This window comes from Balaenoptera musculus, chromosome 5 (genome assembly GCF_009873245.2).
Source record: "Balaenoptera musculus isolate JJ_BM4_2016_0621 chromosome 5, mBalMus1.pri.v3, whole genome shotgun sequence".
In the NCBI taxonomy this organism is placed as follows: Eukaryota; Metazoa; Chordata; class Mammalia; order Artiodactyla; family Balaenopteridae; genus Balaenoptera; species Balaenoptera musculus.
Genome location: NC_045789.1, coordinates 35,047,098 through 35,257,253, shown reverse-complemented (window position 1 = coordinate 35,257,253; position 210,156 = coordinate 35,047,098). Strand labels below are relative to the sequence as shown.

Sequence of the window (210,156 nt, the reverse complement as noted above, 5' to 3'; positions counted from 1 at the left end):
GAAGTTTTTTAATTAAAGAAGGAAGGCAAACAAGTGGTTGGTTTCTTTTCAGCAGCACTGTGGTTCAGGAATACGTGATGGATTGGGGGACGTGGCCTAACCCAGCACTGCTTGCTCCTTTTGTGGCAGGAATTGCTTTTCATATTGAAATAGACTCAGTGGTCATGTTTAGCGCCAGTGTTGCAGCCCTCCCAGTCCTGAGGTCACGGCGCTTGGTCTGTTCCTTCCATTTTTGTTGTTGTTGTTGTTCCTTCCATTTTTTAAACATGGTCAATAAGTTCTACATCTACAGCGAATGAATAAACATCCAATTGGAATAAACATCCATCCAGATGAAATGACACTGGGTAAAGTTTTTGTTTGTTTTCAGTTTCTAAAGTAAGAGTTTTCCTTTATAAATACTACATACATTCTAGGTACACAAACACGTTTTATTTTACTGACATCTTCTCCGTACTCCAGCGGGAGTATTAAGTTGTTCAAATGTCTGGGTCACACAGAAATAATTATTTTGAAATGTTAATTAGAGTTTGCATAAATATTATATGTATCTTTTTAAAGTTGTATTTAAAAGGTGTTTTTATATTACTTGTCCTGTATTTTAACTAATTATAATTAGACTGCGTTGTATTTTGTATGTTGCCTATACGAGTGTTTAAAGACATTCTTATATGCCTTTAATCCTAGCCCAAGTAATTACTACATACCTCATTTTATAGGATTTTTATTAGGGAATGCTTAGTGAAAGTTTCACTTTGCCTTTGCCTTTAAATTATGTCCTTTTATAGCGTAATGTAAATTTCATTAGGACTTTAGCATTTGTTTTTAACATACTTGCTTTCACCATTGTTAAATAAAATATATTTTCCCTTAAGACTTAATTAAAAGTTTTGGGAGGAGGTGGAGTGATAGTAATTACATGCTTATACTAGACAATACCCCAAAAAAATATCAATACAAAAAAGGAAATGAAAATCACTCACAATCCCACCCACCAGATGGTGCATCCTCCCCCCGCCCCTGCCCCAAATTCAGTATGGGCTCATACTGCGTATAAACTGTATCCTACCTCTTTCATTGCCTATGTCATTCTCTTACAATGATTTTTAGAGGCTTCCTCGTATTCCAACATCTGTATGTACTGTAATTTAAACCTATTCCTATCGTGGAACATTTATTTGCAATTCATCAGTGTTCTAAACACTGTAATGAATCTGCTCATACATCATAGGCAGAATAACAACCCTGCCCCAAAGATGTCCACATCCTAAACCCTGGAACCTGTGAATATGTGACTGCATAGCAAAAATATGTGACTTTGAAGGTATGATTAAGTTAAGAACCTCGAGATGGGGAGTTAATCTGGGTGGAGCCAGTCGAATCAATCACATGAGTCCTTAAAAGAAGAGAAACTTTCCCAGCTGTGGTCAGAGACAAAGATGTGACAATGGAAGCATGGTCAGAGGGGTTCCATGTTGCTGGCTTTGAGGATGGAGGAAGGGGGCCGTGATCCAAGGAATGTAAGCAGCCTCTAGAAGCTGGGGCAGTCGAGAAAGGAGCAGATTCTCCCCTAGAGCCCCTGCAAAGGAACACAGCCTTGCCAACACCTTGATTTTAGCCCAGCAAGACTTGTTTTGGATTTCTGACCTACAAAACTGTAAGATAATACATTTCTGTTGTTTGAAGCCCCCAAGTTTGTGGGAACTTTTTACAGCAGCAATAGAAAACTGATTTTTGTGCACAATTTTTTTACTGTTTTCCTTGGGAGTCAATTCCTAGAAGAGTTTTCAAGGTACCTAATACACATTGCCCACCAATTTACCATCTCATCAGCAATGTACAAATGCCTGCTTCACTTGCCCTCCCACCCTGAGACTTAAGTTCCTATGTATCCTGTTCCTATGTATCATGTTCTTTCATTTAAATTGATGATAGTAATTATATGGAACACTGAAAGTAGCCAATTGAGGGTTTACTATGTGCCAAGCACTATCTAAAAACTCATTCATTAAATCTTCCCAGCAACTCTATGAGGTATGTTACCATTATTATCCCCATTTTACAGAAAGAGGAAACTGAGGCATGGGACATTTAAGAATGTGGTAAAGCTGGAGTTAGACCCCACGAAGTCTGGCCCCAAAGGGGATGTTCGTCAATGAGTCTCCCACTAAAATCAAAGCTCCTGGAAGTCAGGGTCAGCCTCTACCACCTTACTCACTCTAGTTATCCTCAGGTTTTCCCCAGTGGTAACATAATCCAATGTAGTAACAGTTGTCATGAAGAGCTCTGTACATGGAGATTGTTATGTAAGAGCATGTATGTATGTATGCGTGTTTAGTATGTAAGGAACTGTGGTAATTCTCCTGCCTTTGCTTGTGGTCGGCCACAGAATAATCGAAGTATTCCCTAATTATTAAGACTCACTTCTTTACTGCCAGATACTTGTGCTCACGCACGCCCCTCCCACTCATTCCTTTCCACACACTCCTGTGTATCAGACACTATACCAGGCGCCAGAGACAATACTGAACCAGACAAGAGAGGAGGGCTGTATTAGTGCTGATGCTGTAACACAGACCCCACACAGCAGTAGCCAAACAAGAGAGAACTTATGTGTCCCTTCCCAGGGCAGTCGGAGCCCAGGGCTGTGAGGGCAGGTGCCTCTGTGGTGTCGGAGACCCAGGTTCCTGCTCTCTTGTTGCTCTTCCGTCCCCTAGAGCAAAGATCAGCAAACTTTTTCTGTAAAGGACTGGAGTAAACATTTTAGGCTGTGCCCTGTTCGGTAGAGGAATGAGGAGTGGCTGTGTTCCAGTACAACTTTATCCACAAAAGCAGGCCAGAGGCCATGATGTGCAACCCAAACCTGGGCGTCTTCTCTCATAAATAGACCTATTCTGCTCAGGTCTCTGCCGTCCCTCCCACCACGGGGGATGAAGTGCCCCTGTCCGTCCAGGCTCAGGTGCCTGCAAGTGACACCCAGGGCCCCACCTGCCCCCTCTCTGCCCGGGCCTCACCCTCAGCACGCAGCAGGCCCAGCGCTCTCCCACCTTGGCCTCGTGTCCCCGCGTCCAGCTCCCCACAGCTGGCCTTCTCCACTGCCACCTCCGTCTCCCGTGTCAACTGGCTGCGGCTGGAACAGCTGAGGACACCACAAGGGTCATGGGCTGGATGCAGCCCTCAGGGCTCCCTAATCTGACGGGTCCCCCAGCCTTTGACCCAGTCTGGGCCACTGCCTCCCCTCTGGGCCTATGACCTCCTCAGCGATTCCTCCTCAGTCTTCTCTGCCGCCGCCTCCTCTTCTAAACACTGGGGCCCCTGGCTAAGTGCTCAGGACCCTTCTCCTCCCGGAGAGGCCCCAGGCACTCCAATTGCTCTAGAACCATCCGGGGGCCGAGGATGGACGCCCCCCTGGTCTCCAGTCCTGAACTCCACCGACCTTCAGATTTGTCGGGGCCACAGCCTCCATGCCGTCTGCACTTTGATACAAGGCCTCCCACACCGAATAGTCCAGCACGGACTTCTAGGCCCCCTGCCCCCAACCAGACCCTCCCCCCGCCCCGGGGCTCTTCCTCTCGGTCAAGGGCATCAGCAGGACCCAGCTCTCGAGGTCCAGCAGGGGTGCTGGCCACCCTACGCCCCTCCACCCCAGCCTGCTGGCACCATCCTGTCTGTCACCCGCTGCTGCAGGCAACTGACTGCCGGGACTGTCCCTCCCGCCCCTCCCCGCCCTGCCCCGCCCAGGACCGATCTCCATCCAGCCCTCAGTGTCTCTGACACTCAAATCATATGACGGTCCCTCTCCCTTAAGACACCCCAGTGGGGCCCACTGCTCTTCCCATCCTCTCCTCGGAGGCCTACGAGGCCTTAGGGAGGTGGCCTCTGACCCGTGGCCTCTACAGCTCCTCTGTGCCTGTGGCCCTGACTCGCGGGGCCCCAGCCGCCCTGGCCTCCCGCCGCGGAGGCTTTGCCCTCGCTCTTTCCTCTGCTGGAGGCTCTGGCCCGCTGATCTGGGCGCAGCCGGCTTTCTCGTCACCCAGGTTGTACCTCAGATGTACCTCTGCAGGGAGATTTCCCCTGAGACCCCAGGTACCCCTGCTACCTCCCCCGCTGGTCACGTCACCGCTTGTCTGCCCTCACCGCTCGCCAGGACCCGAAATACTCATTGAACCTTTTGATTGCTTCTTCCCTGACCCTGCTCCTGGAATGTACCAGCAGGACCTTGTCTGTCCTGGCCTCTGCTGCACCCACAGCCCCTGGACAGGTCCCAGCTCCTGGGAGGTGCTTGGCAAATATTTTTAAATGAATAAAAACTTCCAGTTCCCCCATCACTGATTTTAGTCTTATGGCTGAAGATAATATTCCAGCTAAAGCGCAGATTTTTACTTTCTTTTGTATAGAGTGGAATAAAAACTTGTTTTGGTCTTTCCTGATGGGGAATTGAAGGATCAGTGAAAGCAGGAAAATAAATTAGATCAACAATCTGAGCAGAGAGAAGAACGTGTATCTAAATGTCTCAGACTCTCTCTGGTGGGGAAGTTTTGAATTTGATATTGAAAATGCTTTGGGGCTTTTTTCATCAACCTAAATTATTTTATTTTGGTAAAATACACATAATACTTACCATTTTAACCGTTTTAACCGTTTTTATGTGTACAGTCTAGTGGCATGAAGTACATTCACAGTTATGTAACCATCACCACCATCCATCTCCAGAACATTTTCACCTCCTCAAACTGAAACTCTGAGCTTATTAAACATTGACTCCCCATTCCCCTCCCCTTCAAGCCCCTGGTAACCTCTATTCTACTTTGACTCTGAATTTGACCGCACTAGGTACCTCATATAAGTGGAATCATACAATACTTGTACTTTTGTGACGGGCTTATTTCACTCAGCATGTTTTCAAGGTTCATCCATGATGTAGCATGTGTCAGAATTTCCTTCCCTTCTAAGGCTGAATATCCCATTGTCTGTATATACCACATTTTGCTTATCCATTCTTCCATCAATGGACATTTAGTTTGTTTCCACCTTCTGGCTACTGTGACTAGTCCTTCAGTGAACATGGTGCACAAGCATTTGTTTCAATTCTTTTGGGTATATACCTAGAACCTAAACTACTTTTCAGCATTATTCAGTAATGGGGATGGGGGATTCCAAGTCGGTAGCCTGAGAGGTTTCCAGTAGCCGTGCATGCTCGGAGGTGCTCCTTGAAGGAGGGCAGTACCAGGTTACAGTGCACTCACCCTTCGTCCAGGGTCCCACACAGCCAAGGCAAAGAGAAAGAAACAGCAACCGAACCCAGCATTCCACTCAAAAATCTCTCCCACTCCATTTCCAATAAGGACAAAACAAAATGTAAAAATAAGACATTTTTATTAAAAGCTGAAATGTTTTCAAAGTTTATACATGCAAACAGATAATTCCATCACATGGATTTCTAGATCACTGACAAGCAGATACAAACCAGCCTAGCAAACACGCACAAACACCCTAACCCGCTCAGTACTTGTATTTGGACTCAGCCTGTTCACTCGGAGGGAAACCGGACACTTACCAGCATGTCCCTACTGCTGTCGTGCCCCTGGTGACTGGCCTGATGGAGGGGAGGGAACATCCCTGTCACACGGTCGAGCAGAACAGTGCCGGGCTCTCTGCTCCACCCCAGCAGCCCTGCCCACCAGGACTGGTCCCTCCAGGCAAGTGACTGGCAGCTGGCTTCCCAACACTGGAGGCTCGTTTCAATCAACGGAGCACTTGAAACAAAATCCTGGCTGCCTGAACCACAGGTCCATTACAGCAGCATCCCTCGGAATGCCACCTGATCAAAGTCACTTTCTGTAAGCTCCCGGGGAGTCCGATGCCCACGGAGGGGGCAATCACTGCAGTGCTTTCTTTCTCAACTCTTACCTTCTTAGAAGCCGCCCGCCCTGGTTCTGATTTAAACATTTGGCATGTCTGACACGCTTCTTGAGTTATGAAGTTAGGACACATGGATGCTTCGTTTCTATCACTGATTTGTGAAGGATTAAAAAAAATAGAGCACCCAGATTTCATTAAAAAATTTATTTTCATATAAAAGTGCCAAAATATCCACCAACGTCAATCTATGTCAACAACCAGTTTACGCTAGTAATCAAAACACAAGCCTCTTTATTCACACTGTTGAAAACGCGAACCTTTTTCACACGTTCCCACAGTAGCTGGAGTCTCTCGACAGCGGGAAGTTTGCGCTCCTGTTCGCGGTGCTAGTCCATATGTCCAGGTCCATATAGGCACGGAATGGGTTAAACCCTGGGTAGTATTCCTTGCACATGACCGCCTGGTTTTCCATGTGAGTCGAGTGTTCCGTGGTGGGGTTGACGGGGCAGCAATTTTCATACACGTCGCTTTGCGGGGCCCAGATGGAACCAAAAAGTCCAGACATCGGAGACAAGCTTCGGGTGCTTGTGAGGTAGGGCTGAAGGATACATGAGGAGAAGGAAAAAAAAAAAAAAAAAGAAATGTTTACAAAAATAAAGGAGCCTTAGAAAGGCAATGGCAAGGTTGACTATGTACCCGTGGCTACCACAGTGGAATCAATCCAAGCTACCTGGACATTATTACACTATTCTCAACCACCTGGGTGGCTTTAATTCCATTTTTCTCAAACAGAAGGTCATGAAATTCCCCTCAAACTATTGATAGATAAAACTTTTTTCAACCCAAGGATGGACCCACAGGTCAAATGCCCTCTATTTGTAAAAAAGCAGCAGAGTGGGTGTCAGAGAAGCACAGAGGGTGTCCCCAGGCAGGAAGCCCTCCAGCCCTGTCGCTGACACTGCCTGACCTTCCTGGAAGGTTCATCTCATCTCCTCCCACAGATGAAAGGTCAGCGGGGCCACAGGAACACAGCTGCATCCCAGAGGGCTTCCTGGCCCAAGTTCAATGCCATCGACAACCATTTCTCCTCAGTGTGGTTTGGGGCGTCTTGGCTGCTAGTGTCTGCAAGCCCCCGCCCATCTGACCACGTGTGAGGCCCCTGCAGAGGGCGGCTGGTGACCTAAGGGGAACAAGCCGGGCTCTGGCTGATCTGAACCCCACCCTAAAGCTACAGAGAGACCAGGATGAGGCAGGCACTAGAAAGAACCCGGGCACAGCAGGACGGGGCGGCACTGACCGGAGAGCTGATGAGGCCGGCGTGTCCCCAGGCGGTCGGCACGTTTGGGGGGCTGTTCCAGGCAGACTGGGAGCTGTGGTCAATGAAGTCCGTCTGAACTTCGGCAGGACAGGGGAAGCCATTGGGGTAGTTAATGTTTTCTACAAAGAATGGGAGACATCGACAGAGGTGAACATTTTTCTGGAGAGAATGGAATTCTCACTCTCAGAAAAAGCTCTCAAGGCCTTACTATATTGACAAGTTAAAGATGAACATAAAATAATTACTCCATGAGACATATCACCTGGGAGGCCCTCAGGAAGTTCTTCCTCTGGGCTTAATTTTTTGTATTTGATAATTTGATGCGACTCTTTCTAATACACAGAATACACTAAAATACTGCTATACTTTCATAGTAGTAAATACTACCATAGATTTGAATAGTGTCAAGGTTCTTACCAGTCCTTAAAATTTTCTTTTATTGCCTGTCATGCCAATGTCGGCCATCTCCACATACACCATATGCATTGATAAAGCAATAGGAAACCAAGCACTTCTCCGACAGCAGTAAGAGGGTATAAACACAGTCTCACAGGCAGGAAGAAAGTTACCACAGCACCCCCTTGTGATTATCATAGAGCACTGCATATATCAAAACCCAGATAAGTACAAGCATCTTGTACTTATATTTGGGCCCAGAATCTGCAATTTTTCACAATTTCCCCTTCAAACTCCTTCCCTTCCTTCTGCAGCACCATCCAGGGGCATAAGTGTCAGGACATGTGAGGAACAAGCAGGTAAATGATTCTACCTCACCTGGGACTTGTTTCCCTAAAAAGAGTAACTAACCCCAGCCTCCCAATGGATAATCCAATGGATAATCCACAGTTTAGGTCCACATAGATCCAAATGACCCCGTTCTACCTAATTTGAAGGACTAAATAGATTAGGGTTATTTGTACAAGTCCCCAGACACCCGGGTTTAGAGGGCTTTTTGAGGCCATATAAAATTACATATGGCAGGCATGCTGGACCCACATGAAGGACTGACTCAGCAGCCTCCTGGAAGATCATTCTCAAAGGCACATTCTTTGCAGTAAGTGCCTTGAGTCCACACACCCTTCCTGCTTTGACTTTCTGAGAATAAAAGAATGGCACTGGGGGACTTCCCTGGTGGTCCAGTGGTAAAGAATCCACCTTCCAATGCAGGGGATGCATGCTCGATCCCTGGTCAGGGAACTAAGATCCCACATGCCGCGGGGCAACTAAGCCCGCGTGCCACGACTACTGAACTCTTGTGCCTCAACAAGAGAGCCTGTGTGCCGCAAACTACAGAGCTCACGCACCCTGGAGCCCGCGCCACAACTAGAGAGAGAAAATCCGCATGCCACAACTAGAGAGAAGCCCGTGCGCTGCAATGAAAGATCCCGCGGGCTGCAACTAAGACCCAACACAACCAAAAAAAAAAAAAAAAGAATGGCATCAGGATTGTCCAAACAGCTTTACCTTCTGGAAAGGCATTGTAGTCGTTCAATTCCAGGGGGCAGTACACACTGGGAAACTGGCCTTCACACGCTGCATTCCAATCAATGAAACTGCTACAAAAAACAAGGGGTCTAGTTTCAGAAACAGGATGTCAACAGATCAAGGAAAGAAAGAGGAGTACGACGTTATTGCCCAGCATCCTCATCGCTGCTAATTCCTCAACTCTGGAAAATAAAAGAAGTACTTTATTGTCACAGAATCAAAGACTTACTAACTCAACGCTCATCACCAATGACACAGCACTGCAGGATGGATGGCTTGGACTGGACGCCCACTTCCTTTCGATGGGGATGTAATTAATGTACAGCATAGGAAACGTAAGTTAATCACACTGTAATACTCTGTGTGGTGAGAGCTGGTGACTAGACTTACATGGTGATCATTTTGTAATGTATAAAAATAATGAATCACTATGTTATACACCTGAAATATAATACTGTATGTCAGTTATAATTCCAAAGAAGGTCAGAGATGGAGTTTGATCTGTTGAGTACAGAGAGCCAAGGACTCAGGGAAAAGTGGGGGCAGGGGAGCTTTTCTTTAAATGAGACAAGAAAAAGCAAATAAATTATGCCTAGATAAGGGGAATGGATCAAAACCCGGCTTTCAGTTTGCCAGAGAAGTACTTTCACTTAGACTGTAAAAAACTTGCCCATGGTTAGGTGTAAACCATGTAAGCAGGATCAAGATTTGAAAGAGAAAATTGCTCTCACTTTTAACTAAAAGGTATTACATTAAAAAAAACAACAACAAACTAAAACCCACCCACGTCTGTGAAGTCTAACCAGAGGCAGAACCCGTGCCGTGGCTGTGGCTTTGTCAGCACGTGGAGGATGGGACACCGCCGAGGGTCCCAGCACCCACCCAGGGGGCTCAAACACATCCGCTACTAACTGCCACCTTCCACTTGGGGCAAGGCCAGACTATGACTCATGGTAGATGCTTTGATCCCAATTGCAATCTGGATTTTCATTATAGAAATAAGAAAGTAACTACCTCTTTAATAAGCTGAACTCCCCAAAAAAACTTCAACTGGATTCTGATTAAACACAGATATTAAAATTTTCTCAAGTTTTCATAATCGAATGATAAATCTAATGCCAAGTCTAAGAAGCTGCCACTGTGGAACTATTTTTCGATACTCAAATTATTCGATCTTTAAAAATTTTAAATGTGTTCAAGATTAATGCCAAGGAAAAATGGAAATTTTTGTTCTGTTAGCGGGCAGGAATTATGAGGGACTGTTTTTGTTTTTTCAGTTTTGCCTCTAATATATGAATAGCTCATCTTTTCAGTTTAAAAAGGAAAACAGTGACGTGGTCACCGGCTGTGTTACTTTTTTCCTTCCCCGTTTCTCTCAATTCCTGGCTTGTAATTTTTCAGACATCACAGCTCAACTCCAAAAGGCAGCTGGCAACACCCAGCTCAGGAGCTGGGGAGGAAGCCCGGACCTGGCCGCCGCTGCCGTCGTCGGGATGGAGCGCATACCTGCTGTGCACCGGGGCGGGCGCGGGCAGCACGGCCGGCCCGCTGCTCTCCAGGGCGCAGCCGAAGCCGCTGGTCACACACACGGGCTGTGCGGGCCACAGGTCCCCCGGGGGGTAGAGACCTGCGGAAGAGAACAGGCCTCTCAGCCCCCCTCCTTCTCATGCAGCCCTCGGCCACCCTTCCTGCAGGACCAGCTCGACTTCTCCTCCCTCCAGGAAGCCCCGCCCCCATCCCGTATCACCCGCGCGACTTCCCCACCGCAAGAGCCCTGCGGTCTGTAAAGTGCAAGGGCCGCGCGCTGCTTTGACCTGCACTTCAGACGGGACACAACCATCTCCTGGCCCGGATTACGAGATCATGGTAGTGACTCAACAAGCACTGCAGGGCCTGCCTGCTTCCTGCAAAGCCCCGTCAGGATTCCCAGGACACAGCAGTGAACACGTTGACATTCAAGTGAGCGGAGACAAACAACAAACAAAAGAAGTAAGAAGCTGGGAAAACGGTGCTGTTACAGCCCCAGGGATGAGACACAAGGATTCTGTGGCAGTGGAGGGAGCCAACCTCAGCACCAGGGGAGGGAACACCCTGCACCCTGCAGGTACGGGGCGTGGAGTGATGTGAGTGAGCCCTGTTTTCCACAACTGCCCCCGAGCCTTCCTCGGGAGGGCCCCTGTCCTGGCTCGGTGCTCCCAAGCTGTGGAAGCGCCTGCCTGCTGGGTGTGCCAACACGGCCATATGGTCCTGACCTCAGTTTGAACACCGTCCCCCTAAACCTTTCCAGGGGACGCCCGGCTCCTGCTCCTCCCAGCAAACACCTGCAGCACCTCTGCTTGTCTCCACCTTCACTGCCACAGCCGTTGCTCATTCGTGGGATGCACGGATGGACGCCATTGGTTGATGGCATGGATTAAAGGGACTGGCCATCTGCACACGGGCAGGAACTCCACAAAGAAAGAACAGACTCAACTATTCGAAATGCACTGGGAACCCGAAGGTCTACCAGCCAACCAGGCCACATGGGGATGGGGGGAATACATGGACAGGAATATGTGGACACAACTCTCGCTTTCCAGGCAGCGTGTGCACCCCCAGGGCTGCACCCCCGTGTGGGGGCCGGCGGCAATCACCCGCCTGGAGACCCGGAGACCTGTAGCTCACAGTGGTCAGAGAGACCCTCAAGCATTTAAAGAAACACCACCAGAGACCACATAGCTGTCATAGCTGTGGGGGTCTCTCAAGGACAAGGTCCACCTCCTAAGGCCGCCCTGGTGTTTGGGACCTCGCTCAGCGGCTGGTCAGGGACCCTACGGTCAGTCCTGCAGGGCAGGGCATCCTGCTGCGAAAGTCCTGTTGAGAATCGCTGGAACCAGAGGCTGCATGAGCCAATTAAGATCAGATCAACCAAGAACCGCCTCTGCATTCAGGTGCTCATGAACAAATGGACCAGAAGCCAAGACCGCACAGAAACGAGGGGTGTGTATGCTGCTTCGAGACAATCTCTGTGGTTCTCACGTTTCTTTGCTTCCTGGAATGGATGCTCTGACTGCCCACGTTCTGACCTATCTTTCCAAGGATATTTGCTAAACAAAGCCTCAGAGATGGAGACAGGGTCTCCCCCTAGAGCAACGGGCAAGTTTGCTTCGTCCAACATAATAAAGATAATGTCTCCTGCCTATTATTAAAACAACCAAACAGAACAAAAACCTTAGGTTTCCTAAGCTCAGGGCTCCTTTCCTGTAACGGAAAGGAGCCTTTCCAACCACTGACCACTGCAGGTGCAGACGACCACCTGGGCGCCCCTGCATCGCCCCCAAGAGACTGGGGGCCTGAAGGAGGTGTGCTTACAAGATGCTCAGGCTGCTTGCTGTGCTAAGCGTCCTATTCTCTGACCCAGGAGTCTCTTGTCCTCTGGCAGCAGCTACAAAATCATGGCAGGCTAACTTGTTAGCTCGTAATAAGTAGGGTAAACGCCTCAGACCCTTCCCCGGTCTCGACAGTGATGTGATCTGACTCATGCTCAATATCATCCCTCTGGCTGCTGTGCTGAAAAGAGACGGTAAGGTGGTGGCGGATGTTCACCAGACTTACTGTGGTGATCGTTTTGCAACATGTACATATGATGCATCATTACATTAGTTATACCCCTGAAACTAATATAATGTTATATATCGATTATATCCCAAAAATAAAGAAAATAAAAGTCAATGAGATAGTGAGGTGAGGTGAGAAGTAGAGAGACCTGTTGGGAGGCTGCAGTGAGAAAGAACGGTGGCCATGGGGAGAAGTGATCAGATTCTGGGTCTGTTTGGAAGGCAGAGGCAGAGAGTGAGACAACAGATCCCGTGTGGGGATGAGGAAAAGAGTCCAGGATGACGCCCAGACTTCTGGCCTGAGCAACAAGAAAGCCCGAGTGGGAGGCGGTGTGAGGAGTAGGGCTGGGGAGGTGAGCGTTCGGGGTGGGACACCGGTGCAGACCCGAGGACAGATGGCAATGGCAGCTGGCTGTGCAGAAGTGGGAGCTGTCGGGGGGCTGGAGGTGGATGGACCACCAGGAGAGCGTGAGCCAGATGAGCATGAGAGCTGGGGGAGCCGAGGGGAACTGCACCGGGACCCCCGAGGTCACAGCCCGAGCAGAAGGTCTCAGGAGGCTGGAGTATTGGGCCCCGGCCACGGAGATCACTGGGGCCCCGCAGACACTGCTCAGGTGTCACGGCACAGCCAGCCCCAGCGGTTTCAGGGAGAACAGGAGGAAAGGAATCTAAGCAGCAGACAGACGGCTCCCCCAAGCAGCTCTCCCAGAGAAGTGGGCACAGAAGCAGCCAGATAAGGGGGGGTCAAGGGAGAGAGTCTGGCTGCTTCTGTGTTAAGGACGGGATGGGAGGTCTCACGGTATGTACGTATCCTGCTGTGGACGACCCGTTAGAGAAAACCTGGCGCCGGCGCCGAGCCGGAGCGGGACCCCGCAGAGGAGGGCAGCCTGACAACCCACGGGCCGCAGCAGGAGGGCAGCGGGGGTGGCGGGTGGAGGACGGGGCAGGCGGAGCCTCTCTCCTCCCCAGGAAACAGGAAGCATCAGCTAAGAGAACCAGGCAGAGGACTGACAGGTGGGCACGGGGGCGCCGCAGCTGCCGGGAGGCTGGCAGCCGGCCGGCTGTGTGTGCTGCTCTCCGGTCTCGCTCATCTGCACGGCACGGGGCAGAGAAGCTGGAGAGCTGGGCAAAACCACGCCCGTGGCTCTGCAAGGAGGGCGCAGCGCAGGGGGAGGGGGCCCAGAGGTGACGTAACAGCAGGTGGGAGGACTGAGGCTGGGCGCGTGAGGGAGGTGCGGGCAGAGGAAGGGGACGCACAGGCCCTGCGGACAGTGACCATGAACAAGGGCTGTTTCTGCAGTGACTTTAGGGCCTCAACGGGGATTGTAACGGGTCATCAAAGAGTAACTGCAGATTATTAACAAAGACGAGGTAAAAAGGCACCTGAAACACATACACACAACATGGATAAGACACTAGATGACATACAGTTCTCCAACTGACGACAAAAACAGACAGGAGAACATGTCAGGCGTACCTGTTTTGACACAGGTTTTCTTCTTCCTCACCGATAATTAAATCCTCTTTCCCCTCTATCACCTCAAAGAGAAAAGGCGGTGCCTTCTAAACCTCCCTAAATCTTGCCTAAGCAAATTACTGAATTTAAGAGTATTTTTTCATCAAAAACACTTATTTTTATTGGACCAGTAAGAAGATCCAACTCACGAATAGTTTATTTCTGTTGATAATCTGACAGCAGATAATCTCTCTGTAACCACAGAGCTGGAAGCCTCCTGCCTTCAAAGTAAAAGTGCTCCACTGTGCTTGGCAGCCTTTAGTCCAGCACGGTTCACATGAGCAAAAGCAAGATCTCGACGGTGCCGCAGAGGGTGACAACCAGGCTTATCCTGCCACCATCCCTGAGCCTGGTTAGGCAGGAAGGAGGTGCGAGGAGAAAAGAGGAGACACGAGGGCAAGAGAGGTGAAGGGAAGGAGAAGGAAAGAGAGGGGGCCTGGAGTTAACCTCCGGGACAGACCCTGGGCGGAGCGGCTTCCCTCCCTGGGCCCCGTGTCCAGGCTCCTGGGCCACTGTCCCTGCCTGGCTGAGGCCGCAGAAGCTCAGCGCTTGGCCTCAGCACTGGTGCAGGAGGGAGGCTGGATCAGTGGACAGGCTTCTGAGACAAGGCGGAGGGGTGGGGACGGGGGACAGGCAGAGACACAGGAGGTGGAAGTCGGCTAATCGGGGCCCCGGACCCTCCTTCTGCTCCCCGCTTTTCTGCCATCTTAGATGGGAAAGGAAACTAAAGGCGGAGGCAATCCCTGTAAAGGGGCCCCACCTTGCTCCGGGGCCACAGGCCACCTGTGCCTTGTGTCCCAGGAGGGAGCTCAGGGTCCGTGCAGAAGGGGCAGCCGAGGCCAGGGGCCCCGAGGACGCCAGGGCAGAGGGCAGGGGCCTTCCCGATGCTCGAGAGCCAGGGCACAGACAAGCCAGCTCTGTCTGTCCTCAAGCTCCCCGGCCAGCAGCGTGACATGGACACCTGGCCGGTGTCCGGAGCAAGAGCAACGCGCCTCACCTTTATCTTCTTCAACAGCCGCAGGCCCAGCAGGAAGGCTGGGACAGGGGGCGTCCGCGTGTCGGGGGAAGCTACTCACGTCTCTGCGGGGAGAGCAAGAAGATGAGGAGCCACTGACCCTCTCTGTACAAGGAAATGCTGAATTTCTGTAACTAAGTCTGACTGTGTTTTTACATGAATTCTTCCCCTCAAAAGCCATAAAGATACTAGAGACATAAAGGTATACACCCAAAAAAGGGCTGAGGAATATTAAATTCCCAAGATCCAGGGAAGTCTTTTTTTTTTTTTTAAATAACATCTACCTTCAATCTTCTATTTTGGTGTAAGAGTATGTATGTATGTATTCATTCATTCATTTATTTATTTATGGCTGCGTTGGGTCTTTGTTGTTCTGCACAGGTTTTCTCTAGTTGTGGCGAGCGGGGGCTACTCTTTGCTGTGGTGCACGTGCTTCTCATTGCGGTGGCTTCTCTTGTTGTGGAGCATGGGCTTTAGGTGCACAGGCTTCAGTAGTTGCAGCACACAGGCTCAGTAGTTGCGGCATGTGGGCCCCAGAGTGCGTGGGCTTCAGTAGTTGCGGCACGTGGGCTTCAGTAGTTGTGGCTCATGGGCTCTAGACTGCAGGCTCAGTAGTTGTGGCACACAGGCTTAGTTGCTCCACGGTATGTGGGATCTTCCTGGACCAGGGCTCGAACCATGTCCCCTGCACTGGCAGATGGATTCTTAACCACTGTGCCACCAGGGAAGCCCCCAGGGAAGTCTTGTTTTAACAAACACCAACAGCACAATGCTAACTAAGGTAGTCTGCAGTTTCCAATCTGCCTTCCAGCAGCTGGCAGCAATCTCCCACTCCTGGTTTACTCTCTACCCCTAACAGAAAGAGCTCGCATAGAGCTTTCCTCATCCATTCCATTTTTATGACACCACCCCCTGTCCTCTCATGGTGCCTAAAACCTAACCACACTCCTCACTCTGAAACCTTCTCCTTCTAACATACCCTCCTCTTCTCCCTCTCAGTAAACGGTGCTTGTTTATTTTGTCCGATGCTGCAGAAATCATCACACGGTGAAACTGTAAACATGTGAGTGCCTTCTAGGTTCTTGCAAACTTCTGTGAATCATCAGTGCTCAGTTTTATTTCAAGTCCTAGAAAAGAGTAGCTGGTTCCCATCCTTACTGTTACTACTGTTCTTCCTACTTTCAGGAGTGACATCTTTTCTAACACGGCCGTATCACTGAAAGGACCAGCGATACCAGAGACGCTCCCACACAAGCGTGTTGTCTTGGAAAGACTGTACGCCCTGAATTATTAATAAAATCAGATTTTACTTTCTCACATCCTTAAAAAGGTTTTCCTATTTTAGCCTGCAGAACCAAGTACAAAGAAGAAACACACGGAATGAAAGAAAAAAGCAGTACCTAAAACATACTGTAAAAGCTGGAAAACCAAACACTTACGTGGGATTGCAGATGTTATGAGAAAGATTCAAGGAGATGGGAGCTTCAGAGGGAAAGTCATTTTGTGAAACACTGTCTCCTGCATAAAAACAAAAAGGTGATCACAAGTTTTTATAAGCATAATTCAACTGTGTATATCCTGTGTTAAGATGCAGATCGCTAACATCGTTAACCCCTGAGTGATTTATTTTTCACTTTTAACTGATATTCACATATTCAGTCAATTTTTTAATTAAAAAAACTTTTACGTATGAATACGTATAAAACTGGGATGATACTTCAAAAATACTTTGTGTTTTTGATCTTTTACACAATTAACTATATTGGGGGGGACTTCCCTGGTGGTCCAGTGGTAAAGAATCCACCTTACAATGCAGGGGAAAACGGGTTCCATCCCTGGTCAGGGAACTAAGATCCCACATGCCGCGGGGCAACTAAGCTTGCACGCCACAACTACTGAGCTCATGAGCCTCAACTAGAGCCCTCGTGCTACAAACTACAGAGCCCACGTGCTGGGGAACCCGCATGCCACAACTAGAGAGAGAAAACCTGCAAGCCACAACTAGAGAGAAGCCCACACGCCACAACAAAAGATGCCGCATACTACAACTAAGACCTGACGCAGCGAAAAATAAATAAAATAAATATGTACATAATAAATAAATCTTTAAAAAAATTATATTGGGGACATTTTCCTGATATTTATTATACAACCTCTGAACATAACTAGACTGAGTCTTATGCCCTGTGTTACAAGCAAGGCCATCAATCACCTTTCTCATTCACCTGCTGTTGGCCTTATCCCCCAAGCGAGAGCTGCGCTTCTATTTTTTATTGATGTTAAGCACCAATTTTAAAAACTCTCACATTAGCACCATCAGGCATACTGCCTTCAGTGGCCAAGAAGACCATCCCCACCACCAAACAAAACACCGCAAGCCGCCCTGCATCCAAGCCCTCATGCGTTCTCCAGCACACAGCAATAAACAGATGTACATGTATGTCAGTGTGGGGTCATTAGCCAAACAGTGTCTAAAAAGGCACCTGCAGGAGGGGCCAGCAATGCGAAAAAGGCTGAGAAACGGACTGAAATCACAAGTGGGCATTTGTCTAGGTTTTTATGGTGCCAGGGCCCAGGTCTCCCAGACAGGAGCTTCTATATAGGTAATCACTGCTGGCAGGAGACACAGCAGAGGCCGCTGTAAGGAGCTGGAGGCAGTGGGAAGTGGGCTGGGCTCAGGGGGAGTTAGGGTCCCAGGGCATCCAACAAGCCACGTGACCCCTCTGAGCCCAGGTCCTTGGAGGCACGGGGAGCGCCCCCCATGGCCCTGCATACAGAGTGAGCGTCCCATGGACGCCACGGTGACGCCAATGGAACCCCTGTCTCCCCCCTGTCCTGATAACAAAGCTTATCCTGTACTATGTTGACCATGACGGTGAAAAGGAGTGAATTAAATCTTTATGTAGACACGGAGGTATAAAAAACAACGCTGAGTGAAACAGCAAGACACAGCATGCTTACTGAAGCATGATCTCCGTTATGTAAGTTAAAAACAATGCTCTGTTTTGTTGATGGATATATGAATGTAAAATAAAGTATGGATTAAAAGAAGACACAGCAAGCCCATGACAGCGGACAGTGAGTCTCTCAAGCAGGAGGAAGCGGAACAGACTATAAAATATTACCCCTTAAAAAAAAGGAGGGCGAACATGACAAAATTGAGAGTTATTAGTTCTAGGTGACAGAAATATAGATGCTTCTTCGACCTTTCCTGTATCTTTAAGTTTTTCAAAAACAAGGGAGGACCACTGTTCATAGCAACATTATTCATAAGACGCAAAAGGTGGAAAAACCCAAGTGTCCATCAACAGATGAATAGAGAGATAAAATGCAGTCTATCCACACACAACAGAATATTTATTATTCAGCCTTTAAGAAGGAAGGAAATCCTGACATGTCACAACATGAATGAACCTTGAAGACATCATGCTAAGTGAAATAAGCCAGTCACCAAGGACAAGTATTGTATGACTTCACTTACCAGATACGAGAGTATTCAAATTCATAGACAGAAAGCAGAATAGAGGTTCACAGGGCTGTAGGGGGTGGGGAAGGGAGAGCTACGTTTTAACGGGTACCGAGTTTCTGTTTGGGATGGGGAAAAAGGCCCAAAGATGGATGGTGGTGATGACTGCACAACGATGTGAACGTATTTAATGCCACTGAACTGTACACTTAAAAATGGTTAAAATAGTAGATTTTGTGTTATGTATACTTTACCACAACAAAAAAATGTACAAGTGAAAAAATAAACGTGGAAGTTCTTCGAACTGTTTCCAAGATACAGACTTAAAAAAATAATAATAATAATGGAGGGAGGAAGGAAGGAAGAAAGAAAAAGAAAGTGGATAAAATGCAAAGCAAAGCAAGCACAGGAATGCAGAGCCCACTGCGGGCGGGCAGGCGGCACTGGAAGGCAGATCAGGCCCCCGTTCTGGGCGCTGGGGCAGGAGGGCCAGGAGGCCTCAGTCCCAGACTCACCAGGCGGCAGGAAGTGCTGAGGGCCCAGCGTGGGCTTCTTGTCCCCGTCAGAGCTGCTGGCACTGCTCCAGCTGCCCCAGCTGCCCCGGCTGGCACGCACACTGCCCGAGGAGCTGCCACAGTCCGAGCTGGAGTCTGAGCAGGATTTCTCCCCGCGCTTCTTCCCCGGCTTCTGGAAGTAACCCTCTGTGGGAAGTGAGAGAGGAGTCGTGTTTCGCTTACAGAGTTTTCAACCTGACGCCACTTCCAGTAAAAGGAGAGAGGCCAAGCTATGAAGAAGGCAAGGCTCAGCTTCAGGATCTGCTCCCTCTGCCCATCCAGCGAGAAGGAAGACGCTCCCCGAAACTGACGGTGGGCGCTGAGGAAGCTGCGGGGGTGAGCCACGGGCCCCACAGGCTCTGCCGTGGGCCGGACAGTGAACGTGGTCTGGCCTGAGAGAGTCAACACCAACGATAATCTCGACCTGAAAGTGGTTCTGGAAATAACAAGTACTTCTCTCAAGAAAATCAAGGCTACTCTCTCAGACTGGAGACATGTAGGTAATTTCTCTCTCTTGTATTAAAATGTCCACCAAGATAGATGTCTGACTGATTCACCTTGCTGTACACCTGAAACTAACACAACACTGTAAATCAACTAGACTCTAATAAAAAGTGTTTTTAAATGTCCACCGAGAGTTTCAGCGTATTATTTATGTGTGAGTGGGAAGAACCTCCAGAAAGACCAAGAAACAACGCACACGAGTCTGGGAACGTGCATGTCAGTGCCCCACACACCCCGCCTAGTACTTTCCTCTCCTGCCACCCTCCCCCCAACCCTGCACCCAGCGCTGGTGCCCCCAGGTCACTGGCCGGCAGCCCTTGGCGGAGCAGCAGCCTGGCTGTGCAGGAAGCACCTGGCGCAGGGGTGTGAGAACGGCCACTGTTCTCCCCTGGCTTTCCCCTACCCCCCCCTTTCACCAAGGGAGTCCTGTCTTGAGCAAGCACCCACTGTTGCTCAGCCGTCTGCATGACACAGTCAAGAATGGCCAGATTTTAGAGGAGTGGGAGGTAGGAGGGGCAACGCTAGGGGCCTGGCCGGGCTCAGAAGAATCGCAGCCTACTGTCTCATCTGGACAGCTTTCCATTCAGGCTTGAGTGAAGTGACAATCTCTCACTCTGGGCACTTCCCCGAGGAAACAACAATCAACAACAATCCCGACAGAAGCACTGTTTTGTAGCTCCATGCGGTTCCATACCTGCCTCTCCCTGCGAGGCAGGTAAGCTGCTTCCAATGCCAGCATCTGTTTTACACGCTTCCCCAGGGTTTTCCTGGATACACCAGCTCCTTAAGTCGATGTCACTGCTCAGTTCAGACCTTTCAAATTCACTGCACACCAGCTTTAATTCACTCTGTTCCGAAGGCCTGGAAGAGCCACAAAAAAATCATGTCTGCATTTTATCGTGCATACACACATACCTGCTTTCCTTGAGACTTAGCAGAGGTGAAAATGTGAATCTGGGACAACTTGAGCCCTCTTCTCTCTGGGTCTGCTGGGAGAAGACGATAAGTAAGGGAGAGAGATTAGGAAGAACAAGATTTTGCTGTTTTAGAACGAGAATTAAGTTGGAGCTCATTTAATCTCTTCATATTTTACAGTAAGAGGAGTAAAACTCCACAGGTTAAATGAGTCCCCCAAGGTCAACTGATAAGTGGCAGATGCAGGACAAGAACCCATGACTCTCTGTATGTCTTCCTTGGTTTTCATGTAAAACATGACTCTCACTAGATGAATCTGCTCCTTGGCGTCTGGGGGAAGGTCTGAGCGTTAACTGAAATCTATTCTCATTCATTCATTTAGCAAACATTTGTGGAGTGACGACCATGACCCACGTACTGTTAGGAAAGGTGTGGCGTCTACAAAGAAGAATGAAGCTCCTCCCCCAAGGAGTTCACAGTCCAACACTTATATCTCTCTAACAAGACCATGAACTTGAGGGAAAACCTGTAATACAGCTTTGTAAATGGGGACACGGAAATGTGTCAGAGGACGCTACGTGAAGACCTAGGTGATTATTTCACACAGTCCAACTTCCGTACCTCATGTCACATCTGTAGGAGGACAGGTGTGAAATGAAGCCGATGGTCTCAGTGGTTTGTGACCACTCAGGGTAAAGAGTATAGAGACAGAGTATAGAGACAGATTGGCAACAGACAATCCAACAACCACCACCTACGTAAGCATCATGTTCTCAAAACATTCTGATTACCTACAAGCTACTTGGAAGTTATTCTTTAACAACGTAATTTGTTTCTTTAGCATGTCAGAAATCTGCTTTCAAAAATATATTGTAGGGCTTCCCTGGTGGCGCAGTGGTTGAGAATCTGCCTGCCAATGCAGGGGACACGGGTTCGAGCCCTGGTCTGGGAGGATCCCACATGCCGCGGAGCAACTAGGCCCGTGAGCCACAATTACTGAGCCTGCGCGTCTGGAGCCTGTGCTCTGCAACAAGAGAGGCCGCGATAGTGAGAGGCCCGCGCACCGCAATGAAGAGTGGCCCCCACTTGCCGCAACTAGAGAAAGCCCTCGCACAGAAACGAAGACCCAACACAGCCAAAATAAATAAATAAATTTAAAAAAATATATATATATATATATTGTAACATTTAATTGGCGAAATTCCACCCTAATTTTATATCTTTCTATATGTCCACATCAGAAAAACATGCCACTTTAAAGTGACCACATAAGTCCATCAAATTTTTATGAAGATACAAGGTGTGACTTTCCTTTCTATAGGAGACCACATTGCAGCTTTCAAATAATTTAGCCTAAATAAGAATAATTACCCATTAGTAAGTAGTATTTAATAATTTAATAATTACCCATCAATAATCTAATAATGCGTATCTTTCTTTTTTTCCTATTTGCATTTTGCTGATTGCAGGACACAGAACTAGAGCTTGAAGACCCCCTGGGGTCGCCTGGCCCTCCTCCTGCAGAACAGGACATTCGGGGAAGGGGGGTGGGGCGCGTGTTACAGGGCTGAATCCCAGGGTCCGAGCTCCTGATCGCAAAGGGGGCAGACGCTGTAAGCAGTGTGTTACGTGCCCCCATGCGGGGGTCCTGGCTACCACGTGGGCGGTTCTGCCACAGTTCCCTCCCAACCACAAGAGCAACCACTACAGCAGGGTGGAGTCCCTTCCCCATGCAAATCTGGAACTGCTAGAGAACAAAGCTGACAGCAACACATTTAAGTACCTAGCTGAGCTCACAAGAAAGAGAAATCCCCAGATGCCAGCGCTCAAAGGAAGAAAAGCCGGAGCGGTGGGGACGGAGGGGCAAGGTGGGAGGAAACAGGCTCCGAAGCCCACTCGAGACAGGAATCAGGGAGCTCGTCAGCGCGAGAGCCACCTGAGAGGCTCCCCAGGGACAAGGGCAGAGGGCGCAGGGGCACGAGTCTGCCAGAGGCGCTCCGTATGTGGCGTCGGAATGGATGCGCTACTGACCTGGTGGGAAAAAATTCTCGAGCTGCAGAATTTATGTAAAATTAGGCTTGGAGAGCTACTTCTGGGAACCCAGACATATGGGATCCGCACGAACACGTCAGCACCTTCATTTTACAGGTTAGAAAAGAAGCAACGTTTCCCAAGGAGGCTGCCTGACTGCCTGGGGTCATGTCCGGCTCTGCCCCTGACCAGCTCTGGGGCTTCAGGCAAACCTCGCAGTATCTGCAGCTCACTTCCCACAGCGGAAGAACCTACCTTCTGCTGGACGATCGATCGGGGCAAAGATTCTATGTGTGGGGACTATTCTCTTGCGTTATCGGGACCCCAGACGGTCAGGGTCAAGCTGGGACCGCGGGCCTGCCTGTGCCCGGGGGTCCTCTACCACCTGCTCCTCCAACGCCCCTGGTGTGGAGGGATGGCTCTGCTTTCCCCCTAAAACCTTCTATAGCTTTTTGCATTTTATTAAGTAAAATTTTAAAATTTTGCTCATCTTAAGGGGTTTTCAACAAAATAAATAAAAACATAACCAGAAGATATGTTACTTTTAAGACTATATCTTTATCTCAAAACACAAACATCTACACTCTCATATTATCTGTATCCAATGTAACAAAAATAAGATGGAAACATAATAGCTAAATGTAAAATTATAGAGTAAATAATAGATGAAAAATTTAAAGGGACTGTAAAAATCACACACCTCAAGACCTGGGCAGCACTCCTTTTCTTGTTTTTTCTACATGCTCGATTTTTATTCCAATTTAAATTTTGTAAGTTTCCGTCTTTTTTCTCCTGAAGCTTCTTCTTCCTATAAGGATCTTCCTGCTAAAGAGGAAAAAGAAAACTTTTAGTAAGGGTTTCAACTTACTAACACAAATAAAACCTGTGTATGGTTTTTTCTTTTAACTTTTGAAGACCAACTCCATCTGAATTCAGAACATTCCAGCACTAGTGAAAACAGACATACATTTCTCAATCTCTAGTCTGTTTTCATTTCCCTTCTTTCTCTACCTCCCCTCAGCCTCTGCAAAAAGAAAAAAAAATTGTCGCCTATAAAATTTCTAAGGGGCTAAAAAGGAAAAACATCTGTTAGTAATTTATGGTCAGCTTGCCATTAACCTCAGCAGCAATAAATCCTCCGACCTTCACCTGTTTATTTGGTATGTGCAATTCACATGAATTACTACTGAAGAAAAATCGTGTAAAAACTCAACTGAGGAGTAATTTGTGTATTTATGTTTTTATTTGTTTATAGATGAACTTTAGGAGAACAGGCAAAACTCCAGAGACTGCTTCAAACTAGTTTAAGCTTTTCAAGTAAATAATGCCAAGAATATGCTTGATGTTTTTTTAATGTGGTTCTGAAAAACTTAATTTAGCATGAGACATAAATATATTATATATAATATGTATGCATATATATATATATGTACATATAAATAAAAATTTTTTTAATTTGGGTTTTTTCCTCTTTTAAATGTTTGGCATGGTCTACTAACAGGCCCAAGGGGAGGGGGACTCCCTTTTTAAGTAGCTCATATCTCTAATGTCTACTAATACTTTCTCCTTTTCTTCCTTCCACCATGCTGCCCCTTTAAAGCAGAAGAAAAATAAAAGGTTTTAGATGCCTGCACATTACATGTCTGGGGTACTGAAAGCCTCATGTTTCCATCAAAGCAATATGCTCACTACACTAAACGAACACTAGAAATAAAATGATATTTTAAGTGTACATGTGGTGGGATTATGGTATTTTTGCTTTCTTCTTTACACTCCTTTATTTTTTCTCCCAATATGTATTACCTTTTTTCTCATTCTGAAGGCATTTTTAAAACATGGTAAGTTAAACATACAAAGTCCTATCCTACAGGACCGTATGCTAATCGTTTAAGTTTGATGCCAAATAGACACATTAAAGACGTATGATCAGATGCGATCCAATGTTAAACATTAAATACAAACCACATTTATTCAAGTATTGCTCTCTGTGAGTTTCCAACTTTTGCTGGGGGGGAGCAGGGGGAGAGTCTGCCCCTCCCCTGCCTCACTCTGTCCCCTTAAGGGCCAAGAAAGGCTTTTCAACACAGCCAGTACCTGAACCTTTCTGTCCCTCCAGGGTCACCCACAAATAAAGGACCAGCCCCAAGTGGAGCCAGGAAGGGTGATCTGGGCAGGAGTCACTCTGGACGTGGCTGCCTTCTCAGCACAACCTGGTTAGAATGGCATAACAGGCCACAAGAAGGCAGGCACTGGAGGGCTACACCCAGCGGGGACTTGGTGGTCAGAAGCATCGCCACCTACTGTGAGTATCGGAGAGTGAGTTTCAGGAGCACGGGGCACATGCTGGACGAGGAGGTGTGGATGGAGTGCTGGAGAAGCAGGGTCCACAGCACACACAGGAGGGCTGGGGAAGAGGGGTGTGCGTGTGTGTGTGTGTGTATGTGTGTGTGTGTGTGTGTGAGTGACACAAAGAGAGACCGAGAGAGAAGCAACGGGCAGTGCAGAGGCATGGGGCCGGGGTCAGGTGGGGGAGGACAGGCCCGCAGCGGATGCCGCAGGTGGGGCAGAGGGGAAAGCAACCTGAGAGCCAAAGCAACAGACTTCTCAGGAAATGGGAGGAAGAAGACAGGGGCAATCGGCTCTTTGTTTTCTGGTGGGGAGGTGCCACATGCGAGGAAGCAGGACTAGCCGGGATCGGAAAGGGTCCACGCAGACCTGAAATTAAGACCAGTCTCTGAGGCCAAACTGCCTGGTCTAAACCTCACTCCGTGTGACAAGCTGACTCATCTTGGGCAAGTGACTTAGCCTCTCTTTGCCTCGGTTTCCCAGGTCTTCCAAAAGGCTGTTGTGAGGATTAAAGTACCTGACGGCAGTAAGCAGTTTACATAAGACTTAGCTATTATCATCATCATTGTTGAATTATTTGAACTAAGTTCTCCGATCTCCCTGAATGAGGGACAATTTAACTGGCCGCAGGGTGGGGAAATAAGATTTCCTAAGCTTTAGTAAAAGAAAAGGAAGAAATCAAAGAGAAATCACAGATTGACTGCACAAAGGCATTCTTAAAGCCACTGTACATAAGTCAAAGCGAATAAAAATAAGAGGGAAAGGGCAAACTAAGAAAAAAATCTGTGATAGTATTTAATAGACAAAGAGCTAATACCTTCACCTATGTTCTCATAGAAAACAAGAAAAAAACACTAACACTCAATAGAAAAGTGGGTAAAGGACATGAAATGAAAATTCACAAGAGAAATAGAGAAGGCCAAAAACATGAAGAGTTCCTCCAAAATACTTAATAATAAAAGTATGTTTTTAGGAAAGACCAATTACTTCATCTTTCCATTTTGGCTTTAAAAACACAAGTGTGTTGACACTGCGTGTTTATGCCTGCAAACACGAGGACAGGCTAGGGAAGCCGCGTGTGGTACCACGTGTGTCTCTCAGCAGGGCAAGAGAAACTAGGTTAGACATTCACTTCTTAACTTAGAAAAAATATATATTTTTTAAAATGTCAGTGGTAGGATCTTAGATGAATGACTTTTTGCTTGTGTTTTTCAGAATTTTACAAAAAATGAAGGAAAATGCTTACTTTTCCCTAGTAAGGGAGGCAAACTGAGATGAGAAACAAAACACAATCACTTACCTATCCCACTGACCAAGATTTTGCCAAAAAACGGTGCTGCTGAGACCAGAGTAACACAATGGCTGTCGTGCACCGTGCATGAGGGGAAACAGGGACCCTGCTTCCGGAGAGCGAGCCGGCGGCACACACCAGGGGCCCTGACAGTTGACACTCTAATTCTATTTCTAGAAACCTATAGCAAGGATGCACCAGATATACAGGCCAGACTTAGTTCATCATGCTATTATGAAAATAAAAAGCTGCAAACAACTTTAATGTCCAACTGCAGGGGAATGGTTTGGATTACAGCACAGTTAAATGATGGAATGTTATGTAACCACTGAAAACAAAGTTTCCCATTAATTTCTAACTTGAGAAAATTCAGAATTACGACATTATAACAAAGCTCCATATACACAATAATAGTTATCCCAAGTTTTTAAACACTTGCATAGAGAAGGAAGAGAATACAGAAAAATGCAAAAAGTGGTCCATTTTGGACAGATCTTGTCCTCCCTTCTTTATGCTTCTGTAATAATCATGAATTCCTTTTCTAAGGGGGATAAAAAAAGATCTGCTTACAAGAAAATAAACAGCCAGGGCTGGGATTAAAATTTAGTTTGTGGCTCCCAAATCTGGGCTTCAACCTCCTTTGCCAATAAATCTGGAGGAATGTTCCCCATGTGCTATAGACAGATCTGTACAATTTTCTAAGCTGCAAAGTCAGGCTCCAAGAACGTACAAGAAAAACAAACACTGAGCACTGCACTTGGGAATGTGTTTACTGAGAATGATTTTCTCCAAATGAACAATGAAATGGAAAGTACACTCAAGGGGGTTTAAAGAAGAGCCTACAAACCTGAGAGTGGCCCCCAGAGCCAGCAGAGAGGACCGCCTACAGCTCCGCCCCCATCCTGCCCAGGTGACTACAAGGAGCCTCGGAGCCCCAAGCACAGCCCAAGCTCCCAGACCCTCGGCCCCGCTGCAGCCTCCCTGCAGCCAAGCCCGCTGCCTGCACCCAGAGCAGACGTCTGTCCCGCCAGGATCACAGACCAGGAAGGGAAGGAGGAACCTACGCAAGCCCTGGGACCAAGGCCAAGAAGTGTCTGAGCGCCACGGACAGGGATCAAGACACGGCCCGTACCCTCCTCAACCTGGTGTGAAGACACGGCCGAGGGCACCGGCACAGGGGGCAAGTCTGGACGGGAGCCAGGGGAGACTTAGGGGCTGGGGGGCATGTGAGGTGGGGGCACGGCACCCACACACGCAGAAGACGGTGCAGCATCCCCAGCCTGACCTCAGGGTCCCCTCCAGACAGCCCTGCACCGAGGGCCCTGCAGTGATCAGTTCCCACCTCTCCTCCCAGGACACATCTGGGAGGGGCTGGCATTGCTCAGCTTCGTCTTCCACTTCATTGCAGGGCAGCACGGACGTCCCCGTTCCCAATGAGTCCAGTCTCTCCTCCCCCAGATCCAATGACTTGACTTCTGCTCCTGATTGCGTGTCCTATCTCCATGGCCCGGCCGGCGTGCCTGCCCTCCGTCACTATACCTGCTCCATCAAGCAGACTCAGGCCGCTGGTCTCCATGCACACTTCAGAGAACTCACGTCACCCTTCAATTCTAAACTCCACGGGGACAACTCCCAAGTCCCAGGCATGGGCCGGCCTCGCCATGGCAGCTCTGGCTCGGTATCTCGCATCTACCAGGCTCTGCCACGTCCAAGTCCAGCCAACCCCCTCTGTCGGCAATGACCACAGTCACACCTGTCACCTCTTTGATTCTTACTACTGGGCAGTGCTTCACAAGTGCTGCTATTCGAAGCACTTGTTACATTCACTCCTCCAGTCCTCACGAACCTATGAGGCAGAGATACTATTATTACTCTCATTTTTCACATGAGGAAACTGCGACGTTGAGTAACTCGCCCGATGTTACAGAGTAAGTGTCGAGCTGGGTTCACACCAGCTGCAAAGTCCGTGCTGCTAACCATGAGGCAACACAGCCCTGACAGACATAAAAATGAAGCTCCAACTCCCCATCTTCTAGTTACCCAGACTTAAAACCTTGGAGCTGTTTTTTGCAAATGGCTCTGCAAGCAAAGCCAGCTCCTCCCCTTTATGCAATCAGGTGCTAAGAAGTCCAGCTGGTCTTTCTTCTACACTGTCTCCTACCTCCTCTTCCCATCCTTCACCCCTGCTCCTGCCCAAACAGAATCTTGATTACATCACACCTCCCAGCAGAGGAGTAGCCTCCTGGTGAGAAGAGAGCTGGTATCCATTTCTGCCCTCCCCAACCCAGCCTCCAAAACACTAGGACTGATCCTTCAGAAATGCATTATTCACACATTCATTCAAGCACTCGCTAAACCACCACACTGGCTCTTTATAACAGGTACCCTGCCCATCTCCATGAAACTGAATTGAAAGATACTCAATTACGACCTTCAAGAAGATCGCAGCCCACAGGTTGTTTTCCATTTCTTGTCCACCATCCTCTGCCCCCCACCCCCTGCCCGGTTCAGAACCCTTCGACAGCATTCCATGATTTGCAGCAGGGTCCCCAAACTGGCCACCCTCAGGCCAAATCCTCCAAAAAGACTTTTCTGTTTGGACCAATGTGCTTTTAAAAATTTGATCCTGAAATTCCTGAGCAGGCAACCTTCCCTTCCTAGTGCTTGTCCTCACTTACTTCATTGTGTCTCCAACTGAGATCCACGGACTAAAGTCTAAACTCTGAGTTGGCATGCGAGGGCCTTGGCAAGCTGGCAGGACTCTGCCTCTGCCCTGCCCTTCCTTCCCCCTCCTGACTGAGCTCCTTCTCGGTCAGACGACTCGCTCACTGCTCCCAACCATGCCACGAGACCCGGTGGTGCCGGCTGCCCCCCTCCCCTCCTCTGCTTCTCTACACTCTCCCTGCACCTCTACACTCCCCCTGCACCTCTACACTCCCCCTGCACCTCTACACTCCCCCTGCACAAGTTCCTTCCTCCTCGGGGCTTCCCATGGCCCCTGCAAGCTAAGCTGACGTTCCCATCTCTGCAATCCCCTCTACTATGCACTGACTTTAACACTTGACTACATGGAAATGTCTTTCTTGACAGACCACAAATTCCTGGTTTGGAATGTCTGCGATTTTCTTATTTGGTATCACTCTCATTCCATTTACTTAAATGAAAAATGCATGCTTTTTGTAGAGTTTAAGCAAAAACTGAGTAGCATAAAGAAGGAGAAAAGAAATCATGCAAAATCCCATCACTCAGAAATAAGCAGGTTCTCCCACTGATTATTTGGCAAACCTTATTCTTTAATGTGTCTTTTTAAGAACCTATACATACATAAGGATGGGAGGACAACTGACGGGAGAAATTTAGAACACTAGGACCATGCATTATTTTTAAATACAAATTTAAGGCTCAATTTTATTTGAACTTAGAAGAAAATGAAGTAGAACCAAAGGAACGCCAACATTCAATAATTACTTCTTCTCCACATGATACATTAATTGCCTAAGGATCTCTCTAAGGTTAAGGAAAAGATGGTGAAAGATATTTTCGTAGGTTTTCACCCTTTTAAACTACATGTTTCAGTTTTGCACAGGATTGGCTCGCTACCAAGAAAGATAAAATTAAAACTTACTTTCACTTACCTTTCAGTCCCACCCCATTTTTGCAGATTTTATTACTATTTTTGTTTTGTTAAAGTTTTAATATTTGCAATCTGTTTTGCAACCATAACTTCCCACTGTTTAACCAAAGTTCTGAATATAAAATGGACAGAAACCTCAAAAGACATTTAACACAGCTTCCTCAAACTTCTATCCTGGTTGGCTAAATTTCACTAACTTCATTTTTCAAGGAAGTCTCCCAAGTTCATTTGAGTTTACAGATGAATGTCTGTTGCTTTCGTGCCTGAGTGCCAGCTTCGCTGGACGTAATGTTCGTGTTCACATTTTCATTCTCTCGAAGATACTGTTCCACTGTTCTCAGACATTAGATGTTTCTACAAAGTCTGAGGCAAGCCTAGGTGTGTCTTTCTTGATTTTCCTGCCTTTTCCGCACAATTCTTTAAGCTTTAAGTTCAACACCTTAACCAGGACGTGCCTATGTCCAATATCACACACACATCAGCTTTTCCTAGTGTACACAGTGTGCCTTTGGATCTTTAAATTCAGCTTTTCACTCACATTGGGAAATTTTTCTTCTATTACGTCTCTGAATACTTTTCTGATCCGCTGTTGGGCCATTTACCGAGACAATCATTATTCTGATGTTGGACTGTTTTTGTCTTTGTTCCCTTATCTATCATCATCTTTTCTCCAAAATCTAAAATCTCTTAAAATTTTTCCTCCACATTCACTCTGATCATCTCAAAGCCTTTCCTTCAGGTCAGTAAGTCAATTTTCAGTCACTGAATAGGTAATGTACTGTCTACATTTATTGACTTAACTTTACAATATCTCTTCCAACCTCATCGTAGTATATTAATTTGCCTTTAAAAGCTAGAATTTTATTGAATTCATAGTCTATAGTGTGAAGTATTTTCAGAGTTCCCTTCAGGTCTCTGGATATGTTTTCATCTAGATTGGGATCTTGGTCTGTCTTCTGTATGTTCTACTCCTTTCCTTCATTTTTTACTATAGTATATTTGAACAGTTGCAATGTTATTTTTTTCACTGTGCTTGTGCTAATACACAGATAGCTCTGTCCTGTTGTGAAGTAGATAAATTCTCCAAAATCCCTTTCCCACCTTTATCTGGGAACTTTAGTTCCTATGAGATACAGGGCTGGGTTCTGCTTTCTAGACACTTTGCAGTGGCCTACACAGTGGGAAGGGAAAGAGCTGGCTGAGACAGTGCACAAGCTTTGCCCTCTCTTCTGGGATTCTGTCACACCAGGGCCCATGCACTGAAGCTAGAAAGGCATCCTTCTCCTGTGGATTCTGGATAATGCTTCTAACTCAGCAAGATTTTGCCCTAAAAATGGATGTTGGGTAACAACTGGAGAGGCAAGATATGTGATCTGGTTCTACTCCACCATCTTTACCCAGGAGTTAACCCATTTGCTTAAGAACAGCTTCTCTTGAGAATAAAAGCTATCTGGTATCACCAAAAATTGTTTTAGTATCTCCTGTATAATTAGAAGATAAATAAACTTTCTGAATACATGAACCTCACCAATTATCAATGTGGATTCAAATACATAACTATCCTCTTTGAAAAGTATGAAATACAGATGTACAGTTATTACATAGATATTTGCACTCTAAGTCCTAAACTTGGGTTTTGTTCTAATAGGCAAGAAAGAAAGGAATACAGACCTCGACTGAAGGTACATCCTGCTTCTCAGAACATACGTCTTCTTTAGACGCTTTGTGAATCTTCTTTTCTGAAGAAGACTTTGTGTCAACCTTTTTCAAAGTTTCACAATTGTCTACTTCATTCTTGACAGGCACTTGCTGGTTATTCCCTTGAATAAATAAAAATGATTCAATTTCTAGCTAATAATTTCCATTCACATTCCCCATAGTTAAATCTTCTTCCTACACAAACAATCTCATTTGATTTAATGAGATTTAGACTTAAGGACTATTTTGAAATCCACAATGCTCTAGAAATTTATTTTGTTTATAGGTGAAAATGTACTTATATTAAGAGTTTTACAAGCAGTCGTTAAAAGAGGTCATGGGAAGAAAGTGCAGGGGCACACCATTATTCATAGTGGCATTACTAATGAAAGTCAAAAGGCAGAAACAACCCAAATGTGCATGGACGAATGGATGGATAAACAAAATGTGGTAAATACCATGGAACACCATTAGCCTTAAAAAGGAATGATTCACTGCACTACAATGTGAATATAATTAGCATTACTGAACTGTACACACAAAAATGGTTAAGATGAGGAAAAAAAGGAATGAAGTTCCGAAATATGACACAACATGGATGAACCTTGAAGACATTATACTGAGTGAAATAAGCCAGTCACAAGATAAATATCGTGTGATCCTATTTGTTTGAGGGACATAGAGTCATCAAATTCATTGAGATAAAAAGTAGAATGGTGGCTACCAGGGGGTGGAGGGACAGAGTACAGGTAATTATTGCTTAATGGATATGGAGTTTCTGTTTGGGATGATGAAAAAAGTTCTGGAAATGGATGACAGTGATGGCTGTAAAATGATGTGAATGTACTTAATGCCACTGAGCTTTACAATTTAAAATGGTAACTTAGGTTATATATACTTTACCACAATTTTTTTTAAGTTAGGGGAGGGAGAGAGGGAGGTAAGATCTTGGGTTCTGGTCATGACTCAGACACTAATTAGTTTTACTGATCAGAAGTAAGTCTCTTAAGCTCCCTGAGCTACAGTTTCCTTATTTATGAAATGACAATACCACTTCCTCTGCCTACCCTGCCTGACTGTTATGAAGATGCAACCAGAACAGACAGAAATATAAAGGGTCACCACCAATAGACACATGAACAGCTGGAGGGCAGGGCCATCTCCTGCAGGAAACGCCCACCTGCCCTGGGAACAGCACCTGCGGGGTGAGAACCAAGCGCGAGACAATCACGCTGGCAAGGTCTGCACCGGCAGGAACCACATCTGAAATGTGACCTTTCCTTTGTTTTTTCAAGTGACTTCACTAAGTGTATTTCTTCTTCTATCCTTGACTTTGACATATGGTCAAACAGACCTCAACCCCACCATAACTGGGCTCAGTGTTCTAATATGAATCAGAAAGGATTTCAATACCTTCCCCTTTTTTCTTTAACTGAAAATCCCTCACGACACCTTGGCCATCTGAGAAAGGGTAGATGCCCACAGTGCAAATACATCACAGCAGAGCAGGCTGCCCACTCCCATCCGGCCCTGCTGAGGGGCCTGGGGCTGCACGAGGCTCTCAACCCAAAAGACAGGAGGGGGTCAAACGCCCTCCAGACTCTGCAATCCTGAAGCTACAAATCAAGCTCACTCAAAGCAAGATGCATACATTTCAACAATAACACTTAAAAGGTAAGCATTCTTTTATTTTGTTAACGGAGAATTATGTAAATATTACGTAGCTATAAAAATGCTGGGGAAGCATAAATTCCTCTGCAACACAGACTGGGTGTGAGACACCCACAGAGGAAACAATCCAGGACTGTGAATGAGCCGGGAAAGAGCCAAGAGCAAGGGAGACAGGGTCCAAACAGAAAAAGACATCATAAACAAAGACATCACTTCGGATTCCGGAAGCCATCGGTATGAACAGTATATAGATATTCTCCTCCAAAAATGTGCTGTGACTTTCCTAGGGTCTTAATTCATGAGAAAATGGTTTTCCTCAAGCTTTCTTCAGGCCAAGAATAGCACTAAAAGTATTAGTCATCAAAGTTTCTTAGGAAGGATCCAAATTTAATATCCAACACTAAACTACCCCCTAAAAAGGGATAAAGCACAGACTCTCCGAAAATTACTAATGCCTATTGTGGGGGCCAAGAATTAGGACCAACAATAAAATGAATTCAAATTCAGTCTTTGAGAAATTCTATCACGACAACATTCAAGAATTCAGAAATACCGTGAGCATATACTTCATTTAAAAAATGGAGCCATCCCATGGCATCCTACTAAGCGTGCTTACTCACAGCATTATACGTTTTTCTGCCATTTATCTCACGGAGTAGGAGTATTTGAGCCACAAAGATAACAAAACAAATACAAGAACAGGAACAAGTTAACGGGCCAGAATCCGACTTGGATTTCTACTGAATCAAATCTAATTGTATGATATATTTTGAGTAAACCACTAGATCTTCATTTCCAGTTATCAGTATCTGTAAGCAAATGAGACTATTTTTTGAATTTCTGCAAATATTGGTATTTCAGAAATTTTGGAGGTATCTATCTAATTCAGTGAAAACTTTCATGTGCTATTAATTTCAAGGTTTTAGGGTATTATTAAATTTAAAAGTCCATTATCCTTTACATTATTATAAGCAGAAACAATGACAAATTTCCTAACTATTCCTGAGGCCAGAAGCAATTTGTCTCTAGCTCTAATTCTAAGTCTGTATTATTTTGATCATATAATGAAAATATTTTTCATTTTGAAAAGAGACAAATTTCAAAAGATCACTTACATGACACATAAAGCCCTGCTGTTGTCAGAGCATCAAGAGACTCTGGACCGTGTAACACATGCTTGGAAGGCGTCGCTGTTTCACGGTTGTTTGACAGGCTGATGCCAAAAAACAAGTGTGTGAAACAGAGCCCTGAAGAATCTGTCAAGAGACTGCATTTCTAACGGGAATTTTAATTTATGATTTACTACAGGACTCTCAGGAGGAGGCAGGAGAAAGAGGAGGAAGGGGGTGACACATTTTCTGTTATTCAGAAAACACTCTGTTTCTCCACAACAACGGTGAGCACGTAGCCAGAGCCATTAATACACAGCCTGGAAGATTTCGTTCTCACACAAGAAGTTACCCTCCGAAAAAAAAACTGTCTCAGAATAAGAGAAGGCACAGTGCTTCAGGCACCTCCAGGAGTTCTGGCGGGTTCGGGATGCCATTTCAGGCACTCTCGGGAGAAAGGCCACCTCCCCAGTCCCCGTTCCCAAAGGCAGTCTTGTCACTAGACCTGGTTCTAAGAACGTCTGTGTACTTTGGGAAAAATGGCTAGCATGTGGCACAGACACTGACTGGTTTCAACTGAGTGAGTGGAAGTTCCCGAGAGGCCATCAGTTCAGCTCGCAAGACTGAAGCTGTTTTCTTCAGATTCTAGAAAGGATCTTAAGATGGAAACACAAAGTGAAATCCTTTTCAAAGTAAGAAAAGGACTGATGCTCAAAGTTGGAAGTGGAAACTTGGAAGGTTCTTACATTTTTGGTTTTCTCATTCTCGAGTGTTCTTTACACCCTGTGAGCCCCTGCCTGTCACCATCTGCCAGCTTATTACAATGCTTTCCTTCAAAATCTGACAAAGGAACCCCGAACCCTCAATATGACCAAAAGACTCCATATCTTACCTTCAAACTACAATTTGCTTCCCCTAAATTTCTCAGTCCTTTCTTATTTTTAAAATTCTCAATTCTTTAAAATGTTTAAATTGTAAATTGATGGCAGGCCACTTGTTTACTTTTTAACCTCTTTGATATTTTCCTAGAATAGTGATGTAAACAGAAAACAGTCAGAACCAAATACATGTCAGTGAATGGATTTTCCTGTGAGGAACCTCCTGCTGACAGATTAATTCTGGAGAGAAATACAGGGCTGCAAATTAGCACCTTTGAATTTGCTGGTATGAACATGGTGGAAAGCCAAAGTTCTTTCATCAACTCTTATGTGATCTGACCAGCAATCACCCTGATACTGCTTAACAGGCTGACAAGTCAGCTAAAGAGCAGTTTTAAAAATATTCTTGAAGTGAGAGATTGGTTTTCATTTAAAGCATTATAAGCATACCAGTCATCTGTACAGGGAGGAAAGGTTCGGGGCAGGTTTGCCATCTACAATGATACCAGCAAACCCTATGTTTGTGGGCTCCCTTATTAAATTTACTCACACTTGCTGAAGTGTTATTAGATATTATATGGTCATCTAGGCTCAACTACAGGCATTAAACAGCATGTACTGCACAAGAGGATCCAGGAGCACCAAGCCGAATCCTCTGACCCACCCTGGCACTACATGGCTGGTCCACGCCCTTCAAAGAGCTCTGATGCAGCAGAAGGCCTTCCCATCCATCCGCCCACAAGGCCACAGCCCTTGCATTCTGCAGGCACATCTACCCAGATGTCTGATGGATGCAATGGACCACAGAAGACGCACTTCTGGAGGAACAAGTCCCTCAAACCAGTCTGATTTTAAGTTTGTGTAAAGTCAGCCTATGTCAAATACTGTCCTCAGGCCTAAGTGACACATGAAACAAGAGAAAAACCCAGCTAGACTCACTCCATAATTTCACCCTTTCATGAGAGTTTTGTAGTCTGGGCCCTAGACAGTGTCCGGACAGAAATGGATGAACAGAAACCCCACTGCCCCACCATCAACACCCTCAGACAAGGAATGCTGTGACTTCATGGAGATCTGGTAGAGGCTTCATCCAGGGGGCGCACTCACACGCTGGCGGAGAGGCCGTGGGGATAGCTGGCCCTGCAAACAGGAGTCCTCTTCAAGTGTGCGCACTGCTGCCAGGGAAACGGCACCAACAGGGTGGAACAAGGGGCACCGGGAGTGATGCACAAATTGCCCAAACCATGTTCTACTCAGAGGACCCTGCCTTCCTTTTGAATTAGAAATGTCCTTTGATGGAACATTTAAAATTCAGGTTGGTATTTTCCCTACTAAATGCATCAAGCTCATTAGAATCAGCCAATCTATTAATATAATCTTCTCTACAATATCAAGGAGTGAAAAATATGATGTTATTTATATTTAGATGTTTCAAATAAGATCAAAGGTAAGTGATTCTTCCAGATTAAAAAGTGTCAAAAATTTGACTCTTAATGGGAGTAGAAATGTGCTTATCGAAATGGTCAGGATAGACACACAAAAATAAGCACAGGCTCTTATGCCAGAAGCCAGAGGGATCAGTTAAAGATTTAATGACAAATGTATGTGTAGGTAGGCTTCCCAGTCTAGTTTTGCTTGCATTTTTATTAACTGCATTTGCTACGAGAGAACATCTACCTTCTTTTCACCAAGAAACACGACCAGAGAAGAACCAGGGACAAGGAGCATGCAATGGTGGCAGCTGTTACATACAGAGAGTTGGTAAGTTTTGTTCCATCAGAAACATGTCATAGGCTGACTGATTTTTGCAAATAGTCTGAAAAGCCAAAATAAAAGATACTTCGGAAGAGGTGTCCATAAATTCCAACAATACAATATGACATTCGCATCATTATAATGAATGTACTGAAAAAAGTAAACTTCTTAACCACAATGCTCTAAAAACTTGGTGTCCCGTCCTAAACTTTCCTTCTTAGAAATGGTATTTCAACATCTATACCTTTGCTAATAAAACTTTGTGTGTGAAATAAAAATTCAGCAGCCACAGTTCAAACTAAAGTCATAGATGGGAACAAATTCCACTAAGAACAGACTGGAGACAAACAGGAGAGAAGAATCACCAAGGAGGATGGAAAAATTACCATTATTTTTCCTGGAAATTTCTGGCAAGTCTGACTGGCACTGAGGTGAATTTCTCGGCAAGTGATTTTCAGGTAGTTTCTTAGGGGTCTTCAGAGGACAGACCTCTCGCTCCTTGAGCTCAGCTATGTTTTCTGAAATCTGAAGGTCCGTTTCCTTAGGAAACATACATGTCTGTACTCCCTCCTTCACGTGACATTCGGAAGAAGTATTACTGACAGCAATTGCGTTTTTCAGTGTGTTTTCGTCTTTACTCAGTAAGTTTTTGGGAAGAGTTAGATTCTTCTGCAGGTTGACGTTTAGGCCACCTGTGTACTTGAGGCCCACCCAGGCCTCGCCCATCCCGGCAGGGCATGCGTCCTCTTTAGCAGCTGCCAGGGAGCCACCTGGGGCCGAGGCCTGCTTGTCCTCTGCAGGGGCGCTGGCACTGCCAGCAACGGCTGCGCTGGCTTTGTGTTTCCCATAATAGACCGAGCACTTGTGCTTTTTCTGCGAATGGCTGTAGGTGGCCGGGCTCCTCTTCGTCGCGTTCTGGATCCTGCTCTGCGGGGGGTTTACCGGAAGGCAGCTTTTCCCTCGACCTTTATCGGAGGGGCTGTAGGTATCGAGAAAGTTCTTGCAATTGCTTCTGGATTTAAGAAGAAAAACATTCAACATAAAGGCAAACCAAGTAAACCTCTCCCTCTCTGTTTCTAACTCCATGAGAAAGAGGGAGCAGTCTGGGGTACACCAAGGAGTTCTCACCTTTCCTTCTTCTAAAGCTCTGGGAGTTTAATAAACTAAGTCCTTACGTGAAGTCTATCTTATAATGAAAGAAATGGTGTAGCTGTCACACAGTGACTTAAAGAAAATTGTACTGAAACAAATTTGGAACCAAAATGTATATGACCTTAAAATAAAATCAGAAATGAGTCATACCAAAGGTGAGAACCCTCTCCCCACACTACAAGAATTCTTACTTGTGAGAATGGGAGCTGATTACATCCATCGGACTATTGCTTTGCTGTGAAGAGGAGCTGGCATTTTGCCTCTGTCTCGTTTTCATGAACTCCATCAGAATGTACTGTGCTTGTTGGAAGGCTATTAAAATCACACCCAACAGGGACAAACTGAGGACGAAAGCAACGGGGTTCATTACTGCCCGGTTGTGACTGGCATTAAAAAGACTAGCTCACTAACACAACATTGTAAATCAACTATACGCCAATAAAAATTAAAATAAAAAAAAAGACTAGCTCTACAGAAGAGCGGTGAATCAACTGATGGGAAAAGTCTAAAGAAATGCTATTAAGATTCCATATCTTATGGATATGGAATGACTCCATAATTTCTGACAACTCTTAAAGATTCAAAAAAACTGTTCCTGAAAATGTGAATATTTATAATTCTGACATACCAGTTCAATTTTTAAAGACATTTCCAGGATAAAATCACATTTTAAAGGGTCCTTCTAGTCTTCTAATCTCAAACTGCCGTTGCACTGAGCTAATAACACATCCTATGTCACAGATGATGTTTGTATATCTTAAATGTTACATATAACATTCACATCTTCCACCGGGACTGCCAATGAACATATATGGAACACAACTGTCCATTACACTCCTAGGTCCTATGACTCTCCTACAATTAGTTTAGAGAATAGTAAATTCTCTTCAAGCGTACCAGGAACTACTTTGTCTACTTCACGAATGTCAAAATTCCACTCAATTCATATGCTTTGATCCCACTGGGCAATATACATTTCCATGCAACTCGGCTGGATGGCGTCTCCACTCAGTGAGGGAGGAACAGTGGAGAAGGTGGCAACTTACCTGACAAAGAAGACGGTGAGCCTCCAAAACGACTCCTCCCAGCTGGGTCCCGGAACCACGTCCGCACACAGGGGCAGCAGGTGATGAGGGAGGGTCACGTTGAGAGTGAAGCGAAACTCCAGGTCTGCCGCCGTGACCAGAGTCAGCTCGCGGATGACCCAGGAAGAGGTGAAGTCTGGAGTAAACCTGACAGCAAGAGGCATCTTTATGAACTCTGATGGTTTTAATTTTAGGCACAAAACAAAATAATCATAATGGCAGCAGAATTTCTCACTTCTGCAAGATAAATACTAACATGAAAACAACTCAAGACATCTTACCAATGAAAAAAAGTTTTTCCCCACAATATAGTAAATGCGACCCCAAACTGAAATGAGGTTAAAGTCCAATGCTCACACAATGCTGATGTCCCGGGACGTGTTGGGGTCCAAGGAAAACTGCTGACAGTCTAGAACTTCAAATCCATAACCTTGGCAATTATACCCATTAATTTTCAGAGATGTCACAGTTATAGGAAGTGGTCCGATATTCTCAACCTTAAAGTTCTTTGTAATTGATAAAATTTGCTTGCTGTCTTTCAGTTCTAGTGAGGATGAAAAGTGATACTTAGTACAGATGAACTGCAAAATTTATTTAAAATAATTTACTGAATCAACATTTACTGAATCCACAAACCATGATCTACATGATTAAAATGTAAAAAAATTCAATACAAGCTCAAAGCATGATTCCTAGCTAAATTCTAGAATGGTTCTAGATTCTACTACCAGGATATGATAAAAATACTTAACTAGTCAAGGCTTTTCTTAAGTTAAATGATCTGCCTAGGTACCAAAATCTCTTCTTTGTTCTTTTACTTATTAAAGGTTAAGGTGAAAAGTTTATTCTTCTCAGAAGCCTAACAGTTTGGATTTACCACGAGCCACCATGCACCCTGTGCCCCGGGAGCCTCATTCACACCCAACAGGACCAGTTAGGAGGGTGTGTGTGCTTCTGTGTAAACCCATCACGGACACTAGAAACACAGTTCAAACTCCCATTACATTAAGAGGTAGTAAATAGTTAAATCCTTGCAAATAATGAGAGCACATTTCATGTTGGGAGTTTAAAAAAGGAAGAGGTATCAATTTTTTAAATATTCCTATAAATTTATAACCTACAATTTATTCCATATTAGGACTAATATTTTATCTGGTTCTATGGTTTATACTCCTCCATAATTCTAACTTTCAAGGCAACTCTAAACTATTGAATGAGTGAATGAATGAATGAAAAAAAATGAACACTCTGATGAAGATTTTGAATGCAAAATGGCCAGTCTTTTCAAACTCAGTGCTCATTTAGCATAGTTTTCTAAAACAAAAAAAATTTACAATCAGGCGTTAAAATAGCTCTACAAATTATCCAATGGTTTCACCAATCAGTTTCTCCATAGGAAACATACTGTTACACTAAAATGCTTTCAGTGTGATCCTGAAATTAAAAATGATAACAGGAAAACAAGACAGAATTTACCAAAAACATTTTACATCTATTGGTTTATTTTTGGCTTAGTTCTTAAGGAAGCTCTTGGAACTAATATAAATAGTTTAAACGCATTTAATTTAAATACATGCAAAACTTAGAATTTTCTAATGGAACACTTAAACAAATTTCTAAATCTGCATTGTCTGATACAGTAGCCACTAGACACATATGGCTACTTAAATTTAAATTAAATAAACTTAAAAATTGAGTTTTTCAGTCACACAAGCTATATTTTAAGCACTCATTAGCCACATGTAGTGAGTGGCTGCCGTACTGGACAACACAGATGTAGAACATTTCCATTACTGCAAAAGGGTGGTGAGCTCACCTTCAGCCTTCTCTCTACTTATCATCTTGGTGTGATTTTTTATGATTAGGTAACTGATAACCAAATTAACAGTTTCACACTATTTATCTTAAATATTTGACACTCTACTGGTAACTTAACATTATACTTTTCCCCCCATATCTATTACTTAAGTTGGGTTAAATATCTAAGGCTATTGTTTCTAATCAAGTGGTACCAGCCTACATATTCTCAAATATTTGCCTGATTTAATTATTAGCATCAATACAATGAATTTACTGTAAATTTTTAAAAGAATCTTCTCATATCTCCTTTTGCTCTTGGCTTTGGCTCCAAGCCTGTCCTGTCCAAGTGCCACACATACAGACCACACACATGGACCACACGCAGGGACTCACGTCTCCGGCAGCCCATCAGTGTGGACTCGGGCACCTTAAAGCGCAGTGAACCTCCAGTGCCAGGAAGTCTCCCGCCCACTTTCAGTAGCTCTCTTGCTCCAAATCCTTCCACGCCAATCATGTCAATAACAGTCAAGTTATTCCTACAGAGAAAGGAGATGCAAATAAAAATGCACTGCAATAGAGTTGTCACAAGATACAATGCACTTGAATTTAAATATTCCTAATTAGCAAAACAAAATTTTTTAAGTTTTGAGAAAAAACTCAGTTTAAATAGTGTGGCATCTCCCGCCATCTCAGAGCACGGAAGCTGCCAAGCCCGGCAGAGTCAAAGCAAGCTGAGTGTGCAAGAACGAGCAAATGATCATGATCGCTCTCCAATTTCCACCCAAGAATGGAAACCTATATTTTTCTAACCAGGCACCAGGGAGGTGATCATACCTCCAAGAGACAAAACGTGAAGGAATAAACTGGGGGGGCCACAAAGAAACATTAACAAATTTAGACAAAATGATAAAAATTGTTTATAGGGTGAATTAAGGAGTTTTCATAGTAATTGTGACTGTAAGAAATTCTTCCTTAGGGTTAATTCTAGAAATGAAATCCTACCCTATCTTTTGAACCAAAGATTTAAAATAGCATCCTACAAATCGGATGTATCTACTCAAGTTCTTATTAGTCAAATAGTAATTCAGACTAGCTTTTGCCTTTTCATTAACTGAAATCAGGATTCCTAGGATGGAAAGTTCAGTGGAAATGATGTTTAAATGATGCAGACTGCACTGAAAGTCAGTTGCCATTAAGGTAAACCCTAGAAGCAAAATACACTGAGATATCTTTACATCTTCATCTAAAGGATTAAAACCTTTATTGAACCACTTAAAAGCCTTTAAAGTGATGTTAGATGAGTGACATTGTTTACAGAAAAATGTGGTGTCTCTCAATACAGAAACCACCAAAAATAAATTAACTACTATAAAAAACTGAGACTTTCTTTTCAAGCCTGGCACGGTTGAAGCTGGGATGAGGTAAAGCTTCTCTCTACACTTCCCATGACCTTAGTCCTTCAACAGAGAATATGTTTAAAAGGACAGCAGAGCGTTGTCAGCAGAGCACTAAAATGCTTACTAGAACATTAGTTATTAGTTTGCTCTAGTCAGCATTACTTAAAATGCTTAACAAAACAGTCTCTTTTTTTAATTTAATTAATTTTTTATTGGAGTATAGATGATTTACAATCTTGTGTTAGTTTCTGCTGTACAACAAAGTGAATCACTTATACATATACATATACATATATCCACTCTTTTTTAGATTCTATTCCCATATAGGTCATTACAGAGTACTGAATAGAGTTCCCTGTGCTTAGTTATCTGTGTGGCAAATCTTTGATACAACACCAATATTCAACAAGTGAAGTCTCTTGAAGGTTCTTTATGATGTGAAATCTGAAACTATATTAATGAATTTTCATAGTTTGTTACATTAAAATCCAGTGGTCTATCTTGCACATTTTACCAGGGATGATTTTTGGATTATCATAATTAGTTATTTGGAAAAATACTGTTCACTGTGATATGCAGATCTTCCAAATGTTGACACATTTCATTATACTTATAAAAATCACATTTATTAATATCCTCACTGATGTTAACAGAAAAGTACTTTAAGTACTGAGAAGCTGTGAAGCTCACAGTGGCAGATACAAGTTTTCCAAAACTCTACTTTTCATGCGAATGCTCAAATTTTATCATTGGCAACAGACACTACCCTTGAAGTGACAGGCTCACTTTGTTCATTTCAAGAAAACATTTGCCAAGTACCTGAATCTGAAACAACCATAGTTTGTCTGCTAATCATCCTTTCAAGTAAAAATGGTGTTCCATGAAAAAAAGTGGCTAATTCAGCTTATAATTCAAACAGTCGCCAACGTACTTTTCTTGGAGACAACCATGGATGCAGTATGAGTGCTTTACGGGTACTTCATTTTTTTGGCAGGGGGCGTGTATAGTTGTTTTACAATGAGCAAGCAGACTCTTTTAAGAACTTTATCTTAGTGCATTTTCTTTTTAGCAGCATTCACTTGCAGAAGAACAAACTCATATATTAAAGGAAGTCCAGAATAAGAAAGTCTTTGCCAACTGATATGATACTGGAAAAGCTTAAAAAATATATATAACTAAAATGTCATTAATGAAAAAATTAAATTTGTGTTAGAAGTCTCACCAATGCAGGGAGAGCTTCAACATAGATCTGTATTTACTGTAAATTTTTGAAAGAAGACTCTCAATAAAGAGTAAGGAAAAAAAATTCAGAATGAAAAACATTTAACTGCTTAAATCAGCTGGCAATAATTGTTCATTTAAAAGGAAGGAAAAGAAGTAAAACAAGCCAGTGGGCTCAACTAAGGACTTTTTCCATTGTCCTTTGGGGCTACAGAGAATTCCAGAAGCAAGACAGACATGAGAACAGTGTAAATCCAAACACCGCGGAATGAAAACGTATATGGCAGTGTTTCAATTATTCTTCTGAGCTGAGGACAGAAAAGTAAGTGTGGATGTGTGTGTGTGTGTGTGTGTGTGTGTGTGTGTATGTGTTCATGTGTGTGCTCTACCCTCTGTGACGTCGGATGAGATGCTGCGGGAAGGGTACCGCTGCCCTTGGAGAGGTGGGCTCACGCTCCCCACGGTACAAGGCAGGAACCTGACACACAGGAGGCCTAAGTGTGGAGCCTCAGGGAGCCGCTCTCCTCAGCCACTGCCTCTCCTGCCCTTGGACACAGATCATCACTGAGGGCCTGAGTGAGTCAACGTCACCTCTCAGCTAAAGAGATTCTTGAGAGAAAGAGAGTCAGCCAGCCAATGAGAAAGGGACACACCTACCGGATTAGGATGAGGGAGGTGACTTTTCCATAGTCAGCTGGCGTGAAAACTACACCAACCCTTTTCCTTTCCAAAGGCTGCAAATGTAGGTGGAGGATGCCAAACCTGGATTCCTCAGAATGCACACCCTGCAAGTTATTAATAAATGCAATTAACTCCTAGAGAACAAGATTCCATCTTCATTAAAATGCATAAACATGACTGCTGTTTCTTTAACGTCTGGATCTGACCACCCAAATCAACCTGTGGAACTTGTTTACCGGGAGAGTTCACACCCATCAAAAGTTCCCGAGCCCGGCTGAGAAGCAGAGGCAGAGGCTGCAGGACAACCTGAAACGGATGCTGGAAAGGGGACTTGCCGCCTGGACCAGATGGGAGCTGGGGCTACAGGCCTTTGATGCAAAGATGCTTTGGATGTAAAACATGACTGAGAAAACAGAGCAAGAGCCTCTGCCTGAATGCTACAGGGATCTGACCAAACCACCTGTCCACTGCTGGACAACCCTAAATTCTCTTTAATATTAAGTTTATAAAGAAACCATCTTTATTTAGTTTCTCCATTTAGGAGAAAGATCTTTATTTATTCATATCCTCCTTTATTCTCCCCAAGATTTCTCACTTTCTCTGAATAAATTTTGTGTTCTAAATTTAATATTCAAGATTTAGTTCTTCATCATTGTGGTAGACTTTCCCTCTTTCCAATGTTTTTTCTAGCTCCTTCTCACTAAAAATAATGTATTAATTCTTTAGAACTGTAACCATGTAGTCTGCATAATGTTTCTCTTTTCTATATTTTTAGTTTTTAAATTTGTTTTATCCCTCAGTTATTGCTCGCATTTCCCATACTATCTGAAAGAAGAAATAGTGATGGTATTTGATTCATTTTCATTAAAATTATAAACTTCATGAAGGGAGGACTTCTGCTTTATACACATATGAATATTGAAAAAAAGCTGCCGATTTAGGGTATTAAAAGCATAATAACAGCAGCACCAATTATTAAATAAAATAGTTCTTATATGCCAGGCTCTGGAATATAATTAGGTATATAAAACGCTAAGCATTCTATAAACCTATGGAATTTTCAAACATTATTATGAGTGAAAAAGAGGAGACCTGGAGAGGTTAAATAATTTACCCAGGACTACATGGAGGAGCCTGGATTTGGAACTTTGAATGTCCAATTCCACATGCTCTTAACCAAAGGAACTGCATTTCTAAAAATAAACCAACAAAACAAAAATGTAGGCCTTTCTTATATGACAACGAATTCTAATAAGAATTTTAAGTTCAATTTGTAGTGTCTCAGAGACATTGATACTGACTATTCTTTTTGTCAATGTAATAAATTAACAATGGTTTGATATTTCCTTTGTCACAAAAGGTATAACATTCTCGGGGAAAATCTTCAATCACAGATTAAAAACTTTTTGCGAGTTGCACTATTTGTTTAAATCTGAATAGAACACTGACATGTAAAAGAAACTGGCATTATTTTTGGAATTTCAAATTATATGTGATTAAATAGTCGTGGGACAAAATACCTGTTAGCATTTTGGACTCATTTACCTCCCAACAGTCCTGGAAGACTGCCTGGTGAAGAGAAGAATGAGAGGGACAGGGCAGGACAGGCTTGCTAACACAAGACCTTGCTGCCTAGACCACTGACAAAGGGAAAGGAACGTTATTGCTTGCGTGTTTCTTACTATAAATAACTCTGTTAAAAATCCACTTAAAAGCTTGCTTTGATTCGTTCTAACTCACAGTTGGAGGTTATCTGTGGCCCCCCTCTTTCAAGTTAATCTAGAGCCAACAGTGTATCTTTGGAGGGTTATGGGTAGAGAAAGAAGAAAATACCCAAGGCATTTGAATACATGTGTGTATTAGAACCACAGTGACATGCATATGTGTGTCTATGTGTATGTATTTTTTTAAGAGATGCTTCATTTTTAATTGATCTCAAGCACAGAATACCAGTGACCCACAGAACGACTGCGTGAAAACTAAGAAAGCAGGCTGCCAGTTCCCAGTCAAGCAATGTCCTCGCCACGTGACATGTTTACTCCCTCCCTGGGTATTTATGCAAGACCTCATGACAGCCCAGAGGCTCAAGACTCCCAGAAATCCTTTTTTATAGAGCAGGTGACTATCACAGAAACTGGGTGATCTGCTAAAAACATGAAGCCAGTTTAGTAAGAGAAGATTTCTTTTTAACGTATTTGTTTTTACCTTATCTTGCCCTTAAAAGAATTTGATGGGGCCAAGGAATCTTAAGAGAATTATAAATTCTGGGATCTCGAGTTTTATGGTTTTCTACATAGCTCTGATTCAATTGTTATTTCTTCACTCACATGAATCTAAATAATCAAATTAAAATGATTTACAGGCTCACATGAACCATGGGCTCCTGCTGCATTAGTTAATTGGAAAAAGCTGCTATGTATACTTAACTCCTAGAATATAAAAATAGAGAGCCACATATATTACATAAAGACACTCAAAACACAAATCAGTGAGGCCCATGTGCTATGTGTCTAGTTTGTCAGCATTCTTTTTTCTGTTTAAAGATGACATCCTACCCGGTAAGGGCAAGCTTTGGTGAGCTGGAATTCACTAGTTGTGAAATTAATCATCTGCACATCGGTGCCAAACCTATAAAGAAAAAAATGTTTAAAATAGCATTCAGATCACCAAGAAAGAAAGAAAAACATACATGTGCATATAGATACATATGCATTTATTTGCACACAGACCCAATTCACCCCGACCTGTCACTCCTGTGTCCCAGCCCCCCACATTGTACCAGGCATGTTGTAAGAGCTCAATAAATATTGTTGAATGAATGTTGGCAGCACAGCATGTAAAGAGTCATATGGTGACAAAAGCTCCCAATATGAAGCAATTTTTTTTTCCCCAAATGGTTCACAGCTATGGAACCTGATAGGAAGTGACTCTCAGTCATGGACAGTTCTATCTCCCAGTGGACATTTGGCCACGTCTAGAGACACTTTTGGTTGCTGCAGCTGGGGAGGTCCCACTGGCATCTACTGGGTGGAAGCCAGGAATGCTGCTAAACATCCTTCAAAGCACAGAATGCCCCTCCCCCCACCCCAAACAGAGACTCATGTGGTCCAAAACATCAGGAGTCCTGAAGCTGAGACCCAGGGATGAGGGCAGGTGTCACTGAGCCAGAAGAGGAAACATTCTAAGTGAAACTGTGACTACTGTGCAAAAATAAGATGTAACAGACATGAACTATGATCATATTTTGTATAACAACCCTAGGTTAAAATACACTGAACCACTAAACTCATTTCTTGTGTTGCCCAGAGGTCACTGTGATTTCAATTCTAAATTTTAGAGGAGTACATGTGAAAAATCATGATTGTAAAGGTTCTCTGACAAGAAAAGAATATTCTGCTGGGCCCTGGACTTGACATGGTAACATTCAAGACCCACACAGTACCCAGAACTGGGAATTGCCATCAGGGGTCTGCACTGAGGAGATGGGGGCTTTGGTCATGGGCTGATCCCATGCACATCCACACACAGGTCCCAGGGAAAACGCAAAGGACATTAAATAATTCCGGGTCTTAACAGGACCTCCCAACACCCCATGAGAGATCTTCACCAGCTGGGCATTACCATTTGTGCAGCAGGCGCGCGGCAGCCTCAGGCTTCGGGTACAAGGAAACAGGCAGGAGCTGCAGGGAGACTGGCGATGAGGAAGGGTTCTTCACCACAAAGTACTTCACCTAGATGTGCAGAGAGGAGAGTCAGACCCCAGGAAAGGCAGAACCACTCCTGAAATGCCCCTGCAAAAGTGCATCACCTGCATCTAACCACGAACCATCACCCAGTCAATTCCTCTCCCCTATGAACTTCAAACTCACTCACTCCTACTGAAGCCTGTGTTAGTTAGGATCTTCTCTGTTGTTGCAGTTGAATACTTTCTTAGCTGATAGATTCTGAACTGGATACAGACTTCATAAAACGTGTTTGTTTTAAGCATTTTCAGTCTGTTCATGAGTTTTACTCCTTACTTTGTTCTTCTGACACCTCCCTCCTAAAAGTGCTGAATGGCATATGTGTGTCACTTAATTTCAACTAATTTTGGTTCTGAAACAGTATCACAAGGTGGCGATACTCTGATAACATAAAAACCCAAGAGCTGGGGTGAAATGAAGAGATGAAAAGACGCAGGACCCTCACCACGCTGTTCCTCAGGGCGGTGGCACTGAAGTTTAACACGAGGCCAGTCTCCGGGATCAAACGAGGCAGGAAGAGAGCAAAGGGTTCTGACTCCTTGGATTTCTTCGAGTGGGCAAACCGAGTCATTCCTAAAACGTTCCTCCTGCGTAATTTGGAAACAAAGAAATTATGAAAAATAATTTTGACAGAAAAAAAGGAAATCACTTCCACTAAAAGGAACAAGGGGATCTTGGAAAAAAATGACTTATTTGGGGTCTGGGTGACACAAACTACAAGATGATCCTGGAAGATCCTGTTTTACTAGAAAGCAAGGAAGTGCTCAAAGAATGATGAGCACACAGGGCTCCCATCAGGCAAATCTGGGACAAGTCAGCATCAAAAATAATAATGGTGGTAAGGACCAAAGAATCCATAGTGATGCTCAAAAAGAGTGTAGAATGAACAAAATAATTAGAAACATCACCATTTTTGCAGCCATCAATTCAACAACTGATCCCAGGCAAGGATTATCAATGGATGCCAAAATCATGGGGTGAAACATTCTTAGGGGACAGGAAATGTACATGGTCTCGAATTATCATAGCACACATTACATATTAATTGCAAAAGGAAAACTATCTACAATGGAGAGAGTCAAATGATTCAACTGAGCAATGTCAATAATGGGACAAATTGACATTTATGTCCCTCCCTCAGGTGATGAGATGATAAGGACACAAGACAGACCAAGTAATTAGTACTCTTCCCCGAAATGCTTAACAGGAATGTAAACTTGAAGAAGCAACCCCCAAAAATCCAAAGTGTTGAATGTTCTATAAGACAACTGGCTAGGATGCTTTAAAACACTGACACTATGAAAGACGAAAAAAGGTGGGGACACTAGTCTGAAAAAAATTAAGGAAACATGACAACCAAATGCAATGCATGGTCCTTGACTGGACCCTGAATTTTAAAAAAGGAAAAAGAGAGGAGGGACCTTCAAGATGGCAGAGGAGGAGGACGTGGAGATTACCTTCCTCCCCACAAATACATCAAAACTACATCTACACGTGGCACAACTCCTACAGAACACCTACTGAAGAAGGCAGAAGACCTCAGACTTCCCAAAAGGCAAAAAGATCCCCACGTACCTGGGTAGGGCAAAAGAAAAAAGAAAAAACAGAGAGAAAACGATAGGGATGGGACCCGCACCTCTGGGAGGTAGCTGTGAAAGAGGAAAAGTTTCCACACCCCTTCACTGGCGGAGACAGGGTGTGGGCAAGGGGGAAGCTTCAGAGCCATGGAGGCGAGTGCAGCAACAGGGGTGCAGAGGGCAAAGTGGAGAGATTCCCACACAGAGGATCGGTACCAACCAGCACTCACCAGCCTGAGAGGCTTGTCTGCTCACCCACCGGGGCAGATGGGGGCTGGGAGCTGAGGCTCGGGCTTCGGCGGTCAGATCCCAGGGAGAGGACTGGGGTTGGCTGCGTGAACACAGCCTGAAGGGGGCTAGTGCGCCACAGGTAGCCAGGAGGGAGTCCAGGAAAAAGTCTGGACCTGCCTCAGAGGCAAGAGACCATTGTTTCAGGGTGCGTGAGGAGAGGAGATTCAGGTAACCGCCTAAACGAGCTCCAGAGAAGGGCGAGAGCCACGGCTATCAGCTCGGACCCCAGAGATGGGCATGAACCGCTAACACTGCTGCTGCTGCCACAAAAAATCCTGTGTGCAAGTGCAGGTGACTATCCACACCCCACCAGGAGCCTGTGCAGCATGCCACTGCCAGGGTCCCACGATCCAGGGACAAGTTCCCCAGGAGAACACACAGTACGCCTCAGGCTGTTGCAACGTCACGTCAGCCTCTACCGCCGCAGGCTCGTCCCGTGTTCCAATTATAACTACTATACCCCTCCCTCCCCCCCCCGGCCTGAATGAGCAAGAGCCCCCTAATCAGCCGCTGCTTTATCCCCATCCTATCTCGGCGAATAACAGATGCCTGAGGACGACCTACAAGCAGAGGCGGGGCCAAAACCAAAGCTGAACCCCAGGAGCTGTGCGAACAAAGAAGAGAAAGGGAAATTTCTCCCAGCAGCCTCAGGAGCAGCGGATTAAATCCCTCCAATCAACTTGATGTACCTGCATCTGTGGAATACCTGAATAGACAATGAATCATCCCAAATTTGAGGCAGTGGAGCCTACAGTTGGCAGCAACTGTACACTTGAGGTTGGCAGTCTGCGACTGATTTGTTTCTGATTTTTATGCTTATCTTACTATAGTTTTTAGCACTTGTTAACACTGGTGGATTTGTTTATTGGTTTCGTTATTCTCTACTTTTCTTTTTATTATTATTATTTTTTATTTTTTATTGTAATAATTTTGTTTTAATTATTTCTTTATTCTTTTCTTTCTTTTTTCTCCCTTTTCCTCTGAGCCATGTGGCTGACAGGGTCTTGGTGCTCCGGCCTGGTGTCAGGCTTGAGCCTCTGAGGTGGGAGAGCCAAGTTCAGGACACTGGACCACCAGAGACCTCCTGAACCCACGTAATATCAATTGGCGAGAGCTCTCCCAGAGATCTCCGTCTCCACGCTAAGACCCAGCTCCACCTAATGGCCAGCAAGCTCCAGTGCTGGATGCCCCATGCTAAACAACTAGTAAGACAGGAGCACAACCCCACCCATTAGCAGAGAGGCTGCCTAAAATCATACTAAGTACACAGACACCCTAAAACACACCACTGAACACAGCCCTGCCCACCAGAAAGACAAGATCCAGCCCCACCCACCAGAACACAGGCACCAGTCCCCTCTACCAGGAACCCTACACAACTCACTGAACCAACCTTATCCACTGGGGGCAGACACCAAAAACAACGGGAACTACGAACCTGCAGCCTGGAAAAAGAAGACCCCAAACACAGTAAGTTAACCAAAATGAGAAGACAGAGAAATATGCAGCAGATGAAGGAGCAAGGTTAAAAACCCACCAGACCAAACAATTGAAGAGGAAATAGGCAGTCTACCTGAAAAAGAATTCAGAGAAATGATAGTGAAGATGATCCAAAATCTTGGAAATAGAATGGAGAAAATACAAGAAACATTTAACAAGGACATAGAAGAACTAAAGAGCAAACAAATAATGATGAACAACACAATAAATGAAATTAAAAATTCTCTAGAAGGAATCGACAGCAGAATAATTGAGGCAGAAGAATGGATAAGTGACCTGGAAGATAAAAGAGTGGAAATAACTACCACAGAGCAGAATAAAGAAAAAAGAATGAAAAGATTTGAGGACAGTCTCAGAGACCTCTGGGACAACATTAAATGCACCAACATTCGAATTACAGGAATCCCAGAAGAAAAAAAGAAAAAGAAAGGGTCTAAGAAAATATTTGAAGAGATTACAGTTGAAAACTTCCCTAACACGGGGAAGGAAATAGTCAATCAAGGCCAGGAAGCGCAGAGAGTCCCATACAGGATAAATCCAAGGAGAAACACGCCAAGACACATATTAATCAAACTATCAAAAATTAAATACAAAGAAAAAATATTAAAAACAGCAAGGGAAAAGCAACAAATAACATACAAGGGAATCCCCATAAGGTTAACAGCGGATCTTTCAGCAGAAATTCTGCAAGCCAGAAGGGAGTGCCAGGACATACCTAAAGTGACGAAAGGAAAAAACCTACAACCAAGATTACTCTACCCAGCAAGGATCTCATTCAGATTGGACGGAGAAATTAAAACCTTTACAGACAAGCAAAAGCTAAGAGAATTCAGCACCATCAAACCAGCTTTACAACAAATGCTAAAGGAACTTCTCTAGGCAGGAAACACAAGAAAAGGAAAGGACCTACAATAACAAACAATTAAGAAAATGGTAATAGGAACATACATATCGATAACTACCTTAAATGTAAATGGATTAAATCCTCCCACCAAAAGACACAGACTGGCTGAATGGATACAAAAACAAGACCCGTATATATGCTGTCTACAAGAGACCCACTTCAGATCTAGGGACACATACAGACTGAAAGTGAGGGGATGGAAAAAGATATTCCATGCAAATGGAAAGCAAAAGAAAGCTGGAGTAGCAATTCTCATATCAGACAAAATAGACTTTAAAATAAAGACTGTTACAAGAGACAAAGAAGGACACTACATAGTGATCAAGGGATCAATCCAAGAAAAAGATATAACAATTGTAAATATTTATGCACCCAACATAGGAGCACCTCAATACATAGGGCAAATGCTAACAGCCATAAAAGGGGAAATCAACAGTAACACAATCATAGTAGGGGACTTGAACACTCCACTTTCACCAATGGACAGATCATCCACAATGAAAATAAATAAGGAAACACAAGCTTTAAATAACACATTAAACAAGATGGACTTAATTGATATTTATAGGACATTCCACCGAAAAAAAAATAGACTACACTTTCTTCTCAAGTGCTCATGGAACATTCTCCAGGATAGATTATATCTTGGGTCACAAATCAAGCCTTGGGAAATTTAAGAAAATTTAAAGTGTATCAAGTATCTTTTCTGACCACAACACTATGAAACTAGATATCAATTACAGGGAAAAAACTGTAAAAAATACAAACACATGGAGGCTAAACAATACACTAATAAATAACCAAGAGATCACTGAAGAAATCAAAGAGAAATAGAAAAATACCTAGAAACAAATGACAATGAAAACACAACGGCCCAAAACCTATGGGATGCAGCAAAAGCAGGTCTAAGAGGGAAGTTTATAGCAATACAATCCTACCTCAAGAAATAAGAAAAATCTCAAACAACCTAAACTTACACCTAAAGCAATTAGAGAAAGAACCAAAAAAACCCAAAGTTAGCAGAAGGAAAGAAATCATAACAATCAGATCAGAAATAAATGAAAAAGCAATGAAGGAAATGATAGCAAAGATCAATAAAACTAAAAGCTGGTTCTTTGAGAAGATAAACAAAATTGATAAACCATTATTAGCCAGACTCATGAAGAAAAAAGGGGAGAAGATTCAATTCAACAGAATTAGAAATGAAAGAGGAGAAGGAACAACTGATTCTGCAGAAATACAAAGGATCATGAGAGATTACTACAAGCAACTATATGCCAATAAAATGGGCAACCTGGAAGAAATGGACAAATTCTTAGAAAAGCACAACCTTCTGAGACTGAACCAGGAAGAAATAGAAAATATAAACAGACGAATCACAGGCACTGAAATTGAAACTGTGATTAAAAATCTTCCAACAAACAAAAGCCCAAGACCAGATGGCTTCACAGGCGAATTCTAGCAAACATTTAGAGAAGAGCTAATAACACCTATCCTCTCAAACTCTTCCAAAACATAGCAGAGGGAGGAACACCCCAAACTCATTCTACGAGGCCATCATCACCCTGATACCAAAACCAGACAAAGATGTCACGAAAAAAGAAAACTACAGGCCAATATCACTGATGAACACAGATGCAAAAATCCTCAACAAAATACTAGCAAACAGAATCCAACACCACATGAAAAGGATCATACACGATGATCAAGTGGGGTTTATGCCAGGAATGCAAGGATTCTTCAATATATGCAAATCAATCAATGAGATGCACATTAAGAAACTGAAGGATAAAAACTATATGATAATCTCAATAGATGCAGAAAAAGCTTTTGACAAAATTCAACACCGATTTATGATAAAAACTCTACAGAAAGTAGGCATAGAGGGAACCTACTTCAACATAATAAAGGCCATAGTTGACAAACCCACAGCCAACATTGTTCTCAGCGGTGAAAAACTGAAACCATTTCCTCTAAGATCAGGAACAAGACAAGGTTGCCTACTCTCACCGCTATTATTCAAGATAGTCTTGGAAGTTTTAGCCACAGCAATCAGAGGAAAAAAAGAAATAAAAGGAATCCAAATCAGAAAAGAAGAAGTAAAACTGTCACTGTCTACAGATGACATGATACTATACTACAGAATCCTGAAGATGCTACCAGAAAACTACTAGAGCTACTCAATGAATTTGGTAAAGTAGCAGGATACAAAATTAATGCACAGAAATTTCTTGCATTCCTATAGAGTAATGATGAAAAATCTGAAAAAGAAATTAAGGAAACACTCCCATTTACCTCTGCAACAAAAAGAATAAAATACCTAGGAATAAACCTACCTAAGGAGACAAAAGACCTGTATGCAGAAAACTATAAGACACTGATGAAAGAAATTAAAGACGATACAAACAGATGGAGAGATATACCATGTTCCTGGACTGGAAGAATCAACACTGTGAAAATGACTCTACTACCCAAAGCAATCTACAGATTCAGTGCAACCCTTATCAAACTACCAATGGCATTTTTCACAGAACTAGAACAAAAAATTTCACAGTTCGTATGGAAACACAAAACACCCCAAAGAGCCAAAGCAATCTTGAGAAAGAAAAACGGAGGTGGAGGAATCAGGCTCCCTGACTTCAGACTATATTAGAAAGCTACAGTAATTAAGACAGTATAGAACTGGCACAAAAATAGAATTATAGATCAATGGAACAGGATAGAAAGCCCAGAGATAAAACCACACACATATGGTCATCTTATCTTTGATAAAGGAGGCAAGAATATACAATGGAGGAAAGACAGCCTCTTCAGTAAGTGGTGCTGGGAAAACATGTAAAAGAATGAAATTAGAACACTCCCTAACACCATACACAAAAATAAACTCAAAATGGATTAAAGACCTAAATGTAAGGCCAGACAGTATAAAACCCTTAGAGGAAAACATAGGCAGAACACTCTATGACATAAATCACAGCAAGATCCTTTTTGACCCACCTCCTAGAGAAATGGAAATAAAAACAAAAGTAAACAAATGCGACCTAATGAAACTTAAAAGCTTTTTGCACAGCAAAGGAAACCATAAACAAGACGAAAAGACAACCCTCAGAATGGGAGAAAATATTTGCAAATGAAGCAACTGACAAAGGATTAATTTCCAAAATATACAAGGAGCTCATGCAGCTCTATATCAAAAAAACAAACAACCCAATCCAAAAATGGGCAGAACACCTAAACAGACATTTCTCCAAAGAAGATATACAGATTGCCAACAAACACATGAAAGGATGCTCAACATCACTAATCATTAGAGAAATGCAAATCAAAACTACAATGAGGTATCACCTCACACCAGTCAGAATGGCCATCATCAAAAAAATCTAGAAACAATAAATGCTGGAGAGGGTGTGGAGAAAAGGGAACCCTCTTGCACTGTTGGTGGGAATGTAAATTGATACAGCCACTATGGAGAACAGTATGAAGGTTCCTTCAAAAACTAAAAATAGAACTACCCTATGACCCAGCAATCCCACTACTGGGCATATACCCTGAGAAAACCATAATTCAAAAAGACACATGCACCCCAATGTTCATTGCAGCACTATTTACAATAGCCAGGACATGGAAGCAACCTGAGTATCCATCAACAGATGAATGGATAAAGAAGATGTGGAACATATATACAATGGAATATGACTCAGCCATAAAAAGAAACGAAATTGAGTTATTTGTAGTGAGGTGGATGGACCTAGAGTCTGTCATACAGAGTGAAGTAAGTCAGAAAGAGAAAAACAAATACCATATGCTAACACATATATATGGAATCTAAAAAAAAAAAAAGATTCTGAAGAACCTAGGGGTAGGACAGAAATAAAGACACAGACAAAGAGAATGGATCTGAGGACACGGGGAGGGGAAGGGTAAGCTGGGACGAAGTGAGAGAGTGGCACTGACATATACATACCACCAAAGGTAAAACAGATATCTAGTAGGAAGCAGCCGCATAGCACAGGGAGATCAGCTTGGTGCTCTGTGACCACTTAGAGGGGTGGGAGGGAGATGCAAGAGGGAGGGGATATGGGGATATATGTATACATATAGCTGATTCATTTTGTTATATGGCAGAAACTAACACAACACTGTAAAGCAATTATACTCCAATAAAGATGTTTTTAAAAAAAAAAGGAAAAAGAAAAAGACAGCTATAATGGATATTTTGGGGTCAACTAGGGAAATGTGAATCTGGACTGTATATCAGCTCATATAATTGCATCAGTGTTAAGTTTGTTGGGTATGTAATGGCAGTGTAGTTATATGTAGGAGAATGTTCTCCTTCGAAAAGAAAGTCTTTCCTAATATAGTACTGAGGGTTGAAGTATCATGTCTACAGCTTACTTTCAAATGACTCAGCAAAAAGAAAGTGTGTGTATGTGCACAGATACAGACGTAGAGAGAGAGAAAAAAGCAAAAGTGGTAAAATGTAAACAACTAGTGAGTCTAGATTGGGAATATTTGAATATTTACCATACTATACTTTTCAAATCTTCTGAGGTTTGAAATTTGTCAAAATAAAAGGCTAGATATTAAAAACTCAGTGTTGAAATTTCAATAAAGTATTATGTCACAGTGTCTCCCCAGTGCTGAACAAAGAGAGGTGAAAACATACTTGCAGACGTCACCATTTTTTAATTTCTTCCATCTTTCATAGAGTGTATTTGCAAGTTCGGAATCCACATCCCAGGTAGACCAATCCAGAGAAAGGCTCCCTTCCCAGTTAGGATTTTCTACAAGTTAGATCACATGTACTATTTAGATGTATGGAAAACACAATTCACTTAGTAAATAATGCCAAGGGCTGAGGGTTAAAACTTCTCAAACTGAGAGGACGGTAAAGTGATCAATGACCCCCTGTCCTCGGATTGCTTTACTAAAAGTCCCTTTAACTCAATGGCAAATGATATATCAAATCAAAGAAACATGTATAAAACAAAACTAAATCGAATTATGTGAAGGTAATAACATAAAAGACACATGGCTCATGAATACAGTCTGAAACAAGTTAAAAATCATACTCGGACCATGTTTAACAGCTTTACACCTAAAAGGCTAAACTGCTTCCACATAAGTGCTAGTCATCATCTAAGCCGGGTTACTAGGCAGAATGCTGATGGGCAAACAGCAAGCCTCAGAAGAGAGCCCAGAGCAGGGCTCAATCTAGAGAAGGTGCATGTTTACATTTGCAAGCTGGTCTCCGGCTCACCTTGCCCTCTCTACTTATCTGTTCTGTCTTGTCTGTGCTAAAGAGCATTATCAGGGTGGAAAAGTGGGAATCTCCCAAAGGAAATGTCTGTGCTATAACACTGTCCTTAGATTACATATTTTAATAAGTCAAAAAGCAGGAAGAAAACCAGGAACAGCTTTCTCTATCAACACCCTGGCCTTCAGCCTCAGGCAACAACTAGCGCTCCCTATACGATGTTTATGCTCCTGTACTAGAGTCTTCAAACACAATTCCAAATTATTTTTTTACTAACTTCTAGTCAGCCCTTTTATAAAAGAACCAGAATCTTCCAATTGTTCCTGGCAACAAGGTTGCTATGATGATCAAATAACGTGTCTGAAGAAAATCCCTTACAAAAGTACAGGCTAAGACTTAAGGGGGCTTTAATTACACAAGCACTCGGATGTTTCTGGAGGATTCTTAACAATTTCAAGTCGTTCTGTTAATGATCATGCTCTTAAAGAACAGAATATGATGCAATGACGTTAATAGGACTAATTATTCCATCTACAAATACGAATTTTTCTCACTACTTCCCACCCCACCCCAAACTAGAGTTCTACAGAAAGCCTAAGGGCAAAATACTTACCCGCTTTTGATTTTCCCATGAAATAATGCATGCCACAATGTGCTATCACTTCAAAACCCAGACTCCCTTCCTAGATTGAAAAGTAATATATGAATAACTTACAACACAACACTAAACACAAAAATCCTAATGCACTCAAATGCGTAGCAGACGTTGGCCTCCACCTCAGCGAACTTCCCTTTGACCAGAAGCCAAACTGCTAGAAAGAGGTTTCTTGGCTTCCTTTCTCCTTGAATGAGAGCTCTAACTGTCTATCACAGGCAGGGTCACTACAGTGGATTCTGTGCAATAATCAATGCCCACAGTGACACCCCTTGGGCCTGACAGACACCAAGCTGCCTTCTGAATTCAAGATTAAATTAGTCTCAGGACATTCTTAGTAGGGTTTTTAACAAACTGTACTCTAATCCATAGTAACTCCTAAGCTACTCAGGACATTTAAATGAATGTCGCACTTCCTAGGCTCAGCAAGCACAGACCTGCTGCTTCCACACATTCCTGCAGCCTGCCTGCTCCTTCCCAGTCACGCTTCCGGTATGCATCCCTTGGTGGGAAAAGGAAATTTCTAAGAAACCTCCCCTGCTCAAAATATGGATGAATGAAATTAACCTTACATTTTGTTTAGCGTAAGTTTAGAAGCCCTATCTTTAAGCTTTTAGCTAAACATGAGGCACTTCCATCTATGAAATACCAACGCTAATAAGTGAGAAAAATCATAAAGATGGTTGCATGAATGTCTCATAGTGAAAAATTAGAACCCAGCATTATACAGAAGAGCTTGGATCAAAAAGAAGCAATAACAGTAACTAAATGAAAAGAAAGAAACATTAAGAAAAAATGAGACATGTTTAAGATAAGATCTAAATTAAATACAATATACCCAGATTTTAAAAAGCATTTTCTTAATTGTGAACCCTTTCAGGCTTTAGATTTGGCCCGCTAAGGAAATTCAAGGATTATGAGCAGCTGAGAGTCAGTTACCAGAGGTCTAAATAAAACATTTAACGATTTAGTTTATTTGAAGTCATTGCAAGTATGTACTAAAAGCTCAACTGTGTTTGCTACAGCAAGCACATATTCCTTGCTCCATACATTTTGGAAATAAGTGAAAATGAGATCTATCGACCTGTAATGCCTTATTTCATTTGAAAATTACCTCATATCACTTTATGAGAAATAGAAACTCTTTTCACATAAAGATTTCTGTATCTGAACAATTTATCATCTAAGATTGGCCTGATAATATCCTTCAATTTCTTAGGCAGCCTTAAAAAACATGAGCTCAACTCAGTCAATAAGGTCCAAGCACCGTAAGATAAGTTAATAAAAAGAAATAATTATTACAAAAATTATAACACGTATGTACTGTGTAAACAATACCTTGGTCGGCGCCAAGTAAATCTGTAGAGGTACTGCAAAAACAGCACCTATGTTTGTAGTCAAAAATACACGGGTGAATAGATTTATGGCAAAGTCTTTAACGGCAAGTTTCAAAGAAAATATTTTCCAACAGCCTGGAGGTAGAAATAAAGGGCCAGTGAAATTCAGAATCTAAAAAGAAAAGAAGTAAGAGAAATTACTTTCCTAACTAACGCTAATTATGATTAAAATCATTATAATGTGTGATACTAAAGTTTTTCTATACTTCGAGAAATACAATTTTACTCAGTTATTTCCAGGTCAAATATTGAAATATTTTTATGTAAATGATAGGTTTCACTTAATATTTAGCATACAACTGTTTTTAAATTTCACAAAAGTAATCTTGAAATGTTCATAGGCAGTATTTTACAAAAACCCAGTATCATATCATGAACCAGGCTTCTTTTTACTAAATATAATCTTTTTAGAATAAATTATAATTTATAATATTTTTAAATAACAGTAACAGCAAATATCTCTAAAAGATGTACCCTGGTTCCTTTGAGCTCCTTGAACAATAGTTTGAAAAAAATAAAGAGAGCCTAAATGTAATTCTGAAAACGTTAAAAGAAACACACTTGCTTTAAAATTCATAAGTGAAAGATTTTGTAAATATCAGTTTCATAGTATTTGACTTTAAACAAAGCGTAAAATAGGATAAACTTGGATAAAAATACCATGTGTACCTTTAAAACACGCTTGGTCTCCTTGGAAACAAACACATCATTCAATACAACACCACGGTCAAAACGGTTGAGGTACCACATTGACCAAAGCCCCGATGTGTTCTCATGAGTCTCTATGTGAAACTGGGTTGCAGAAGAGTCCATTCGAAAATACCTGTGAACACAGGACACGCATGCCATCAGCCCTGTGTGTACAACAGCTGTTAGCATGCGAATGATCCTCTAACTGCAAAAATGGTAGCTGCATAAAATGTCAGAGAACAAATGTAAGTGCTGGCAAGGACCAGTCAAACTGCCTTCTTCAACCTTCCTGCCCACAAGTGGAGCATATGAAGGCCAGAGGGTGCAATGGGGCCAGGACCAGGATGGCTCACAGAGGCCACCAGGCAAAACCAGGACCCGAATGTAACTCAGAAACTGTGCAGGAGCACTTCTCCCTTCTCCCACATGTGGCCGCCTGGCCTGGATCTGATCCACGAACTCCGTCATTCAGCTTCTTCCCTCCCATCCTGCAAACCACCCTTTCACTTCCTACTCGCAGTGCTAATGTAGGGAAGGCAAGTCCAGAGAGAGAATCATGCAAGTCTCAGTTATATTTTTAAATCATCTCTAGATGGAGGGGGTGAAGGGGAACCACTCAATACCAGAGAAAGCGGAATTCACCCACCCTTGAGCCACAGGAGAGGAGAGGCACGCTTTTAGTGTCGGAGTGTTTTTTTTCTTCCTGTCTTCTCTCATCCCACTGTCACAGGATGGAGCTGTTTTGAGGTAGGAGGAAATAAATGTGAAGTATCAGTATCTTTTCTTTCATTATGCCCAAACGAAAACAAGATAAATGTTTTATTTGTAATGTTTTAGTTCCTTCACTCTTCTGCCTCCATTAAAATCCTTTCTTGAACACTATCTTTCCGTCTTCCTGGCTGGGTGCCCAGGAAGTTACCCAGAACGTGTTGTCTACCTACCCACCCCTCTTTCCTAAAGCAACCTCTCATTTCTTCGTTGGCGGGGGGGGGGGGGGAAAGAGAGTCAACGCTTTGTGGCTCTCCTTTTACAAAGATCTTAAGTAAGAGGCAAGTCCTTAGGTCTGCAGAGAAGACAAAAGTGAACAGTGAAGAGGCGTGTGTGGACGTGTGAGTGAGAAAGGAGCAGCTCAACCTGAGAGCACGGAGGAGCTCACAGCCAAAGTGGGTCCGCGCTGCAAAACACTGCTGAGGTATCAAATCAGTTTCAAGCATTCCTTGAGCCATGGCAGAACATCAAAACACTGGTACTGAATTCTTGACTCTGATACTAATACCCAACTCTTTTTTTTCTTTTAGCTATATATATGGTTCCCCCCAAAATTCAAACAGTCACAAAAAGATGTGAAAATAGAAGTCTACCTTTCCCCCTGACTTCCCCATTACCTTAGACAAAGGAAACAACTGCCAGCAGACTCCCAAGCATCCTTCCAGGTGCTCTAACATATACAAATACACAGATACCCTTAGAAGAAGGACACTGCTGACACTGCACGCCCACGTACGCTTCGTATCACCTGCAGACGCCAGCCCCCCCGCCCCTAGAGATGAACTACAATTCTCTGTCAGTGGAGGCTTATACTGTTCTGCTGCCGCAAACAATGCATATTCCTGTATTACAGTTTTGAACATCTAGAGTGTATCTCTAGATAACCTTCTAGAAGTAGAATTAAGGATCAGAGACCACATAGGCACATCTTCAATTTTCACAGAGATTGCCAATTTTCCCTCCCAAAAAGGCTGCATCAATTTATACCCATGTCAAAAATATGAGTGTTTTTTTTCTTCCTAATCATTACCAACACAGGATATTAACATTCTGTCTGATCTTCATAGATCTAAGTCATAAATTATATCTCACGTATTGCTTTAAGTTAACATTTCTTTCAATGTAAGTGAGGTGGGGCTTGTTTTCATATGTTTAAAATGCATTTCTTTACAGAAATCTTTTGAACTATAAGTAAGACCCTGAAGATAGGATTGGGTTTATACTCGCTAGACATTCTGCATCGATTTCTACACAAAGAAACAAACCTGGGGCAGCTCAACCTCTCTGTGAAAGCAGTATGTCCGTCAGACTCATATACAACCTGGTCTTTCAAATCACCAACTGAATTACGATCTATAAACTCAAAATCCTGCACATGTGGCAGAATAAAAGCAGCATCACCATCACTTCTTCCATCATGCGACCTCTTATAACTGTTAAGTCTGTGGAATTGAAACTGAGCCCATTCACTTCCTAAAGCCTTGCCTACGCTGTAGTTGTGAGTCATTTCACAGAAAGAACTGCAGGCATAACAACTGGATAATGAAAATAAAAAGATAATCTCCAATATTTTTAAAATCTGTACCTTTGCAAGTAAAAGAGGCAATTTTTGTAAAGTTCGTTGTGGAAGTAGGTAGGAGTACTGGTTCAAACTGCAGAGACAGGGCATCTCTCTGTGAGAAATGATGTACATCCTGTAACAAAAAACAATCCACAGTACTGCTCTTAGCTGGAGAAGACTGATCCAGTTTGAATCAACCCTGTTAAAATGACTAAGTAGCTCAGACTGGCATACAGAACAACTGCTCAGCACACGTGTCTATAATGGTACGAAGGGGTGCTGACAAGCTTCATCCAAATATGGGCTCGAGCAAGGGAGAATGGGTTTAAATGAAAGCAAAAGATAATAGAGACAAGTGTTTTCTCAAAAATCCTCATGTTCTGCAATTAAATACACACTTGTAAGTTTAAACTACACTTTACGAAAGTATTTACAATTACCTGTATCCATATAAGGCTGTTTCCTGAATGCAATATATACATATTCACTGCCGAATCATCTGTCCAAAAGAATCAGAGCAATGAGATTAAAAGAAAGGGCCATCTCATTCTCACACCTTAATATAGTAGTTAAAATATCACATTACATATTTCTATAAAAAAATGTAACTTACTTTTCAACACTAAAATTGAAGTGAGGAGCTATTTTCTGTTGATTAAGTCACAAGAAAAAGGACCTTGGCAAAAAGACTGACCTGTCAACACAGGCTCTCTAAATGATGAACTACCAGTAGAAAAAGTCTGAGTTTAGGGTCATAGTACTACTCCCCTGGATGAAACTAACCAACTGGACAGCTTCAAATAAAGTTAAGGTCTCCTATTGATTAGACAGCCCCTCATTTCCTTATTTGACAACCACACTGGGGAAAAATAAAACCCTGGATCTCAAAATGCAGGCTTCCCTTTAATCCTCACCAACAGAAGTGCTCCCCATGGGACAGGAGTCTCCTCTACACTGATGTCTACCTGGCCATTCTGGGAATCACCAGAAACTATGAACCCAAGGACAGGAAAGCTCTCCTGCTGACCCATGTCTACTACAGTCAGTTCTGAGGACTGGAAAGTAAACAATGTTTGACCAACAATTAAGACTGCCAATTTAAAACTATATTTTGGTACCATTTCTTTCTCTGAATGTGTATGTGTGTGTACATACACACACACTCTCACTTACCAGAACTGTCTTGATAACCAATGGATAAGAGCAAACCCCACATGATAAATCACATGGATCATATGTGTCTCCTACAAAACCTCTTAGAAACGTAAACTGATAAACTAGGTTATTTTTGGTAAGTAGGACACACAATTTCAAAGATAAAGTTCATAGAAATGAACACTGAAACTCACACTACTCTTACTGATCAGGCATCCAGGAATAAGCAGCAGACAACCAACTATTAAAAATATAAACAGCATGATTTGGTCAACTGAGCTTCTGCAAATCAGTAAAACAGAAACAAGAGACACAAGACTTCAAATACTGCGTGAATATTTATATTAGATTGTCGTGCCCATTTAATTAGTTTACTATCTTCAGAACGCCAAGAAAAATTCTTCCCAGGGAAACACAGAATGGTTTGCCGTTGCCACTTAATTTATTTTTTATTTATTTATTTGTTTGTTTATTTATTTTGTTGCTGCACGCGGGCTTTCTCTTGTTGCGGTAAGTGGGGGCTACTCTTCGTTGTGGTGCACGGGCTTCTCATTGCAGTGGCTTCTTTTGTTGCCAAGCATGGGCTCTAGGTGCGCAGGCTTCAGTAGGTGTGGCACGCAGACTCAGGAGTTGTGGCACACAGGCTTAGTTGCTCCACGGCATGTGGGATCTTCCTGGACCAGGGCTCAAACCCGTGTCCCCTGCACTGGCAGGCAGATCCTTAACCACTGCGCCACCAGGGAAGTCCATTGTCACTTAATTTACCCCAAAATAATACAGCCTTACTAGCAGATGCAGATCGAGAACCAGTTACTACTGCACTGTGTTAATAATGAAAGCAAAGGCTCTCTGTCTTGGATTGCAATGATACGATCTATAAGTAAATGATATAGAATGATGATGCAGGTTAATCAAAATATGTTGTAACAGAAAAGTTTAAAGATTCCACCTTACCTGAGGTCTCAGATTTATCTGTAGCTACATAAATAATAGAGAGATGATCTAACAAATCTTGTGTGTTTTCTTCAAATTCTTTCGAGGCGTTTTCCATTGTTACAATTATGCTCATTTGTAGCCGTAAAACATCATCTGATTCCACATAGCAACTCTGAGATCGGAGGGATGGAAAAAAAGGAAAAACTCAAAAATATCATCTGAATTTTTTCGCTTTGAACTTCACGGGGAAAAAGCACTTAAGGTAAGGGTATGTGCATTTCTGAGAACAGAACATGCTGTTTTATTTTTTATTTCTAAGCAAAGAGGCAGGAAGGAAGGCAGGAAGAAAACACTAAATTTTTTATTTTACCTTCAGTTGCTGACACACTTTATTATGTAAACTGCATTCCAGTTGCACTTGCAAGAGGCTAGTGTTAGTGGTTTCTGCCTAAAAGAAGAAAAAAGGGGAGAAAGAAATTAAAAGGAAGCAAAAGGCACAATCTACTGCCAATAATAAACAATCTATCATTTATTCAGAAAGGACATTTCTTCATTCATTCACCATATATTTGAACGTCTGCTAAATGCTAGGTAGAATTCAATTTACTGGAAATACAATAGTGAATAAAACAGAGAAAAATCTTTTCTGTCACTGAGCTTACATCTAATGGAAATCATAAGCTCTCCCTTGGGCAACATGAAAATTCCTATTATGGCAATAAGCAGATAAATATGTTCTAAATATACACAGGAACACTGTAGTTTGGCATTTCTTATAATTTTCAAACATTTTGTTCCAACGTAGGAGTCTGCTCTTATTTTAAAGTAGGTTCACCCAGTAAGAGCCAATCAACGGTTCTGATGTCTGCTTCCCATCTGTAGAGTGAGCTTAGACGCTATGAGAAAACCATAGGAAACGCCCAAAATTCAACCGGCTATCATTTTTCATGTGTGGAAGAGACGTGGATGGAAGAGACAAAAGTATATGAAAAGACTGCAGAATTTCATAAAGTTCAAAGATCTTAACAGCCACATGGGATGATATCGACATACTGTGAGGACAAAGAAATGCGAAGTCAATCCAGGGATACAGCCATTTGGGTGGGAGGGTGGGGGCAGCAGACGGCGAATACACAGAAAAGTCAGGTAGTGCAGCACGTGAATCTAAAGGATCTCCGCTGTGAGATTTCCTCTTCTGTTCAGTGTGACGTGTCTCGCATAGTGGTTATAAACAAGGCACTTGGCTTGGCAGTCACAGTCGGAACACCCGAAAATCTCAGCAAGGTGAGAAGGCATTCCCCAAATCCTCGGCTGACTTTCGTTTTACGTGGAATCACCACAATTACGTTTAATTTGTTAGATTTATAAGAACTACCTAAGTACATTATATAAAAACACATTTTTAACCACTTCAATTGTCATTCAGCAATTAATGTATAAAACAAGAATAAAATACAGTTGATCCTCTGTTCCGTGGATGCAGACCGGAAGGAACTTGAGCTTCCTTGGGGTGTGGTATCCGAGGGGGGTCCTGGGTCCATTCCCCCACAGATGCCGAGGAACCACAGCACGTTACTTTTTTTTTTTTTCACATTACATTTTAAAGTGTAGTAAAAAATAGTTAGGGGGTTTAACCAAGCTTGTAAATAGGACCAAACATTAACCAAAGGCTCTTTTAAAAAGTAATTGCTAGTATCAGCTAGACTTAGGGTAATACCACCTGTAAACTGAACCTCAAATCTTAAGGAAGAGCTAGATTTTCGAATATGTTTTTCTGTGAGCAAGCCCCACGTCAAAGACATACACAAAGAAAGCCCACTACTCCCTGAAGCTGCGTTAATCAAAGTTATAAGTGACCCCCTCATATCCAAATCTGATAGAAAGCTCTTTGGCCCGACCCTTCTCCGCCACGTCGCCTCCTCTCGGTGTTCCTCTGTCCTCTTAGGCTCCTGCTTTGCTGGCTCTTCCTCCTCGGGCACCAGCTGTTAGTCACTCCAGATTCCACCTCGGCCCCCTTCCCTCTCTCCCGCGGGGGGTCTGCGACACGCTGAAGCCGCCCACGTTCATCTCAGCAGCGCAGGCCTCTCCGCACACCCACGCAGGCAACCAGCGGCTGGGCGCCCCTCTGAATCCTCACCCACGCCCAGAGAGCGAGGCCCTTGCTGTAGGTCTCATTACTCATAAAGTGGTTTGAGCCAGAAACCTGGAAACCAGCTTCACTTCGCCTCCTCACTCAGCTCCAGCAAACAGACCCAGACCCCAGGTTTGCTGACTGGACCTCCTCAGCAGCCCCTGGATCCGTTCACTTCCCTTTATTCCTAACAAACACCTGAAGGATCAGGGGTCAACTCGCTATGCCGGCAGGCCAAATCCAGCCCGCGGCCTGTGTTTGTATATGAAGTCTTGCTGGAACCACAGACACGCTCCTTCTCTCACAGAGTGCCTATGGCCGCCTTCGTGCTGCGACAGCAGAGCTGAGTATGGCCTGCAAAACCAAAACTATCTACTCTCTGGGCCTTTACAGAAAAAGCTGATGGACCCCTGCCCTCGTGGGAGGGAGGGGGAGGCGGGCAGGCAGGCTGGTACAGCAACTTCCTCCTAGTCTCCCCGCGTCCACCTCTGCCCTCTCCTCTCCACTGTCCACACTGCACCAGGAATGAGTTTACGAATAAGCAAATCAGCTCACGCCACTACCTGCTTAGAACCCTTCACAAACTTCCTGCTCGGCCAAAGCCCCAAGTCCTTTACTGTAGCTACAAAACCCGGGCACCTGCCTTGTCTCTACATCCTTGTTTACGCTGCAGCCTCGCCGGTCTACTTTCTGCTGCTCCATTTGGCCTTCAACCTCTGAATGTGCTGTTCCTTCGCCTTGAACTCGCATCCCCAAGCCACCCTCCCCTCCATCTACCTAAACCTGATTCATCCTTCATGTCCCAGCTTAAATACCATCCTCAGGGAGGTCGTCCTTGACACCACCAGGGGGTAAGTGCCATCACTCATATCCACACCGCCTTTTACCTGACCTTCCATAACGCCCCTCATTACACTGCAGCAACCTGTTCAAGGTCTGCCTGTCCCAGCAGACAGTAAGCCCCCATCTGTGCTTTTACCACAATGCCTGCCACTTAACTGGCACTCAACAGACAGCTGATGACGGAAGAGAAGTGGCTGCACAGTCACAGATGTTTGCTTGAAAGATGCAAGCCTGAAAGGGGCAAGAAACTAAAAATAAACAACGGCTCTAAAATAACAGCACGAAGCAAAACCTGATATCTGGCATGTGCTTCTGATCTGAAACTTTCCCCCAAAAAAGTTTAAAGAAACACCCATATCAACACACTTTCAACATATACGTTTATAACTAAGTTGGGTTTTGTTTCATCTACAACAATTTAACTATAGGTCTTAACCTGACAAGGCAATTTTCTTGCCTAAAATATTTCTTCACATGTTGAAATTATGTTAAAGTTCAAAATTATGACTTTGAACATGATTAAAAATCCTATCTGCACAGTGATTTGATGCGATTTAAAGCCCAATATTTTGTCATTCTTGATGACAAATTTATAATTTACCATGAATGAATTTATAATTTACCAAGAATGAATTTATAATTTACCATGTTAAGTAAGATTCTTCTGTTAGCTGAAAACATAACAAAAATAAACTACAATATTGTTTCATTTGTTGTACAACATATTTCAGACTCCCACCAGGGGGAGTTCCTACACCTCCAAACTGCCCTTGACGCATGCTGATTTTTCCCAAAGAGAAATTTAAATGTTCATGTCTTTCTCTCCCAAAAGAACAAAAGTATTGCAATCTTGACTTAAAATCAGAAACTATAACCAAAACATGAGCCACCTGGAGCAAGCACAGGCACACTGGGATTGCAAATTACCTCTGGAAGGACCCCAGCTGTTTTGACATTTGTTTTGACCCCTTATGCAGAAGTGTGCCTGGGCAGATTATAAAAGAAAAACAAACAAAAACATACTTCTCTACTTTTGAAACCTCCCACATTATTTTAATAAATTAGTTCCTAAATTTGACAGCTAAAAGAAGTAACACTTCCTTAAGTAGTATTTTTTAAGATTTTTTTTTTTTAATGTGGACCATTTTTAAAGTCTTTATTGAATTTGTTACAATATTGCTTCTGTTACCTGAGGCATGTGGGATCCCAGCTCCTTGATCAGGGATCAAACCTGTACCCCCTGCATTGGGAAGCAAAGTCTCAACCACTGGACCGCCAGGGAAGTCCCCTAAGTAGTTTTCACATAAGTGTATGATATTATTTTAGAAGATGGGAAAAGATGTGGTTTGGAGGGGTTAAATGACTTATCAAAGGTTAGTTAGTAGAAAAACAGGAAAAAAAAAATAGCAGGTCTTTTAACATAAGTCATAAGTATTTTTTCCAAGTAAATTGGAACAGGCCAAGTCCATTTCTCCTAGGTACTTAAAAGCCTAAAAATTCTTCAGCATGAAAATATGTCTTAGAAAACCATACCAGGAGATAATGTAACAGTCAAGAAAATATCCCTGTTAAGACTTCTTTTGTATGGCATGTATTTTGTGGAGAAGACGTATGAATTTAGGGAATGGGATGAAAGAGAAAAAAAATCACCTTCCTCTACTTGCTAAAAAATTGGTCTTTGTGTACCAGGCCAGGGGCAGAGTGTGATTCTGGGGGGCTGTGTGCAATTAAACAGGAAAGAAAATGATAGACAAAGTTCTAAGTCATCTGAGATGACTTTCACTAGCAAGAGTAAACCATATCCTGACAAGAGTATATGAGAGTCTATAATGCATTAATCCAGACAGAATGAACAACAGATTTGAAATTATGATGTTCCCAGTATTGACCACATATGAAAACCGTTCATTTCAGGAACATAATGTATGAAATATAAAAAAATTACTTAGATATATCCCAACCTGAGATTTCTCCTTCTCAGTTTTCTTCCCTTTCACAATTCTGAATGCTAAATTGTAGAGGCCCTTACAAAGGTAAGTCTCTTATACCCACGTGTGTCTCAGTTAGGAACACAGAGCCCACATAAGCCATGTGACCATTCCAGCCAGCGGCCCACACATATGGTGCTACGTACAATACATTCTATACAGCAAATCATTTTGTATAAAATGAGTGCTTTCCTGGGTCCCTTCTACACGACACTCACACTCTTTAACTGAACTCCTAATTTAGTGTCTCCTGCATAACAGACAGGCTCAGCTGAGTTCGGTTGCTTCACCCTAATATTAACCAGCAGTTGTGCTTCAGCCCTCACCACTACCACTAACCTTCTGGTCTCAGATCTGTAACCACTGAAACAATATCTACCTATGTTGTCAGACCCACTCACGAAAATATTTGTAAAGCCCTAAGAACCGGACAAAATGAGTTGTTTTTATTTGTTTTAAGGGAAAAAGGGTTGAGTATTAGCCATGAAAAGGAACGAAATTGGGTCACTTGTAGACATATGGATGGACCTATAGTCTGTCATACAGAGTGAGGTGAGCCAGAAAGAGAAAAACAAGTATCGTATATTAACGCATGTATGTGGAATCTAGAAAAATGGTACAGATGAACCTATTTCCAGGGCAGGAATAGAGATGTAGACGTAGGGAACAGACATGTGGACACAGTGGAGGAAGAGAAGGGTGGGATGAATTGGGAGATTAGGACAGACATATATACACTACCATGCATAAAATAGATAGCTAGTGGGAACAAGCTATAAAGCACAGGAAGCTCAGCTCAGTGCTCTGTGACGACCTAGATAGGTGGGATGGGGGGTGGGGTGGGAGGGAGGTCCAAGAGGGAGGGGATATATGTACAATGAAGCTGATTCACTTCATTGTACAGCAGAAACTAACAAAACATTGTAAAGCAATTAGACTCCAATTAAGAAAGTGAATAGTACTTGGTCAGAGCAACAGATTTCTTTCCAATATATAATTTAATATTAGACATAAATAAAAATCAATTTTATCATTAAAAAAAAGCACATGTATCACATTTTTCCTTATCCACATCTTTTTAGAAAAGGCAGTGTGGCCAAGTGGCTTTGCAGTCAACACGGACTGAAGATGAAACCTTGGGGATAATCCCTACCTTTTCCAAGAGTCAGCTTTCTCTTGTATAAAACAGTTAATGGACTCACAGCCATGCTACCAGCATTAAATGCGATACACATGCCAATCACAGTGCATGAAGCAGGCCCTCAAAAGGGAGCATTTGCTTTTTCATTCACAATTCATGCATTCATTTAGTAAAATTCCACAACAAATCATTTAAATGCTTCTAGGAAGCATTTTCCCCACATCAAAGTTATTAGAAGGGAAACTCCTCTTCCCCAATCCTTTGGTTTCCAAGAGACGGGATTTTTTGTCTTAAATGTTTCAAATTCTTCTTGTCTTATTTCATAAATGGTTCAGAACCCAAGAAAAGATAGAAGGGTCATTTACTGCACACCATCTCCCACCCCCCTGAAATGTGCCAAAAACCATTAAAGACAAAACACAATGTGAAGAACAAGTTAACAGTGAAATATTAATACTTTTGGTCGGACCAAGTGGCAGTGGCCTGCGTTGTGCAATACCCTGGACTTTTACACTTGGGCAGCTGGCCCTTAACGACCACAACCTGGGCTGGCAGTTCCAGGACAGCCATGTGGGATTTCCACCTTGGTAGGTCATGCAGCGTACAGAAGCGCGATCCAAAGACAAGCAGCTATTTTTATACAGTTGGCTGCCGCTGGGCCTTAAGCAAATCGCAAGTGAGCCCTGAAGGCCTGGCTCAGCCCTTGAGCTTGGACCCAGGCTCGGCACAAGTTCAGGCTCTGTGATGCAGGCTGCTGTGGCTTGCCCTTGAGCAATACAGCACGGCTTTGACCTAAGTAGGCACAGAGAAGGCTGTGAAAGAAAGGGTGTTGCAGTGGAAAACAGTACAGTGGTTCCTCAAAAATTTAAACACAGAATTACAATATCCAGCAGTTCCACTTCTGGGTTTACACCCAAAAGTGACAGGAGGGGTTTGAACAGGTATTTGTACACCTATATTCACAGCAGCATTACACACAGTAGCCAAATGGAAACATTCCGAAATCCACTGATGGATGAATGAATAAACAAAACACAGGATATATACACAGTGGAATATTATTCAGCCTTAAAAGGGAAGGGAGGACTTCCCTGGTGGCACAGTGGTTAAGAATCTGCCTGCCAATGCAGGGGACAGGGGTTTGAGCCCTGGTCTGGGAAGATTCCACATGCCGCAGAGCAACTAAGCCCGTGCACCACAACTACTGAGCCTGTGCTCTAGAGCCCACGAGCCACAACTACTGAGCCCGCATGCCACAACTACTGAAGCCCGTGCACCTAGAGGCCGTGCTCCACAACAAGAGAAGCCACCACAATGAGAAGCCTGCACACCACAACAAAGAGTAGCCCACACTCTCCGCAACTAGAGAAAAGCCCACGCACAGCAATGAAAACCCAATGCAGCCAAAAATAAATAAATAAATTAATTAATTTTTTTAAAAAAAGGGAAGGGAATTCTGACACCTGCTACAACATGGAGGAACCTTGAAGACACTGAGCTAAGTGAAATACGTCGGTCACAAAAGGACAAATACTGTATGAGTCCATGTATGAGGGGACCTAGAATATTCAAATTCATAGAGACAGAAAGTAGAATAATGTTTACTAGGGGCTGAGAGGAGGGGGTAATGAGGAATCACTGCTTAATGGGGGACAGAGTTTCAGTTTGGGCAGACGAAAATGTTCTGGAAGTGGACGGTGGTCATGGCTGCATGGCACTGTGAGTATAATTAATGCCACTGAACTGTACACTTTAAAACGGTTAAAATGGTAAATTCTGTGTTATGCATATTTTACCACAAGAAAAGAAAAGGGAAAGGGCGGGGGAAGGAAAAACAAAACCAAAACAAAATGGTGTCCCAGTCAGGGCTCTCCTCAAAATAGAGAGAGCTTCCAGAATACTATCTGGTGCTTCTATAGCCCGATCTTGAAGAAACTGTGTTGGGTCCAACTCCAGGCAGGCAATATAGACAGGCTGCTCCAAATTCTGTTCCTTTTTATGCCTTACCTTTATGGATACGAGTCGGAACTGTGAGAAGGTTTATTTTAAATTCATGTGGTTGGTCCACAGACTCAAGAGTTCCCCTCCAACTCCCTGGCCCTACAGCTATTAATCACCTAAATGCTAACTGCTGCTTCAGATTTTCAAGATCCAAAGTGGAAGATACATAGATGGGGGCAGATTTTATAAATAAAGAAGCAATAAGGATAACCTTATTAAAGAGATATGCTGTCATCTTGGGTTGAGTCAGAAAAGCAATTTGACAAAATTATTGTATGCACGAAGAAGGCAACCACTAAGGGCTGTCCTTGGAACGATTAGGCTCATTCCGGAAATCAGAAAGGTGCTAGAAGCTTAGAGAAACGCTCTCTCATCTTCCTATCAGGACAAGAGGAACAAAAACAAAACAACAAAAAAAAGCAAGGCAGATTGATGAAACAGGAGGGAGAGAGGGCCACCCTTTGGAGAAAGGTTGACATCTTGGGGAATAACTGGACAGAGCTGCAACAGAAAAGGAGACCTTGACACCCGGTTCAACAGACAGAGACAGGGACAGCCTGGAGTCTAACTCAAGTGAGGGAGCAATATCTTTGTGCTTGTTTGAGCCTTAAAAAAAAAAAACCTCTAATAAAGGAAGACAAGCAAGATCTCAGAGGACTGGAATTGCTCCTCCTAGAGGAACCAGGATTCAGTTCTAGGAACTGTGGAGAAACACACTTCTAAAGCCAGGTACAAAACCCACAGTGAGAGCAACTGAGGACCTACCTTCATCTCCAAAGACTGACACAGCTCTACCAAGGGTTACACAAACTCTGGACAGGCTGTGAGGGGTGGGGGTAGCCGCGGAGATCGGAGATCAGACGAAGATGCTGGAGCACAGCAGGTGGAGGGACTGTCACTGCCTGTGCCCTGAGGGAACACACTTGCAAAGTTTATGGAATTAGGACTCAGTCTAAGAGAAGGCACAGCATCGAGGAAACCTATTAAAGGGGAACCAGGGAGAACAAGACAGACTGATGCCAGCCCTAAATTAGATGCTGGTCTATTGGGAGAATGTCTCCAATGTAAGAGCACCCAATGCAGGGAAGAGAAGAAGATTCGGCAGACCCAAAACTTAGCAACTGTATCTCTCTTGCTTTGGGAGAACTCACAAGAAAATATCTAGAGGAACACCTAGAGGAAAAAGTCGATTTAGACCAAAAAGGAAAGAAAAAGGTCTAAAAAAAAAAGGAATGCATCAATTCCAGCAAACAGCAGTAGCTTACAAGCATTAGGGAAAAAGAGACCAGCAAAAGCAGCTGGTTAAACAGCAAGAAACTCATCTAAGCCTCCCTGACAGGAAAAGGGGACAGGAAGAGACCAGCACATCCTGCAGGCAGAACACAGCCTACAGACAAAGAAGGGCACACGCACAAGCTGGGGGAGACAGCGCGGGGCTCGGGGGCCAGGAGCTACCCCCACTGGGCCCCAAGCTCCCCGAGTGTCAACAGCAGTTCCCCGCCAGGAATCTGCTGCGAACAAGCTCCACTTGAAACAAGCAGGACGAAAAGGGAAAAACCTTCCCAAAGAAGCAGGTTCCAGAAGCCTCTGTGAGCTCCTGGTAACAGTTAACGGAAACCACATCACAAACAGGTCTCAAAGTCCCCACCCACAGATGCTCCATCCCTTAACAGAGCGGGGACACCACTCAGCACAGGAGTGCCAGAAACAAGGGCTCCCTGCAAAAAGGAGAGGACAGACACACCTGGTGACTGGACTGCACCACCACAAGGCTCTGACTGTGAGCACAGACCCGAGAATCTGAGCATCTCGGTGTCACTTCCGAAGAGAGGAGGTGGCTCCTCCCCAAATTCGCCTCCAGACAGGCAACCTCTGCCCATCGAGTTTAAGGGCGCAGGTCTTGGCCTCAGAACTGGCATGAGCTGAGGCTGAAACCAAGGTGATGGTTTCAGCCCTCCATCCCTCTCTTTGGCAAAGATGAAGTACTGGGAACAATTCTGCTCAAAATTAGTGCCTTGAGGGCTGGGGGGCATGTTCTCCAAACTTGGTGGATGTAAGGTTGATAATCTAATATTCCTGTGTGTCTTGTTAAGATTCTAGACTCGGGCTTCCCTGGTGGCACAGTGGTTAAGAATCTGCCTGCCAATGCAGGGGACACGGGTTCGAGCCCTGGTCCAGGAAGATTCCACATGCCGCGGAGCAACTAAGCCCGTGCGCCACAACTACTGAGCCCGCGTGCCACAACTACTGAAGCCCGCGTGCCTAGAGCCCATGCTCCACAACAAGAGAAGCCACCACAATGAGAAGCCCGCACACCACCACGAAGAGTAGCCCTCGCTCACCATGACTAGAGAAAACCCGCATGCATCAAAGAAGACCCAACACAGCCAGAAATAAAATAAATGAAATAAATAAATTTATTAAAAAAAAAAAAAAGATTCTAGACTCAAGCTCCACTTGAAACAAGCAGAGACAAGAGAGACTTAGTGTTGAACTACTGTAATTTCTGAGAAGCCCTGGGGAAGCCACGCACATCCTGGCGGGGGGCTTTCTGAGAAGCCCTGGGCAGGGGGCAGGGGGAGTTACCCCAGCTGCACACAGGCATGGAGAAGCTCTCTGGCTAAGACCAAAAAAAAAGGAATTAGGGAGGACTTCAAATTCTCTGCATGTTAACTCACAGGCCAACATAATTTGATATGGGGCTAGAACCTTGAACTTTCATGTCTTGCCAAGGATTGCTTCTCTGAATTTTAAATTTCTCCCTGAGAGTTTCATAATAGGAGAAGGTTATACAAAAATTTTTTAAGTGATAAATGCATTTTAGCTATGTGCCAGATACTAGGTTCTAAGCTTTTTACATGTATTCATTTATTCAATAACTATAGCACTCCTATGAGGTAGTGCTATTATCTGTTTTATAGATAAACTGAGACAAAAAAGGGTTAGGTAACCTGGCTAAGACCTCTCAGGACCAAGACTTTTACCCAGGTGGCCTGGTTTTAGAATTCACTTTCTTATTCACTTCACTATACAGTTCTGTGATGGGGCATCCTTATAAGGCTGGGTTGGTTTTTTTTTTTTGGAATATCTTAATTCTGTTATTTGATCCCCTTTCAAAGCTCTGGTAAGCTTTATTGGATACTTGAAAAGAATTTGGGATGGGAACAGATGAGGATATGAACTTCAGACCTGGGGCATAGTGTGGCTTTGGAGCAGATTATTGATGAATTATTATAATGCATCTCAGAGCTTTCCAGGGGAAAACTCAACTGTGCATCCCAGCGGTCCACAGAGGATCGAAAAAGCAGGGCTGGTACCAGTGGGAGAAGGAACAGGCTCAGGAAGGCAGGAGCACGGCCACGGGAAGTCTGCTCACCTCCGTGCAGAGAGGGAGGGCCATGGGCTTAACAACGGGTAAGCCCAAAGGGTCAAAAGTCCAAAACTGAGGAGCGGTATTAGGAAAGTAAACACTAAACACTAAATATTCCTGATACTGCTGTTCCTTTGCCCCAAGCCTTCCTCTCCCCTCAAGGTAGAGGCAGTTGCCTATTAGTGAGCCACAGACAATGACCTTGTACTGCAGGCAGGGTGACAGGGCAGGGGCTATTGGACGAGTTGGTTTCTTTTCTCCTTCTCTCTACATCCTGGGTAAGGGTGTTTGTCCTTGATTCAAACATCCCTTCCATAAGAGGAAATGCAGATGGTCAACAGGCACGTGAAAAGATGAATGCTAATCATCAGGGAAATGGAAGTCAAAACCACAATGAGATTTCACCTCACACCTGACAGAATGGCTATCCTCAAAAAGAGCACAAATAACAAATGCTGGTGACCATGTGGAGAAAAGGGAACCCTGGTACACTGGTGGTGGGAATGTAAATTGGTGCAGCCACTGTGGAAAATAGTATGGAGGTTTCTCAAAAAACTAAAAAAAGAACTACCACATGACCCAGCAATTCCACTCCTGGGTATATATCCGAAAAATACAGAAACACTAATTTGAAAAGATACATGCACCCCAATGTTCATAGCAGTTTTATTTACAATTGTCAAAATACGGAAGCAACCTAACTGTCCAACAACAGATGAATGGAAATGGATAAAGAAGATGTGGTATATATATACAATGGAATACTACTCAGTCATGAAGAAGAATGAAATTTTGCTGTTTGCAACAATATGGATGGACTTGGGGGGTATTACGCTAAGTGAAGTAAGTCAGACAGAGAAAGACAAATACTGTATGATTTCACTTATCTGAAACACAAAACAAACTAGTAAATGAAACAAAAAAAGAAGCAGACTCACAGATATAGAGAACAAACTAGTGGTTACCAGTGGGGAGAGGAAAGAGGGGAGGGGCAAGACAGAGGTAGGGGATTAAGAGGCATAAACTATCATGTGTAAAATAAGCTACAAGGGTACATTGTGCAACACAGGGAATACAGCCAATATTTTATAATAAGTATAAATGGAGTATAACCTTTAAAAATTGTGAATCACTATATTGTACACCTGTAACTTATGTAATGTTGCACATCAACTATACTTCAACTAAAAAAAAAGTCCCTTCCAATGGGCCACACCATGGTCTACCTGGGGGCCGGGAGTTAGCAACTCTGACCCTCTTATGTCAGCTGACACAGGAGAATGTGGCTTCTCAGTAATATAAATTTAGTTTTCTAGCTTCTGATTCTTATATATCCACCAGTTCAGAACCTGAGGAAGAGAGGTGCTATTTATTTACTGGGCATCTTCAAGTCTTCTAACAAAAGTTTCTAGAATATCCTAATATAGTGAATGTTGGCAGAATTATAATTCCTTGCTTTTTAAGGTCATTTATTCAATTCTCAATCATTTATTTACTATGTGTTCCGTGGCGAGGCTCTGTGCTAGGTGATAAGAAAACAAATACTGGTTAGGACATGATTCCTGCTCTTTAAGGAGCTTATAATCTTAGTAAAGGAAAACACATACACAGAAACAAAAGCTTTTGCATACTATCCTTGCTAAGACAGGGGTCTCTCAGGGCTTTCAGTAAGGAACTAGTCAATTCTCCAGGAGGCAAAAAAGGGACTAAGCAAGTGCTGAGTTAAAAAGAGGGGCCGAGGGCTTCCCTGGTGGCACAGTGGTTAAGAATCTGCCTGCCAATGCAGGGGACACGGGTTCGAGCCCTGGTGCAGGAAGATCCCACATGTCGCGGAGCAACTAAGCCCGTGCACCACAACTACTGAGCCTGAGCTCTAGAGCCCGCGAGCCACAACTCTTGAGCCCACGCACCTAGAGCCCATGCTCCGCAACAAGAGAAGCCACAGCGATGAGAATCTCATGCACCCCAACAAAGAGTAGCCCCCGCTCGCAGCAACTAGAGGAAGCCCGTGCGCAGTAATGAAGACCCAACGCAGCCAAAAATAAATAAATAAACAAAATTTTTTTTTAAAAAAAGGAGGGGCCAAGAAACTGTTCTCTCCTGGAACACTGTTCTGTCCTGCCAAGAGAGCAGAGATTTGAGAGAAGCAAACGGGGCTGATGGGGGGAGGAGACTTCACGGGCTGGGGGGTTTGGGGGGCAGGGGGAAGCCGAGGAAAGGGGAACAGCCCCACCCCTGGGTACCTCTTGCGGCTTCACCAAGCTTCCTTCCTGTCTCCCATTCACCAGCCCTCTATCTCTTCCCAAACTCCCACGCCACTGAATCATTCTTACTGGAGGCTCCAATGAAAAAAAAGAAAAAAATTTAAATTTAAGCAATTTCCTTGCTTTAAAAGCTGCATTCAGAGGCAGGTAGGTAACGGCATATATTTTCCTAATATACGGTAATAACTCTCCAGAGTCTGACAGACTAACATTTTTATGTTAAAAAAGGTAACTTTTATCAGGCAAATAAATGTTATTAAATACGTTATGTTCCCACCCAGATTTGTAGGAATTCTTAGCTATCTCACCCAGAAAATCTGTGTATTTCATTTAACTTATCCTGTAAGACATCAGGAAAACAGGGCAGCCAGCCACAGCGGCCTTTAACCTTTCCCTGTTTTTATTTTCCATTTCCAGATCCTCGTTCAGACTTCTGCAACTTATTTGTTACTGAGAAACCTGCCCCTTTCCATTTCTCCTCTGTCGAACTGTGATTGGAAACGTTCCTTGTCCTCCTCCCCACACTGACTTTATAGCTTCCCTTCCAGACCACCGCACTTACTCGACAGGGATCAGCACCTAGGAGGCGAATCCCCGGACAGCAACGTGGGGCACGTTCCCCGAGCCTGGCCGGCACCAGGCTCCACGCAGGCTGGCAACACAGGCCTCACCAACACCTGTCCCGGGCGGGCAGGCACAGGGCCTGACAGCAGCGTGCCAAAGCCAGGCTGTGTCAGTCTTAAAAGGGCAGCAACTCCTGGTCTGAAGTGTATCAGACATCACACACAATCCCCAGAAATAAGCTCTCCTTTACACAATCAGGTAACAGGATACTGTAGACACTCTGAAAAGTTCAGAAAGGAGGTGACAAAATATTCTTCCTGGTCACCTAGGTTGAGTGTGACTGTGGTCTTGGGGGTTATTTCTAATTTTTTACTTCTCTGGTTTCCGTGTTTTCTTATAATTACACTGTAATTTTTTATCGTCACAATCTCCTTTTGAGAGAATTCAATACTATGATACTATGTTAGGACACACAGATCCACTGTTACTTCATGGGAACTGTGTGTCATCGGCTTTCCTCTAATTTAAAGCCTCTCTGTGTTTCCCATATTGCCTTATAATTCCACCTTTAACAATAAATATTATTTTACAGTGATTCCAATAATAATAATTTAAGTTCTTTCAACTCTCTGAGACAAGGTTATTGCTATAGTGACCCTATATGCCAGATTCTGAAAGAATGACAACTTCAAATATTCTGTTTTGCCCAAATAAACCACTGAAACATTCCTCAAATCTCAATGGCTTGGATCCAAAACAACACTAAAGAAAACGTTAAAAAATAAAACTTCTTACTTTTTCATGAGCCTAACACAACTCTATTTACATATTACATCCCACCATATACTTTACAATTACAATCACAGAGTACAGTCTAGCTTATAATCTACTATTCGCTTGTCAGACATTTCTACATAAGCATCATAATTGTAACTTGCAAGAACTACTTAATATTCTACTATGTTGATATACTTAAATTTATCAAATCCTTTTTCCACTGTTGAGCCTTTAGGCTGTTTCTACTGTTTTTGCCATTATAAAAATGCTGCCAAAAAATTTTTTTTTGCATATATCTTTCCTGGAACATGAATTACAAAGTCAACAATATGAAAATCATTACCTGGGGAAAAATTTAAAGCATACTGAGCCGGGACTGCCAATCCCAGCTCTGTCCTCAACCTCCACCAAGTAACCTAAACTCTAAGACCATTCTACAATTTCTAAAATAAGAATTATACCACCTGCCCTGGTAGTAAATCTGTTGAAGGTCATCTGGTTGATGTGGTGAAAAGGTGAAGTTAGACAAATCTTAGATATTACGACTGGAGATATGCTATTTGGGGCTCTTAACTTGGGTGCCCACTGACTCATCTACCTATGAAAAGCTCTGGGGCTGCCCTCAATGTACCAAACACTAAGGTGATACTGAGATTATGAAAATGAAAAAGAAACAGGCCCGGGCCTAGAGAGCCTCATGGAAGAGCAGCAGAGGGAGACAGCCCGGGACACTAAATGTTAAAGCAGCTTTGAACCAAGCGTCGTGGGACCAGAGCAGAGACTGGCCTGGGAACCTGGAGAGGAGGTGATATCTGAACTGGGTCTCAGAGGACAGAATTAGAAGTAAAATTGGAGTCAGAACAGGGGAAAAGCCTATGAAGGGGAGACAGTCTGTACAAAGGGATGGCACGGTCTGGCAGTGATGGGAGGTTTGTGAGCCCAGAGATGAGAAGAGCAGGGTGGTACCCCAAGGCTGGAGAAGAAGCTGGACCCAGGAGACGAAGGACCTTGTAGGCCAAGCTAGGGTGCTTGGGCTGGATCCTGCAAACAACAGGGACCCAGCAGCGTAGTGACCAGGGAAATAACGAATAGTTTTGTTTAAGAAGACATCACCAGCATGCGCAGCAGGTGCACTGGAGGGGAGAAAGCCTGACTGGGGGATAATCCAGGTGCCAAATGATGACAGGACTGCAACAAAAGCAGAGGGTCCTCAGATTCTCACTTAAACCCACTGTCATAGTGACGTCTTGTCTGCTAGGAATGCTCACTCCATAAACGTCAAAACAAATGAAAAAGAAGGACTAAGTGAAAAGGCAACTTAATTCCTCATGTCTGCCCCCTTCTTCCCCAGAGCAGACACGCATGTGCAGCAGAGAGGCCGCAATGCACACCCTCCTCTCACTGAACTCAGCCCCTGCTAGAGAACTCCCGGCCAGCACGAATTTAGACAGAAGACGAATCACACAAACACTCTTGGCTTCAGCAGAAGAGAGTGAGCCATTTAATCCAGTTCGACTGAGCAGGAAAAATGCAAAAGTAAGATATGAGTGGACACACACAAAAAGGACTGGAATGAGCTCATACTACAAAAAAACTGAGATAACCTAACAATTTTTTCACGGGCACCCTAGTTTATTTCACAAGAGGGACACATTTTTTTTTTTTGTTATTCCAAAAAACAAACTGAGATCTTGAACCAATTATAATCTATATGACATTATAAGTGTTCACATTGTTTTCCCCCCTATTCATAGAAATAAGATCAAATAAAATGGACATATTTCATCTGACCATTTTCCCTAAATGTATGCTCTTTCAGAAAAGGAGGATGAAATATCAAACAATGCCCTTTTCAGGGCGCTTTAGTAAAGTTATACTCTGTGACCTGGGGTTGGGCTCTGTCCTGGGGCTTTACAGGTGTTCATTTAACGATCCAACGAGAGACAAGTGAGCTCAGTGGAAGGAGCACAGGCTTGGAAAAAGACAGACAGAGGGAGGAAATTGGCTTTTGACCCTCATGGAAGTACTTAATTTTTCCTCCAGTTTGTATCCCTAAAGTAAATCCATGGTTTTTGTCTTACTAGCATTATTTAAATTTGATTTTGTCATAGTTAACTGAATCTTTTAGCAGCTCAGGAGACAAAACCAAGTGCTGCCACAGTCCCTCTGTGTGAGGTATCATGTGGTAAGCTGCAAGGGTAAGTGAGCAAAAGTGTTCTGATTACATAAATTTCTAGTTGCTACCTTAGGAAGCAATTTTAAGTATGTGTGAGCAAAGGCCAGTGGCAATCCCTGTATCTGAAAGACTCAGGACATATTCATTTCTGCCTAAACCTTCTCACTCTTTAGCTTTCTACCGGATGCACTTTCCAGCTCTGTCCTGGAGAAGATTCAGTCATGAGCACTCCTTCCCCCACCCTCCTGCCCCGTTGAGAGAAGGGACCTCTTGAACTCAGCACCCACCCCAGATTATGGGTTCTGGACCACAGGCAAAAGGTAGACAAAAACACGGGACAGAAAGAATATCAAAATAAAGATACTCCTTTCTGGAAAAGGACAGCCAGCAACCTTACAGCCACTTAAAACACAACTTGAACGCATTTCATGTGTGCAGTTTAAATGCAAAAATATTATAGTCAGGATTTTTCTGAGGAATGCCATAATTATTTCTTAAGTCTAAATTTTGTAGGTTTTTGTTTTTGTTTCTAGGTGTAGTAAGCCTTGAAAAAAAGACTTTGAAGTTTCTTTTTCTAAATCACTGTAAAAATGAAAGAAATTTAAATAATTGCCTTTTAAGAAATATTTTTTGATATTTAGACCTCTCAATACTGGGTTCCAACAAAAGATCAGTCAAAAAAATTGAGTTTTACCTTCAAACTCTGAAATGTATTCTACATTGTCACGTCATAAGAGCAGGGACACTGTGCTGTGTTCACTGCCCTATCATTTCCTGGAACATTCAAGAAATGATATCTAATAACTAACTGTTGACTGACTGATAGGGGGAGCTATGCTCAACAGGGGCAGCCTTAGACAGTGACTTGACTAAACTCATAGATCCCAGTATAAATGAAAATGGAGAGACTCTACTATTGGGAACAGAGCTGAAGCTGAGACAGTCAAGGAGGATGCCGAGACACTCCAATGGGGGAAGAACTGTCTTTTCAACAAATGGTACTGGGACTACTGGAAATGCATATGAAAAGAATGAACTTGGATCCCGAGCTCACACTATATACTAAAGTGAAGTAAAAATGGGTCACAGACCTCACTACAAGAGATGAACTATAAAACTCTTAGAAAAAAACACAGGAGTAAATCTTTACAACCTTAGGCCTTGTTAGATTTGACACTAAAAGCATAAGTGACCAAATAAAAAATAGGTGAACTGGACTTCATCAAAATTAAAAGTAAAAAGACAACCTAAAGAATGGGAGAAAAATACATACAAATCATGTACCTGATGAAAGTCTACTATCTAGAATATATAAAGAACACTTATATCTCAACAATAAAAAGACAAATAACCCAATTAAAAAATGGGCAAAGGATCTGAATAGACATTTCTCCAAAGAAGATATAAAAATTATCAAAAAGCACATGAAAAGACGCGCAACATCATTAGTGATTAAGGAAAATGCAAATAAAAACCACATGAGGTATCACTTCACACCCACTAGGATGGCTATAAAAAACAAAACAACAACAAAAAAACAGAAAATAACAAGCCTTGGCAAAGTTGCAGAGAAACTGGAATCCTCACATATTGCTGGTGAGATTGTAAAATGATACAACCACTTTAGAAAACAGTTTGACAATTCCTCAAAATGTGAGACATAGAATTACCATATGACCCAGCAAAATTCCACCCTTACATATACACCCAAGAGAATAGAAGACATACATCCACACAAACTTGTCCATGAATGTTCACAGCGACATTATTCATAATAGCCAAAAAAACTAAAACAAATCAAAAAAATGAAACCAATTGATAAATGTTTAAACAAAATGTGGTATATGCCTATACAATATATCATTTGGCAATAAAAAGGAAGGAAAGACTGATAACATGGATGAAACTTGAAAACACTACGCTAAGTGAAAGAAGCCAATCACAAAAGACCACACAATTCATTTACATGAAATGTCCAAAATAGACAAATCTATAGAGACAGAAAATAGAGTAATAGTTGCCAGGGACTAAGGCAAGGAAAATGTTCTAAAATTAGGCTGTGAGAGAGTGGTGAATGCTGCACAGCTCTGTGAGTATACTAACAACCAGTGGGGGGACACTTTAAGTGGGTGAATTTTGTTGTATGTGAATCATATCTCGATAAAGCTGTTAAATATAGATAAAAATGCAAAAAAGGAAAAAAGAAACAAAACAAAGTTTCGTACCAGCTAAAGCAGAAACAAGAAAAGCCAAGTCACCGCCGTGGTAGGGGGAGCTGGCCAAAACTCCCCTCAGCCCAAGTTCATGGGCCCCTCCAACGGCAGGCCCCGGGCTGGGCCGGGAAGATATGGAAAGCCAAGTCAGGTGGCCCCCGCTTTCGTGGGGCTTAAACTCCACGAGTGAAAGAGAGAGTGGCTAAGTAACCACACTATGTGGGCGTGGGATTATTTCACCGGATACGAGTCCTAAGGGGGAAGGAAGTCAGTTGTACTGCAGGCCAACCGAGGTCTGGAACTGAATGGGAGAGACAGCAAGATCCTTGGAGAACTCAGGATGAGAAAGGAAGGATGAAGTGAGGGTTAACTGTGAGAAAAGCTGGGGGAGGGGCGTCTGGGGAAACGGCCGGCACGGAGGTCCAGGGGCAGGAGGGGAAGAGGCAGTGTGAGCAGCGGAGGGAGGGAGGCGGGGGAGGGACAGCGCCAGACCGCACAAGGCCTTCCAGCCACACGAAGGGTTCCGTTTAAGTCCTAAATCCTACAGGAATGCACGGAAAGCAGGTGACTGACGAGGTCCAACTTGCATTTTGGGGAAGAGGACTTGAAAGGGCCAAAGCAGACGCTGGCAGACCAGTTAAGGGGCTGCTAGAGTGGCCCAGATGAGGATGGCCTGGATGTGGGACAGGGCAGAGGGCACCACGGCAAGGACGGGATCTGCCAGGCAGAGTGGATGGCAGGCACGCTCTCATCACACCAAGGCCTCTGAGGCCCTTAATTCCACGTATCCTTAAATTAACAGCATTAACTAAGGTAATCTGAACACCCGCCTCGGTTTCAATGCTTTTATCACCACTAACATGGCACCAGGCACTCAAAGCTCTCAGTCACCAGAAAACCTGGCCATTCCCAGTTGCCCCCCTCCCCCTGCTGAAGGACAGCCCCAAGATAAGGCTGAAAGTGCTCATAGGAAAAGCCCTCGCTGTCAGCACATGCAAATTAAACTTTCACTAGGCCTTCCAAGCCCTTACAAAATGCAGGTCAGATCACAGCAGTCTCCAGCCTAAAACCTTTCAATACAGTCCCACTGGTTTTAGAACTTAAACCAAATCCAAATTTGCAAATAAAAAGAAATCTTCCTTAAAATCCTGAGGAAGGGCTATTCCATTTTATAAAAAAATGGAAATAGTATGTTAAATCCCTAAGAATGACCTACTGGGTGGCAAAGCACCCAGACATTACATTACAGGTAAATTAATTTTGCTCCTCTCCCCACTGGAATGAGAGCTCCATGGAGACAGAGGTGCCAACTCATGCCTGGCCCAGAGCAGAGGCGCAGTGAGACTGATGGTGAAGGAAAGCCTGGGTACCATGACCTACAAGAAGTCCGAGCGGTGGGCTTTAGTTATTCATTAGAAAGAAAGGGTAGGTAAGGTGGTAAGCTTCATATGTTGGGTCAAGTGCTTTTGGAATTTCAACAGTTATCCACAGTTGCAAGGAAATATAAATAATCGAAGGGAAAAAACGGCCAACCCTATAAGCGATTAATGAAATACGCATTAAAAGAATTTTAAGGTTCCATTATATACCTACTAAGACATTGAAAACATTTCTTTCCCCTGAGCCACACCCAGGCAGGACTCATGGCAGGAGGGCGGGGAGAGGGAAAGACGCTTGCAGGAATGTCATTACCAGTGACCAGGGAGGGTCTGGCTCCCTGAAAAGCACCCTGGCAAGATTAACAAGCCCTATAAAATGGTTCGTAGTCTTTAACTACAGAATCCTCTTTACAAAATACACCCCAAGGAAACAGGTAGTCCAAAAGAGAAATAAAGAAACCTGTAAAATATGTACACGGCCTAATGGTAAAAATAATGAAAAACTGGACACACTGCAAATGACCAACAACAGGACTAAGCAAACTATGTAATATCAACACCGTGGACTATACAGCAGTCAAAAAGAAGTATACGGATTCCACTGACACTTTACATACATACGTTTTTTCCATATGTACCAGGATTTTTTCCAAAAATGGAACATGTTAAAATCCCACTTCTGACTAGGTAAAAAGGTCTGTCTGTACTCTGTGTAAGACACATAAATGTGGAGGCTACAAAGTTTGGTATTTATCAGCATTCAAAATAAACGTCCTACTAAAATCACCTGTGTTTGTGAAAGCTGAACGCTCTGGACCTGTGGAAGCAGAAAGTAAGCATTTGGTAGCTGTTTTACAGACCCTTCTGCAGAGATTCTGCGAGTGCCAATGCCAGATACCTGCAGGAAAAAAAAAAAAATCTATTACTTTTGAAACGCATTTGACATAGTGCTGAAATACCTTCCCAAAGGAAATCTGTGTTCGTCAACTTGGCCGTCAAGACTATTAATCCAATTATTATATTTATCTTTGTCCTCCAAAAACAAAAATGCAACAAAAGTTGCTGTACTTAAGCTGAATGTTCCTCAATGCATGAAATCTCTTCAGAAATAGACAACTTTTCTGATATGGGACCACAAGTTACATGAAATCCTGTAAGAATTAGCCACAAAAGTGATAGATCTTGGCACTTAAATGAAAGATGTCACAGATACTGCTTAAGATAAAGATTCCTGACTATTTCTGTGAACAACAACAAAAAGACTCCTCTCACTCCCTCCCCAGTGATTTGCTAGAATAGGAAGCTCCCTGGGGACGGGCCCCCAAGCATGCAGTCCGTGTCCCCAGAGCAGAAACAGTCCTGAGCCCGGGAGAGGAGGAAGCAAAACCTCCAGGGGCTGCCCTCACAAGCTTCCATTCCTGGACTGCTGGAGGTGAGCGTCGTGAGTTTTGAAACCCCATTATATTTTATACTAGAAAACCGTTTGATAGATTTCTCTGTTTTGTTCTGATACCCTTTCGAGATCCAAGGTGCATTCCAGCCGCGCACTTTGCACGAAAGATGGTCACCTGGCCCGTGAGGCAGAGGAAGGAGGAGAGCTGGTGAGCTGGACATCAACTAAGCAGCCTTATATTTGAATGACATAAACTAGGTGGCAACATTTCCAAAAGGCTTTTCTTTAACATCCAAACTCCTTCATTACGTCAACAGCCAAATTATATGACCAACAGAAAAAGCTACTTACATGATAAGAAAGAACTCCATGTGAGGAGGTATTAATAAATAAAGAACTTTCAATGCTTCCTTCTTCAGTAGGTAAGAAAATAATTCTGAAGGACGTTTTCCCCATTGCTGGAATTACCTGAAAGAAAGCTACCTCATTAGCCACTTGGAATGGCCCCTCTTTGACAAACTGTCTTTCACAGACTTTCTTCTTGACAATTCCTGTTAACAGATATTTGCGTACTCTTGCACCCTTGATTTATGCATATCATGAATCCCCGAGAATGTCCAAACAGATCAACATCCAACAATCTAAGAGAAAATATCAAAGAACACACCATGGACTTAGGGCAAGACAGATTTCACCCTGAGTGGACCCATGTGCCTCATACCTTTCCTTTACCCTCCTCTTCCTCCCGCATGTGTTCAAGGGCCTGTGTCTAACACACTTCCACCTCCACTTAAGTAAAGAGAACCACCGGTGTACTGACATGTTGCTACTTAGTAAAAGTCAGGGACAGCGTTTATCTGGACAGACTGTCATGATCAAAATACTGGGCTCCCCCTTACTCCACTTCTTGAGTCCCAGTATTAAAAAAAAAAATGGGGAGAGTAAGGAAAATAAACTCTAGTAGTAACCTGGATCTTCATTAAAAGTTAAAGACCTTTTAAAAGTTTAAAAATTAAAGTTAAATTGAATTACTAAAATTAAAACTTTTAGGGACTTCCCTGATGGTCCAGTGGTAAAGAATCCGCCTTCCAATGCAGGGGACGCGGGTTCAATCCCTGGTCGGGGAACTAAGATCCCACATGCCGCGGGGCAACTAAACCCGCACACCACAACTACTGAGCCCACGCACCACAACTACTGAGCCCACGCACTACAATCAGAGGGAAGCCCGCGCACCACAACGAAGAGCTCCCGTACCGCGACGAAGAGCCCGCTTGCCACAATGAAGACCCGATGCAGCCAAAAAAATAAATAAATTTTTTAAAAAATTAAATTAAATTAAAACTATTAGAAGATCATGCTTTTGAGCTCTGTGTTATGGTGCAAATTAGCTTCACAAGGAACCACTCACCCCCCTTAGGCCTGTATTTAGAAAAGAGTCCTAACCATCCTAGCACACTCGCCAGGTGAAGAGGTCACCACTGTAAACTTGTACTAGTTACTAAATGCTTCCGCACTGGTAGTCACTACGAGACAAGTAATATTAAGGTTCTTTAACTATGAAAAAGTCGTATTGAATACACATGCATTACTACCTAGTTTTAATTCATTAAACATTTTTCTTCCACATAGATAATCAAGAGCCACCAAAATTATGAATCTGAACAACTGAAAAAATAAATGCTAAAGCAAACACATAGAAAGAAAGAGTCTGGGTAGCAGAAAAAGGGGAGACAGGCAGCAGAAAGTGAAAAAACTACAGGCAAAGAAAGCAAGAAAAGCTGGCAGCCCACCACAGCACAGCTTCCAAGACGCGTCCACACTCACCCTGCAGTGAACGGGAGGCACATGGAAATGTCCCGCAGGTGTAAACACGGAATTCACCACGACCTCGCTCTCCCTGCTAGGGTTATACGCATAGAGAATCTTTGCTGCAGGGTGTCCCAGGAACCTAGGAGGGGAACAAGGAAATATCGCAAGGGATCGTATGGTTATAAACAAAATCATCCATCCATCCATATATACACTCTAAACCCAGAAAGCTGTTGATCTTTATTACAAAGTTAAAAGCAACAATCCTATTGTTAATAAAGCATTCTATCCACAACAGTCAAAAAAATTTTTTAATCCTTTCTTTTACAAGACACTCACATCAACCCACAGTAGCACCCCACTGATTTTTGTATTAGAAGAATTCAACCCATCTAGGCCATTGAACGCTTGCAAAAAAACACCTAGGGGGAACTAGGTATCTGTCTGACATGGGTCTCTAATTCAAATGAGAATATGTTTAGATAAGAAACTGTACTCAGAAAAAGCCAATCTTCTTAGGGTTCATTTTCTGAGTAATAAATTTAAAGATACTTTTGGGGGGAATGGATTTCAACTGGCAAAGAGACTGTATTAAGTCTTATAAAAGAAAACTTAATTGTTAAACACCATTCTTCCGAGAAAAATGAAAGCTCTGCAGCACTTTCTAGCTTTGGCTGTTATCCATTTAAATCATGAGTCTTTCCGAAAACTCTAATGAAAGCTTTGGCTCCTCCATCCACAAATATGCACACAAAAGTGTTATACATACTTTCAAAACTTTCCATGACCCTCAGAGTTAAGAATCTCTGCTCTTCAGCAAATACCCTAACTAATGGAAATCTTGATGTTGAATCCTTTCTGCAGGGCTCTCCATCTACAAGGTGGGCTCTGACAAAGGAACTGCAAGAGGAAAGGGGCCAGTTTCTAGCCCAGCTGCCTGGAACTACCTGCAATGTTCCCTCAAATCGTTTACTCTGGTTGCTACTACCCAATATCAAATTCACTCTAGTTAAACTGTGTTGTGATAAATAGAGAGCCAGCCAGATGACTGAAGTCATCTCTCCAGTTTTAACACCCTCAGTGGCAGAGACCCAAATAAACGGTTCTCTTTAGTATGGCCTAGAAATGAAACTATATTCTCAATACAGGGGAAAAAATCATCTACATTATGTTTGTGTTTCTCTGATTTTGTTCCAATTTCTCTTATATTAAAAACTAGGGGTTCACAGTTGAATATTAAAAAAAAGTGTGCTTTAGGAAAAATTAAGTGCATGCTGTTTCTCTTATATACAATAGGATTTCCAAAATACTGTATTAGTGCCATCAAATCCTTGGAATTTTTCTTTCAGCTCTTCCTTCTACTTTTAATCACAAGTCTTAGTTGAAGGCTTAGTATGTCCAATATGTATTTTAAAAGTCCTTAACAGCCAGTTACAAATAAAATATAATAAGTGTGATTAAAACTTTGATTGTTTTAGAGTGTTCTTAAATAAAACAACTAAAAATTTTTTATACTATCATAGCACCTCAGAAAGCCCTGTGTCAGGAGTACTAGGCTCACATCTGCCTTTTCCCTCAATTAAATTAAATAAATAAGAACTTCCATGATTTTAGGTTTTACGTGAATAATATGAATCAGTCAGCAAAGTTATTAATACTTATCCTCAAAGGTTTTGTTTCATTCACATAATTGGAATACAAGATTTTTAGTTTCAAAGGATACAAATGTCTCCCCGAGAAACACCTTAAAAAATAAGACCACAAAACTGCAATGTAACAGAGCCCAGTGGCTGTGTCCACCAGAAACCTCACCAGACCTAACAGAGAATGCTGGCTGAAACCTAGTCGCCACAGTACTATTTTTATCCTATTTTTTTTAAATTCTATTTTTAAAAGTATTATGAGGATAAGAATTTCCTTCACTAGTGACAACTGGAAGATACTCTATTAATTTAATACTACAAAAGAATGATTAAAATTTCTTATGAATGATTAGCACTTTTAATCTCAGGACCAGCAGAATATTAACCCTTAACATAAACCCTAAGAAGTAGGCAGAGGGCAACTGAATAACATGATCCTGATTCTGCATCCTAGAGGGAAACCAGAACTATGAGAAGGAATGAGGTTTGCTCAAGGTCAATGCCAAAATAAACAATAGCAAAACCTGACCTAGGGCAGTGAAGAAATGAGAACTCTCTGGTTAAAATGTGTATCTAATGCCTATGGATTAGACCATTTGTTAGATGCAAGGTAAAACTTGACTAATTTTTAAAAAGTGTTCTGATTTAGGCTATATTTTGTTATTATTGAGATTTTTTTTAACTTCAGCAAAAATAATTTATTCCCATAACCATATCCTGGATCTCAATTATGAGAAAAATAGCATGGTACATGCTAGCTTAGAAATCAAAAGATTTACTCTGTCACTTCCAGTAAAATGACCTTGGGAAAACTGCACTACTTCTCAGCAACAAATATATGAGCATTTGTAGTACATGCTCCAATACAGAGATATCTGGAAATGATTCTCTCTCTTAGACAACACCTACCTCCAATATCCTTCCAGGATTGCTGTAAGACTCAACTCACAAGAGACAAGATTGTACTTTAAGAACTATAAACTACTACATAAACAAAACTGAATTATCCAAAGGTGATTCAAGTCTAAAACTCAGTAACCTTTTCAAATCAAGAACTTTAAACGTTTCTTTTCAACATGCTTCCAGCTATTAGAACCAGAAATTGATGTGCAGAGCTAATTAATATACATAGATAATACATACATACATCCAATCATGTGCACTGACGACTGTAGGATTTTTTTATATCACTGAAGAGTAAATATACTATGGACAGCCAGTGTCCCATGAACTGGAATTGTTATCCTAATCTAAGTGTATTTACTACTATCCATCTTGTTATATCTACCAATATGTAACATACACTTTAAAGTAGGTCCTACACTGAAATTTCTTTTTACAATACTTTTGACAAAGCAAAGTGATCTCAGAATTTGAAGTCAATGAGGTTTGATTATAAATCCTCATTCTTTACCAAAGAATAAAAATATAAAAATTCAAAAACAAAAAAGTAGACGCCTAGAATCTTGTAAAATCAGCAAGCTCCCTTCACACTTTTATCACTTCTTCCTTTTACAGACTCTCCTTAAAAAGCTCAACAATGTGCTTTTAAATTTAAAATTCATTATTCTTCATGGCAGCTCTGATATTTTGATGATCAGAAGGAAATGGAAGGAAGGAAACCAGATGAATAAAGGAGAGCACACCAGGAGACCACCACTAACTCACCCCAGATGCTCTCCTAGCACCATGGTTATTCCACTCACATAACTTTTCTTGTAACTCAAAAAAGTTCTTCATAAAATTGAAGTGATGGTCCAGGCTGCTAAAACAAGCAGAGTTTTTAATCCTGAAACACTCTTTTACTTCCACCTAGAAACTCTACTAATGTGAAATTACATCTACTCAGTGCAGCAAAATTCTGCATCCAGGGAGTCTAACACTTCATTACAAACAACACGAGTCCTGAAGTTCCCTCCTGAGCACAGCTTTACCCTTCTCGTCCTTAATTTCTCTGAGTTCCCAGATCAGTCCCTCAGCCAACACTCAGATCACATCCCCTTCATCTCATGCTTCTCAGCAAGATGTACTACAAGGAATTACAGCTTCCACGCTGTCTTCCCCACTTAACTTGTTTCCAAAGCCTCAATCATAGTAAGTAATGTATGTACAATTTTGAATCCCAAAGCATAAGGAGCAGTAAAAACTGAATGAATAAATGAATCTAATTTTAAAAATTCAGAAACCATCAATATGTAGAGTTTTTCATTATTAAATAACCTGCTTTGTTTCAGAAAAACAAGGACTTACTATCGACTTAAATTATAAGGTACATTCATTAAAAACTGAAGAAAGGGCTAAAACAACTCTTACACCCTCCTTTTCACAAAAATGTTCCTTTTAACAAGTTCTAGGATCAATCTCTCTTGATATTATCTATATATTTAAAATATATTTAACATCATACATATACATAGAGATATCCTGAAAGCAAATAGTGTAAATAATAAATTATTAAAAATTATAAAGAGAAGATACTTACTGAACTCCAAAATCTAGAACTGATGGCTGAAAATGTAAAGCTTTTCCACTAAATAGCTTGTCTGAGAAGCTAAAAAAGAAAAGACAAGACAGATTAATTTTTGTTGTACTTTTAAAATTTGAATGCTGAGTTAAGAGGATATACTTAGGCCGATAGGTCTCATGAGATACAATTTTACTCCCTTATAAAGGAGTCTGAACTAGATTTTAAATGTTAAAGTTGAATTATTCGAAGTCTAATATAATTCTACAGCTGCAAAAATTTAAGATACTCTTAGATTATGGTTAGTATAACTTCATATCAAATATATAGATTCTATAAGCATTCAGATAAAAAAATGGAGATAGATTTAATTTTTAATAGGCTTCATTTCTGGGTGAATTCAGGAAACATATCTATTTTCACAAACCCCAAATCAAGAAAAGACACACACGGATGGGGGTGGAGGGTAAGGGGTTGCAGAGGGAGGGAGCTTCGGCCTCTACATTCGTTAGACAAGTGGTAACAGGGAAAGGACCGGGAGCATAGCCAGGGTTGCTCCCAAAGGTTGAAACCATCACCAGGTCTGTATTTTTAAGATTAACAATCAAATAAAATCTCATACGGCAGGTCATATTTTCAGCAGTTGTTAATCATTACTATGATTTCATTTTCCTTCAGAACCAAAAGCCAGAAATTAAAATACTAAAAAACATATAAAGACATTAAAAAATAAGCTATAACATTATATATACATACTTAAAGACATAAAATACAAAATATATGGAAAAATATATATAAATATAAAATATATACACGTGTGCGTATCAAGAAAGTATTAACCGTCATACGACATTTCTTTTAAGAAATTCTTTTTAAAAAAAAAAAAAAAAACAGTAGGTCCTTGTTGGTTATCTATTTTAAATATAGTAGTGTATATTTGTCAATCCCAAACTCCCAGTCTATCCCTCCTCCCCCACCCCTCTCCCCTGGTAACCATAAATTCATTCTCTAAGTCTGTGAGTCTGTTTCTGTTTTGTAAATCAGTTCATTTGTATCATTTTTTTTTTTAGATTCCCCATATAAGCGATATAAGATATTTGTCTTTCTCTGTCTTACTTCACTTAGTGTCACAGGACATTTTAAAAGCCATGTACTCCAAAAATACTTAACTGGAGAAGTTCCTAAATGTAGCATGCATAACTGTTTTCAGAGACTCAAGTAAGTTTTCCAAAATACAATCTTTCCATGTTCTCCTCCCGCAAAGTAGCCCTCCACCGAGCACAGTCCAGAGGCTGGTCCAGGAATAGACATTTGAGTTTGAAACTTGCCGGCCCATAGAAGCGCTATGACCTTCAGCAAGCCCCTCTCCCATTTTTCTTGAAGGTGCAAACAATACAGAGAACCCCTTCCAAAATTCTCATCTCATAGGAAGAATCCTGACTGCAATCTCTTCTTCCTCTCTCCACTTTTCTGCCTCTGTGTAAGCTTCCCTTCCTCCATGCCCTCTCCTAAGAATCCTTTCTCTGTTATCTCTTATCTGTATCTCCTTTATTCTACCTTAGCATCAACTGTATTAATAATAAAGGTGACCTCAGTCTCCATCTGCCAACCTCCTCCCTCGTGTCCAGCTCGGGCAGGTGAGAGGTATGCTATTTACTGGGCTCTCTCAAGCCCCAAAAGGCCAGTACTACCTTCATGACTTGCTTGCAAAAAAGGCCACAAACACCCACCCAGTTGCCTCCAGAAATGTTTTAAAGAGGCACAGGAGGCGACATAAAGAGTTGCCAACATCAGACGCACCGCAGTCACCCCCACTCCAGACCGAGCTGGTCAGGGCTCAGCATTCTAGAAGGAAAAGAAAACAGGCAACTTCACATGCCAAGAATGATCTTAGAAAAGTCAGGCCACTGTATTAGTAAAAAGTAAAATAACTAATGATAGTCTTCTTCCTGCCTTGGGTATTGAAAGTGGATTTAACATCAGATTTCACACACAACTTCTGAATGAAGACGAGGTTTTGGAGGATTTAAGTAATTCACCCAAGATCACATAGTTACTAAGAGGCACAGCCAAAATTCCAACGTAGATCTGTCTATCCAGGTCAGAAACCTGAACCCTGCACGGAGTTCAAGTCCATCCAAGTTCACATGACCTACCCAAGGAACCAAGGCAGTCTCACCTGCCAGGAGAGGGGCAGGGCTTCAGAGCTGAGACCCAAAGACGTCACTTAACTTCTCAAAAGTCCCAACCTTAGTATCTGTAACATGAAAATGACAACGGTATCCACCTTATAGTTATCATGAGGTTAAAATGAAATAATAATGCCTTTGCTTCACGCCTGGCACATAGTTAAGTGCAATAAATATTAGATCATGTTACTAAGAGGATGACTGTCATCTAACAGGAAAAGCAATGAGAACAGATGGAGAGGCCAACTGAGCGTGGAGTCAGAGCTGACCTCAGGATTTAGAAGTCCCAAATGGGGTAGTAGTAATTATCTCTGAATAGAACAAGTGAAATATAAACCTGGGCTGTCTCACACCATAACAGAGTTTTCTAAATCCCACAATCAGGAAGTTTTTCATACCCAGTGAAAATCAGACATTTAAGGTTCAACCTAAAGCAGTATGGTAGAAACTTCAAAGAAACTATTTTTTGACCTCACAATGGAGAAATAAAACCATGTCAGTATTTTTTCCTAGAAGTCACAGAACAGATTTATCTTTCTCATTTGGTCAGTTTCAGCTCACTTGACTTTACAATCTGGAAACTAGATCAAGTTGTACAAGGAGATTTAACATCACTATATGAGCTAAAAAGTTAGTTCCCATAGTTAAAACCATTTTAGACACAGGTACTGACCTGGAGAGATCTCACACACATACATATGACCTCGAGTATTAAAGACTGAAGGGGGAAAAAAGCAGCAAACTGCCAAAATTTAGTCAACTATGGACATCAACAATTGTCCTCAAATATCAGTGCTAGCTAGGAAATTATACTGTGTTTAAAGATGCCAAAGTTTTCATTTCTAAATCGACAACATCAAAGAAATAACTTAAGCCTCAAGAGCTTCAGAAATAAAAGATACACTGTCTTCCCTTTCCTTTTTCTCTCAAAAGTCAGCATTACCCTCTTCACAACTGTACCCTTAACAATACGGATGATTCTTTTATGTGGAAGTCCACCTGGCCTCTTGTACTCTTAGGAGTCCACACATCTGCCATAAAATAAAGGCATGCATCTTGTAAAACTAAATTATAAATTCATGCCACGTATTTCTAACTTTCACCCTTTCCCCATCTGCAAGATGATTACAAGGAAAAGCCCTTTATTAAAACAGAAAAATAAGAGCGAGCCCCTTCTGCTTCTATAGCAGGAACGAGGCACAGAAATAAGACATAAAAGTGACAGCAAACTGAGGCGAGGAGCTCCTGTTATATGGACCCCGTCCCATGCCCACTTATTCCGAAGATGCCCTCCTCCTGCAAAGAGTCACGCCTTCCCTCAGCTTCAGGACATGTGGACAAGGAATTCCACACATGCTTTTTTGAAAGAATATCTTTGCCTAAGATTACCTGACTTTTTTAATCTTCTTTCTCTCTCTTTTTTTTTAACTTTGGCCATCTTTTTTCTCTGTATATAAAACAAAGAAACACAGTTCGAAAAAGTGGCTAGTAAGAGGAAAGAAATTTCACTGGAAATGAGAAGACCTTGGTTCAGGTCTCAGCCAGGAGCTCCCACGTGACACAAGGCTTGGTATCCTCTTCAGCAAATTGAGGGGGCTGGGCTGGATGATGCCAAGATCCTTAGAAAAGCGCTCGGATGCCCAGTCCTCCTTCCTAGGAAAACTAAATCGATCTGCGAATATCAGACACACCCTTTAAAAAAATTCAATCCAATAACTTAGATATAAAAATGAATTAACTATAACCAACTGTTCTGGCCATTCACAAATGTTATCCAACCAAAACACATCATTTCAGGCGCAATGCTCCTCCTCTTGGGAACGAGCATCAGGGCCCAGGGGCTCGGGCCCCTGCCTCACAGCCCTCGGCTGAATTCGGTGTGGCCCAGCTGCACGGGGGGCGGGCGGCCAGCTCAGAAGAGTCTCCCCTGAAGATCGTGATCCAGGAGGCTGGGCCAGGCTTGTGTGCCAACAGGCAAAACTCAAAAGATCAAGAGAGTTCAAAGAGCCGGGGGAGGAGAAACTTACTGAAAGAGTCAGGAAAGGTGTCGAGGGCTGGGGCTCCACGGACAGCAGCCCTCCATGGAAACTGAACCAAGGCACCTCCAGCCAAGCTAACAGCTTGAGGAAGCACAGGTCACTTTGGAGAACACCCTCTGAGCATCTGGTGGCTCCAGCCAGGTGCAGAGTGGGGAGCACAAAGCCGGGCGGGGCGGTGTGAGCAGGGACGAAGGAGAGCGCAGACGGGAGGGCAGCCCTGAGACTGAGAAGGCACTGCCGCTGACAAGGCCACTGCATTGTTAATCCCCTTGGACCCTGAGCAGGAAACAGGGACTTCTAGGACTCAGCTGCTATTCCCAGGGACCTTGGAGGAATTCAGTACTTCTCCCTTATGCAGTGGAACTGGAACCCACCCCTGTACAGATATAAGAAGCCCCAGCCTGCAGCAGCCCTTAGGAATCTTGCCCACAGTCAGACTGGCCACCGCAGGGCAAGGTCTGCACAGCCCCACCAATGGCACTGACGCTGCCCTGAGTACCCCTCGGATCCATCGGTACCAGCTCTAGGGCCTTCAGTTGAAGAACAAACGGCCCAGGCTGCATGATTTATGAAATGAGTTCTGTAACTACACGAGTTATAAAATTCTACATCATAATTTTGGTAGCACAAGTTGTGTCCTGCTTTACTTTTAATTTAAAAAATACTTCTCCCCAGAAGTTTACTGAAAGGAAAAAAATATGAAATACACAGGCATGTCTACTTAAGTTAGAAATGTCATTCTTCCTGGTAAATTAACTACTCGCAAAGAACCGCTTAAAAATGGGGGCAGAGGGACTCCCCGGAGGTCCAGTGGTTAGGACTCCGTGCTCTCCCTGATGAGGGCGCAGGTTCAATCCCTGGTTGGGGAGCTAAGACCCCGCAAGCCGCAAGCCAAGAGGCGGGGGGGGGAGGGGGGAATGGAGGCAGAAACCCGTATTCTTCCCCATTAAATTCCCAGAGGGGGAAAAAGTCATTTGGTAGTAGACGATTTTCCTACTTTCTTCTACTATAGAAGCCCTGGGCTTCAAAGTCAAAGTCGAGGAAAGTCCTTGGAGCAATACCAACAGTGGTCTGTTGGAGGTGGCCTCACTGACAAAAGAGCTGGGATTTTAAGCCACCTGGCGCGGTGATGGCCAACCCCTCCAAGGCCAGGACAAAAGTCCTCCACAGCAGTCTGTCCCCTGAGTTGCTGATGCTCTTCTCCATCCACAGAGGAGGTGTTCCTTCTTTCAAAGACGACCCCTACCTCGCCTTTCTGCGTGGGTCCTGGGCTGATTCCAGGGCCTCCCAGCCCCATCCTGCCCTCCCCAGGGTGTTCACCATCTCCTTACCTGCGCCGTCTTTCTTGTCCACTTACACACGTGAAACTCACGCCCCTTCACTTGAGAAGAGGCCCTGATGCTCCTCACCCGCTCCAAGCCCTCTCTGCCCTTCGCAGCAAGCTGCCAGTGAGAGTACCAATGGCCGCAAGCACGTCTACTGAGCACTTACAGTGCACGGATGCTGTGCCAAGTGCTTGATTACCCCGTGTAACCCCATACACCCTGTGGGTGCTGTTAGTATCCCACTTCCACACACAGGGACACAGACGCGCTGAGCGCTTAAATGACTTGCCGAAGCCCATGCAGCCCACTTAGCGGCCGGTGGCTGAAGGGGACCGTGAACCCGGCTCAGAGCCCCTCCCCACGCTGCCTCCGGCCCCCTTCTCTCCCACATCGTGCCCCTCCCTCACCGAGACTGCTCTTGCTGAGGTCTCCAGGGATAACAAGCTGTGACCTCGAGGGCTGCGCTGACTTACTCTCGGGGCTCCTCTCTCCCGAAGTGCCCTCCCTTGGTTTCTAGGCTGTCTCGCCCAGTCTTCCTCCCACCCCTGGGGCTCCTCCTGCTCAGCTCCCCTCCAGGTCCTCTCCCCCTGCTCACCTCTCCCAGGTCACCCTTTCCTCTGCCCTTCCTCAATTCTCACTCTTTCTGGACCATCACACTCACCCCTTAGGCTCACCCATCACCAACAGGGTGATGCTTCCCATACAGACATCTGGATTTTTCTGGCTGTCCAGCATCTAAGACTTCCTTACCACATTCACAGATTTCCCATTGTCACCCCTGCTGAGCTGTGAAAGGGCCAATTACAGGTGACCTTGAACAACACTGGGGCTCAGGGGCTCCGGCCCCACCCAGTCAAAAGTCTGCATTAATTTTACAGTCAGCCCTCAGGATCCACCCCCTACTCGCGGTTCTGCGCCCACAGGTTCAATCAACTGCGGATCGTGTAGTCCGTATTGATAGAAAGAGAGCACATTTAAGTTCACCTGCACAGCTCAAACCCGAGTTGTTCGAGGGTCAACCGCCCTAGTTTTAATGGCCCAGCTTGCTGCCGGGCGCCAGCACACGACCTAGACTTGGCCAGGCTCATCGGCCCGGGGCAGGGCAGCGGCTAATGATGCCACAAGGGAGGAAGGAGGTGGGGTGGTTCTGGGGTAGTAACCACCACAGACGGGGAGCGGCAGGGGCCGGGGCGTCCTCAGCAGTCTCCTTCCAGGACACGCTCTGCCTGTGGTTCTCGCTGCAAAGTCCCCTTCTTGCTTGCTTGTTTTCTGAGCCTGGTTCTTAAGTCTTCCTCGAGATGCTGTACGCTGCCCAATATCTTTTCAATGAATTCCTTTTCTGCTTAAATCAGCCAGAGTCGGTTTCTGTGGTCTGACTGATTCATTTCCCAAGCCTGTGTATCTGTGGCCTGGACTCCTCTGCTGAGCTTCTGACTTGTGCTTCCATCTGAAGCGGACGCCATCCCGCAGACGGCCCCCCCGGAACACCCAAACACAATCCAAGATGGAGCTCAGCGTCTTCCTTGCTCTCCCCAGTGGTTCACAGCACTATCTGCCCCTCCTGGTGAGCGACAGCCAACCCGCCCAGCCGGGAGCCCTGCTGACACCCTGACTTCTCTACCTTTCTTAACTCCACACGCGGCCAACACTGAGGGCCGTCCTGGGATCCGACACGCTGATACCACACAAAGCCACCCCCTCCTTCTAGTCTCACTAGCAGGATCTCACATTCAAAAGACGTTACATTTGCACGTTGAAGAATTTTAAAATGTATTACTGCGTTTACACATTTAATCATACCACAGGCCACATGCTATAAAGAACGCCTTTAGTTAAGTGGTTAAATAACCATGCAAAAACCTATAACAGAAAAGGCCAGTAATTAAGCTTATGTTTCCTTCTCCCAGCCCAACTTTCTCTTTATTGTAAAACATGGCTTCTCATCTATGGTTTAAAGACTTAACATCTTTTCCTGGACTCTACTATATGTTAAAATAATTTAAAATGATTTTTAAACCTGCAAAATACAAAATACATTTTGCACTACCTTTCAGCTCTAAGACAAGTTAGCATGAAAAAGTAAATCAGTACTAGATGTCTCCAGCAGTAACAGTCTTGGCCAGATGCTACACATGGTGAAGAGGAAGCCAAACAGAAATTCACACAAACGATAAGTGAATGGGGAGACTGGGAATGAAGGCCTTTTCCTCCTCAATCATAAGTGGACAATGCCAGTTTGTGCAATACTGTAGCTATATTTAGAAAACCAACCAACGTGCCCATATAAATTTAGATATTAGTTCTCGGAACGTGAACAAGATGTTTTTTTTTTTTTTTAACTGAACAATTGTTGACTTACACTATTGTTAGCGTTAGGTGTACAGCAAAGTGATTCTCATATATACACATTCTTTTTCAGATTCTTTTCTATTATAGGTTATTACAAGATACTGAATATAGTTCCCTATGCCATACAGTAAATCCCTGTTGTTTATCTTATATATAGTAATGTGTATCTGTTAATCCCATACTCCTAATTTATCCCCTGCCCTTTCCCCTTTGGTAACAGAAAGATACTCACTGACATAGAGAACAAGCTATTTTTTAAAGCTCAACTCTGACCCTTTAAGCAACTTGGTATATAAACATCACTTTTTCTTCAACAAAATAATTTTTATTTCCTAACACATGGCAAACATATATATCCAATGTGTACTCATCTTGCACATATATTCACAGATGACTTCCAAACTACAACCGCCTTGATATTTAAGCAGGAACTAAACGTTACCTTAGTTGATATGAAAAATGCTTTTAGATGGATAACAGTATGAATATACTGGATTGGTCATAGCAGAATTTGATTAATTAGATTAGTTCTATAAATTTAAAGCTTGGGAAAGCCACTACTTTTGCATCTGACGCTTTCAGACAAATAGGATGCAGCAATATCGGCTTGTATTCCAGAGAAATTCCTCTAGTTTTTCTGGTGATGGAACCACCATCACCAGAAAAAAAGCGGCAGTGTCAAATCCCACCAACACTAATTCTTTCACTCTACCTGCATTAGACATTACCGCAGCCAAGGCAGTTTGACCTAAGAATCCAAAGAAGAATAAGAGGCTGCCTAACTTCCATGGGCCTACGGTCTCACGTATCACTCAAGGTGGAGCACAGTACATAAGAGGGAAAGATGCTGTGAAGCAGGTTCGGAAAAGCTTTCTGGACGAGACGGCGTTGAGCAGGGCCAGAAGGCTGGATATGCCGTGTTCACGTGAACGTGGAGGAAGGGGTTCCCGACGAGGGAAACACAAGTGAAGGCGCATGGACTTCAGGAAGGTTGGTAACACAAAAACGGAAGAACCTAAGGGGATTTCTTATAGTTTCTTGGGAGGATGAAAGAGTAATCCTATATAACTTCAAGGTCCAGAACAACATTTTAATTCAAACACAATGCACTGATTGACTTTTTTTTTTAATCCCAATGTGAGCAAATATATCAAAACAATTTCAGGCAATTACAAAGAATATTAGCAATATTGTCCGAAAAAATCTAATGAAAAATGCCTAAGCGTTTTAACTGTCCCTTGAAGGGACACGGCATCAGCGTGCTGCAAAGAGCAAGGATTTGCGTGCTCTGAACATGCCCCCATTCAACAAGCTCAAGTCCTCTCCCTTTAAAAGAGAAAAACAAAATCTACCCTCTGAATGCAAATTGTTTTTGAAAACAGGAATGTAGAAGAAGCTCTTTTGACTGGCCTATCAGGCTGTCCACTTAACATACTGACACAGAGCCCACACTTGCCCACAGAGCATAACTCACTACTGCCAAGCTCACAGCTTACATGATAGAATCCCACCATCAGCATGGCTTAAACCCTGATTTTTCTCATGTGAAGCCCAAGGCTTACTGACACTGGAGAAACCATCCCGAGTGTGCCCGGAAATACAAGGACTCCTTAACACAAGCCAGAGAGACTGGAGTTTTCTCCTAGGGATGGAGGGGCTGGTAACTTAAAAATGTGTTATGTCAAAACCAATTTGCCCTTGAGAAATAATGGTCACGGTGTCATGGTTTCTCCCACAGGGTTCTGTGGCAGAGACTGACCCTCAACAGCCCTTCTCTCCTTCTTCCACTTCATTTTTGGCTGGGCACATTTCCCAAGCTCCCTTGCAGCTAGGTACACCCATGGGACCAGGCTCCAGCAAATGGGATGTAGGGTCCCGTGGCGGGTGCCAGGAACCCTCTGGCCCTCCCTCCACCCTTCCTCCCATCCGCTGCCAAGAACACAATGCCGCCACCTCGTACCATGAGGACCAGGCTGGTGCCCTAGGAGAAGGAATGCGGGGATCCTGGGGGAGCGGGGATCCCTGAAGACTGCCTGGAGCCACAGGCAGTGTAAAGCATGTTTTAAACCTCTGGTACTTTGTAGCTCTGTTACCTCAAAAGTTAAGTCTAATTGAAACAGCTCTCACCCTCTTCAAACATAAGAACTGCCAGGGGCCACTGCTCAACAGAACTAACACTATCCAAGAGCCCCATCCTCCCAGCCTCTGCATCCTCCCAGCCTCTGCTTGCCCTGGGGAGGTGGGTCCAGCAGTGCCAGCCTTTCATGTGGTCCAGAACCAGAGCTTCCCAATAAATCAGCAGACAAAGTGGCTACAGCAATAAAAGTAACCCAAACCTGACAGCAAAACAAAAATTCTAAGCAAAGAAAGGACGGTTCCTGCTGCCCCACACTGGGAAAAGCCAACGACTATGGTGGTGGCCTACGGTGGCTTTGGTCACACACTGGTGCCAACTGAGAAACGCCTGTATAGGAACTGCCCTCAGGACCGGTAATACAGAAACTACCTTCTAGTTTAGAACCTATCGTTCTGCCTCATAACTGCACATGTAGGGACAAGTCTCAGGCAGGGACCTATCAGGACCTCTGCCAGACACTTCAGGGAACCCAGACCCATGTGACCACAGCAGAAATAAAAGAGGTGCTGGAAGGAACACACAGGTAATGTCCCCACCTGGCCTTCTAGGAATAAAGTCCGGGAAGGGGCCTCGCCAATCAGAGCCCAACACCAAATACACTGCAGGGAGGGCAAGGAGTAAAAATTATTCTACTCTTGAAAGACTGCTTGGAACTTCCTCAGTCATTGATACACATGACTTTCTTCCCCAGGGTGCCTGCAGGAACCCTACAATGGGGAAAGGCTATCTTCCTGCCCTACCCAAAGTCCTTCAACACCGTGACAAAGTGCAGAGCTCCTGCAAAACCAGAAGAGGAAAATCGGGGCCAGACTGTGTCCTGTTTCGTAGTCAGGCTTGGGAGAAAGGAGTCCAAAAAAGGTTACGGCAGTGAAAGAAGAAATTTGCTGAATTCCCAGGGCCTAGAGTCACTGGGTGCCCAGCAGAGACCAACTCACAAAGGTGGAATCAATGAGCTAGATGAGTACAAGAGATCATTTGTGTGACCAGAATTTCAGTTTCCAGTACTATAAAGTTAAGATATCACCCCTAGATCCACTGTGAAGATTAAATGATATCTGTGTGTAGAGAGCTTTGCAAAGTGCCTGGGGTGTGGTGGAGGGGGTGGTGTCTGTTCTAAGGGCATCAGAAAAGCAAAATGGTAAAGATTCATGTTCCGATTTCCCTGGACTCTCCAGAAGCAAATCAGGACAAGACCAAAAAATGTTTCAGAATTTCACATACTGAGGAGGGCGTAGCTTGAGTTGGGGGGGTGGGCTGAAACGCCTCCAACAGTTCCCGAGAGCTGACAGCAGCAAAGTCGCAGGAGCCACCCTTTCAGTTCAGCCCAGGGAACTTAATTGTTCTTAATTATACAGACGCCACTCATATGCAAATAGTGCATGAAGGGTTTTCCTTTTAAATTGTAATTTTTCTTTCAAACCCTTGAAGCACTGAAGTGTTACTGCTGAAGAAAGAATGGCCCTGAGGTCACGGGGCCCAGGAGAGAGGCCCCCGGGCACAACCTGCCCTCCCTTCGTGCAGCCCTGTCGGCTGGTTACCCTCCCACTGGCCGGGCCTGCCCGGGTCTTGCTCCCAGGTCTCTAAGACCCTCCCCTCTCCTTCCAGCATTCTCCAGCCCAGACGAGCACAGTGTGAATCCCGCACGGGTTCCAGAGCCCAGCAGAGTAGGGAGGAACAAGGATCAGCCAGCGGCAATGTAGCTTCAGCCCTTCAATCCTTCTGTCAATGAACACCAATTGCAAAAGAAGTCCAGCGCTCCAGTAGAAACTGTGGTTCTAAGATAATAATAGCAACTTGGGGGAAAAAAAAAAAAAAGCTGCCAACAAGTAAATAAACGGAAACAAAACTGTCCTGTGCAACATGATTACAACTAAAAACATACAGAGGCAAATGAAAAGGCAATAACCAAAATATTAACAGGCCACGTTAGGATGGAGGAATACTAGTAACATTTCCCTTTCGCCCGATTTTCCAAATTTGTTACAGGGTTCAATGTCTTTGAGAATATTACCAGTTTTCAGTTATGTGCTTTTAGAAAACTCAAGAGCGATGGGAAGGTACATTCTTCTTAAATACAACCTGTATTTCTTTTTATCATTCAAGTAACACATTTTCACATTTACAAGTTATTTGAAAGCTAACGGAAGTTTCAACTCTCAAACACTTCTTGTTACTTTGCTCCACTCCCCTGACTCTCTGGGCTCTGCCTCCTCCACCTCTTTCAACAGAGACCACCAGGCTCCAGCCCCAGGCCTTTTTCTTCCCCACCTACATCCACTCACTGGCTGATGTGACCCAGTCTCCAGGCTTGTCACCTGAAATTTACATCTCGGGCCCAGCCCTCTCAGCAATCCCAGTACTCTGGCTGCCCACCCACAGGTCTACTGGGATGTCTAAAAGACATTAAAAAACCTCTTCACCCCTGCATCAACAGCCATCTTGGCTCAGCTGTTCCAGCCAATAATCTTGGAATCATCATTGACTGCTCTCTGCCTTACGCCCCACATCCATCTATTGGAAATCCTGTGAGCTCTGCTTGCAAAACAGATCCAGAACCACACCGCTTTCCCCACCTCCATCCAGGCCTGGGCACCACCCTCTCTTGATCTTTTGACCACTGACTGCAATCAACTGGGCTCAAGTGGCCTCCCCACAGTCTGCGTCAACACCGGCCAGGACAGCCTTTTTGAACTGAATTCAGCTGGTCTCACCGCTCTGCTCAAAGCCCCCAAAGACTCCCCATCTCACGGGTCTCACAGGAACTAACTCCACAGCACGCTCTCCCCATGACTCACCTTCAATTCCCTCCCTCCTTGGGATACTCTGCTGTAGCCCAAGGTCTTCTGGCTGCTCTGTGAACACTCCAGGCACAAATTCCCACCTTATAGGCCTCTGCACTGACCATTCTGTCTGAAACATTCTTTTCCCACGTAGCCTCATGGAAAGCTCCCTCACCTCCTCCAAATCTTTGTAAAATCTCACCCAAACACCCTGCTTATAATGACAGCCCCACCCCACGATCTTCATCCTCTTTTTTTTGCCCTATCTTTCAACTTTCTCCACACTACATATCACCTTCGAACATCCATACAATTCAGTTGTTTACTATACTCAGATTTGCTGTCTCTTTCCCACACTCTATTAGACTGCAAGCGCCACCAGGACAGGGATTTTGGTCTGTTTTGTGCAGAATGTGTCCCAAGCATTTAGACAACAGTTGCTCAATAGCATTTGTTGCATAGGAGAAAAACTCTTCAACTGGTGTCACGGATTTTTAAAATCACAATCCAGGCCTCAGACTATCTTTTTAATTATCCAGCATAAAGTCAGCCTCACCAAAATATATCAGAGACCACAGGAAATGTCATGAAAAAAGGTTTCCTAAATTTCAATATAAACCTTGACCAAATCTAACTGTTTAAAAAAGGAGAAACAAACTATGTATAGAAAAATTTTAAAAACCAATGTCAGATGCCACGGAGCAACTAAGGCCGTGCGCCACAACTACTGAGCCCGTGTGCCACAACAACTGAAGCCCATGCACCTAGAGCCCATGCTCTGCAACAAGAGAAGCCGCAATGAGAAGCCTGCACACCGCAAAGAAGAGTAGCCCCCGCTCGTCACAACTAGAGAAAGCCCGCGCGCAGCAACGAACACCCAACGCAGCCAAAAATAAAAATAAATTAATTTTTTTTTAAAAGTTACCTTTTAAAAACACAAAACAAAACAAAACAAAAACCAATGTCAGGCAAGTTATATTTTTTATTCACCTTAAAAAGAAAAAAAGTCAGGTCTAGTCATGCCAAGGGTATACAAATTAGAGTGACTTACTAAATTACAAATGCCACAATTTTTAATAAAATGCCGAGACAACTAAGAAATTAAGAAACAGAGATGATATTGAGTCTACTCAGAAAAATAAGGCCTTGAATCAGGCACTGAACCATGCAGAGATTAGGCTAGGACCTAGGACCGTAAGAAGAGACCCTGTCTGTTAACCCCTGGCTTGGGGAGGATCTTCGGGAAGCAGCATCCCAGGCCTGGGCCTATTCAAACCTAACTAACATCGAAGCAGCAATATGCCTGAGATGGCCATTCTGGCTCCATCGCTTGAATGAGTGGATTCATAATCCCAGAGGGAAGAAATAAATCTAAGCTTATATAAATAAACAGCAGGCACACAAAAATAGAGGCAAGCTGAGGTGACACCCGGCACCTGATCCTAAACCTCACTTCTGCTACCTCAGCTGCACCCCGGGTTCAAGCCCCAGTGGGGAGATGTGTCCCCCACGCCCACATCCAGTCCCCCAGCTACCGTGGTGGTGAATGTGGCCAATGTGGGGATAAAAGATCTGAGGAATGGAGAGAAAGTCCCTGACTCTGCTTATTCCCAAAGCCAACAGCCCTCCTTCCAGGTTGTGAGAACAAAATAATAAATTCCTTTTAACTGGAATCTGTCACTTGAGGCTGAAAAGGTCCCAACTAACAGTTAGATGAACCCAGTAACTAAAACCTAATTCGTGAGATTGGGTCCAAAAGTCAGGAACACAGGTAACCTCTGGAACATTAAAATACATTTTATGACTATTTATGGAAAAAAAAAATGCTTTCTGAGAAATAGGGTGATTCTGCAAAAGCCCTAATAATCTGCATCCCCATCAAAAAACTGTCCCTTAAAAAGTAAAAACTGTATTTTCTTTATAAAAGAACCACAGCTTCTTTTGAGGGACAGAAACATTCTAAAATTAGATTGTGGTGACAGCAATCCAACCCTGCAGATACACTAAAAAAACACTGACCTGCACACTTTAGATGAGTGAATTGTATGGTATGTGTATTATATTTCAATAAAGCTGCTTCCAAAAAAAAAAAAAGCAAGTACACATGCCAGCCTCCTAACTCAATCATCCTGTCAGGATTCAACGTAGGAAAGGAATGAGGAGGTCATTTCTACAGATGCATCTTCTCAAACACGTACCCATGGAAGCCCCACAAGCTCATTTCCTTTCTGTGCACACAGATGCCTCTTATGCATAATGAAAATGCCATATGCAGATACGTTTGATTAGCGTGTCCACGTTTCCCATTATTATGCAGCACTTTGTAACAAGCTGCAGTTAATGCCTATTATCCAAGTGCAAAATCATTCTGCCTAATTTCAAGCAGCCTGGCAGCTGCAGGGGAAGAACAGCCTTGCCCCCCAGTGGAGGCCCATTTGACATATAACCCCTGTTGCCACAAGGACCCCAATCATCTAGAGCTAATCAATTCCAATCAAGCAGGCACATCTGTTAGCATGTACCTTCCAAATGCCAGCATGAGAAGATGAAGAGAAGGGCAGAAATCAGGACTAGTGTTTTGGGGTTTTGGGTTTTTTTGTTTTTGGTAGGTTTTTGTTTGTTTGTTTTTTTGTTTGTTTGTTTTTTGGCAGGGGGAGGGGAGGCGATGAAGAAATCAAATAAGAGCAGAACAGGTGCTTACACCAAGAAATGTTCTCCCCTTGCTGTGTCCATCCCCATACTCATCTTCATGGACATGTGAGCCCTGATCCTTAAACCACCTGGCCTCCAGAGCTCAATGAACTCCAGTGCTACTCAATAACTCTGAATTTGCCAGTTCTCCAAATAATCCTTTGACCTCTCTTCTGAGGAGGCATTTCCGTATTTCAAATAGCCTCCATTGTGGTTTTCCTTTAACTATAAACAGAGATAAGAAAATACACTAACAGTACTTCATACAATGAATCAGGGAATTATACTGTGACATTCCATAGTTAGTACAATAACTATGCTGCATATAAAGTATTCAGTTAAATTTTTAACTCTCATCACAAACAACTCAATTTTTATTCTGCATTCAGTAACACTTTTCAAAATATATTTCTTTCCTCTCTTAATAACAAAAGAAGGAAATCCTGTATACTCCACACTAGAAATACTGCCACATTCTGGCAGTAGTTACAGAATTAATCCCTTTAAATCCAAGAAAAGGTAAATCCCCTGCAGCGGAATTTTAAAATATGTAGCTCCTAAATATTTCCTTCTTTTTAAAAAGAATCATCATAAACACCAGCTTGTAGAGTCAAGAAATTATTTAGTCCGCTGGAATTCAATCTGGCCACCTCTCAGGATAACCAGAAGCAGCGTTTTTAAAATATGGATTCCAGGAATCCACCAGTTCCTCCTGAATCAGAATCTCTGGGGATAGAGCCTGGCAATCTGTTTTGGGAATAACGTCCCCACGCAATCCCACCGCCCTTGCACCCACTAGAAGAACAGGAGTAGGTGTGTTTGGGAACCACAGATCCATTCATGCATCTATCTGCAGCTCATTCTGAGATCCGTCCAGTGATACTTCTGTTTCCAATGCAGCTCATTCCCATTATAAAACGTTTCAGTCTCCAGAAGAGTCAGGTGGCAGGAAACACACTAGCTGTTTTAAGCAGAAAGCGATTTTAATTTAGGGAATTAAGTGCTTGTGAGATCACTGAAAGGTTCTAGGGAGCCAGCTCTAGGCTGGGCCTCCAGGAAGTAGCTCCAGAGCAACAGGGAACTGCCCCACCATGGGCGCTGGCCACTGTCACATGGGGAAGGTGGAGCCCCTTGGGAGGCTGCCCTGGAACCACTGAGCCAGGAGTGTCCCCGGACCTGAAAACACTGCCTCTGCCACCACCAGATGCCCTACGGCAGATATCCACTGAGTCGGAGGGTGGGAAGAATCACTCACTCTATTGCTCCAGAGGTTGAACTTACATGAGCTGCAAGTGCTTTGATGCTACTGCACTGAACGGTGGTCACCAGAACGCAGTCCAGGGGGCCAGCCTACTCTGAGCAGAGGCCCTCACCTCTAACACACACCAGTGCAGCACTTGCCTCCAAGCAGTCTCTGACCCCTCAAGTCTCCCTCCCCTACGTGATCTCCTCACCTCCTCAGGCCTCTCTCCTCTCCGTTTCGCCTTCCTGTGGGGACAATGCTCATTCAGATCCCACGACTGTACCTAATGACATCTTTTGAATTTCTTCTTCTTTAATTCAGCTCATAATGCAGCCAATCTAGATCTTTTAGGGTCCTGATTTTTATCATCCAATAAGCTGACTCTTTGCCCCCAAATCCTGTCATTCACCAAATTAATGATTCTTGAACTGAACAGATAGGATTAATTTTTAAAATATACTAATACCACCTTCACTGGAAAATTCTAATATCGCATTATCAAGATCTGACCAAATTCAACCAGCATTTTTTACATGGTATTTTCTGGGCTACATGTCCAACACAGCATGAGATGCTACAAATGCCCCTGACCACAAACAAGGAGTTGCTATTCTCAGAGGAATAGCAGAAACTTAAGAAAAAAGAACAGTAGAAACAGCGAGAACTTTACGTGCTTCGAATAGAACATCTGACACCAATATGAACCATGAACTGCTCAGACTTGACATAGTGATGGTGGTTCTTAAAGCATGGTCTCATGAAATGAACATATGGAAACATCTTGTGTAACAGCCCACAGAGTCCACTTTTGCAATCAGATCTTAGTTAATTCAATGCACTGTGTGACTATAAAACATGGGCATATGTCAAATCTGAAAAGTCTCCCACAGTTACCTGGATGGGGTGGGGAGGGAAGGCAGGTCTTTCGAGCAAATGAAATCATTCCTAACCCGGGCAGCAGGCCAGAGAACACGTGTGCTCTCTTATGAGTAAAATTAATTTGGTATTGTATTTTTACCCACATTAAGATATCCCCCCAAGGATTCAGTCTTCTCTGCTCATTGGTTTTCCACCTCTTTCAACCCACTCCCTTCCAAAGCAGCAGCGTCTGTTTCTGAGTAAGGAGTCCACACCGATCTCTTACTTTACATGCTTACTTCCGGTAAGTGGAAACATATACACCGAGTGAGCTCTCTTCAAGGTATGGTTGAAGAGGTGGAAGATGCACACCCACAAATGCTTGCTGATTTGTTTTAAGTGGAAATTTTACTTTCATTTCTTTTGTAAAAGGATTCCAGCCCATCTACCACACTTTAGAACCACGCTGTATGCAATTTCCTTAAATAGAAAATTCAAAGTAATCCATCATTTCTTTTACTACTGCACGTACAACCAACTCTATGTGGGATGGAACATTTCCATTTTGTACAGATGAAAGTCAAAGTTCATGGACACTAAATTCAGTGTAATTTCTCATAAGCACCAAGATAAAATTAATCACAAAATATCCCGGAAATCACCAATGATCTCGTAACAGACAACAGTGGTGTCCCGAGCCCTCTGGACAGTGGGGGTAAAAGCAATGGAAGGTTCTTCCTCACCTCCCAGAACCCTTCCTCCTTAATCCAGAGGATGCCAGCCTCCCAAGACCACTAAACACAAAGTTTCCCCACAAAAAGGGAGCAAAACTGCAGGGCCTCATGTGACCCACAACATACATGTCAGATGAGAAACCACGCTGCACAGCCGCATAGCACAGGGAGATCAGCTCGGTGCTTTGCGACCACCTAGAGGGGTGGGATAGGGAGGGTGGGAGGGAGACGCAAGAGGGAGGAGATATGGGGATATATGTATGCATACAGCTGATTCACTTTGTTATACAGCAGAAACTAACACACCATTGTAAAGCAATTATACTCCAATAATGATGTTAAAAAAAAAAAAGATACTGGAAAAAAAACCCACATTAATTTAAAAAAAAAAAAAAGAAAGAAAGAAAGAAAGAAGCCACGCTGCTGCTTTTCCAGGGTCTAGCCTGTCTCACGCCCACACTCTCCCAGGGAGGGAACGGCTCCCTTAGCCTCCCCCAACCCGCCCGCAGCAAGCCCTTTTCTCCCTGTGCTCTTTCTATTAGTCTCAGAAATTCTAAAACTGAGGCATATGTTGTAACCACCTTGCTGATTGTACAGCAACTTTAATACAAACACTTCACGAGACAGGCCGAGGAAGGGAGCCTCCAAGAGACAACAAGACCAGTATTTTCAAGGAAGTAAGAGGAGAAACATAGGAGAAAATGGACACGAGGAAGGTATTTCCTCACGTTCAAGTCGGTCTTTCCCTCCTCTACCTGCTTTTAAACTGACACTTGTTCTCACTGTTTTTAATTGTTTTATTGTTTTTAAACCTACAGGTTTCCCCCTACATTTTCCCAGGTGGATGTTTTATCTGCATTACTGCAACCAGTCTGTACACTCTATTTTTAAAACCAATCCTCTTTTTTCAATATTTTAAAACGTGCCACATGGTTTTCTCCAGTCACTGGAAAAGGATACACTAAATATAAAACTCGGGTTTTTCAACCCACACAAATCTACCGATGCCAAGTGCTAGAAGCTCAAGTATGGCCTTACTCTCTGTTCTGTTTTCATAGCCTAGGTTCTCCCTATCAATAAATTTCCATTTTTACAACTAAATAACCCGCTCTTTGAAGAGGCAAGCTGTAACCTGTTTTATATTATCTAGTGCCAAAATCTGAAAGTAAGCAGAGGCTACACTATTTCACCCCCAGTTCTAAAAGTCCAAACGTATCCACACTGCTGTCCATGTCACAGAGACGGAACTCGTGGTGAGGGCCTGTCTAGGCCGCAGCAGGCCAAGGAAACTCAGAACAGACCACAGGACAGAGCAGCTGCTCACACGACTGGTACAGTCGACACTCGAAACACACAGGACCAGAAATCAAAGAATCCTCTCAAATTGCAAAAATATGGAACCAAAGAGATGAAGCTAAAGAGAAACAAATGCAAGACGGTTCACTAAGGCAGGAAAGGCTAACACATGGACAGTGGCCCATCAATGCCTAGACCGCGTGCCGGTCACACATGCAGCACTGTGGAGGGCGAGGCACCTTGCAGACAGCTGGTCTTAAAAGGGGCCATCCTCACACAGAGACAGTCCTCACCTCACCGCCACAGCACATCCCTAGAAACCAGAAGGAACGTAAAGCCGATCACATGTTCCCATAGGAACTACAACATTACAACTGTACAATCAACGGGTTACATCCCGGTCAAAGGCACCAAATAAACACCAACGACAATGTTGCACAAAATCTATGACACAGCTACAAACCCTCCAAATAGTTAACATAAAGTGATAAAAATCAAGCCCAAACACTGAAATTTTGTGTTAGAAGTGACCTTACAGACCACGGGGTCTGAATCTCTCCTTCGCCAGGTCAGGAAATGGAAATCCAGAGGACCACTTGCCCACCGCCAGGGATCTAGTTAGAAGCCAACTGAGAAACAAACCCAGGCCTCCTACCAGCCAATCATGTGCTTCTAGACAAGCTTACTTCTTTACAAAAGTCCCTGGAAACAGGCAAAAAACACACACCGTTATATATATGCTGTCTCCAAAACAAGACATACGTAAAAAACATAACTCCCATATAACACATTTCACCTGCCAACAACATCAGTCATTAAAAATTATATATCTGTGTGCTTGTTATTAGCTACCGTTTTTCTTTTTTGTGTTTTTTAAAGTGACAAAGTACTGGGAGAAGGCCTGGACTGCCCACCCTGAGTAGCCCTGGCTTTTGGCCATCCTCTCCTTCCAGTTAGAGGCTTGGCCTCTCTGGCCACCAGGACCTGCATGTGACCCAAGGCAGGTCCATCGGAGCCTTTCCCCAGACCACATGCACCAGAAGGGAATTCTTGGGATGGGAAGTTTTGAGAAGGGCCACCTAGCATAGCCAGTGGCCAAACTCCACACTAGACTTTGAGAGGCCGAAAAGTCAAACAGAAGTGAAACACAGGAGAAAAAGACAGCCTCCCCACACCTAAAGTGAGGTGTGCTGGTCAAACAGTCTTAGTGAGGAGAGTGGGATAAGGACGATTTCTATCCTCGTGGTTCTTTTCTGAACTACCTAATCTTGCTACAACAAACATGACTTTTGTAATGAGAAATGTAATAAGAAAACTCTGTCATGAAGGGTAGGGCTGGACTAGGATGGACTCCCTTTCCTGACTGCCTAAGCCTCTTCTGATTGGCTGAAACCCTGGGTATCCCCCAGAACACATGGTAAAAAAACAAATAAAACTTTCTGCATAATCTATGAGGCTGACTGCAGGGTGAGGGTGATAGCTTCTTTTCTGGGTGTGGCCCCCATTCGGACATAAATTTTATTGTATTATTTTTTTTGATATGATTTCTCATCCCTAATTTATTTATTTATTTCTTTTAATTTTTGGCTGCATTGGGTCTTCGTTGCTGCGCACGGGCTTTCGCTAGTTGAGGCGAGCGGGGGCTACTCTTGGTTGCGGTGCACGGGTTTCTCATTGCAGTGGCTTCTCTTGTTGCAGAGCACGGGCTCTAGGCGTGCGGGCTTCAGTAGTTGTGGCACATGGGCTCAGCAGTTGTGGCTCGTGGGCTCAGCAGTTGTGGCTCACAGGCTCTAGAGCGTGGGCTCAGTAGTTGTGGTGTATGGGCTTAGTTGCTCCGTGGCATGTGGGATCTTCCCGGACCAGGGATGGAACCTGTGTCTCCTGCATTGGCAGGCGGATTCTTAACCACTGCGCCACCAGAGGAGTCCCAGACATAAATTTTAATTTTAACACTAGCTAACTGCAGACCTTTTCCCACAATCCTATTGATAATAATATGTTAACTAATGATCACACGAAACTTCAACTCTAAAACTTAAGGGTAATTAGAAGCATGCAACCTCCTTTCTGACTGCTCTCCTCAGAGCATCCTTCAAAATAGCTAGCCAACAAACTGTGCAAAGGTCAGCCTTTGCATTTCTAAACCTTAGTTCCTCTTCCTCAAAGACTTCCCCTTCTTTTTACCCCAAGTCTTACCTTTGGAATTGCATCAGATCTGGTTTCCTCCTACACAATGCAGTGATGTTTTCCTTCAAATTTTTAATTTTTTGCTTACTATTATGTCTCTCTTCCCTCTCCATCTCATTCTTGAGACAACTGTGCCCTTCTCCAGCCTTAGGCAAACTGCCTAAACTCACGTCGTATAGGAGGAATCCCATTCGACAGACAGCAACGGAGACAAACTAGGAAATCCCTAAATTTCACAAATACTTCTACTTAAACAGCAACATAATTCTGGCAGTTTTAATTAACGTGGTTTGCCAATGCCTGACATAATATTTGGGAATTATATTCACAGGAAACTCTATTTCAGGTCTTTTCCTTTTTTAAAAAAAAAAAATTATTTATTTATTTATTTGACTGTGCTGGGTCTCAGTTGCGGCACACGGTATCTTCATTGCGGCACGCAAATTCTTAGTTGCACCATGTGGGATCCAGTTCCCTGACCAGGGATCGAACCCGGGCCCCCTGCACTGGGAGAGCAAAGTCTTAGCCACTGGACCACCAGGGAAGCCCCACCAGGTCTTATTTTGACAGGAAATACCAAAGGCACGACAAATGTCCACGGCAAAAAAATATAGGTAATTGTACAGTCACATGGTCTTCAATTTTTTTTTTTAGACCAAAGAGAAAACAGTACCATAGAAATATTACACAATAGTTAAGTGAATAGACAAAGCCACAAAAACCTACTCAATCCTTAAGTCCTATAAAGTCTAACCATCAACTATCAAAGTGGGCTAAGGGAAAACCCAGCAGCCCGCAGAGGCCGTGGGGATTTCCTCTGACTTTTCTAAATCACCAAAGGCAACTGAAGGTAGGGCCTCAGGCAAACCCAGAGCAGAAAGTGGTCCGTGGGAGGTGGGAGTGGGAGGATGGGGAGGCCCTGGGGTGGGGGGCGATTGAGGAACAGAGTGAGAGTGAAGGATGGAGGGACAGCAGCAGGCGTGGCGTTAACAAGGAGACCTGGGAGCGCCCACCTTCTGGGCAGGCTCTCCAGTCATTTGAAGAAGCACGCTGGGGACACAGAAATTTAACAACAGCAGAAGGATCTTGCTCTTAAGAACTTCATCTCACTTCATCTAGTGCAGACAAGCCAGAGACTAGAGAGATACAGGTGGAAGGCAGAATGTTCTAGCAGAGGGAGCGGCGGCTGGGGGAGGGGTCAGTCTTCCTGAAAGCGACACCCTGGGGACCCAGATGGGAACGCTCTTGGCACTGAATCCACCTCTGCTTCCTGCATCCCGTCCCTTCCTTGCCCTGGGGTCCAGCACACGGCCTCCCTCCCAGCCCGCCTCAACCCCACCCTGGAAGGAAAGAGACTACCTTTCTGAGGCCTCCTCATACTTGCACATAGTGAAAGCCAGCACACCTATTTGCTACCAACTTATGAACTTAGAAAGTTGAAATTAAAGGGCACAAAACAGGAACTCAAAACCCACAAGCTGAAGCTTCAAAGGTGAGAATGTCCCATTTCATACACGGCGGTTAAGGGCTCCCACTCCTCTGCTCCACGTTCTCCCCCAGCGCCTTCCCCGCCGCCAACACACAGTCGCACTTGATTCCTCACTGTCTTCACGACTTACATTCCACGTTCCCTCACGTCCCTCACATCCGAAGAGGAGGCCAGAGGCCCCGGTACGTGTACGATTCAACTCTAAGCCACTCTGCCCTGAGACGTAGCCTCAGTAAAAGCACAGACACCAAAATAGCAAGAGTCATGCTGGGTAGGAGAGTTACAGAATGTTTTTCTTCTTCTCTGTATTGTTGAAAGACTGTGAAATAAACGTTCATTTCTTCTGTAATAAGAGTAAGAAATGAAGAACAAAAGAAGACCAACAGCAAAACAAAGCGCACAGGCTACAACACAGACATGACGCTCAGTGAAATAAGCCAGTTCCAGAAGGACAAACACTGATGATTCCACCTACATGAGGTGCTTAGCGTGGTCACACTCATAGTGACAGACAGTAGAAGGGTGGTGGTCAGGGGCTGGGGGACGGGGAATGGGGAGCTAGTGTGTAAAAAGCACGGAGTCGCAGTTCTGCAAGAAGAAAAGAGTCCTGCTAGTGTGTAAAAAGCACAGAGTCGCAGTTCTGCAAGAAGAAAAGAGTCCTGCTAGTGTGTAAAAAGCACAGAGTCGCAGTTCTGCAAGAAGAAAAGAGTCCTGTGGATGGACAGTGGTGGCTGCTCAGCAGTGTGAAAGGACCCCATGCCACTGAACGATTAAACCGGTAAACTTTATATTATATATATTGTATCACAATTAAAATAAATTTGTTTAAAGAGTTGTTTGATGTGTGTACACTATTGCTTCTGTTTTATGTTTTGGTTTTTTGGCCGCAAGGGCATGTGGGATCTTAGTTCCCCGACCAGGAATCGAACCCGCACCCCCTGCACCGGAAGGCGAAGTCTTAACCACTGGACCACCAGGGAAGTCCCAATAAATAAATTTTTAAAAGGAACAATCTTCAAGAATTCATTGTATCTAAACTAGGGTCCATCTGTATTGAACACATACTTTTCTCGAGTAATGCACAATGGTCCCAGCAATTATAACAGAGACTATCTAATTTCTAACCAGAACAGTGAGGGTGGACACGTGTACTGAGAGAATCCTGCCTGGAAGGCCAGGGCCCAGAATTTTCCCTGGGGAAGCAGCCAGCCCCTTCCCTCCCAAGGATACCAGCACCATTACCCACGACACAGCCGCCGCCACCATTAGCTGAATCCCCAACACATATTCACCTGATACACGTTCTCTCCATGCCCACAACCACCCTAGGAGAGTAGGTATGGTCCCCAGTCTACACATAAAGAAACGAGGCCCAAGATGACATAGCTGAAAGCGGCTGAAGCCTCGGCATCACACACCTGGGGCCGGGCTGCTTCCCAGCATGGACCCACCATAAACCCACTGCCCCTGAGTCACACACACACACACACACACACACACACACACACAACTGGCTTCCCAGGGTGGACTGCAAGTCTCTCCACCCACTCACTACATACACGCTGGACCCCTGCTCTACAACTTCACGCCACCATGGAAATACTGGATCCAAAGACTTCAACAGAAAAAGCAGAAGCTACAACCACCCCCTGGAAGGTTCCGCAGGGCTTCCCATTAACTAACTGGAAAGAGAAGGGAAAGGAGAGGTCTGTGTGGGGCTGGCCTTTCCTGAGCTCACATCAAGGCTAGTTGTCTATTGTTAAGATGGATGCAAATTGAGCACTCTATCTTTGGGGTTCATTTTAAGATTTAAAAAAAAATCACCCTTCTAAATCTTAAGTAAAACTGGCACCAAGAAAGATGGATCATGGATGTGCTTGAAGCCTCCAGAGACCCCCACCACCACAGTCCGCTCAGAGGAGGAAGCGGGTCCGGCTGTCCGGCACAGGGAGGGCCCCCTTCCCGGCCCCCTTCCCGGCCCCAACAGGAACCCCTGGGCCGGTGCTGCTGCCTTCATCATTCACGTGGCCTTTATGCACCGGGCTTTACCCTGGCGGTTCCGTTTTCACATGCATCAATGTAAACTCCCTGTGGTCAAGGGCTGTCAAACTTCCCTATTCATCCACGGCATCTAATCCTGTTTCCTACGCATAACAGACACTTGGTAGAGCAGGTTCTTCAAAGAAGCCTTGTGTAAAAGGAGAGTGTGATCAGAGCCAACAGGCCACCTTCCTAAAGACTCAGTGAATTTCTGTCTCAAAGCCTGATCAGCCGCTCGGCTCTGATGGGGACCAACGGGGATGGCGTCAACGCATCCGACGGCTGGGGGGCCATTTCCCTTTGTCCCTGCTGCTAAAACTGGCCAAATCATATAGGCACTAAATTCACGTATCTGCTTTAAAATTACATTTGCCTGTTGTTTCCCTCCTATGCAAATCAAAGAAAATTAAAGTTTCAAATTGCTCATTCTCCATATTCTAAATGTATTGGCCAATATACAGGTAAAGATGGCCAAACTCCTTCCATAGCAATTTAAAGTGTCTCCCTGCTTTCATCCCAGCTTTTCCCCTCCTATGGTGTTAATGTCACCTTAAGTTTAAGTAAAACTTCACAATCTCTGTGGCAAGAGTAAAAAGTGATTGGATTTGGGTACAAAGTCTTCAAGTTCAAAAATAAGTATGCTGGGCCACCACATAATTTTCTATCACAGCTTTTGTCGCTTCAGCAACTTTCACTGAAAGCGTGGCCGCAAGCAAGCAATTCAAAAAAGACAGTATTTACACATGACATCAGAACAAGTGCTGTCAAAATCCCAGAGAATTTTCTCTATTAAATCTCTAAGCAAAGAACAAAAAGTATTGCGTACTACTGCCCCATCTCTCCAGCTGACCAGCACACTCAGGATGCCCCCAGCTAGTTCTCACCTCTCTAAGGGTGCTGGGTCACACCACCCATGTAACAAGGTCCTCACACACAGAATTTCTCCCCCCACAGGATGGCAAGGAGAAAAGTATTGTACATACAGACTAAAAACTGATCACAGCATAGGTAAGAAAGGTGGTCAAAAGTTTAAAATACAGCAAATAAACCACAGGCTCAAGTCTCCCAATGTCCGTATGGCCCCAACAGCTAGGATGCCCAGGTGCCTGCCCTGACATGGGACAAAGAGAAAAGAGGAGGTGCCACTGGCAAACAGATTGGCACGTGTGTCCCCCGGAGTCACAGATTCCATCAAAAAGCTGAAAAATGGTCCTGATACATCCCGGGGATACTGCAAATAGAGCCCGGGCACCAAGTCAGCCTATTGGGTTTTATAGTAAACATATACTAACATATACCAAAGCCTGTCACTGCTTTTTGAAACTGTCACACATGATTTTAATCAACAGGAAATTTCTCACCTTACCCAATCCTCCCTTTGCACGCATCATGCTAGAGTCTCACCAGTCTATCCCCTTCCCCTGCAATGTCACACACACGTACATAGACCTTCTCTCCAGGGTGAGCTAATGCTGAGACAAAAACTAAGTTATTCACTATGTTTTCAAGCTTTTCTATTCCATTAACAGTTTCTCTGCTAATTATACCTGCTTCTTATTTTCAGAGACCTTGACACTGGGCTCAGCCCCTTCTGATTCTATTTTCTCTTTGGATCTGCTCTGGGATGTCCTGCCTTGGCCCTGTCCTGCCTTGGCTATTCTCTTATACCAAAACACCGCCTTTCGAAATACTCAGCAGCATCCAGCAGTGCTCTCCAAAGGTGCTCAGGAGATGAGGAGACATTTTTACGTTAAGTTCTCAATCTGACGGTCACAGCACAGAGCACGTCCAGGGGAACTGGGGAGAAGCCAAACACCTGCTGACCAGCCTCAGTTCTAAACCCAGACAGGGCTGGGGTCAAATTACCGCCCTGCGTGCGCACCCCGTTCTCCAGGCAGGTCTCAGCGCTCACTGAAAGCCAGTCAGAAAAGTTCTGCTCAACAAAAAGCTTAGTGGGTTCTTTTTGCCCCGTTAAGAAACACACACTCATATTAAGTTTGGGAAATATGGAAAATCAGTGATAAATCACCCTGAAACCCCAACACTCAAGTTGGGCAAATTCTCAAGCCATAAAAATAGGGTTCCAGGGGCTTCCCTGGTGGCGCAGTGGTTGGGAGTCTGCCTGCCAATGCGGGGGGCACGGGTTCGAGCCCTGCTCTGGGAAGATCCCACATGCCGCAGAGCCCGTGAGCCACAACTGGGCCCGTGAGCCACAACTACTGAGCCTGCGCGTCTGGAGCCTGTTCTCCGCAGCAACAGAGGCCGCGATAGTGAGAGGCCCGCGCACCGCAATGAAGAGTGGCCCCCGCTTGCCACAACTAGAGAAAGCCCTCGCACAGAAACGAAGACCCAACACAGCAAAAGTAAATAAATAAATTAATTAAAAAAAAAAAATAGGGTTCCAAAAGACTCCTACTCCATGCAAAGGCTTTATAAAGTGACTTCTAAAGTGGTGGATCACAGAGTGAGTTAAAAAAGAGGCTATAAGGGCACTGAGTAATTTGACTGGGTTATCACAGGAAATCAGCAATGTACCAAAATAGATTTTCAACTTCTGGCTAGCAAAGTTTGGGAATACACGATGGCATAAACACACAAACTGCACAAAGAATTATCTTAACTGTTAAAAACCTTCGTAGAGTGTTTCTTTCAATGTTACCATATTTTTCATGAGCCTACTAGGACCCAAGCCTCAGATGAACAAAAGGTGCCTCACCTAAATGCCAGAAAAGCTAGTGAATAGATTCCACTCAATTTAGCTTTGAACTGAATACCTAACATGTGCCAGGCAGGGACAGATCCACTTTTGTGGGGTTTGACACTTATTGCTTGCGGGGTGGGGAAGGGTATTCTTTAAGGGAAAAAAATACACAATATACTTTACTTTTGAAAATTTAATAAAAAGCATAACCGTGTGAGCACATTCCTGGGCTCCCTCCCATTGAGAATGAGTGTGTTTGTGCAGGTGGGAGGAGGCGCAGGAAACGCTTCCTAGAGGAGGGATGTCAGACAGGAATCGACCTGGAGGAGGTACAGGAGGAAACCTCCAGGCTCAGGAAACAAGTCCAATGGTGAGAAATGAAAAGTATATAAAACCAACTGGGGCCTCTTAGATTAAAATTACAAAGATTAAGAAAATACTGATTGGACTTCCCTGGTGGTCCAGTGGTTAAAGACTCCATGCTCCCAATGCAGGGTGCACGGGTTCATTCCCTGGTCGGGGAAGATCCCACATGCCACGTGGTAAGGCTAAAAAACAAACAACAAAATACTGGTACTCAGGGCTGGGAAGTTTGTGGGCAAACCAGCAATCCTAAAACACTGATGTGAGAAGATAAACCAGAACCACCTTTCAGGAGGGCAATCTGGGAAAAAGGCTTCAAAACATGCCCACTTTTTGACCCAGCAATTCCAGTTCTAGTAATGCATCCTAAAGAAATGATTGTTCAAAGATGCAGATGCAGTGAGGTTGGGTTTTTTTTCCTTTTAAATAAATCCCATATATAAAGTATTAGATTTGAAATTACAGAAAATTCATATAATGTACTACAAAGCAGTCATTAGAAGTGATGGTCAGAATATATTAAGTTTAAAAATCAAGCGAAACTAACTCGAAAAGATATCTGCACCCGCATGTTCACAGCAGCATTACTGTAATAGCCAAGAAATGGAAACAACCTAAGTGTCCACCGATGGATGAATGGATAAAGAAGTTGTGATGTGTGTGTATACACACACACACACACACACACACACACACACACTGGAATATTACTCAGCCATAAACAACGAGGAAACCTTGCCATTTGCAACAGCATTGATGGACCTTGAGGGCATCATGCTAAGTGAAATAAGTCAGGCACAGAAAGACAATACTGTATTATCTCGCTTATATGTGGAATCTTAAAAAAAAAAAAAACACCAAACTCACAGAAAAAAAGATCAGGTATGTGGTTACCAGAGGTGGGGGATGAGGGAAGGGGGAACTGGAGGAAGGTGGTGAAAAGATCCAAGCTTCCAGTTTTGAGATAATGAAGTACTAGGAGTGTCATGTACAACATGATAACTACAGTTAACACAGCCGTATGGTATCTAGGAAAGCTGTTAAGAAAGTAAATCCTGGAAGTTCTCATCACAAGGGAAACAAGTTTTTTCATTTTTTTGCTTTTTCTCTTTACTGTAGCCATATGAAATGATGGATGTTAACTAAATGTGCTGCAGTAATCATTTCACAATACATGTAAGTCAAATCACTATGCTGCACACCTTACACTTACACAGAGATGTATATCAATGATATCTCAATAGAACTAGAAAAAGGGGGAAAAATCAAGTTACAAAATTATACGTGTCAAATAATCCCATTGAAAAATATATAGTAAAAATAATATACTTTATTAATAGAAAAAAAGTCCTGGCAGGATACATTAAAACCTTACAGTACACAACTCAACAACAGAGATACAATGAATCCAATTAAAAAATGGGCAGAGGATTTGAACTGGCATTTCTCCAAAGAATATAAACAAATGGCCAATAAGCACACGAAAAGATGCTCAGCATGACTAGTCATTAAAGAAACGCAAATCCGGGCTTCCCTGGTGGCGCAGTGGTTGAGAGTCTGCCTGCCAATGCAGGGGACACGGGTTTGAGCCCTGGTCTGGGAAGATCCCACATGCCGCACAGCGGCTAGGCCCGTGAGCCACAATTACTGAGCCTGCGCGTCTGGAGCCTGTGTTCCGCAACAGGGGAGGCCACGGTAGTAAGGGGCCCGCACACCGCGATGAAGAGTGGCCCCCACTTGCCACAACTGGAGAAAGCCCTCGCACAGAAACGAAGACCCAACACAGCCAAAAATAAATTAATTGATTAATTTAAAAAACCATTATGGTGACCCATCTTTTAAAAAAAAAAAAAAAAAAAAAAAGCAGCTCACTCATGAGAATTACCCGTGTAGGATCACCAGCTTTAGCAAGTAAAATACAAGATTCCCAGTTAAATGGAGATTCAGATAAACAATGACCAACTTTAAAAAAAAAAAAAAGAAAGAAACACAAATCCAAACCACAATGAGATGCCACTTCATACCCACTAGCACAGCTATAATCAACAAGTTACCTTATAAGCGCTGGTGAGGATGTAGAGAAATCAAAACCCTTGTTCACTGCTGGAAGGAATGTAAGATGGTACAGACACTTTGGAAAACAGCTTAGCAGTTCCTCAAAATGTTACACATAGAGTTACCATAGGAACCAGCAAATCCACTCTTAGATAAATACTTAAAAAAATTAAAAACAAATGTTCACACAAAAACCTGTTCAGCAAAGTTCACAGCAGCATTATTCATAACAGCCAAAAGCTGGAAATATCCCAAATGTACATCAATTGATGAATGAATAGACAAAAGGTGGTACAGCCACACAACAGCATATTATTTGGTAATACAAAGGAAAGAAGTACTGACATATGCTACAATGTGGTAAAGCTAAATAAAAGAAGCCAGTCACAAAAGGCTGACCACGTATGACATGATTCCATTTATACGAAATACTCAGAATAGACAAGTCTATAGAGACAGAAAGTAGATTAGTGGTTGTCAGGGACTGGAGTGGAGGGATGGGAAGTGACGGCAAATGGGTATGAGGTTTCTTTTTGGGGTGATGAAAATGTTCTAAAATTAGACAGTGGTGATGACTGCACAACTGCTAATATTCTAAAAACCACTGAACTGAACACCTTAACAGGGTGCATTTATGTGGGACTGTGTGAATTACATCTCCATAAGGCTGCTATTTTTTAATGTTTTTTATGTTTTTTTAATTTATTTTTTATTGAAGTATAGCTGAATTACAATGTTGTGTTAATTCCTGCTGTACAGCAAAGTGACTCAGTTATACATACATATACGTTCTTTTTCATATTCTTTTCCATTATGATTTATCACAGGATATTGAATATAGTTCCCTGTGCTATCCGGTAGGACCTTGTTGTTTATCCATTCTATACCTACCAGTTTGCATCTGCTAATCCCAAACTCCCAATCCAACCCTCTCCCACCCGCTTCCCCCTTATAGTTGATTTACAATGTTGTGCTAGTTTCTGGTGTACAGCAAAATGATTCATATACATACAAACACACACACACACACACACACACAATGTTTAAAGCTGCTTTTTAAAATACAGTCGTTATTTCCATATTTTACGGTGGCTTTAATTTTCTTTATATTTTATAGTATTTTCTAAGAAAACATTAACAGGCATTACACTTACCAGGTGGGCAAGCCTGAGTGAGTACTAACTTTAACTTTGGTTTCCTATTATTAAATGGGGATAGTAGTGATACCCATTTTAACAGCATCTAGCTCATGAGATGGAATAAATGAGATTCCAACTGTAAAAGGCTTTAAACAGTATCTAACATAAAGCAAACACTTAAAAATTAGCTATTATGATTATAACCTTTAAAATTAAAAAACGATTTCCATTTTGAAAATGGAAACATGTCCTCCTACTGATGTCACTACACATTCTTGACTCGTTTCTCATCGTTTAAGAAGCAGTTCCCTCGTTAGCTGACACAAATGCCAAGTACAAAGTAACTGAGGTGCAAGAGTAACACAGCACTTACTTAATGACAGGCTCTGGCCCTATCAGGGAGCATCTGCTATTGAGCAGACCCCACACTACGAGCTTTGTTTGTGCTCTATATGCATTACACTTTCTCAGCACGCTCTGGGAAAGGTACCATTAGTCCCTTTTTACGGAGGAGGAAATCAAAGCTTGCAGGGATTTATCTGATCAAGGTTGTCCAGGGCAAAGGGCTGAACCAGGATTCAAACCCAGGTTTATGCTTTCAAAGCCTATGCTTTGCCATATCCAAGGGAGAACTGGTACCTGAAAAAAAGCTGTTCAAAGGAATCCACTTAACGTCCACAATAGTGAGAGAAGGAAAAAGAAAAAAAGAGAGAGAGAGAGAGAGAGGGAGGGAGGGAGAGAGACTTATCTGGGACTTTACGCCTTAAAAATATAAAACTAAGTTATGAAAATAAGTGTTTTATAGTTAATAAATTTTGTTATAATCCCAACCATGCCCTAAATCTCAGTAGAAACAAAAAATGAGTCAGAAGTTGAGAATTTTTAGCATAATTCTTGACAAATACTAGCATGATATGACAGAAATAATTTCTGTTAAAATATTTAAGGGCTATATTAATTTTCATAAGAGCATGCCTTAATGTTTTGACATTTAAACCACCCTCTTTTGAAGCATCAAATACATCACCTGTGTCAATTTTCTCTTCTTCCATTGCCAACACAAAGACACTGGCTACCAACCAGATGGGAAATGGGTGGAACAGAAGCTAGTATTAAGCAGGAAGGCATGTTTGAATGGAGACCATGTTTACAAGTGTTTCATTTATTGTTAAATATTTTTATATTATGACAGTGTCTGCAATACTATGAAACCTCAGTAGTGAAAGAGAATAAGCACGAAAACAAGAATACCTATACTGTTCTCCCAATACTTAATCTGCTCACAAAATGTAACCAAACTGAACGCATTCTGCCCTTTTTCAATTTTCAGTTTACTCATTCTGCCCTTTTTCAATTTTCAGTTGATAAGCATATTTTGGTTATTATATCTTTTCAAAATTATCAAAAATGACAGAGTAGAGGTCCTATCCTACCTACTCGAGACTGAGAACAGAAATAAGCTTTTAACGGTCAAATCTCACAATTTTCTCTAGTGAATACACAGGTAAAGGCATCAGGAAAGGCATATACCAATTCCCCCCTCAGGTTACCATGACACAAAGTATCTGTAAATGCAAACAGCTTGAAGTAGGAGACCACAGAGTATCCTGACTTTCTCCATGGCTCCATCTACTTCTTCAGGCATTCCCAATCTCTCTAGACTCCTTGATAACTAAAACCAGCAGAAAAAATGAAAATTACCTAAAGATAAAGGCATACCTGAGTGTGACAAACTGGTGAGTTAAAACCCCACCAACATCTACTGATAAATGCAAAGGGTCTGCATATCTAAACTGGAAAACATTCTTTGAGCAGGAGGAAGGCAGAAGACAAGGAGATGTCAGGAATGTCATCGACAAAGGCTCAGAGAAGAATGGGCCTAGAAAAGTTAAGTGATCTTAGGAAAAAAAGAGCGTGCATTTTTGGACACCATATTAAAATTTGGCAATTATCCTTTTTTGTTAAAATATTGCTAAGAGGCTTAAAAATATTGAATTATGTCATCTTTCCAGGTATTTTAACTAAGGAAAAATAAATAAATAAATGACACCTGTCTTCCTCCTCATGCTTGCGTCCATAACAGGCCTTCCTTCACATTTTTGTTTGCAAAATCCCAAAAAGGATTTGGAAAAACTATGTACTCCACACATTTTGAACGTAACATTCAAAATCTCACAAATGGTTGCAAAGAAGATGATTTCTGGCATACTGTAAATATTGAGTTTTAAATAAAACTATTACATCACTTTTAAATGTATCTCTTCTGGCCTAAATTCCATCACCATCTCCCACATACCAACATACATTTAAAAAAATAAATGAATTGACTCTTTAAGAGTTGGAGGGACTTCCCTCGTGGCGCAGGGGATAAGACTCAGCACTCCCAATGCAGGGGGTCCGGGTTCGATCCCTGGTCAGGGAACTAGATCCCACACGCGTGCTGCAACTAAGAGTTCACATGCCACAACTAAGGAGCCCACATGCAGCAACTAAGACCGGGTGCAGCCAAATAAATAAATAAAGATGTATTTTTTAAAAAAAGAGTTGGAAATTGTACAACATTTCCCTTTCTCCTTGATCTCATCTGTCCTTTCCACTCTCCCCAGAGTATTCCATTCTAATATACTTTTATGCTTGAAAGTCCATCACACCTCAAATATCTGTAAACAAATTGAGATTTATGTATTTAACCATACAAATCAGTGTTAACAGTTTCTTCTAAATTGAGGTAAATACAATTAGCATTGTAAGGACAAAATTGACCAAAGAAATATTACAAATTATTCTAAGTAAAATTTTACTGGAAATGTACATCTTAATGATATGGATGGTACTCTCCCTCCCATTAGTTTATTCTTTGTAGGAGATTATTACTTATTACTGGAATAAGACAAGGTGCCACATGCAATGTAGGATTGCATTTCGTTCTTATAGATGCAGGCACTGAGCAAATGAGCTCACATAAACAGGTAGATGGAAATGGAAAAAGATTTTTCTAGCAAAGAAAAATAATATGCATCCATGGCTGTGATATTTAATAATCTCTCAGCTGGCCACTCAATTAAGTCTTCTTTCAATTTTATTGGAAGAATGGGAAATTTATTTGCAGAGGATCGTTTACCCGGTGCTTAGAGTCATTCCCTCCTGCAGCAGCCACACCAGTTTCTTTTGTTGTTGTTTTTTTAATTAATTAATTTATTTATTTATTTATTTATTTATTTATTTATTTATTTTTGGCTGTGTTGGGTCTTCGTTTCTATGCGAGGGCTTTCTCTAGTTGCGGCAAGCGGGGGCCACTCTTCATCGCGGTGCGCGGGCCTCTCACTGTCGCAACCTCTCTTGTTGTGGAGCACAAGCTCCAGACGCGCAGGCTCAGTAGTTGTGACTCACGGGCCTAGTTGCTCTGCGGCATGTGGGATCTTCCCAGACCAGGGCTCAAACCCGTGTCCCCTGCATTGGCATGCAGATTCTCAACCACTGCACCACCAGGGAAGCCCACACACCAGTTTTTTGATCATCCCTTTGCTTGGCACCCTGAGGATGAGGTGAGAGGTGGGTGAGAGGTGTGCCTTCCCTTTAAAGAGTGGTAATTCTGAAAGGAGAAGTGTGAAAGGGGAACCAGCAGGCTACCTGGGCCACAGGCATTTCCTCAGGCAGGTCCATTTTAAGGCTGATTTTACTCAAGATCGAAGAATCTGAAACTGATTCCCTTTAAATGATCGGTGCCAGCATATCCCTCAAAAAGGCTTCAAAGTACCCCCAGGTGCGCATCCTCTTGGCTCTGAAGGCCGTTGCTCTAAGACTCCTGCATGGATAGACCTCAAATTCAAAAGCCGGGGATGACAAGACAGGGATGACAAGGAAGCACAGGACAGAGATTAAGAAAAAATTATCCAAAATTTGATTCTAATTTGGGCTGTTTCATACACATATTCTTCGACAAAGGAGAGTCAGGTATCAAAATTATAATGTAAGGATGAGTGTTTTCGTACCCTCTCACATCATCAGACATGCCTTCACTTTAAAATGAAAACTTAGCCTTCTAACAAAATAAACACTGTCATCCCTTTCCTGACAGATCATATTCCTGTTAGCAAGATCAAAACAAGGGCACCATGAAAGCAGCCGCCAGTCTATTACAAAAGAAATCCTGATGCAGCAATTTCAACTTTGGCTGCCCATATTCTGATTCAATTACTTTAGGGTGGAGCCAGTAGCATCAGTATTTTTTTTTTAACTCCCCAGGTGATTCTAAAGTGTGGCCAGGATTGAGAACCGCTGAACTGATTAATAAGTAAATATTAAAATTTGTTGTTAATTGTGGAGGGGTGATGTACATTCCTGATTTGTAAATTAACCCAAGGTTAAACTATTTTAATTTTCATGATGTACTATTAATAATTTAAAAAGCATTATAGTGATAGAGTTCTATACAGATAAAAATGTACCAACTCTTTAAGTCACTTAAAAGAGGACATTTAAAGCAAACATTAAATCAAATCCCTCAACTGAAGGAAACCTATGAGATACATCTTCAATCAACGTGTGCTGGGAATTTATTTAGTGGATGACATTACCTACAATACAGAGGTGAGAAGAAAATATTAAATGAGAAAACGTTTACAGAACCTAGCAAATCTTTTGGTACACAGAGGAAACTCAGTAACTGTGCTTTATGAGTTCTGAACTTAGGATTCAAATGGAACATCTGTATAATTTTCTACAATTCCAGTCTTCATTGCCTTCTTTCATTTGACTTATTGTGACTTCTCAGATTAAAAAAAAATAACATGTTCAAACACAGGTATAATACACATACCAAAATTTGACACTTGGACCCTCCAATTTTTCTAATCCTCCTGGCTCAAACCTCAGAGCTATCTTTGTTAAACTCATGAAAATACTATAAGCATATAGTCAACACAACACACAGCAGGGTAAAAACTGAAAACTATGTCTGCCTCACTGTCATTCACATACACCCAAACATCCCTGTCACACCCAAATCCATTCCCCAGAGGTAGTGCTGAATGCTGTCTGATTTTGCCCATCAATTCCTTATTCTAACCATCATTAAATGTGATTCATTGCTTCTTTCATACTCTGCTTAAATCCACTCAGGTTCTACTAACTCCATCCTAGGTCAGGCCTTTACCAGTGCCCCCCTGGACTGTCTCAGTGTCTTTTAGCTGATCTCCCTGCCCCCAAGCTGGTTTCCCCACAATCCATTCTATGCATGTGTCAGGTTCTTAGTTGCCAGTCACAGAACCCTTTCTACATGTTTTACAGGCATTCACTGCGGCAGGGGACTAGGCTGTCTCCTAGGCCTGGGGTCCAGGCTGAATCACATTACAGGACTGGTCTTGTAAGGGAGCAGCTACCAGCACCAGAACCACCCAGCTCCGCCGTGATCAGAAAGCCGCCTCTGAAGCCACACCAGCATCAAAATGGGTATTTCCAGCCTTGCCTCTTTTTTTCACATTTCAGTGGCAAATCCAAGTCTTGCTAGGGGCTCACACTCAAACTGGCAGCACTTAAGTCAAACGTCTGCGCCCTGACAGCAAGAGAAGCAGGTTATACAGTGTGAGGGCTTCTTATGTTTGGGGGTTTTGCTGTGTATTCTCTGTGGAAAGTCAGGATTCACAATACAGAGAGCTACCCAAATATGGAGAGGATGTTCAAAAGGTCCTGGGAAACCACAAAACAACAGAGGTCTATAGCAGTGAGAAGAAATTATCTTTCTAAATTATCACTTTGACCACAGTCTTCTACGAAAGAAAAAGTATTAAGTGGGCATGGAGATGTGCTGTGGGTAGACAGCCTCCAGCTCCTTCGGGGTCTGCCTCAGCCACCCACCCAAAAACAGACCGTTCAAAGGGCAGCCCACACCCAGTGACTGATGGAGATGGGGTGCAAGAGCCCAAGACTGGGCAGCTCTGCTGGGCGCGAACACTCCGAAGCTCCCTGCGGTGCGGCCAGGCTCTGCAGACCCACGGGCAGCTGACTCTCCTCCCTCCGCCCCATCCTGCTTCTGCCCCTCCCTTCCACAGGCGTTCATCCTTCACAAACATCCTGTACACCAAACTCCATCTCAGCAGCGGCTTCGAAGGGACCCACACGGAGACAGAAAACCACCTCCCAGAGCTTCCAATTACGGTTACGGGGATGGTTTTTACTCTCCCACCCTTGTCTCTTCCTCCATTTCAGTCTTAGACCTGCAAACAAAATACGAAATGCTCACCCTCAGTCATCTTCCTGAAGCTTCCCCAGTCACTTCTTGGTTAAATAAAGTACATTCTCTCACGAACTCCTCCATAAGGGCTCAAAGGTGCAGAACTCCCTGAGGCTGTGTATGCTTAAAACTCTTTTTCTAGCTTCGATACTTGAAGGACAGCTTGCCTGGATATAAATCCATGGTTGGCACTTAAAGATCTTTTGCAAATGCTGCTCCGCTGTGGCCTTGATTTATATGTCATTTTGAGTAACGTGATAATGAGCAAATCCTTGTTGCCCTTGTACATTATTCAATCTTTTTGCGAGGAGCCCTTGAGAATTTTTTTTCTTTTCTTTGAAGTCGAGTGCTTTTCCTAGAATATATCTCCATATATTTTGGATTAATTACCCCCAAGTACTTGACAGGCTCTTCCAATTTATAGATTCAAGTCTTCTTTTATTTTTGGAAAGTTTTCCTGGATTTTAAATATTAGTACCACTACACAACTTTGTTTTTCTTCTTCACAGTCTAATTATACATAAGTTGTTTCTTTGCTATCATCTTCTACTTCACTTTCTCTCTGATCCTTCTTGCTTCATGGAAAAGTTTTCATTCCTCACACAGGAATTCAAGCTATCAAAACCTGGTATAACACATCCATGAGATTTATGTTTGTCACACCAAAAAAAACCCCTCTGCTCTGGCCAGCAGTGCCCTGGCAGAACCCTGGGTCTCACTTCCAATTTGATGCCCCTCATTCCTCTCAGGTCCTCTCCTGCTTATTTCAACAGTCTCTATCTTACCATTCAGACTCCAAGTTACCTCCATTTTTCTGAATCCTTATTATTTTATTGCCCACCTCATTTTAGTGGCATGAGACATATTAGCCGGGCAATAAAATTATAGTACTCTCTCATACACATATTGATGTGTCATGGGCTTTACAACTCGTTTTCCAAACAGAATGAGAGCCTGAATCCTGACAACTTAACATTTTCTTTTCCTCTTCAGTACATAATGTGCTTTCAACTTCTAATTCAAGTGATACACAAACACGTGTACACTCACATTATAATTAAAGAATGAGTTTACAGTTTTGGAGTTCATTACAGACAGGTATTACACTGCAACTACTTATGGACAAAAAGACATATAAGTTGTCTTCATCCTCCCTCCAAGGTCCCCTGACACTTGCTCTACACCCTACAGTATGTGCCTAGCCAGCCCTAACCTCCCCTCCCACAGGCCCCCTAGAACTGCAGGCACTCTCACTGCTCAGCAAGGCTGCTCACTCTGGAAAACAAGCTGAGATTCAACTGAGCCCATCCATCCTTGACAAAGGCGTACCGTCGGGGTAAAGTGAGGAAGAGGCACAGAGTCAAGGGTTCTGCTTTTCATATACCCTAAATGTCACTAGTTTGTAGAAAAAGCCTTTTGGTAGAAGAAAATCTGGTAACCTCATTAAAAGAATCATAACATTTTGCTAGTTCTATGGAATAAATGAAAAAAAGACATCACTTATAAGAAAATCTATATTACAACTCAGACTAACCAAGCCACAAAATAATTATCATTCTAACAAGCCAATTTTTCTCTTGCTTAAGATAAAACACAAAGAACCAACACATTTAGCTTTCACTATTCATTTAAAAGCAAAGACTTCAATATATTTGAAAACAATATTTATTGAAAAGCGGAGAGTTTTCTGTTTTTTCTTTCCTTATTAAAGATTTGCTTCTAGTCTCAGCTGTGATTCTTCCATACCATAACCTTACACTCATGACCCTCAATCATTTTCAAAGCACTTCCATAACCATCATAGTATTAAGTTCTTGCAATGAGGATGGCAAGGCAGACATTAGCCTTATTTTGTCTGTGGTGAAATAAACTCGGCAGTCAAATGACTTGCCCCAAATCGCATCACTAGCAAGCTGTAGGACCCAGGTTCCCTGAATCCTTGTCCTAGCTCTGGCCACGAAACCGAATTAAGGCATGAATTTAATATACACCTAACATTTTTTTCTTAACTATTTAATATTTTGGTTTATATCCTAGTACTTGCTTTAAATAGAATTTAGTATAAATAATGACTGAATTTGAAAACGACAGTCACTGAGACAGAATCTACTCATTTTGCTATATCTTAAATAGCTGGCCATTTGTGCCACTTAGCCTACTCCATTCTATCCTACCTAATATGGTTAACCCTGTGCCGGTTTATGTTTAAAAGCTATGTTATGCTCCAAGGGCAAGAAGGAATAATAACCAAATCCCTAAAATGTGAAAATTCCTTTGCATTCTAAAAAGGGATAAGGGAAAAAATGAACTGAACAAGAAAGTTACAGCAATGGAGAACATCACACGGACATTTGCTAAGTGTTAAGGTTCTTGAGAAATTTCCTAAGTGAGAAAGTACTCTCCGAGTTAAGTGTGAGAAACTGAAATTATGTCTTTGCTTTAATATACAGTTTATACAGTTCATACAGTTTAAGATTAACCTTTAGGCATCTCTGAGTTTTGCCAACTAAAAATAAATCTCAAGTATTTGGGTCAAGAGAAATAAACATAGTCAGGAAGACTTAAAAAAAAGATCGTCCTGCAAGATGAGACTTTGCAGTAACTGGCTTTCTAGAAATTTCATCTCTAGGAACAGGGTCATGGACCCCGTGGTTATCCTCCTAACGAACGGACGGGAATAATGTGAAAAATCTAAGATGCAGATTTCCCAGGAGTGACAGTAGAGAGTTAGAGCACTCCCAGGGCAGAGAGATCAAATAACAAGAAGTTATAAACACTGAATGCTGCAAGTGTCCCCTAACAGTCAAAGGAATCTGCGCAAATTGTCTCCATACCAAAAGGGTACTGTATGACTAATACCAGCCTCACAAGACAGTCTCAGTAATTTCCAATTTTCTCCGTATCGGCAGATCTTTTCAAAAGTAAGGTTAAACTGAACTTTTTCAGTGGAGCTCATTTAAATGAATTTCAGCCATATTAAAAGCTTCTGTGGTTTAACGCCTAGTTTAACACATAATTCTTAAGTCGACTAACGTATAAGTTAATATATCAATGGACCTTTGTGTTAAGTCCCAAAGAGCTGAAACAAATCTTATACTCCAGAAGTCTGGGATCTGGTGTACTGATAATTAAAGCCTACTGCGACAAAGAGGATGCTAGCTACCAACCACAACAGCTGTTTTTTCCTTCCTCCTTAAAAGAAATGCTTAAGTAGGCACATGGCTGCAGAAAAGACTCCTTTCCCCAGCCTACCTTTTGACTGAGATGCAATCACATGACTAAGTTCTGGAAATAAGATGTATATTGAAGTTTGGGGACTACCTCCAGGAAGTGGCCTTAAGTTGGGGAGGGGGGGTAGCCAAATGCTACTGCCGCTCCTTCTTCCTCCCTGGAGAGGATACGAATGTGACCCTGCAGGGTAAGCAGTCATTTTAGACCAAGAGACAGAGAAGCCACAACCTTGGTGAGCATGGAACCATCACATCAGCCCTGGCCTGCCCACTGCACTCTCAGATAAGCAGTCTAAAGGTAAACATCTATCTTATTTAACCCACTTCTATCTTGTTTATGCCACTGAGTTGTCTGTCTCATGAAGCTGATCCTGGTCCTGATACACTGCTTCCCCGGCACAGTAGGTGCAGTGATAGTAACAATAGCAGTAACACCTGCACACACACCCAGACAGCTCTTACCACGTGCCAGGAAATACAGTGGATGCTTTGCACACATTATCTAATACTGGCGACAACCTTGTGAGGTGGGCATGCTAAGTCCCACATCCTCATTAGGCATCCTGCACGGTCAAACAGAAGACCCCTGTGGTGTCTTCATTAGCGACCTGACCTGTTCTCCACCAATCCCCACCCGCCTCCCAAGAAGAACCTTCAAGAACCATCCCCTTCTCCTTGCTGTTCTGAAAGTCCACAGCAGGCTTGGTGGACCCCCTTCATTGTCATGTTTTAAGCCTTTCTCTGTCTCCTCATCAGTTACCATCTTCATCCATTTTCAATCTTCCAGGATTTTTTGGAAATTTCTTATCAACTGGTAACTCCTCTCCCAACCACTTGTTTACTATGGGCTCTTTCTACCTTTTAAATTTCTATCCTGTCATTTTAAATGAGGTCTTGGGAGAGAGAGGAGACGAAGTCACTTGGGGCCCAATTTTCACAACTAGGAAAAAAAAGTGTGTGTGTTTTTCTTTGGGCTCAACAGGCTAACACAGGTCCAAATCAACAGGATGAAACCTTAACAAGACCAAATGTAAATACTTACACTTTAAGTTGTTTTTTTTTTAAAGAAGGTAATTAACTACCTAAGTATATATTGAGAAAGAGAACTGGTAAAAAGAAGAAAAAGGATAAGAGAAAAAGAAAGGCTTAAGGGTTTTTTGTTTTGTTTTGTTTTGCATTTGCTCCAGTTTTCATTCAGCCATCATGTTCTAAGTGGGAAGAGACAGTGCAGCCGCACTAATGAAATCTTAGGCTTCATTAGATCAGGAGAGTCCAGACAAAAAAAGAAATAAATTCACTCCATATGGCACCACTGGGATCTCAACTGAACCCCTTTAGCCAGTACTGGCCGAAGTTAAACTAAAAAAAAGTTCTGACCAAGTTAACATTAGAGCTGGAAAAAATGAGGAATAAGTTAGCCTGGAGATGTTTTAAAAATAATTAGGTAAAATCAACCAAGAGATGAGATTTGACAACCATCTCCAAATCTGTGAAGAACTATCTGTCCTCCGGCAGAGAGAATGGCCCTGCTCTGCACTGCTCCACAAGGCTGACTGGAAGCAGCTGGTGGAGGCCAAGACGGCAGACGGGAAACCCCATCGCAGGACAGCTCAGCGACGAGACGCTCAACGATGGGAAGTCAGCGTCAGAGGCGGCGAGCTCCCCATCACCCGACGCATTCAAGCCGAGGCTGAATAATCAATCAAGTGTAGAGGACGCCATAAAGGCACTGATTTCTTCATCGGCAGAGACTTAGATGACTCCCACCGGGCCTGAGACTCCAGGGGACACGCCGTGGCCTGGCCATAGCAAGCTGCTGGGCGGGTGGGTGCTGGGCAGCTTCCACACCCCCCAGGGGCCTATGGGGGCTCCAACGCCTGAGATCTCAGCATCCCTGACCGTGGGAAAGGGACGGCCCAGGACCAGCGGTCACAAGCATAAGGCACAGTCTCAGAGCCATGAAACAGTGAGTTCAGGCCTGACCCAGCCTTCTATACTAACAGAAGAAAGAAAAAAATGTCTAGGATAAGCCAGGTAAAGGTTTAGGAAAATCAGAGGCAGCCCAAGTTCTCTACGTAAGACTGCATTCCAAGAGAAAGACAACAAAAACAGTGAGGCTTCCACACTAAAGGCAGAACTGGCCCTGCAGGACTGGGAGGTTTCTCTTAACTCCAGAGGGTTTTGGGGTTTTTTTTCAAGAAGGGCTGGCAAAAGCTCCAAGCTGACACAACTGTAAAGTTTGGAAAAGACTCTCCTGCATATGTTGTATAAACTTCTAAATGGCAACTTCTCAGTTTCCAGCTTCTAACCACTAGTTTCCAAAGGGATTGAAAGGGAAAAAGATGAAGGCAAGCAGGAGGCCCAGCCTTGTCCAGAAGGGCCGAGTGAGAAGATCCGGGGGTCCCAGAGGATCATGGGATCTCAGCTCTTCCTTGTTCGCACTCTGCATAAATACTAAGGCAGGAAACGATTTGCATCCTGTGAAGACAGAGTTTAAAAGACCTGTATTCACCCTCCACCTCCCTACCCACCTCCAAAAATACACACTCTCTCTCTCTCACATAGTGCAATTATCCATGTATGTTGTACTAAAGAAGGTACAGCCTCTATTCCAGAATCCTGCAAAAAACATTTTCATGAACCAATTCACTAAAACACATGTTCCAGGATTTCAAATTAAGCAGCGAGCCGGAAATGAGTGGGAGAGCCGGGAGAGCTGGCCTCGGCTCCCTTGGCTCTGCGGCTGCAACCCTGCTTCTCTGCCCAGAGTGGACTTTGAGGTACAGTTCCTAGCCGGGGAAGGCCCCTCACGGTCTCCTCGTCCTCCTGGGGGGCAAAAGCACATAAAGGGCTGGAGGGAAAGGGCTCCCTGCACAGGCCTCCTGGGGACCCCCATCTCTGTCCAGGACCAACTGAGCAGTGTGTGTGTGGATAGAGTGAGATGCTCTCTCTCCAGCCTCTGCCCTCTTCTCCCACCCGCCTCCTCAAACTTACACAGACTCGGAGAACGGCAGGCGGACGGAAAAGGAGCCGTGCCTTAAATGTGGAAACATAAAAAGGCAGGGAAGGCAACACAGCCTTTTTCTTAATTTAGCCAGAAACTTCAAAATGCTTAAACACTGGCCTCTGCTACCAAAAGCTTTAAGGATGCCAAAAGAAGCTGAATCTATGAGATTTGGCTCTGGATGTTCATTCTACCGTTCTTTCAAGATTTCTTCATGTTTGAAATGTTTCACAAGAAAAAGAAAAAAATATTTAAGTATTTCTGCATTTTGAGAGGCATCTTTGTGAACACAGATGAAATGGTAAAAAGTGGAAAAGAGCACAGTCTTTGATAAAGAAGAGCCAGGCGCTAGTGTCTGTCATCACCTTCTAATTTCAAGGCTGTGAGTTCAGCGCCTAAATTAACTTTCTTTTCTACAGCAGCACCAGCAGACGTGACTCAACTGTGGCGTGGAAAATGCTTTATCTGAGATGCAGACTTCAAAAATAGGTCTTTGAAAATATGAATAACATAAAATATAAGACCTAATTTAAACAAATTAACTCTCTAGGTAGATGATTCTATGGAGCAAAAAGTTTCAAACTGGGTGACGGAGTCACGGGTTTGTGACCAGTTTGTCTTGGAGGCCGGAGGAGAGGCGCCTGAAACACAGGTGTAACAGGATGTTTTCAACTTCAAGCAGCAAGAGGCCTGACTCGGAACAAGCTAAACAGGAGTATTTCTCTCACATGACTCATAGGACCCAACGTCCTGGAGCAGGCGGTCCTGGGCAGGCTGATTCTGCGGCTCAATGACGTCATCGAATTCCCGCCTTGCCATCCCTTCAGCATCACAGCCCCACCGCTGTTCTGGAGACGTGAGGAAAACCTTCCCAAAGTCCTCAAACAACAATCCCTTCAAAACTGTCCTCGTAACGTCCAATCCTAGATCAGTCAAGGGCAAAGGCGAGGGAACCACCATGAAACTGTCATGGTCACTCTACACACACGTCTATGCAGAGGGCGACGACTCAGGCTAACTGCGAGCAGCCCCTGGGGCTGAGGGAGGAGGTGGCCTTCCCCACAGTGGGGGCTTCTTGAAAGGCAAATATCCCTTTGTCTCGGTGGGCCTCTCCATCCCCAGTGTAACAGAGCAGCCTGCGTTTATCATTTGTATTCCAAGCTTCTACAGCAAATTCTGCTTAAATACGGCATTCAGTGATTTTAAATGTTTTTTTTTTTTTTGAAACTGTAGTTTAGACCCAGCTTCTAGGCAAGTACTATTTGATACCTTTCTAGAGAATTCCTAACCATTAAATCCACAGCCCGATCTATGTTGACACCCTCACTCCAAACAGGATTCTCTTCAACCAACCACTTTCTGACTTCAGTTACCCCACCCCAGAGCGCGGCTGGCCTGGCATCACGAGCCTTGCTGGCCCTCGAGGAATTGTCTTCAGACTTCTTCTCCGGCCAGGGCTGGCCTCCACACCCTAAGCTAAGGCACAGCCACATCCTTTGAACAGGCTGAAGCAGTTCACACTTGTTCGGTAAAGAGCTGCTACCCCTCCCCCAGGACCCCCTCACACCTCCGCAGGATGCAGCAAGTAAAGGGCAGACACCTGGCAAAGCAGGGCCCCCAACGCCACTGCCCCCGTCAGAGCATCACCTCACCCGCACCAGGGCGTCAACTCTCTCCCAGCCCCTCTAACCCACAGCTCCTGGTAACTAAATAGCTCTGCACGATTTTCCCTTTCCCAAGGCCTCATAATCCTTTGCAAGAAGACAAGTTCCCACTCTCCAGGTGAGACAGCCTCAAGCAAGGTCTACCACGGAATGCAAACCACCTCAGCGAAGGGGCTCTCCCTGGCTGCCATGCTCAGATGCCATCAGGGACCCTGGTTGTCTATTCTCAGTCTGTTTCCCCTCCTCATTGTGAGTTCCCCTAAGCCAAGATGTCTTATTTTTTAATGTACCTTATGGCATAATAGGCAAAAATAAAAATAACTCTTCACTACCAAATGAAAACACTGAACAACTTCAAGTGTATTCCTCCAGACTGCACAAGGGATTCTGTGAAGCATCACACAGGTAGTTCCATGTTTGGGATAGCATCCCTGGGAGGTGTCATAAGGACAAAACAAAGTAATATAGGGGGAAGCCTATCACAGAACCTGGCACAGACCCACTGAGTCGACATCACTCTTCAAGATAAATGGTTCCATCATTAAAGTACAACTGACACATAACATTATATTAGTTTCAAGTGTACAACATACTGATTTGATATTTGTATACTGCAAAATGAGCACAATAAGTCTAGTTAACATCTGTCCGTAATTTTTTTCTATTAAAAATTCAGTATCATGAACCTCTTTCTCTCACAAACATTTCACTACGACATTATCTATACGGATGTACTGCTGGACACGTAGGCTGTTTCTAATTCTTTCCCAAAATAAATTAGGTTGTTTCTAATTTTTTCCCACCGTAGAAAGATGAACATCATTTTAAGTATGTCTTGGTAAACTTAGCCTACTGTTTCCTTAAGACACAGATTATTATTTCTTTAAAGCATACACACACTTTGATATGTGCTGCATATTCCACTCTGAAGAGCTTCCTTTACACGTAACCTTTTTAATCCTCACGCAATCCTGTGACTGTGAAGTATGTAGTATTACTGTCCCAATTTTACAGATGAGAAAACTGAGTCTCAAGATCACATAGCTGATAAAGCCAGAGATAGGGTTCAAACTCTGAGCCTGCGGCCTTAGCCACACTAGTACTGGCTTCTCAAATGCAACAATTCCTAAAAAAAGGATTTTCCCTGGAGAAGGGACAGGTGCAGGCCAGAGCAGGGTCCCTTGATGTTATACAGCAGGTGCAACTAAAACGAGGACAACCTTCTCGATCTCGCAGCAGGTAATACTGGAGTGCTTACATGCGCGGCGCTGTTCTAAACACCTTACGTGTATTTACTTAATTCTTACAACAAACTGCAGTAGGTACTATTCATAATACCCACGTTTGAGGGAAGGGGAAACTGAGGCACAGAGTTTTGGCAACTTGTTAATAAGTAGGAAGTGAGATCCAAACCCAGAGGGTCTGGCACCAAGCACATCTTCCAGCCCCTGGGCTACTAACTACCTTGAGGATGGGAAAAATGCCCTGCCTCCCTCTGGTCATCTTTCCCATCTCCACCTGAGTCTCACATGTTACTTCACAGCTCTCACCGGGACAGCCCCCAAAAGCTATATAAGTTTAGAAAACTCACATACTGTAATAGCATAAATAATTCTTAGATACTAAAAATCCTTATTTGGGAAACCAAAAGAAACCTTAAAAAAAAAAAGTACTCTACAAAAAAGCAGTACTCTACAAAAGTACAGATGTTCCTCAACTTACCATGGGGTTAACATCCAGACAAACCCGTCCTAAGTTGAAAATATCATAAGTCGAAACGCAATACACCTAACTCAGCGACCGTCAGCTTAGCCCAGCCTACCTTAAATGTGATCAGAACACTTACAGTAGCCTACAGTTGAGCAAAATCATCTAACACAAAGTCTATTTTATAATAAAATACTCAGTATCTCATGTAATTGATGGAATACTGTGCTGAAAGTGGGGAGCAGAATGGGTGTCTGGGCGCAGAATGGCTGTCTGTATCGGCTGTTTCCCCTCGTGATGGGGGGTTGGTGGGAGCTCCGGCTGCCCTGCCCAGCATCACGAGAGGGAATCGTACCTCTTATCACTAGCCCAAGAAAAGATGCAAATTCAAAACTCCAAGTACGATTCCTACTGAATGCGTATCACTTTTTTTTTTTTTTTTTTTAATTTTTGGCTGCATTGGGTCTTCATTGTTGCACGCAGGCTTTCTCTAGTTGTGGCAAGCAGGGGCTACTCTTCGTTGCAGTGCGCGGGCTTCTCACTGCGGTGGCTTCTCTTGTTGCGGAGCACAGGCTCTAGGCGCATGGGCTTCAGTAGTTGTGGCATGTGGGCTCAGGAGTTGTGGCTCGCAGGCTCTAGAGCGTAGGCTCAGTAGTTGTGGCGCACAGGCTTAGTTGCTCCACGGCATGTGGGATCTTCAGGGCTTGAACCCATGTCCCCTGCATTGGCAGGCGGATTCTCAACCACCGCGCCACCAGGGAAGTCCTGAATGCATATCACTTTGGCAACATTGTAAAGTTGAAAAATTGTAAACTGAACTACTGTAAGTCAGAGACCATCTGTACTACTAAAAAGTAATACAGAGATTAACTATATTAAATGTGTATGGAGGGCTTTTACTATGTTTAAAAAAAAATAAATGCACAGACCATACAAATTGGAATAAAATGACTAATGCAACAAAATATTTAAAGTTGTCCCTAAACAGACTTACAGGAATAAAAGTAATTTTTACCAACCTCCTGAAGGATTTTACTTACAGAGGGACAGAAAACTGACATGGATCACTGAGAAAACAATACAGAAGGCTGGAGATTTAACGCCATACTATTAAAACCTATAATCATATCTACCTGGTCAAAATCCCAAAGTTAAGGGGAGGGCATATACAAAAAAAAAATGCATGCAATCCAGGCCCTCTAGCTGTTCTTTTTCTTGTTCCAGTTTCCTATTCCACTTACTTCTCCCCTTCTTTCCTTTTATTAGTCAATATTACAGGTGTGCAGGTCTCCTGAAGCATCTCCCTCCTTCTCCAGTTTCCCCTTTAGCCCCAATTGAAAAGCAGAAATAAAAAGAAAAGAAAATGTAGATAGTGTTGCGCATTTAAGTGAGAAATGGTCCTTAAACTCAGCAAGAGACCAGGTTACTTGATATCTGTGTGTCCATGAACCCTACTCCATATGCCACAAATATACTTCTGAACTCACAAAAACAATGCCCAGGACGCACCTCTGAACTGGGTTTTGTTTTTGTCGTGCTTGTTCCCTTTAGCTGTCAGCTCACTTTTTCAACCTGGAATTTCGGTTTCCAACGGGGAGCAACACGCTTTTAATGGACCCTTACTGTACCCACGGTAACTTTAAGGAGTTTAGGCAATTAGGAATAACCTCCCTTAATTATGGTCTAAATGTGGTGAATTAATGAAACCCCTTCCCAACTACCTAAACACATTTCAAATTAAAACGAAGCCTGAATTTACAACCCAAGTTAAATGGATTAAAAGATTAAGGGCTAGAGCGCAAGGGCTTTCTCCACCTCGCTCTCACATTTCAACCTAAAATTACCCCAGCCCTCTAATGACTGGAGGAGTCACTGTGAAAGCGCCTAATTACCCAAGAATTACGCCAACCATAACCAATTTCAAGATCACAGATCAGATGTTCCCAAAACATGAATCTGCTAATTAAAGTTACATGAAAGTCAAACCAACAGGCAATTTGGATGGGACATCCATCCACCTGAAAGTAGACTGATGGATAAGTATTAAAACCCACAGTAGGGCTTCCCTGGTGGCACAGTGGTTAAGAATCCACGTGCCAATGCAGGGGACACGGGTTCAAGCCCTGGTCCGCGAAGATCCCACAGGCAACAGAGCAACTAAGCCCGTGCGCCACGACTACCGAGCCTGCGCTCTAGAGCCCGCAAGCCACAACTACTACTGAGCCCGCACGCCTAGAGCCCGTGCTCCGCAACAAGCGAAGCCACCGCAATGAGAAGCCTGCGCACCACAACGAAGAGTAGCCCTCGCTCGCCGCAACTAGAGAAAGCCCACACGCAGCAACGAAGACCCAACACAGCCATAAATAAATAAATGAATTTATTAAAAAAAAAAAAAAACCCATAGTAACAGCAGCTCTGCCTCACTGTTGGCACTATCAGACACCCGGATCACTGCAGTCCACACATACGGAGGCAGAAAGAGACTCATCTTGATTCAAGCATTTCCAGGGAAGAACGAAAGGATTCTCCCTCCAAACCGATGAATGGCTCACAGGGATGTGCTTCAGCATGTGCATCAACCCACACGGATTCACTTGCTGGGTTTAAACTGGGAATGAAACAAGTTTAAGATATTGATACTTCTGCATGCAGCCCCAACACAGCACACATGGCCTGGCAGCGTTTTCAGTAGTTGTATTTTTCTGAATTCTAATCAAAGGACTGTGGTTTGATTTCGAGGCTTTGCCTGTTTGCTAAACTTCAGTGTATACCGAAATATTCTTCAACCTTCCCACTTATTTCCCACAAGTTAAAAAAAAAAATCATAAAAAATACTTGTCCCCGGCGCCCACAATTTTGTGTAAATAAAGAATTCCCATGGATATGCTCTTACAGATACACAAAGAAATAATTTAGAAATAAAACCCATTCGACCAAAAGGCCAGGTTCAATGAGGCGGTAAGAAAACCCATGGGGTCTATAGCTGCCCCTGGAGCCCTGGCAACCCAAAACTGTGTGACCCGTAAGTGCAGCTCTCAGAATGAAAATGCCCAGCCAGTCCAACACCCAAAGTTACTTCCTAGGAGCCCCAGAGTTCAGGGAGGGCAGGGGAAGCAGGTGAGGGGACCCTCAAAGGGCTCACAAATGAGCCTCTGTATGTAATAGGTTGAATTGTGTCCACCTAAGATGACATGCTGAAGTCCTAACCTCAGACCTTAGAATGTGACCTGACTTGGAAACCGGGTTGCTGCAGACATAATTAGTTAAGATCAGGCCATACTGGGGTAGGGCGGGCCCCTGACACAATACGACTGGCGTCCTTTTAAGAAGACAGCCGTGTGAAGACATGGAGACACACAGGGAGAACGGCATGTGTGGCAAAGGCAGAGGTGGTGGCATGTGGCTGCAAGCCAAGGGACACGAAGGTCACCAGAGAAGCAGCAGAAGCTAAGAGGAGGCAAGGAGGGATTCCCTGCGGGTTTCAGAGGGAGAGCGGCCAACACCTTGCTTTCACACTCCTGGCCTCAAGAACTGAGAGAATAAATTTCTGTTGTTTTACGCCACCCTGTTTGTGGTACTGTGTTATGGCAGCCCTGGGAAACTAACACAGCACACTTGAACTTGGGCTTCTTCCTCCTGCCCTCCTCCGTCCTGCCCCCTCCACTGGCAGACACTCCCATTGCACCATGAAAGAGCCACAGGGAATCCCCGTCTGTGGTCTGGTTGGGGAGGCCTCTCTCCCCTGACGAGTCACACGACAGGCTCTGCCACCCCAGGCCCTGGTCCCAACTGTCTCCCTTCTCTCCAGCTCCCACCCACCCCTGCGCACCACCCCCGCTCCTGCGGCCAGGCCAGCACCCCTGACCCAGGGTGGAAGGGGGAAGGTCAGGCAGGATGTGCAAGTGCCCTTCAGTGTGGGTGGTGCCCGTGCTGCTCCCGCCCAGCCCAGCTCCTCACAGAACTTTTAGAACATTTCTTTCAGTTTTTACTGAAGTAATATCCTTCGTCCTGCCCCAACAAGCCCCCTACAGACTCTCACACACACACACACACACACACACACACACAGCCACGTGCCCAGAGGGAGCTGGGCCAGGAGGCAGATCCGAGTACACACACACCCTGTACTGCCAGTGGCCACTCCCATCCCATAACTGAGAGTTTCTGTTCCTGGGCCAAGGTTTCCTGCCAGACTCACTTCCCTTATAATGAATGAATTATCCCTGAGAAAGTTCCTCACTTCTCCCTGGAAGCCGACCTCGATGGCCTGCTGGGGCACAGTGGACCCTGACGGGGGGAACCCACCCCCGCCCCATAACCAGGACAGAACTCGTTTAGGAAAATCGGATCGGCTGGCGGAAGGCTGGTCCCATGAAAGGAATACAGGAGTCCTAGGTTTGCTCAAACCCCGGGCCAGCGACCAGGAGCCGCACTGAGCACAGCCTGTCTCCCAAATGCCACCCACTGCTTCACCTCCAAGACCATTTCTGCATCTCATTATTCCACCTTCAGCCAAAAGTGGATTTTGAAATGTGCTCCCTTAGATGCCTCAGCCTGGACCAATGGCATCCAAGTCTGGACTTGAGCCGCATCAGAATCCCCTGAAGGGCCTGTGAAAGCAGCTCGCCGGCCCCTCCCCTGGAGCTCCTGATTAAGCTGGGCCTGGGGTGGGGTCTGGAAGCCGGCCTAACAGGTTCCCCGGCGGTGCTGATTCTGCTGGTTCCAGGACTGTGCTTTGAGAAACACCGCCCTAGCCCCCCCACTCCGCACTGGGCACAAGTGACAGCTGGTGGCACTACTGCAGCCGGCCAGCCCCTCCTTCCCCTTCTCCCCGGGCACAGCCTGCAGTGTGAGGGGAGCACCACTCCCCAGGGCTGAGGTAAACCCTGCCCATCCAGTGGCCCCACCAAGCCCTCGGCCGGGGAGGGGCTCAGGGTGAGCGTGGACCCATGTTGACGTGTGAGGCCTAAGCGGAAGTCGCTGAGGGGTGCTCCTGAGAAAGAGGCGCAGGAGGAAGGTTCCTCTAGGCTGCCCATGGATGTTCAAGCGGGCGGCCGGAGGCCGTGAGGCCCGGGGGGAGCTGGGCAGGACCGGCAGCCAGCAGCACAGACAGGTGGGAAAGACCCGGCTGCCCGGTCCTGACGCCCACCTGCTCAGCAAACCAAGCCAGCACCACCCTGCTCCCGGCTTCTTGTTAGGTGACATAATACATTCTTTATTGTTTGAGCTGGTTGGGTCAGGGTTTTCTGTTACTTGAAGCTGAAAATATCTAATCACAAAGCAAAGCAAGCTAACAGGATAGCACGTCCGCCCAGGACAGAGGGCAACCTCTCAGCACACATGACAGTGGCGTATGTTCCACAAATAATCCTAAAATTCCAGATTTGAACTTCGCAGACTATTCCAAAAGCTATGCAGCTGACAGTCAGTGGGTGAGCAACACCCAGAAATAGTGTAAACTGAAGAAGCCGTCTAGCACCCCGTAAAGGGTTACTGAAGACCCAGCTCGGGTCTGTCTTACAAGAGCCATGCTCATTTTTTTCAGGGGTTTCCCAGGAACCCCCCACTACTAAAGCTCACCAGAGAATTCAATTGTTTTCACCTATCAGTCTTCGACTTAGTCTCCTTCTGCAGAGAGCAGGTACCAGTATATCTAGTTGTGAAAATGGTCTTCTAACCTATTCCACTTTAGAGACAAGGTAGACAAGCATATCTAGAAAGAGGACACCTCAACTTATGTGCCTGTCCTGCCACCACACAGCTCTGTGATCTTAAACTGTTTTGCCTTTATGAACTCATTCCTCATCTATAAAATGAGAATACCAGCACATATCCACCTGGTTTTCTAAGGACAATGCATGTGAAAGTACTCTGTAAACCATAAAGTATAAGGGCAATGACTTAAACCCAGTTTTGAATGGATTAATTGGATTAACATGGCCTGATTTTGAGAGATAAAGATTAATCATGTTCCCAGAAGAATTACTTCACCAAAAATTCACAGTACATACACACACCTGCTGTGACTATCAACTGGAACACTGTTGCATGTTATTCAAACTGGACTTCACCTATTATCAATAATTTAGTGGCAGCTAAAGGAACCAACATCCACAGGGCACCATAACCCTGAAAGTCACCACTGTACAAGGCATGACATCAACGTGGATTAGTTACTGTGCACATTTTCACAGAGGTCAACTCGGGAGGTTGTGCCTCTGCTTCTACAGAAGCTGCTCCCTGAGAACTACTTTCGACAGCGGCCGTGGGCTCCTCCGGACATCCCACAGGTGGCAAATCCTCTTTTCTACTGGAGAAGTTTAGTTTTAGCCCAACAGCCTCATGTCCTTCAGAGCTGTGTTTACTTGGACAAACTGGGTAGAAACCACAGGACTTGGAGTGAGGGAAAAAGCAGGTACGGCCCTAAACCCATGCTTCTCAGACTGGGATAAGTATCTGTGGAGCACAGAGAGAATGCCAGGAGGTAAACACGGCCATCTTCCTGAAACATGAATTTTATTAAAAGATTTCTGGAGGAAAAAAAAAAAAGGAATAACCAGTAAGTAATTTTTAAATGACCAAAAATTCTCAATAAATTTTTTTTTTTTTTTTTAATTCAAAGAATTTTCATGCTCACAGCAGACCTTTCAAAAGTCCATTCCCACTACTTTGGGGGAAAGCATTGGGAAGGACTACACTTAGCAAATGAAACTTTTTCTTACATCATTTACAAAGTAGATGCAATGGCAAACCCTAAAGTAATGATTCCAAAAACATCTTTATTGAGCACATCTGAGAAATACTGTCCAGGCTACCACAGTAATCATTTGTAAAGTGCCAATGTTCTTTTGTTACTCTGGAGTCCTATTTCCTCTGTGGAAGACTCTAACAACAAACTCATAATTTGATGACAATTCATTTAAAATGAGAGTAACAAGCTCCCAGGAGACCCCATTATCTCATTATTGGTGTTCCTAGACAGAGAACACTGCCTTGGGAAATCATATTTCTCCTTTGAACCCTGAAATCCCAGGCTCTGCCCCCTTCTTAAGCAATAAGAAGCTTGGTGTCACGACACGTCTCGAACACCTTTACAGAGCTAATCAACACTGCTGCCAATACTCTGGGCTCCACCTAGGGTACCTTTATTTCTCATCAACCCAAAGCACAATGAAGAAGGGCCAGGGCTTCCCTGGTGGCGCAGTGGTTGAGAATCTGCCTGCCAATGCAGGGGACACGGGTTCGAACCCTGGTCTGGGAAGATCCCACATGCCACGGAGCAACTGGGCCCGTGAGCCACAATTACTGAGCCTGCGCGTCTGGAGCCTGTGCTCCGCAACAAGAGACGCCGCAATAGTGAGAGGCCCGCGCACCGCGATGAAGAGTGGCCCCCGCTTGCCACAACTAGAGAAAGCCCTCGCGCAGAAACGAAGACCCAACACAGCCATAAATAAATAAATAAATAAATTTAAAATAAAAGAAGGGCCAAACAGCCAAAACGCCAGCTTGTCTCTTAAGACCTAAGTTGGTTTTCCAGTGACAAAATACCCAAGTCTCTCTCTTGCTCACAGTACTACCTTCTCTCTTGTCTAAAATAAGCTTCTCCGAGTCTTTTATACACTTTTTAACCATGTGGTAATTTCCGTGGGCAAGTCTTCCTGAGCTGTTGAATCTGCCTCACTCTTTCTTCAGAGCACCCACCTGACTGCGTGACTCCATGGTTACTTCCCTGTTAAATACTGTGACAAGTGTGGAAGTAATCAGCCAGGCCGCCGAGTGCCCTGTGGAAGGACGCCAGCTGAGAGTCGGACTTTCGGTGCTGAGTTTAGCCACTTCTCCTCAAGGCATCCCTAAGTCTAACATAATCAACACTGAGGTTCTGGCACTGGATGACCACATTTACAGAACACACCCAAGCTCTCCAGACTTCAATTCCCCATTTTTGTTTCTGGAATATCAACATTAATGAAGTGGTCTGCCTGTTTTTGTTCTAAATTAACCTTCAAAATACACCTGGAACTATGAAAAGTTGGTTCAAATATATCTTTCCATATAAAGATACAAATTAGCACAAGCCTAATCACTCCAGAGTATGTAAAAAAATATATCCAGGAAAAGTAAAAATTTCAGTGAAAATCAGAATTAAGATTCTGATCCTATTATACTATTTTTCTAATTGATTTCAGTTGAGGGCTAACTAATTATGTAAGTGTCAAAAGCTTTGCTAGAAATTTCACAACCTAAAAAAAATCTGAAAGGGGTTTTGTGGCTTAACCCTTTTAAACAGGGTTCTTGTTTAAAAGCTTGTATTCTGAGGCCAACACCTAGATTATGAGCCCTATTACAGTCAAAGGAAATTCACTTCACACTGTCAGGACCACGAAGACCATGACTGAACGCGTTCACTGCACCCCTCTCGGGGCCACATGACCCTGTAGAAGGTTCCACAGGGCACACAGAGATAGAGCTAATAACCCATTCTCATTAAAAACATGCCAACTGCAGTAACCCACTTTAAAAACTACAACCCCTAATCCTAGTACCAGTACCGTGGTTTCAATGGCAAATATGGTTTGTGTGCCTGGATATGAAGAGCACGTGAAGCATGACAAGCAATCAATTTAAAAGACTTAAAAACAGGAGGGTGCATCCCTTCATTTAGCAGCTCCTCTCCTAGGTGTTAGGTAGTGGATTAGGTGCCGGGGGGTCAGTTGACTGAGACTCAGACAGGTGGGTGGGCATCCTGAGAAAGGCAATTTTAAACAGAGGAGTGAACGTCCGGGCTGGCAGAACTGCCATGGTGCGTGTGGAGCAGGACTGATGGAGTTAGTCGGGTGAGAGGTGTGCCAGGGAAAAGAAGAGTGTCTTGGCAAAGAGAGAGGGAGAGAGGCCGTGCATAAGGGGAAGCGAGGCTGCAGAGGTGGTCTCTGTGCCATGCTCAGAAGGTAAGGCTGCTTGCAAGAGGAATGACGGGCAAGGATGCACATGCTTTAGATACATCACTTGGGTAGGAACCTGGAGAGCAGACTGGGGTAGCTGTAAAACCAAGGCAGGAGACCATGTGAAGAAGATGCAGCCAGACCTGGTGCCCCGCTGGGGATGAGGCGTATGAGAGGAGGCGAGGGGCGTCCTGATTTCTGACTTATGCAAATGAATGCACGGGGCACCGGCCAGCAGAGGGGGCGGGGCTGTGCCAGGGGAGCAGCCGAAGGGGAGGTCGGAGAGGGCCATGGGGGAGGCCGGGAACCTGAGGGGACTGAGCCCAGGAGCTCAGTTCAGGACACACTGACGGGGCGGCACCGGAAAGCAGAGGAGAGCTCGCTGGGCAACTGCACAGGTGCGACCCCTGGGCAGAAGGTACCACCGAGTTCAAGTTCCTTCTCTCTCTTTAAAATCCCAAGAGAGCAGGTGCCATCACCCAGGGAAACGACAGGTAGGAAGAGAGGAGCGCCCAGGACGGAGCCCTGGGGAGGCAAGTTCAGGTTAAAAATGCCTGATCCTATCAACACGTAAGGAACTTCAACGTTGTGCTAAAAACACAGCTTTCGATTTCTGAAGAAAAACAAAGAAAAGTGGAAAGTAGTTCCCTTCCCCATGGGGGCTCTGAGATAACTCACTGCCAGAAGGAAGCTCCCTGAAGATTAAGTCGCTTCTGTCTGCAATTACATCTTTCAGTATGTTGCTGAAAGGTTAACGAGATTTTCTTCATGTTCTGACGAAAACGGTTTCAGAACACATGTTGCTGCTGCTACCAATCAGATAAAAGTACATTAAAAGAAAAACAAAACAAAAAAAACCTTCCACAGACACCCCCTGGCTGGTCAGTATTTATGATTTTTACCTAATCATTTTAAAGGCAGAATTAATATACTATTCATACTTTGCCAACGCTTAAACTTTTCACATTCTAACAAATATACCCCAAAAAGGCCTTTTGGAGATGAGTCCAGAGAGCCAGACCAGCTTCCCAGAGAGTGTCAGTTCTAGGAAGAGCTGAAGTCAGCTTGCTCTCCTTTGCTCCCATCACTGAATCCCCAACAGCAATCTTTCTTTCTCAGCAGAGGAACGGATTACTGCTGATATTTGAGAACACCCAGGAGAAAAATGGGGATGGAGAGGAGAGAGGGGAGAACGTTTTTCAAATACTGCTTTTCTGGCTTTCAACCAAGTACAATTACATAGCATTCACAGAAGATGAAGTCAAGATAATATAAACAAAATCTTCAATGAGGCCAATTACCCTAAAAGCTTTCCCAAACTCTGAGATTACAGGCAAGCTGCTCTAGAACCCTGCGCCCCAGAATCTACAGTGGTCCAGCCAGGACCCCGCCTTGGCCAGTATGGGGGGAAACACAGAGCCCCCTTCACTGCCCAGACTCTCTCCAGTGACAGAGGTCAGTGCCACTGACACTTTTCCTAGGACTACACTTTTCCTAGGACGTACTGAGACTCTGTTTTATGGTCAAATCTATTTCCCAAGTTAGTAGCTGTCCCTCTACAGGGGTTCTCTCAGAGACAGAGCATTCATTTTGTGGAATTCATATGTGCTGCCTGTACTGACTTCAAGTTCACCTTAATATCATTAAGGTTAGTGCAGCAGGGTAGTAATTAAAATGAAAATCACAAAAATGTTTGAAAAATGTGTAAGAAGATACTAATGACTTCATAAATAAGGTTAAGAATAAATGGCATTTAGGGCAAACCTAGTATTGGCCTATAACCCAAAGTATAAAATTAATATCCATGATGTAAATAAATAACTGAATAAACCAATAAATGAGAGAGAAGAGACAAATCTTCCATACAGAGGAATTCTAAATAATTTATGGAGGTAAAGCTTATTCCACTTAATGACTTCCCTCCAAAGAGTGTAGTATGGAAAAAGGTAAGAAAAGAAGAACTTTAGTGGAGAGAGCTAACAAACAGTACCTCAGCCAGGTGGTCAAGGTCAGCATCAAAGTGTTAAGTCACGCTGACAGTCGATACCCTTGATATATGAGGAGAATGGCAACTTATAACTGCGGTCTTCCTCCCCCAAACCCATAACCTCAACCTAACCATGAGGAAAAACCTCAGACAACCCCAAATTGAAGGATGAACTCCTCAAAACTGCCACAGTTTCGAAAACAAGGGAAGTCTGACAAACTGTCACAACCAAGAGGGTCCTGAGACATGACAACTAAATGTGGTCTCCTGGATAGGATCGTGGGACAGAGAACATTAGGGAAAAACCAGGGAAATCCGAATAAAGTGTGGAGTTTAGTTCACCATAATGTACACATGTTGGTTTCCTAGTTATGACCAATGTACCATAGTAACATAAGGCATTAACACTGGGATAAACTGTGTGAAGGGTAAATGGGAATTCTCTGTACCATCTTTACAGCTTTTCTGTAAATCTAAATCTATGCTAAAGCAAAAGGCCTAATTTAAAAGTAGCAAGAGATTCTATGAGCTTTGAAGGTATTAAAATCTTCATTTTTTAAAAATCCCAACTGCACAGTAGAAGGTAAACGAACAGTAAGTACTTAGGTGACTGACTGACCCATCACAGGACATTAGACTCAGAGAGAATTCATTCATTAGACTCAGAGAGAACACCAGAAGCTACACTTTCAGAAAATGGACACAAAGAAGGTTTTCTGGTTGCAGCATCCAATCTTCATCATCATCGTGCCTTTACACAAAAGGCAAAAAACCTCAACAACGACAACAAAAAAAAAACCCAAGAGGCTTGGAAGTCCAGCTAAAAGGAAAGCGACTAGGGATAAAATAACAGCAAAACACTGGAATATTTGATATTGAGAAGATTAGAACATATAAATCAGGGTGGACCAAACTGTGAGTTTTGAAATCAATTCAGTAGTGGCAACCAGCATTTTTTTAACAAAAGAAAATGAAATAGAAAATTTCCGTGGTTGTGAAGGCTACACAACAATGTGAATGTACTTAATACCACAGAACTGCACACTTACAAGTGGCTAAAATGGTAAATGTTATGTATATTTTGCCACAATTTTAAAAAAATGAAACAGAAAATACAGTACACCACAGGCAGCAAAGGTAAGCGCTATTTTATAAATAAATAAATAAACACACATGTACATATTCATACATCCACATACATTGCCTGTGGGTAATAAGAAATCATGATATAAAATGTGACTTTCATCTGAGTCACTGTCCAAAAGTTTGAAAGCCACTGACTCAATTCCCCCTCACCTCTACACCCTCACTCTGGTCGTCTGTGTCAAAAGAGCACGAAGGGGACTTCCCTGCTGGTGCAGTGGATAAGACTCCGTGCTCCCAATGCAGGGGGCCCAGGTTCGATTCCTGGTCAGGGAACTAGATCCCGCATGCATGCCGCAACTAAGGAGCCCACGAGCCACAACTAAGACCCAGTGCAACCAAATAAATAATATTTTTAAAAAAAAAAGAGCGTGAAGGATAAAATCTACTTCACACCTTTAAGTGTGACAGGAAATGCGTGAAAAGAAACTAGTTCTAATTAATAAGAAAGAAGAGAAGGACACCTCTGAAAGAGGAAAACCAATGCAAAGGCACACAGGACAATGCCCCTGGAGATGCAGCCCGGCCTTCCTAGCGCCACACTCACCTCAACTGCCTACCTGCATCTTCCCGGGACAGGATGTGTCCCATCAAGTCTGAGATTCCTAGAACAACCAAGGAGAGCTCCTGACCGCCCTCTCGCTAGACCTTTCCCATCACCGTCATCATCACCCCAGATGCTCCAGCCAAATCCGAGCAGCCCTCCATGGTTCCTCTTTCTCTCACTCTCCACAACTGAGTCAAACCTAATTCATCTCAGAACTTTCCACGTGCCTCTGTCCGCACCACCTTCAACAGGAACCAGCGTCAGCATTCCTCAGCTCTTCTTGCTCCCAGACACTCAGATAGGATTGTGACAAACTTTGAACTCTGCCCCGTGTATTTAAGTAATCCCAACATTTAAAATGCTGTACTACTGAATCACTTTGCTGTACAGCAGAAATTAACACACTGTAAGTCAACTATACTTCAATTAAAAAAATAAATTTAAAAAAAATACATATAAGTCAAGCAGAAAAAAAATTTTTTATGTTATACTATGAATTTGAATGTTTGCAAAGAATGCAATTTCTGGCCTATTATAAATATTGGAATTTTTAATAAAACTCACTTTTTAAAATATATTCAAAGGAATCTAAATACCATATAACGATATCCATCATTGTTCATTTTTAAAAATATACAGATAGGCTTTCCTATATTGCTGGATATTCCCTCAAAGAATTTTAACCTAATATAGCTTTATGTTCAAAGCCTTTTTCAACAAAACTATGGGTATAAATTGAGATTTGGGGGTTTTTTAAATATCCTGTGACCACAGGGTCTAAGTGTCAAATTTTTTTCTTCTGAATTATCATAATTTTTATTAGCACACAACTGATCTAACAAATTTTACAAATTTTGATAGGTAATTAAACATAAGAGTTCAAATTTTATTGAAAATGCATCCTTTAATGAAATTTATGGAACTTTTTCCCCCCTAATTGGTTTATATGACTATTACTGCTAGAATGAGACAGGGTTAATTAGCATCAATTTAATCTTATTTTCCTTGTCCCTTTTTTTTTTTCATGTAAACACTGAAAAAGCTTGTTCACATAAATAGATGTGAATGGAAGGAGCTTTGTTACAGCACTGACCCTATACGCTGTACACTCCCTCAGCATTTTATCCACAAATCACTTTTTGATGGTCTAACAACTGACAATTTGATTGGATTCTCCAACATTATAGAGTAAAGATTTGAAAACCACCAAAGTTACTAATGAATTCGTCATCCAGAATTAAATCACTTTCTCCTAACCAATACCAATACTTCAAATTGTCCCTTTGCCCAAGATGAAGCACAAAGCAGGATCGGGGCCCGGAAAGAGGTCTGCCTTTGTTTGGCAAAGTGGAGAAGTGAGACTGTGAAAGAAGAGATGGAAAAGGAGAACTTGCAACCTCAGACAGATCAGTTTTAGGAGAATATATGGATGTTGAGGATCTAGAAGCTGATTCTCTGAAAGTTATCCCCACGCCCACGTACCGCTTAGAGTCTTCAGGTACCTCCAAGGGACCAGATATCCCAGTCTGACAACAACTAACCAAGAGTGCCCCGTGACCAAAGCATTCCCTTAAAAAATGTAATTTACATCTTTTGATTTGCTGGCCCCTGCTTAAAATCTTTTAACAACTCATCCCACACTTAAAGAAATTTAAAACGAACCTCCTCACTATGGCCTCTAAGGTCCTACCTCATCTCACTATCCTACGAAACCACACTGGCCTTCTCCACGTCCCTGGATTGCCACCAGTGCTTCCCACCACAGGCCCCTTGCACCTGCCATTACCTCTGCTTGCCACCTGGCTGCTCCCACACAGCCTCCAGACTTGAGCTCAAACGTCACCTCCAACCACCTAAGCATGCTATCCATCTCATTATTCTCTACCACAGCAACTGAATTCTTGATAGTTCCTATTGTAAGCATAACTATTTTGTTTTGTTTATAGTAATGTCTGACTTCCCTACTACACGCAAACAGGTCTTGTTCAGTGTTTTACGTCCAGCACCCAGCACACTGCCTGATGCTCAACAGATGTCTGTAAACAGGATGGTGTATGCACGCCATGGGAAAGTGAAGTTAGTGGGGGCGTGTTTTCACAGCTTTCTGTGCAACCTTATTTTAAAACAAAGCCATATTCATTATTAGAGAGTATAGATACCCCAAATGCCAAAGAGAAAGGTAAATCACAGATAATGTTAAATACATGAACACAGACATATCCCAAGACTTCAGACAGCATCCTAAGTGGGCAGAGAAACTTAGCATGGATTTGCTCCCATTTTTTTCCTTACCTCTGTTCTTGAGACTGCTCCTCCATATCTTCTTCAGAATCACCCTATTGAGAAAGAACACGCTTTAACAGTTGTTTCAAAGAAACACAAAATTTCCCAAAAAACAAAAACAGTTCTTCAAATCCCACAGGGGTGATGAACTTGTCTATAACAGTGTCTGGCACACAGCAGGCACTCAATAAATACTTATTGAAAAAAAGAATGACACTAGAATGGCACCACTGAAAGCCAGAAACTCCCAAGTGATCCCTTAGATGTTCACTGTAAGTAAACATTCTACCTGTTTAAAATCGCCACCAAAACACAGTCTCAAAATTGGTTTGACATCACTCCTCTCTCCAAGAGCCTTTTTTTGGTGTTTAAGTTTAATCGCACAAGGTAAAATTTAACGATAATTAAAATCCCCAAACATAAAGAATCCCCTAAATGAGCACCTGATAGATTTTGACTTATAAGTGGCATAAATATCTCACTCAAATGCGCTTCCAAAATCTTCTCTGAGACCTACCATGCCATACTGTGACCAGAAGTCACATACCAGGTGGGTAAAAAGAGAAGGTGCTTGCAACAGAAGCAAAAGGGCAGATCCAATTAAATGCCGCCTCGGCACTCACCCGGCACCCGTGCTCGTGGCATGGCTCTGTCCTCTCCCGAAGCTGCACCGCTGGCTGCGGAAACACCCACCCTTCCTGCGCCTCCAGCTCCCCCAGCCCGAGGCTTTCCTGGTCGCCCTGCCCCCCATCCTCCTGGGCCCAGACCCCGCTTCACTAATGCCCTCTGACTGTTAACCTACTCTTGGAGCCACAGGCCCCCAATCCCTATCTGCAGCCCCAGCTTCTCACTCTATCACACATGGAGATAAACACCAACCTTCCCACAGGAGCCGAGGCTCGGGCAGGTTAGGTCAGACCCCGCAGTACGTGCAGGACCACTTAACCCACAGCTGCGGCCCAAACGCCAAACACCTCCAGGCTCTACGCACTGTCTCCCCAGAAACAACGACACCAGACTTCTCAACGCCAGGGGTCCCTGACAAGGGCCTCCTTGTGTCGAAGAGGCCGTCACACTCCCTGCCCCTGGGCAAACCTGAGAGTTGTCCTACACTGCTCTCCTGCCGTCACCTCCAAACATGAAGATCTATCCACTCATCAGAAATACAGCTCAGACCTGTCCTTCTCCATCCCTCCTGCAGGCAAATCGGCCCAAGCCATCAGCACCCCAGGCCTGCACTACCACTGCTGACGGGCTTTTCACTCTGTTTAAGACTGCTGCCTTTCCAGGAGGTGGAGAAAAGGGAGCCTTCATTCACTGCTGGCAGGAATGTAAACTGGTGCAGCCACAGTGGAAAACAGTATAGAGGTTTCTCAAAAAACTAAAAATAGAGCTACCATATGACCTAGCAATTCCACTCCTGGGTATATATCGGAAAAAAAAAACCAAGAACACTAAATCGAAAAGATACATGCACCCCAATGGTCACAGCAGCACTATTCCCAATAGCCAAGATATGGACGCAGCCCAAGTGCCCATCAACAGATGAACGGATAAAGAAGATGTGATACACATACACACACACACACACACACACACACACTGGAATACTACTCAGCCATAAAAAGAATGAAATTTTGCCATTTGCAGCAACATGGACAGACCTGGAGGGTATTATACTTAATGAAATAAATCAGAGAAACACAAATACTATATTATATCACTTACATGGGGAATCTAAAAAAATACACCAAGCTAGTGAATGAAACAAAAAAGAAACAGACTTACCGATATAGAGAACAAACTAGTAGTCACCAGGGGGAGAGGCAAGATAGGGGTAGGGGACTAAGAGACACAAACTACTGTGTATAAAATAAATAAACTACAAGGATATATTGCACAGTACAGGGAATATAGCCAATATTTTATAATAACTATAAATGGAGGATAACCTTTAAAAATTGTGAATCACTATGTTGTACACCCAAAATTTATCTAATATTGTACATGAATTACACTCCAATTAAAAAAAAAATTTTTTAAAGATTGCTGCCTTCAACCCGGCCTGTGTGCCACTGTGAGACCAATCTTTTTCAACATCAGTCGTTACTTAGGGACCCAGCAGTCAAGGTCACCGTGTTAATCTCTGCTCAAGAGCCAACCTCCAAGCTCCTGAACCTGGAATTGAGCAACCGTCACTTGACCTTGACACACCCATCCCAATCTCTACAGCCACACTTCAGCAGGGCTCTGGCTCCCATTCAAAGCATAAAACACACCTCCCCTGTGAGGCTCTGGGCTAATCCAGGTCTCTAAGCGGCCCCTCCCTCCCCAAAGCCTTAACAGACCCTCCAATACACACTGCTCCTCTCTCCCTCCTCTCCATTCCTACATTTCAGCACTTGGATCCAGCTTTATCTACCCAACAACACCGAGCTCTCAAAGGGCGGGGACCAAACCCTGTAATTTCTCCCCACTCCCTCTTGGCAGTGCCTCGGGACCTTGCTAGCTATTCTAATTCTCTCACAGCTTTCAGAGGCTGGCTCAAATACCAAATACAGGCCTCCTCAAAGAGACCTACCTTGACCTCTTGAATTAAAACTGCAACTCCCATCACCCAAATCTTCCTCCAATCTGCCACCATATAGCATTGATGCCCTTCTAACAAACTGCATAACTTATAATTTATTCTATTTCTTACTTATTATCTATATGCCTCCATTAACTGCCAGCTCCACAAGGGCAGTGATTTTCTTTTTTTGTTCCCCATGACATCCCCAGTACCTAAAACAGTGCTCAGCCCACAGCACATGCTCCATAAATGTCTGCAGGGCTAAGCACAGTCTAGGTGTTTCTTAAATACTAGTGGGTATCGCCCCACACCTGTGAGATGGCTATCATCAAAAAGACAAAAGATAACAAAGGTCGGTGAGGATGTGGAGAAAAGGCAGCCCTCATGCACTGCTGGTGGGACTGTAATCTGGTGCAGCCACTATAGCAAACAGTACAGAGGTTCCTCAAAAAATTAAAAATAGAACTACCATATGACCCAGCAATTCCACCTCTGGGTATTTATCCAAAGAAACCTGAAACACTAACTTGAAAAGATATATATACACCTATGTTCACTGCAGCATTATTTATAATAGCCAACACACAGAAGCAACCTAAGTGCCCACTGACAGATGAATGGATAAAGAAGATGTGGTATGTATATACACTGGAATATTACTCAGCTATAAAAAAGAATGAAATCTTGCCATCTGTGACAACATGAATAGACTTGGAGGGCATTATGCTAAGTGAAATGAGTCACACAGAGAAAGACAAATACCATATGACCTCACTTACTTGTGGAATCTTAAACAAAAGAAAACAGAACAGAACACCAAGTTCACAGATACAGAGAACAGATTGGTAGTTCCCAGAGGCAGAGGTGGGGAGTGGGCAAAATGGATGAAGAGTGTCAGAATGTACCAACTTCCATTTATAAAATAAATAAGGCATGGGGGATGTAATACACAGCACAGTGACTACAGTTAATAATAGTGTACTGCATTATTTGAAATTTGCTAAGAGTAGATCTTTTTTTTTTTTTTTGAGAGTAAATCTTAAAAGTTCTCATCACAAGAAAAAAAAATTTTTGTAACTATGTATGGTAATGGATCTTAACTAGACTTACTGTGGTGATTATTTTGCAAAGCTCCAAATATAGAATTATTATGCTGTGCACCTGAAATTAATATAACACTATATGTGAGTAATAGCTCAATAAAAATTTTTCCAATAAAAAAATTTTAAATACCAGTAGATATAACTATTTTTAAAACTTCATTTGGACTTCTCTGGTGGCGCAGTGGTTAAGAATCCCCCTGCCAATGCAGGGGACACGGGTTCGAGCCCTGGTCCGGGAAGACCCCTCATGACGCGGAGCAACTAAACCCATGTTCCACAACTACTGAAGCCCGTGCGTCTAGAGCCCGTGCTCTGCAACAAGAGAAGCCACCGCAATGAGAAGCCCGTGCACTGCAATGAACAGTAGCCCCCTCTTGCCGCAACTAGAGAAAGCCCGCACACAGCAACAAAGACCCAGTGCAGCCAAAAATAAATTAATTAATTAATTAAAAACAAAAATTTCATTAAGCAAACTTTCCTAATTCAAAACATAACATGAAATTACTTCTCTCAGACACAGGCACCTTATCACCTCCATACTACCTTCCTGGTCAGACTGTGCTAAAACTCATACAGTAGCAAAGTGCCCCAAAGCTTGGGCTCTGGAGCTAAACACCTCCTGGGTTCAAATCCCACCACTGCTGTGCATGTTCTTATCGCCTTGGGCAAGTTACTTACCCTCTGTGTGCCTCAATTTCCTCATCTGAAATCAGCTCACAATACTTCATAGCTTTTAGGATCTTAATATGAATTAAGACTCGTAGAGGGCTAAACAATGCTAGGAGTATTCAACCCATGTTGGTTATTCTTTTTCTATGTTAATAGTGGAATTTGATTCAACCAAAAAGAAACTTCTATGACAAAAAGACTTCCAAATGCTAGTCAATGCTTCCCAGCCTGGGGCGAGAGACTATTACCTCACACGGTACCTGAGATACTCATTGTGCCACTTCCTGTTTCACTTTCTACCAATTTCTGATATCTACACGCTCAGGCTTAAGTAGGCAAAATAAACAAGATGCAGGATTTTTCAAGGCAGAAACGTTCTTATTCATCACTGTACCACAGGGGCCTATCTGGGCCAGGCCCGGGCCAGCTGTTTGCTCGATGGACTAACAAGGCCAGGATCGCACAGCCTCCCCATCCCAGCCCAGACCAACATGCTTCTGCATCAGGAAACAGCTCCTACTCAGCACCGATGTCCACGTCCCAAACCCAACCACGGCCCTTAGGAGTGAGGCTTCTCACCCCAGTAAAGTCTGAATGGACTAAATGAACAAACTGTAGATTGCCCTTCTTGCTCCTAGAACTGATACAGAAATGTGATTATTAAACAGTAATAGGAACTCAACGCCTAAGGCATTGCACCTGCCATCTTCAGGAGTGGCTAACTTCATGAATAGGGGAACTGGACAAGACACAGCACTGCCTCTCCTCCACCAGGAATAACCCCTGAAGGCCTACCGCACGCACAACATCGTGGCCACAACGGGGCACCCGAGCGTAGACACCCAAACCCTCTTGAGGGGAGCCAGTTAGGGCAACAAGGCACACAAGACAAAGGAAAAAACCCAGACACTCGAGAAACTCAAAGGGGAGGAGAAATGGAGACAGTGCCACGGCCAAGCTAGGGGTCAGGAAGGACTGATCTTGGACAAACGGCAGGGCAATAGCATTTGTGCTTTCATTCAACAGATCCATGTTGGGCCTGCATGGTCAAGGGGCAGGTGAGTGTCCCAGAGGACTGAGCGGAGCTGCAGACAAGGTCACACTGCAAAAGGCCCCGAGGGCCACAGTGGCTCACAGGGAGTCATGGAAGTTTCTGACCTTGAAGGCAGAGTAAGAAGGTGCACAAAGCAGTACCTTGCACACAGGCAATCACTTCTTGACAATAAAACATTTGACGAAAACATTTGTTTGGCTTCTGTAACATCACCACTCTGGAGTCAGTGTGGTGAAGCATGAATGAAGTAGAGTCAGAGAAGAAAAATCCTGTAAATCTAAGAATAAAATTACATGTTTTTTTCTTCCTTCTCATTATCACCATGGATCAAGTTTTAATGTTCTTAGACCAAAACATTTTACAACATAAAAGAGTGTATAACAAAAAGATATGAATAATGTAACTTATCTATGCAACTGCTGGGCACATGATAGTACTGAGTTATCTGCACTGGTTCAGCCCCTTCAAAGCAGGAAAGCTGTTCCATGCTCTCCAGTGACCAAATCTAGGGGTCAGATGAGATACTGCCAAAAAAACATGTAACCTGTATTAAGCGCTTACTAAATTCAAGGCACTCAATCCTCACAAAATCCTCTGAGATTGGCACCACTATTAACCCCATTTTGCAGATGAAGAAACCAAGGATAGAGCGGTGAAAAGCGATGGGGCCCTGAGTCGAATCCTGGAAGCCCGGCCAGAGGGATTTATAAGGCTGGCAGTTTATAACAATTCAATTATTATATCTGGTTTTACTAATGATGCATTATTCAAGTTCTTGGTCACTTAAGAGACCCATTAAAAAAAGAAAAAGAAAAAAAAAGGCCCAATCTATAGAAAACATGTCCAAAATAGATAACTGTATAAATAATGAGTGTTGGCAAATGTTAGTATTCAATTTTTTAATAGCACATCTTCGGACGCTCCTGTTTCACTGATCATTGACAAATCTTAGCTTCTGAAGCCAGCTTTTAAGTCTTCCTGAAAGGAACCCAACTTACAAAGTAGGCAGAAAACCCTCAAATTTACATAACAGCTATAAATATTCTCTTTTCAACAGACTCCCTGACACACATGAGGGAACTTTTTCTGAAAAAATTCAAAATACTTTGAAAAGAATTCCCTAAAAATAACTCTCTTCAGAACTCTCTGCAGTTTACACACACACACACACACACACACACACACACACACACACACGTGCAGTTTAGATAGATATGCAGCTTAGATAAATATAGACAGACAGACCCATATCTATCCTCACCCCCACCGAGGTACATGTAGGGTAAAACAGTCTCTAAAAAATACACATATAGATGGAGTATTTAGAAAATGATTTTGAGTATCAGTTTCACTTTCATTATAGCTTTGATTAAAAGAGCTTAGGTATAAATGCTTCTACAGTGAGTATTCCAGAGAACAGCTTCTAAAATTCTAACATTTTTTACCAAAACAAACTGTATTATACATATAAACAAAACCAGAAATTAAGATTTACATAAAATTACTCTTGAGCCTATAAATAAAATCATTCATCATATCAGGGGCTTTGACATTTCCATCTCTGAGCACAGAGACTGAGCCTTCGACTAATGCTGTAACAAATGAAAGTCTATCATTTCCTTTCCTTTCAGTCTGGGTAGGCTTCCTACACTAACCAGGAAGAGGTAGAGGGTACGATTGAGTAAAAATGCAAAAATGTATAGATATACACCAGTGCTTCTCAACCGGGGCAATTCTGCTCCCCAGGGACATCTGGCAAGGTCTGGAGACATTTTTAGCTGTCACAACTTGCAGGGAGGGAGGAGTGACTGCCACTGGCATCTAGTGGGTAGAGGCAGAGATGCTCCCAGGACAGCCCCCCACAATAAAGAATTCTCCAGCCCAAAATGTCACTAACGCCTCTGCTGAAAACTCTTGATATACACAAATATGACTATACTGCATTTGTGAAAAGTCAATATGCCAAATGTTAAGCATGGTTCTCTCAGCAGGAGTTGAGTGATTTCTATTTCGTTCTTTTCATCTTTCTGCATTTTTTTAACACTACACATCTGCCCTTTACAATCAGTGGAAAAAATCTATTTAGGAATAAACTTTTAAGAGGACAGACTATTTGCTCCCCATCCTGATGGGGCTTTTTCTCCAAGGATTGGTCTCATTCAGCCTGCTGGCCTTCAGGGAAGGTCCAGTACATTTTTCCTCTAAAAAAATCACCTCTCCACCTTGAAGCTGTTATTCATTAGCCCTGGTTAAAATGAATATTCCAAATATCTCAAAACCAGCCCTCTAAATGCTCCACATAGGAGGAAGAACACTGAAATGTAAAACTGCACAGCCTCGCCAGTGAAGTTATAGCTACACATCCTGTTTTCTAAACAGCCACAAGAGACAACATAGAATTAAGTGCTGCCACCAATGTGAGAAGTCATGAACATCTTAAAAATTACTGGCACACAAGCTGACTATTCCCTTACAATTCAAACCACTCCCCCACCCATCCAAAACATGCATTTGGGGTCACTACTGTCGCTGATGAAAACCAGTCAACAATATATTTAAATGTGTACATCTGCAGTCAATGAGAAATTCTCCTAAAAGTTAAATCTTAAACACAAAGGCTTTGTAGTACTCTATCTATTGAAGCCGTAAATCTGATGATGCCAGATTCCCAACAAATCCTTAGTAATGATTTTTCCACATGCAATCATTATATCACACGGGGGTGTGGGGGGGATCCGAAACCTGAAATTCAAGTTCTTAACAAGAGGGTGTATTCTAACACAAATTAAAGGCACTTGGACAAAACTCAAGATTACAATCCTTTAAAGTCACATCTTCATCCCAAAGCTACTTAACGCCAACGGCAAGGACCACTCACTAACATTTCTGAAATCAATATTCCATCCTCCCGTGGTCCTCAGGCACACAGCACGGCTCACGGAGAGATCGGGGCACGGGTCCCTCGCCCACCCCGGACCACTGGCGGCCAAGGGGCCCGCCCTTCCCCTCTGCACCGCCGCCGCCGGCCGCGGCCCTGCTGAGATGGCCTCGGCTCCCACCTCCTGAACTTGGGGACGGCGTGACTCACGCCCTGTCACATGGCGCGGGAGGAGGCCGGGCAGGCCACCGTGGCCAGGTGTTCAGTCTCGGCCCGACCGTTTATTTGCCTTGCAAAGTGGCCCGAGCGCCGGTGCTGCCGTGGGGGCCGGCGGCCTCCGGGCCTCTCCTCCCTTGCACCCCCGCAGCCGCCCTGTCACCTGGCCGTCCTCACCTGAGTGGGCAGCAGGAGTTCCCCTTCCTCCGCCTGCCACAGCTCCACCACGTTCGGCAAGGGCTCGATCGCTGCACCAACACCAAAAAACACACCGCGTTTTTAATGCACGGAAAAGAAACGCTTCCTGTTTCCCGATTGTCCCCCCGTGCACCCGCCTCACCAAAACAAGCCTCCCTTCCCTTCTAGAAGCCGAGGCCACCCGAGGAGCGAGCCGAAGATCGGAACACAATGGACTGGGTGCGAGCCGGTGGCCCCTCGGACGTGCGGGCTCGGGGGCTCTAGCGCTGGGGGGACGGAGAGGAGAAGCCACCCCGCGGGACCCTGCGCTCCGCATCCCGCAGCAGCTGGGACGGGCATGTGCGGGACGCGGCCCGGGCGGCCAGGCTAGGGGAACAAAGCTGCAGGAAGCCGGGCCGCGGCGGGGCCCCAGCGCGCGCCACACAAAGCGGGGACTGAGCCCGGGGCGCCCGGGGCCCGCGCACAAAGGTTCCGAGGCGCGCGCGGCTAGCGGTCCGCGCCGCGGTCCCCGAGCCCCGCGACTTCCCAGCTTTCGGTTGGCGGGGGGCGGAGGGTGCCGGAGGGGACGCCGCGGTAAGCAAAGGGTACCAGCCCGGAATTGCAACCGTTTTCCTTCCTCCTTTCCCGTTCCTCCCCTCGCCCTCTTATAGCTTTCAGCAGTTCCCCCAAAAGAAAGGGGGGGCGGGGTGGAGAGGGAAGCCAGCGGAGCGGCGCCAGGCTGACCTTGTCCCTGAGCCCCTCCCGGCCGACAGCAGGGCAGGAGGACCTGGAAGACGCCCAGCAGGAGGTTCACGGCCGCGGCGGTGAGGCAGTAGCAGCCCGGCTGCGGGCGTCGGAGCCCCGCCATGCTGCTGCTCGCGCTGCTCTGCGCTGCTCGCCGCGCTCGCCTCTCGCTAGCTGGCGCCCCGGCCTCCTCGCCCCGGGCCCGCCCCCGCGCCGCCTGCCCGGCCCCGCCCCGCGCCGCGTCGCCTCCGCCCCCGCCGCCGCCGCCGCCGCCGCCGCCGCCGCCGCAGCTGCTGCAGGCCAGCCTCGGGCGCGCCGCTCGCTCCGCGCGTGTGCGCCACAGATAGGGAGGGATGGAGCGCGGCGGGGCGCGGGGAACGTGGACAATGCGAAGGCCGCGGCCGCCGCCCCGCCTGGCTCGGAGCACATGGTTGCGGGCCCGCCCCGCGGCGCCCTGCGGCTGCCCCCCCACGAGGCTGCGGGGCCCGGGCACGTTCCGCGGGCGTGACAGGGGCGCCGAGAGCCGGCGGGAGGGGCTCCCGGGCCACTCTCTCCAAGAACTTTGGGGTGGTTTCCGCTTTGTTTGGGCACGCGGGCCACGATCGGGTTATTACCCACAGGGGCAGGGGCGGCGATGGGAGTGAGGAGTCGCCCAGCGAGAGGCCCCAGACAGGGTATTAGTGGAAATAATGCAGTGGTTGTCAAGAAAGGCGAGTGCAGCCACATGGCTACTGCCAGTTCTGCAGCGAGGATATCCGGTGGCTGCAAAGTCTGTAATTTAGAATTAAAAAGAGCTCTCCCAAGACCCGAGAGGCTGACCTCAGCGCCGCGTGGCGGTGGTGGGCCCGGCACCCTCTGTGGAGACGGTCCAGTTTGTGACAGGTGGGGAAGCCTCTTCCTAGGGGGTTTAGAGCTTTAAAGACCCTGCACACACTCCTTTCGGACTCCTATTGCAAAATTTAGTCAGCCTCTTCTGAAACCTAGTTGGGGTCAAGGACGTGGTGAGTTGCTGTCTCTGACATTCACGGGGTAATATAAGTGATACTTGGAAATACATTTTTTGATGCCTATAACTAAAAAGTACGTCTATGATCTGAGATCTCTTTTAAGTTAATATCATGCCTTTGCCAACAGTATCAGGAGCAAGGTTTTTTCGGGGATCTATTTGCGCGACCTGGAAGTACTGGCAATCTTAAGATATTTTTAGTTAATTTGCTGCTTCCAGAGTAGCTTGTATGAAATTCAGAGAATATGAGCCATGTAGAATGAAGAGGGGAAGTGACCGTGGCACACCTGTCTGCTTACATTGATCCTCTATTTAATTGCTTCTGGTGCCTTAGAGTCTAGACAATGGCAAAGCAGTGGTCGAATAGCAGGACAGATGTGGAGAAGGACTAAATCGATTATGGATCCTCTCTTTCCCAAGGATGTAATACAGTACTGTGAACCCAATCTCACACTGTCTGGGCGTAACTCTAAACAAGGTTAAATAGCCTAATTGCTTGGCCAGAACTAAACATTTAAGAAGATTAGCACAAACATAAAACCTCGATGTGAAAAAAAAGAAGGGCACTTTGCATTATCCACTCTCCAGTATTCTCTCTGTCCCTTGCCTTTTTTTCTATGTTGCCTGCCAGCATCTACCTTTCCTTAGCAAGGATCTCCAGTCCCATGCCAACGCGTCCCTTCTTTTTTCTCTTAGTTTCAATTCTCTAGGTTTGCATTTGCCCCTTGGGCTCTGAAGGTCTTTCTTCTACTGTGTTAAGGGGGCCTTCTATGACAAGAATACTTGCCCAGCCCACTTCGGCAGTAACTGCACCTTCAAAGTTTGTTTCTACATGAAAGTTGTCTCATTGGCCTATTTATTTACAATACGTATTTTTAAGTCCACTTATGACCATACTACTTAGAAAGGAAAGCAAGCAAACATCAACAGCCTAACAGGTTTTATTCAACAGTTTTAATAAACAGACACAACCCAAAACTTTACTAATTTTTAAATTATTTTACTTTTTAGGAAAAGTCTTTCTCACACCAGCCCGTATCTCAGAATCAATGGAAATGGCTTAAAAGATAGAAGAAAATTGCTATGGACCATATATAAACACAGCTCTATTTTTTCTTCTACTGAAGCTTTTTAAAGGCCAACTTAATTTTTCAAGTTGTAGTCTTGTGGACTTTACAAAGTTGGTAATGCTATTTGACTGTTGTTCAAAAAGCCAGAAGCATGTATCTGCAGTGCCATGAGGTTGGAGAGGGATACAGGATTACACAGCTGTCTTCTTAGATAAATCTGACCTACTTAGCCTTCTCTGGAGGTATTTTTCATGCTGACTCATGAACAACAGGAAAGTTATGGCCCATTAAGTAGCATCCATGTTTTGAAGTAAATTTGTTCTCCAAAGAGTCTGTGTCATTTGTGCTATATTTCCATTATTCCCCTGTGGATAATAGGTATTCTATTAGAGCTGGAAAAACTTTGGCTATTACATAATAGCCTAACTGCCTCATTTTACAGAAGAAACTGAAGCCCAGAAAGGATGAGAAATATCCAAGTTATAGTGGCAGAGTTATGGAGAAGTATGTATGAAATAATGTTAACTGGAAGAAAATTAATGTAAACATGAATTAACTCAATATGCAAATTATATACGGAAGATTAAAGGGTGGAAGAGACACAGGAGATAGTTTACTAGAGTACACCAATTTTAAATTAGATCCGTGTAATTTTGTTTTTTTTAAACCACTCCTAAAATCAACTAAATCTATACTGATTTTAAACATGCAAGATATTGACCATGCTTTTGACTTACTTTACCCTTCTTTTTTTCTTAATGAGTACAGATGAAAACCAAGCAAGTTTATAAATGTGAGTTATATCTCGACACATCCCACGTAAAGTTGACAGGGAAGGGTCAAGCCCAAATCACTTATCTCTAATCCAGAGAAGATTCAACACACCAGGTCACAAGGTGGTTGTAAAGATTAAATGAGATACTGTAGGGTAAGCATCCAGGATAGGGGCTCAATAAATGCTAGTAATGGTATTACCCTGTGTTCATGTTGTGGGGACGTGCCAGACTTTCATGAATATGGTAAATTTGATACTGATGTTCAGTTACTTGAATTACCTATTCATTGCCATTCACTGTCATCTCTTATCACTCAGACATGCTGGAAATGGGAATGATTAATGAAAATGTACAGGTAACAGCTGTTTTCTAGCTCATCTATTCATACATTTCAGGCCTCAACCCAGTAGAGACAACAAAACTAAGTCTTTTATCAAATCATCACCAGCATCATTGCCTCATCCTCGCCTGGGAGGAAATGCCCAGAAGGGATGGTTCTTGAGCTTGGCAGAAACCTAGGGATTATGGTCAGGTACTCTTGAGATGCAAACCTCCCCCTTGACTCAAGAGGCCCCTTCTTACTCTTTCTTCCGTTTCATCTCATCTCAGGAAGCATCAATTAAGTATTCACACCTTTCTTAAACTACTCTGTTGTGCTTTTTTGTTTGGTTGGGTTTTTGTTTTTGTTTTTGGCTGAGCCATGTGGCATGGGAGATCTTAGATCTTAGTTCCCTGACCAGGGATGGAACCCTTCCCCCTTGCAGTGGAAGCACGGAGTCTTAACCACCGGACTGCCAGGGAAGTCCTATTCTGTTGTGTTAATCCACTGTCCTTTTCTGCTGTGGGAACATCAAGCAATTTGGGGGAGCAACAGTATTCACAGTTTAAAATAGTCATCTTTCTCCATGTTTTTTTAAACTCATAAAACTGTACGATAAAAAGGGTAAATTTTTACTGAATAAAAGTTAATTAAATTGATTAAATTTTTTATTAGATAGCTTTTTAAAAAATTAAAGACAAAATTTTTAAAGAGAGGCTAGAATGTGATTTACACAGGATGCCTCGAGTGTGGTCCTGCTACATGTTTAATTATGATTAAATGAATGATACATGAGTGAAAAAAAAAATAGTCACCTTCCCAGCCTCCTTTGCAACTTGGCATGGCTATTTGGCCGACTTCTGGTCATTGTGATGTAAGCAGACTTCCACTGGCATGGCTTCAAGGAAAGCTACTGTTTTTCTGATGAAGACGAATAGACTCAGCTAGTACAAGAGTTTTGCTCCGTGTTCCTCTTCCTGATGGAATATAGATGTGATGCTCAGAGGTTTGGCAGCCTTCAGACAAGCCTGAGGACACAAACTACCCGCTGAGGATGGTGCATTGGAAAGGCAGAAGTTTTGATCCTAGAGGAATTATAGAATTGCTAGATTGTCTACCTTTTAACATCTTGTTTTGTAAGCAAAAGTAACCCCTTCTTATTGTGGTCAAGTTTTCTGTTACTTCCTGTCAAAAACAATTGCAAGTGAGAGAAAGAAAAAACTTAACCAATACAAAAATGAAAGTGAACCATAATCATTAACAATAACCAGTCTCAAAGATATTAACAGAATGCTCATATAACAAGAGGAAATAGCAAGTAATACTTGGTTTGTTTTACAAGTGCAAATTAAAAGAACAATCATGTATCATTTTATATCAACTAAATTAGCAAAATGAATAAAAGCAACAAAAGTAAATACTGATTAGAGGGCTGCAGAGAAAGTGTTTAGCACTTGGTAAAGTAGTTTATTCTCCAGAGGACAGTCTACTCTCCCCAGGGCCATCACTGTAAGTCTGTGTCAATGGCACTCCCGCCAAGTGCAGCAGACAACTCTTTCTACCATCCTCAACCTGTCCCTACCTCCTCAATCTGCTTTGAAGCTGCTTCCCCCTATGCCCAACCTTTGAAAGTAAGAGGACCCTGGGGCTTGGTCCTGGATATTCTCTCTCTCTCTCTCTCTCTCTCTCTCTCTCTCTCTCTCTCTCTCTCTCGATGAATTCATCCAGCCCTGTATATTTAAATATTATCTATAAGCCGATGAGTCTCAAGTTTAGGATTTTGGCCCGAACCTAAAGTTCCACACTCATATATCCATCCAACTGCCTGCTTGCCATCCCCACTTGAATGGCTAATAAGCATCTCAGACCTAACATGTCCAAACTCTTTATTGTACCCATCCAAACCTGTTAAATCCCACTCTCCCTAACCTGCAGTCCATGGCAGCACCATCTACCCAGTTGCTCGAGCCAAAAGCCAAGGAGTCATACTTAATTCCTCTTTCCTTTACAGCCTTTAAATCTCTCAGCAAGTCCTGAGGCACTCAGCTCCAGAGTATTTCCCTTACCTCACCTTTCTTTCTCTACCACTACCCCGCTAGTGCCCCATTGCTCACGTAGACTCCTCCAATTGCCCTCTACTGGTCTCTCTGTTTCCACCCTCATCACTTATATGTCGGCTGTGCAATGGCCAAAATGACCTTTTTAACATAGAATTCATATTGTGTATTAATATGAAACCCTCCGGTGGTTCCCCATACAATTAGAATACAATCCAAACTCCTATCCTCGTCCTGCAGGGAACTGCGCAATTTGGCCCTGCTCACCTTTCTGACCTCATCTTCCACAGCTCTCCCCTTGATAACTGCTCTTCAGCCCGGGGGCCTTTGTGTCTACCAAGCTCACCAGGCTTGACTGCCCCCCCCACCCCACCTCAGGACCTTTGCACTTGCTGTTTTCTCTTCCTGGAAAGCTCTCTGTCCTGATGAGCACACATCTGGCTCCCTCTCATCACGTATACTGGGCTGCCACGTATGCTCATGCCTGGGGCACCCAAGGAGCGGGGCCTGAAATCCAGCCCTGATGCACCAAGCCGGCCCTGGCTCCAGGCTGCCTACAGTGAGAGGAGCTGCCTTCTGATTCCACAAGGGCACTGACAGGCCAGACCACATGCCCATGACGCTGCGTCCTCCCAGAGGGGGCAGATTTTTCTAATCAAAATATTCTTTCTTTTTTTTAAGTTGAAGTATAGTTGATTTACAATGTTGTGTTATTTTCTGCTGTACAGCAAAGTGACTCAGTTACACATATATACATATTTTTTCATATTCTTTTCCATTATGGTTTACCACAGGATATTGAATATAGTTCTCTGTGCTGTACAGTAGGACCTTGAAGTTTATCCATTCTATACATAATAGTTTGCATCTTCCAATCCCAAACTCCCACTCCATCCCTCCCCCACCTCCCCTTGGCAACCACAAGTCTGTTCTCTATGTCTTGTGAGTCTATTTCTGTTCCGTCGTTAAGTTCATTTGTGTCATATTTTAGATTTCACATATAAGTGATATCATATGATATTTGTCTTTCTGTCTGACTTACTTCACTTAGTATGTTAATCTCTAGGTTCATCCATGTTGCTGCAAATGGCATTACTTCATTCTTTTTTACTGTTGTGTAGTATTCCATTGTATACATGTACCACATCTTCTTTATCCATTCATCTGTTGATGGACATTTAGGTTGTTTCCATGTCTTGGCTATTGTGAATAGTGCTGCTATGAACATAGGGGTGCATGTATTTTTTTGAATTACAGTTTTGTCTGGATATATACCCAGGAATGGGATTGCTGGATCATATGGTAACTCCATTTTTCATTTTCTGAGGAACCTCCATACTGTTTTCCACAGTGGCTGCACCAACAGTGTAGGAGGGTTCCCTTTTCTCCACACCCTCTCCAGAACAAAGTATTATTTTTTATGTCTAAAGAGAAGGGAGAACTGTCACTGGGCACTCATTTTACATTCGTGTCTTATGTAAACCTAGCAAAAACGCAATGGGATTATTGACCTTATTTTACATGTTGGAAACTGAAACTGACAGGGTAGATTGTTAATTTGGAGTTAAAATTGGACTCTAATTCTACTGCACCATACTGTCTCCAAAGATAAAAAAGCAAGAGCTCACTTGGAAACTTCCATTTTTTTCCCCATGTTTCAATTCTATTTATTTTAGGATGCTTGTAGGAAGGTTAGAAAAGTCTATGAAGGCCCAGCTACAGTGATTAAGAATAAGTTACGATTGCACATATAGCTACAAATCATACCCCATCTGTACAATGTCCAGGTGATAAATTAAGGTCAATATGAAATTCAGTAGAATCTGTCATTTTCTTTTGAGTCTCCACACTTTCGGACATACAGATCTTGTCCCTTTACTGATTTTTGTACATACTAGCTTACAGTCTATTTGAGAAAGTTATTTGTGTAAACTTCTAAAATAGTGACTGCATTAACTGATTTGTTTATACTTGCTATTAAAATGTTCTACTTGGGAGTTCAAAATGTAGACCAAAGAGGAGAATTTATTTTTCTCTTCCTTCATTTCTTTCTTTCTTTCTTATTTGTTATTAGAAAAGATATAGAAGTACACTTCATTCAGCAGGTTGGCAAGAATTGCAATTCTGTAAATTGAGTCAATTTCTTGGTAGATGATCTTGGAAATACTGCTTTTTTTTAAGGTCCCACTTAAGCTATAAAACAAGGCCCAGCCTTAGTCTGGGAAGCAGAAATAGTAAGCACTTTTTCAGCTCCATTGTGATTCCATTGTAATTCAGCTTCCTCTTCTAGAAATAATGATAACCTTCATATATTGCTTATGTCATGTCAAGCCCTATCCTAAGAGCTTTGCTTATATTAAGTCATTTAATCCTTCCAGCAACCATATGGGGTGTAAGTACTATTATTATCCCTAATTTACAGATGGAGAAATTGAGGCACAGATCATAAAGCAATAAGGTGCAGAACTGAAATTCAAACCCAGGCTGTCTGTCTCTGGAATCCAGATTCTTCACCACCAGAGCAATACCGCCTTTACTCTCATGTGAACGGACAGTGATGTAATGGTGATCATTAGAAATGTATATAAAGCACATGGAAATTAGAAACACTGAATAAAGGCCATTATGGCACCAAGAAAACTAAGAAATTCTCTTTAAGAGGATGTCAATACTGTACAACCAACTTTTGGTCACTGAATGTGTCATGGTTCCAGAAAAAATGGCATGCTTAGTATTGGAAATGGGTCTGTCTAGGTGAGGTAACCCTGAATTAAGCCATATGAACTTCTACATATTGCTGTAGAAGCTCCCCAAACTAATACCATCTATCAAGTTCCATAACTAGATAGGATTCTAATAGTAGCATTTCAACAACACTTATCTGACTTACCCATCTAAACAATCTAACTGCAATTTTGGAAAATGTGTTTCACGACCTTGAACAAGGCACTTCACCTCCCTGGGCTTTTTCTCTTGACTATAAAATGAAGCCATAAAATGATATGACCTCTAAGGTCCTTTCCATGTCCTACGTTGAATGATTTTCTGCCCACACCTGATGGCTTGAGAGCAGAAAGCCTGCACTTTTTTTTATTCATCATTTCTTACTATTCCAAAATCCACTGAGTAAAGCAACTTCACAGCTTCCTGAATCTGCGTGCTTTCAGATTACAATCATGTTAAGTTTGGCACTTAAAGTTCAAATAAAAAGCTGCCAGGTCAGCAGCAGAGAGCCAGATGTTATGGTTCTGACGTGATAAGGGGGATTGTTCTTGCGGTAGCTTCAGACCTGGACTGCCAGGTTCCAGCCACTGGCTAAGAATACAGTCAGCAGAATCTAGGGTCCTGTCTGGGGGGCCTGGGCAAGTTACCTAACCTCTCTGTGCCTTAGTTTCTCACCTGTAAAATGGAGATAATAATCATCTACCTCATAAGTTGTGGCAGAAAAATGAGCTCATATACATAAGCCTGTAGAAGAGTGCCCGGCACATTTTTTTTTTTTTTTTTTGCACATGTTGTTTTGTTGTTGCCGTTTCCTGTATTAGAAAAACAAAATGAGAACTTGAAGGAGGTCAGCCTGAAGAGTTTGTAGGATCACAGCAGGAGAGAAGCTCAGGTGATGGTCCAGAAGATGCTTCTACCGAGTCAACGTTAATGCCAGGCCCACATGAACAGAATGCCCTTATGTTGTGAAAAGGCCCCACTTCAATTCTTTTATTTAGACACGTGTTTCAATTCCCAGGCGGGCAAGGCAATATAGGGCTTCCTTATTTTCCCTCCAACTGCAAAATAATACTGCCCAGCCATTGGGAAAGGCTCTCGATTAATATCTGATCTGAATGATCAAACAATACACGCTCACAGGGCACAACGATTCCACATCCTGCTAAACTCAGACCTCCCACACACCTCCCTCGGGAAAGAAGCGGCACACAAGCGGTCGGGGGTCTCCACTGCGCGCAAACTCAGTTCGCCGCACCTCGCCACCCTCGCGGTACCCTGGCCGCCTGGCAGCGCAGGGGAGCAGCCCTAGAGACCAAGCAGCAGGCAAACAAAAGGCAGGGCAAGTAACCTGAGCAAGCCGGCCGGTGCATCCCTAACTGGGGCGCAGCTCTGAGGCCAGTGCGAGGCCAAGGGCAGAATCACACACAGCCGGGGGTGAGCCTCGCGTCGCGACTGCAGCTCCTGCAGCCAGAGGGCTGGAGAGAAAGCCTCCAACATCAGCCGGCGGCTCTTCGGAGGCATCTGGATTCCCAGAAAGTAGTGAGAGGCGCACGACGGAGAAAGCACACCGTCTAGGACTCGGGAGACAGGTTCAGTCTCAGGGGGCTGTGCCCTTGGTCCCTCCGGCGGCCCTGTTTCCTCTGTGAGCGCTTTACACCGGGAGCTGCGGGTAAATGACTCGGAGAGTGGAAGGTTGGCGAATTGGTTAAGAGACTTTGGCAATCACCTGTGTGTGAGGAAAGAAGGGTCTAGACTAGAGCGGTAGTGGCAGTTTTGCTAAACGGCAATAGAGTTTTTCCCGCCAGTGTGCAGGCAAATTCTTCCGAGCCAGCCCAATAGATTTGAAGAAATGACCCCTTTCCGCTCCCCTTGGAAATTATTTTTGCTCTGTGTTAAAGATCATTTCAGTCCTGAAATTTTTTTATTGCTAGATCAGCCTCAATTAAAAGTGCAAATTAAGATAACTCCGCAGTATTATTTCATAATGATTAAATTAATGACAATAAAAACGCAAATTATTATGAAACCCAGTGTTGGGAAAGATTCAAAGAAGCCCACTCTTAACAGTGCCAAGGACAGGACAAGTTGGTACTTTTTCTTGAAGGCAACCGAATACAGAATAAAAGCCATAAAAATGATCGTACCTTTTGACACAATAATATTCTTGGAAATTTATTTTGAGAAAATTATTTTAAATGAAAAATATTTTACAAGATATTTATGGCAATGTTATTTGTAATAGCTCCAAACTGGAAACACCCGAAATAAATCCACTAACATGGAAATGGCAACAATAACTATGATAGATTTGGTGAAAAACTACTCAGTACAATGAGAAATATATAAAAGGTTTTTAAAATACTGTACAGAGAAAAAAGTACACACATGTGAGGCTGGAGAAAAAGGGACTTCTAGGCAATAAAGCCAGGAAAGGGTGGAGGACAGTGTCTCTTTTGGGCAGAACGTGGGGATTGTGAAGTGGGAAGGGAGATGCAGCTCCACCTGGAAAGGTGTGAGTGGCAGGATCAACAAGGACAAGGTGTGTGGATTGAAACACAAACCAAGACCTGAAAACTGGGGAGGCCATAGTCATAAATGACTGGAAGACTGTAGGAGAGGAGGTGGGTGAGGGGTGAAGTTGGTAACCTCAGTGGGCAAGGGGATCAGTGGTCAGTCCTCTCTCTGCCCCTCCAGTGAGCAGATAATCAAAGGCACCTCTGAAGGAGGAAGCCAGTATGCAGGTCAGTGGCTTAGAGGGAGAAGGGATCTGAACAGGAAATGGCTAAGACTGTCCTAGTTGTCAAAGGAAGTTGACGTAATGAAGACAGGACTCTGGGAAAATGTTGCTCAATTATTAAGACCTAACACTTCAAATCACCTCTGAAAAAAAAAGCCAGGGTGGTATCTTAAAACAAACAGGTAAGAAGTCAAGAGGATTAGATGGAATAATATGCGTAAAAGCACTGTGCCAACTGAGAAATGCTTTGTAAGTACTTGCTCTGAAGACTAGGGCTTCATTCTAAGGAAGAAGCCTGCAAAGTTAGCCAGTATGTTCTTAACTCTAATCGTAAATCAATAGATGACTTTATAAATTCTTACCGTTTTAGTTTTGAACAAGTAGTGGTAAAATATATGCTTGTATCTTCACCATTTAACCATGTTGACTCTTTTCAAGAGATTCCTGGTGATCTCTAAGCTAACCATAGTTAAATTGATTGAGTGAATTAGAGAAATAATCTAAAACGCCAAATCAACTATGGCTCCATGATGTTCATATTCTGCATGTTTTATGTGGACCAATTTTTTTTAAGTCTTTATTGAATTTGTTACAATATTGTTTCTGCTTTATGTTTTGGCTTTTTGGCCACGAGGCACTTGGGATCTTAGCTCCCCAACCAGGGATCGAACCCGCACCCCCTACATTGGAAGGCAAAGTCCTAACCACCGGACCACCAAGGAAGTCCCTATATTCTGAATATTTTAAATCCCACGACTACTCATTCATTCATTCATTCATCCAGGTCAATCTGGAGAGAATTGCTGTGTCTGTGTAAGCAGGGTAAACTATAAGGCAATAGGAAGTTACAGAACACTATAGACTTTAGGGAAAGAGAAATACGAAAGCAGGGATACGTTATACAAATTGTCCTTTCTGCTGATTAAAATGAGTAAATAACTTACATCTTTGCAGAGAACAACATTTGATCTTTCTTGCTAAGCTTATCATGTGGCCTCACAAAGCCTGCTGAAGTATGCTCGCTGCGTGCTTGCACTTACACGCACTGACGTGTTTCCTTAATGTTCGTCTCACCAGGGCCAAGACTCAGCTTCTACTTCTGCCTGAGAGATATCAAGTTTCACTCCTGTTGTTTGAATCTTCTATACCTCCCCCCCAACCCACCCACCTTCTGTGCCTTATTAAAATGAACACTTTCTTTTGATTTTCTTCTTGGGACCACTGGGTCTAGGTTTTTTCCCTACTGTTGTTAAACATCACCTGTGTCATTAAGCCCAGTGTCTGAAGGGATAGAGCAGCACTTCTAACTGAAAAAGGCAGTCAGTCATCTTGACTTGATACCGGTTTATCCTTGTGATGAAAGTGCCGTTTCATTTTTGACGGCCTTAATTTAACATTTATCCCGGGGGCTGGGTTTTGTGTTGCCTTTACACACACACACACACACACACACACACACACACACACACACACAGAGCCTAGTTCTTTTTAGGCACCTCTCCAGCTGTGAGTTTAGCAAGCCTTCCTGCTAATGGGGAGACAGACAGAATTACTGCTCCAAACATTCCCCTGCCGCTGATCCAGAACATGTGTTATCATATCACACACTCTAAATTGATTCCGAATCCCTGCCAACAGGGCACAGTCTGCATTCCAAATACCTAAGGCCCTGGGACAGTGAGTTGTAAAACAGAAATAGGCCATGCTTCCTTCTTTAATTTGATGTAAGCATGAGTAAGTTTGCTAAACATATTTGATTCTTAGAATATGTTTTTTTTTCTGAAAACATAGAGCAGCCCACAAAATCTCTATACCTTAGTGACAATAGACTTTATCCTGAAAGTCCCCAGCCCCCCAATTGTTAATGTCACTTCCAATCTCTTGGTGAAGGGTGGTTAACAGGAAATAGGGCAAGACGGAGGGGAGCTCACATTTAAGATAATAAAGTGACTCTCAGTCAACTGGTGAGAGACGTAAACAGTCTGACTATGATGGTCTCCTGGGAGTAGAGGTCTAGGATTTCAAATGGTATATAAACAGTTGCAGAATCTCTGCAATTACTCTGGAAATGAACTCCTAGTCCAGATGGCAATGTAAGGAATAATCACCTATTTTCAGTCCTGTGCTATCCCGTATGTATGACCTGAGCTACTGTCAATTTATTTCTTGTTCAGAATAATTGTGTAGATTATTGAACAAATATCGCTAAAACTTCTCTTTATTTTTGTGACTCTTGAGGACTGAAGAGTGGGAGTTGGGAAAAGAGAGAGTAAGTGTCACTGGGAACCTGGCATTGGGAACATCCTGGGGATAAGCAGGGCAGCTGGTTGATCTCAGAAGTTCTCAGTCCCAAGTTGGTTACCATGGTGATGCCATTCCATCCCATAATTTCACCTGGCAAGGTCTCCATTGTGTCATCACTCCTGAACACTACCCCATCCCACTCTTCTTTGATCCAGCTCTTCCTCATTAGATCCTAAGAGATAGCCACACAAGCAGACATAGGTACAGGGAGTTAATACTTTGTGACAAATGGGTTAATGCCAGAGGGTGAATTGCCAGAAAAGTACTCAAACTTTATAGAAGTGGGTTCTGCATATTTTCAAATTAAATTTCATTGTATATGGAAGAGTGGTAGTATCATGTTGGCATGGCTTGGTTTTCCCCAAATGTATCAGCTAGTGCTAACTAATAAATAAAATCTGACTAGCTGCACAATTACCCCAACTGATTTTCAGGTTGCTCTGGCATAATGGAGACATTGCTCTGCTAGCCTTCAGGAGGCCTGGCTTCCAGGACCAGCTTACGGTCCACCAGCTGAGTGATTTCCACTCACACCCTCGAGTTCTTTTTTTTTAATTTTTATTTTATATTGGAGTATAGTTGACTTACAATGTTGTGTTAGTTTCAGGTGTACAGCAAAGTGATTCAATTATACATATACATATATCCATTCTTTCAGATTCTTTTCCCATCTAGGTTATTACAGAATATTGAGTAGAGTTCCCTGTACTATACAGTAGGTCCTTGTTGTTTATCTATATAGTAGTGTGTATATGTTAATCTCAAACTCCTAATTTATCCCTCCCCCCACCTTTCCCCTTTGGTAACCATAAGTGTGTTTTCAAAGTCCGTGGGTCTGTTTCTGTTTTGTAAATAAATTCATTTGTATCATTTTTTGTTTAGATTTCACATATAAGTGATATCACGTGATATTTGTGTTCCTCTGTCTGACTTACTTCACTTAGTATGATAATCTCTAGGTCCATCCATGTTGCTAATCTCTAGGTCCATCCATGTTGCTGCAAATAGTATTATTTCATTTTTTTTATGGCTGAGTAATATTCCATTGTATATATGTACCACATCTTCTTTATCCATTCCTCTGTCGATGGACATTTAGGTTGCTTCCATGTCTTGTTGAGTGCTCTGGTTCTTTAACAGCAAGATGGAGGCGTTGGGCTGGTGTTGCACCCTGAAGCTCTTTCCTAGGTCTGAAGTCCAATGACCCTTTTCCTTACTGGTCCTTTCTTCTCTGAGATTAAAGATTTAACTGTACATTTTTAGGTTGATTTGTTTGATATTGCTAATTTCAAACCTTTAAGAAATGAAAACAATAATGTTTGAAGGAGTGTATATTCTCAAAATAAAGGAATTCAACCCTTGTTATACAATTTTTTTTTATAAAACTGATTTTATTTTTTTTTAATTTATTTTATTTATTTATTTTTGGCTGCATTGGGTCTTCGTTGCTGCACGCGGGCTTTCTCTAGTTACGGTGAGCAGGGGCTACTCTTCTTGCGGTGCACGGGCTTCTCATTGCGGTGGCTTCTCTTGTTGTAGAGCACAGGCCCTAGATGCGTGGGCCTCAGCAGTTGTGGCACACAGGCTCAGTAGTTGTGGTGCACGAGCTCTAGAGTGCAGGCTCAGCAGTTGTGGCACACAGGTTTAGTTGCTCTGCGGCTTTTGGATCTTCCTGGACCGGGGCTCAAACCCGTGTCCCCTGCACTGGTAGGTGGATTCTTAACCACTGCACGACCAGAGAAGCCCTATACAATTTTTTAAAGGTATAACTATGTCTGTTTGGGAGAGGCAATACATAAGATTATAATAGGAAAGAATGATTCACGTCTGTTCAAGTGTAATAGGTGTTTTCATTTCCTGAAAAGTCAAATTATGAACCATGTTTATAAAACTAGATTTAAAGTCTATGGCAACAAAAGTGGATTCTTCTTAAGTATCAAGACATAAGTCTACATATTTAAAGTCCCTCTGGAGGAATGTTCTCCTATGTTTATTTCTTTGTATCCTGTTACAACAGATATCATGATCAGCACTTTGCTATAAAAGCCACTGACTGTATTTGAATTCATTGACCTGTGTCCCAACCCAGAATGTTGGAACTCTCTGGAAGGAAGGAGATCTACTTTAGTTGATTGTGAGATGAGAATATTTAAGAACCATTTGAAAAAGGGCTGGAGAACTTTCTCCTGTGTAACCTGGGGGAGGAGCCAGTTGGTGGTGGTGTAGTGGCAGACAGGAACAGACAGTTTTCAGTAGGGAGGTGAAGGTGGGCCTCCATAAAAAGATGACATTTGAGCAGGAATTAACTTTGCAACTAGCTGGAGGAAGAGCATTCCAGGCAGAGTATACCCTGTGGCAGGAGTGTGCCTGCGGAAAGCCAGGGTGGCCGGAGCAATGTGAGAGGGAACATTTGGAAGATGTGATCAGAGGGCAGAATGTCAGGCAGAGTGAGCAGTGCCTCCTGGGCCATTGTCAAGGCTTTGAAATGTACTTTTACTTTGCAGAAAGATGGGGAGTCAGGAACGGCTTACGGCAGAGTGACCTGATCTGAGGGACATTTCGGGGGGATTCCTCTGGCGGCAGTGTTGAGAGTAGACTGTCCAAGGGCAACGATGCAACAACCAGATTGGGGGCTAAATGGGTCACCTAGTCTAGAGATTATTAGTGACTTGGAGCAGGTGAGAGCAGGGAAGGGACTCAGAGGTAGTGAGATTCCAGATCTGTTTTAAAAGAAGAGTCAAGAAGATTTCCTGACTTAGATTGTTTGTGGGATGTGAATTTTAAAAACGGAGACAAGAATGACTCCAAGCAACCCCAAGAGTGGAGTCGCCATCAGCTGAGATGGTGGTAAAATGAAACTTCCAACTCGTCCACAAATCTGTATTTTTCCTTGCTTTAAAAAACCGTCAGTTTGCTAAAATAACCACTGTGTCATCCCAATTATCACTCCAGTTTATACACAAGCTTGTTCTTTTGCTCACATCATTCTTCCTGCCTGGGATAATCCCCCCTCTGCCTGTCACTAAAGGGCTAGTTCAAGTCCCACATCCTGGAGTAAGCCTACCCTGACCACATCTCCAGCACAATACTTCTGCTGTTGTCTTCAATGTCCTCTCTGTAATGATATATTTTAATCAAATAATATGATTTATGGGATCAGTGTTGAGTTTTTTCCCTTACTAGCTACTTTCCCTTAAGTTTTTACAGTCTTCCACTTCTTTTTTTCCGGTTTTATTGAGATACTGACATGAACTGTAGTATTAGTTTTAGACGCACTGCATAATGATTTCATATGTGTGTACATTGTGGAACGATCACCACAATAAGTTTAGCTAACATCCATCACCTCACATAGTTACAAGTTTTCTTTTCTTGTGATGAGAACCTTTAAGATCTGTTCTCGTAGAACTTTCAAATATTCAATGCAGTATTGTTAACGCTAGTCACCATGCTGTACATGACACCCCCAAGACGTATTCATTTTATGCCTGGAAGTTGCTGCCTTCTCACCCTCTTCATCCATTTCTCCCACAGCCCCACCCGCCGCCTCTGGCAGCCACCGATTTTCCTCTGTCCATTCTTCAGCTTCTAATTCTCTTACTATCTTTCTCACTGAGAAGTCACTCAACAATGACTGCCCCAATCTGGATACCATGCACTTTATCACTGGTCGTGTTCCAGGCCTGGGCTGTGCCTTCAAGCCCGACGGTGTTCGTCCGGCCTGGGGGTGCCCCCCTTTGGTCTCACCATCACAGCATCTTCAGATGTTTCAAGACAGTTAACAAGGAAAGCCCTGCCGAGCTGGTGCCCTGGCTCCCGGCCCGGGGCTTGGAGCGCATACGTCTCCAGGGCTGTTTGTAAACGCGGGGGTGAGCTGACTCCACAGAGGAGCTTGCCGTCCTGATCCCACGCAGCACTCAGCTCCCGGAGAAGCACCCAGACTCTGAAAGGGCCAGCTCACCTGTCACAGGGCCAGAAGTTAAAGAACTTCTGGGAAAAAATGTTGGTGTCATTTCCACTTGTCCTCTTGTGTAGATATTTGTATAACAGGGAGAAAGGCAGTGAACTTTAAAGGGGGCAGGGAATCTCCGTTTCCCAGGCTCACTGTTTCTCTTCTCCCTCCAAGTGAAGCTTCTGGGCTTCTCATCCAGCCTCATGATTCCAACTCCCACACCCTGAACTGTGTCTCTGTCCCCAACTTCTCTTCTGGGCGTCATGTTACTGACCACAAACCCACGGCTCTCCCTGGAAATGTATAGGCTCCTCAAACTCTTCTTCCCCTGCCTGCTTCTCTTCTTCCATTACCTCTCTTGGTTTCTTGCTCAATGTCAAACTAATGATGTCACCTTCAAGAAACTCAATGTCACCTTCAACTCTTTCTATTCTCTTAATACTAGTAAGTGCTACTCTGAATTTTCTCATAAATGTCTGGCCTTTTACTCCACTCACAAAGGAACCGATGGGTGTTAGCTCGAACAACGCTTTACTGCAGTTCGTCTTGATGTTGCTGCCAGGGACCCCTCTAAAACACAGATTTGATGATCTCCCTGCCTTAAAACTTTGGATGGGTTCCTCTTGCCTACGGGATACAGTCCACATTCTTAGCAGAGCCTGCGAGGCCGTCCTCTCTGACTTCTGGCCCCTCCTCCAGCACTTCTTTACTCCCACCCCTCCCCCAATCATCCCCACTCCAGGAGTGAACTGATTGTATTTCCTAAAAGGCTCACTGACTTTCCCACCTCTGTGCTATTGCTATGCTATGCTCTCTCCACACAGAGTAGCTGACCCCTTTCTTTCCTGTGCATTTCTACTCATCTTTCAAGACAAAAAGATGTTGATGTATTCTTTCAAATATAATTATAGCAGTCAGCACCCTATGCCAAGTAGGGCAGGAAGCTACCTTAACATCGGTAACAGTCACCCCCGCCCTCAAGGAGCAGCAGAGTGTCTGAGTCAGATGGATGGACAGCGGATTTTGTAACTACACGAGATGATCAGTGCTGTTGGCCCAGTCCTTGTCGCCTGGGGGTACCTTCTCCACTCTCGCAGGAGGGCTGGCGACCCTCTTTCCTATAGAGGCAGAGCTGCTCACCCTTTCTTCTGCGTTTCCCTCAAAGTAAACTTGATCACCTTTTTTTGATCTTACGTGTCTTTGCACCCCAGGAACCTGGTACATCTTCTGCACATGTTTCAGAACCAGGTGGCAGCGTCCTCAGGAATACTGACCAGAGCCACCTGTGTCTTCCACTGGACTCAGTCCAGATGGCAGCAAGCACCAGGGACAGCAGCAGTAGACATCACCTCCTAAAGTCCTCATCTAGATCTAGAATAAACGTCATTTCTCTAGCAAACTTTCTAAAACTTTTTTTTTTAACCTCTAACACATTTTTATCGTGCCTTTCCCCCCACAGCATCTACAGCGGCTTCCCACGGCTGATAACGGGGCTGTAACTGGGATACCAAGTCACTGATTGCTCTGTTTCCAGCCTGATGGTGGGGAGAACGTTGCCCAGACTTGGCACAGAGGGGTCCTGATTCACCCCATCCGTTGTATTCACTGCAGTTAATGAGCCCCTCTTCTGAGACACACATGTGTCTAGCTGTCGTTCAGACTTGGAACACAGTATTTCAACCAAGTAATTTCAAACATGTATTGACTGCTAAGCGCTTGGTGACCATGGCTTACATATGCGTGTGACAAGGTGGTCAGATGGTTTTCCAGTTCTGAGGAATTGGAACCTTTACTTGAAGAGCACTTTTAAAAGGGATAGTTTTAAGACAAAGTGTAGTTTGAAGAAGGTAGACTTGTTCTGGGTGTGGCTGTGTTGGTGTGTAGGGCCAGGAGACTCAGAGGACACTGAACAATTAGGATTATGCCCATGAAGGGTGACAGGCAGGGAAAATTCAGGGAAAAGAGAATTAATTAATTAATTCTTCCTTTCGTTTTAATTAATTAATTAATTTTTGTTTAGGATTTTGATGATATACCTCCTTTGCAAACCATTTGTAAGTCGTTTGAGGTGGTCACAGCTTGGATGATATGGCCAAATTCAAACCCATTCAAACCTTCATCTTCCCCACTTGAACCACATCCTCACCTTAGGTCACAAGTTACCCTCACTCTAACTGGCCGTACCTGTCCCTGCTTCCACTTTTGGATTATTCTGCTTACCAGGGGCTAGAATGTTACCTGAGACCTACCCATCCCTCATTCATTTATTCAGTCAACAAATATTCACCGAGGCTCCACGTTTATGGGACGATGCTGGGAGGGGCCACGAGCACCGGTGAGCACCAAGCTGGTCTCCACACCAAATTTTTTCTTATTTGGGTGCTTTTTCCTCCATTAAGGCTTCATTAATAGTTTAGCCAATATTATCTGAACAAAAAAGCAAGTCACACACCTGCCATGAGGTGTGACGACAGCTCAGGATATTTGAAATCCAGTCTGCTCTGGAAAGTGTAATTAACATCCTCCTTTCTGTCCACACTGCCGTACTGTCTGTGCTGTAAGGAACTAAGGAAAGAAACGGTTTTCTTAGTCTGGACTGGAGTTTTGGATGAGACTAGAGCCTGGTGGCAAAGGGACAGTGGGGATGAGAGTGAGAAAGACAACAGCCCCCCGGAACACTAGCTGCTTCTCACTCTCGTGATGCGAGTCAAGAAAGCTACTCTGGGAAACTCTTGTTAGGTTTTGTTTTGTTCTGTTTTATTTTAAATAGAGCTCATAGACACTACTACCAGATTTCAAAACTCTAGTGCTATAAATAACTTTGGACATGGTTCAGAGAAGACCCCCGGTGAGAACCACCAGGACTAAAGTGTGGGCAAAGGTGTCTATTAATAGACAAAGAAATGGAAATCACTTAGCCTGGGGGACAGCAGGTTTAGGATAAACTTAATCATGATCTTCAGTGGATAAAAGACCACAGAAGAGCAATGGACCTGTAGAAAAAAGACACAGTCTTCCAGCTACTCCATTTTAGAATCTCTGTTTTTAAAAACGGGTGATAGAAGTACACATAATTTTGCTACAGTGAGGTTGAAAAATGAAGGGCCCCTGAACACTATGTGCAGGGTGTGGTTTATACAAAAAGTAGGAAGGAGCCTCTGCATTCAGAGCAGTAAAGGATTTTTAAAATAGCCATAAAATGTACTTAATGCCACTGAACTGTACACCTAAAAATGGTCAAAATGGTAAATTTTACGTTACATATATTTTAAACACACACACAAAAATATCCACGAAATAAGGCTAGAGCTAACATGTTCCCAATTGCTAAATAATGTCACTTTTAGGAAAATTATTTCACAGCACCCAAAATATACCAACTCCCATATTTTTCTAAGACTCTTATAATAGCCTCAGTTTTCCTGCAAAAGCAAAGGACTCTTAAAAGGAGAAATGCAAACTGTTAGCACATAGCCTTCTAACTTGAATCCAGACGCAGAGCGATTGGATGTAGTGGATGATCAAAGCGTTGTCTCCTAGACCACCTCTGTGCAGAATTTCAGTCAAGGCTGGGGAAACAGTATACCCGGGAGGCTGGCTGGGTGGGACAATATTTTTTACATCAGGCCCAAATGTCTAAGAACGGAGTGGAGAAGTATGAATTCTTGGGCCTTCTTCATTCTTGAATTTTCTCCTTCCAGATCTTCCTTCCTCCACTCCTGAAATTAGAACTTCCTTCCATTTTGTTCGTGGAACAATCAGTGGTCTAACTTGTAAACTGAAACTACAGGGGCTACACAGTTTCCTCTCCCAACTATCTTGACAGGAAGAACACTGACTTTCTTGTCCAGCTTGAAAATACAGGCCTTTTCTAGTTTCAATCTTCCAAAAAATAATTTTACATTAAAACAGCCCAGGATGACTTGTAAGAAACACGAACGTGTTCCCGCAAAAGAAAATCTTTTAAAATCTATCTAAATATATATTAATATATTTTAGATATATCTATATCTAAAAATCTTTAAAAGGTCTAAAAACTCTAGTGTCTCCCATCCCCCTTTTGTAGTGCCTTTGAGTTATTTCCATGGGGACCATGTCTGTGCCTCGGCTGTTGTAAACGCTCCTGTTTTCCTAGGCTCCTGCTCTGGGCATGAAGAGATGGGTCAGGGGTTACTGACAGGCCCTGGTACCATGCTTAACAACACAGACTTCAGAGCCTACTGAGTTTGGGAGATTATTTTCAGGGCCAGCTGTCATTTCAAAGCACAAGGTGAGATTCAGTGTGCCTTTCCATCTGCCGTTACCACAGGTGCCCTGCAGTGACTTAAAGAAAAAGGACTTTTTGATTTGGGGGGAATAAGGTCAAAAGCCACCCCCAAAGCCATTTTTGAGCTGATAAGGGGAGTCTTATTTCAGTAAAAGGCACAGAGTTTTGAAATTAAGGTTAGAGCTGAGAGGAGGAAAGTTATGAATTTCTTTAATTCACTTGATCTAAAAACCAGAACCCAGCTCAAAACTCAGTGTCCAAAATTTGGATCCAGGAAAGGTATTCCTTTGTCAGGAATTCTACTTGAAAGAGCAGAGGCATGCCTCTTTCTTTTTTTTTGCTCCCATATATTCTACCCAGAAAACTCTTATGGGGGCTCAGGGGTCAGGGAGAGAAGGAGGGGGGCAGGAATCAAGAGGACTGAGGGTTAGCTCAGTCCTCAGTCTCATCCACTAATGGATGGTCTCTTGTTTGTGAGATTAAGAAGAACCCATCCCAGGAACTAAGAGGCCTTTGAACAAGGCCCTTGAAGTCCAGCCCCAGCCTCTTCTGCAACCAAATAAATGCTAAAAAATGTATTTGCTGCTGTAGCAGTTTTTAAAACGTGATATGGATATATACACTTTTTTTTTCTTAAGAAAAAGCAGACTCTGCATCATGCCTCCCACTTAAAAAGTATAGGCCCATTCATCTTTAAAATGGAAGGCAATTCTGACACACGCTGCAACCTGGATGTACAGTATGCTGAATTAAATAAGCCAGTCACAAAAGAACACTGATTCCATTTACGTGAAGGACCTAGGATAGTCAATTCCTAGACACAGGGAGTAGAATCGTGTGGTTGCCAGGGGCTGGGGGAGGGGGAGTGGGAGTTATTGTTTAATAGGTACAGAGTCTCAGTTTGGGAAGATGAAAAAATTTTGGAAATGGTGGTGATGGTTGCACAACAATGTGAATGTACTTAATAGTACAGAACTGTACACTTAAAAATGGTTAAAATGGTAAATTTGATGTTATGTATAATTTACCGCAATGTAAAACATTTTTTGTTAAGTGTAGGCCCTCATCTGGTGACAGTTCTCTTTTCTAGATATTTTAACCTGGTGTAATCCATGTCTGGTTCCCAAAATATACTGCAAGACTCGTAAATTTGGTTTGTCTCTTAGTAAATATCTTTTTAAAAAGTTTGTGTATTTGAAAGTTGCCAAGAGAGTACATCTTACAAGTTCTCACCACAAGAAAAACAACTTGTAGCCATGTGAGGTGACCGAAGTTAACTAGTCTTATTGTGGCAATCAGTTCACAATATATACAAATATCAAATCATTTTGTTGTACACCTTAAACTTATACAATGTTATATATCAATTATATCTCACTAAAACTGGAAAAAAGGTTTGCTTGTTAAATTCTTGTGATGTATTTAAGGAGTCTGTTAATTAAGTTTAAACATAGTATATGAATAAAGAAATATTACATTAATATTGTATTAAAAACTCATAAGATCTGAATGATTCATGCTCATAAATTTGGTTTAGCTCTTAGGAAATGTCTTCTGAATCGTAGCTGGGAACATGACAATGACTCAAATCACACCCGCCGTCTGCCAGCTGCCTGCCCCCGATGGAGGTGCATAGCTTATTTTTACAATTAGCCTTGAGCAAGAGTTGATTAAATGTTTGATAAAATAACTTCTTGGAGGACGTTGCTTTCCTCCTACTTTCCCACCCTCTTCCCTCCTTCCTTCCCTCATGAACACCACATAAAACTTTGTAATTTTTTTTCCTTCTTTTTAAAGTATTAGCATCAAAGTTGGATGAGAACTTCATTCCTTCCCGAATGCAAACTGCCCACGTTCCAGTCCGGAAATATCTCTGATCTCTCTCCAACCTAGGCAGTGACCTTTTAAAGAGCTGGCGTCTCATCCATCACCAAATCAGGGTCTAAGGTGCAAAGGACACTTCCTGTGTGTCTTTCCCCCTAGGTGGTTGCTTCTTAGGGGGAGGTGGGCGGGGTAGCGCGCTGAGAAATAAAGCCCTCTTGTCCCCTAGTTCCTCTTTCTGTTTCTGCAGTTTTCACTTCCCCTCCTATCAGAAACCCCCCTGTGGCGGTAACGCTTTCTCCTCTCCTTTCCCCGTCATTTCCTTTGCGTGTCTTCCCTGACACCTCTTCCGGGCTGGTCCCCATCACCCTGCTACTGCTACTTTCTCTGTCTTCACATCTTGACTTCCATTTCCCCCAAGGTATTGGCAGACGGTTTCAATACTTTCAAGAGTACCCTTCACATTTGCAATCCCACTTGGCCATTCCTGGCGCTTTTTCATACTGCAGACATTGGGTGAAGGAGCAGGGGCTGCCTTCTGACTGCTGTCACTTTCCAGCTACCACCAGCCATCTGGGGTGAAAGGGAGAGAACTTGTGTGCAGTCCCCTGATGCTCCCTGATGAGTCAGAGAGAGATTTTTGGGAAGCCTTTACCTCCCACTCTTTCTTGGAGCTACAGGTCCCCATTTCACCACAATGGTGTCTTTTGGAAAAAACAGAAATAAAATAATGTTGTATTGAGTAAGCTGCCTCTGAAGCCTAAAATCTCATCAAGGCCTTTGCTGCCTGTCAAAAATTCCAGTCCTGTAGAAGCATCTAAGTTCCATCTCAGCTGACTCTGTTTAAATGATTCTGACTTGGTCCCGAGAACGCTTTCTGCATCTTTTCATTTTAGTGTGCTGGTGTGGTTAAACCTTGCTCATTCATATCTTACTATATTCTAGGATGTGTACAATTGCCCAGACATGCTAAACTGGTTTATTTCTGCACTTTATACCAAAAAAAGAGTTTGCCGTTCGTAGTGGTTATAAATATCAGTCCACAAAATCATTTTTGCAAGAAATATAATTTTATTTTCTACCTCAGTTTCTTTTCCATTTCAAGCCCCATCCTGCAGGATGGGAGATTTAACCTCAGCCCTTTCTGAGGCTCTCCCCTGCCTGTGTCACAGGTCTGGGGTCTCACCTAGTATCAGGGGCTTGTGCAGCTGGTCCTCTGCTCATAGAAGCTCCCTGCCACAAAGATGTCCCCTCAGGCCTGGCAGCTCTTGACTGCTGCAGTGCCAAGTCTGGGACATGGGGTTCCTTGCCCATCGACACCCTTCTTCTCCTTAGCAGTGCCGCTAAGAAGCAGCGCTCAGTTCCCCTCACCTCTCAGGACCCCCAACTTTCCCTTTCTTTCCTCTTCCTCCCATCCGGGAGGAATTTCTAATAGCAGGAAAGTCTTCCCTTCATGTTTCTGGCCAAGATGCTTTGACTACGCCCCCTAATCCTCTTCCCATTGGCTTTAAACCAACAGTTTACCTCTAACCAGGAATCCACTACCCTCACTAGGGCTCAGGCCTTTGAAAAAAAAAACAAAGCCAGGATTTCTGCTTTCCAGGGTGGCCCCCAAAACAGGAAGCATGAGGCCACAGCTGAACAGTAAGAGAAAGGGGACCCCAACTCTCACTTCAGGTCACACTTTCAGCAGGAGTTTTTGAACACAAGCACTGAATGTGATAGTTACAAAGGATTTTAATTTTATTTATTTATTTATTTTGGGGTGATTAAAAATATTTATTGAGGGCCTACTAAGAGCACAAACTTTTAGGCATACAAAAAAGTATAATCACCTCCATTTTCTAGGAACTTATTCTTTTTTTATATCAATATTTTTTATTGAAGTATAGTTGATTTACAATGTGTTAATTTCTGCTGTACAGCAAAGTGATTCAGTTATATATATATACACATACATTTTTTTTTGTAATATTCTTTTCCATTATGGTTTATCATAGGATATTGAATATAGTTCTCTGTGCTATACAATAGGACCTTGTTGTTTATCCATTCTATATATATGAAAGCTTACAGGGATTTCCCTGGTGGCACAGTGGTTAAGAATCCTCCTGCCAATGCAGGGTACAAGGGTTCAAGCCCAGGTCCGAGAAGATCCCACATGCCGGGGAGCAACTAAGCCCGTGCGCCACAACTACTGAGCCTGTGCTCTAGATCCCGCGAGCCACAACTACTGAGCCTGCGAGCCTAGAGCCCATGCTCCGCAACAAGAGAAGCCACCGCAATGAGAAGCCCGCGCACCACAAAGAAGACCCAATGCAGCCAAAAATAAATAAATAAACAAATTTATTTAAAAAAACAAAAAGCTTACATCTGCTAACCCCAGCCAAGGATTTTTAGGTCTCTGACTGAAGAACACCCTTCTCTCCAAAGTAGTTGTCTAGTCTTTATATAAACATGTGTTTGTAGAGTAAAAAGTTGCATTTCTTGAAAACGAGTTCACGAGTTATTCAAACTCTCTTACTTGGAGAAAATTAGAAAGGCATTTCTAAGTTTATGTGTAATATTCCTCCTATATTTTACGACCACCGAACAGACCCACACCTCTGGCTTGCCCACTGATTTTTTTTTTTTTTAATAAATTTATTTATTTATTTATTTATTTTTGGGTGTGTTGGGTCTTCGTTTCTGTGCGAGGGCTTTCTCTAGTTGCAGCGAGCGGGGGCCACTCTTCATCGCGGTGCGCGGGCCTCTCACTGTCATGGCCTCTCTTGTTGAAGAGCACAGGCTCCAGACGCGCAGGCTCAGCAGTTGTGGCTCACGGGCCTAGTTGCTCCGTGGCATGTGGGATCTTCCCAGACCAGGGCTCGAACCCGTGTCCCCTGCATTGGCAGGCAGATTCTCAACCACTGCACCACCAGGGAAGACCCCCGCTGATTTTTATAACTAAGAAAGTGAAAAGTAATTACAAACATCGAACAGGGTATAGGAAATCTATTTTCACTCAGTGTGCATCCTGGAGAATCATCCTGCTTCCATCCTAAATATCATTCCAAACTCAGCATCATTCAGCAGACTTAATTATGGCCCAGGGCTGTGGTCATGACAGCGTTTCCCATTTCATGTATTGATTTATTCAGTTTCCATATAAGTAGCTACTTCAGCAGCACTTTGAAATAATTTTGTTTTCAAGATATTAATGGACATTCGTATATGAACCTACAGTTTACAGAATGCTCTATATCCATTACCTTTTGGCTCCTCCTAATCACTATAAGTAGTTGTGGTTTTTTAAAGGACTTTTAAAATAGTATCTGCAGCTGACATTTGCCTACAGCTAAGTCCTGAGGCAAGGGCTTACTTAATGAGGGGATTCCCAGGCAGTTCTCTGGGGATGTGCAGAATATGCCATATTAGAATAGCCATAACTCCCCCCATTTGTGTTATTTTTGTGGAAATCTGTGAATAGCATTACCTTGAGTGTACTACACCCTGGAATACTCAAGTGGTTCTGAAAATGTACTAAGAAAAAGGTTATAAAATGGATCAGTGGGAAGAAGGAAGAGGTTTAATTTACATATATATATAATTTTTACATGTAATTTATATATATAATTTAAATATATATCACAATCAAAATTGCAAATAATAAAAGTATTCCTGTAAATTTTACAACCCAGAATGTATTCAGTACCAGAGAGAGAATGAGAGAGAGAGCAAGAGAGCAAAAGTTGGGACCTTAGAAATCTTGGCTTTCTAAGATTTCTAAATCTTGGAACTTCCTTCCCTAAGAGACATAAAAGGTGAGAACAGAAAATGTGAGGGCTAGAGGTAATCCTTCTCACAAAAATAAACATTCACACACACACACACACACACACACACACACACACACACACACTGCTAAAAACATCTAGAAAAGTTCATTTCTTTTTTTCCTCCAAAATGTAAATGGCAGACTTTTTTCATTTGACTGTATTTCAAGGGTAAGTTGACACTGGATGCCCCTGGTGGCGCAGGGGTTAAGAATCCGCCTGCCAATGCAGGGGACACGGGTTCCATTCCTGGTTGGGGAAGATCCCACATGCCTCGGAGCAACTAAGCCTGTGAGCCACAACTACTGAGCCCACGAGCCACAACTACTGAAGCCCGCACGCCTAGAGCCCGTGCTCCGCAACAAAAGAAGCCACGGCAATGGGAAGCCCGTGCACCGCAACAAAGAGTAGCCCCCGCTCGCTGCAACTAGAGAAAAGCCTATGCGCAGCAACGAAGACCCAATGCAGCCAAAAACAAATTAATTAATTTTAAAAAAAAGGGTAAGTTGACACCATCATCTGAGAAGTTACTCCAGCCAGAAACTGGGAGTCACCTTTAACATCGCCTCCTCCCCACCCCCACCCATCCCAGCCAACCAGCCATTCAGGCTTTTCTGTTCGACTTGTGAAATACGTTTAAGGTCTGTCGACGTCTCTCTCTCCTTGTCCTAATCCAAGCCTCCACCACTTCTGACCCGGATTATCACGGAACCCGTCTCCCCGCTGACAGTCCCTCCGTCCACACTGCACACCAGGAGCCCCCAAACAGACCTGCCATTGCAGAGTGAGTGGCAGGAGGAAAAGCTTAGGACTTCAATTTATCTCATCCTTTAAAACGACTATTCTGTATTTTATAATACACGTAACGTGATGTGTATACAAACGTGCTTGTATTGGCATGCAGATTTTAAATGTTTTATTGATAGAGGTACACTACTTGAAAAGTTTGGTGGCCACTACTTTATACAGCAGTCAGAGTGATTTTTAAAAATACAGATCTGGTCATGTTAATTCTTTAGCTTAAACCATTCAATGGCTTCCCATCATCCACAGAGTCCAAAATCTGTGACAGTTCCTGCAAACCCTGAAGGACGTGTCTACGTCTCTGGTCGCCCTGCAACCTCCTTCCTTTCCCGGGCATGGGGCTCTGTCCCCCTGACGCTCTGCTCCGCCTCTGAAGCCAGGTTTTTCCCCACAGGAAAACACACACGCCCTTCCCTCGGCCTCCACGAAGCTTTAGGTCTTGGGTTTAATGCTGTTTTCTTCCCTGACACCCCCTGCCCTGCACACCATCTCTCTCCAATCCAAATGTCCCTGGGTTCAGATCTCTTAGCGCCCTGCATTTTCCACCACGGGACTTGGCAGAGCTGCTATTATACATGTATAGTTTTTTGTTCAATGGTTTCCACACTAGGCCATAATCTTCAGGAGAACCTGTTTGCCACTGTAACTCCCAGTACCTAATAAGCACACAATAAATGTTTGTTGAACAAAGAATGAATTCAAGTACCAATTATCACCCACACAGTTACTTCCAAAAGTTAGGGAGCCTCAGGACTGTCAGAGAATCGTCTCAGGGAATCTCTGGCCTTTCTGGGGTTCACCTGCCCTGCTCCAGAACACCTGAAGACTGGGCCCTGATGAGCCATCTGTTTGTCTACGAGGACTTTTGAGAGGCCCCTGAACAATCCCTCCCCAGCACGGTCTGAAAAGCTTTATCACAGCACTTAGTGATGTGTAACCACCTCTTTCCGCTTCTGCTTCTGCACCAAGACTGATTGTCTTCAGGACTTGGAGCTTCTCATTCATTTTTGGGAGTATAAAGGAGGCATTTCACAAGTGGCTGGAGATTTCTGGTGTCCCAAGTTCTTTTGTAAAAAAAAAAAAAATTTCAGCTTGTTTAATTTCCAGAATGTGCAGAAAGTTCAAACTATCCCTTAGAACGAGGCAAATGTACTGGGTGGGTATCTTTATTTTTTAAAAAATGTTATTGAAGTATAGTTGATGTACAATGTCATATTAATTTCTGCTGTACAACAAAGTGACTCAGTTATACATATATATATTCTTTTTCATATTCTTTTCCATGATGGTTTACCACAGGATATTGAATATAGTTCCCTGTGCTAAACAGTAGGACCTTGTTGTTTATTTATCCTGTATATAATAGTTTGCATCTGCTAATCCCACACTCCCAATCCATCCCTTCCCCACCTCCCTCTGTTCTCTATGTCCATGAGGCTGTTTCTGTTTTGCAGATATGTTCATTTGTGTCATATTTTAGATTCCACATGTTAAGTGATATCATATGGTATTTGTCTTTCTCTGATTTACTTTGCTTAGTATGATAATCTCTAGGTCCATCCATGTTGCTGCAAATGGCATTATTTCATTCTTTTTTATGAATGAGTAATATTCCACCGTAAATATACCACATCGTCTTTATCCATTCATCTGTTGATGGACATTTAAGCTGTTTCCATGTCTTGGCTATTGTAAATAGTGCTGTTATGAACACAGGGGTGCATATATCTTTTCTTTTCTTTTTTTTTTTAATTTTAAAATTTATATATTTATACATATGAACAAGACTTACCAAAACAGTAATCATATTTTTTTCTCTATAGAAGGATTACAGGTGATCTTTATTTCATTTTACGTTTGTCTATGTTTCCCAGCTTCTATGGAGGTGTATATTAATTTTATTTTTTTATTTTTTAAATTTTATTTTATTTTTTTATACAGCATGTTCTTATTAGTTATCCATTTTATACATATTAGTGTATACATGTCAATCCCAATCTCCCAATTCACACCACCACCATCACCCCCTGCCACTTTCCTCCCTTGGTGTCCATACATTTGTTCTCTACATCTGTGTCTCTATTTCTGCCCTGCAAACCGCTTCATCTGTACCATTTTTCTAGGTTCCACATATATGCGTTAATATACGATATTTGTTTTTCTCTTTCTGACTTACTTCACTCTGTATGACAGTCTCTAGATCCATCCACATCTCTACAAATGACCCAATTTCGTTCCTTTTTATGGCTGAGTAATATTCCATTATATATGTGCCACATCTTCTTCATCCATCATCTGTCGATGGGCATTTAGGTTGCTTCCATGATCTGGCTATTGTAAATAGTGCTGCAATGAACATTGGGGTACATGTGACTTTTTGAATTATGGTTTTCTCTGGGTATATACCCAGTAGTGGGATTGGTGGATCATATGGTAATTCTATTTTTAGTTTTTGAAGGAACCTCCATACTGTTCTCCATAGTGGCTGTATCAATTTACATTTCCACCAACAGTGCAAGAGGGTTCCCTTTTCTCCACACCCTCTCCGGCATTTGCTGTTTGTAGATTTTCTGATGATGCCCATTCTAACTGGTGTGAGGTGATACCTCATTGTAGTTTTGATTTGCATTTCTCTAATAATTAGTGATGTTGAACAGCTTTTCATGTGCTTCTTGGCCATCTGTATGTCTTCTTTGGAGAAATGTCTATTTAGGTCTTCTGCCCATTTTTGGATTGGGTTGTTTGTTTTTTTAATATTGAGCTGCATGAGCTGTTTATATATTTTGGAGATTAATCCTTTGTCCGTTCATTTGTTTGCAAATATTTTCTCCCATTCTGAAGGTTGTCTTTTCGTCTTGTTTGAAGTTTCCTTTGGTTTGCAAAAGCTTTGAAGTTTCATTAGGTCCCATTTGTTTATTTTTGTTTTTATTTCCATTACTCTAGGAGGTGGATCAAAAAAGATCTTGCTGTGATTTATGTCAAAGAGTGTTCTTCCTATGTTTTCCTCTAAGAGTTTTATAGTGTCCGGTCTTATAGTTAGGTCTCTAATCCATTTTTAGTTTATTTTGTTGTATGGTGTTAGGGAGTGTTCTAATTTCATTATTTTACATGTGGCTGTCCAGTTTTCCCAGCACCACTTATTGAAGAGACTGTCTTTTCTCCATTGCATATCCTTCCCTCTTCTGTCATACATTAGTTGACCATAGGTAAGTGGGTTTATCTCTGGGCTTTCTATCTTTTTCCATTGATCTATATTTCTGTGCCAGTACCATATTGTCTTGATTACTGTACCTTTGTAGTATAGTCTGAGGTCAGCTCCATTTTTTTCCAACTCTGTTTTTTTTCCTCAAGACTGCTTTGGCTATTCGGGGTCTTTTGTGTCTCCATACAAATTTTAAGATGATTTGTTCTAGTTCTGTGAAAAATGCCATTGGTAATTTGATAGGGATTGCATTGAATCTGTAGATTGCTTTGGGTAGTATAGTCATTTTCACAATATTGATTCTTCCAATCCAAGAACATGGTATATCTCTCCATCTTTTGGTATCATCTTTAATTTCTTTCATCAGTGTCTTATAGTTTTCTGCATACCGGTCTTTTGTCTCCCTAGACAGGTTTATTCCTAGGTATTTTATTCGTTTTGTTGTAATGGTAAATGGGAGTGTTTCCTTAATTTCTCTTTCAGATTTTTCATCATTAGTGCATAGGAATGTAAGAGATTTCTATGCATTAATTTTGTATCCTGCAACTTTACCAAATGCATTGATTAGCTCTAGTAGTTTTCTGGTGGCATCTTTAGGATTCTCTATGTATAGTATCATGTCATCTGCAAACAGTGACAGTTTTACTTCTTTTCCAATTTGTATTCCTTTTATTTCTTTTTCTTCTCTGATTGCCGTGGCTAGGACTTCCAAAACTATGTTGAATAATAGTGGCGAGAGTGGACATCCTTGTCTTGTTCCTGATCTTAGAGGAAATGCTTTCAGTTTTTCACCATTGAGAATGATGTTTGCTGTGGGTGTGTCATATATGGCCTTTACTATATTGAGGTAGGTTCCCCCTATGCCCACTTTCTGGAGAGTTTTTATCATAAATGGGTGTTGAATTTTGTCAAAAGCTTTTTCTGCATCTATTGAGATGATCATATGGTTTTTATTCTTCAATTTGTTCATATGGTGTATCACATTGATTGATTTGCATATATTGAAGAATCCTTGCATCCCTGGGATAAATTTCATTTGATCATGGTGTATGATCCTTTTAATGTGTTGTTGGATTCTGTTTGCTAGTATTTTGTTGAGGATTTTTGCATCTATATTCATCAGTGATATTGATCTGTAATTTTCTTTTTTTGTAGTATCTTTGTCTGGTTTTGGTATCAGGGTGATGGTGGCCTCATAGAATGAGTTCGGGAGTGTTCCTTCCTCTGCATTTTTGGGAAGAGTTTGAGAAGGTTGGGTGTTAGCTTTTCTTTAAATGTTTGATAGAATTCACCTGTGAAGACATCTGGTCCTGGACTTTTATTTGTTGGAAGATTTTTAATCACAGTTTCAATTTCATTACTTGTGATTGGTCTGTTCATATTTTCTTTTCTTCCTGGTTCAGTCTTGGAAGGTTATACCTTTCTAAGAATTTGTCCATTTCTTCCAGGTTGTCCATTTTATTGGCATAGAGTTGCTTGTAGTAGTCTCTTAGGATGCTTTGTATTACTGCGGTGTCTGTTGTAACTTCTCCTTTTTCATTTCTACTTTTATTGATTTGAGTCCTCTCCCTCTTTTTCTTGATGAGTCTGTCTAATTGTTTATCAGTTTTGTTCATCTTCTTAAAGATCCAGGTTTTAGTTTTATTGATCTTTGTTATTGTTTTCTTTGTTTCTATTTCATTTATTTCTGCTCTGATCTTTATGATTTCTTTCCTTCTGCTAACTTTGGGTTTTGTTTTTTCTTCTTTCTCTAGTTCCTTTAGGTGCAAGGTTAGATTGTTTGAGATTTTTCTTGTTTCTTGAGGTAGGCTTGTATTGCTATAAACTTCCCTCTTAGAACTGCTTTTGCTGTATTGCATAGGTTTTGGATCCTTGTGTTTTCATTGTAAATTGTCTCTAGGTATTTTTTGATTTCCTCTGATTTCTTCAGTGGTCTCTTGGTTATTTAGTAACGTATTGTTTAGCCTCTGTGTGTTTGTGTTTTTTACATTTTTTTCCCTGTAATTGATTTCTAATCTCATAGTGTTGTGGTCAGAAAAGATGCTTGATATGATTTCAATTTTCTTAAATTTACTGAGGCTTGATTTGTGACCCAAGATGTGATCTATCCTGGAGAATGTTCTGTGTGCATTTGAGAAGAAAGTGTAATCTGCTGTTTTTGGATGGAATGTCCTATAAATATAAATTAAATCTATCTCATCTATTGTGTCATTTAAAGCTTGTGTTTCCTTATTAATTTTCTGTTTGGATGATCTGTCCATTGGTGTAAGTGAGGTGTTAATGTCCCCCACTATTATTGTGTTACCATCAATTTCCTCTTTTATAGCTGTTAGCAGTTGCCTTATGTATTGAGGTGCTCCTATGTTGGGTGCATATATATTTGTAATTGTTATATCTTCTTCTTGGATTGATCCCTTGATCATTATGTAGTGTCCTTCTTGCCTCTTGTAACATTCTTTGTTTTTGTTTTTTTTTAAAGAAATTCATGTTCTTTTATTTATTTATTTATTTATTTATGACTGTGTTGAGTCTTCGTTTCTGTGCGAGGGCTTTCTCTAGTTGCGGCAAGTGGGGACCACTCTTCATCGCGGTGTGCAGGCCTCTCACCATCGCGGCCTCTCTTGTTGCGGAGCACAGGCTCCAGACGCGCAGGCTCAGTAATTGTGGCTCACGGGCCCAGTTGGTCCGTGGCATGTGGGATCTTCCCAGACCAGGGCTCGAACCCGTGTCCCCTGCATTGGCAGGCAGATTCTCAACCACTGTGCCACCAGGGAAGCCCAACATTCTTTATTTTAAAGTCTGTTTTATCTGATATGAGTATTGCTACTCCAGCTTTCTTTTGATTTCCATTTGCATGGAATATCTTTTTCCATCCCCTCATTTGCAGTCTGTATGTTTCCCTAGGTCTGAAGTGGGTCTCTTGTGGACAGCAGATGTATGAATCTTGTTTTTGTATCCATTCAGCGAGTCTGTGTCCTTTGGTTGGAGCATTTAATCCATTCACGTTTAAGGTAATTATCGACATGCATGTTCCTATTATCATTTTCTTAATTGTTATGGGTTTGTTTTTGTAGGTCTTTTCTTCTCTTGTGTTTCCCACTTGGAGAAGTTCCTTTAGCATTTGTTGCAGAGCTGGTTTGGTGGTGCTGAATTCTCTTAGCTTCTGCTTGTCTGTAAAGCTTTTGATTTCTCTGTCAAATTTGAATGAGATCCTTGCTGGGTAGAGTAATCTTGGTTATAGGTTCTTCCCTTTCATCACTTTAAGTATATCATGCCAGTCCCTTCTGGCTTGTAGAATTTCTGCTGAGAAATCAGCTGTTAACCTTGTGGGTGTTCCCTTTTATGTTATTTGTCACTTTTCCCTTGTTGGTTTCAATAATTTTTCTTTGTCTCTAGTTTTTGTCAATCTGATTACTATGTGTCTCGGCATGTTTCTCCTTGGGTGTGTCCTGTATGGGACTCTCTGTGCTTCCTGGACTTGGGTGGTTATTTCCTTTCCCATGTTAGGGAAGTTTTCGACTATAATCTCTTCAAAGATTTTCTCGGGTCCTTTCTCTCTCTCTCCTCCTTCTGGGACCCCCTATAATGTGAATGTTGCTGCATTTAATGTTGTCCCAGAGGTCTCTTAGGCTGTCTTCATTTCTTTCATTCTTTTTTCTTTATTCTGTTCTGCAGCAGTGAATTCCACCATTCTGTTTTCCAGGTCACTTATCTGTTCTTCTGCCTCAATTATTCTGCTATTGATTCTTTCTAGTGTATTTTTCATTTCAGTTATTGTATTGTTCATCTCTGTTTGTTCTTTAATTCTTCTAGGTGTTTGTTCTTTAATTCTTCTAGGTCTTTGTTAAACATTTCTTGCATCTTCTCGATCTTTGCCTCCATTCTTTTTCTGAGGTCCTGGATCATCTTTACTATCATTATTCTGAATTCTTTTTCTGGAAGGTTGTCTATCTCCACTTCATTTAGTTGTTTTTCTGGGGTTTTATCTTATTTCTTCATCTGGTACAAAGTCCTCTGCCTTTTCGTTTTGTCTGTCTTTCTGTGAATGTGGTTTTCCTTCCACAGGCTGCAGAATTGTAGTTCTTCTTGCTTCTGCTGTCTGCCCTCTGGTGGATGAGGCTATCTAAGAGGCTTGTGCAAGTTTCCTGATGGGAGCGACTGGTGGTGGGTAGAGCTGGGTGTTGCTCTGGTGGGCAGAGCTCAGTAAAACTTTAATCCATTTGTCTGCTGATGGGTGGGGCTGGTTTTCCTCCCTGTTGGTTGTTTGGCCTGAGGCGACCCAACACTGGCGCCTGCCCGGCTCTTTGGTGGGGCTAATGGCGGACTCTGGGAGGGCTCACGCCTCACTCTGGGAAGGAGTACTTCCCAGAATTTCTGCTGCCAGGGTCCTTGTCCTCTCAGTGAGCCACAGTCACCCCCCGCCTCTGCAGGAGACCCTCCAACACTAGCAGGTAAGTCTGGTTCAGTCTCCTATGGGGTCACTGCTCCTTTCCCTGGGTCCCGATGTGCACACTACTTTGTGTGTGCCCTCCAAGAGTGGAGTCTGTTTCCCCCAGTCCTGTCAAAGTCCTGCAATCAAATCCCGCTAGCCTTCAAAGTCTGATTCTCTAGGAATTCCTCCTCCCGTTGCTGGACCCCCAGGTTGGGAAGCCTGACGTGAGGCTCAGAACCTTCACTCCAGTGGGTGGACTTCTGTGGTATGTGTTCTCCAGTTTGTGAGTCATCCATCCAGCAGTTATGGGATTTGATTTTATTGTGACTGTGCCCCTCCTACCGTCTCACTGTGGCTTCTCCTTTGTCTTTGGATGTGGGGTATCTTCTTTGGTGCGTTCCAGTGTCTTCCTGTCAATGCTTGTTCAGCAGTTAGTTGTGATTCCGATGCTCTCGCAAGAGGGAGTGAGTGCACATCCTTCTACTCAACCATCTTGAACCAGTCTCTCTTTTCGAATTATAGTTTTATCTGGGTGTATGCTCAGGAGTAGGATTGCTGGATCATACAGCAACTCTATTTTTAATTTTTTGAGGAGCCTTTGTACTGTTTTCAGTAATTGCACCAGTTCCCATTCTGTGTGGGGTAACTTTATAAGGCTTATTTTGGTATATTAAATGCTTATATCCTACCCTTCTTGAGAACTTGCCTTGTCGAGGGGATGGAACAAGAGAATTAACTGTCTGCCTGGTTCTGCTTTTTTCTTCTCCCTCTTAGAGAAACTAACTTAAAAGAGAGGGTGACTCAGGGACTGAGCATAAACCTGGAATAAACAGCAGAGAGTATGTGGATGCTGCTTTTGCCCACATCCACAAGGACGTAAGAAAGAGAAGCAACAGGAAAGAAAAGACATTCTTGATGCTCCTTGTGGTAATTACACAACATGGAAACATCAGAGAGTTAGAAAAATGCTTTCTTGGGACTTAGGATGAATTTAAAACAGAACAAGTCATTGTTTTTGTGTTCGGACACCAATCTCATACAGATCACCTATATTCATATCTAACAGCTTCATCCGAAACACAGTGTAGTTGATTCATGTAGTATCTTCCAGATTCTACACACAGGAGATCCTTAATCTTAGCCCCTGAGCTGTTTAACTTTTAAACTTGGATCCTAATAAGGGTTCGACTTGCTTGCTTCAGTACCAAGAACTGCAGTGGAACAGCTGCCATACAAGGGCAGGAAGGCTTCTAGGAGGGGTGGGGGAGGGGCGCCACTTCAGCACAGTGTTATGTAACCACAAGGGGGTCACTGCAAAGGGAAAAGCTCCCTCTGCCTTGCTTCAAAGTATTGAATTCTAAAAATGTCTCAGAGACACCTAACAAGCACATTTGAGTTGCTGGGGTTTGAAGCTCAAATATAATTAGTCCCAGAAAATCAATTCAATCTGATGGGCTTATACAGCTGCTATTTTCAATAACTTTAGATACCTGGTGTCCCCAAGAAACAGTTGTAAAAATGTATGTACAGTATGTTTCAGCAGGAGAAATGTCAATTCCTTTTTCATTGACAATGAGTTATGCATGTTGATCTACCAACAGTCCCCAAACAAGTTGCATTCCAATAGGTCCTTTCTAAGTCAGTCGTTAGACTGGAACATAGTTTCCCATGGAAACAATTTTAGATGTGGTGGTTCAGATGGCCAGATATGGCCAAAGAAATCCATTAACCTAATTTTACTAAAGACCCCGACCACCATGGATGACAAAGCTTTTCTGTAAGAAAATGTGTCCTAACCTCTGAGCTGGCCTTCCTGTAACTCATCTTCCCCTGTCCTGGCAGGAGTGGAGGAGGCCCTGAGTGCAGAGGCTGGCTGGGGGTGAGGGTGATGCAGGGAAGTGTAGGCTACTCCACAGCAAGACCAAGGGCTCCAAGGTGAGAGTGAGGTCTGGGGGCGCCCAGGCCCTGGAAGGCAGTGCACCTGTGCAAGTAACCGCCATCACTGTATTTGCAGTATTCTATTTTCTCCTGACAAGAACTTCCTAAATGTTCAGAATGACATGACTATCTTCTGCTGAGCCTATACTCTGTGCTAGAGCACAGTGTTAATTGCTGTATCTACATCATTTCACTTAATTCTCCAAACAAACTCCAGATCTTTGAGGCCAGTTGTTTTATCTAGATTCAAGAAACAGGGCAGGGGGGAGGAGGGGCAATATAGGGGTCTGGGAGTGGGAGGTACAAACTATTGGGGGTGAGACAGACTCAAGTCTATTGTACAACACAGGGAATAAAGCCAATACTTTGTAATAACTGTAAATGGCATGTATAAAAATTGTATAAAAATTAAAAAAAAAAAGAAAAGAAAAAAGAAACAGGGCAGGAAGGCGTAGGGATGTTAAGTAACTTGCCTAAATTCACAGTGAGAGCCAGCACTTGAACTCAAGCTTGTTTGATCCAGATCCATACTGTTCTCCAGGGACTTAGGAAACACTTCCAACAGTCTATTGTTTATTTTCATTCAATGGTTTTCATTAAGACAAAATTATCCCCCTCAGCGAATGGATTGGATTAATTGATTCAAGAAATATTAAGTGCTTTATTTATATGTGGATGATGCAAGGAGGTATAAGCTGGGAATCTAGTGGATACAAAACATCCAAACACAAACATTATTTAGGTAACATTACAAATGACCAGTGCCACATGGGTGGATATACCTTAACTTATTATATAGAGCGATGGTTTAAGGGAGGTAACTGTGAGCTGGCGTTAATAGAGAAGGCCTCATGAAGGATGCTGGACTTGAGCTGCTCCTTGAAGAAATAGGGTTTAGATAGAGGACATGCCTGATGAAGGGCTCAGATGAGCAAAACTTGCATGCTAATGATTCTTCGATTAAGAGATGAGACTAGCTTAATTTGTATCATGTTGCAGAGAAGTGTAAAATAAGATTGAAAAGTTGAGGTCAGATGGTGCAGAGACCTCTAGGATTTCTTTGTTGTAATTCAAATTTTTGAACAAGCAATATACAGTTAAAAATAAAATTTATAAAAAGGAACAGAGGAAAAATCCCTCCCTTTCACATAGGTAACGATTATTAAGTTTCCTGTGCATCCTTTCAGGTTTTTGTGTGTGTGTGTAGACACAAGCAATTATATGTGTTATTTTCCCCCTTTATTAAAAGGTAGCAATATGGTCTGTAGAAATTTTGGTAGCAATAATTTACTTTTGTATATATTTTTCTTACTATTTAAAATGATTATGTTTAATTATTAAAATATAATAGTGTTTCCCACTGTGGATTTATTAAACAGATATCAATAACTGGGAGCCAGAATAGGAACAGTCATTTCCAGAGGTGGACCCACCCATGGTCAATTTTATATCTATGGAAATACATCCTAGGAAGTGTGGGTGTAGGTTGGTGAGGCAGTGCCCCTCTTCCACATCACCCTAACACCTGTACACACCTCACCTTGGCTTTCTTTAGTTTTATAATTCCCTGCTTGTGTGTCTGCCTCATTCACTTAATTGGAATCCTTTGAGGCAAGGACTATAGAACTCATTTATCTTCGTATCATCAACATCTAATATAATGCCTGGCAAATATGAGATTATTAAATGAATGTTCAAATGATTTCATAAATGGAGAAAAAGTGACTGAGTAACCTTCAAAAATGACTTAATTTATCTGAACCCTAGGATATTAGAATATAAGGAGAAGAAATGGTATTTTATCCTATCTGGTAATGTGGTCTGATGCAACACTGTGGAGGCGTGTTAAGAAAGATCAGGCAGTAGAGAGGAAGAGTGAAGATACTGGGGGAGGGAAAGAGGAGAAAAAATGAAGCAAAGCAAATTCTTGGAGCAACCAGCAGGGAGCTGGCGCTCGGCAACAGTGGAGATGTTAGTCTAAGCAGAAGTATGGGTGTGAAAATAATTGGAGGTAGGGGGTTAGGGAGTTGAGATTATGCTTGAAGAGCTCATATTAAAAAAAAAATTTTTTTTTTTAAATAAATAGAGAAAGCTGAGGAAAGTAGAGTCGAATAGAGAGGCCTGGGTAGCAAATGTTTGAAATAGTTTTAGGGACTGAGAGGAAAAGCTGATTGAAAGTAACAGCTGCTTTATAGCCTTTCTGGAATAAGGCCAGTTATAGCTTTAAGTAAAAGCGTTGATAAGAAATGCTGAGAGTCTATTTGAGGCAGGAGATTATGAAGTTGCAATTCTTTTGTGCCAAATAATATGTGAGGTGCCCTGGGCCTACAGAGATGAAAAATCAACATGCCCTCAAGTAGCTTTTCTCTAGTAGGGAGAAGAGACTCTTCAAAATATATTTGGTTCCAACACTACCACCTTACTCTTTAAATGGTTTTGTTATAACATAGTTAATATTGCCATATAATATGGCTGTCACTGCTTCTAAATATTGTCTATATATGAGAAAATTTAAGCAACCTCTTAGATACTTTCAGTTATGGTTATACAAAATAATTTTCATATCCAGGTACTTTTATCCCTCAAGCTGTGCTATGTCAAATGTTGACAACGTGCTAAAAAAGAAGTTATCTTTCTAGATGCATTAAGGAAATTGTTGTCATTAAAAGTATATTTTTATCTGTTAAAAACAAACAAACAGGCCATTTCAGTCCCTGTAAATACAAACTGATTTTATTAGGGTCCTTAAAGGCAAAATATTTGTTCCAGTTGACCTCAGAATCAAACCAAATCTGCTCGGATGGAAACTTGCTAATAAGCAAGTTAAACTCAGTCAGGTGTGGGTCCCTAGAGCTCACATAACACAGGAAACACATGTAAGCAAGAAGTACGTTTACTTAAACATGGTAACAACCACAACTGGACAGAAAAAAATTACACATCTGTTCAATTTAAATGTGTAAAAAGTTCCCATAGTTACTTTTCAAAATGTTATGAGAAACATGATGCCTTCCAAGTTCTGGCTTGCAAAATAACTTGCCCTTTCTGCATCAAATCCAGTCTCCAAACTGGTAAGGTACATTTTAGAGAGGTTTTTAGAAAGCATTTGGGATTTCACTTCTAAAAGCTAACCTGAAGACACCTGAGCATTAATTACAAATTTTCTTTTTCATTAATAAATTTCAGCTAAAAGGCAGTAATTTTTACAAATCTGTTTTTGATAAAAGGTTCCCAGCTAATTTTTTTACAAATCTTTTTATAATTCATTTCTGAAAACCCATGGAATCCATTTCTGAAAACCCATGGAAAAAGCAATTTAAAAAGTCCTCAAAGCTATTACCATTCCACTTCTTTTCTATAAAATCCAGCTCTATCTCATATTTCTTATATTCTTTTTAGAGGATCAGTTCTTCACGAATAGGGTCTCTTTTCTTTTTCCTTTTGTCAAGGAATTCATCTTCGAAACTCCCATAAATGTGCAAACAGATATTTGGAAATGTTCTTTAGAGGCCAGGTAGTCCCAGTGTTATCAATACATAAATTGTTTCAGAGCAAATGAAAGAAAACTTGCAAATCTTTTTTTTTTTTAATTTACTCTTTTATTTTTAAGAAAAGTTTCACATGCACACAGTTTCAAGAATCAAATCATTGTACAAGACTTGTATGAAAAAATAGCAATTGCACACACTGCCCCATTCCAACCCCATTTCTCACCACGCAGAGGAAACACATTCAACTTTTAGAAGACTGTTCTAGATGTTTTCCTCCCTATCTCTAAGTAACATGCTGATCCTGCTACTTCTTTTTATTTATTTATTTATATTAACATCTTTATTGGAGTATAATTGCTTTACAATGGTGTGTTAGTTTCTGCTTTATAACAAAGTACATCAGTTATATATATATATACATATATCCCCATATCTCTTCCCTCTTGCATCTCCCTCCCTCCCACCCTCCCTATCCCACCTCTCTAGGTGGTCACAAAGCACAGAGCTGATCTCCCTGTGCTAGGTAGCTGCTTCCCACTAGCTAACTATTTTACGTTTGGTAGTGTATATATGTCCATGCCACTCTCTCACTTTGTCACAGCTTACCCTTCCCCCTCCCCATATCCTCAAGTCCATTCTCTAGTAGGTCTGTGTCTTTATACCCGTCTTACCACTAGGTTCTTCATGACCTTTTTTTTTTTTAAGCAGTTATAAAGCAGAAACTAACATACCATTGTAAAGCAATTATACTCCAATAAAGATGTTTCAAAAAAAATAAAAAGCAGTTATAACATTGATACCTAAATCTGAAGAGATAGCACATAAAGAAAAAATTAGAGACCAGTATCATTTATGAATATTGATGCAAAAATTCTAAATAAACTATTAAAAATCTCTAATATCACATTAAGGAAATAATTCACCATGACCAAGTAGGTTTTATGCTAGGAATATATGGATAGTTGAGTGTTAGGAAATATGTTAATATCATTCAACTTATTAATAGATTTTAAAAGAAGGATCATATGCTTATCTCCATAGACGGAGAAAACTCTGACAAATTCAACAAGCATTCCTTATACAAATCCTTGAGAAAATAGGACTAGATTAATACTTCCTTAACATTATCAATTATATATTATAAAAGGCCAGCATTTTACTTAATGCAGAATTACAAAGGCATTCCTACTAAGGTCAGAAACAAGACAGATGTTCTCTATCTCCACTACAGTTTTATGAGTGGTATTAGCCAATGCAATTAGATAAAACAATTAGAAACATTAAGAATTAGAAAAGAAGAATTAAAACTATGTCTATTCATAGAGAATGGATTTGAGGGCACGGGGAGGGGGAAGGGTAAGCTGGGACAAAGTGAGAGAGTGGCATGGACATATATACACAACCAAATGTAAAATAGAGAGTAGTGGGAAGCAGCTACCTAGCACAGGGAGATCAGCTCTGTGCTTTGTGACCACCTAGAGGGGTGGGATAGGGAGGGTGGGAGGGAGATGCAAGAGGGACGAGATATGGGGATATATGTATATGTATAGCTGATTCACTTTGTTATAAAGTAGAAACTAACACACCATTGTAAAGCAATTATACTCAAAGATATTAAAAAAAATTAAATTAAATTAAAAAAATGGAGACAGTTGATAATATCACAAAGCAAAAAAAAAAGTTTAAAAAAACCTAGTGACTTCAGTCTCTTAATGGTTTTTAATTTTGTTTCTTATCTCAGAAGTCTCTTTCAAGAATTATCTATTGGTTAGAGAAGATTTGAAGTTCAGTAATCCCCTTATTTTCCCTTCAGCTTTTAGTTCTGTTACATTTACAGTTAAATTTGGTATTTTTATTTTGGAATAGAAAATAAAGTGTTAATTTTCAAAGATTAAAAAAAAAAACTATGTCTATTGAAGATGATATGATCTTGGAAAACCTCAAAGAATTAATTATAAAACAAACTCAAAAAAAAAGAATTTAGCAAGATAGCAGGATATAAAGTTAATATGCAAAACCCAGTAGCCTTCAGATACATAAATAATGACCAGTTAGAAAATAAGATGGAAGAGAAAACTCCATTTAAAATGGCAACAAAAAAAGATAAAATACTTAAGAAACATAAAAATTTTATATGAAGAAAAATTTATAGTTTTCTGGAAAACTTAGAGTTTGCTGGAAAAACACAAGAGTATGTTTGAGCAAATGGAAAGACATCCCTTGTTCTTGAATAGAATGTTTCATCATCAAGATATCAGGTCTATATTAATTTAAAATTTTAATACAATCTCAATAAAAAAAGTAGCACCTAGATTTTTTTTCTGGAATTTGAAAACTTGAAACTAAACTGTGATCTCAAGTCAGTTGTCAACTTGGAGCAAAACTGTGACTTAAGGAAGAAAGCTGTATTTGGCATTCCTCTCAGAAATGAACTCGCAACCACTGAGCCAGTCCTCTTTACCTCTAGCAGATTTGCTGCCATGTGGGTTGCTAAATCAGCCAGTGTCCAAAAGAAGCTGGAAATCTCAATTTGCATGTGACCTTTTACACGTGAATATGTTGACAACTAATTTAAATTAAAAATAAAATACAGGTTAGGCAAAATAAAATATACCTCGCAGGTCATATCTAGACCACAGGAGGTCAGTTTTTGATCTTCTGAAAGTTGGCAAGCTTTGTCTGTAAAGGGTCAGATGGTAAATATTTCAGGCTTTGTAGGCTACATACAGCCTCTGTCGCATACTCCTTTTCTTACATCATTAAAAAAGTGTATAAAAGGCATTCTTAGCTCAAAGGCTGTAAAAAAAAACAGGCCTTGGATTTGGCGCTCGGGGTGGTAGTTTGCCATTCTTGGTTAATAGAAATCATTAGCCTTGAGATTCAATGAATACTTTCAAAGATAGCCATATTACCTGAACTCTCTCACAAATAATTTTTAAAAAGTCAAGCTGGGATAAACATAATATAAATTCACTGCAGTGTCCATCTCATAATGCAGTACATTTCCCTCCCGATATTCAGGAAGCACATCCTGAAAGGGAGTTTATGTATAATTTTAAGAAACCTTCCCCCCATTTGTCACATCGTAACTGCTCTTACAAATGATGCCATATTAGCTGGAAAGTGCTTCCTATTTTACTCCAATCATGTTCTCAAAAAAAAAAACCAAAAACCCCAGTATTATCGGGTTTACAACTTAGATCTTTCTGCTCAGGAATTATTAGGGTGGTTCTTGCTTCTTGGCTGTCAGCTGTACACATTTCCTTTTCTAATCCCTTAGAATCATGTTTGATAAAGTTTAGGATAATAGCACCTATTTCTGAGACAGGCCAAGAACTTTATAATCCTATTAGACTAATGATGCGGCAAACATCAGAGGAAAAGTCCTATCCAATTCATCCTTATGGATTGCTTTGGTCCTGGCCCAACCTCAGAAGTGACATTGCAGTGATCTGACCTGGCCCTGAACAATTGTGAAACTTACTAGGAAACTGTAAAATCTTTTCTAGAATCCTTTAAAAATAAGACAGGTAGTGAGATTTTAAAAATAACTACATGTGAAGAAGATTGATAAGATGGAAATCGGCTCACAAATACCTTTTAAACTTCACAATTCATTGAAACGATACTGGGAGTATCAATTATAACAATATTTACTGAATCAAATTTGATCCTGGATCACTAGTAATTTGACTCTAGGTCTACCTAAGTTGTCCTCAGTCTTCAGATCAATTACAAAACCAACCCAGGACTAAGGATTACCTAGAGTTTGGCTGGACCAATGCCCCTGGGGTTCTTAATCAGTATCTCTAATTACAGGGAAGAGCAAGCTCAAAAGCAGCTCTTCAAGATGAAGAACAGTGGATGTGCTGGGACAGGCAAGCCAACTTAGTAGTGAACCAGCTGTTAACATCACTAAGATTAAATCACATAAACTATGATGAACTATATTACATTAAAAACAATGGTACTAAAACTAAAAGCTCGTCACGCCCTGATTATTTTACACTTTACCATTATCTGTGCTCTTGAGGTTCACATCTATTGTATACGCATGGTAGAAATACTATACAACAGTGTACCACTGAGCATCCTTCCCCAACCCTGCACTGTCATCATGCTGGTAATCTGAAGTTGGCTATGCTGGGAGCATTTATCCCACACAAATAGGCAAATACTGTAAACCAGGCCCCGCTCCACTTTCCAAAGGGTCAGTTTAGTTAAACATCCACCAGCACATTTCTGGCTTAGGAGGATACCACAACCTCTGGCTAGCTCACGCACAGACTCCATCTCAATCATTCTCGTGCTAGACCCATAAAATATTCAAAAAATTTTTTGAAGTTGACTAAATATTTATGAAATAGAATCTTTTAGGGATCATTAAAAATGGATTTCTTTTTGAACATACATACCTCTCTGAACAAGGTAGCATCTTTTAATTTTTAAAATAAAAAAAATTTTTTTGGCCACACTGAGCAGCTTGTGGCATCTTTTTTTTTAATTAATTTTATTTGTTCATTATCTTTTGGCTGCGTTGGGTTTTCGGTGCTGCGCGTGGGCTTTCTCTAGTTGAGGCGAGCAGGGGCTACTCTTCATTGTGGTGTGCGGGCTTCTCACTGCGGTGGCTTCCCTTGTTGCGGAGCACAGGCTCTAGGCGCACAGGCTTCAGTAGTTCTGGCATGCAGGCTCAGTAGTTGTGGCTCGTGGGCTCTAGAGTGCAGGCTCAGCAGTTGTGGCGCACGGGCTTAGTTGCCCAGCGGCATGTGGGATCTTCCCGGACCAGGGCTCAAACCCGTGTCCCCTGCATTGGCAGGTGGATTCTTAACCACTGCGCCACCAGGGAAACCCCAGCTTGTAGGATCTTAGTTCCTTGACCAGGGATCAAACTTGGGCCCCTGGCAGTGAGAGCGCGGAATCCTAACCACTGGACCGCCAGGGAATTCCCAGAAGCACCTTTTCTAATAAATAGCAAACTGGGTCTGAGAAATTGTGGAATTCCCATTAGTGTATTAGGGAAAGGCTTATGATGGGTTATTTTTATTTTTTGTCCTTTGTCTCTTACGTCAAATACTTTCTCCTGTGAGAAGAGCTATTGCCCGAA

At 43.1% G+C, this 210,156-nt stretch overlaps 1 protein-coding gene across 13 annotated transcripts; it reads right to left on the bottom strand.

Annotated features, from left to right (window-relative positions):
* Positions 1 to 6,051: 6,051 nt before the first annotated feature.
* On the bottom strand, positions 6,052 to 164,516 carry TMEM131L (transmembrane 131 like). Of its 13 annotated transcripts, none has more exons than XM_036852648.1 (35): positions 164,338 to 164,516; positions 163,594 to 163,664; positions 154,934 to 154,977; positions 92,592 to 92,660; positions 88,482 to 88,605; positions 87,006 to 87,122; positions 86,049 to 86,159; positions 64,785 to 64,862; positions 64,433 to 64,586; positions 62,764 to 62,822; positions 62,348 to 62,456; positions 60,641 to 60,731; positions 59,974 to 60,127; positions 59,246 to 59,416; positions 57,866 to 57,935; positions 56,662 to 56,779; positions 48,169 to 48,310; positions 47,602 to 47,711; positions 46,536 to 46,608; positions 43,957 to 44,084; positions 41,075 to 41,217; positions 39,239 to 39,425; positions 38,843 to 39,028; positions 37,988 to 38,137; positions 37,031 to 37,656; positions 31,205 to 31,353; positions 22,963 to 23,087; positions 20,011 to 20,177; positions 18,774 to 18,959; positions 16,232 to 16,310; positions 14,775 to 14,857; positions 10,172 to 10,292; positions 8,645 to 8,736; positions 7,160 to 7,299; positions 6,052 to 6,460 (listed from the first exon to the last, which is right to left on the bottom strand). In XM_036852648.1, exons 1-35 carry the CDS (start codon positions 164,459 to 164,461, stop codon positions 6,185 to 6,187), a joined length of 4,827 nt encoding a protein of 1,608 aa, XP_036708543.1. In that variant the 5' UTR covers positions 164,462 to 164,516; the 3' UTR covers positions 6,052 to 6,184. The 13 variants fall into 13 exon arrangements, with proteins under 13 accessions (XP_036708543.1, XP_036708545.1, XP_036708544.1 ...); XM_036852650.1 differs by having other exon boundaries at positions 8,645 to 8,733; XM_036852649.1 differs by having other exon boundaries at positions 22,963 to 23,084.
* Positions 164,517 to 210,156: the final 45,640 nt, after the last annotated feature.

Bases quoted from the DNA above. Each gene is read 5' to 3' on its own strand.
- TMEM131L (XM_036852648.1), bottom strand. From the start codon at position 164,461: ATGGCGGGGCTCCGACGCCCGCAGCCGGGCTGCTACTGCCTCACCGCC. The intron at 163,665-164,337 runs GTCAGCCTGGCG...GTGTTGGTGCAG, and splicing joins GGGAGGGGCTCAGGGACAAG to CGATCGAGCCCTTGCCGAAC. The intron at 20,178-22,962 runs GTGTGTGATTTT...TGGCTCTTCCAG, and splicing joins AGTGCTGCCCAGGTCTTGAG to GCCTTCGGAACAGAGTGAAT.